At 42.5% G+C, this 234692-nt stretch overlaps 2 protein-coding genes and 2 long non-coding RNA genes across 14 annotated transcripts; 2 read left to right on the top strand and 2 right to left on the bottom strand.

Moving 5' to 3' along the window:
* Positions 1-28290: 28290 nt before the first annotated feature.
* LOC140849850 (uncharacterized) lies at positions 28291-56897 on the bottom strand. 8 transcript variants are annotated; one of them, XR_012132098.1, is made up of 7 exons: positions 56744-56897; positions 54855-55160; positions 53142-54665; positions 48559-49857; positions 46592-48023; positions 38501-38582; positions 28291-29572 (listed from the first exon to the last, which is right to left on the bottom strand). It is a non-coding gene; the product is annotated as an uncharacterized lncRNA (long non-coding RNA). The 8 variants fall into 8 exon arrangements; XR_012132101.1 differs by having other exon boundaries at positions 46592-46689; XR_012132099.1 differs by having other exon boundaries at positions 46592-48789; positions 49456-49857.
* Positions 56898-67604: 10707 nt separating this feature from the next.
* AKR1B1 (aldo-keto reductase family 1 member B) lies at positions 67605-203746 on the bottom strand. Of its 3 annotated transcripts, XM_073238437.1 has the most exons (13): positions 203727-203746; positions 201124-201216; positions 82224-82447; positions 81350-81537; positions 75497-75664; positions 74700-74816; positions 73669-73746; positions 73243-73365; positions 72664-72770; positions 72279-72360; positions 71607-71690; positions 68995-69077; positions 67605-67998 (listed from the first exon to the last, which is right to left on the bottom strand). In XM_073238437.1, the coding sequence occupies exons 1-13, from the start codon at positions 203729-203731 to the stop codon at positions 67956-67958; spliced, it is 1395 nt and encodes a 464-aa protein (XP_073094538.1). In that variant the 5' UTR covers positions 203732-203746; the 3' UTR covers positions 67605-67955. The 3 variants fall into 3 exon arrangements, with proteins under 3 accessions (XP_073094538.1, XP_073094539.1, XP_036875460.1); XM_073238438.1 differs by lacking the exon at positions 203727-203746 and having other exon boundaries at positions 82224-82467; positions 201124-201147; XM_037019565.2 differs by lacking the exons at positions 81350-81537; positions 201124-201216; positions 203727-203746 and having other exon boundaries at positions 82099-82256.
* On the top strand, positions 86458-88474 carry LOC140850063 (uncharacterized). Its single transcript, XR_012132804.1, has 3 exons — positions 86458-86589; positions 86960-87107; positions 88187-88474. It is a non-coding gene; the product is annotated as an uncharacterized lncRNA (long non-coding RNA).
* A 330-nt stretch (positions 203747-204076) lies between the features above and the next one.
* Positions 204077-230150, top strand: BPGM (bisphosphoglycerate mutase). Of its 2 annotated transcripts, XM_017659381.3 has the most exons (4): positions 204077-204209; positions 215419-216079; positions 216305-216388; positions 229196-230150. In XM_017659381.3, exons 2-4 carry the CDS (start codon positions 215479-215481, stop codon positions 229372-229374), a joined length of 864 nt encoding a protein of 287 aa, XP_017514870.2. In that variant the 5' UTR covers positions 204077-204209; positions 215419-215478; the 3' UTR covers positions 229375-230150. The 2 variants fall into 2 exon arrangements, with proteins under 2 accessions (XP_017514870.2, XP_017514872.2); XM_017659383.3 differs by lacking the exon at positions 216305-216388.
* The last annotated feature ends 4542 nt before the right edge of the window (positions 230151-234692 follow it).

The following is a 234692-nucleotide window of genomic DNA, read 5'->3' as shown; positions in this document are numbered from 1 at the left end:
GCAAACACAGGCTGACGGAGCCTATCTATTTTTCTAAGGATTTATGCCCTTACCTCCTTCCAAAATGGGCATGAGGCCACCCACTGATGGAGTTGGGAAAGAGTTTATAGAAAAGAGAACGTAAAAAAGCTGAGTGCTCTGTGATCTGGTGCCCTAGAGATCAAGGATGGCCCCAGCGTATGAAAATCTGGACTAGATTTTGCATAATTGCAACATGCTAAGTGGCAGGGAGCAGAGAGGCCAAGGGGCTGCAGCTGGAGCAGAGCCCTGTGCACGCTACTCTGAAACAGTCTTGAGACAGAAAGAAGACAGTGGCAAAGAGTAAATCTGACCCAGTGGGAGACTGGAGGAAGAGCCAGTAGTATCTCGGTTTGCAACCTGTGTCACAGAAGGTCCTCAAGGAATATGTGAATCTATGTGAAATCTCCATCATGCCAAAGTAGATGGATAAATGACCTGTAAAAAGGCAAATCCAGGTGGCAACAGGAAGAAGGGACCTACTGAGAAAGGGAAACTTGTGGTTCTCGTGGTGGCAGAAGTTAGGGAGGACGGTGGCCAAGGGCAGAGATGCCAGCTAAACCAGGACAGGCCACCTGCTGCAAGGAGAGAACGAGGCCCCTAGCAAGTGCTGCACAACAGAAACAGTCTCAGTCTCTGGAACGTACTCCTCTGGCCTTTAAAGCATTGCCACGTAAGAGTTTCTCATGCTGACAGGCTGAAGGAAAATGCAAATGTTGAAAGAAACTGAGTGAACTGAAGGCAAGAGGCTTAAATGGATTAGAAGCAATCCAGACTGTGTGAAAACACAGAGCAGACAATTTGGAAGCTAGAAATATTCCTTCTCTTTATTAAAAGGAAGATTGTTCCAATCATGGTATTACTATTATTGCTATTATTACTACCACAAACTCAACATAATTTACCGGAAATCTGTGGTGCTTTACCAAGACCAAATAACCGCAATGGATATCATTATATGTACGTGAAGCAAATCTTTGACAGTTCCTTCAGAGCCAGAAAACAAAAAAACAGGAGAAAGGAAAAATGAAGAGAGAGGACTGAGGGCTCCTCCTTGTGGAGCCTTGTGTGCCCTGCACCTTAGTGGGAAGTCTGGGACTCGGATGGATTGACAGAGGGACGGATGGATGCATGGAGGGGTAGGGGGTGGATGGATAGATGGATGGTTGGGTAGGTAGATGGATGGATGAGCGGATCTGACAGTTTAAAGTTGGAGCTGAGATTTAAAAGGTTTCCTGGAGTAACTGTAAAACAGGAAGGCACTGGAAGGAAAATAGGGATGGTATCATCATTAGCTATGTACACACACACCCTTCCCTTTCCTTGTGCTTTGACAGCTGGCTTGCCCAGTTTTCCTCATTCCCCCCCAGACTTCCTAGTTGATTTTCCGCTACCTGCTGTGGATGTTGGAGTTGTCCAAACTCAGTCCTAGGTGCTGTTCTCATTTCATTCTGCACTTTCTCCGTGGGTGACCTCACCAATTCCCATTTTTAAAAAAACCCTCTTTATCCTGGTGGCTCTTAGATTTATCATTCTTGGCCAGACCTCTCTTCTGAGCACTGGATTCAGATACCATTATCTTACTCTTCAGCCCTACTTTGATGTCTCAGAGACAGCTGAAGCACAGTGTCTGAAACAGAGCCGTTTCCCCATTTGCTCCAGAGCTTCTGGTCTTGGAACCAACACGTGCATCCACCCGGTTTCTCAGACCAGAAATATTAGGTGCATTCTTGGTTCTACCCTTTACCTCACTGCCTACTCTCCACGTAAAATGCATCCCTAACACCTGTCCTTTTGACCTCCCAAGTTTATCCTGAATCCTTCTCTTCTCTCCATGTCTATTGTCATAGCCTTGGACTGAGAACTTAGCATAGCTGCCCCTATGGAAGCACAAATAGGCTTCTTACTGGCCTCCCTGCTTCCACTGATGCTTGTCGGTTATCAGTTCATTCTGTCACCAGAATGATGTTTTAAAACAAACAAAACAGTGATGCACCTGCTACAACTCTCATTGCTTTCCATTGCAATTTCAGTAGAACCCCATAACTGGCTATGAGAGACCCATGTGGTGGCTCCTGAGGCCACTCTAGCTCAACCCAATTCACCCTCTGTCTCATTCATCTCTGGCCACACTGACATTTAAGTTCCTCAAATAAATTCAGTTCTTCCCTGCCCCAGGTTCCCTGGTTCTCTGGTTCCAGGTTCATGTGGTTCCCTGGCCTGGAAAGTTCTTTTTCCCCTTCCTTTTGAATGGCTAATTCCTACTTCTTGTTCAGGGTTCATCTTAAATGTCACTCCTTCAGGTGAGCACTTCTTGGCACCCCTAACCTATATAATCCCTCCCCTGATCTCCTGTTTTCATTTATTTTGGCTGCTATGATGGAACACCATAGCTTGAGTGGCTTATAAGCCACAGAAATTGATTTTTCACAGTTTCTGGAGGCTGGGAAGTCCAAGTTTATGCAGATTTTAGTGTCTGGTGAGAGCCTGAATCTTGGGGCACAGATGGTACCTTCTTGCTGTGTTCTCACCTTGTGGAAGAGGTGAGGGAGCTCCCTGGGGTCTCTTTTATAAGGGCACTAATTCCATCATGAAGGCTCCACACTCCTGACCCATTCACCTCCCAAAGGTCCCACCTCCTAATACCATCACACCTAATACCTAATACCGTCACACTCATTATCACATGAAAGTCGGGGGCAGGCAGGGGGGCCCATTCATTCCACAGCATCCCCCATGGGTTCTCCACCAGAGCAGCCTGCACTTCTGCATGCTCTTGTCCTCTCCCTTAGTAACTTAAACACATGTGTGTGCCTAGTTTTGGTCTCTCTACTAAATTACAATTCCATAAAGGCAGGGGGTATGTTCTTTTTGCTCAGGAGTTTCTAGTTTCTAGGGGTGTGGACCTGAGAAGCAGAGGCGGTGTCCGTCTCTGCCGGCTGCCTGCATTGGAGACAAGTCCTCGGAGAGCTGTGGGGGTGACTCTCCTGCCAGAGGAGAGCATGGGGAGGAAGGACGAGGAGAGCCCCAGGCCAGGGATGGAGAGGCGGGAAGGGGCACAGCCCCAGACCCAGAGACCCAGAGAGAGGCAGGGACACCCCTTCCCACTCAGCTTTTGTTTTTATTTTTTGCCTTATGAGATCTCACAATTTCACTTGGGCTACACTGAGCACATGGCCGTAACCTGAAACCACCACGAGCTGGTTGGAGATGAGACAGAACACTTGGAAGAAAGTTCCCTTAGCAGTTTCAGCAAAGAATATACATCTTGACTCAGTCATTGCAAGTGACCCAGTGACAAATCTCAGAAACTGGGGCGTGAGCTTCCATATCCCTGTTTGTTTATTTGCCTGTTGCCTCAGTGGCTTTGGAAAGCACTTCCCTGGTCTACAGTTTCTCAGACTGACTTCTTGCTGGAACATGTCCGTAGGCTAGAGGAAGGCCCAGGCTCTGACCACCCCCAACATCTGTCCCCTCCAAGCAGAGTCACATGTGGGCCCTGGAGCCGGTTCTCTTTCTTTGCAGCAGCATGGAGGCAGCAGCTGTCCGAGGCAGTGATGGATTTCATGTTTCTTCCTTTGAAGGACAGGGCCAAGTTAATGCAGCACGTCCTTCCTGAAAATGATGCATTTCTAGCTTTCTGTGCTTAAGGGTATGTGGTTTCTGAAGGGTAAACATGGCCTTAAAGGGGGGAAAACTGTTCTGCTTAACTATGCAGAGAATTCCCAGCAGTTCCTTTAATTGGGTTTTCTAGAATAGGGCACGTTTGCATTCACTGACTTGGGGGTTTTTAGAATAGCAAATGCCTCTCTGTCTTCCCTGCGTTTCATTAAATGACTAGGCGTTCTCTAAGCTGCACTAGCATTAGCCAGGCCCCCAGAGATTTCCAAGCAAGTCTAGCTAGCTAAGTTGTTTCTTTTTCTACCCTCCCTCCCCAACTTTTTTTTTCTGCTTTAAACAGTCTTGTCATGTGAGGACTGGACCTCAGAAATTAGTGTGTGTGTGTGTACAATACGCACATACATAGGATGGAGACAGGAGAGGAGAGGAAAATTGTGTGAAATCTTGCTTAGAATAGAAAAGATTGCCTTGGTCTATAGAGAAGTTAGTAGAGGGGATGGATGTTTTTATTGCTTTATAATTTAATGTTTTACTAGCACATCCAGTGTGGCATTATTTTTTTTCTTATACACAGCACTAATATAGTACACACATTAGTATAACTCCTTTTGGGTTCCTGGACCTGATTCCAATATGTGCATGTCTGTGTATGGGGGTGGGGTGGGGGATCTTCCCTATCTTCCCATGAGCAATCCAAGCACTTCTCGAACACTAGCAGGGGGTCCCAGAACTCAACTCAATTCTGACCCTATCTGCCCGGAGACAGCACAGATTGCCCAGGTTAAGACTTCATCCTACAAGACTGCCCTCCACCCCGCGACCCCAGATGCCAGTCACAAGCTCCAGGCAATTCCCTGTGCTTCTGACCAACCAGCTACAGACTGCAGGTTCCCATGACTTCCCCCTTAGGTTCCATTAATTTGCTAAAGTGGCTCAGAGAACTCAGGAAAACACATACTGTTACCAGTTTAATAAAGGATACTATAAAGGACATTAAGTTAATAGCTCAATAAAGAGGTACATAGGGCAAGATCCCAAATAAAGAAGCTTCTGTCCTTGTGGAGCTTGGGGCCTGGCCTGGCAGTACGGGGAAGCTTTCTGGCTCCCCAAGCACAGAGGCTCTCTCCGACATGGAAGCCATACACTCTTCTCAGGGGTGTTTGTGAGGGATTCAGTGCATTGTCACGATTGACTAAGTCATTGGCCATTGGCTGATTCAACCTCCAGCCCCCACACTTGGGTGGGGTCCAAAAGTCTCTCATCAACAGGACAAGACACCCAGTTCACCTTGAAGGCTCTGAAGTGTTTACAGGAACTGTGTATGAAGACCAAATATACCTGGGAAATAATATAATAATAAAGTATAATAATAATCAGAATGACCAAATATGTATTTCTTATGACTCGTTAAACCACAGGTCCTTAATATTTGGTGTTAGTGATGCATGCTACCAAGTGGCATCCTTTGTTGCGGGTGGGCAGAGGGCTTGGCACTCCCGTATCACAGGCTCTGGACCCCACCCGGAGCCTGGTTATCACAGGTGAGTGAACAGAGAAGAGAGAGAAATTCTCTACATTCTAGAAGCCAAGATATTTAAGGCAGATATAACACACTCTCTGTGGTTGGATACTTTGTTCCAATATTTTGCAATTACTATAAAGCATGCAGGGAATCACCGATTGGAATGAATTATAGCAAAGAACAAAAGGATTGAAACTTTCCCCAAAGAACTCTGAAAATTTGGCAGAATTCAATATAAAACACGCCCACAATGCACTGAAATTACTAATATGTAAAGTGACAAATTTTAGTCAAATTGGGTTTGTGTCCACATTGTCCTTTTGATCCGTTTAGAGATTTTTTTAGGGTCAGATGATCTAAAGCCATTGCATGGTGAGTGAGAACTAGCTTTCAGTTAAAATTCTGGTTTTGAGACACAATTTTTCCCCTTGGTTGGGCAAGTTGCAACCTTCCTAAGCCTCTCTTTTATGAAAATAATGTCTACCTCACCTGGTTGTTAGAGGGATTTGATGAGATAATACACGTGAAGGAGTTCAGTCAACGGGGAGCCATGAGGATACTATTACCTCTCCCCTGGGTCACCGGAAACAGTTTGCAGCAGTGGGTGGGTCAAAATAATGAAAATGTTTTTGAGGCTTGCATAGCACCTTGTAAGTACATGATGGTCACTATTTATGTTCCTGGGGCTACAGAGTCTCAGGTTTTACCCTGAAGCCAAAGTCCATCAATTCATTCTAGGGTGTTCTAGGTCTAGAACTTTCCAGGTCTATACATGTTCTGGGGGTAACTCACATTTCTGGAAATGCCAAGTAGAATTCAAATGATTTCATTTCTATCAGCAGCACAAATCTCCTCTAGTCATTATCTAACTTCCTCGCATGCTTAGATGGAAGGCTGTTAGTTAGGGGCATGCATCAGAATATTTCCTATATACATCCAGACTCTAACATCACAAACAATTCTCTTAGGATATCCATCCTACAGGGTATTATATAATATGCTGATGTAAAAACCCATCCACAACTTAATGAAACAATTATTTCATAGTTGTTTGGCATCAGGCACAGTCCTGGGTTCTATGGAATATCAAATACATGTAATTGCCCTCTTCCTGGGTAATAAACAACCCTGGGTAAATGTAAATACTCACACAAAGTGAACTGAGGATTATTTATAAAAAGAATCTTGCATTTTTGCCAGTAACCTGCCTATAGTGGTTTGGAAGGTGGCCTAATGATATGGCTAAATGTTACAGTGACACGTTATCACAAACACACAGAAGCAGTGAGAGGTCAAGAAAGATTCCTCTGGTGGACATTGCTTCTTAATTTGCCATAAAACAGTTTGGCGTGAGAATTTCTTTTCTTCACTGTGGGAAGCTTAAGGCAAAGTAAATCTGGCCAATGATGAACCCCTTGACTCAACTACACTCTTGGGACCAGACAAGTTGTCCAGAGGGCATGGTGGCCAATTTGCTGATGAAGACGTCTGCTCAAGAGAGGCGGACAGGGCAGTCTTTGAGGCTTGTGGCTTCATGGGGGTGCTGAGCCTGTAGCTTGAGAACTCTGCTTCAAAAAGGGATGTTAATTTTGCCAGTTTTTCTTGTCATTGACTTCATAATATTTACTCTTAGAAGTGATGTTACTATATGGATCTGCTCTTTAAAATGGGAGGAAGTTCATATAATCAGGGAAGTTGATACAAACTTCTTCAAATAACAGACCAAGGTGTTCTGATACCAGCTTGACATAGCCTGTCCCATGATGACCCACTGACAGGTGCTTGCACACCATTTTCCCCGGGCTGTGCAGGGTGTTCACAATCGCTGGGTGCCAACTAAATAAGCATCACACACGGCGAAAAGAGACGTGATTGTTCAGAAATGAATCCAATGGAAACTATGTCTCCCCCTTTTCACCTTCATAGTGATGCTTTCAAAGATTCATCAGAATATTGTGTTTTGATTGTCGAAACTTAAAACAAAAATTATTTCATTCACAGTTTCAAGATTTCCCACAGCTTACAGAATTTTGAATAACATTAATTGCCAAAGTGTTACAACCTAAAAATAGACCTGGAAAGTTATTTTGGCAGTAAGAATGCAGCCAATTCGAGATATACCTATATAGTTTGGAAAGAGGGATGTATTTTTCATCCATTCAGGGGCTAGGGGTACTCCAGCCAGGCACACTTGGGGTGGGCAGGGTCTCCATACCTACTTATCCTCATTATCTTTTCTCTGTTCATCAGAGGATGTCACTCCTACTCGTAGCGGGACCGACTCTTAGGCACGTGGCTTGGCCCTTGGCCACAACACAAAATCCCTGTTCTCCAGTGGTTAGCAGGGAGTGTAAACTGACTCAAACGCTCTCAAACGATTAGATGAGTGACCACCTTATTTTGGACTCAACTCAGTGTTATGATTTTTCCAAACTATGTTTAGTGTTACACCATCGCTCTATGAGACATTGTGAAGTATTAGAACGAACTGCCCCAGGGCACTGCTTTTTGTCAGAGACATGTGTGTGGTGAGGACCTAACCTTACCCAGACAGAGGCCTGGCCTTAGTGCTGGCTCCTGGGGGGTAGCCTCCAGACCTGAGTGATTTGGGGTGTCCTGTTGCTCACGGTGGACCCCTTGGTAGTTCATGCTCAGGTAGGGGTGACTCAGGGTAGGGGTGACTCAGGGTGGGGCTGGCTGTGCCAGAAAGACCAGCCTTGTGATCGGGATTTGGAGGAGCATTCAGAGCTCTCTCAGGCAGTGCCTGTGCACCTCTGACTTTGGTGGGTTCTGATTTGGTTCCTTTTGCTACGACAAACCTGCTGATGTAAATATAGTGCTTTCCCCAAGTTCTGTGAGACAGTCTAGTGAATCACCAAAACTCAGAGTGGTTTGGGGAAAACCCTGAACTTGGGGCTGGTGCCAAAATTCCAGGAAGACTTGGCAGTCTCAGAGGACTATGCGCTTAACCCTGAGCTTGGCTAATTCCGGGTAAGATATTTAGAGGACGCTGTTCACCACACCACGTGATGGGGAGTGAGCATCAGAAAGGCACACTGGCCCCCTTCTACTGACAGGATGACGCGCCTCAGCTCATCTGGGGTGAGTGGGGTGGAGGAGCCCATTCCAGCGAACTGAGTTGGTTTTTCCTGCCATTCCTCATGCAGAGGCCCTGGCTCATATTTTCCTATGGGAGTTAGTGAAAATACCAGACAATTTCTGACGTTCACTGAAAGACGCAAAATACTTTAGATTCCCAAATCAAGTCTGGTCCTGGGACGTAGCCCTTTGAGGCCTGTTCTCCCTTCTGCCCGAGATGGGAAGGACCAGAAGATCCCCCTGGGCTACCTCAGTCCTCATCAAGACAGTGGGGGCAGCTTCTGCAGGGCAGGGGCGGTTCCTCAAACAGAGGGGCTGCAGGGAGGGGCCCATCCCACTGGCCGTGCTGGCGAGACCGGCCAGCTGCCACAGCCCCCGGTCCAGCAGGGCATGGAAGGGACAGTCACAGAAGGTTTACACAAAGAGCGAGCTCAGTGGCATTGATCCTTCAGCAAGGACAGCCATCGGTGATTTGGATGTGGGGGTACGGTGCAGATCCGCTGAGGCCCCAGGGCTGGGGTGCACGGGTAAGTCATTCTGAAGAGCCGTGTGTTCAGTCACCAAGAGTCTAGAGTATGCACAGAGGATTTCTCACATCTCACCAGCACAGCCCTCGAGGGGAGGGGCAGTCATCGCACAGAAGGACATGGGGAGGCCAAGTCTTCCGACCAGCCGACCACAGGATTCACAGCTTCTGCTCTGCACTCGGGGTTATGGACTTCAGCCAAGGGGTTCTCAGTGTTTCCCAACAAACCTCAAGGTCAGATGAGTTTGTCACGCCTTTAAGGAGCCAGAACAGATCGCAGGGAGTTCTGGAGCTCACACATCAACCTTTTATATCAGACATAAAGAAAATCATCTTTATGATGATGGAAAATATTCCATCTGCAAATGTTGTGAATGTTGACATCAGATTGGGGTTGGTTTGACAGAGCTTTAGCTATTAAAGAAGAAACAAAACACAGGGCAAGTGACAATTTAGATAGGGAGTGCCACGATAGGGAGACACTAAGCTTTGCAAATACGGCTGGGTTCCTTGGATGATGGGGCATTGAGCTGTGGCTCTGGCCACCTTCCCTGCTCAGCATGAGTGTGAGCAGACGGGTGAAGCAGTGGATGGGGCAGAGTGCGGCGGACTGGCTTCCACGAGTGCTGGGGGAATGGTTTCTGGGTGGCTAGGATTTGCTGGAAAGGGCAGTGAGGCCAGACTGTGCCTGGGCTTGACCCAAATTTAGAATTTTGCATCTCAATCTGTAGACAAAGAGGCGGCCTTGAATGGTATAGGCCAGCATTGTGCTGTTACATGGCCGAGATCTGGTGGTGCACCAACCGTCTCTCCAAGTGCTGCACTCCTGGATCCCTTTGAGTAACTGCGTATTTTAGTTAACCAATAGCTCAAGAAATATGGCAAAGGCCTTTTCTCTCCCACGACACAGCAAGCTGCCGCAGCCCCAGAGGGAATCTATCACCGGTGAGCCCTGAACGGAGTCCCTCTTGTCATCACTGACACCTGAGGTGGTGTCAGGGCTGAGATCAGCAGCGGCAGTGGAGCAAAAGGGGAGCTGTCGCTCCTGCAGCAGAGAGCCAGGCCCCTGACCCGGGCGGTGGCATGGACAGGTTCAGAGCCCGGGCGTGGCAGGAACTCCGCATCCTCGGCTCCCGGCTGTCTGAGCCCCCCCACCCCGTGCACACCTGTGAATACTGCCAGGTAGGCTACTGCTTCCTGCGCTTTCACATGCCAACCCACAGGGAACTTCCCAGTACAAATTGCTGGGGGCTAAACTTGGGGTTGTGACTTTTTAAAATCTTGCCAACAAGGCCTTAAATTAAAAATATGAATCTACCATCCACAACTGGCATTATTTCCCTTAAGGACATTTTAATGCCAAAAAAAAGCAGGAAGGAAGTAATCACAGAATACAGGATGATCTTCTAAAATGGAAAATTCAGCTTTTAAAGAATTCCCCATATCGATCTTATTTTTTTAAATCATTTGTCTGTGATCTGTGACAGAAAAAAAAAAGGGTGGGAGTGGGTGGGGAAGATATTTGGAATTAAAAGACTTGAGTTCAAGTCCTGACTTACCCTTCAGCTCCACAGCTTGGGGCAAGCTCCGTCCTCTCAACCATAACGTGGGGCAATAAGCCCACGTTCCAGGGCTGTTGTGAGACTCGAGTGAGGTTCCATGTGTGCACACACTTTGTGACTCGTAGGAGGCAGGCTGAGTTCACCATACCCTGACTCTGGAGCCTCCGGGGCAAAATCATCACAGAGGCAACCTGGGCTGGGTGGGACAATTGAATTTTTTTCCTTGTCCAAATAACACTGTAATTGAACTCCAGCTGCTCAGATAGTATGGTTTCTTATCAGAGAGCCTTTAAAGAGGGGCTAAGAATTCTTCCTCTGCCAACAGGGCTGTTTGGCTGCAAAATGCCTGGGAGTCACAGTGGCAGGTCACTCTCCTGGCCAGTCTTGGGGATCCCCGAGCAACACCTCGTTCTGTGGCAGCATCGATGGCACAATGGGGGCGTGAGCTGGGGTCTGTCGTCCCTGTTGGCATTTGTGTTCTGTCCCAGGCCTGGTCCTGGGCTTCCTGAGTCCTGGGCTCTGCTCTGCAGCCTTACCCCCCTCTCCTCAGAGCTGCTTCTCCAGAGAACCCCTAAAAAGGTCCTAAAGAGGTTTCCTGATGCTCCCAGACTCACCTGCGTCCTTTTCCTCTTGCTTCTGGTTCCTGTGTTCAGTTACTCCAAAGGGACGTAAGAACTGTTATTTGCACCATCCTCTAACCTAGCTAAACCAGAAGCATGAGTGGCCTTTGAATTTTCCTAGCACTGCCCCAATTTCTGGTCTTCTGACCCATTTCATCAAGTGTATACCATCAAGTGTAGGTAGAATTTAGAGGGGTCTGACATTTGGGAGGCTGGCTTTAGGGGCTTCTTCTTAGGGTCAGAGGCCACTGCTAGAGGCTGAACCCCAGAGCCTCATTTTCCACTCGAGGGGCCCAACCTGCCTGGTACACTTAGACGGCCCTCCCGGGAAACAGGCCTGAGCCACATTAAAAGGCAGTGAGACCAACAGCATCTGTTGGAGCAGGACGGGACCCTTCCGTGTTCCTACTATCCCTGCTCCTGCCCCCTGGACGGTGGGTTCCTGGCCCCTCTCTGTCTTCTCTTTCCACTTCTTGCCCTTTCAGTTTAGCGGGTTCCCCTTCTACCTCCCGGATTTCTACATTCTACTTGGAACTTGCCTCTTGGCTCCATTTGTGCCTCTGGTCTTGTTTCTGTCCCGACATCTAGTGAAGAGCGTCCCATGGCAGCCTTCCCCGCTGTGCTGGCGGGACCTCTGCCCCTCCTCGGGGGGAGGGGTGTCTGAACAAGTAGTGCTAGGTCAGCATCACCCCCAGCAGGAGTGGTACTCGGAGCTGAGAAGGAAGGCTGGGAGCCTGGGGGAACTGCTGGCCTGGGAACAGGACGAGACCTCCCTCTCTGTGCTCCTCACACCCAGGACGAACTGGAATCTCGGCTGCCGTCCCAGGCAGCAGCAGTCCCTCTCCTCCTGGGCTCCCCAGTTCCCTTCCCCTTGGCTCACGTGATCCCCTCCCACCGGCTGTGCTCTTAGTCTTGCCAAGTCCTCCCCGATCTCTCCTCCTGCTCGCTTACTGCCCTTCTCTCAGCATCTCCTTGGCCCCCGACTTTCTCCCCCTTCTGCAGAAGTCACCCCTCTCTGGAGGCACGTTCCCTTTCTTAAGCAAGGATGGCCCCAAGGAAGGTCGGGGGCTCTGGTGAGTCCTCCCTTCACCTTTCGGCCTTGGACCTGCAGCTGCTCAGGCTGCCCTAACAGGCCGGACCCCCACTGCACAGCCTTGCCCCTCTCTTCCTCATTAAGGTGGTATCCAGCAGCCCTGGTCGCCCCATGCCCCCACATTAAAGTTTAGCGAGCACCCAGCCCACACAGAGTTCATGCCAAGCAAACCCTCAAAACACACTGAAGCCTGGAACATGGAGGAGGGTCACAACACGGAATTGGCATCTAGTGCCCAGGGTGGGAACTAGACTGGAGCAAGATAGGGCCTTGATTGGAGACAGTAGGGCACATAAAATTAGAAGAAAGGCAGCATGCAGTAAGGAGAGCGCTTCAGGAAACTCGGCCCCTAGGGCAAAACTCAGTGCACCACACCCTGTGGGCTTTTAAAGCAGCCAGACCTGGGTTCAAAACTCCAGCTCTGCTTCCAAAGACTGCTGTGATTTGGGGCTGATTATTTAGCCTCTCAGAATTTCAGTCTCCTCACCTGTAAAGTGCGGATGGTAACAGCTAGAGTTATGGGAGGATAAAGTGAAGTCATGCGCAGGGCCTGACACGTGGAAGGTCCCCGTCAAACCTTAGTTCCCAGTGGAAACCTGAATAGCAAAGTGCAGTGTGCCACTGCCACCTGGTGGCAAATTGTGGAGTTGCAAATAAAAGGCCCCAGAAGAAAACAAGTTTATGAAATGGCTTGTGTTAGCTTGCTTAAATAACAGGAGGTATAAAGATGGGTATAAATTAGGGGAAACGTCATAAACAGGTAAGAATGGGAAGGCATCCTGTTCAAGGAGAATAACGTGAACCAAAACAGAGACGGGCAATGTTACCCTGAATTTTGGGTGGGCAAGTATAGGAAAGACACTTGAGAGGTTTGGTGTTCCTCATATTGCCACAAACTGCATAGTAGGCAATGGCAGGGACACTTCTTGTCCCCAGGGTGTGGCCTGGTATGACATATCCTTATATCCAAGCTTCAGACAATCCATGGCTTTTCTGACCCTATAGCCAGTTCCATGGTAAGAGTGCATTTCTGGGGTTGACTGAGGAGAATCCTGTGGTAATGCCAGCACTTCTGGCCAAGGCCTCCACATTGTGCAGGGGCTTGTCTGCTCATACAGGCATCTCCAGGTATCACCGCCTATAGGTCCTGACAGCTGAACAACCACATTTGCCCAGCCACTACCTTCCCTGGCTACAGACTCCTCTCACTGGGGACCCAAAGGGATCACTGGAAAAAGCCTGAGGTATACACAGTGACATCACCTGCAAAAGAGAATCATGAAACCATGCTGCTCGAGGACTCAGTGGATGGGAAGTGACTAGTATCTCCAACAAGGTGTTTCTGGGGTCTGCAGCCTCTTCTGGGCAAAAGGCAGCTTGTGCCACATGCCCGTTACTAATGACCTGCAGCACGGATCACTGCTTTACAGCTGAAGGCTTGGGCGTGGCTGGGTGTGGATGGCTTGTCTGGAGTCATCCCTGTTCCTTTACTGATTTCCCTGTGCCAGCTGGCCAGCCACTGCAAGGGTGCTGTCTGTGACCTAAAACAGTTCTCACTGTGTAGTGCTAACTGGTGTGTCACTGGAATTCGAGTTACAACTTGGACTCATCATCCCTGTGTTCTAAAGACTGGGATCACTGCCTTAGGGGAAGCTGTTCCATAAACCACCCATGTGTGCATGTGCAAACACATATGGACAGTGAGATGCCACAGAGAAATGGGCTAAGGCAAGTAAAGTTCCTTTGTCTTAACTTGGGCACAGCTGGCGCCTCACAGCTGCAGTGGAGAATCAGAGACAGCCAGGAGGACTTGGCAGCGTCCTCCCTCCTATCAGTTCCAGCCCCTTTCTCTCATCTTCTTTCTTCGAGAAAGACAGTCCTGCTGACTGCAGCTGCGTCAAAAGGGCTTCCCGGAAGCTCCCATTTACAGTGCATTTCAGACGTTTTTAAAATGGTGCCCTCGTGGAGAGCTGCATTGCTGCCAGCTGTCCTGGGTCCCACAAAATCCAGTCTGAGCCTAGATCATCAGAGCCATGGGCAGCAAATCCTCAGCTAATATGTCATGACCAGGTGTAAGTCCTGGCGAACACCTTCAGGCCTTTGTGGGGCATGGTCAGAAGGTCTTGGCAAGCTGGGATCCTGCCGACCTTGGCTGCTGTTCGGCCTAAACGATCTGAGAACCCCAAGTTTGGGAGGGAGGATAATAAAATATCCAAATTATGAAAGTTACCATTTTAACATTTTCAATCATGGGATTCAGTGGCATTAAGTACATTCACAGTGTTGCATAAGCATCGCCATTATCCACTTCCAGAATGATTTCATCTTCCCGAACAGAAACTGCACCCATTAAACATGATGTCCCTATTCCCCTATCTCCCAGCCCTGGCAACCATGCTTCTACTTCCTATGTTCATGCATTTGCCTGTTGTAGGTACTTCGTGTAAGTGGAATCTCACAATACTTGTCCTTTTGTGTATGATTTATTTCACTTTATGTTCTCAAGTTTCACTTGGATTGTAGCATGTGTCAGGATTTCACTACTTCCCAAGGCTGAATGATATTCCATTGTGTGGATAGACCACTTTCGTTTGTCCATTCTTTTACTGATGGATGTTTGGGCTGTTTCTGTCCTTGGGCTATTGTGAGGAATGCTGTCATAAGCAGTGACATCCAAATAACCTATCTGAGCCCCTGCTTTCAGCTCTTTTGAGTATCTACTGATTCCTGGGTCATATTCTATGAGTCTGCGTGTAAGGCTCCAAGGAACCGCCACACTGTCCCCCCAGCGGCTGCACCATTTTCCCTTCCCACCCACAATAGGAGAGGGTTTCCATTTCTCCACATCCTCACCAACACTTGTTATTTTCCTTTTTTGCAATCACAGCCACTCTACCGTCCTAAGAGGTGTGAAGCTTGTGGGTCTTTATCCTTCCTAAGGGGTGTGAAGCTTGTGGGTCTTTATCCTTCCGTTTTGCTCTCTTTCAGCATCTCGGGTTTGTGGGGAACTATGAGCAACACAGACGGTTCAAGCCTGTCACACCCTGAAAGGCATTCTGGAGGGGGGAAACTGTCCTCTGCTAAGGCAGAATTTCTCAGTTGAGGCACTACTGACATTTCAACAGGATTCTTCTTTCTTGTCCTGTGCACTGTAGGGTGTTTAAGTGACATCCTTGGCCACTGAGGTATCAGTAGGCTCTCCTGAAGTTGTGACGATCAAAAATGTTTCCAGGCATTGCCTAATGTGTGTGGGGGCGCAGCACAGCCCCCAGCTGAGGGCCACTGACTAGCTAGAGTCAGCCTGGCACATCAGAGGGGAGCTAGGGGCTGCCCCGGTTACTGGGAGCTAAGCATTGGGAGATCTAGTTCAACTTGCTTGTTGTCTCAGTTTAGATTTGTGTTTCTCCCTCATCCAAAAGTTGAGCTCTAATGGAGCTAATTTGTTGCTGCACCGCAGAAAACATGAATTTTTTTTGTCCCACCACTTGGGGGCCCTGTTGATCAAGATTGTAAACTGTCGGTGTGTGTTTCTCTGGGCTGGAGGCTGGAGGTTAGTGGGTAGAGGGCTTCAAAGAAGGCCTTTTAATGAGCGGGTGGTGCTCAAAAGACTCAGGTTCATATACATAAAAAGCACCTAGTATGCTGGCCTCTCCTCACCACGCCCCTGCCGGCTGCATGGGAAGGCTGGTTGCCTTTCCTTTCTACTCATTCCTTCCATGGTACAGGTTGTCTTTTTTGACATTGCTTCCCTCCAAGGCTGAATCTCGAACACCCAATCAAACTTCACTGATTGGAGTAAAAGCACTCAATCTAAAATACCTCAAAAGAATCCACCTCTCTCAGTCTACTGACTCTCCTAGATTCCTAGCCATGACCTCACTGTCTTAACTGCTGAATGATGGTGGCATATAGTTGCTCTACATCTGCACACTTACAGTCATGCATTGGCACCTGCTCTGCTGGCACTCAGAATCCATTCTCACCCCTTTTTCTGCTCCTTTCAATATTTCAAGGGAGGAGAGGCCATCTTTTAAGTAGGGTTCTGGATGCAATGTAGGTGGTGACAAGAGACCTGAATTTGCATGAATCCTGGAGAAGCGGGCAGAGGCCATCTGCCTGCACTGGAGGTGTTGGAAGGTCAGTCAAAGGTGAATGTTTGTTATGGTTCAACTCCATGTCCTAGTGTCTGGTCACCACTTGAGAAGGGTGAGGCAATTGTCATTAGCAGTAACAGCTTCCTGACAAGTGAATCGTAGCTAGATAATTCATCCTGGAACCAGTCGTGTATAAGTGGCTCCTTACTTCTGCTCTGCAATGGTTACAGAAGCACATGGTTCCCTATATTCAGTCCCTTTCAGCCAAAGTGGTTATGTTTCCTGCATCAAAGTTTGCCTGACACATGTATGTTCACTCACATATGCATATGTATTCCTGACTACCTTCCCACATTACTCATTTACTTTTGAGAAGCATTTATTGGTCATTTGCTGAGTAGTAGAATGTGAAAGTGCTGTCAGATGTGGACATCCAAAGGAATCTTCTATTGATCTTGCCTTAAGAAAACAGAGTCTGGAACTCAGGGACCAACACCTTGGAACAATACAAAGTCAACAAAAGAATAGTTGCTAAGGTGTATGTTGCTGAACACCACCAAGGACTCTTGGCAGTCAGAAGGGATGGGGTCAGTGGATCTACTTCATTCAAATAGATTTAACTAGACTTAAAGGACAGGTCAACCCTGGGTAGGTGAGGGGGGGTTTGGGCACGATATGAGAAGAGACAGAGGCAGGGAGTGGTGTCTATCATGGCTAAAATTCTGGATTGGTGTCCTCACTATCCCACCTCTTCTAGTAGGGTTAATGATTGGACCCCGAGAGCCCAACTTAACCTCCTCTGAAAAACATGAAAATCCTGCAGCATTGTTTGTGAGGATCAAATGATATTTAAAAATAAATTGCTATAGTCAATAATATTGTAATAACTTTGTATGGTGACAGACGATAACTATTCTTAATCATGGTGAGCATTTGGTAATGTATATGATTGTTAAATCACTATGTTGTGCACCTGAAACTAATATAATATTGTATGTCAACTATTCTTCAATAAAAAATTAAAAAATAGACCTCTATGTATCCTTATCTACATGTAGATACCTCTATCTCTGGCTATCACAATATACTGCACAAATGTAGACTAGCGCCTGTCTTTGCCCCAGCAGACCCAGCACTGCCCACCCTGCTCTGACGCTGGGAAGCTGACTTGAATGGCAGTGGCCGCTGGGCTCTGTGGCCTCTCACTGGGTCTCACATTGGGTTCAGCCATGGGCAGCATTCACAGGAGACTAGAGGGTGAGAGGGAAGGGAGGTCAGAGTTATTTCCCCAGATGCCTCCCTTCCAGCCACGCTGTGTTCCTCTACCAAAGGCTCCATCTCCTGATGGGCAGCTGTCTGTCTCCTAGAGCTACGGCTCGGTCCTGTTGCAGCAACCCCTTTGGGTCTCCTGCACTAGTCCTTGCTTGCTGGCTCCCTGTCTTCCACCCACACCATCAGAAATAGTCTCTATTGAATTTTCTCCAGACACTCCTTCAAAATGGGGCATCTGTTCCCAGCCATGACTCTGGCAGATACAAAATGTAAGTTGCTATATTCAAGTATTCCCCCTCGACTAAGGACCTGTGATAATTCCCTGTTGTTTAATAAGGTCAAGTCTAAATTCATGTTAATAGCATATGAAAAATGCAATTAAGAAAGTGAATCCACATTGCATGATTTGCAGATTACCCTACTGCTCCTGGCACCCATGTGCGTAACAGAGACAGGGAGCCTCAGGCTGGAAGTGGGGGGTCAGTGGGGATGGCACGCAGATACTCTTCCACCCGTTTCATTTCAGTCCCCTATTTCCAAACAAGAGAAACAATTCCAAAACACCTCTTCTGCCTTTCTCTTCCTCTCTTTTCCTTTCTTCCATTTCTATATGCTTTGTCTTTTCTTTTCCCTTTGGAAATCCAAAGGTGGACACAGAAGGGGAGGTATGGCCTTAGGGGAGAGTGGGTATGGTGAACCACTGGAAAATTCCGTAGCCGTTAGAGCCCTGTGGTTCACTGGGCAGCTAACCTACCAGATGCGGGAAGCAGCAGATGACTCATTTGGTTAACAGGAGGCCAAGATGGGGAGAAAAGTAGGGGAGGTAGAGGTCAGAGGGAAGCTGTGTGGTCTAATCCCAACTCGGTGCCTACCTGGCTTTCATTCACTCTCCCTCTTTCTTCCAAGTGCCAGAGATTAAGATTCCATTTTCATGGACCGGTGGCAGCTCTTTTTGGAAATATAGACATGCCATACCTATGCTGAGCTGAAGCAATTTTTTCAAGTGTTATTAATGGGATCACAGAGACTAGTCTCTGAATAAGGAATTACAACCAAGAATGGTAGTAAAGTATAGATTGGACCTGAACACATCCCATCCTATCCTACCCCACAAGCTTTGCTGTGCAACCACCTCTCTGAGGGATTCTCCAGAACTCTGGTGAAGGAGTAAATTTTACTACGTGAAGACTCTCCTTTAGTCCTGGCTCACAGCAAGGGCTATTTCTTGCCAGGGGCTTTGCTAAATTGTTCATTCCAAGGACAGGTTCATGTCTCATCCATCCCTGAAACCTTTATTTCCAACAGTGGGGTGGGTAGTAACCCTTTATTTGGCATTTACATAAATGGAAGCATGTATGAACCAAACCAGGCAGTCTTTTCTCTTCTACAAATTGGCACAAGGACTGAAATGGTGTTTTGTATTTAAACAATTCCTAATGGTGCTGAGCACAAGGTTAAATAGGAGTCAAATTAGAAAAAGCTAAGAGTTAGAAGGGATCTCAGAAGTGGCCCAGCCCCAGACACCTGAATTTCCACTTGAGGAAGCAGACATATAAAGAAATAGATACAATCAAGTTAATTAAAAAAGTTGGACCAGAGTTCAGGTCACCTGACGTCGTTTTGTATTCTTTCACTGCATCATAAAGCCTTCTGAGAGCTTGGAAGCTGGCCAGCCCCGAGGTGTTTGTTCCAGCACATCAGCTCAGGGGCAGCTGACCATGGGGACAGTGCGGGCACATCCTGGAGGGGCGAGTCCCATGGACCTGCCTCCTCTGAGGATGCTAGGAAGGGATGGCGTCTGGTAGCTCTGTCTTCAGAGAGATGACGGGACAAGGTAGGAGGCTGAGTCAGAAGTGTTAGGTGACCACGCGAAGACATTTTCCTTTTGTACTTGGGAAGCAGGTATGGCCGGTCTGCGATGCCGCCTCCCTGCATGCGGATCCTGGCTCCCCGGGCCGTGATGGAATTATACCCTCCATACTGTGGTTGGGTTCTTCCAAGCAGGAAGAGCCTGTCCTGTGATCCATTCCTGTGCTGCCAGTCCATAGCAATGGGAATTCCCTACTTGAAGTTAGCATTTAGATCTACTCCCTAAACTTACTGTGCAGTGAGGGATGGATGCATTTCACTCCTCTCTCCACGTTCCCACTAACCAGAGCCTTACACATTAGCATTGACTTTCTTGCCATTTCTGCTAAAATCCTTCAAGAAAATGGCAGCCCCTCCAGGTCCACAGCTGCTCAGCTCTTGGGTACTTACCCTGATTCATTCAACCAGAGCAGCAAATCAATACTTTAAACATAGTGCATGATCATAAGTCCAGTCGCACACCCAGTGGGTGAGTTGCAAAGGGAAAGCACTTGAAAGGCGGAAGAAAAGACCTAAAGGTGTATAAAGCCATGAGGGTTTATTGGGACTCAGGACTCAGGAGCCGGCTTGGAGGAGGCTGTGCACCCCTCCTGTGGGCAGATGGGGTGAGGGACAAAGACAATGGGGGTTCCAGGGAAGGGCATGGGATTAATGAACTGCTCCACGTATTCACCAGAGGAATTGTTCTGTGACCAGTGCTTTAAGAAACAAAGCTTCATCAGAGGGGCCTGGAATTTCTCTAATTAAGATGTTCCCATAGGCACAGGGAAATTCTGGGCTGGCCAGACCCCAACCATTAACATATCGTATGTTTGTCCAATCACCGGGAGGAGGGGGCTGTGTGGACACATGATTATATAGAACAAGTGGTTACAGTGGGTAGTGCTGGTCCCTACACACAGATTATGTTCTGTTAATTCAGGAAATATCTGTTCCCTGCTCACCCTATGCCAGGCTTCCAAATGTCATCGAAGACACAATAGCCAGTGTGACACAGACCCTACTCTCAGGAAGCTGAGTATCTAGTGGGGAAGACTGTCCATTGCACTAAAGTGTGGTGAATTTTAGGGTGGACACAATGCAATGGGGGCATTAGAAGGAGCCGCCTGCCCCTTCTTGGAATGGGCTGCACTATGGCAGTTGGGCTTCCCAGACATTTCTTAGAGAAAATACCATCAAAACATAGACTGGAGACATTAGTAGGAAGGAATTAAGGAGGTCAAGTTGGGGGTTAGTGGTGAAGAATGTGGTCCAAGCAGGGAAACTACATATACTGAGTCCTGGAGACCTTCCTGTATATTCAGGAAATGGCAAGTTGGGTGATGCTGTGGGTGCCTGAAGTTCAGGAGCAGCATAGCAAGAGATAATTATCCAGAGAGGGTACGGCAAGGTTAGCTCATACATGGCCTTACAAACCGCATGAAGAGGACTGAACTTTACCCTAATGGCAGTGGGAAAAGCAGGGAGGGGTCCTGGAGAAGAAGAGACTCAGTGTGGTCAGGTCCCAGATGAGAGATCACATACCAGTAATAACCATAATAATGGTGACCACAGGTATCAGTATTAGTGGTAACTGTATTGAGTGGAAGGGAAATTTCTCCTATTGGGGAGGTGAGTTGAGACAATAACAGCCTCCTTGGAGTCCAGGTTTATAATATTAGATGTTTCTGTGGTCATCTTTACCAGTAATTCTAGTAGGAATTTTCCTAAGAACATAAACTTAAAGGCAAACAGAGCTTCGGGCACAAAGATATTTATCAAAGCATTATTTATATAAAAGAAAACTTGGAAATACTCAAAGTTTGTGGTAGGAAAAAATGAAATCAAGTGTTTTTAAAATAAAATATTAAGCATTCATCAGCATAAAGTCACCAGAGACTTTTAATGGCATGGGAACATGGTTATGATATAAGTAAAAAAGTCATGATCTTTCTTACCTATGGCAGGAGGATATGAGTCACAAAATTTTAAATTAAAATTTTCTCTTTCATACTTCTGAATATTTTTTAATTTTATACAATGGTTTACCTTTCTTTGTCATCACAAGTATTACTTGAATAAAAGAATATATATATATATTTTACAGTGACGATTCATGCAGTGTTCTATTTTCATGGAGTGCAAGATCTCACTCACGGACTGATGAGAAGGGGCAGATATTCAGCTGATATGTGCCCACAGGGTTGTACACAGTATTTATAACTGGTTTTCTTCAGATTGGCTGACCCCCCTGGCACACAGTTGGCTAAGTATTTTGATTATCACCCCTAGAGAAGAATTTGTATCACCAGAAAATCCATTTCCAAACAGGCATCTTCTCAATGTGTATGTAGTTTCAGTGAAAAAGCCATAGGTTTTAATGCAGGCCCCGATTCTTACTAGCTGGATGGCCTTAGGCAGATTGCTTTAATCTTCTAAGACTCATTTATCAAATGGGAATAAGAAATCCTTCCCCAGAACCTAACAGGATAGCTGTCAAAAAAGAAACAAATGTGGGTAAAGCTTCTGGCCCCAGTGAGAAGTCTGTTGGCCTCATCTTTGCTCACACAAAGCATATTTGAAGCACCATATAGCTTGTTGGCAAGTCTTGCAGTCATAGGATCTGCAGGTAGACTTGACCTAACACTGAATTTACAAATTATCTGTTTGGTCCACATACTCTTTTAGATTACCAAAAATGAAGGAATTTTCTCCAGGAATTGCTACTTGCAGGAAAACTACTGTTTTCCCTGATTCTCCTGGGCTGGGCCTCTGTTGACATAGGGCTCTCTTTAGCTGACTTCACTTTTTCTCAAAAACTTTCCACCAATACCCACGACCAGCTCGCCCACAGCACAGACTCCTCAGGTTGCATCTGATTAAGCATGTGGCATGCCTGAAATATACAGGAAAATGGAACTTGCCAGGGATTTTTCCATCAGAGTGAAACCAAAGTAGTTTCTCGGTTCTGTTTCGGCCAGGGAAAGCTTTTTTGGTAGTGTTTTGATACCGCAGGTGGGGTTGTGTGGATGGAGCGTTGTGATGATTAAGTCCATTAAAACTGAGAAGCCCAATGCCCACTGATGAAATGGCTCAAATTTCCCAAGATCCTCTACTACATGTGAGATCAGTCGTTCAGTTTGATGGGGCTTTTTTTGTGTGTGCAATGGGCAGGTTGTCAGTGCAACCAATATAATTCATGTGGAGAAAGGAAGAGACAGCATTTTAAAGTTGTACTTTAGGTTGTTGCTTTTTCATCCGGATGTGAACTCTAATGCCACCATATCAACACGGGTAGATACGGTTGCAGTGAGTTTCTGTGGTGGACCCGGGATGGTTCCTGAGGTCACCTCTAAGGGATGAGGTTTTCTAGCCATGGGCCAAAGCAACATGAAGTAATAGAGGGGAGCTCCGAGGAAGGTTGCCCTGTGTGGACCAAGCTGATGCTGATGAACAGGTGTTTTTGAATTCTGGATTCAAGCTGAAGTCAAGTGAGTCGCCTTACATTTTTCTAGTTTCAGAGCGGTGGAAAAATGAAGGCTGGGCATGAAGTTACATGAGTCACAGCTCTGCACAGGAGGTTTTCCTGCTGGCTGTTAAGAGTGTCAATGATTCCTTTCTCTGCCTCATTTAATGCAGGCCAGACCCACCCAAAGCCCTGTGAACAGAGGAATGTTGGCCTTCTGACAGCCCCAGGCTGGAAATATGAGGGGGGCCATCTCTGAGCACTGGGATCCCATCTAGGATGTTGGATTCCTAGCCTGCAGCAGATTATAATCTGGCAACTGGGAAGGGGCTTGTAAGGTGGAAGGGGGAGACACTTGAGGTGAATGCCACGGCTAAATGGCCTGAGGCTGAGAAAGAAGGTGGAAAATCTAAACCCTGTGTAGAACTGTAGTGGTGCATGGTGGAATCGCTGAGATCCAGGGCTGCTGACATCTCTCTCCAAGAAGGCAGAAAATTTAAAATCTATTTCAGAAAAGTGTCAACATTCCCATCAATAACGAGAAAGAGTTATTTGTCTATGTTTAGGTGACTGGCAATTGTCAGATCCTAGAAGTACAAGTGGAATTACCTGCCTGGGGAAGCTGGGCTTTTGTGGGTCGAGAAAAGAATTAAAAATGGAAGGTGGCTTCTGCTAAGTGCCAAATACATGATTCAGGCAGTAACTGCCTTGCAACTGAAAGAAAAGAAAGCAATCAGGGCTCCCTGATCCACCCCCTCCCACCACCATATGACCAACTCTTCAGGAGGGAAGAACTATGTACTCATTACAAGCATGACAGAACTGTCAAAAAAATCCAAGAAATTAATTACATAAATTGTGAAGCATAAGTCACCATTTTGTTTGTTCTGCAAGAGTGTAATATTTACAATTTTTCATTAAGATAGAAAATAAGAACCCACCACTGCATCCTCCAAGAGAGTCATGCACACCCCTGGCACGGCGCCCCTTGTAATCATGTGGCCTGAACAGCCAGCTCTCTGTAGGGACTTGTGGGAACTTATTTAGGATCATGGGTGGCATGGGGGGATTCAAAGAAGTTGTCACATGTTTTGAGAAGACATGTTGTCTTGGTTCAAGTTCCCTCAGAGGCAAACCTTGAGTAAGGAATTGGGTACAAGTAGTTTATTAGAAAGGGACTCCGGGAAGCTGAGTGATTAAGGGGGACACTGGGGTGCAATGAGGGAAAGCCGGCGACGGGTGTGCTGGTGCGCGGCCACCGCGGCCCCTGGGACTCAGTCACAGGATCCTCAGGGAGACTTGAGGAGCACTCAAGGGATTTTTTTCCCCCCTTGGAATCAATTATTTATCACAAAAGGAACAACTTCAATTTTTAAACATACACTTTTCTTCATATTTTACTTAAAGTAAGTAAAACAGAATTTCATCCGAAATTTACAAAGACCCTTTACATTCAGCCTGAGGTTAAGCATGAGAAAGTTCACCCTGAAGTTGGGCTTCAGGAAGCATCTGAAAATGAAGCTGAGAAGGAGCACGCATTTATCAAACCTAATGAAAGCATTGCAGGGACGCACCCATGGGTAAGACTTCAGAACGATCCCTTCAAAGCTTGAGGAAGCTGACGTTTAGGTCCATCACATTCCAGCTTGTTGGCTTGAGGGCAGCTCCTGGGGCTTTCCTCCCCCGCACTGCTGTCCCCGCCCCCTCCGCCAGGTGAGCTGAGTGGGCTTCTGCTCTGAGACTGGGGAAGACCTCCAGGAGAAGCAGATGCTTGAGGGAGTAAGCCATCACCCTGCGTGGGAGCTCTCCCCGAGCTGTGCCGGCTTCAGAGGGGCAGAAGACAGAGGAGTGGGCCGCCGTCAGCCTCTGCAACGCGTTCTTCTTTCATTTGAAGCGAGGGGTGTGGTATCCCCAGCTGCCCTTTCTCTCCCTGTGCATCATGAATTTCCCTTCCAATCCTATCGCCCAAAGTCCCTACTCCTTCTATCTTTCCCAGGTAATTGGGTGGGGGCGGGGGCCCAGAGGCAGCTTTTGCCTTTTAGCAGGTGGCCAAGGAAGGAATTCTTCATTATGGAATTTCAGCTGACTGAGAAATATGTTTGGGAGAGAGAGAGGTCAACCCAGAGTCTTGAAATAAGTTACTGTCTAGGTTTCTGCCAGTCAGCCAGCTGCCTCACAGCCCTAGGCAAACTGGGATGTTTGCTCCACGAATACATAGCATCATCTCATTTTCTGCAAGACTGAAAACTGCCAGGAGATGTTCTTCCGTTGACATTTGGAATCGCCACTGTAGAGTGACAGTGACTTTCGATGAGCATCAGTCTGTGAGTAGAGAATAACAAAAAGAATTAAATAAGTTCTAAACATAATAATCAGGGGCATTCTTGCCAACGGCAGCCCTTCCTTGCTCTTCCCAGAGCAGCTGAAGACCCAAAACGATCACAGAAACTATCAGCCAACGATGAAGCAAGCCGTCCTGCACCTGAAATTAGGAAATTCTCTGTTCTTGACACACGCAGTCATCTCCACAGCAACTGATTGCCATGTCACAGAGCAGACAAGAATACGAGCACAAAGAGAAATAGCACGAGCAAATGAGCTATGCTTCAGTTTCCATGCAAAGAGTCTAAGTCAGAAAAATAAAAGGAAGGAAGTCTCTTCAACATGAAAGGAGAATTGTCTAAGAATTGATTTTTTCCCCCTCAGGTAGTACTTCTTTTCACACAGATTATTTTTTAAGTTGATTTTTGTGTGTGTGTGTGTGTGAGGGGGGATGACAAGCTAGTTAGGAACTACAATAATAAAAAGCATAAATCTGGAGGGAGCTTAAGGGGTCACCTTGCTCAGGTTCTGGTTCCCAGGTGGAAATGATCGCTGGCTCTGGGGTTCTGCCGGAGCCCTCAGGAAAGATGATTCTACGTCCTCTTCAATATCGCAGCTTGCACGTTTTAACCCCTCCAATACAATAGTCCCTGCTCATATCAATTGTGTGTCTCTGTACTGAATTTCAAGTATATGTTTTATATTCTGTTCTCACTGGCACATTGAGCACAGCTGGTCACTGTGAACACTACACTCTGCATTCATGATAATATCTCTACCCCTACTATTCCAGATTGTTCTACTCCTGAGCCAATAGAACTGGCCTGTGTGGAATGACCAAGGAGAAGGGAATGGGGAGTAACTGGCTGAGGTGGGCGTGGAGACGGCAATTTGTCCCCCCAGATTTGCAACAGTTGCTTGAAAGAAAACTACTTTTCCTAAGCTTCTGCAAGCTGCAATGTGGGTGAGGTGACCTGGCTTTAGCCATTCAGACCCAACACCCAAGGGGATGGTGGGACAAAAAGATGGAAGGAAGTGCATGGAAGAGAGCTGTCCACCCTGGGACCTAGGACTCAGAGGGAAACTAACTCTCTCAAATTTGAGCCCGCAGCATACCAGTTTTCCTGTTGAAGTAGCCTCTGCTGTGCCTTAGCACATGGTCTAGACTCGTACTCAGGCGAGCCCAATAGGAAAGACTCCTTGTTAAAGAGCCTTTCTTTCCTAAGACAGTCATTCCCAACTTGCCCTTTTCCCCACTGTAGCACGCGTGGTGAATGACATTCCCAGGTTTGATGCTTTTGTTAGCAGACTCAGATTCTGAAGAAACTCCACAAAAGTTGGTGATCAAGTGTCTTGCCAATGGATTTCAGCCCTGGGTAAGTTCGCTATGGATTCAGTGTGACCAAAGAAATGACAGTAAAATGTTCTTGGGGTGAAAGGGTTATATTCAATTTTATTTCCACAGAGGCAAATCAATCACTAAAATCCTGTTCACTCAGAGCGAGTCTGCACACAGCAAGCCGGTTTCGGCCTCTGGGCCTCTGTCCTCAATGCTGCCATCACTCCAGCCTCTGCTCTGCTCTCCTGCAGCCTTGCAGCCGTGCCACCATGTCGCCCAGACTACTGGGCAGAGCTCTTTATATAGCAACGTATTGCCCACACGTGTGTAGTGAGCTAGCCGACCAGGGCCAGGTGAGAATCCTGGGCACAGGAACTTTCATTTTATCTGCATCAAGTAAAGCCCCGTGCTCATCTCAGATGCCTACAATTCTAACCACCCATCAGCTGGTGGACCCTCGGGATTGAGGCTCTGGTGTAGGTTGGCGTGGGGGTTACTTCCGCGTAGCCAGGCTGAAACAGCAGCCCGTTCTCTCTCCTCTAGAAGTCAGAGTGATGGTAAGAGAGAGTGAAGCCATCAGAGGGCTCAGATATTAAAAACTGCAGGGGGTTCACAGACCTTCGTGTATCAAGACACAAATATGGTTGAGCCCTTCCCCTTAGAGGTTTCACCTGTGTGGGGATCCAACTGTTTTACCTTGGACGGGTCTCTGATCTTTCTGTAAAGAGGACTGATAATTCTATTTGCCTCACATCCTTCATGGTGATGTTGAGATCAAACTGAGCTAATAGATAGAAAGGGCTTTATAGACTGTGATGTGCCACACACACATGATCTGCTACTGTTGTTACAGAAAATTATAAGGACTATTGGGCTGTAAATCTCATCTCCCCACCTTCAGTACAGCCAACACACAGATTTCCCGTTCCTAATAAATAATACAATTTTAGCCTACAATGTGCCAATTCTCTTTACCCACCATTCAGCTTACTTTCATTATTTATCCTTTGTTACATTACTTTAAACATGTTTGTTTCACACCGTTAGACAGGGCTCCTGGGAGTAGAAAATGGTAGAATTCATATAAAGACCAAGTTGGCGATATCTATCAAAATAATAAGTACATTTACCCTTTGGGCTAGCAAAGCCACTTCCGAGAATGTATTCTCTTGATTATCTGCCCACACATGAAATACGTTAAGTATGATATTATTTATTGCAGTATTGTTTGTAATAGCAAAAGTTTGGGAAGAGCTTGTTTACAAGGGTATTGGTTAAATAAACCATGGCACAGCCACACTGTAGAATCCCATGCAGCTGTTATTAAAAAAAATATCCAGAAATGGTGTGTTCTTATATGGAAGAGCTCTAGGATGGATTGTTAGATGATAAAAGCAAGATTCATAGCATTTTATAAAGTATGCCACCTTTTGTGTAAGGAAAGGAAATAACTGAATATGTAAGAAAATAATAATAATGATTCCCAGAGAAGGCAAGCAGCTGAGGAACAGGGGGGGCGAGCACAGGGGTAAGAGTCAATCTGCTCAATGTATGGCTTTTATTCATTTTGATATTTGACCCAATATATAGCCTACCCAAAGATAATTTTTTAAAAACCCCACAAGATTTGTCCTGTTCATAAGATTCTTTTGTTAAATAAAAACTGGAAAATACAGCTAGGAGATAGAAGCTGACTAAATGTATCAGATGACTGATGACGGAACTGAAATTCTAATAACAAAGGGATTGGAGAAAACTCACAATTGCCGATGTGACAATAGAGCTCTGTTGTCATTAGGAACTTTGAAATTAGTAACCAAGAAATGCTCCAGTGAAATCCATTAATTATGGAAAGAGAATGGAGTGAGCATTTAACGTTAATTGGCATTATCATCATGGGATTTATTATTATGATTATTTTTCAGGAGTTTTATATACTTCATCTCATTGGCCCTGCCGACAGTGTGGGGTATTATCATCATCATCATCATCCCATTTTACAGATGAGAAAATGAATCCCAGAGAGGCGCAATACCTTGCCCAAGGCCACAGCAATTTGGACTGTTGTTGGGATTCACAGAAGGCCTGTTTTATTATGAGAGAAAAAAATTATCGTATGCAAATTCAATTAATCTACTCAGCCATTTGTTCAAAAAATGCTTAATAAGTATCTATTAAGTGGCAGGCACTATATCAGATCCTTGCGACATATCCAGAAAATTAATTTTCCTTAAATACAGAATTGATGTCTTTCAGAGTTTGTTTCAGGAGTTTTCTGTCTGCTTCGGTTCTGCAGAGACTACCTGCTTGCAGTGGGATGAAGGTCAGCCTCTTACACTGACAGCTTTTCCCCACTGACGGCTGGCTAAGCTGTTGAGGATCAGGAGAGATGCCGGAGCCCAGGTTACTGGCTCTTGTGGCCGATGGCAGCCAACAAACGTCCTACTCTCTGCTCAGTCGATCCTTGGGGAGGAGGAACAGTAAGAAGAGCAGAGGAGAGAGGTGGAAATGTGGTGACTTGATTCTCCCAAATCAATTCCTTTGTCTGAATTCTTCCACCTCTGCTGCAGACAAGATGCTCGTGCTTTTATTCCCAGATTTTGCATAACTTCCCATCTGCCTGCCCCGGCTCATTTTGTTTTTCTCCAGTCCACTCTGCACAGCTGCGCTGGATGCAGGCTCTTCCAACTCTCTCTCACGTTGTCACATCTTTATCCAATAACATTAAGTGTCTCTCTCTTGCCATGAGTTTTGGTTTCAGATTTCTCTGGGGGGTTTTCCAGGTGTGGTCTTATCACACCAATCTCACCCACCACTAATGGGCAACCGCACAATCTGGAGCATCCTACACCATCTCCTCCGCCTGTCCAAGCTCTTCTTCCCTTTCCTTAACATTCATCTCCTGCTCACCTTCATCACAAAGGCTTTCTTGACTGGTTTCGGCCCATTCCCTCCTCACTGAACTCTTATTTCACGTACGGTCAACACCATAACTGTAATCCTCAGTGTGTGTTGTTCTGCTCTCCCCAAATAAATGAGGTGTGTCTTGAGAGCAGGGACTAGTGTCACACTTCATTTCTGTCTCACACCATCTTCACACACATGGCACACCTCATTGGTTCTTCTGTCAGTCAGCCAGCAATGACTGACACCCACTCCTCATGGTTACCCTGGGAAGTAAGCACACATGGAGTCAAACAGCTTAATCCTGTTGGGAATTCTGCACATTTTGACATTCAGATGAGACAGAGAGAGGTCCCCTTTGTATAAGTTCAACTTAGAGACAGGACTGGGAGTTGAATTTTATATCTGGAGGTTCCTAGCCCACTTCTGATTACTCAGATCTGCATACCTCTTTAGAAGGCCGTGCTTTTTGGATTGCATCCCAGAATAAGTACACAAGATTGATAAGCATTTGGTTTAGCCTCTTAAACAACAGAGTTCCAGCCTTGCATATGTACTTCTGTAGCTACCATCCTTTGTATACAAAAAAAAAAAAAGATTTGAACCTCAATTTTCTTTGATTTTTAGACGACGAAGTGTTCATAGAGATATTCATGTCTACTTGCGTCTTTCGCCTTCTGATTGGTAAATATACATTTGGTGGCTGAATGAGGCCTGCAGACAAGCCCCAGTGAATAAAGAGAAGAAAAGTGTTCCCTAGAGGAATCGGACTGCTCCTCTACCCCGTGCCTTGTGCACCAGACCTATAAAGCCCTCTGGACACGGGGCTGCTTATACTGTATGTGACCCTGTGAGGTGGGAATTAGCCCATAATTCTGTGTCCCAGCTTTATTGCTGAGGGCCATAATGAGTCAGTATAATTAAGCACCATTTGCCTGGTTAGTTAGTTCAGGTGTCTAAATCTGTCACAATAAAGTATGTGGTGTTAAACATGTTTGGATTAGAACCTTCTGGAGCCAATGCCAATGCAGACAGCTATATTAATCACATGGGAGGTTATCTTATTTGAGATTTTCTATGCACCTCTGAGTTACAGTGTTTCATCCATCAAGGGCTTGCTGAAGACATCTGTAAACTTTGATTTATTGCACTGTTCCTGCTACAGAATTAAATAGCATTATACTCAAATATATTGGCTTAATTGACAGGTAGAGATTTAATCCTGTTAATTATCTACTTGCTTGAAAGCTCCCATTAACCCCTTGCTGAATAGGCAGGATTCAGAAGAGGTATCTCAGGACTTATTTTGAGCTCCAGTAAATTCATTATTGCCCTTCAAAAAGGTTACTCTTTCCGGCTTCAGTCCATGAGTGGACATGCATACCTGTGAGGCAGGTGCATCACCTTGGGTCGCCTCCCCTCTGACTCGAAATAGCCCACTGCTTTTGGTAAATAACGCCAGGAGGTTTGCAGTCAGGGCTTCTCTCAGCTTTGGGTCTTGCATACGAGCATTTAATGAGACTGCATATATGAAAGTTGTGCATTCATTCGCTTATTCAACACACTCTTCTTTGAGCACTTACTATGTTCAGGAACTTTGCTGGGATGGAAAAATATATATGTAAGGGCAGTTAAGACCCATGGACTTACATCATTTAGGAAACATCTTTGTTCCTGGCCACCATGCTAGATGCGGAGACCCAGAGAGGGGGCTGACTTCTTTACTATCTTGGAACTCACAGTTGGGTGGAGACACAGAGAGCAGTAGAGGCCTAGAATGGAGGGCCACAGGGACTGCTGGAGCTGAGAGTAGGCAAACTTAGCCTGGGACAATTCAAGGGAGGCTTCCTGGAGGAGGCAGTATTTGACTTGGGTTTTAACAAATGATTAACAGCTATTCAGTTAAAGAAAGAAGGGTGTGTGATGAGGAGAGTTAGGGAATGACAGTTCATGCAGAGTGAATGACCTGACTAAAATCTCAGAAGAAACAATAATAGGGCACTGCTAAGAAGCCAAAAATAATGTTTTAAAATGAAAAGCAAGGAGTAGCTGCAGGTGGGAGTGGGCAAGGGCTCTCCAGAGGGTCTTGTAGACCAGACTAGACACTTTGAACAAGGTATTCAGGAACCAGCAGAAAATTCCAAGCAGGAAAATAAACTGGTTGAGGCTTCTAAAATTGGTCCATCCAATGATCAGTCTAGTGGGACAGCAGAGGATGTACTGATGTTTCTCAACTTGAATAAATTCAAATTGAAATTTTTTTCTACACTCCAAGAAAACTTAGTGGACCAATGCCCATGAAAGTCATGACATTGTTAAAAACTTTCCAATTTGACATAACTTTAAACTTACAAGAAAGTTTAAAGAAATACAAAGAACTCCCCACAACCATTACTCAGATCAACAATTGTTAACAAATCGTTGACAGTGTACTTCTATCTACCTACCTAACTCTATACACACACATGTTCACTGAACCATTTGAGAGTAGTTTGCAGGCCTTATTGAAATTCATAAACACTCCAGTGTTCATTTCCTAAGAACAAGATCTTTTTAAGAACTGTAACTTAAAAAAAAAAAACAAAATCTGGCTGTATGCAAAATCTTTCCATTGCAAATCACCACTGAAACAGACTAATCTTTACGATACTCTTTTCAGAGTATCATGAAAACTAAAATGCAGAATTTAAAAATTCCCAGAAAATTCATGGATACTAGAGCCACACTTGAGAAAAACTGTTGGCAGCCAAGGTGGAGGCAGGAAGAGCTCTTTCAATCGTGCAAGCGGAGACTGTCTTTTTGGTGTTCCCACCGGTGTGAGTATCAGAGTCAAGCAGTGGTGAAAGCTGAGGTCCTGCCTCTGTTCAGCAAAGTTGAATAAAAAAGCCTTATAGAGCTAGGAATCAGGGTAGGAGTTAGGGTATTCACTCACAAGCCAGATACAGAGCTGTAAAGGGACAGAGAGTACGGTCAAGAGTATTCCTATGCCCTGTCTCTTAGCAGGGCACCAAGTCGGAGACAAATAAAAAGAGAGAAAACACAGGGAGAAAAAAGGATGTCATTCCCACTGCTCGTTGGAGGGGCAGATCTCTGAAACCAGAGGAAAACTTTAGAGGGCCACTTGATATCGTTAGCAGTCTGTAAGAAGACACAGCCTCCATGAAACAGAAGCAAGTACTGAGGGAAGCCGCTAGAATGAAAAGGCAGCAGAGTGAGATGCAAACGGAGATAAGAAGGGATTGCAGGGAAACTAAAAGGCAAAGTAATTTTTAATTGATTTTATTCTATTTTTTAAAGAATCATTCAAAATCACTTTGGGGACAGTAAAGGACAGAATTGAAACTGTAGCAAATAAGCTCAATGATAGGGTAGATTTCTACAAATTTAAGAGGCTTACTTGTTCCAGGCACAGCTAGGAGAAATGGAGAAAAGCACATCTATTGAGACTTTAACAAATCTCTTTGTTTTTGATGAGGCAGGCAGTACAAATAAGGACAAAAGAAATGTCCACTAATGGATGTACTTCAAGGTTGGTACCTATAAACAGAGTTCCTGTCTAGCATCAATGCACCATTTCTAAAGCTGATCATAAATACTAGGCCCTAATGGCAACCTCCATAGATTCAAATGGGTGGAGATTATTATAAGGGTTGAAAACAGTGCCAAAATTTTGGGGCCACATTCTGGTTTGCTAATCTTGGTTTCTTAATCTGTAAAATGTGTATATGAATAACAGTGACCTTCTAGGATGTTGTGAGAAGTAAATGAGTGTTTATAGAGCTTATTATAGTGGTTGGCACATAATAAGCATTCAGTATATGTTAGTTATTGGTAATATTACTAATGCTAGTATTTTTGGTCACATCCTCTATTACTCCAAATAATAAGAGTTTAAAGAAATAAACTTAAACTCCCAATCAGCTAAGATAAAATAAAATTCTAAAAGTACTGTTGAGTCAAACAGAATATCAAAACTATAATTAACAAAACAAGGGGGAAATAATAAAACAGACCAACTATGAAGCAATGAAGGCTAATTAATGGAAGGCAGCCAATGCTCTACTAATAGGCAAATTCATTAACTCAAGCAATCTTCTTATTTGGGGAAAAGAAAAGAGAACAGTAAGAATAAAACAAATCTTAGGGAATTAGAAAGCATGGAATGGCAGAGGTAAAAGCAGAAATCATTTTTTAAAAAGCATAAAGTTGGTATAATTTGGGAAATAAAATAGCAAAATATAGTCACCACTTACAAATTTAAGTTTAAAAAGATGGAGACATATGCACGCTTCTAGGTAACAAGACTGAATACTACAAAAATGGTAATTCTTCCCAAATTAGTTTATCCATTTATGAAAAACCTTATCAATATTCTAATGGGACAATTTTTTGGAATTTGGAAATAAAATTTTTAAGTTCATCTGGGAACAGGTGAGAATAGCTAAGAACATTTGAAAACACTCTAATAATATTAAGTTCACCTGAACAGTCTAGATTCAGAAGAAAAGTTATTTTGGGAGCAGGCTGACATCAGTATAAAAAGAACTTTAGTCAGCCTGATACCTTATTGAAATACTAATTGCTATCAATCTGGAATTCACACCTAGTCAGTCCTGGCTCTAGAAACAATTGCCTCTTTGATGCACAGACCTCTAAAAAAAATAACAGAAAGACAGGCTGAGAATAAATTGCTCTTGTGCCCCACAATATGAATCAGAAAAACAGTGAAACCCTAAAACAAAAATATCTTGGATTTTATTCAAGTGAGCTCATGTGTATTTATTGAATTTTGTTGTTTATTTAAAAAAATATCTATTTTAAACACAAAAGAATTTGCCATGTATGAACCATTTAAGTCCTTTTAATTATTTTCAGTCTGTAGGTTTTTTTTCCCATTTTCAGGCTGGGAAGTCTGGGAAGGCTATGTACAGATTTTAATTATTTTGCCAAGGACAAACACTACCATTTAAAATTCTTAGAAATAAAAAATTCCTAAAGTGACTGGTAGAATGATTTTAAATATGGGTTTGTTTTACACTGAGGGTCTAGAAATAAAGCAAATTGCTTATATCCAACATCTGAAGAAAGGACAGGTGTTTTTGTGATGGTGAGTGTGGCCTGGGGAGATTGCTGGGTGGGATCAGTTAGGCCACCCAGAGCTAGCAGTGTAAGGGTGGGACAGAATCCATCAAGATTCTCTTATCCTTCCAAAAATATGAGAATATATGGAAAGAAAGGGAGTCTAGCAGTACAGGGGGAGTAATACAACAGTCAAAGTTAGTGTCAGTACTAATTCCCAGTACTCAGTACCATAACCAGGCCATGGGTTAAGAAAACATGATCTAGAGTCAAAAAGACCTTGAAATAAATCCCAGCTCCACCACTTACCAACAGTCTAATGTTAGACAAGTTCTTTAAACACTCTGACTCCCAAACTCCCAATCCCTGTTTCTACATCAGGGATTACACAGATCTCAACACATGGTAGTCTATTTTACTTGGTATGAGAGACTGTGGCCATTGTAAATCTAAGCTTCTCATCACAGGGTAAAAGATGAGCTGGGGAGTGCACTGCTGTGTAGGTAAAAGGAAATCTGAAAGTAAAGTATTGGATATATATATTTTTTACTTTGTGCACGTGTGCATGGTGGGAGAGAAGAGAAGAATAAAAATATTAGAAATTAAATAATGCACAGTGTGAAGGAAAATTACAGATATTGGGGCTGGTTAAAAATACTAATGAACCCACAGAAAAGGAAATCCATGGAAGTTTGATGGAAATAAGAGAAGGCAGGATGAGTGGATGGTCCCGAGAGGTTCTTTTGATTCAGCTTTGGGAGAAAGAAAGGGTGCTGATGCCAAAGCATCCAGCCATTGAGAAGCCAGTTAGAACCTCCTTCCTGTGTGCTAGAGAGGAAGCAGCCATTGTGGGGATGAGCAAGCAGATGGCATGAGGTCACAGGGTCCTGCTGCACCTAGGTGACCTCTGTCTGGACATAACGCTGCTTACAGGAACACCTAGGGGACCCTGAGCACTGACAGAGAGTTACAGACCCATGGGTCTCCACGGAAGCTGCAGGCACCTGTGAACTCAAGTACAAGAATTATAACCATGAGCACAAACTTTCTTATACTGTTCTGCGCTTCTTCCTTGCACATCATTAGATGAAACAAATTAGTATTGATGCCAAGTAAAGCTTACAACAGCACTGTACTCTCAACTCTCTTCCAGTGTATTTCTCATCTCTCTCAATTTGTGGTTCATCTATTTACAACTTAAGGAGATTAGAAGGTTATTGATGAGAACACAATGAGTGTGGAGCAGAAGAAAGAAAGGGCTTTAGCTCATGCTCTGTAAAAATTATTATATGATTTAGCAGGCAATAAAGCCACTGGTTTGATCTGAGATTTATAGGAACAGGATGTCCAGCCTTACAGAAGTAGCTTCTAGCATCACTTACAGCACCAAGATCTCAGCTCACATGTCAAGTGAGTTACCTGGGAGGCCTGGGAAAGATGGAGGAGTGAGGAAGTAGTTACAGAAATTCAGGAACATCTTTAATCAGAGGTAGAACAGTGTCTGCCCTTTCCTGGATCAAGAGAAAGAATCTTTGTCTCCATATATGTGCTCCCAGACAGTATGGGGAAAGGGAGATGGCAGAGCTGTAGAGAAAGGGAGAGAGGGCCCGGTCAGCCAAGCTCTCTTTTCTCCATGTCTTGAAGTTATTCTTAAATAACCTTGAGCAAGACAGCTCACACCGCTATGTGCCATGGAAGACAAATTCACAAAGTACATGTTTTGTTTTATGAATTATCTCTCATTTGTTACAGAAATCTGACAGAAGGACCCTTGATAGGCTGCCCCTGCCATCCATTGATGAGAAGTTGGGGCAGTTAATCTTTTCAATGCTTAAATTCCTCCCAGATCATTCAAGGCACCTTGGAGGTGAGGACAACTCATGTGACTTCCATGCATTTCTCATCTTGCCTACAGAGTGACACCTACAGTTTCCCTTTTCCTGTTCACTGGATGACACCAGATTGGGCCAACTCCAAAAGCAACATCTAGCCATGGATTTTCCACCTGGGCCACCAACAGATGTCTGATTTGAAGGTCTAGATATCTGAGCACAGGAGTTGTCTTGTGGCATGTTTGAAGCCCCTGGCACCATCACTCACCAGGGCAGAACTGCTGGAGCCAATATGGCAGGCTCTTCTGCTCCCAGAGCCCTGTGCAGATAATGATGAAAATGCTCTCTGAGGTTTGACTTGCTATTTTATTGCACAACTCAGCCATGAGCACCTGGAGTCCTGGCCAGGAGATGGTTTGTGTGACAGATGTCTTATTCCACTCAGCTGTAGTTCCCAGGTACAATGAGATAGAAAAACAAATGCACACGTGCACACACACACACACACACACACACACACACACACACACACACACAAAACTCTATCCCCTTAGTAGCTCGTATAAGAATTTATCTTAGGAAGAGACTTTTCTTTTTTAGAAAAATGTGTTGATAAGTTCACTTGCATAGTCAGTATCTTTGAAATGCAGCTATTCTCTGGTGCCAAGGTCTTGGAGAAAGAATCAAAGTTATTCTGCATAAGAAAATTAACTTATTTATGTCTTTATTTTGTCTTGGGGAGGGGAAAAGGGGGAGAAAACAGGAGGAAAAATAAGATAGCAAGTGGGATATCATATGCCACACAATGGGATTCAGCCTCACTAATATTATTAAAAACCATTCAGTGCTTGGTTTGTTGGGATTTTTTATGGAAACCAGTGAATAGGGCTGACTTTGTGTGTATACTCTGGCTCTGGGCAAAACAGAAGTCACAGATATGGTTAAAGGAAAGGCAGACAGACCAGTTGCCATCTGTACAGCTGGACCAGGTTCCTTGTCTTTGAAATAAAACCTGTGCAGCCATCCTTGATTATATAAACTGATCTCAGGGGGCTGTGTCCCATTGGCACCCAGGATGAGCATGCGTGGGTCTGTAGCTCAGTGTACACGTGGCTTAGGAACTACAGAACGATTCGGAAAGCACTGAAAATGAAAACAAAACTAACCCCCGTGACCACCAATGCTGACCTTTGCAGTACTTTTCCTTCCTCTTTAAGGACGGGCATGTACAGCCTCAGCACCCCAGACAAGTTGCCAGTCACTGCCTCTGTCCCTGTTTTCTCTTCTATTCCCCACTCCACTCATCTCATGCCCATTTGTTGAGTATGTGCTCTGTGTGTCATGCCTCACCAGGCCCCGGGCATGCACAGAGCAACCACACATACCCTACGGGAGAGGAGCGCTCACTTCCCTGTACCACTGGTGGGCTGGCCTTCCTTATTCCTCCCGGCCTTCTGCGTGTACTGCTGAGATGTAAAGCTTCTCCTCTCAAGAGGCTTTCATTACTTCCTTGACTTCAAGATCAGTCCTTTAGAGAGATAAGTTTTGCTTCTAGAATTTCTCATACATTTTTATATTCTCTTACATGCAGTTGCCCCCTTTAGTTTCTCTATTGCTGTTCAAACAGATTGCCATTAACTCAGTGGCTTAAAGCAACACAAATTTATTCTTACAGTTCTGGAGGTCAGAAGTCTAAACTGGCCCTTTGGGGCTGTGCTCCTTCTGCAGACTCTAGTGGGGAATTTTTTGGGTTTTTTTTGGCCTTTTCCAGCTTCTAGAGGCTGCCAGTGCTCCTTGGCTTGTGGCTCTGTAACATTCCAACCTTCACTTCCATCATCACGTGATCCTTCTTTCTGTCTCTACCCTCCTGTCCCCCTATTATAAGGACTCTCGTGGTTATATGAGACCCACCTGGCTAATTCAAGATAATCTCCCCTACCTCAAGAGCCTTATTTTAATCACACCTGCAAGATCCTTCTATCACATAAGACAACATATTCACAGGTTCTGGGGATCAGGATATGGGCATCTTCAGGAGGCTATTATTCAGCTCACCACATTCCCCAAAATATAAAAAGGAGTTCCCTCGTCACCCCACCCCTTCTGGAACTGTGGGTAATTTCACAGTGGCAGGTCCACAATGGTCTATGGGTGGAAACCCAGTTTCCATAAGATGTTGGGGGATCATCTTGAACATGAAGTGCAACTAAGGACTAAAAATCATAAATCCTGCTCTTATTCAGATTCATTAATTCATTTAACAAACACTTTTAAAAAGCCTACCTTGCATAGATGCTGTTTGGAGGCACAGAGGAAATGGCAATGAAGGACACACAAGAGTCTCTGACACTGTAGGGCTGATGAACTAGGAATGAAAATGTAAAGGCATGCTCAACTTCATATGTCATTAGGGAATTACAAATTAAAACAACATGATACCAAATATGTCCATTAGGACACTAAAATCCAAAATACTGACAACACCAAATGCTGGTGAGGATGTGGAACAATGGGAATTCTCCCTCATTGCTAGTGGGCATGCAAAATAGAATCCATTTTGGTAGTTGTGAAATTCCTTACAAAATTAACCATATTCTTACCATACGATCCAGTGATCAGGCTTTTTGGTATTTACCCAAATGAGTTGAAGACTTATGTCTGATAGAAACCTGCATGTGAATGATTATAGCAGCTTTACTCGTAACAGTTGTACAACACAAAGGGCAAACCCTAATGTAACTTATGTACTTTAGTTAATAATAATGTGTCAATATTTGTTCATCAGTTATAACTGACGTGCCACATTAATACAAGATGTTAATTATAGGGGAAACTGTGTGGGGTGGTAAATGGGAACTCTGTACTTTCTATTCAGTTTTTCTGTAAACGTAAAACTGCTCTAAAAATAAAGTCCATTCATTTAAAAACTATACATAGTAGGCTAGAGGATGATGTGTGTTATGGAGAAAAATAAAGCAACACAGAGGTATAGAAATAATGATGTGGTGTTGATGTGTGTGTTCATGTGTGCAAACTATTTTATTTTTTAGATAGTTAGAGGTGACCTCACTGATGAGGTGATATGTGAGAGGTCTTCAAAGAAGTGACATAGCTAGTCATATGGACTTCTAGTGGGAAAAATCCTTTCAGGTCCAGGGAAGCAATTGCAAAGGTCCTGTGGCTGGCATATGTGTATTATGTTTGATGTCAGGGTGGCTGGAGTGGACAAGCTTGAAGAGACAGCAGGGGTGAGGTGGGGGGAGGGACATGTCATGGAACGCCTTGCAGGTCCCCAAGAAGAACAGGGATTTTACCCTGAGTGAGATGGGATGCCCCTGGGAGACTGAGCAGAGGAGTTACACCATCTGATTAATTCTCAAGAAATGCCTCTCACCTTTCTGAGACAAGGAGATGAGTGGAAGCAAGAAGGGAACCAGGACTTGACTTCAGTAGCGCTGATCTGCTGAAAGAAGTCATGGCTAAATCCAGGAACAGGATCACGTCCTCATTTGAGCTTTTGATCAATTTAAAAGAGATCGGCTCCCAGTGCAGCTGGGAGAATGGAAACTTGGGGGAGAATTTAATTTTCGTGAGAGTTGTCAGAGGTCTAAGAATTGGGAGTAGTTTGCTGAACCCACTCTGTTTCTCAAAGTTTTCAGACTAGGGTTTCCCCTTTGGTTAGGCTCATAATTCCTAAATCAGAATGGGCCTTGACTATTAGTTTCAGAAGAAAGTGTAAATTCTGTGATAGCCTAATAGCAGAGAGCACGGTGCATCTTGTGCAATTGAAGACCTGATATATTCAAAGTTCTACCCAAAGTTCCTTTATATTTATTAACTACCTGAATTTTCATAATTATCCCATTACTAGGCCCTATTGTTGTCCTATTGACAAAGGAGGAACTGCAGACCCACGCATGGCCGTAAAGCCATCTAGGAGTAAATAGCCTGCAGGTCTACCTGACACTGAAGCCCAGGCCCTTCCCAGACACTGCAGACAGGCTAGTGAGAAAGACTGAGAGTCCCAGCAGACCTGTTCCTCATGGCCAAGCTGTTTGGTTCACGACAAACATTTCCATGTGCAACCTCTTTCTCTCCTTCGGCTGTTTGACATCCCATTTCTAAGTGGGCGTGTGGGGAGCGGCACAGTGAGTGAAAAGGAAAGGGGAGCTTGAGAAGAAGGGGCTAGAGACAGGAGAGTGAAGTGTGTCCAGAAGAGCCTAATTCAGACATATTTCCTTATTTCTCACCTACTGTTTCTAAGTGGTTCCCAAGGTACAGATGCTAATGGCTAGTAAGGACAAAGAAAAGCCACTTTGCTCTTAAAAGTTATGAGGATTGTGTGGGCCTTCTGGGTGAGCAGTCAGGCTGGGGGAGGGTCAGGCTGGCCTGGATGCTAGGGTTCCTGCTGTGTCCCCAGCAGGCCTGGCTCCCAGAGAGTCTCAGTCTTGCCCCAGGGTACTTCTCTGCACTATTGAACAGAAAATCCTTCCCTGGCCACATAAGCTGAATAGATTCGCTTGGGGAAGGCCCCTCCCCGCTTTTAGGGCCATGGCCTAATGGAGGCTTAGGTGGGGAAGGATGTCAAAGAAACCTCAGTTGACTGATGACCCTGGGGCTGGTAATATTCATGCCCACAGGCTGTTAACCAGCTGAGTTATAACCTCAGAAATGCTGGCTGACTCCAAACCGCTCACTGGTGACCGAGGGAGGCTGGCAGGGAGATGGTATTTACTGCATCCCTGCTCCCTGAATCCTGAAGGCCACTTAAATGAGCATCTAACAGTGCTTGTACTTGTGGTTTTGGGATTTGTTCTTATGGCTATACACACACACACACACACACACACACACACACACACACACACACACGCACACGCATACAGTTCCATTTTAATGAAATCTGGGAGCCAAAATGGCTACATTGTATCAATGTTTCATTAAAGTGGATACCTCTTACTATAGCTGGGGAGAAGGACTTCTTTGTAGTTTATTATAATTTTTAATTATTTAAAGCAAATTTCTGCATTGTTGGGTTGGTGAATAGAGGTCAAGTTTTATTTTAACTTTATTATTTTTTAAAACAAAAAAGGTCATTTTCAGCTTCCAAAGTAAGCTGCCAAGGAAGGGAAAGGCTGTACCTAGCTTTGAATATAATAGATTCCTGGTAAAATTGGACATGTTTTTTTGAAATATACTTTTAACATTTGGAGCAGAGTTATAAGTATTTACGGGGTGAGGCGTAGTGGGAATCATGCTAACGGTCTAGTGGGGGAAACAAGAAGATATCCAATTAGCTCTGGGTGGAAATCAACTTTGCAGTGCTGCAGAAATGGCCAAACTGGTGAATGACCACATTAAGAGAAAAGTGACAATAGCAATTTAAATAACCAAAGCATTTGTGCATGTGTGTGTGTGAGGGAGGGTGCCTAGCAGATCATGAGCGTGAATGGGGGAACCACTGGACTTGACTGGTCTGGCTGCAGAGGCTGTGGGCTGGCGGTTCCCAGAGGGTGAGGCTCAGAGAACAGGAAACAAGATGAGTGTGGTGGGGACGGGGATGGTGGCTCTGCAGAGCTGGCCATGCTGAGGTGTTAGCGCAGTGCCCCCAGGGTGAGGACCACAGTGGTTCAGATTCCGGGCCTGCAGTCACTGGGTCTTCTCTGACTCAGAGTTAGGGAGTCCCAGTCCCAGTACTGTAGAGGATGACACAGTCGCCAAGCCCTGCCCTGTTACTGACGTGTTATTAGGAGGGTGAGATATGCACATGTACTTACACACTAAGTAAAAAGTGTTAAGAGAGGATCACGCTGGGAATTCAGAAAGGAAGAGGGTGAGAAGTCACTTCTTGAGGAACAAGAGGAGGTGGGAATCTGCCCAGAAATTGCTACATGGGGTAAAAGTCCTGAGTCTTTCGTATTTTGTGGGGATGGCAGCAGGGAAATGTGGGTGTGTTCGTTGGCATTAACCTCAAAAAGCTAAGTCCTTTAAAACCCAGATTCCATGGTGACTTTTAAAAACAGCCGTTAGTATAGAGCCTTTTTGAAAGTCTCAATAAATTACATTCATTGGTTTCCCCTTGTCCACACATTGATCTTCTTGAAGGCTGCAGTGTACTGATCAGGCCTGCCTTCTCCCGGCGAAGTCCTGCAAATCTGAGTGCGCCACACGGATTCCGCGCCTATGCCAGTGGGGGAAGGAGCCCGCTCACTTGTGGTTCTGAACCCCCTGCAGAGCCTTCCCATTCCTGGGGGGGTCGCTGGTATTTTCTGTCCCCCAGATATTAGGGCTGCCCTTTGTGACTGCCGGCACATTGGCCAAGAGCGGCCACAGTTTCACTGCCCCTTCCCCCAGTCCCTCTAAAAGTCATGAGGAGCCCAACCACACCAGGGATGCACCTAACTGAACAGCTAATGTGCCACTATTTGGTGAGCTATTTTCCAGCTACCTGCTTCAGTAAACAATCTAGAAGTGCCATCCCTGTTACCTGGTGTGCAGTCAAAGAGCATTCTATCAGAGGCTTTGGAGCTCCCAGCAGGGGACCCTTTTGAATTATTTTTGTCCCTGTTGATTCCATTTTGCCCCGAATCTGCAACATTTCATGGGCTTTGCAGACGTAGCTGACTGGGCCTTCTCCACATCCACAAGAAGCACCATGCCCCTGCCCCCAGCCTCCCCGCACGTGTTTGGCCACCCAGCCTGTCAGCAGGTCCTGTAAAGGTGATCTGTAAGGATGCATTTTCAGACAAACATGGACGCAAACTGGGTCTAGGACAGGTGTTCAGTCATAGGACTAGAGGGGGACAACCTACAGGTTCTCCAGGAGAGCAGTTCTCCCACCTACACATTGGGGGCGCAATGAAGAAAGCTTGGCAAAGAGGCTTCAAAGCTTTCAGCGGAGGCAGGACCTGGTTTTCTTGGTTTGTCCATGGATCCTTAGGTGACTCTGAATCCAAGAAGGATATTCCTTATCATAAAGGGCTTCTAGAGCAGTCAGACCCAAAGACTCGTAGATCATCCCCAAGCTGAAAAACTAAAGCCCATAAAGGCTTCCTTGTTTAGTCAAGAGGCTTGTCTACGGTATGTGAGGGGATGATGTCATCTTGGGGCTGAATTAGGAGGCAGCCAGGGTGTCCGTGCTCAGTCTCGGCGAGGACAAGCTCGGCATGACTGTGCAAGAGGGGGTGCCTCCTTCTTTTTCACCTTTGCCGCTGTCTGCAACTTGGCCCTGTGAGTCTGACAGTCATGGCCAGGCTTCCTCAACCCATTATCCAGGCAGTGATTAAAACAACCTGAAACCAGCATCCCTAGACCTCCAAGACAACTTGGCCCTTAGCATTAGAGAACAATTTTTTGAAATGTTTCACTTGAGGTTGTTCTTATTCATCATGACAAATGGAGAGCTCTGAATCTGGGGAGGTGTTTGAATAATTCTCTGAGTTTACTGTTGGGCAAGACATGTTAGAATGGTTGGACTAGATGTTTGAAATCTCTTCCCGCTGTGAATGCCATGCTTTTCATAGGTGGCCTGACAAGTGAGGGACACAGTGGAAAGGTCACTGACATTGACATGGCAATAGTTAGGGCCTCAACAAACCCAAGTTGCAGGAAGAAGGATCTAGAACAAATAGGGACCAGGGGAGACTCCTGCCAAGCATGAGATAGCATTTATCTTCAGGACTTTGGATAAAAAAATGGGACATCAATCGTCTGAAGGTGCAGGATAAGGTGTTATTTGATTCTTGGATGTGCTGAAGTCCTTGGAATCAAGAATAGGTAGGATTCAGCTGGAACTCATGGCAAAGTCTTGGCCAGATGGAACAAGGCTGGGGGAAGGGGATCGTTGGAACCTGGGGGCAAGATTAGGTAGGAACTAATAGCCAAGCTGGTTTGATGCTAGCTCCTGGCTGTATGCTTTTAAATTTCTCCTACTTGCATACAGGGTGAAAAGGTTGACCTTCAAATTCTTGTTGAGTGGCCTCAGTTGAGAAGAAGTGAGGTTCAGTTGGCTATTAATGTTAATTATGTAGAATGAACTTCAAAAACGCAGAGAGAATGATGGACTCTCTGGGAACATCTGCAGAGCCCTCAGGGTGCTATCCAGGGCTGGCTGTTACAGCTGTACCTGGAATCATTCTCTGAGAACCCTTCGATGTGGCTTTTCACACAGACAGCACAAGGAAGAAAGTGCTCGGCTGGCCATACCTGAGAGCGTTATTGGAAATTAATCCAAATGCCAAAGATGTGCCATCAACTAGATAGGAAAAAGGGACCTCAGATTACCGTTAAGCAATTCAGCAACTGAAGATATTCTCACCAAGGGGTGTTTCTGTGCTTCCCGTTTTGCAGCTCACTGAGTGTTCCAGTTGGCATCATAAAAAAAAATCAGATGCCTCCTTGGAATGTTAAAGCAAGATGGCACACTGCCCTGCACACTTCCCTGTTAGTCCTTTCTGTTCCCAGCACTTCCTGCCCAGTCCTAAACTTGCCAGGCCTCTTCCGCCCTATCCTGCTCTTGCTCGTCATGGCTTTCTACGGGGAGCTCCAGGGAGGGTTGAGGAAGAGTGTGGATGCCCAGGAGGCCTCTGCTGGCTCAGCCCCTTGTAAACAGCATTCCCCCAGATCGCCTTGTTCTCATCCTAGAAACACCAGTTTTGGGCATTCTTGCTTAGTGCCGTCTTCTTTGTCTTGCCTACTTGGTTAGAGCACTTCTCACAGTGTGCTTTGAGGAAGAGTGTGTGTGAGCGTGTGTGCGTGCAGGTTCACATATGCACTCTCCAGCTTTAGAGTGCAGTGGATGGGCAGGTAGAGAGATGATTGAAATAACAGATAGCCAAATTACCCTTCTTTCCCTACTCCTTGACACATTCAAGTCATGAAGCCACAGTGCTGTGGTATAGAGAATGCATGAGCAGGGATGGAACTACACTGAGAGCTGCCAGAACCACCCGAGGTGCCCCATTCATGCCAGGCCTCAGTTAAACGACAAGGTTCTGAATCATATGTTGATGCTGTAATGGGATGAGACTTGCACACCTGGGGACAACATGAGTACATTGTGCATGCGGGATGGATGTGTGTCACTGGGGACTGCAGGTGGATGGTGGGGGCAGCCTCTAAGAAGACCTCTAATGATCCCTGCCTCCTGTGATTTATATCCTTATGTAGTTTCCTCCCATGCTATACCAAATTTGGGCTGTGTGACCAAGAGAAGACATCAAAGTAACCTTCTTCCCCATAATTTTTGACCCTCAGAAACTGTGAGATAACAAATGTTTCAAGCTTCCAAGTTGGGGGAAATATTTTTATGTCATAATAAATGATGTATACACTCAGCTCATAGGCCTCCTCTTGGTCACCAGCCTCCTGTCCCTGTTCCAGGCAAGAAGACAAAGGAGGGAACAGCAAGGCCAGTGAGGAGGTGCTTTTATTAGGGGAGCAGCAAATTTCTGCTTCTCTCCACTGAGCAAGAGCTGTCTATGTGCATGGCTCTCCCTGGCTGCAGAGGAAGCTGAGAAATGTGCAGGTTTTGTTTTGTTTTGTTTTGTTTTCAGCTGAGAGCATTACTGCCTGGAATTAAAATGAGGGTTCAGTAAGGAAGAGAGGGAATGGATATTGGAAAGGAAATTACAGTGTGTTAAAACAGATTTATTTCTGAGTGTACCACACATTACATTAGTGCTTCCCAACCTTTTCCTTATGATGGGACCCAGAAAATAATGCTTGTATGGCAACCTAGGGTAAATGGAGGTGCCACTGATGGCCAAGGCACCTCGCCTGGGGACATGAAACCCACCCACCCTCTCCAATGTCCTCGCAGGCCAGTGACCCATCCACAGGAAAGCCATCTGAAATGTGTCACAGGTAGTTTCTTGGAGGTCAGAATGCAGGAGCTTTATTAAGTAATGTTTTTGAGAACAATACCTGTTGGGGGTCAGGGTCACAGGATTGGGCAAAGGGGAAATGAGCAGCAATGCAATGGCCTCAGGGACCTCTGTAGATCCCACGGGGAGCTCTGGGGCTGGGGTGACCTTTCAAGGTTGTCCCACTTTGAGACAAGGGAGCCAGGCTATGTCCCACCCCTCCCTACCACGGAGCAGTCACTGGATTTAAGAGGCAGTGTGGCTTTGGACCAAGAGTTCTCTTAGTCTGAAGGCAATGCCCAGATTGGGACTCAGCTGAGAGCCACCAGCTGCCATATGCCCAACAGCTGCTGGAAGGGGAAGGGGTGGGAGGGTCTGCGCAGAGCTCCCTGAAGTCCCTCCTGGAGGCCTTGCCTTGCACAATCACAGGGAACAGCCACACTGTCCTGCAGAATGACCCTTGGTGTCATGGAAGAGCAGAAAACTGGAATGCATGAAATAAAGGTCTTACCCAGAATGGCATCTGTGGAGTTCTTATGCAAATGGACATCTGGCCCAGTGAGAGAGTCCCAGAGGTCTGAAGAAGAATCCTGCCAGTCTTAAGCAGCACTAGAGGGTTGACAAACATATTTCACAATGCTGTTTATTTGAATTCAGTCACACTTCTACAGCATTTAATTGTCATGGATATCATGTAGCAAGAGGCAGCTGAGAGACTGAAATGAGCTCCCAATTTGTCTTTGAAAATTCTCTTCATTATCAGACTAGAAAGATTAAAGAGATAATAATACCTTACACCCATATCATGCTTTCCTACTATCAAAGAGCTTTCACGTGCCTATTATCTTATTTGAGTAGTCCTGTGAGATAGTTAGAGTAGGAATTATTGTTCATCTTCTGGGTGAGAAAAATGGTAACATTGGAAGTTTATGCCCCCATCTTATGTTCCAAGAATGGGTTGCGTTTCTTGATTTTTAAAAAATTGACCAAGATCCTTTCCATTCTGTCAAAATCCAACATTAAAGCATGAAGGCAAGTCAGTAAAAGAATCCCCTTGTCTTATGCATCTGGTTAACGGCCTCTTTCTCCCATCTCTGAAGCCACAAGTTAGGAAGCAGAAATGAAACTACCAACCAACATAAAAATATGGTGACTGGCAAGTTCTACAATCGCATCCCTTATTTATTGTGTCACTACTGTATATGGTGGTGGTGGTAAAAAAGAATTATTAAAAAATCATAGTTCTTGTGCCACTAACAATCCAATAAAGGACATAAAGTAGGCAGAGGACCTAAAAACATTAGAGAAAGACAAGGAGCCCAACTTGACAGGGGTTTAGAGAAGGTACAGACAGATGCTGGAATGCTTTAACAGAACAGGCAGCATGAGGGTGGACCCCTAACGGAGGAGTACTGTTTCCTTGACAGAAGGGGAAACAGCAATGACACCTCATGAGCCAGCAAATCCCCCCAGCTTCCGGAGGGCAGGCGCTGGGCTAACTAACACGAGGGCAATGGCATTGATTGTACGTCAACGCTCAGCCCACCGCACACACTACCATCAGCCGGCAACCTTAACATCCTGAGCTGGCTTGCTCTTCCGTTGGTTTATTTTTAAACCACATTCTGTCCTTTCAATGCTTCTTGTAACATTTGATAGGGCTTTCACCAGAATTTTAAAGAAATATTTGGCCGCAGCTTTCCTTGAAAAACAGACCCCTTCTGCTGGGCTCTCACAGTGCCCTTTAGCGGGTATTCCGAAGTCACTTTGAGCAGCAGATGCTCTCATATCTGCACCGAGTCAGGTGTCCTTTTTGCACACAGGTGATAAGTAAGCTTGTGCCCAAGAGAAACAGTGGGCCTTGGAATGGAGTGTTTTTTCAGAGTTGCCTATTAGTTTTGCTTTTTTGTTTTGCCTTTATTCCTCTTCTGGAAGGGATATTCCTAATAGGACAAATAAATGAAAAATGAACATAATGTAGCTACTGACATGTATGTTTTCCAAGGATGCAATTTAGTACTGGCTTTGTAGAAGCCAGTAATACCACCTGTTAAATGGCCACTTGTAGTGCCAGGAGGAGAGGATTTCACCAATTGGGAGCCAGAACTTTTGGGTGCTGATCTGGTTTGCCATTCGTGGCTCCTGGGGGTGACTGCCCTTAGGGGAAGCAGGAAAGGAAGGTGGTGACTCTGGGGGCAGAAGTAACTTCCAACCATAAGGTGGTAGCACATGGGCACAGGTCTTGGGTCAGGATGGGTGAAGACCTTTATGCCCAAACTCTAAATAGTCATTTGAAAACTTTAGTGGGTAGGGGTTGGATTTGAAAAGAGTAGGAGGGGAGAATGAAAGGGAGAGAAAGAGGATGATAATTTGGGGTTAAAGTGGGAGGCTCTTAAGCAATAGTTTAGGCTAATGGGGTATGTGTATACGGTTGACCATTTGGGGGAATCATTTGCATGACTTCACAAACCTACGCACATTTTGGAAACTGGACTTTCTCATGAGGAGACTCCGTCTTCGCAGCATCTTGATGGTCCCACACAGCTGGGCTGGACAGCAGGTCAGACTGCAGGTTCTGGCTGTGCCCCTCACCAGCTCCAGGGCCATGGGCACATTACTGAGTGTCTCTGACCCTCTGTTCCCTCATTGGTCAAGTGAGAAGATTACATTACCTGGTCTCCAGGGTTGCTCAATCTTTTGTGAATGATTCTGTTTTAGAAAACAACCTTTACAAAATACTCTTTTGCTAGATTAATTCAAATTCATTTTAAAAAAGTACTTCTTTGCTAGATTCACCTTTGGCATCACCTGCTGGGTAAGGAAACAGAATCTACCTTTATCATGAACCATCCTCCAAAAAGAGGAACCTGGAGACCCAAATAGGAAACCCTATGACAGAGGCATGGATCAGGAACTACACCCTCCTCCAGGGAGGCAGTGGAGTGTCAGTCTATCTTCATTGCCAGAGAGGGAAAATCCTACAAGAGTCTGATGGGGATCGCCAACCTACACAGGGCTTCTCCCCGGTCCCTCCTTTCCTCTCTCCTGTTCTTTTCCTTCACTCTCTCCTTGGCACGCTGTAGGAGCAAAAAACCAATGCTTTGAAGTCAAATTGCAAACCTCAACTCTACTATTGACAGTGAGCCACCTTGAGTGAGTTACTTAACCTCCCTGGACCCCTGTTTCCTCATGTCTGAACTGTCAACTTGAAGGGGATATGAGGGTGTGAGAGAATTCATGCATGGTTCTCTGTCCCACTAGGTGCGGGGTAAGCAGGAGCTATTGCGAGCACTATGATGCTGCTAGCCCTCCATTGCATAGCAACGGTCCAGCCAACTTTACTGGCTGCATCAAATTAACAGAGTACAGAGCTACCTTGGAAATCTTCTCTTCCAGGCTGGTTCCTGCCCTGCCATGTGTGGAGGAACCACAAACGAGGAAAACCAGAAGTTACTGTTAATTTTTCCATACTCTTCACCCCTTTTCCAGACAAAGAGGCCCAGGGAAGGAATGGAAAGCCATGTGAGGTCGAAGAGGGCACTGCACCTCCATGTTGAGTTCTCTCTTCTGTAAGGGAAGAGTTGGTTCTCTAACTGGAGCAGTCTGTGACCCAGGCAGACAACAGCCTCCTGCAGATCTCCAGCTTCCTCAGCATACCGATCAGGGCCAGAGCGGTGGTGCCTTCAGAAAACTCTCTTACCCTTCTCACCAAGAAGCAATGTCACTGGCCATTTTCCCTGATGCATATCTGTGGTTCACGTCCTACAGAAGCCAGCCCTGAATCGATACAGGAAAGGATGCGGGGTGGGGGAAAGTTGGCATAGTTCCTGGAGACACAGCCACCCCCTCTGAACTAAGCCCCTGGTCATGCTCAGTCGATCTACACATCATTATTTCCATCCTAGCTTTCCTCACTATCTGATTTTGTTTATTCATTTGCATGCTTGCTTATCTTTATCTCCCGTCACTGGAACATAAGCTCCGTGAGAGCAGAGGCCTCGTCATGCCTCCCACCGTGACCTCTAGTGGCTGTGCTCAGACAGGGCTCCTTCCTACCAGTCCATACACACTCCTAATGGTCTCCCTATTGACATTATGTAATTCCTAAATTTAGACCCTTTAAAGTTCTCTTTGTACCTTCACTAACCTGTAACCCCACCCTGCCTGCACCTGCCTGAGACTAAGAGATGGGTAAAGACAGCAAGGACATCATCTATTTTGAAAATCCCATGTGGCTCCACCCAGTCACCCTCCCAGTGGCGTTGGGAGCTGAAGCTTCATGAAGTCTGGGGTATGAGAGGGACAGAGATGTCCTTAGCAAACTAAGGGAGAAGTGGCCTTCCACACCTGGATGGCCTTCACTCTGGCTTGCCTGAGTGCCACTGTTGCTTCATTTATTTTAGCTGCTGATGGGACTGTTAGCTCATTCATTATAAAGTACTTTATTTCCCTTCTTCTCATTTATTTTTAAATCTGTCTACCCTTGGCTGTAGAAGCAATTCACTCTATACACTGTGTGGCTGCTGGGGACTCAGTATTTCCCATTCTGGTTATAGGCAGAGGTCCAAGTATCCACTGGTGTGTCCAAAATAGAATCGCTTGTAAATCTGCTTTGTTATCAATGTTTGATCAGCGAATGAACGCAGATGATGTGTGCACAAAGAATGTGGGGTTTGGAGAGAGCTCTCTGAGCCTCATTTTCTTCAGCCCTGCCGCTGTCCTTCCCAAGAGAGACATAAATACAGGATTATCGTGAGGAAAAAATGAGATGGCAGGGAACATGCCTGGCACACAGGAGGTAATCAACAAATATTAGCTTCCTTCCTTACAGGGGATGTGCACTCTCTGCCTTAGGGCCTGGAGGGAAGACAGAATATGAGCCCCCATGACTCTGAGGTATGGGTCAGCCTCTCCCAACATGATTGTCATGATCCCATTTTTTATCAATGCCTTGGGACCCTCTTCTTCAACTCAATCCGAAATGTATCCCCCAAACCTGTGGTGAGTGTGAGAGGAGATGCATTCCCTTTCAAGTAGGAACTTATAGGACTCCAAACTGTTTAGAAAAGTAAGTGGAGTCATGGCGCCACTAAGTGGCAAAATTGTGAATGACAATTTTGATGGCTGGTTTCCCACCAACTTAATCCTCAGTCACCCGGCGCAACGTGATCCAAGCCCCGGCCCATTGCAGCCTTAAGGCTGATAGAGCTGGCTCATAGGGACTGGCTGCGCTAACACAGGAGCAACTTCAGCGGTGCTAGTAAAGCTGGCAAGTCAGGGAGTGGGAATGCAAGAGCAGAAATGAAACCTCTCTAGAGGGAAAAACAATACCATCATGTCATTTACCACTTATGTGAGTGGTACAAGGAAGTGTGTCACAAAATGCTGTTCTTACACCACCTGCCTCAAATCACCTGGGGAGCCAGGGAAAGGGGCAGATTCCTGGGCCCACCCCAGACCCACCAAGTCAGAAATGCAAGGGATGGCGACTTGGAATTTGCATTTTTAGCAAGTACCCTGGGCCAGTCTGGGGATGTCAAAATTTGGGACCAGAAAGAGACCAGAAGAAATAAACAAAGACTATGAAGGCTTTCTGAACTCATTCTATAAAAAGGGAAAATGAGGACAATGAACAGGGGGCAAAATGATCACATTTAAGAGAGAGAGAAGCTTGAAGGGACAGGGAATCCTAAATAGATTGGTGTACACACAACACACACGTGCCCACATGTGCGTGTGTACACACACTGTCCTCATGTGCAACTGCACAAATATATGAGTGGGGGGGGTTGTTTGCTGGACCAAGAACTTTCAAGATCCTTTTCATTTTTTGTGATATCAAGTACGAGTTAAGTTGCTTAAAGCTTAAGCACTTCCCACACATCTGCGTGCTAAGTAATCCAGATACATCCTGGGACCTTAGCTCTTACTAGAAACTGAGATCTGCTTTTCCCACCCTTTGTAAGTTCTATAGTAAATAGACTCCTAGGCTCAAATGGGCTCTATTTATTTCCAAGAGAAAACAGTGCTAGAGGGAAGGTCTTTTTTTCTCTGCTATGTGTTTCCTCCCTGAGGCTGGCAAGGTGCCTGACAGACAGTGGGTATTCCAAATACTTGACGAGTATAAAGAACAGGTGACTGGAAGGAAGGAAGGAAGAACCCGAGCAGATGTGTGTGTGCCCTTTCCTTTTCATTTCTCTTCCTCCTTCTCCTTGCCAAACCTTCTCCATTTGCAGCTCCGATTTGAGCCCTGCGTGGTCTTTTTCCACAGTGGCAGATGGAGGGGCGGCCACACTATGGAAGTTCAGTAGTTACGTGCAAACAGTCTGCTAAACTGAGGATGTCACATACATCTCTCAGGTGGAAGGTAAACGTAAAAACAAAACAAAAACCTCATTTGTAGTGTTTGCCTGTTTCTGTGGTGTAAATACTCCCATTGAGGCCTATTTTAAGCCACAATGTGACATCATTAAACACAGAAGAGATGTACAATCTTACAATATTTCACCATACAGATACAATTGTAAATAACCCCAAGAGCATAAATAATGATAAACTGCAATAAAATAGTTAGGAGGTGATGAATTTTGAGTATTTATTACCTTTGTTTCTAATATAATTTAATTGTATATTTTTACCATTTAATGTTTAAAGTAAATCATGTTTTTACAAAATCCCTGAAAATGTAACCATCAGCTTTCATGAGCTGGTATAAGCCAGGCCAACACACCATCACTCCGCCCCAAGAAATGTCCTGCCACTAACTTAAGGTCAGAGGTGGAAGGCCAGGGCCAAGCCTGGGGAAAGGACTGCTGAGAATAACTCCCAGCAAAGGACTCTCCAAGGCAGCTGCCAGGCAGGCAGCAAAGCCCTGCTGAGGAGTTTTCTCTCTAGATCTCTCTTTCCCCGGGGGGTTAGCCCTCCAGTGGGCACAGAGTGGCTGCCTCTCTCAGCTCTCCCTGGCCTGCATGTGGATTTCCAGGTCAGCCCTGTCTAGCAGCCAGTGAAGTCCCTGGCTTGTAGGAGGGGGTTCAGTGAGTATTCACTGTCAGAGGAATTACCTGGCCCAGAGTCAGAAGAGCCGGGCTCTGGTCTTGAGTCTGCCACTACCAGGCTGTGCACCTGTGCAGGTTCTGGGCCTCAGTTTCCTCATCTGTAGGAAGAGGGAGTTAAGCTATATGACTCTGAAGGTGCTTCCAGTGTCCCAGGACCCTCTTCTCCAGGATGACTGCTCAGGGGGCCCCTCGCTCCCCCAGCCTGGGGCCTGACCCAGTCAGCTCACCCTCAGGACTTGATTGCATCGTGGGCTCAGGGGTCTCCAACCCTTCATGTGTTGGCCCTGGTGCCCCTGAGGTAAGAGGCTTCAATGCATGGAAAACTTCAGCTAAGAACCCACCCGACCCACCAATGGCAAGATTCCAGCTACATGGGCAGGTTTTCCCCAGAAATTCTGGAAAAAAAGGAGTGTGGCTGTGTCACAAGGCTGGATGTGCCTTTAGGATCTGAGCTGCCAGGGTTACCTTGGTAACACAGGGAAACTTCCAGCACCAGCTCCCTTCCTCTCTCTCCAGGGAGGATATCCAGGGCTGGACCCCCTCCCCACGCAGACAAGGCAGGGGGGCCTCAGAGGAGAGGGGAAGGAAGCGGAGGCCTGAAAGGAGGGTCTTTGTGAGTAGGGTTCAGATCTCGGACAAGAGAGGGGGTCACACCAACTCTCCCTCCAACTTCGGTCTGAGCTTCGACCACAGGGGAAACCTACACTCTCGTGGAATGCGGCCTTTTTCCTAAGACCTGTGTGCATTTTTGGTTCCCTAAGTTTCTGAGGAAAAGTTCCAACTGGAAAATTCCAACTCAATCTCAGCTGAACAAAAGGAAAAGGGATTTTTCCATAAGGGGCGCTGGGTTGACAGGAAGGGGCTCCTGTGGGCTGGGCTCTGAGGAAGCATGGCCGGAGAGGGTGGGCACAGCTGGGCAGGTGGAGAAGAGGGGAGGCTGTTCCGGGAGGAGGGGCCACGAGCCAGTCCCAGGATGGGCCTGCCTGGCATGGTGAGGCACATCTCCAGTCGGGTGTCTCTGCCACAGCCGTCTGCCCTCTGAGAAAGGCAGAGAAGGGCCTGGGGCCGGCGCAGCCACTTGGAGGGCGAGTCATCACTGCAAGTACAGCAGCCATCCAGACCAGGCTTGTCTGGCACTTCCCGGCACTTTCCACGTGCCACGCAGCGCTGTAGCATCTCAGACGGAGCATCGCACCACGTCCGTACAACAATCCTGACGCAGGAGTAGTGCCAGTGCCTTCGTTTTATAGATGGCGACACTGGGGAACAAAGAGGCTGGGAAACTTGCCCAGGGACTTACCAGCATATGGTAGGGTCTGGAGCTCAACCCTGAGTGTGGGTCTAGAGTCTGCCCGGCTCCTGGCCAGGAAGGCGTTCCTGCCCTCGGGACAGGACCTGGCTGTTGGGGTCTGGCCTGGAGCACAGAGAGGAAAGTGCACAGCAGAGGACAAAGTCCAGCTTTGTTCTTGGGACGTTGGAGTGGACATTTCCTATATAGATGAGCACTTCATTTCCATTCAAGTGTTGGCCCTGGAGATGCAAAGATGAGCAGAACTCCCTGGGGTAACCCACAAACTAGAGGGACGGAGTGGTAGCCCGACTGCCCGCAGTGAGAGGCAGGGTGCTCCAGCAGCACAAGCAAGCCCGGCGGGGGGGATTGGGGGGGGAGGCCGACAGTGGGCCGGGCAGGGCAGGGGTGGCGAGAGGGAGATCACTCACCAAAGCCCAGGCTGGGAGCTGGTCCTGGCCGGCCCAGGCAGGGCTGCAGCATGGGGCGAGGCCCCTGGAGCAAAGGGGCCCTGGCAGAGTGGAGTGATGACAAATCCCGGCGCACTGGACGGGAGTTCAGTGAGGGGAGAGAGTCAGGTGCGGCCAGAACTTTGGCAACAGATGTGAAGAGTTCGGGTCCAAGGAAGAGGCGGCCAGGGTGGGCCTTCAAGTGGAAGCGGATTGGTCAGAGTTTCGTTTCATGAAGATCTCTCAGGAGCCAGGATAACGGGTGGGCGGCCCTGGACGTAGTCTAGCCTGGAGACCCATCGACAGGACAGTGCAGTCAGCACAGGCCTCAACCCAGCAGTGGGAAGGGGAACCCAGGGGGTGATTGTCAGGGAGGGGAAGTGAGAAAGGAGAGGCCGGCTGGTGGTGGTGGTGGTGGGGGAACCAAAGAGAGCTGGCTCTCCGCTCCACTCTCAGGTTTCGGCCCTGGTTGGCACCCTCGGGGCACATTGTCCCAGTACTCTTTCCATGCTGCCACTTTTACAGGATCAGAACCTTCCTGCTTGCTGGCTAAAAAGGCAGATTCCCAAGCCCTCCTCAGAATCTCAGGTGCCTGGAGTCCCGGGATGTGAAAACACCTGGTCCTGGAGACGCGGGATTCCTTTTGTTTCCCTGATCTTCTCCCTCCCCATAAACTTTGATGCTGGGTTTAGAGGGAAGGTTTCAGAGGTTTTAGAGGGAAAATTATGAATTTGGCAGTAGAGGTGTTTGCCGATGTCCAATAGGCAGAGTTTAAAAGCTAGGGCTCAGAAAAGCCCCTGGGGTTGGGATGGATAAAGAGATTCAATATTATAACTGGAGGAATAAATTTAAATTGTGTATAATTTTCTCTTTTGTCTTCTTGAGTCTGTGACCTTTACACATAGTCTGCCTTAGGCAACTGCATGTCTGGGAAAAGATTAGAACCTGCTACAGGATTGCCTAGAAAAAGGCCAGGCTGATATTCAACTTTTGACATTCAAAATAAGATTCTGTGGCAGGAAAAAAGTCTTCAAGCCAGGATATCGTCTTGGGAGAGAATTCAACACATTCCTTCACTTCCCTCTTCCCCTCCTGGCTCATCAACAGGTAGGCTCCTGCCCAGGTTTAATTTAAGCTCAGGTGGAAATCTGGAGGACGTTAAGATAAAAAGCCTGCTTTCTTCTGGATCAGGAGTTTTAAGGGAGAAGGAGAAGATGGTAGGAGGGTGCAGGAGGCTAAGGATTCTGCAGGTGGCCCCTCCTACTAATGACCTCATCAGCCCTGGAATGAGATAGCAGCTGGTTCAAGATTAAAGCGCCCAAGAGGCCAGCAAAGGACACCATCCTCGAGAGCCAGGGACCCCCCCTGGAGGCCTGGGCCAGGGTCCTTGTTTACAGAGACAGGCCATGCAAACTGAAAGACAGAGCATTTAAATCCAAGAAAGACTGAGGACACCTAATGGACTTTTATAGCTATCCAGCCTGATTAAGCTTCATTAGTTCTAAGTACCTCATTTGAAAATTACATTTTAATCCTGTACAGATGCAGGGTGAGTGAAATATTCAGCTCAGTGGAGGAGTCACTGGATGGTAGCAGAAGCTCTGAGAATAACTGAATGTAGCTAAGGGATGCGAGTGGAAGGACAGCAGGGACTGAAGGAATGTGAAAAGGTGGTCCAAGATGTGGGGGAGAGACAGCGGAGAGTGGGGCCAGAGAGCCTGGAAGTAGAGGTTTAGGACACAAATGGTGAAAATACAACTTCATGCTGCAAGGAGAGAGGGTGAAGATGGAGAAAAGGTCACTGGATCTGTGAATTAGGACATCAAAATGATATTTAAGAAGCCAGATGAGGTTGGTGGTGGGGGACAAACCTGCCAGGTAAATCACTGTCAGGAGCAGGTGGGATGACATGGAAACAGCCAGAGGGAGCACTTCCCTTGAAGCGTTTTACTGAAGCAGACACAACCCTGGAACGACCATCTGAGCGGGTGGCATGAATGGCGGGATGGAGGACCCGGGCATGTCTGCAGGCAGAGAGAAAGGATGCAGTCAGGGAGAGAGGGTAAAGATGCCAGAAAAAAAGAGGACACTGTATGTGACAGTGGGACACCTTGTGGAGAAGGTGGGAAGGACAGTCAAAGGAACAGTGGAGGGACTGCGAAGGAAGAAGGGGTCTTTTGCCAAGAAAGAAAACAAGTGAGGACACTGGTATGCTAAGGTGGAGCTGAGGGCTTATCAGTAAATGAGAGGAGAGTTACCCCCGACTCCTTTTTCCTTTACTGAAGGACAAGGGAGGTCTTCGGTGAGGGAGGCTGCCCAAATGGTGAGATGTCAGGTGATGAAGGGGTGAGGAGGGCAAAGGGCATGGGCCTCTGCTCACACCCACCTTCCAAATATGGGCGGCTCACTGATACTGCAGTGGGCTAAGTGCTGACAACTGGAAATGAGAACAGCAGCATTTTATAAATGGAGAGGCCAAGGGAAGTGGAGGTTCCCCTGGGAACAATTTCTGAAGATTTGTCAACTTACTTCCTTATTAATAGAACTTTATTAATAATTTTTTACTTATTGTCCAAAGAACATTGCCAAACAGCAATGTTTTTTTTAAACCAAGTTTTCATTTTTCTGTGTTTCTTCCTAGTCCTAATCCTAATACTTTTGCCATTTTTATGTAGTTTTAACCAGATCACGTATTTCAGTAGATAGTATTTTCTGAAAAATGGCCAGAGCAACATTTCCAGCCCTACATGCTTGTCCAGAAACTTGTCACTGTCCTGTGAGAAGGGAGTCTCTTTCCCTTCCCCTTTGCAACCAGACAGGACTTTGTGATTGTCTCAATGAATGGAAATAAGAGATAACATTACACAATTTCCAAGACTAGGTCATATAAGACTTCTGCCTGGCTCAGCTCTCCATCTGGGGATTCTCACCCTGGGAACCCAGCCACGACATTCCGATACACATGGAAGTGCTCTGGCCAACCTGTCCATCTGGGGTCTCAGCTGATGGCAATCATCAACTACAAGACCTGTAGGGAAAAGAGTGTCGATGATCCAGGTTTAGCTGAGACACGGGGGATGGTGGCCTCATACAAGCCATACATTTATGCCCCATCTGAATTCCTGGTCCGTAATAAATGGTTGTTTCATGCCACCAAGTTTCAGGCTAATTTTTTATGCAGCCATAGTAACTGAAACACATACAGAGTTTTGTTTTATAACTTGTGCATTTGTTAGCCTGAACATTTACTCATGTTGCTTCAAAGTCATAATTATTTTCTGAGCTGCAAAATATTTTGAGTTGATAGAGTATAGCTTATTTAAATATTGTGCTATTCTTGGCGATTTAGACTGCTTCTCATTTTCCACTATTTAAGTAATGATATGAAAAGTTGTGCATAGAGATTTTTCTTTTTCTTTAAACTGCTTCACTGGGACAAATTCCCAGAAGTGGAATTACTTTTGGGTATGAACATTTTTATGACTCCACAAATGTACTACCAAATTGCTTATCAAACAAAATTGCCTCAATAGATTCTGCCATCCATTGTGTTTGGCAAATTCAGTACATAAAACCACCTCAAATTTGTTTTGCACTGGAGTATTAATAAAAACCACACTAAGGAAAAAACTTTATCATCAGTATTAGATACCATTGCTTTTAATTTTTGCTAATTCAATAGGTGGAAATTGTATTTTATCCTTGTTTATAATTTGTATATCTTGGATAAGAAGTGAGGCTGAGCTTTTGCTGTTTTTTAAAAATGGTTTTTCCACATTTTAAAAACTGTAAAAAGTTTTTATACATAAAAAATCTATGTATATTCTTTATCCAGTAATGGATTTATAGGATCTCTTGATATCACTGCTTTTTTGAAACTAAATCATAATTCAGTAGATTATAAAATTGATTAAATTGCTCATGACCAGCATTAAAGAAAAAAATTAGAACAGAATAAAAATATAAGAAAATTACATTCTGATCAGAATAGAATAAAAATATCAATTTCACACAGTATGTGAAACATTTGTTTCAATGTAAGTCTATATGGGTCATGATATAAAAAGTTTTTTCTTAATGAAGGAAACAACCAAAATATTATTTAAAATTGGCCTTAATAAAAACATACTTATTAAACCCTTTTCATTTTGATGTAAAGCATATTTTTTTCCAAGGTGTATCTTATCTTTTTATATTGAGTTATCTTTCTTTTGTACCATTTAAATTTTTCATGTGGTCAGACCCAGGAGTCCTTTGTAATTTCTTACTTCAGTTGAAAACAGAAATTCATCTTGTTTCTACAAAGGTGATAAATGATCCATCCCATTTTTTGTCAACTCAATTCTTACTGAAGCATTCTCTGGACAGCCCTGAACTTACAAAAATTCATGTTGGTTCAGCAAAATGCAAATGAAGTACTGGCACAAACGCTATTATGGAGTGGGCAGATTGAGACTACGTGAAAATCAGGACAGTCTGTGCCCCTGTTCTCACTTCCAGTCGTCAGAGCTTACGTTGCATCAGCAAAATGAGTTCTGACGCAAATGCTGTATAGGAAAATGTCAAAAAGTTGCCCCAAGATAGCTACCAAATGACCAAAAATACAGAAGAGGGAGTAAAGTTGAAAATTCCAGGACACATGGAAATATGCAGAATAATAAAGAGATGAGTTTGGGGACAAAAACAGAGATCAAGAAAATGATAATTATAATCATAATCATTACTATGTATTATGTCTTTTCCAGGTTCATTTACTTCTCATCACCACTGATGAGGTTTATCATTATTTGCATTCTTATTTATTTATTTTTATTAAAAGCTGATGCCTGGGTATTGCACCTAGAAATACTGACCTTAATTAGTCTACTATGAGGAACAGGAATCGTGTATTTTTTTTATTTGGGTATCATTAAGGTACAAATACATGAGCAACATTATGGTTACCACACTCCCCCCATTATCAAGCCCCTCCATACACCCCATTACAGTCACTGTCCATCAGCATAGTAAGATGCTATAGAATCACTATTTGTCTTCTCTATGTTGTACTGCCTTCCCTGTGCCCCCCACAACACTGTGTGCTAATCGTAGTGCCCCTTTTTCCCCTAATCCCTCCCTTCTCACACATCCTCTCCAGTCCCTTTCTCTTTGGTAACTGTTAGTCCATTCTTGGGTTCTGTGAGTTTGCTGCTGTTTTGTTTCTTCAGTTTTTGCTTTGTTCTTATACTCCACAGATGAGTGAAATCATCTGATACTTGTCTTTCTCTCCCTGGCTTATTTCACTGAGCATAATACCCTCTAGATCTATCCATGTTGTTGCAAATGGTAGGATTTGTTTTCTTCTTATGGCTGAATAATATTCCATTGTGTATATGTACCACATCTTTATCCATTCATCTACTGATGGACATATAGGTTGCTTCTATTTCTTGGCTATTGTAAATAGTGCTGTAATAAACATAGGGGTATGTATGTCTTTTTCAAACTTGGCTCCTTCATTCTTAGGGTTAATTCCTAGGAGTGGAGTTCCTAGGCCAAATGGTATTTCTTTTTTGAGTTTTTTGAGGAACCTCCATACTGCTTTTCACAATGGTTGAACTAAAACATTCCCACCAGCAGTGTAGGAGAGTTCCCCTTTCTCCACATCCTTGTCAACATTTGTTGTTGTCTGTCTTTTGGATGGTGGCCATCCTAACTGGTATGAGGTGATATCTCATTGTGGTTTTAATTTGCATTTCTCTGATGATTACTGATGTGGAGCATCTTTTCATGTGCCTGTTGGCCATCTGCATTTCTTTTTTGGAGAAGTGTTGTTCAGATCCTCTGCCCATTTTTTAATTGGATTATTTTGCTTTTTGTTTGTTGAGGTGCATGAGCTCTTTATATATTTTAGATGTCAAGCCCTTATCAGATGTCATTTATGAATATATTCTCCCATACTGTAAGATGTGTATTTGTTCTACTGATATCCTTTGCTGTACAGAAGCTTTTCAGCTTGATATAGTCCCACTTGTTCATTTTTGCTTTTGTTTCCCTTGCCCAAGGAGACGTGTCTAAGAAGTTGTTCATGTTTATATTTGAGAGAGTTTTGCCTCTGCTTTTTTTCTAAGAGTTTTATGGTTTCATAACTTACATTCAGGTTTTTGATCCATTTCAAACTTACTTTTGTGTATGGGGTTAGACAGTGATCCAGTTTCATTCTCTTACATGTAGCTGTCCAGTTTTGCCAACACCAGCTGTTGAAGAGGTTGTCATTTCCCCACTGTATGTCCATGGCTCCTTTATCGTATATTAATTGACCATATATGTTTGGGTTAATGTCTGGAGACTCTATTCTGTTCCACTGGTCTGTGGGCCTGTTCTTGTGCCAGTACCAAATTGTCTCGATTACTGTGGCTTTGTAGTAGAGCTTGAAGTTGGGGAGCATAGTCCCCTCGGCTTTATTCTTCCTTCTCAGGATTGCTTTGGCTATTCGGGGTCTTTGGTGGTTCCACATGAATTTTAGAATCATTTTCTGTAATTTGTTAAAGAATGCTGTTGGTATTTTGATAGGGATTGCATTGAATCTGTAGATTGCTTTAGGCAGGATGGCCATTTTGACAATATTAATTCTTCTTACCCAAGAGCATGGGATGGGTTTCCATTTGTTAGTGTCCTCTGTAATTTCTCTTGTGTCTTGTAGTTTTCAGGGCATATGCCTTTCTCTTCCTTGGTTAGGTTTATTCCTAGGTATTTTATTCTTTTTGATGCAATTGTGAATGGAATTGTTTTCCTGATTTCTCTTTCTGCTAGTTCATCATTAGTGTATAGGAATGCAACAGATTTCTGTGTATTAATTTTGTATCCTGCAGTTTTGCTGAATTCAAATATTAGTTCTAGTAGTTTTGGAGTGGGTTGTTTAGGGTTTGTTATGTACAATATCTGCAAACAGTGATAGTTTGATGTCTTCTTTACCAATCTGGATGCCTTTTATTTCTTTGTGTTGTCTGATTGCTGTGGCTAGGACCTCCAGTACTATGTTGAATAACAGTGGGGAGAGTTTGCATCCCTGTCTTGTTCCTCATCTTTGAGGAAAAGCTTTCAGCTTCTCACTGTTCAGTATGATGTTGGCTGTGAGTTTGTCATATATGGCTTTTACTATGTTAGGGTACTTGCCCTCTATACCTGTTTTATTGAGAGTTTTTATCATGAATGGATGTTGAATTTTGTCAAATGCTTTGTCAGCATCTATGGAGATAATCATGTAGTTTTTGTCCTTTTGTTCATGTGGTAGATGATGTTGATGGATTTCTGAATGTTGTACCATCCTTGCATCCCTGGAGTAAATCCTACTTGATCATGATGGATGATCTTTTTGAAGTGTTTTTGAATTCAGTGTACTAATATTTTGTTGAGTGTTTTTGCATCTATGTTCATCAGGGATATTGGTCTGTAATTTTCTTTTTTTGTGGTGTCTTTGCCTGGTTTTGGTATTAGAGTGATGCTGGCCTCATGGAATGAGTTTGGAAGTATTCCCTCTTCTTCTACTCTTTGGAAAACTTTAAGGAGGATGGGTATTAGGTCTTCACTAAATGTTTGATAAAATTCAGCAGTGAAGCCATCTGGTCCAGGAGTTTTGTTCTTAGATAGGTTTTTGATTACCAATTCAATTTCATTGCTGGTAATTGATCTGTTCAGATTTTCTGTTTCTTTCTGGGTCAGTCTTGGAAGGTTGTATTTTTCTAGAAAGTTGTCCATTTCTTCTAGGTTATCAAGTTTTTTAGCCTATAGATATTCATAGTATTTTTAAATAATTCTTTGTATTTCTGTGGTGTCCATCGTGATTTTTCCTTTCTCATTTCTGATTCTGTTTATGTGTGTGTACTCTTTTTTTCTTGATAAGTCTGGCTAGGGGTTTATCTATTTTGTTTATTTTCTCAAAGAATCATCTCTTGGTTTCATTGATTTTTTCTATTCTTTTATTTTTCTCAATTTTATTTCTTCTCTGATCTTTATTATGTTCCTCCTTCTGCTGACTATGGGCCTCATTTGTTCTCATTTGTTTCAATAATTGTGAATTTAGACTATTCATTTGGGATTGTTCTTCCTTCTTTAAATAGGCCTGGATTGCTATATACTGTCCTCTTAGAACTGCCTTTGCTGAATAGGCATCTTATTTTTGAAGAGTTTTAGATTTACAGAAAAATTTTGAAGATAGTACAGAGTTCCCATATACTCTACACCTAGTTTCCCATTATTACCATATTACATTAATTAGGCACATTTGGCATAATTAGTGAACCAATATGAATAAATTATAGTATAGAGACCATATTTTATTCCAATTTCCTTAGTTTTTACCCCAAATCCTTTTTCCTATCCCAGGACCCCACACATTTTGCCATCATGTTCCCAGGCTCCTCTTTGTTGTGACAGCTGCTTATGCTTTTTCTGTTTTTCACAATTGTTTTGAGTAGTATTAGCACTGGTCAGATATTTTGTAGAAAGACCCTCAATTCTAATTTGTCTGTGTTTCTCATGAGTGGGGTCTTTAGCTTTGGGGTGGAGGATCATAGGGGTAAAGGGCTGTTCCCATCACATCACATTAAGAGCGTGCATTATCAACATGACCTATCATTAATGTAACCAGGATCACCTGGTGATAAGGCTGTAAATGTGGGTAAGCTGTCATTAATTTTTATTACAATGGAATATCATGGTAATACTATTATGATGTAATGCATTTCTGTCACTAATTGCTGTGTGAGCTTTGGCTGGTCACTTCACCTCATCCTGTTTGTTGTAAAACCACAGGGTTGCTTGGATGGGCACACCCACCTGAACAGATAGTCTCTTAAAATATGGTTTGCGTGTTTATCATTGTTTCTGAAATGCTTTCCCAACAAGATGTAGTTCTAGGTTTGCAAATTGTGGTAGCCAGTCTCCAGCGTCCAGTAAACAGTGTTGAACTTTTGTGGAAATGATGCTGTGTGACTTCTGAAGTTAGATAACAGAAGACAGTGCAGCTCTCACTTTGCGCTCTCCTGGACCACTCACTCTGGGAGTCAGTCACCGTGCCATGACCACTCCAGCAGCTTTATGGAAAGGTACAGGGGGAGAGGAACTGAGGCCCCCGGTGACCGAGGGCGCCCTCTCAGACAGGTCCTCTACCACGGAAGCCTTCACCTGATGCAGTCCCAGCCCTGGTATTTACTGCCACCTCACGAGAGACCCCACCCCCACTCAGAACCACCCAGCCAAGCCACTTCAGAGCTCCTGAACTCCAGCAATGGCATGAAAGAAATGTTTACAGTTGCAAAAAACAAACAAGCAAAAATAAAATACAAAGGGCTGTCTCCCATGCTTTGCAACTATGTTCCAGGGCCCTCATGGGTGAGGGGTTGTGTGCAGGGGGATACTGACTGGTTTGGTTCCCAGACTCCTCCCCGACTGAAACCATAGCAGCTCTGGCCTTTATCTGGCTTCCATATTGAGGATTCACGAAGGACTCCTTTATGGGAAAGGAGTCTGCTGCCCAAGATAAATTGGGAAACACTGGGTTACAGAAACATTGGATCAGATGACCTCTAACACTCAATGATGTATCACATGAAAAAATACTCCTTACCAACACACGGGCTGCATTTACTTCAAGGCTCACTCTTCCTGCCAGAAAGCACAATCCTTAAGGTTGGAAACAAAAGCCCACAGTGAGCGGCTCACTGAAAAATGTTTTAGGAGCTGCCCTTCCTGGGCACATGGTTGGGCAGAGTCCAGCACATGGAGAAAGCCCTGCTCCTGCAGACAGAACCCCTCTCCGGGCACAGCTCCACTCTGGGCACCGTCTGCAAGCTGGGAGCCACACTTGTATTTGCTTCTGTTGCCAACATTTGATTAGAATAATAATGATGGTATTAACTATATCAGTAAGAATGGCTAGCATGTACTGAGTGCTCTGTGCAAGGCCTGGGATAAGCCTTTATCTCATTTAATCCTCATGACCATTAGGAGGCAGGCATTCAGTAGGCTGGGGAAGTGGAAGCTGGCAGACTGATTTGCCGGAGTCACAGATTCAGAATGGAGTCGCAATGAAGATTCAGTCTGTAAGCAGAACCCTCTGCCACTCTTTTGTGTATTTTAGGCCACTATTCAGTACTGAGCAGCCACTCTGGGGTCTGAAATACACAGATTTCTCACTAGAATGCTTTAATAGCTAGCTGTTGTATAAGGAAACCCTTCATTCATTCACTCACTCATTCATGGGACTGAAATTACTGAGGGCCTGCTGTGCCCAAGCAGGGAGAGAGTGAGGGAGGGAGGGTTTATTCAGAATCCTGGAGACCACAGTCTTCCTTTGAGCAGAACTACAAAAAACTTTAAAGGGACAGAAAGACAAGGTGTGACCTGCAGCTGGATGTTAGGAAGCCATGAACCACCCTGCACCCCACCCTGGACAATCTCTGCAGTCTCTCTCGGCAGCCTTCCTGGGCTGGATCCAACCCTGACTGTGCTTCTCCTGGGTGGGCGCCTCGCAGGGTTCTGCCGGCAAGCACCACGCAGGCCTGGAACGGCTGCTTCCATTCCCCAGCACTTTCAATGCTGCACCACAAGTTTGTTCAGGATCTCTATCAACATGAAGGATGACAGTGTAGAGAAACCTTGCCCTGTGAAACTGGACCTTGAGAAACCACGCTGTTTGACATCACAGGTGTCCTACCATTGTTCAGATTTTCAAGCACAGGTCTTAAGTCACCCAATGCAATTCAATCAAACAGTTCTTTCAGATGGTCTCATCTTAACAATTCTACTCTCTGGCTGCAACTTGGACTCAGTAAAACTAAAACTGTTTCATGAATATATTTTGAGACTCCCAACAACGTTCCTCAAAAGATGGGGCCAGCACTATTGTCCTGTGACTCCTATGGACTTGGTCCCCTGGAGGATCACGTCCCTTATGACAGTGAGCCCACCAGAGTCCTGAGGTTGGGCTGGAACCTGTCCAGGAAGATCAGGGGGTCTGTTCCATAAAGGGTAGAGAGGGGCTCTCCACTGGGAAAGCGGCCCCCATCTGTGAGATGCCCTGGCACCTCTGTCCCACCCTGCATCAGTAGTTAGTGGTGGAAGGAAGCCGGCCACCCCAAGGCCACTGCAGCACCAAGCCACACCTGCCCCAACAGCTCTGCCTGCCGCCCACACCCCTATTTAACACTCAAAGTTCAGACTCAGTCTGTGACGGGCCTTGGTTCTCCTCCGCTGCCTCCCCAGGCAGGGCTCCTGCTCAGGGACCTGTTTACTTAGATTTAATGAGTCTCTGCTAGAAAGAAGGGAAGAGGGCAGAGAGCCTCTTCAGTGGTTCACGCACCTGAATGACTTTGAAATTGCCTTGTTTTGACAGTATTCTTAAGAAGGGATCTATTAGGCAAGCATCTAATAAAAAACTTACTAGTGGTTACCTCAGTTTTTCTAGTGTTTAAGCCAATTATTGACCAACTGGAGACCCAGGGCTGGGATCTAGGTCAGAGATGATGTGGCACACTTAGAATGAAACGATAGTGCACTCCCGATGATTTAGAGGGTGACTGAACAGGTCTGCTGTTTAACCTGGGGTAAGGTGCAGCCCGCAGGGCCAACCGTGGCAAGCAGGTGCCAGGAAGAGAGGGGCTCGGGCCCAGGGCTGCAGGTGGTGAGCAGCTGGGGCTCTGGGTCCCCGACCTGGCTCAACCCCAGCCACTCAGGGGCCGGGTGCTCTTCATCCATAGACAGGGCTCAGCGTCCTGTTACCCGATTAACTAAACCCTTGGGGGTGCATTTCATACCTGGATAATTGTGCAAAACAGTTAATGCCACCTTATACTAGGGGCTATATTCACCCAGTAAGGTCAGCAGCAAAATAAAAAACTATGAAATTTGAGGGCAACACTTGTCCATCTCATCCCTTTGCTGGCATTTGTCAATTTAATTCTGGACAAGGAAACGTTACTCATAAAAATAAGCAAGAGCATTTGTAAAAGTCAAAACAAAAGGCCTTGTGCTTTTATAACTCGGTTAAGCATTCGTTTTCTCCCCCCCACCTCGTCATGTGAAGACATAGTGAGAAGGCTGTCTACAAGCTAGGGAGAAGGCTCTAACCAGAACTAGACCCTGCTGGCCCCCTCATCTCTGACTTCCAGCCTCAAGAATTGCGAGAAATAAACTCGGTAACACCGCCCAGGCCGCAGTATTTTGTTACGGCACACTGAGCTAACACAGATGCCACTAATGGATACTTTTCTTCCCTCTGGTTTAGATAATGAGCTTCATGAAAGCAGTTCCTTGTGAGTGGTGCGGCCTTGGTAAACGTATGACTTTGTCCTTCACAGGGAAAGGCCAATCTGTGACACTGAAAATGGGTTTTTGTCCTGGCTCAGCCCTAAAGCTGTGGCTCTCAGCCTTGGCTGAGCTACAGAATCACCTGGGGGCTTGCAAACTCTTGATGGCCTGGGTACACCCTGGACCAAACAGATGGGTCTCCAGGAGTGAGGTCCAGGCATCTAGCATTTAAAGCTCCCTAGGCAGCTCCAATGTGCAGCCAGATGAGACCCACCACCTTAAATGGGTAGAGTACTGTGGTAAGGACCCCCCAAATAAAAAGGAAGACATCCTGTACTTGTTCCTGTGGTCCAGGGGAGGTGGCCTGCTTTATGGGTATCTGAGATGACAGCTGCAGCAGACAGGAGGTGGCGTATTGTTTGAACAAAAAAAAATCGAACAGCATCAGGTTCACAAAAGCACTTCTTATTTGAAGCAAGAAGTCTGGCTGAAAGGATTACAGTTCTAAGCAGCCAAAATCCAATTGTTAGTGACACTATTCTGATTGTAGTTTTAACTTAGTCAGAAGAGGGTACTGAGGTTGTACTTTCCCCAGCTGGACAAGGGCAAAGAAAACCAGAGGAGACTTCTAATCTACTAATAGCACTCTCTGGACCCAACTGCACACTGACCGTGCCCTCGCTGGGTTCACAGGCAGGTTGCTGACCCAGTACCAAGGGACACAGGCTGTACTACGCTACACACGGGAAAAATGAGGCTGGAACAGGTCACCTGGAGAGAGAGGGACCCACAGCCTCAGAACTCTTCCTTGAAGGGATAATCCTTGTGGGAGGCACAGCTGCAAGGAGAGAGGAAGAACACGTTAGCTGTTTCAAGAGGAGATTTCAACCATAACCAACTACAAAAAGACAGAAATAGTGAGTCTTATTATAGGCAGGAACAGAGGCCTCGGGGGCACCGAGCCAGTTCTGAGACTGCAGTTCATGGGTCTGCACTTGGGGCAACGGCCCGCCGTCCAGAACCCTCCGGCCTGGGCTCTCATCAACAGGCATGTGTGTGACAGATGCCACTCTCCCTGTGTGCCCAGGGCATACAGGCAGCGAGACAAGATTCCTGCCTCCTGGTAACTCAGTCTCACTGGCAGGCTCAGACAGCATCCTATCATCTTCAATAGTAAGAAGATGAAAATAACGTAAGAGATGTTAAACAGTCAGTACATGTGACACACAGGTGCTGAGTAGGAAAAGACGAGAACAAACCTTCTGTCATCTCCCTCAGATCCCAAACTACGCGTCAGAGGGGATTCAAGGACCCAGTGCATGTGCAGCTGGAGGGGCCTCAGGGGCTCTGCTCTCGGGGGGGTTGGGTGATTTTCTCAGTCATGTAGCTTCTCCGTGTCAGAGCCCCAAGCCATGGTCCTCCTACTCTTCTTATTAGTCATTATAAGGTAGAGTTACACATAAATTATTCCAGGAGGGCGGGACAGGAGCCACCTGGGATCATCTGGTTTCAGACGAGCCACTAAGATTTGAAAACTAAATGCCGCAACATGTGGTCACTGCAGGTTAGGCCAACGGTGCACCCGGAGGTTGGAGGCTGCAGGGGGACATATCTAGAGCAGGTCCCCTGGCATTTTCCCTGTGGCTGTGTGAAGTTCAGCTGGTGCAGGTTTAAATGTTTCCTGCTGCGTGTGGGTGAGAAAAGCGAGGGTATGTGCAAAGTCAGAACCTCTGTGGTAACAAGACAAGAACGGCAGGGCCTTGAAGCAATGCTCTTGTTCTGCAGCATCACATACCCTCCCGGGACACGAGCGTCACACCCGGGAGCCACTCACCTCATCAAGGCACAGACTCTCCAGTTTCTGTTATAGCTGAGTAAGGTCGTCATCTCCTCGCTGCTCAGTTCAAAGTCAAAGATCTGAAAAAAAAAAAAAAAATTCCAGTAAGATCTTCAAGTAAAGATCAGACACAGAATATCAAGGTTTGCAAACAGTTCTGCACAGGATCACTGATGAGAAGTTGCCCTGCGTGGGGAGGGGGGTGGTAAGGCTGACTGAACTCAAGAGAAAATTTACTGTATTGCTGCTCAGAGAATGGGCTGCTTTGGCTGAGTACTATAGGAAACAACAAGAGTCCTTCCCTTCCAGAAACTCCCAGCAAAATCATACTTTTTAGTCCATTTAGTTCATTTCAAAACCACTGCTGAGCACCTGTATTGTGAGAGGCACCAGTGGGGATTAGTATGGATCAGAAGTGTCCACGCCTCCATTCACAGCAAAGCAAAGGAGAGGTAATTCAAGACACTCCACGAAGCAACTGGGTGTCCATAGGAATTGGGGATGAATCCCAGCTGGGGAACTGAGGGATGGTGCCTGAGAGGGGCCTATGCCAAATAGGGCCTTGACAGAGAGGGCAAAAAAGGTCTATTGGGAGGAGAGCCATTTGCATGAAGACTACGGTCTGGGAAGAACTCGGCGGAGGGCAGAGGCCTGAAGCAGCACCAGGTGAGCCTGGGAGGGGCTGGCCCTGGGCCAGATGCCACAGGTTGTGCCTACTCTATGCTTACAACAACCGTGGGAAAATGTGCGAAGCCTACACACTCATACGCAAAGGTCAAATGACTATGTTACCACTATGAGATTAGTCATTTAAAAATGTTTCTTTTCTTCTGCATCCGTGGATGTTTTAATGCCTTTGTCTAGCTTGAATTAGCACATAGTCTATAGGCACACACCTGATCATCTACAATTGCTCTCTTACAACACTAAACTATGTTTTCTGCCTTTATCTTGTATCTACCTACCACTTCAGCATTTTATTAAAAATAAAAATAATAAAGGGAGAAATGTGGGATCCACATATAAATCAAGTATAAAAATCAAACAAATATCCATATTTGACCTGATTGTTTATAGTTCATAATGTGTGATCAAAACCGAAAGTTTCTGTAATGACTGCCCTTGTACTGTTCACCATGTAAGAACTTATTCACTATATAAGAACTTGTTCTTTATGCTTCAGAAGATTGGAGACTGACAAGAATTAGGCTTGAGATGGATTAATAACTCCCCTATACAGAATTTTCTTGTTGTTAACAACCATTTGATCAATAAATATGAGAGATGCCCTCTCAAAAAAAAAAAAAATGTTTCTTTTCTAATTCCCTGAAAAATGAAATATGAAATAAAGGATCCATTTCTAACAGGATACGTATTTCCCATAGTGGTCATTGTCTTACTACTTCACCTTCAATAGTTAAAACTTCTGTACAGAAGAAAAAAATTGTCCCCCCTACTATAGAGTGAGCCCCCTCCCCTCCCAGGGCTGGCCAGTTTTCCCGGTGACCCGGGAGTGGCATGTTATACACACAGATGGCAGCCAGTAGGACAAGCAAAATGAGCTGCTCACTGAGGAAAACAAGATCTTAGGGGAAGAGGGCGGGTCCCGGCAGAGCTGCCTTCCGCAGTGAGCAGAGGAGCATGGGCATCGCAGCCCAAGAGCACTTCTCCCAGCGTGGAACCCCACCCCTGGGGCGAGAGGCAGGAAAGGATGTAGGGAAGGCCCCCCCACCCCACTTTCCCCACTGTTCTATGAGGACAGCTGTCCGCTACTTCACCCCAAATATGTCTGACCTTGGCAAACCCTGAAAACACGGCGTGTTGTACCCATGAGTAAAGAGCTAGATAAGGGCCTCGAAGGCAGGACACCTGGCTGTGAAGGCCACACGCACGTGTGTCTCCAATACTTATGTAACCATGAATCAGCACTATAGCAGTATAAAAAGTACAGCTTTGTGCAGAATAAAGTGGCTTCTTGTGAGTACCCTCCATGGGGGTGCTCCCGCTGCCTTCTTTGCTCTTTGCGTTGCCCCAAGACCTCAACAGCAACCCCGGACCCCAACAAAGGGCATGAGGCCAGGCAGTCTAACCCGCTCTCGCAGGTGCTCCGAGGGCCCAAACAGAACACCTCACGTGTGCCCCGACACAGTCCTAAGGCTCTGCCTGTTGCTAGGGGAGGTCTTGGTAGAGGCAGCGGGTAGGCTGATGGCCGGTAGGGTCTCTGCAGTCCACGGACTTGGCAGAGCAGCATTTCCTGAGTACTTGCGAAGAGTCCAAGCATCATGTGAAGTCCTCTTTTGCATCTTATCTTTATGACACTAAAGATAGGTACTATTTCACAGAGGGGAAAACTGAGGCAAGGCAACTAATGGAGCCCCAGTGCAAAGCTCAGCAGTGTTGCTTGAGAGCAATGTTCCTCAGGGCAAATTCGGAGTCACTGAGAAGCCTCCGCACAGTGTGTGCGTGTATGGCAGGTATGTTGCTGCTGGTGATTCAGGTCGGCTCCCTGACTGAGAGGTGATGGGAGGGTGGGGGTTTCACACATGACAATCCAGGGCTGGGATGAGAAGCCCCCCCACCCCCACGTGGGCTGCCCAGCTGGGACTCACCTGGAAGTTCTTAGCAATGCGTTCTGGTGTCACAGACTTGGGTATCACAACCAAATTCCTCTGCACAGCAAACCGGATCAGCACCTGTGAACAGGTGTGTCCAGTAATCTACCTTACCCTCTCACCTACTCCCACACAGCCACCTCCCAAAGAGGGAGACTCTGGAACTTCACATGAGGAAACTGAGGCACAGAGATGTTAGGGTCACACCAATGAAGGGAAAGGCTGACACTTGAGGTCTGACCCCACAGCCCTGCTCTCCACGCACCCTCCCCCAACCCGGGGCTTCCGTGTGCCTCCCGGGTGTACGAGTCACAAGGAGACTCTCCAATGCCTAGGAACTCACCCTGCCACCTGAGAGAAGGCGGCTAATAATGACTGCTTCTCTCTGAGCAGAGGTGAGCTTCTACCTGCGTTAGCAAATGGTGACCTGTGGCAGGTTCTATTATCCCCAGACTACACGTCAGCCTTCTAACTTTCAGCCTGGGCCCCTTCTACTGCACACTCCAGGAATCCCAGCATACTTCTGGTGTGGTGGGAGGCAGGCTGGGGGGAATGGGCAAGGAGGGGGGCCTCAGGACTGGGCTGGGTCACTCATCCCTCCTGGCTAAAGGAGACCGCCAGGGACACAAAGTTCTGTGAACAGTCACGAGCGCCTGGAGATGGCTGTACCTGGGCTGTGGTTTTATTATGCTTGACTGCGATCGCTTTGATCTTGGGTTCCTCCAGCAGGGAAGGGTCATCAGGCTTTGCCCTGGAGGCAGAAAGATGGCCCATGTGAGCAACCACCATCACCACCACTCAAGGCAGCCGGCATCCCTACTCCCACCGGCCTCGGGAGCAACCTGCCAGTCTCCTCCTGGTTTGAAGCTTGGTCAGCCTCCCAACCCTTTGGGAGCAGCATCCTGATACTAGAGAATCAGGAAACCCAACAAGAGTCTCCTCGGAAGATCTGAAAATTAGCTCCAGATGCATTTCCCTCAATTCTGGATTTTTCTTTTTAGCCATTTCTAATCTTTACTAAGTGACAAGGGAATGTGATCCCACGGGAACTCACCAGGGCCTGTCAGGAGAGCCGAGAGGACTGTAGGCAGTCACCACAATGCCTTTGGACTGGCAATACTGGATCAACTTCTCCTGAGTGAGATATGGGTGGACCTCAATCTGCAAATGCAAATCAGAAGGCTGACAACGGGGCATGGGGCACGGAACATACTAGGTCCCTCCCCTCACTCCTGCCCTTCAGACAGAAAATCCTGTCTAACCCATGTCCTATCTCCCAGATAAGCTATAACAAGAGTATGTGTCCCAGGAGTGACCTGACAACAGTAATCTTGTTACTGATGTGCTGTGGCCATAGGCCCTAAGGGTTTTTTCTGGCTGTGGTCATTTATCAACTGTGACGGGTCTCAGGATCTCAATGCCTGCATGCTGCTCATCAGTGAGACCTCAGACGTCACAAGCCAGACTCAAACCCTTTCTCTCTCATGCAAGTCTTGCCCTCATTATTCTGAACTGTCCATCAGGACTCTCCCAGTGCCAAGGGTGCTCCCCGGGTGATGTGGACCAGAGCTACCAGGATGAGAAAGGAGCAAAACAGTCTCCCATGCACGCCGGTTCCCTGCTGCATGTTTACCTGGTTAACCACTGGCTTATATTTTAAGCCAGGTTTGTTTAAGATCTTCTCGATTTGGAGATGGTTGAAATTGGAGACTCCAATAGCTCTCACCAGCCCCTCATCCACCAGCTCTTCCATGGCCTAAAGGTAAAGAGAGTCTGCTGACTGCTGACATGTGGCCCAAGGACAGGATCAGAAAAGCACCTTTTGCATCAGTTTAATAGATCCTGCCCGTGCTACTCACTGCCAGCAAATTAGACCCTGCAGAAGCTGAGACACACCAAGACCAAGGCCAGGCTGACTTAAATGAGACAGGCAGAGCAAGAACAGTGACAGAATAACAAAATGCAGCGAAAGAAATAGCAGAACAGATCACTCATACCTGGTCCACTAACAAAGTGAACAGGGAAACCAGCAAAGAAGGCCCGGTCAGGACCACCTTACCTCCCATGTGTCCACAAAACTGGTCTCACTGGGAATGATGCTGCCTTCCCCATCCAACGGGAAAAATTCCTTCCCGTGCTGTTGTTGCAGTAAAAAAAACATCAATCAATCAATAACAGCCTTTCACAGACCTGCTGGGGAGCTGCACCTTTGAAAGTGAAGTTCTAAAAAGATCATCCTCAACTCCCACAGCAGCTGAAGATTTCATCAATCAAATTGAAGATCATCAAGAACATATGTGTGTGTGAAAAAGAAATGGGCCAACAACTCCTGAAGCCCCAGACATTTTTTTCTATCAAATGGGTTGGAGCTGATGGTCAGATGGAGACGGATAAGTCTCAGTGAGATGAGCCCTGCCATGGACACGTGTGTGGACAGGGGAAGGACTCACAGCCAGGACTAGTGGGGCCCATATCCTGGCTGGGTCACTAGCCTACAAAACTATCACCCTGTTGAGACTCGTTGGCTTATCATGAAAACCAAGAGATGGAAGTCAGGCTCAGACACACCACAGCGCAACAAAACAGAGCTATGGGGTAAAATCCCTGTATTTCCAATCTGGTTGACAAAACAGAAAACTGGGCCTGTGGCTAGAAAGAAGGCAAATGATGTAATACCTCTAGAGTTCTTTCTGTGCAAAGAATCAGGCTGCCAAGAAATATTTATTGAGCTTCTACAGGATCGGGCTTGTGTGTGGAATGGGAGTATACATGCACACATATGTGCAGGGCATGGATGTGCATGTATTCATGTGCCTGAGGCAGAGGGGAGCGCCAGAGCTGACGACCCCAGTTAAGAGCAGCGCTCCTCAATCTCTGTAACGGTACCGAGTCACCTGAGGCTCAGAGTCAGAAGGCCCGGGTGCGGCCTGGGGCTGGTGTCTAACAAGTTCCCAAGGAATGCCACTGCTGCTCGTCCAGGCACCGCACCCCGAGCACGGGCCCACCCTTAACCTGCTAACAAAGGAGGGCGCGACTCACCACAGGCTACACATCAGCCACGGGGATCTTGTCCGAGCCCTGCGCCCATACCTTAAAGCCCGTTGGCCAGTGGATGAGGTAGAGGTCGAGGTAGTCCAGCTTCAGGTCGCCGAGTGTCTTCTGGCAGGCTCCTCTCACCAGGTTTTTCTCATGGTGTGTGCACCACAGCTGAGGCAGCGAGAAAACCCACCTTACCACCGCCACGCAGGAGGCTGCTTCCTGGCCAGGAGCCAGAGGGCTCACCGACAGAGGACTCACTTTCTTCTTCCCACAACCCACCCACTTCACCATGATGCCCTCAATAGTGGTGAGGAAGTTTCCATTTCACACAGTGGATCCTAACTTTCCAAAGAAAGGTAGGCTAACCAAGTCAAGAAATCCTCTCAGAAGGATAACACTGAAGGCAAAAAATAGAATGGACCCGTTAGCAAGTCAGCCCTAAGCCCTGAGGATGAGTTCTCAAAGCTCTTTTCCTACTAGGCTGGTCTTCACGGAGCCAGTTTCAGCCCCCTACCCGGTGTCCTTTGGGCACCAAGAGCCTCCAGATAAAAGATGGTGGGCAGCAGAGAAGATCCAGTCTGCAGATGGGAACCCAGTTCCATCCTCAAAGACAACTCCCTGGAAAGGGAGCACCGACCCCACAGCCTCAACCACAAGGGGCTCTAACGCATGGGTCCAGAGAGAACGAACCTCCAACAGCCAGCACAGACAGGTGAGCTCTAGGGCCCTCAATGGTACTGTAGTGTATTAGGAGGCCCCAGACTATAGCCTTGGCTCCTAGGGTGATGCCATCACTGGATAAATGTGAACCAGAAGCCCATCCCCCAGGTCCCCCTGCAGAGTGGCACCTTGCTGACAATGAAGAGCTCCTCACGCTTCACCACCTGCTCCTTGAGCTTCTCCTGGATGGCCACCCCCACCTCGTTCTCGTTCTGATACACATGGGCGCAGTCAAAGTGGCGGTACCCAAGGTTAATGGCAACCTTCACAGCCTCTGTCACTTTGCCTGGAGGGGACTGAAAGGAAAAGGAATAGGAGGAGAGTTGAAATGAAACAAACCCCACAGACTGTACACGACCCAGGGACGAGGGCAGTGCGCACCCACTGCTCCTTGCTGAAGCTCCGTTCTTCCCGGCCAGCTATGGAGACCCAGGATAGCCTTCCCAATGACCTGCGCTCAGATGCTGCTGGGGAACCGAGGTGAAACGGCGCATTGCTGCATTTCAGGATAGTCTGTCAATGACTTAAAAGCACCACAAATCACTTTAAAAGGTGCCAAAGCTGCCTTCATTTCCTTGTTTCTTCATATCTATTGATTTATAAACCACTGTATAAAGAAAATCCTCCACTATCTGAATCTATTAGGTGCCCCAGACAATAAGGGATACTATTCCCTTCAAACAGCTCAAAATACTTCAAAAGTCGCTGTATATTTACCCAACTCCCATTTGTCTCTGAGCTGTCAGTAAACCCTCTGCTCTTTCTCCTTTCATGCAGATTCTGATGCTGGCAATCACTTGGGTTTAAGTGTTTCTGGGAGATTTCATAAAGTCAAGAACACTTCAGATAATAGAGTCAAAGGCCTGTGCTTCCATTCTCACTGTACAAGAATCTGCTGTACCAGGTAGAGACAGGAGACAGTGCCTCAGCCGTATCAGCAGACAGAAGAGCTGAAAGGAGGGGGATGGGAACAGTGGAGACCACCAGATGGCTTGTGCTCAGAACTGCCGAGGCTGAGTGGCTGTCCATGCCCAGACCATCTGACCATCCGAGTGACCACTGCAGGGGAAGGCCGGGCCATTGAGAAGGAAGTGCCTGCTCAGCTGCTGAGCTTAATTCACCAGCACCCAGACTGACTGCATAGACTCTTACTCCTTCTCCTCACTGCCCCTGCTCAGAGCAGGGGTGAAAACTAAACACATGTGCAATGGACTGCTGAATGTATACACAGCATTCCTCTAGAGAGCTGGGGTAGAAAAGAATGAAAACTCCCAGGGCCACCAGCAGCTGCAGACATTTGCCATTTTGACATCAGCTGCTGTGAACAGGTGAAGGGAAAGCACATGGAGCACGGGGAACAAGCACTTGGTGCGAGCCTGTCAGCATGGCACTTGCTCCCCACCACAGTGGGAGAGGGAGCCAGCGCTGCCCCCGGGTATAAGGTCAAAAACATCTTCAGAGCATCTGTCATCTCCTGCTTCTCTGGAGGACCTAAGAAGCTGCAACTGCAGCCTTCCCCACCCTTCAAGGCTCAAGAAACGGGGTGGAGAAGAGAACCACAGCCCTAGAGAGAGGGGTGGGCATGTTCCCCAGGCCCGGCCTGGCCACACACTGTGTCTGTTACAGCAACTGGTGCGGGGACAGAGACATGAGCCAAGCCAGGCCCATGAGACCCAATCACTGGACTTCAGTTGGCCCTCCAAAGACAAGCTTTCAGTTCTGTCGGGGTCGCTGTGCTGCGGGCCTGGCAGCCAGCAGCTGCTAGAAAAAGTGGGGTGAGAGGCAGATGAGGCTTGAGAGACTGTCCTGGTGATGCCGCTTACATCCTTGGAACTGGTACACCTGAGGTCATCCTGTAGGTCAATGATCTCTACCTCACACACACTTTTTCTCTGCTTAAGATTAAGTTGGTTATTTGGTTCCTTGGATCCAGAAGAGCACAACTAGGTTAATCAGGGTTGCTGAAAAATTGGCACAAAAGTTCACAGGATGTTCTTACAGAAAAGCCAAGGGCAGAAATGACCTCCAAGAGGTCATGAAGACCCTGCTGCCCTGAACTTCCCTGGATACAGTGCTGACTGGCTACAGACAGACATGCAGGGAAGAGGAGCAAACTGCTTTCAAGATAAAAGAAAAACAGAAGCAAGGACTATTGGGCATTTCACAAATTAGATTTGAGAAGTTGTAGCAATTCATAACAAGACTTGCAGAAAAGGTTGGTGCTGACCTTTCCGTTTTGGAGGCATCTTTGCAGTAGCGGGCAAGGCTGCCTGGAGTCACATGTCCTGTAGCGGGTGGGGGGGGGGCAGGCAATGGCCCTTCCCTGGGCTGGCCCTGCAGCAGGCATGCTGGTTACCAGAAGGCTTGTGCCTAGGCAGATCATGTCACTAAATAGAACCCACCAGTGTCAGTGGTAACCGACACACAATGGCTCAAACTGAAAATAACAGCAGCTCCCATTTACTATGGACCAGTTTTTACTGGTTTTATATTATGGCACTGACTCTTCATCACAACTCTGATAGATACTGTTATCTCTATAGATAAGGAAAGACATAAAACTGGCCTGAGGTCACACAGGTAGTAAGAGATGTCAGGATTCAAGCCCTAGCAGAAAGACCTTTACTGCCATGCTCTGCTGACAGATCTGTCCTCTTGACTGGACCCCAAGAGGCAAGGAGACACTGGTCAGTGAGAGGACAAGTCCCCTGGGCTTGGAAAAGTCACCTCTGGGATGAAAAGGTAGCACAGACTACAGATTACATTCAATATTAACTGTCTCAATCTAGAACCCTTCCAAGAATGGCTAAGCTAACTTCCCTTATCACTAATGATGCAGTCAACTTAAGATACGGTGAAAAAAAAAAAAAATCACTCAATACACTAGGGAATACTAGTACATGAGTACACCATCTTCCCATTCCCTGTCCAGATTAAAAAATGCAAAGAGAGTGGTCCAGACTTTGAAAAGAAGATAAATGATGAAAAGTGCTTCTGTACAACTAACAGCCAATCTGCAGAAAACCAGTATATGACAACACTCAGAAGACAAAAGAACAAACTGTACAAATCCTACAGACTGTACGTTTTGAATTTGATTCTACCACTAACTCAGTGTGTGTCTTGGACACATCCATGGACCACCCTCTTGGACCTTCCAGCTCTAGCCTGGGGAACAGCAACTTGACTACATTGTGGGGCCACGGCACCAAGTGATGGCGGTGGGAAGTCCTCCACAAGACGGGTTCCCTATGTCCTCATGTTATAATACTCCTGGCCAACTAATATCAACCCAGATAATTATTAGTCTCTCTCCTCTCACACACACTTTTAAAACCTCATCAGCTTCCCCTTTGCTTGTAACTCTTGCTAGTTACTTTAAGATAGTATCTGCCTCTCTATCTCTCTGCAAGTCAAAAAGAAAACCATAGCTCAAACAGAAAGGTTATAAAACACTATAAACGGCAAAAACAAAGTCCTCAGAAACTGGATCCTTTGCAGAATTAACCATGAAGATTTCTGGAAAGAGGGGACCATGTTCTTTCTGACAGATGTTTTTGAAATTTTCTCTAGTTAGCAGGAGAGAAGACAAAGGAAACTTCACTTTGGGAAGAAAAACCATCCTGGGTATAAGAAGTGTGAGAACAGCGTGTCAACGACAATCCTGCACAAGGAACAAGAAACCACAGCTTCTGATGTGAACTCGGATTTATAGAGCCCTCAACCTCTAACGCCTTGAAAAATACATCACAGAAAAGCGGTCACTGAAAAATAGTTTCACCTCTTCCAATTAAATCAGCTTCTCCTCAGAAAAACTCAACCTGTGTTAAGAGAAACTAATCCTACTATTTTTTACTGACTTTAACGACTAGTGGTGTCACCTGTATTTTGTATTTTCATTGTAAGTGTAAATCATTTCAGCCACACATGAATTAGATAGGCATTTATGACCTAACTTCTCAAATGTATTTCCAGTTCCTTTAATTGACTCTGAAACTTCTCAAAGTGGGGTTAGCAAACTTCCTCCATAAGGGGCCAGACAGAAAACATTTTAGGGTTTGTGAGACAGTCTCTTCCAACTGCTCAACTCTGCTGCTGCGGCACAAAAGCCTTAGGAACAACATATAAAGAAGGTGGATGTGTATGAACAACATATAAAGCAGTTGGATGTGTGCCAATAAACCTTTATTATCAAAAGCAGGCCTGTGGGCTGCATAACCCCTTTGTAACCAAATTTCTTTGGAGACTAAGGAACAGGTCCTGCCTTGATTTGTCTTAACTCCTATTCGCAAATAACATTCTGGTTTCCAGTTCAGGAACTTGATGACAAAGATTAGGGACCCTGATAATGAACAAAGGTATTTTTGTGATGGAAAGGGTTTCACCCCTGCTCTAAATTAACCAAATGACAATAGAGTCCTGATCAACTGCAGGTCAATGTGAGCAGGCTGGGCCTGCTTGCTCTATGATTACAGTGTTCTCATTCTGCACAACTGGGGGACCAGGACCTCACAGCTTTGCATAAACAAGGCTTAAAATCTGCCACTTGTTAGAATCCTGCCTTGGGAGAATCCAGAGAATGAGGACAATGTGCTACCTTTCAAGTCCTATCCATGGTCAGAAAGTGGGCTCCTCACTGTTGGAAGCAGAAAAGCCACCCCACTTGGCTCATGTTCAATATGCTCAAATTATTTTACAGTTTAAGAACATAAACTGCAATTTCAAATGATAAAGAGGTGACCACTGAAGAAAGGTCTTTTTTGTTGCCTTGTTACATGAAAACATAGTCAATTCAGCTACCGTTTTACATCAAAGCTCATAATTGGGTTTAGCAACACACAACAACTAATAAAACCAAGATTAACTTCCTCACTTCCACCTTGAATTCTACGATGCTGACGTATCTACTTGGTTGAAACCCTGATGGACGAGGAGTGGCCCTGCTCAGGCTAAGACTTATACTTAAATATCTTTGACCTTCAAGAGCAGCGCTTCAGTCCACAGGGAGATGAGGCTGGTGAACAGAAGCCACACTACTGCTTCAGCACCAATGTCAGGGCTGAAGTCAGTCCCCTCTCCCCCATCCTGGGATCTTGGGCCATTACCAAGCCTGCCCTGCTTTGGGAAAGTGACAGGAAGTCTTTCTCAGAACATTTTCTTCTGATCAGGAGAATGATTAAAAACCTTCATCACCTTTTACTCCTTATTTACCCGAGAGCAATAATTTTCAAAAGATGGGCCTAAGATTGGCACCATAATATCTGAATATACAAAATAGGATAAAAATAGTGGAATGCATCCCACCTAGCAAGGTTAGGTATTATTTTGTGGAACTTTTATTCCAGTTGTGTCTGTTATGTCTGTGTGCTGTGTTATTACAGAAAGGAATCTGCTGTTGCCAGGAAAGTGTCTTTTCACATCCATTCCGAGAGGATAATCACAGACAGATGGAATTTAATTGGGTATCACGGTCATAATTAAATTACACCCTTAGAGCCACCACTGGACTTTTTGAAAGAAACACATTACATATACTCTGATCACTTTGGCCAAGAAACACCTGTGTAAGGCAACCCTATAACCCTTTCCTTAATCACCCTCTTAATTAACTCAAAATTTTAGGGTAGATGTAACACGACCCTCTGTTCTATTTCAAACCATTTCACGTGGCACTCAATCCTCTGTCTCTTCTTTCCTTGTCCATGTGTAAATATCCAATGTCCAGAACCGCCTTCAAAGTTCCTGGGAAAACCTGGGTTATATCTGCAGAATGCAATATATAATACCCCACAGCTGACTTACAAGCAGCTTAAAAATACTGGGTTTTGGCCCAATGCCCATAATGACACCCTACGGTGCTCCCTAATTTTCAGATAATCAGTCTATCCTTTTTATTCCTAACCATTTCTTTTGAGCGCTGTTAAGAGGTTTCAGTGGTGTTAAGGTTTCCGGAGAGAGTTTTAACACCGACGCGGGCTAACCTTCCTTGGGCACCATCCAGAGCGCCCAGATTCTCCGCGGATTTCTGCCTGACACAGGACGCCCCCAGGAGGCACGCCCAGGCGCAGGTGTTCAGCGACGCGCGTTCGGAGACTTGGAAATAGTCGGTTCCTAGGCAAACTCGTGCCACCTAATTTAATTATCCGGGCGCACCTTGAGGTGCTTATTCCTGAGAGGGTAAAATCGGAAACGATTAAGGACAAATTCAGAAGAAAAACAAGGGCTTAGGCGCAACAAGTGCGGTGATGAGCGGAACGGAAGGCCAGCGCTCAACGCCCCACAGCTCTTTCAGTGCCCTCTCTCAGGCTCCTCCCGATTTCCAAACACGGGCCAGGGCGGCGGGGGCTCGGGCAGGCCCCTTCCTTCGGCCCCCTTCAGTGCTTCTCCTGCAAGTGTCGAATTCAGAGAGCGGCCTGGGGAACTGGCCCACCGAGAGTCCGGAAGTGCGGCCTCCCGGGGGCAGTTCCCAAGCCCCCGGCGCAAGGCCACCCCGCCCCGCCCACCCCGCACGGCAGCCAGCGCCCGGCCCGCATCCGTGGCCCGCCTGGGCGTCCGGGTCCCCGCCCGCAGGCCCGATTCCGCCGGGGGCCCGGTCAGCACGACCGTGGCACCTCGGAGGTGGGGCGTCCGCGGCGGGGGCCGTCCAGGGTCACTCCAGGTCCTTCCCCGCCCCAGGCCGCGCCGAGCCCGACGCGACCGCGGGGATACATCCCCTAGGCCACCCACTTACCTTCCAGGTGCCCAGCCCCACGATGGGCATCTTGGTGCCGTTGCAGAGCACGATGTGATTTGCCATAACTGCCAAACTCTGCAAACCCCGGCCCACGGACCCACACGCGGGACGGCGGAGCGAACCTTTAAATAGCCACTGCGGCCGCAGGGACGGCGGGTACGATTGGCGCCCGGCTACGCAAAGGCGGCTTCTGATTGGCTGCCATCCTCCCGGCTGTAGACGCCGCCGCCGGCTTCCCGGCTCCGCGAAGACACTTCTCCCGCTAGGTCCTAGCGGGTCCGGATACTTTGGGCTGCGATCATTGGTCCACGCCCCTACCCGGCGGAGGAGACCGCAACCGCTGCAGCTGGCGGAAAAACGAATGCTCTAGCGAAAAGATAACAGAGGTTCTGTAAATAAGTGCACCGGGAGGGAGTTTTAGTTTCATTCCTTTTTTAAGAGTCCAGAAGGATATGTTTGTCTATTGTCCAAGCCCAATTATGATGCTTTTTGGAATCTGACAAACGTCCTGTCCTTAATTTTGTGTGAATCATACTGACTACAGTATAGTTTAGTGCACTTTGCTTTTAGAAAGGTACTTGCCAGAGAAATGGCTTGTAATCCTGTTGCAGAACACATTCTTGAGATTTGACCAGCCTGTGTGTAACCGGTTAGGGAGATCTTTGCTCCCCAGCCTAGATAAGAGCTGTGTCTGTACACATTGTGTGGTTCAGCAAGCCTTCCTCCAAAAGCGAGCATCTCTTGAGGAAGCCCCGATGAACTTGATCTAGAACACACAGAAGACCGTCTTTGGAAAAGAAGACTATCCCAGCAGCAAGTTCCGATATGGTAATTTAGCAAAACTCTTAAAGAGAGTGAATAGGTTGAAACCCACGAAAGAAAAGTTAACTTTAATATTGTATCTTCAAGTATTTCAAATTAAGAGGTGCTGAATAATAAGGTGATCAGCCCTACTAGCAGGTGAGAAGACACACTGTTTTCCAAGATAGTCAAAGGAAAGTTGGAAGAACTTTAAAGACGATTTTGGTTTCTTTCCAATAACCTCTACACATGATGCTCTATTCTACCTCAAACTTGCTGTTTCTGCTCCATCACCCTGCAATCTTTCCCCTAATTATGCAAGATTGGGAACTACATCTGCCAGGAATGACTCAGGAACTAGACCTCTCTAAACTTCATTCTGGGGATTTTCCATTAGTGACTTCTAAAATGTGCCCCCTAGGAAAAATTTATACACAGTGGACCAGCCCAGATATTTTTCCATGTAACTTTTAGAAAAGCTATTGCTAGTAGGCAAATTTTGATGTTATTTGTCCCCAAATAGTAGGATTTTAATTTGAAAACAGCAGTAGCCCATCACTTTTCATTCATAAGATCCATGACATAGAGGTTATTGTCCAATGGGCTGGTCTCTTGGGAAAATGATATACCTTGAATGACCAAGTTGGTATACACAGAGGGGTCATCTGTTAGGGACACAGACTTACTATGAAGGGCTTTGTTGTTAGGAGCTGATTTTATGAAAGTATATCTCTCTAGAGTTCTGACTGGGTTATGCAAATGTGAAAAGTCAGACCTATATATCTTATGTAGCAACAATAGTACTATAATGGGAACGTATTGTTGGGATAGTCTCCTAACTGACCCATTACCTCTGTAATATTTGTAAAATGTCACTGTGCACATACCAAAATTGTGCTTTTAAAAAACTGCAGTAGAATCCTGAGAAATATGCCAGTACTTTCTATCAAGAGCAGTAAGAATCCTAATGTACTGTGTACCAGCAATGCCATCATGACAGCCAGTAATCTCATTCTGAGAGAATAATTTAAATGAAACACACACACACACACTCTATAGGTATGGGGTTGGGATTAAGGATGGAAACTGAGGTACCTAAGTGCAAAACTACACGCCTGAATGAGGACCTCTTCCTAAATTTGACACCCTAGGCACTTCACTTGCCACCTGTGTATGTGTGTGCATGTGTGAAAAACAGTTCTACACACATAAAACTGTAGATGTCTAACAACAGCAGGAGATGAGATATAGCCATTAAAATTGAAGATAATATAGATATAGAGAAAAGTATCTGAACAATCCTAAGGTTCAAATAGAAAAAAATTACGACATGATTATAAACATGAAAAATATATCGTTTTTTGTACCCACTGCAGAGTGGTTATGAAGATTAAATGATTAAATGCTTGTAGAATATAAAGTTAGGAAGAAGCCAAAGGAAATGGAGAAATCCATTTGTCAGATCATTTCACTAATTCAATACATTTTGCAACTAATACATTTTCCTACTAATTCCAATCCCCATAGGATAAAACTAAAACTCCTTAGCCTGGCATTCAAGTTCCTGTGAAATATAGAATAACTCTGTGAATATGTGGAAAAACACCAAATTGTTTGCTTTACTAATATTGTGCATGTGATTTTATCTCAAGAAAGCTGTTGTAAGCAAACACACACACAAAGGTTACATGCTACAGGTTCAACACTGTGGAGGTGAGGGGTGGCTGTGGGCTCTACTTCACATAGTCACTCAAGGTCCCAGGCTGCTGGTACCACCACACTGTTTCACTGTTGTCCCAACCCAAGTCTTCAAAGTTTGCCTCAGGAGAGCAGAATGGCACTGGAAAGTCTCTCAAATGAGAAATTAATTACTCAGGCCTGAAAATATCATTTCCATCTACAGTCTGTTAGCCAGACCTAGTGAGGAGCCCTGCCTATCTTCACTGAGATGGGGAAATGTCACCCTGTGTGCCAGAAAGCAGTGGAGAATGGAATATACTTGAATATAGTAAGCACCAGAAATCTCTTCCACAATGACAAGCAACTATTGAGCCCTCATTATGTTTTAGGCACCGTATTAGACACTTTGTAAACATTATATAAAGGTGCCCCTGATGATAACATTAATGGGATAGCTAACCTCTATTGAGCTTACTCTGTGTCTGCACTATTCTATAAGCATTACATATATCAAATCATTTAATCTTCATAACTACTCTTTGCAGTGGGTACTATTATGAATCCATTTTATGTGTGAGGAAATCAAGGCACAGAGAAGAGAAATAAATTGCTAAGGTCTCATTGCAAGTAAATGGCATGGTTAAGATTTAAACCTAAGGAGTCAACCATTGCACCCAAACTCTTAACCAGTACCTGGTGGCTTTCAAATAATTTTACTGTGACTCAGTAAAAAAATTACGTGACACAGTATACACATATGTATATATGTAACAGAAATAAAAGATTTACAAACAATTCTTATCCTTTTTATGTATGGCATACTCCAATATTGCACACTTTTTTTTTTAGTACTAATTTCAATTTTTTAGTTCATGATTCACTCATGGTTCCATGAAAAAGGATTTCATGATCCGCTAATGGGTTGGAAGCTGCAGTTTGAAAACCTCTGCCCTCCATCCATGCAGAAGGAACATGACAACAGCTACAGGAGAAACCAAAGGGTGCACATTCCTATCATGCCAGCAAAGGTGACTCCTCTCCACCTCCGTCCACTTACTCCTCCCATACCCTTGGGGAAGCAGTCTTAATTTTGGAATGAGAACACCTGAGACTGGTCCTTTGGAAATGGAAATCAGGGAAAGAGAAGGAATGGAAATCCACAGGAAGACAACAGAGGCTTAGTCCTGCCACGAAGTGTGAGTGGCCTTAAAAGCTCAGAGGACTGGTCAATATTTGCTCGTGCTTTTTTGCAAGATGAGGTTTGGATAGCAAATATCATTGACAGAACTGTCAATATTATCTCTCTTCATAGACACTGAAGAATAACAGGAACAGCAAAAAAGATTGAGAAACAGACATTTTGTCATTTGCAGTTGTACCTGCTCAATAAATTCTTGTGAATGATAACATCTACATTTTTCTGGGTGCTGTCCATGCTCAGGCACTTTAAATACATTATCTGACATTATCCTTACAACCTCTGGACAAAGACACTGATTATTCCTTTCCCATTTATTGGGTTGAAGAAACTGAGGTTTGGTACTACTAATTTGCCCAAAACTGAGAAGTTAGTAAGTAGCCTTCCTTTAAAATTTTGGTATTGTGTTCATCATGGACTTTTTTGGATTAATTTGGATTTTTTAGTATATTGTGTTGAAATACACAATTTGTCTTGATTACTGAGATTTTTGGCACCCCCGTCTCTGTAAATTCTGCATTGAGGCAAATGCCTCACCTGCCTCACTGTGCCTAAGAGCACCAAAATAAAAAAGAATCAACCCACAAGGGTGGAGTTATTCACACAGAACCGTCATTATCCACACTGTAAAAATTTGTAACTGGCATGCTCTTACAGGCATGAGCATGGGTGTGAGCGCCTACGTGTGACTGCATAATTCCCAGCCACTGCTGTGCTAACTCTCCTTTCTTCTAGTCAAGAAAGCCTCAGAGAAAGCAGGAGAGAGAGGCGGCATTCTCACAGAGGTGACTTGGAGACCACGTTAATGTGTAAGGGGTGCCTAAAGCATTCATGAATTATTTATTACTAGAAAGCAATGACTGACACCCTTTACAGCAGTTGGGGCGCAGTAAGGCTCTGTGGCTGAGAACCTCTGGGTCTGTGGTTTCTCCTTTCTGAGGGAGGGGCCTTAGGATGTTTGGTGGTAAGGGTGGGCACTTACCCATCCTTCATTGTGGGGAAAGGAGCCTTGTGGTGTAAATAAATAAGTCCCCTGCACTGCGATTTAGGAATAGTTGCTGGATAGACTGAGGGTTCTCTTTATTTATCTGGGGTCCTGGTTTTGGTAGTAGTGGTGGGGGCTGGGGGGGTCAACGAACTTGTAAAATTGCTAACACAGGTTCTGGTCTTATTAAGCAGGTCATGCTTGTCACTCCCCATCCGTGTGAACTTGAATGAGATGATTGATAATTTTCTGGCTGCCAGCTCCTGTTTCATCCTTTAATGGCCAGACCCACGCATTTGATGAGAAAATCTACTAGATCTCTGTGCACAGGCAAAGCGAGTGGTATGAGCAAGTATGGCATCTTTATGGAAGAGGTGTATTCATTCAACAAATTCATTTATCCAACAAATATTTGTGGAATATTTAATACCAACAGGAACTGTTTTAGGTCCTGGGGATTACAGAAATAAGCAAAGTCTGACCATTTGAAGCGTCCTTAATTATAGGGACAGAGAGCTAGTTAACATATCTAAAAACACAGCAATGTAAAATCTGGCCAGATAATGATAAACCGTATGAGAACAAAGGAGACAATAAGGACAGAACCTAGGCCAGGGCCGATTGTGTTGGCAAGGAGGAGGAGAGGGAGCATGACCCTGGGGTCAGTGGAAGGGAGAGTGAGGTTTATAATCTGATGCATGTACTTAAAAGCATCTGGGATGTTGAGAGAGGATACCGATTAAAAAGCTGCAACATCTACGGAGGGTATCCACCTCACATTTAGGCTCGTTGGTATGAGGACTAATGGAGAAAAATCAGCTACGTCCTAGGAGAGCTGGCATGGGGGGACAGGGGTAGCACTGTCCCCCACCAGGGGAGCACATGGTTTCACTCGCAGCAAGTTCCTGAAATGAACATCAGAGGAGATGGACGGCGAGGTACAAGGGATTTTCGGCAATGAGGATTGGTGGTGGTGATCTGTTAATAGATGTTTAACAACCAGTGCTGGGGTGGAGAGGGAGTCCTGATTTTCTGTGATTGCCAGCTTCTATGGAGTAAACCAGCCCCTCTCCCCACCCCTCCAACACACACCTATTTCAAGCTGCCTGACCTTCAGGGCCAAGAGTAGGGGGAGTCAAACAAGGCACTCAGCTCAGGCTCAAAATTTAATGCAGCTCCAAACAACTCAGTATCATGATAAATAAGATTGTAATATGATATTTTAAAAAGGAGTAATTTCATTGAATGAATGAATATAATATCTTATAGTGATAACCACACTGAAAGAGTCAAAACAGGACATGGGGTGAAGAGTGCCTGGGGGTGAGAGCCAAACTTCGTTAGTCTCCAGGCTCCCCATTGCATTATAAAATTCAAAGACTCTGCGAAAATACTGAAAGAAGTCTTGTCTACTGCTGCAGGCATCATCAGTTTCATCAGAATCAGGGCTTTGAATCGCCATTTGAATCACAAGATGTTGTCAAGAAATGGGAGCACACTCTGGAGAAACTCATTGATTTTGCAGAGGCTGAGGCACATGATGAAACTTAGGCCATTTTTCCTTTTGTTAAGAGGAAAGGAAAGCCCACTGTTAAAACAATTTTCCAAGCTTGCACATTTATGAAAGTGAATGAGTCATAAATCATTGTACAAACTTTTGTATATTATTTCTGTGAAGCAAATACATTTTCAATGTATTAAAAATTCATTACATGCACAATTCAGAGTATATGTTTTCCTGTGCATTCTTGCAGGGGGGAGTTCAAAACTCTCTTTCAGATCCTCAAATGGGTTTCTGACACCCTAAAAGTTAAGATTATTACTAGAGGCCAGTCTCCATAAAATGTAAATGATAAAAATATACACTATAAACCCATAGACTGCAACATGCCTATATATGCACATACATACTTCTATCACACACACACACACACACACGCACACGCACACGCACACGCTACAAATGCTTAAGTAAACTTCCAAGCTGAATCGTCAGTGAATGCTTGGGAAAAAATGTTTTCTGAGACTGTACGATTCGTTCTTATTAGTGCAGAAAAATCCTTAGCATGTTTTATAGGAAGTAAAGTTGAGAGAAATGTTCTAATTCCATGCTAACCAAGCAAAGGGAATTGAGTTTTTTTGAGAGAACATTTCTTAGTAAACCTAGCAGCTAGTGAAGGGCTATTAGCATCCCTTTTGCTTTTTGCTGCCTGGAATGGGAATGTAATGTCTGGAGCTCAAGAAACCACCTGGAATCATGAGACAGAATGGATAAAGCAGTAGGATAAAAGGAACCAGGGTACTTTAAATGGTACAGCTGCCATATCACACCTGGACAGCCTTCCTCCAGCCTTCATTTTGTAATAGAAACAAAATAATAAACTTCCATCCTATTTGTGCTACTGCTTGCCACAAACTCTGCACAGATGATCTCACTTATAGATTATAATTCCCCAAAGAGGTAAGTATTATTACACCAGTTTTATAGATGAGGAAACCAAGACCTACAGAGATTGAGTAGGTGGCAGGTCGAGTTAGGCAGTCTGGCTCCAGAACTAGTGTTCTTACTCTGTACAAGGCATTATGCCAAGCACTCAACAAGTATTTATTTAAGTAAAATCCCCACAGGAAACTTAGAAGACAGTTACTATTATTCCCCCAGTTTGTAAAAGAAGAAATCAAAGAATGGAAAGGTTAAAAAGTACCACTGGGAGAGCCAGGGTCTGGATGGGGACCTGAGCTCCCCACTGCCTGGGCATTTCCAGGGCATTTCCAGGGCATGAGGAAGGGCAGCCACAAAGGGCCAGCTTGGATCAGGGGGCCCATCTCATCAAAGGAGTGTCACATACATGTCACTGTTCAATCATAAGTACGCATCATTTTCTCCATCCTAAAAGTGGGTGTCTGGACAAAGATGCTCTAAAATGAAGGGGAGAATGTGTGGAATCACCTCCTTCCTCTATGCAGCCTGTTTACATCCAGGTTTCATTAATCCACCCTGTAGGTGGGCATTATCTTTTTTAAAAAATTTTTTTATTTTGATATCATTAATCTACAATTACATGAAGAACATTATGTTTACTAGGCTCCGCTCTTCACCAAGTCCCCCCCACATAACCCTTCACAATCACTGTCCATCAGCTAGTAAGATGCTGTAAAATCTTGAAGGTAAGGTCTTTAAGGCTCAGAAGGGTTGGGTAACTTTCCCAAGACTATATAGAGCTATTAAGAGGATGGAACCAGGATTGATTACTTTAGAAACCCCTTCACTTATGCCAAGGAGAAAATGATCTCCTAAGAGCTTGAAGGAGGAGGTTGAGGAGTGTGACTTTAATCTACACCTTAAGATTTCTCAGTAGGAGGGGTTATGAGATCTGTAAATACAGATGGCCATGGTGAGGGAGCTGTACATACATGATGACCTTAGAATTTTTTTCTCTTCTTGGTTCATCTAAGTGTTCTGAGCAGAAAACTGTGAAATCTTCACACATTTCATAACTACGTGATAGTACTGAGTACCAGGTAGTAGAGGTAATAAAGATCTCTCAACCATAAATCTCAACAATTTTTTTTGTGATGTAAGTGTGGGGACCTTGTATTTCACGGCTTCAGGTTCTTGATGGGCCAAGGAGGATTCAAGATAAGAAGCTCTGTCAACTGGAAAAGGTGATGGTGACAGCTAAGAGTACAAGATAAATGTGGACATCACTTGTTAGCACTTGGGTGTAGTTCTTTAATTTCATACTATATATAAAAATACACACACAGAATAACATTAAAGTAACTACTGCTTATTAATTTAATAAAATGTTACACTTTTATAAGAAGAAGGAAGTACATGCATTGCCAGGATGTTTGCTAAAGACTGTTCATACATTATCCCCTTTCCCAAGGACCTACAAAAGTAGGCTATAATCTCTCTGTCTTTTTGTTCTGTAACACTGGTTCAAAAGGATTAACTAAGCTTTTGGACACAGGTCCAAATCCTATAGTCCTTTCAAGACTCAATAATACATTCCAACAACTAATATCCTTAAAACATATAGAGTTACAACAGGCAGTTCACATACATTGTCTGCTTAATTCTTTCCCAGACCACTTTGAGTTAATCTTTATTATGTTCACTTTGCAGATGAGAAAGCCAAAGGTCAAAAAAGTTACTTCTTATAGTCAGTAAATATCAGAGTTGGAATTTAAATGCAGATCTTCTGACATCCAATCTCAAGGACTGTACAGTACACTGCCCCACTGAAATTTGAGACACATTCTTTTTCACCCACAGGAAGCCTTTCTATTTGAGTCATGACTGTACAGACAGAACAAAGCTGGCTGCCTAGTGATGGGTCAGGTGATTCATGGGCTCAGACTTTAAAAATCTAAATCTACAGAGTGATGACCAGCATCATTATATTTAAAAAATCCTTTAGGCACAATAATGGATGACAACTCCAGGATGCATTAAAGTAAACTAGAACCTTTGGCACCCATCCTTGTATTAGTCAGGGTTCTCCAGAGAATAGAATGAACAGGAGATAGAGAGAATATATATATATGAAGAGAACATATATGTATATATGAAAAGAGAATGTAGAGATTGAGAAATTTAGTGTAAGGAATGGGCTCATGTGATTATGGAGGCTGTGTAGAAGTCCCAAGATCTGTGCTCAGCAAGATGGAGCCCCAGGAGAGCTGGTGTAAGTTCCCATTAGAGGGCAGAAGACTGATGACTCAACTTCAGAAGCCAGGTAGGTAAAATTCCCTCTTAGTCAGCCTTTTTTGCTATCCAGGTCTCTGATTGATTGGATGAGGCCCACCCACGTTTGTGTTATTTAGTCTACCAATTCAAATGTAATCTCATCCAGAAACACCTCCACAGACACACCTAAATTAATGTTTGATCTAGTGTCTGGACACCCCAAGGCCCAATCAAGTGAACACACACAGTTAGCCATCACAAGCCCTAAACAATGATATTGACATTGACATTGAGGAAGATGATTCTGGTCTTCCACCATATAATCCTCATTGCTTTTATGAGAGGCATAATAACTGGACAATCATTATACTTGTAAAGTCTAGAAATTTGCACTGACTTGATAACTTCTTTTCCTCTTCTACTGTCACTATTTGTTCTCTTCACGCATCTCCTATATTAAGCTGCTTCACAATTCCACTTGACAGCACTTATCCAACTAAAAATAAATTTTACTGACAACAAAAGTTAGCATGGTTGGAAGTATGGGGGGCTAGGACCAGAAGACTAAGTTTGGATGGCAGCTTTGCATCTTATGAGCTAACATAACACTAAACCACATACATTTACAAATATCCAGCTTCTTAAAAAATAATTTAAAATTTTGTGTGGTTGTTTCATGTGGCTTAATCCAATGATGGCTGTCAGAGGAAATGTGTGATACATTATACTTCACAGAGCTGGCACAAAACCATTGTGAAAGAGGTTTCTCATTAAGTACATTTTACTGATGAAGAAATGGAGGTTCAGAGAGTTAGCCCAAGGCCACAAAGCTATTGTGTGACTGAACTCAGATTCTAGAGGTCTCTGTGTCCAGTGCCAAAACACACTCATGCATCAGGGAGTCACATAAGCATTCTAGACCTCAACATCATCTCTTCTATTTACATCATGCAAGAAGAAACTTGGGATTTTCTTTTTCTACCAGTTATTATGAAAAGAGAAAACCTCTGGAAATGGACAGAATTCATAAGGAATGGAAGAAAGATTAAAGAAGGTCAAGCTGACAACTAAACAAAATAAAGGGTAAAACTTGTATACTGAATCATATTGGGTGTTAATAGTGAGAATAAAAATGTTCACTATAAATGTATACAATACCTACTGTCACTGAGATTCATTAAGTTATATATTGTTTCTTAGTAAAAACACGTGTCTGGATCAACTGCTGTAGTACATAGATTGTTATGGACAGCACAATGGATTCCTTTCTAGATCATTATTTAGTTCCTTGCCTCTTGCAAGCTTTCCTGTCCATGTGGGAAATGGGGCCAACAAAGCTTCCCCCTCTCTTCCCTTGGAGGAAGGAATTTTGGAAGGCAATGGCAGTAATGTAAGATGGAGATCTTCAGCTTCAGTGTGGGAGGGTCTCCGTCCTTTCTGGGATTCAAGGCTTGGGTGAGCCCAGTAAAGGCCTGCCTTTGCCTTGGCAGGGTAATGGGGAGCCCTCTCCCTAATCCTATATCTGCCACAGTGAGACAGAACACCATAAAAATATATGTCCTCCTCCCTTCGTACCCCAGGCCCTCTACTAGGGCTGTCCAACCGGGCAGCTGCATTTGCAGATGATACACATAACAGCTAGGGGACCTGGAGCTGTAGCTATCAGAGTTCTGGAGATAAGAGCCCAGAAGGTAGGCAGGGGCTCCCAAAGATGATGGGGCAAGGGATCACGGGAAGATGGCGGTGTGAGTAGTTCAGAGGAAATCTCCTCCCTAAAACATATATATTTATGAAAATACAATAAATACAACTATTTCTAAAAGAGACACCAGTGGATGCAGTACAACAGCCAGGATACATCTACACCTGAGAGAACTCAGCATCACACGAAAGGGGTAAGATACAAGCCGTGGCCAGGCAGGACCTGAACGCTCCCCCACCCCAAAACCCAGTGGGAAGAAAGGAGTCGGAACGGGGAGGGAGTGAAAGCCCAGGACTGCTAAACAACCAGCTCTAGAAATCCACACCTGGAACGCAGACACAAGGTGCATGGGGTGCTGGATATTAGAGAAACAGAAAAGCAAAACCTGTGGGCAGGTCCCCGCAACCAGCACCCCTGAGACAAAAGAAAAGTGAGTGCTTTCTGCAAGTCTTAAAGAGACAGGGACCCCATAGCTGGATGAAGTTGTCCTGGCAGCTGGGAATACTGGGGAAACTTAGGGGCCCTAAACCCCAGGGAGGCACTGCAGCTATGAAGCCCCTCACAGCACTAAGCAGCCTGCCAGTCGTTCCTCCAACTGGCACGGACCCCGACACACCGGCCTAGTAGCAGGAGAGTGGCAGCGCGTAATGGGGACGGCAGTGCCGGAAGGGACCGGGAGCAGATCCGTGCGCCACAGGAGAGGCTTGTGGCAGCCTGCAGCGGCGCGACTGAATAGCCCGGGTGCGGCTCGTGCACTGGCGGCAGTGAAGCCAGAGGAGCCCAGTAGAGGCCTGCGTGGAAGAGCCCCGCGTGCACCTGCAGCAGAGCCAGAGGGAGCAGGCGCGCTCCCAGCAGCCAACTGGAATCCCAGCCCAATGCACAGCCGCCCAGGCCAGACCCAAAGGCTGTTGCTGCCACACAGCTGCCCGGCAGGGGTGCTGTTAGCATGTAGGAGCGCACCTGGCGTGCCTGCCACTCCCCACAGGGCTCCGCACTGCTCTGACGGAGACCCCGCCCACAGCAGCTTAGGGGAATAACCCAGTGGCTGCTCCAGGAGTGCGGGCAACTGTCACAGGCAGCGGAGAAGGGCAAGGCATCCAGCAAGCAGGAAAGGACTTTCTTCTCCCAGCTGACACACCCACAACCTGCCTACAGCCACCACTATCACCATAAAAGGCAAAAAAATCTGGTTCAGTCCAAGATACTTCAAACAACACCTGAGAAAGGATCTGCAGAGGCAAACCTAACCAGTCTCCCTGAAAAATAATTCAAAATAAAAATCATAAACATGCTGACAGAGCTGCAGAGAAATATGCAAGAGCTAAGGGATGAAGTCGGGATGGAGATACAGAAGTGAAACAAACTCTGGAAGGATTTATAAGCAGAATGGATAAGATGCAAGAGGCCATTGATGGAATAGAAACCAGAGAACAGGAACACATAGAAGCTGATGCAGAGAAGATAAAAGGATCTCCAGGAATGAAACAATATTAAGAGAACTGTGTGACCAATCCAAACAGAACAATATCTGCATTATAGGGGTACCAGAGGAAGAAGAGAGAGAAAAAGGGATAGAAAGTGTCTTTGAAGAAATAATTGCTGAGAACTTCCCCAAACTGGGGGAGGAAATAGTTGCTCAGACTATGGAGGCACACAGAACTCCCGAGAGACGGGATCCAAAGAGGACAACACCAAGACACATAATAATTAAAATGGCAAAGATCAAGGACAAGGACAGAGTATTAAAGGCAGCCAGAGTGAGAAAAAAGGTCACCTACAAAGGAAAACCCATCAGGCTATCATCAGACTTCTCAACAGAAACCTTACAGGCCAGAAGAGAATGGCATGATATATTTAATGCAATGAAACAGAAGGGCCTTGAACCAAGGGTACTGTATCCAGCACGAATATCATTTAAATATGAAGGAGGGATTAAACAATTCCCAGACAAGCAAAAGTTGAGGGAATTTGCCTCCCACAAACCACCTCTACAGGGCATCCTACAGGGACTGCTCTAGATGGGAGCACCCCTAAAAAGAGCACAGAACAAAACACCCAACATATGAAGAATGGAGGAGGAGGAAAAAGAAGGGAAAGAAATAATCATCAGACTGTGTTTATAACAGCTCAATAAGCTAGTGAGGTCAGACAGTAAGGTAGTAAACAAGATAACCTTGAACCTTTGGTAACCACAAATCTAAAGCCTGCAATGGCGATAAGTACATATCTTTCAATAATCACCCTAAATGTAAATGGACTGAATGCACCAATCAAAAGACACAGAGTAAAAGAATGGATAAAAAAGCAAGACCCATCTATATGCTACTTACAAGAGACTCACCTCAAACCCAAAGACATGCACAGATTAAAAGTCAAGGGATGGAGAAAGATATTTCATGCAAACAACAGGGAGAAAAAACCAGGTGTTGCAATACAAGTATCAGACAAAATAGACTTCAAAATAAAGAAAGTAACAAGAGATAAAGAAGAACATTACATAATGATAAAGGGCTCAGTCCAACAAGAGGATATAACCATTATAAACATATATGCACCCAATACAGGAGCACCAGCATATGTGAAATCAATACTAACGGAACTAAAGGAGGAAATAGACTGCAATGCATCCATTCTAGGAGACTTCAACACACCATTCACTCAAAGGACAGATCCACCAGACAGAAAATAAGTAAGGACACAGAGGCACTGAACAACACACTAGAACAGATGGACCTAATAGACATCTATAGAACTCTACATCCAAAAGCAACAGGATACACATTCTTCTCAAGTGCACATGGAACATTCTCCAGAATAGACCACATACTAGGCCACAAAAAGAACCTCAGTAAATTCCAAAAGACTGAAATCCTACCAACCAACTTTTCAGACCACAAAGGTATAAAACTAGAAATAAATTGTACAAAGAAAGCAAAAAGGCTCACAAACACATGGAGGTTTAACAACATGTTCCTAAATAATCAACGGTTCAATGACCAAATTAAAATGGAGATCCAGCAATATATGGAAACAGATGACAACAACAACACAAAGCCCCAATTTCTGTGGGATGCAGCAAAAGCAGTCTTAAGAGGAAAGTATATAGTAATCCAGGCATATTTAAAGAAGGAAGAACAATACCAAATGAATAGTCTAATGTCACAATTATCGAAATTGGAAAAAGAAGAACAAATGAGGCCTAAGGTCAACAGACGGAGGAACATAATAAAGATCAGAGAAGAAATAAACAAAATTGAGAAGAATAAAACAATAGAAAAAATCAATGAAACCAAGAGCTGGTTCTTCAAGAAAATAAACAAAATAGATAAGCCTCGAGCCAGACTTATTAAGAGAAGAAGAGAGTCAACACACATCAACAGAATCAGAAAGGAGAAAGGAAAAATCACGACGGACACCACAGAAATACAAAGAATTATTAGAGAATACTATGAAAACCTATATGCTAACAAGCTGGAAAACCTGGAGAAATGGACAACTTCCTAGAAAAACACAACCTTCCAAGACTGACCCAGAAAGAAAATCTAAACAGACCAATTACCAGCAACAAAATTGAATCGGTAGTCAAAAAACTACCCAAGAACAAAACCCCTGGGCCAGATGGATTTACCTCAGAATTTTATCAGACATACAGAGAAGACATAACACCCATTCTCCTTAACGTTTTCCAAAAAATAGAAGAGGAGGGAATACTCCCAAACTCATTCTATGAAGCCAACATCACCCTAATACCAAAACCAGGCAAAGACCCCACCAAAAAAGAAAACTACAGACCAATATCCCTGATGAACGTAGATGCAAAAATACTCAACAAAATATTAGCAAACCGAATTCAAAAATACATCAAGAGGATCATACACTATGACCAACTGGGATTCATCCTAGGGATGCAAGGATGGTACAACATTCGAAAATCCATCAACATCATCCACCACATCAACAAAAAGAAGGACAAAAACCACATGATCATCTCCATAGATGCTGAAAAAGCATTTGACAAAATTCAACATCCATTCATGATAAAAACTCTCAACAAAATGGGTATAGAGGGCAAGTACCTCAACATAATAAAGGCCATGTATGATAAACCCACAGCCAACAGCATACTAAACAGCGAGAGGCTGAAACCTTTTCCTCTGAGATCGGGAACAAGACAGGGATGCCCACTCTCCCCACTGTTCAAGGTGGTACTGGAGGTCCTAGCCACGGGAATCAGACAAAACAAAGAAATACAAGGAATCCAGATTGGTAAAGAAGAAGTCAAACTGTCACTATTTGCAGATGACATGATATTGTACATAAAAAACCCTAATGGCTCCACTGCAAAATTACTAGAACTAATATCGGAATTCATCAAAGTTGCAGGATACAAAATTAACACACAGAAATATGTAGCTTTCCTATACACTAACAATGAACTAATAGAAAGAGAAATCAGGAAAACAATTCCATTCACAATAGCATCAAAAAGAATAAAATACCTAGGAATAAACCTAACCAAGGAAGTGAAAGACCTATACCCTGAAAACTACAAGACACTCTTAAGAGAAATTAAAGAGGTCACCAACAAATGGAAATTCATCCCATGCTCCTGGCAAGGAAGAATTAATATCGTCAAAATGGCCATCCTGCCCAAAGCAATATACAGATTCGATGCAATCTCTATCAAATTATCAACAGCATTCTTCAATGAACTGGAACAAATAGTTCAAAAATTCATATGGAACCGTCAAAGACCCCGAATAACCAAAGCAATCCTGAGAAGGAAGAATAAAGTGGGGGGGATCTCGCTCCCCAACTTCAAGCTCTACTACAAAGCCACAGTAATCAAGACAATTTGGTACTGGCACAAGAACAGAGTCACAGACCAGTGGAACAGAATAGAGACTCCAGACATTAACCCAAACATATATGGCCAATTAATATATGATAAAGGAGCCATGGACATACAATGGGGAAATGACAGTCTCTTCATCAGATGGTGCTGGCAAAACTGGACAGCTACATGTAAGAGAATGAAACTGGAACCCTGTCTAACCCCATACACAAAAGTAAACTCCAAATGAATCAGAGACCTGAATGTAAGTCATGAAACCATAAAACTCTTAGAAAAAAACATAGGCAAAAATCTCATGGACATAAACATGAATGACTTATTCATGAACATATCTCCCTGGGCAAAGGAAACAAAGGCAAAAATGAAGAAGTGGGATTATTTCAAGCCAAAAAGCTTCTGTACAGCAAAGGACACCATCAATAGAACAAAAAGGTATCCTACAGTATGGGAGAACATATTCATAAATCACAGATCCGATAAAGGATTGACATCCAAAATATATAAAGAGCTCACATGCCTCAACAAACAAAAAGCAAATATTCCAATTAAAAAATGGGCAGAGGAGCTGAATAGACAGTTCTCTAAAGAAGAAATCCAGATGGCCTACAGGCACATGAAAAGATGCTCCACATCGCTAATCATCAGAGAAATGCAAATTAAAACCACAATGAGATATCACCTCACAGCAGTAAGGATGGCCGCCATCCAAAAGACAAACAACAACAAATGTTGGCGAGGTTGTGGAGAAAGTGGAACCCTCCTACACGGCTGGTGGGAATGTAAATTAGTTCAACCATTGTGGAAAGCAGTATGGAGGTTCCTCAGAATGCTCAAAATAGAAATACCATTTGACCCAGGAATTCCACTTCTAGGAATTTACCCTAAGAATGCAACACTCCAGTTTGAAAAAGACAGATGCACCCCTATGTTTATCACTGCACTATTTACAATAGCCAAGATATGGAAGCAACCTAAATGTCCATCAGTAGATGAATGGATAAAGAAGATGTGGTACATATACACAATGGAATATTACTCAGCCATAAGGAAAAAACAGATCCTACCATTTGCAACAACATGAATGGAGCTAGAGGGTATTATGCTCAGTGAAATAAGCCAGGTGGAGAAAGACAAATACCAAATGATTTCACTCACATGTGGAGTATAAGAACAAAGGAAAACTGAAGGAACAAAACAGCAGCAGAATCACAGAACTCAAGAATGGACTAACAGTTACCAAAGGGAAAGGGACTGGGGAGGATGGGTGGGAAGGGAGGGATAAGGGCAGGGAAAAAGAAAGAGGGCATTACAATTAGCATGTATAGTGTGTGGGGGATACGGGTACGGGGAGGGCTGTGCAACACAGAGAAGACAAGTAGTGATTTTACAGCATCTTACTATGCAGATGGACAGTGACTGTGAAGGGGTATGTGGGGGGGACTTGGTGAAGGGGGGAACCTAGTAAACATAATGTTCTTCATGTAATTGTAGATTAATGATAACAAAATGAAAAAAAAAGATGATGGGGCAAATGAGAGACGGGGGAAAAAGACCATTCGTTTCTCACAATAAACACCTGGTCAGCCTACGAAGGCTCCCTTTTGCCTGACATGCTGTCCCAACCCATGTCAGCTATCAGGAGGGAAAGGGGAGGGAGCCATTCACGGGTCACAAACCTCATAAAATGGACTCCGCCCCCTTCCTTGGATAGATTCCTAACATCCAGGATCATTAGGCGGGGAGGTAGTTATACTTCAGGTGAAAAATAGCGTAGTATTTAAATAAGTAATATTTTTAAATAAGATTCTATTTATCTCATACCTGGAAACCAGGAGCAAGAGAAAAACAACTTTGATAGGGAGTAACTCTCAGAGAAGTTAGAGTTAAACTTCTTGGGTGCTCTTACTTCTTCATCCATTTTTTTTTTTATATGTAGTAAATACGGATACAATAAGGAAATGCAGTACATCTTACCTGTAATGCAATAACAAGAAAGCCAACACAGGGGTTAAAAGTATAGTAAAACCATAGAGGTATACAAAATAGCCGACTTAAATTTAAATCAGAACAAACTAAGTCAAAGTAGTTCAACCAGTGTATGTTGTACCACCCACCAGCCACCGAGACCTCATGGAGTGTGCAATCTGGCTTCGAGCAAACATACAGAACTAGCAATGAGATGGTGGTCCAAGGGCAGTAGGAATTCAGAAGAGAAAGAGTGGGAAAGTTTTCACAGAGGGTCCTATTTGTACTAAGTCTTGAAGCTGGGTAACACGATGCAGAAAGGTCAGGGAAGGCGCTTTAAGAAATGGTTCAGCAGGAACCAAGTCACCTTGGCATCAATTAAGATGTGGGTTCAGGGAGCAGCAAGTATCTTGGCATAGATGGTCAGGGAGGCATGAGGGAAAGAAAAGGGGCAGAGAATGTGGCCAGAAAATGGGCTGGTCCAGAGTGTATAGGTCTTAAACGCCAAGCAAAGGACCTTTAGTTTTGTCTTGTGGATGTGGACTACCATGCACATTATCTCGGAAAAATTAGAGCATGTCCATTGCTAAGCAGTGATTCAAGTAGGTATCAGCTATGCTGCCTTGAATAAACAGCCAACGAGTTTTCACCAAGTGACTGGATGGTTCTGTTTACTCAGCACTGATTGTTGTGAGTGGACACAGCGCTGGTTATTGCAGATGTCCTCCTTTTGTTTGCATGTTGGGGTTACTTCTTTGTTCATTTCCCTCAGTGATTTCTTAGTAGCTAGCAATAAATTCTCAAATTCTTGCCTAATTTATGCTTTAAAAGAAAAGACATTTGTGTTCCAACTTGGGTTGGAACTGTTAACTGTAGTCAGGGAAATCTGGGCATGGTGGTAACAAAGACATTAAATTTTAGAATTCAAAGAGAAAGGAGAATCAGGCTCCTTGGTTCTGAAATAGGAAGAGCTTGGCTTACTCACGTAGGTTATTACATGAATGACAAATGGGGCTGATATTATAGACTATACAGGGTCAGAGTTGACTGGGATGTGCAAGATGTTTTTAGGGGGTTCATGAGGCCAAATGACTTTCATAATAATCCTTAGACAGAATTTACTGTTCTAACTCTCATTCTCAGAAGCATGTATCAGAGTTTTCAGAGGCTCTATGACGTGAAATATTGCAATGGAGTAAATGTAGAAGGAGATATGAGAATGCAGCTGTCTTCTATTAAACAGTACATTAAAAAGTTTGGTAAAAATATGAAGGAACACCACTCTTCTCTCTAAATTTTTGTTTTTGGAAACTACAGTCATTTTTGCAGAAAATATGTTCTTTGTATAATATGAAATGGGTTTTGACTGTTATTTTTAAATGAATTAATACATCAATATTTTTTAAATTCTCAATTTTAATTTCTAATATGTAAATATTGGTTAACATAGCCCACATTAAACTAAAATGTTTTGGGTTTCTCAATAATTTTAAGAATGTAAATGAATCCTGAAACCAAAACATTTGAGAACTACTGCCATGAAGTTCCACCACTACTCCTGATTCAATGAGGAATCATTGACAGCATCCCTAATAGTTGGTCACCCAGCCCAGGAAAAAAACAGTTCCATTTTTGATGAGTTCAGAGACTTGGGAGGAAGCTTGTCAACTTGTCAGACAATTGTAATTGTCATAATGTCTTTATTTTGAGCCCAACTAAACACTCCCAGAACCATTCTCATTTTGTTCTTAGTGTTTGCTATCATAGTTTCATATGACAGGTCTTCAGATTTTAAAGATGGTATCATACCTTGCCCAGTTTATTCTCCAAGCATATCATTCCTAATTCTTTTGAGTATTCTATGGCATGATTAATCTTGTTATTATGACACTTTAATCTTTCATGGCCTCAGCACACATAGAAAAAAAAGAGAATCTCTTTGGAGAGGACCTTACCAAAACCAAGTGCAATGAGGTTATCAGCAATCTTGATTTTTCATTCTATCTTTTCTTACTGAATTGCTGGTAGCAAGCCCTTATTTCTTTTTATTATGAGTTTCTAGAAGAATTAGGCTCTCCTATTCTTTGTTTGTACAATAGATTGTTTAAACCCTAACACTCATTCACACCTCATTGTATTGGGCTTGGTTCCAAATTTTAGCCTATCACATTTTACATTTTTCCTTAAAGCAAAAGTGGCAAAACTCGATTCCATCACTATCTTCTTCCATTCTTGGAATAAAGAATTGGAATATTAAGTTTTGAAGTAAATAAATCAGGAAATTTTGATGTTATATTAAAAATAGAAAAGTTAAATACTAATGATAATAATGGCCTATGCTTTCAGTGCTTGTGGGAAGGGTAAAACTGGAGTGGGAAACCATCTCATGCCTTCTCAGGATTTACCTGAAATAATCTGATAATCTGTTAGGCAAATTTCCTGAAGAGACTATACTGGGAAACAGTCTCTTACTGGCTTATATCTCTTATATCTTATAACAAATTGTCTCTCTCTACCCTCCTTCCCCTATCTAATTTTAAGCACTGAATGTACCCTGTAATCATATTGGCCTCCAGATAAGTTTATCTCACAGGAATTATTAAATTAACTTTTGGGTCTCTTGGCCTTGCTGTGGAGCCAGTGAGTTATTTGGTGCAGTCGCCTGTCCAAGGTGAAGCATGTCTCACAGTGTCTCACAGGTGGAATAGGAGAACGAACAGAACCATGTCTTTTTTCACTCTGGTGATTTTAACATGAAAGTTTATAAATTGAAAATCCAAAATCCATAGATATAGTAACAGTCAACACAACTGAAAAAAAATACCTCTGGCTATTGTGCTACATTTTTAACATTTGGATAATCTGCTCTGAAGAATAATCTCACAAATAATGTTGGTAAATGTGAGTAAACATTAAGCCATTAAGCCTTTTTTAAAAGTTGTATTGAAACTGTGAGAGATTAAAAATGTATTCTTTATGCAGCAGCCAAGTTTGAAAAAGACAGATGCATCCCTATGTTTATCACAGCACTATTTACAATAGCCAGGAAATGGAAGCAGCCTAAGTGTCCATCAGTGGATGAATGGATAAAGAAGATGTGGTATATACACAATGGAATACTATTCAGCCATAAGAAGAAAACAAATCCTACCATTTGCAACAACATGGATGGAGCTAGAGGGTATTACGCTCAGTGAAATAAGCCAGGAGGAGAAAGACAAGTGTCAAATGATTTCACTCATCTGTGGAGTATAACAACAAAGCAAAAACTGGAGGAACAAAATGGCAGCAGACTCACAGAACCCAAGAATGGACTAACAGTTACCAAAGGGAAAGGGACTGGGGAGTATGGGTGGGAAGGGAGGGATAAGGGGGAAAAAGCGGGGGAGGGGCATTACAATTAGCAGACATAATGTAGGGGGGTGGGCATGGGGAGGGCTGTACAACACAGAGAAGACAAATAGTGATTCTACAGCATCTTACTACACTGATGGACATGACTGTAATGGAGTATGTTGGGGGGACTTGGTGATGGGGGGAGTCTAGTAAACATAATGTTCCTCATATAATTGTAGATTAATGGTACCAAAATAAATATATATGTAAATAAAACGTATTATTTAAGTTCTAAAGCTAGCACAAAAACCCCAAAGAATTATAGCTAATAATCACATCAGAGGTAAAATGAAAGTATAAATGACACTCAGTTCATCTAAAGGATGCAGAAAGAGAAAAGGGATGAAAGAACAAATGGGACAAATAGAGAATAAATAGCAATATAATAGATTTAAACCTAACTACCTCAATGATCACATTAAATGGAAATGGTCTAAACAGTCCTATTAAAAGGCAAAGATCATCAGATTGGGTAAAAAAGCATAACACAGCTATATGTTGTTTATGAAAATATATTCTAAATATAAGGAAACAATAGGTGAAAAGTAAAAAGATGGTAGTTATAGTCTATGCTAACACTAATCAAAAGCTAGAGAGACTATATTAACATCAAACAAATTTTGCCTTCAGGTCAAATGATATTTCATGGATAAAGGAGGTTATTTTATAATGATAAAGGGGTCAACTCACCACGAAGATATAACCCTAAACATTAATGCACCCAATGACATACTTTTTAAATATGTAATGCAAAAACTGGTAGAACTGAATAGAAAAACAGACAAATCTACAACTGTAATAAGAGATTTTAATACTCCTCTTTCATTAATTGATAGAGTAAATAGTCAGAAAACCAGCAAGGATATATAAAACATGAGTAACACAATCAGCCAACTTGACCTAAAAGAAATTTATAGAACACCCTTTCTAACAACAGTACAAAATATATATTCTTTTAAATGTACATGGAATATTTACCAACATAAAGCATTATCTTGTCAATAAATAAGTCTTGATAAATTTAGAAGGATTTGAGTCATACAAAGTATGTCCTAGGACCAAACTGGTTGAATTAGAAGTAAATGACAGAAATTTATCTGGAGAAACCTCAAGCATTTGGAAACTAAATAATGCACTTCTAACTAACTCATGGATTAAAAAAGAAATCAAAGGTAAAGTAAAAGGTATTTAGAACTGAATGAAAATGAAAATACAGCATACTAAAATTTGTAGGATCCTGTTAAAGCAGTACTTGGGAAAATTTAGAACACTAATACCTATATTAAAATGAATATAAACTAGGGAAATGCAAATTAAAACCACACTGAGATATCACCTTACACCAGTTAGGATGGCCAACATAGAAAAGAATAGGAAAAACAAATGCTGGTGAGGATGCGGAGAAACAGGAACCCTCCTACATTGTTGGTGGGAATGTAAATTAGTTCAACCATTGTGGAAAGCAGTATGGAGGTTCCTCAAAATGCTTAAAATAGAAATACCATTTGACCCAGGAATTCCACTTCTAGGAATTTACCCTAAGAATGCAGCAGCCCAGTTTGAAAAAGACAGATACACCCCTATGTTTATCACAGCACTATTTACAATAGCCAAGAAATGGAAGCAACCTAAGTGTCCATCAGTAGATGAATGGATAAAGAAGATATGGTACATCTACACAATGGAATATTATTCAGTCATAAGAAGAAAACAAATCCTACCATTTGCAACAACATGGATGGAGCTAGAGGGTATTATGCTCAGTGAAATAAGCCAGGCAGAGAAAGACAAGTACCAAATGATTTCACTCATACGTGCAGTATAAGAACAAAGAAAGACTGAAGGAATAAAACAGCAGCAGAATCACAGAACCCAAGAATGAACTAATGGTTACCAAAGGGAAAGAGACTGGGCAGGAGGGGTAGGAAGGGAGGGATAAGGGCAGGGAAAAAGAAAGGGGGCCTTACGATTAGCGTGTATAATGTGGGGTGGGGCATAGGGAGGGATGTGCAACACAGAGAAGACAAGTAGTGAGTCTACAGCATCTTACTACACTGATGGACAGTGACTGTAATGCGGTTTGTTGGGGGGGACTTGGTGAAGGGGGGAGTCTAGTAACCATAATGTTCTTCATGTAATTGTAGATTAATGATAATAAAATTAAAAAAAAAGCATATTCTTTATGCCATTTTGTATAGGGCTCCCTGAGGGCATATTACACCTGCTTGGTGACTGCATCAAGGTCTGTGAGGAGCTTGCCATCTAATGTTCCCAAAAGGCGCCCGTCCTTCCAGTGAGGCCTGGGTTCCATACTGAAGTGGGGAGAAAGTTCTCTGCCAACTCTTATACTCTTGTACTTTGTTATGTGGGGACTGAAGCAAGACTTTTTGACCCCATGTCTTACAAAATCTCACCAAAACAACTTCAACTTTTACTTCTAACCTCTTCCTCCAAGGGATCAAACCAGCCCAACGTGACTGGAGGTAGCGAGGAAGGCAGGCATGGTAAGGACAGGGCAGTGCCATATGCTTTCAGCCCCGTCTCCAGTTGCCCACGAAGAACGAGTACCCTGATCCCCAGACGGATTAAACAGATTCTACTCTCCTCTTTCTTCAACTCAAAGCGAAAAAGCTTGACTTAGAATAGTTCAAATTTGTTTAATAGTCTTAGAGTTGGCTTCATCTCGCCATTTGTTTTGGTCAGCTATCATACACATTATATGCCTGGCTGGGCTTTGGAAGCATGCTTCCTGAATAATGTAACATCTGTTTTTTTCTTCTTTTATTTTCACCCAAATATTCTCTTGTGAGTCATGGATTTATCGTTCAGGTGTACTTTTTTCCTTCTTTAGTGTATAGCATTATCTCTCTAAGTGTGCTTCCTTACAGGAACATACATTATCATTCAACAAATTCCAATGTTTGTATTAAACGATTTAGTTCTCGTTCCTGTGTTTACTCCATGCACCTTAGGTCCTCATCGGGGTGGCCAACTGGTCGGGTTTACCTGGGACTGTCCTGATTTAACACTGAAAGTCCTGTGGTCTGGGAACCCTGCAGACCCAGGCAAACCGGGACAGCTGGTCACCTGGGTGAGAGTTATCCCTGGCAAGGGACCTTATCACATTCACTCAAGAATTTTAAGCTCACTTTTCCCTTGTTGCTTCTGTCACTTTTTCTTCATTGTGTTCAGCTTTACTGGTTTCTCCATAAATTTCCCCCTTCCTTTCCAAATTCTAAGCATCATAATCCATTAAGTCAGGAAACCTAGATATTATCTAGTTAAATGCATTGATGATTGAACAGAGGCCTGGAGAGAAGTAACCAGCCTCATTCGTGCATCTTGAATCCCACAGAGACCACATCTTTCAATAACAGTATCTACAGTAACAGCGGTGACTGATATTTTTGTGTCCTCAAGCCTTCCTGCTTGCTGGGGACAACTTGTCCTTTAAGATGAAGTAAGAATTTCCTCAAATTCAGATCCCAACGATGACAACTGGGTTTCTCACCCCATGTCTCCAGGATTCCTGGTGCTCTCGTGGTTTTGCTGTGTAGCTCTCGCTCCAGGTCCAGTCTGTGCTGATTTTCTGATGCCAGGGCAGCTTCCTCCTATGTGGGGTGTTGTCCCCACGCAATGTTGCCAGGACCCTGCTGCTTGGGGCTTTAGCAGTTCTCATCACCATGTTGCCCAGGACCCTCTATGGCTGTGCTCACCAGGGTCCTCTTCCTACGATTGTTAAAATTCTTATTGGACTTTCCCTTAGTTTCTTCAAACGATTTCTCTTTTGCTCATCCTTCAACATAATCTTTAAGCGTTTATCTTCTAAGACTTGAAGCTCATCCTAATGGACTCGGGTGGAGGACACCTTGAAAGGACCCACAGAGCATATTCCTCTCATGTAGTCATGCTTCTGATACATAATCAAGAGGATGTCCCTCTGCTTCGACACCTCCAAGTGTTGGTACCTCAGAAAAATTCCCTGCCCGCTCCACATACTGCCCAAGAAAATGAGGAGGGGTCTTTCCTTTTCTTTTCACACCTGAGTTACAGATCTATCATTGCTTCCAAAATGCCCATTATTGTCCAGGGGAGGGATCATAACCCATGCAAAGGGGCTGCTGAGCCCCCAGCACTTATCTGGGTCCTGGATGCACAGATCATGCTTTCTCAGGATCCCCACATTTAATGAACTATAATAACATCTATAGGTATCTATAATAATTCCCAAGACCCTAGCTCAGTGGCGCTGATAGAGTTTTCACGGTATTAGTGTAAGGATGGAGCTGAAGGATTCCCTAAGGCCTGAATCTCATTTTGCTGATATAATTTATGTGAGTACATGCTGAGGACAGATGCTGTAGTTACAGGAACACGCTGCATTGACGATTCCCTTCCTCCTGATGGAGAGGGAATGAGCTGCTTTCTTACTCTGTAATAAACACAGGATTGTTTTGATCTCTCAACTCTTGTTTTTATGTTGACCTCTGCCAGTTTTTGGATAATAAGAAACTTTATGTTCAGACCCCTCAGATCAGGACTAACCTGATCTGAGGAGCCACCTCTGGGGCTGCAGGAGGGGAGGGAGCCAGGGAGTTCATTTCCTCTTCCCTGGGTGCTTGTCGCTCACAGGCGGCTTCGTCCAAGTTTTGAACCTCTCTTCTACACCTGGGGCTATCGTGGTGACTAGAAGCTAGCAGTCTCTTTGGGGGCAGGGTCTCCCCGGCCTGGCCTGAGCGAGTCCAGTCCGTCTTCCCTTGGGAGATGGCAGTCAGCACTGCCAAGGGAGCCTGAGGTCTCTGGCAGAGAGGCCTGCTCAGCGTCTTGTGTTCTGCAGAGGAGGCCTCGGCCCCCTCATGCCTGACTGCAGGCCTGTGCCCCTCCCAAGGGGACTCTTCCCACCCAGCCAATGCTTAAGTCCCCAGGAGAGGCACTCCTCTGACAAGGGTTGGGCCATCCGAGCGAGGCCTGGTTCTAAACTCCTAGGCACAGGATCACTGCCTTCCCTCTAAAAAACTGGTAACTTCTCAGGGTGCATCCACATGGAGGTGGGTGCTGGCAGGGGAAGCAAAGCTCTTCTTTTATATAATATGCTGTGCTGGCCCACATGCACAACTTTGAATGTGGTGTACTCCTTCTGACGCACCAGATGAGTGCTAGGAGTCAGGGTGACCAAGAGGGGCACAGCAGGCAGTGCTGACATTCAGGCACAGCCTGTGCCCATGAGGGAGCACAGATCTTACCGAAAAGCACAGGCTGCACACACCTCCAGCACTCCTGCTGTGGAAGAAAGAGCAGTTCCCTGTCCAGCCAACACCTTCCTAGGTTCCCTCTGTAAAACCTTTAAAGATCATTGGGAAAGTGTCTCTGGTCTCATTCCCACCTGTGCTGCCATGGAAACTATATTAATTCCTTTACTAATTCATTCATTTACTCATCAAACAATTCTGACTATCTTGATTGTGGCAAGAACTGTGCTGGGAGAATGGAACTGGGCTGGGCGGCTGGGTTCCAGCCCTGAGGAAGCTTCAGACTGGTGGGAGGGGGTAAACCCCACCAGCTCCTGCTGTACACGTGGTCTGAGGTGAATGCTAGGACCACACAAAGGAGGATGAGATTAGCTCCTGGATTGTGCCTGGAGGATTGTGAAGGGCTTCACCAAGGAAGCCTTTTCTGTATGCAAGGCATTGTCTCAGGTCCTCTGGGAGAAACAAAGGAGCCTGAGGCACAGTGCCTGTATGGAGAGCCTGTAGTCTTATTATGGGCTGTTCAGTAACAATGCAAAGTTTTAAGTCTGAGGCAAGAAACCAAGGCCACAGGTCCACCAGGATGTGTTGAGACCTTCTGTATTTCATGGAACACAATACTGAATGTGACAAAAACTAAAAATATCTTTCCAAGCTTTTTTCCAATATTCTTAGGGAAATTAAGCTTAAATTATTTACAAGAAATGTGCTCACACTGACAAAAGCTTGTTAATTGAGAAATTCAACATCCAGAGCTGCTATGCGAAGGGCAGTGCTCACCAGAGTCAGTAACCAGCCATCTCTGATGTCCTATCGATAATTCATTGACCACTGCATCTGTCACTTTCTATGTCTGGATTTTCCCATGAGCCCATCATCACTACCACAACTACAGGTTTCATGGAGCTATACATTCCATCTTATTTTTCATGTGAAATATTGATTGAGTGCCTATCCTAGGTCCAGTATTTTTCCAGGGGGGAAAACTCAAAGTAATAGACATGGGAGGAGGCAAATATCCTTGACATGAGTGATGTGCTTAGCACCTCTCCCCATATACGCAACCTTGGACTCCTGCTGTCTTGCCTGAGGGGGTCAGCCCTGGGCAAGAACTCCCTGGATTCGGTGAGACCTAGAAATGACAATGGAATATTCTTGGGGTAAAAGGATTTAAACCTGGCTTTATTATCCTCGTGGTAGGTGTAACACTAGGACCACGTCTGCATCCATCTATAAAGAGCACTGGGTGGCTTTATAAACCCATTTATAAAGTGACTCAGTCAATAATAGTTTATTGCCTACAGGTGTGGAAGCAGCAGCCTAGCAGCAGGCCAGTTACATCATCAAGTAGTTTAGGGTCAGGTGAGGATTTTGGCCATAGGAACTTCCATTTTCCCCACACTAGCCTTCTCTATAGATGGAATAACAGAATCACCTCACCTCCCAGACCTTCCCTACCAACCCACTCTCCAGATTTCAGCTCAGCTCCAGACTTGTGAATGCAAATGTCCTGAAAGAACTTGGGTCCCTGGATCATTTACAGTTCAATGTGAGTGGGTTTTCAATGGGTTTAAGTATGAAGAAAGGAAGCAGAGGACCCTGAGGCACTGGGTCTGGGCTTGGGGGACCTGAAACCCTGAGGTGGTGGTAGAGAAGGAAGGATTGGGGGAAAGCTATGTATTAAGGGAGGCCCTGTTGATATAATGAGTTTATATTGTAATTGCTTCTTAGCACAGAGGAAAGACAAAATTCCTCACCATGAGAGAACAGGAACACAGAGAAAGAAAGTGAGAAAGAGAAAGAGAAAGAAGAGGGAGGAAGGGAAGAGAAAAAACTAGAAAATCCACCTAGTTCAGGGGTACCTCCATGTCTAGATCTGGAGCAGGTGGTTATTAGTTCCTCCACTTCTCCTACATGAATTTCCTTAAGGCAGGGAACCAGGGACCCCACACGTGATTCCTTCCAGTCTGTCCTGTCCCATCATAAGGTCATCACCATCATAAGCTCCCACAGTGACAGCCTCCTTCCCAAAGGGCCTCTCCAGCCAGCCCTGGGGCCAGGCCTCCACATCCAAGGACCCAGCTTCCTCTGCCTGGAAGGAGCTCCTAGCAAGCACTCATTCCTTGAGAGAGATTTGCATGTGTGCTTTCTCCCCAAGGGAAAGCAAACAGCAGTTTCCCAACCAGAGCACAGGGTTTGGACAGGGAGAGGAATCTTCTGGAAGAGGTCTTTCAGCAAAGACGAGTTGAATCAGGAAGAAGCCTGGGGTGTGAAAACACCTCCCTGTGGTGATATAAGGTGACAGGAGAAAAAAATGTGCTGTCTTACATCTTTTCACTGTTTTAAAGGAACTAGCTACCAAAGGCTACTAAATAATCATTTCGTACTCAAAAGCCACACATTTGTATATTATGCAAACCAAATCTGGACTGTGGACCGTGGATGTTGATAGGGTTTTAATCTCTTTGGGGCATCTTGCTTCACTGTTCCCCTGCTCAGCCCTTAGGCAAAGACGAAATACAGGTGGCTGGTTAGAACCACAGTTAGAGATTCCTGACGAGGAAGTCTCGGGTGCTCACTTGGGCCACACTAATGCCCTCTTGCTGAGCCTGCAAGAGCAGGAAATGTCCCCTGCGGTGTTGTACGGGGGTGCTGGTGGGGGTGCGGAGCGAGGATGAGGATAGGGAACAGGGTAGGCTTCTGCGTGGCAGGTGTATGGAGAGAAGGGTGGTTTCACTAGTGTTTTTCAAATAATGTGAACACGAATCACGTGGGAATCTTGTGAAAGTGCAGATTCTAACTTAGTGCGTCTGAACTGGGAGCTGATTTCTTGCATTTCTGATAAACTAGGCGAGGCTGATGCTGCCAGTCTCCCAACCACACTCTGAGTAGCAAGACGGACACAACCGGAAGCGGTGTGGATTCAAAGACAAACGTTTCCCACTTCTGAACATTGCCTGGGTCTCGCTCTGGAGCTGAGCTTGAGTTCCAGCCTGCTCTACAGAGCTCTTAACTGTGTATGCCCACGCCGACTTTGTTGAAGCTCATTACCATTCCCCAGGAGGCAGCGCCTGAGGGCCCCTACTGAATGGTACTGGCTGGAGAGCGGGGCACATGGGTATCTGCTGCCCTCTGCTGGTCACAGTTAGACATGCACAGTCTGCCACACGCTGTTCCCCGGGGCTGCACGGAAGTTTTCAGTCACACCTGAAACCGCCGGAGCAGCCCTAGTCCAGGAAAGCATCAGATTCCTTCCTCCAACCTTGTAGGTTCACACCATAACACACCTTTAGACAGGCACATTTTCCGTTACTCTTGCAGGGCTAGTGCTTCAGATTACACGCTTGGTCTGTTCAGGGGCATTCAGAGTCATCTGGTGGTGGGGGATGGGTGTGTCAGATGACGTTGCAGTTTTTTTCCACCAAAGACAAGAAGGAATGTGTATGTTCAAAAGGATCAAAAATCAAATTGGAGTCAAGCTGTTCTGATAGGCAGCCCCTCCCCTCACTGAGAACCACCAGGGTATCATCATTTTCCAGATGAAGGAACATAAACTCCTAGTGGCAAGCAGCTGGGCGGCCCTGCAAGTGGGGGGCTGGCCCTGGAGCCTAAGTGTGGTCCATATGACTCCCGGTCATGGCTCGGTGCGAGCCAGGGCTGAATCTCCTTCAAGAGCAGGGTGGGTGACCCTTCAGAGCCTCACCACCCTCTCCTGCCCAGTAAGTCAGTTTGGCAAAACAGCTTTTTGCACAGAAGGAGAGGGGAGGGGGCAGCAGAGCAACCTCTCCTATTTATTTTTAATACAAGTACTCTGGGAATGACCCACCTGTGGCCATCTCCAGCCTCCCTTTCTGTAGGACAGTGCTTGTAATGACCACTGAGAAACTCTAAAACTGGGGATTTAAGCCTCAAGACTTTCCTTTTTTAAAAATGTAACATCATGAAATTACACTTCTTATTTCAGAAAGACAGCTGAGGCTAGTTCCAGCCTGCGGGATTGAACTTTGAACAGCATACCGCCCCCACCCCCAGCCCCCATGGTCAAAGCCTCTTAGGACAAAACAGTCACTTTTAGCTTAACAACATTTCCTTGCCTTGTAACGCTGCCTGATCAGATAGACATCAAAATGTACACATAGATTCCAAGCATTTTCAATAGCCAAGGAGGGGTTGCTTTAGATTTAAAAAGATAGCTGAAGCATCCAGTAGTAATTCCAGCCCAAGCTATCTCCTATTTTTGTAGTAACTTTACAACTTATTTGCCTCCCTGACCTATAGCTATCCGTACTTTATGCTGTACGTCTGTTGAGTGATTAAGGACCATAATCAATCATTCATTAATCGGAAACCTTCAGGCCCATTCTCCTCCATAGAGATGATGTCTCTGTGCAATATAACCCAAGATACTCATAGGGATTACGGTGTGAATACCTTTGAGGGGGAGCGCCATTATTTTTGCCTACCATAACCCTTATGTTATTTCTCATAAGAGTGTAAACTTGAGGCCAGTCTCTATTATCCCAGGATTCAAAATGTCTGAATAAAAAAACAGAAAGTGTTGACTACACAGCCAAATTCCTTTCCTCTGCATATACAGCTTAAATGAATATTGCTTCGCAATGAGAGAGGTCCCATAGCAGGGTCTGTGGGAAGCACTCTATCCCTGGTTAAAATTTGTCCAAGACCGTGAGGATATGATTAGCCCTCAGACAGGGCACTGAAGTTCTCCAGTTCTATTTAAAAGTTGTGGTGCTCTAGTCCTGCTTATAGTTTGTCCAATCACCAGGAAAGACCGGTTAGCACTCGGTGGTGCCAACGTGGTGGAGCATCTCCATGGGCTGCAGACCCCAATTAACTTTCATCCACTGGGGGGCCTCTAAGTCTTCCACCGGATATTGGCAGATCTGCTGTGAACATCCCTGGCTGGGATACCTCAGACTCCATTTGCACGAAGATTCCTGCTAAACCAGCTTGTGTGGATATCCAAGCTCATTCCCATTGCTGGTCTGGGGCATGTTGTCTTAATAGTGCCCTAATTGCAAGGCCCAGTTTATCAGGGCTGTGTTATTATCTTTGTCCTTCCTGGGAAGAGATGCCTTCCAGCTCTCCTATCTGTATTAGAAGGTCTTTGCCTGCAGTATGTTTTCCACATTATGAACAAATTCTGTCTGACGCAACTGTCCCAGTCCGGCTCCTGATTCTCTTTAGGTCGCTCCTTTGGAGTGGGCCCAGTACTGTTTGATCCGTCAGACACATGGCTGCTCTTGAGTACTAGAGGTTAGTACAATCAGGAAATAAAGTGAGCTCCTCAGGCTAAGATCACACAAGTAGTAATAGCGACCCTGAAGGAAATTTTGGTTTGTGTTTACCGTAGAGCTTCTCCCAGGCTTCCAGGTTGAAATTTTGTCTTTTCATTCTAAGGACCAAGATACACGTACTTTCCTTTGTCAATGAACCAAGTATCCAAGTACCCTGCATGAATTTTTTTATCCACAATAGTTGTTTTTGTACACAATATTATGGCAGAGGGGACTTGTCATGGATAACCTTCTACCATTATACGCAATACCTTTCTCACACCTTCATCATCCCCATTAAAGACCCGCGTTAGCCTCCTCCAAGAATCCCTACATCGATTCTATCAGCACGAAAGGCTCATTGCCAGGCAAAGGCAGTGCTGTGTAGAGTGTCCTTGCATCAGCTTGACCTACGATGGTTTCTGCTGCACTCCCAGGCTACTTTACCCTCATGCGTGTAAAAGGCTTTGGGTCTCCACAGCTAGATGGGGTTCATATGCTAAATCAGACTCACAGGATCCAATATGACAATGCTTACAAGTCTGTAGCTTATTGTAGGAAAAAGATACAATATGGAAGCAACCTTAAAGAATGTACGTTACTGTTAGAGGCTGCCTCACAGCAAAGGGGCTTGAGTTCCAATTTTTCTGCCATTGTTCAGGCTATTTCAGGACACACTTTAATCTCTTGGATCAGGAACCAGCAATTTAGGTACAGAATCCCTTGAAATTAGGGGGTCCCAACGGGGTCTCAGTGTTTCTTATGCTTTACTGGTATATTAACATTTTCTTGTTACACAACCAATAGTAAAGGCAGAGGCCTCTGGAAATTTCCACTGAGGTAGGAATGATCAATATCATTGTTTTCAACAATGTCGTCAAGCTGGTACAAACTGCCTTGAAATTCCTCAGACCCAAGCAACACATATTAAAAAGCAACACAGTATTCAATCAGGTTTCATACCTTGTGAAATGTAAGCACATTTATTATTTTATTTAGCTCAGGTTATTTCTAGGCCTGTGGAGTTCACTCTCACAGCACACATGGATATATAAACTGCTTCCTAATAAATCTCCATTTGTCTTATTTAGAGATGCATTTCCAGTGAAATTTTATAGATGTTTAATGATTTTTTCAAAATTTTATGTTTTAAAAAAATCACTTTTATGCTAATGGAAGTTCTAATGATGATTTGATTTAGAATTCAGAAGAAAAATTTTCTAACCCTTAGAACTTTATGGTCATAGGAAATAAAATATAACACAAATTTCAATTTATACATATTGTTGTTGCAGAGAAACATGATATAGTGAACTTCCAGCACAAAAAGGCGTTACATTAGGATAAAAATCTGTGAGGATGGTAGCCTGGAATTACAAGTTGAAGGAGAAAAAGGCAGGATGTAAAGTTTCTAAAATGCCAAAGAAAATCTTACATTTAGGAGTGATTTGTTTAACGTTAATATTTTTTAATGATGATATACTAGAATTACTAACTTTTTGCATTTATTTCAAAAATTCTATCTTTTGCAACATTTCTTCTGATAAAAATACTAGGTTTCATTATAGAGTGTGAGAAGGCACAGAGTTTCCCCAAATCCTTCCTAGATTTTTCCATGTGCATAAAAAAGTTTTGAAGACATTGCCCTAAAGAAACGTACTTGGATATACTAGGAGAATTGTCAACATTTTTTTTTGGTAGCATTTTCCAAATGACAAAAAAAATTGTTTTTAAATGTAAGCAATCCAAATGTCCATATAGAATTAAGCCTCAGCTCAAGCAAATGTTATGTAATGAGGTGGTGGTGGAACTGGTCATTCTTCAGTTCAGCAGCTGGCAAACTACAGCCCGAGGGCCAATTCTGGCTTGCCACCTGTTTGGTAAATAAGATGTTATTGAACACACTACCCACTTAAATGTTTTCAGTCTCCCCTAAATAATATCAACAAGGCTGTAAAGGTGGCCATTGATATAGATACTGCCACATGACTGTGCCTATGTCCACCAGAATGAGAATGAGGTGGAGGAGCCATCCAAGAGAGGATCCAAGGGAAGGCTGGGAAGCGGGAGGACCTCTTCCCTGTTAGCAAGCTGGGTCCCACTCATTTGGTGGGAGGGCTGCCCTTCCAGGCAGGCGGAAGTAATTGGATTTGGTCCACACCCAGGATCCTGCCAGCCCCTCCTCTAAGTACTCCTATTATTTCTCCCACCCCTACATTGCCACCTGTATAACATCTTGGGTACAAACATGTCCACACTCTATAGATCAGTACTGCTGTGTGGACACACTTCTGCCACCCCACTGGGTCTTGAGCTGGTTTTCCCGTAGTGGTTGTCAACCTTAAAAATAAAAGTTATTTTATAGCAAAATGAGTTTATTCAGGAATAGCAGAGGAAGTACAATTTGGGACAAGCAAACTATAGAAAATCACAGGCAAGTCAGAAGAGACAAAGGGAAGGTCAGCTTCTATTAGGTTTCAGGAGGACATTTGAGGAGGGTTGTTTTGAGCAAAAGGTCACTGGAAAACAAGAGTTTGAGGTTGTGGTCATTTCCCATGGGCTGCAAGCCATGGTCAGTGCGTTGTTGTTGGGGCAGGGAGAGACCTTCTTTCTCTTAAAGGCAGGAGATAAAAATTCCTACATGAAAAGTGTTCTTGCTTGTCAAGACATGAATTATTTTCCTGATGGTCTTGCAGGCTGTAGCTAGTGGTACATGTGTGAGAGCGCCCCCTTCAGGGCTTCCTGGCTGTATTTTAAATGAGGCTTCCTCTTTCATTTTCACAAGCTGATGGCTTCGCTGAGCCATCGCCCGTGCCCTTGGCCTCCCTGCTTTCCGTCAGCGGGATCCAGCTAACTCCGTGATAGTCAAAGGCCAACGGTGAGGTCAGGGATTGATCTTGAAACCCTGCTTTTCAGTACCGTGGTTTCTGTGACCCACAGGTTCTTGGCCAGGGATATTTTGGAAAATGGTGGCAGCATTTTTTTATTGTCACCCATGAGTTTCATTTTAGTTGAGTCTAGTAAAAGGTGAGTTGCAAAATGCTATAAAAAGAGGAGTGGGGTTGAGCGAGAGTGGGTTGAGAATCACTGGGTCTGTATTACACCCAACTTGCTAAAAACCACTAGTTACAGTTGCTTGGAAAGTGCACGCATCTGGTTGGACAAATAGACCCCACTGTACACAGTGGTTGAGTCTGGATGAACTCCTTGTAGAGTTATCCCTTGGAGCCCATGTGCTGGGAGATGGGGCAATTAAGAGAGAGGGCCATCTGCTCTTAAAGGCTGAAGAATGCTTGCAATGTAAAACTAGACGTAATTCCTGCCCTTACAAAATCTACAGCTGACCCAGAATGACAAATTTGCACAAATACTGATTCGGTGCTGAAATATGCCAAGCAATGGAAGAGGCATATAGAATGCCAGGAGAGCTGAAAAACCACCTTGCTACCAACACTTAAGACATGGCATTGACTTGCTGAGGACCCTGATGACCTTTCATACTTGGATCATGAACTTAGCTAACTTTGCTACAAATGGCCTGCCTCCTGATGGTTAGATCAGGGTGTAAGTCAAAAGGCAGGGAAAAGGAATATGATGTGGCCCTTTCTTCTCACTAGTGCAAGTCTTTCTGTTGAAGTTAGAGTCCACCTTCTTTAAGGGAACATTAGTGAAGGAAGCCTAACAGAGGTGCGCAAGAGCAGAAATGGACTATCTGGACATCTGTCTCCTTCACGGGGATTACAAATTTGAGCTGCAGTATGTCCCAATCTCTAGTTCCCAAATAGGTGCTGGAAAACAGCAACTGTGCCAAGGCTGGGAGCTGGAGTGGGCTGAAGAGGAGGTCTTGTGCCTCTTGACTTGAAGTGCAGGTTGTCAGGATGAGACGATGGAGCAGAAAGGCACTGGCCTGGAAGGGAGGCTGAGTCCATGTGAGGCTTGGATTTGGCCACGTGCCTAGGTTTTCTGAGAGAATCAAGGTTTCTGGCAACCCTGGCAAGCTGCCCCTGTCACATTCCTTTGTCCTGATTCCACGCCAAGGGTTAGCCTCCCAGGGGAGTTTGTACATAATGATATTTCAGGGCTCAACTCCCTTGTTAACCAAGGCAGAACCTGGGAGTGCCACCTTGGAGAAAAGCCCAAGTATAGTCATGCTGGAGAGTTGCCAGTCTTCAGTGAGGAACTAGAATGCATGGCCTGGGGTTTGGCTCCTGCCTGCTGCTGAGAGGTGGGAGGCATGGGAATCCAGAGCTCTCTTGCCTCTTGATCTGCTAGGGTGAGGGTAGCAAGCTATCCCTGACTTAAGACTTCTTGAGGCTGCAAGAATGAAAGTTGATCATTATCCTCCCCAGAAAACCACTCCTCTAGAAGCTAACCCCTGTCTGGTGATTTTGAAATTGAAGTTTTCACACAACTGTGTAAGTAGCCTGGTTATATGAAGTTAATGCCAAAGGTGATAATGGTGACTTTGGAATGTGCTAACAGAGATTGAAAACCAAACCAGCAGGTTCTATAATATAAGAATGTATATAATGCAGGAGATTCATTTAGATTTCACTTAAACCTTAAAGTTTGATCAACATATTATACCACATCAGACAAAAACCACATGATCATCTCCATAAATGCTGAAAAAGCATTCAACAAAATTCAACATCCATTTGTTATAAAAACTCTCAACAAAATGGGTATAGAGGGCAAGTACCTCAACATAATAAAGGCCATATATGACAAACCCACAGCCAACATCATACTTAACAGTGAGAAGCTGAAAGCTTTTCCTTTAAGATCAGGAACAAGACAAGGTTGCCCACTCTCTCCACTTTTATTCAACATAGTTCTGGAGGTCCTAGCCACAGCAATCAGAGAACACAAGGAAATAAAAGGCATGCAGATTGGTATGGAAGAAGGTAAACTGTCATTGTTTGCAGATGACATGATATTGTACATAAAAAACCCAAAAGAATACACTCTAAAACTACTAGAACTAATATCTGAATTCAGCAAAGTTGCAGGATACAAAATTAATATACAGAAATCTGTTGCATTCCTATACACTAATTATGAACTAACAGAAAGAGAAATCAGGAAAACAGTTCCATTAACAACTGCATCAAAAGAATAAAATACCTAGGAATAAACCTAACCAAGGAAGTGAAAGACCTATACCCTGAAAACTACAAGACACTCACGAGAGAAATTAAAGAAGATACCAATAAATGGAAATACATCCCATGCTCATGAATAGGAAGAATTAATATTGTCAAAATGGCCATCCTGCCTAAAGCAATCTACAGATTCAATGCAATCCCTATTAAAATACTGACAGCATTCCTCAATGAACTAGAGCAATTAGTTCTAAAATTCATATGGAACCACAAAAGACCTCAAATAGCCAAAGCAATTCTGAGAAGGAAGAATAAAGCAGGGGTGATTATGCTCCATGACTTCAAGCTCTACTACAAAGTCACAGTAATCACTATAATTTGGTACTGACACAAGAACAAACCCATAGATCAATGGAACAGAATAGAGAGCCCAGATATAAACCCAAGCACATATGGTCAATTAATATATGATAAAGGAGCCATGGAAATACAATGGGGAAATGACAGCCTCTTCAACAACTGGTCTTGGCAAAACTGGACAGCCACACATAAGAGAATGAAACTGGATTATTGTCCAACCCCATACACAAAAGTAAACTCAAAATTGATCAAAGACCTGAATGTAAGTCATGAAACTATAATACTCTTAGAAAAAAACATAGGCAAAAATTTCTTGAATATAAACATGAGCAACTTTTTCCTGAACGTATCTTCTCGGGCAAGGGAAAAAAAGCAAAAATGAACAAATGGGACTACATTGAGCTAAAAAGCTTCTGTATGGCAAAGGACACCATCAGCAGAACAAAAAGGCATCCTGCGGTATGGGAAAATATATTTGTGAATGACATATCTGACAAGGGGTTAACATCCAAATTTTATAAAGAACTCAAATGTCTAAACACCTAAAAAGCAAATAACCCAATTAAAAAATGGGTGAAGAATATGAACAGACAATTCTCCAAAGAGGAAATTCAGATGGCCAATAGGCAGGCACATGAAAAGATGCTCCACATCACTAATTATCAGGGAAATGCTAACGAAAACCACAATGAGATATCACCTCACACCAGTTAGGATGGCCAACATCAAAAAGACTAGGAACAACAAATGCTGGCGAGGATGCAGAGAAAGGTAACCCTCCTACACTGCTGGTGGGAATGTAAATTAGTTCATCCACTGTGGAAGGCAATATGGAGGCTCCTCAAAAAAGTAAAAATAGAAATATCATTTGACCTGGGAATTCCACTACTAGGAATTTACCCAACGAAAACAAGTTCTCAGATTCACAAAGACATATGTGCCCCTATGTTTATTGCAGGATTATTTACAATAGCCAATATACAGAAGCCACCTAAGTGTCTATCAGTAGATGAATGGATAAAGAAGAGGTGGGGTGCTACATACACACAATGGAATACTATTCAGCCATAAGAAAGAAACAAATCCTACCATTTGCAACAACATGAATGGAGCTAGAGGGTATTATACTCAGGGATATAAGCCAGGCAGAGAAAGACAGGAACCAAATAATTTCCCTCATTTGTGGAGTATAATGACAAAGCAAAACTGAAGGAACAAAACAGCAGCAGACTCACAGACTACAAGAAGGGACTAATGGTTACCAAAGGGGAGGGGTGGGGAAGGGTGGGTTGGGAGGGAGGGAGAAGGGGATTGAGGGATATTATGATTAGTACACATGGTGTTGGGAGAGATCATGGGGAAGAGAGTGTAGCACAGAGAAGGCAAGTAGTGACTCTGTGGCATCTTACTACACTGAAGGACAGTGACTTCAATGTGGTATGGGGGGACTTGATAATATGGGTGAATGTAGTAATCACATTGTTTTTCATGTGAAACCTTCATACAAGTACATATCAATGATACCTTAATAAAAAAATTTTGAAAACCTTAAAGATTTTAATTTGTACAAACTTCAAGTTCTTAAAGTTGGTGCTCTGTAGCTTGAAAAAATGATACGAAGTTGTACATGTTTAGCACAAGTTAGGGTCTCAAAACCTCATTGAATGGCACCACGGGCTCAGATGCACATTGCACCAAACCTTTTGTTCTTCATTTACAGCCCAGGATGGACTTTATCCCCAGAGATGATAAAGGAAATGTTCTGTCCAGTAAAACAACATTCTTGGATTCTGGGAAGTAGGCTGCATCTTCTAAGTGTGCTGGGAGTGAAAACTTTCCTTTAGTCATCCATCCACAAGGGTCTACACTGGAGTGAAAGGCTGATGTACCTGGTGCTGTTTAATTTCACCAATGTCATTCTCTAATTCTTTGAGCTCCTTCCTAATCACCTTTGGTTTGGGGGTCCATATGACACTATTTGTATTTTCAAAGGCTAAGGCTGAGTCCTCAAAGGAGACTGGAAATCTGGAGGATGCACATGTTATTTGCAAACCAGGGGGCAGGGTTTGAAACAGAGGTTTTGCCCTGGGTATTAGCTGAGAAACTAATAAGTTATTGAACTCCTCTAAACACCTTAAAAAAGTCTTATGGCACATACAAATAACATGTATCTTTTAGGGTGTGGTAATTTAAAGATTAAGATAGCTAGCTTTAAGTGCCAGGAGACCTTATTTAATCATCCAACCCTTCGGAGGTAGCTACTATTATCACCTCCACTTCCAGATGAGGACATTGAGACCTAGATAGGTTAGTAACTTTTCCAGATCATGTGACAAGTGTGTCACAGAGCTGGGATTGGACCTGGGTCTAAGTGTCTCTAAAATACAACCACCAAAGCCTTTAATGTGGTGCTTCACACACAGTGCATATATACATTCAAATATCAGGAGATATGAGTCCCCAATGTCTCAGGTCAAATAATGACCTATTCTACATAATTCACATTCAAAATTGAGTCAATGAATGAAAGTCTTTCTATGATAAGTTACATCACAGAAACCACTGTATCCTTTTGCAAATGCTAGCAGAGAATAACGTGAATGAACAAACTGCACATGAATACTGAAGACAATTCCAGGAGTGAATTATACTACTTCTGTTAGCTTTCAGCATAGGGCACAGGTAGTTAGTTAGGCGTTAGTACTGTGTTGCACAGCCTAAAAATGTATTAAGCCTACCCTTTCTGAAGAGCTTAGTATTGCTACAACTACATTCAATGTAACTGTTCTGTGGGTTGTGCTTGTTCAAAAGTATTTACCAGTAAACACAGCATTCTTGGTGCTTTGAACTTGAATGACTATCAGTAAGGAAATTTAGATAGCAAAATGCATTTGATAACTGAAGGAAAGGGTAATGGAACAAAAACAAATCATCTCATAATGGCAAGGTTAGTGATCTTGTAAGTGTAATTTGAAGAGAATTACCTTTGGCATGTAAGTCGTTAAATTTGCCCATTAGCAGGAGAAAAGATGTTAAAACAAAATGTGAAGAAAACTCTCTGGATTTCTGTGGTGGTTTTTTTTTTAAGATGATTTTATAAGTTGGTGTATTTTTTAATACAATTTTTTAAATTAAGGTATTATTGATATACACTCTTATGAAGGTTTCACATGAAAAACAATGTGGTTACTACATTCACCCATATTATCGAGTCCCCTCCGAAACCACATTGCAGTCATTGTCTATCAGTGTAGTAAGATGCCACAGAGTAAATACTTGTATTCTCTGTGCTACACTGTCTTCCCCATGATCCCTCACACACACCATGTGTACTAATCATAATACCCCTCAATCCACTTCTCCCTCCCTCCCAACCCACCCTCCCCACCCCTCCTCTTTGGTAACCGCTAGTCTCTTCTTCTGTGTGTCTGCTGCTGTTTTGTTCCTTCAGTTTTGCTTCATTGTTATACTCCACAAATGAGGGAAATCATTTAGTACTTGTCTTTCTCCGCCTGGCTTATATCACTGAGCATAATACCCTCCAGCTCCATCTATGTTGTTGCAAATGGTAGGATTTGTTTATTTCTTATGGCTGAATAGTATTCCATTGTGTATATGTAGCACCTCTTCTTTATCCATTCATCTACTAATGGGCATTTAGGTGGCTTCCATATCTTGGCTATTGTAAATAGTGCTGCAATAAACATAGGGGCACATATGTCTTTGTGAATCTGAGAACTTGTTTTCGTTGGGTAAATTCCTAGGACTGGAATTCCCAGGTCAAATGGTATTTCTATTTTTATTTTTATTTTTATTTATTTTTTTTTGTAGATAATTATTTTTTATTGAAGGGTAGTTGACACACAGTATTACATTAGTTTCAGGTGTACAACACAGTGATTCAACATTTATATACATGATAATTCTAGGTACCAGCTATCACCATACCAAGTTGTTACAATATTTTGACTATATTCCTTATGCTATACATTACATCCCAGTTACTTATTTATTTTACAATTGAAAGTGTGTACTTTTTTTTTTTTTGTGAGGGCATCTCTCCTATTTATTGATCAAGTGGTTGTTAACAACAATAAAATTCTGTATAGGGGAGTCAATGCTCAATGCACAATCATTAATCCACCCCAAGCCTAATTTTTGTTAGTCTCCAATCTTCTGAAGCATAACGAACAAGTTCTTACATGGAGAACAAATTTTTATATAGTGAATAAGTTACATGGTGAACAGTACAAGGGCAGTCATCACAGAAACTTTCAGTTTTGATCATGCATTATGAACTATAAACAATCAGTCCAAATATGAATATTCGTTTGATTTTTATACTTGATTTATATGTGGACACCACATTTCTCTCTTTATTATTATTATTTTTAATAAAATGCTGAAGTGGTAGGTAGATGCAAGATAAAGGTAGAAAACATAGTTTAGTGTTCTAAGAGAGCAAATGTAGATGATCAGGTGTGTGCCTGTAGACTATGTGTTAATCCAAGCTAGACAAGGGCAATAAAACATCCACGGATGCAGCAGATTTCTCTCAGAACAGGGGGGGAGAGGTTCTAAGCCTCACCTCTGTTGATCCCCAATTTCTCACCTGATGGCCCCGCTGCGACTGTGCCTGTTTTAGGTTGTTCCTCCCTTGAGAAATCTTACCCGTCTCTGGCTAACCAGTCATCTTCCAGGGCCATACAGGGAAATGTAAAGTTGGTAAGTGAGAGAGAAGCCTTATTGTTTGAAAAGGTTAGTTTTTTACTTCTTTGCATATTTATGCCCTGTGGCTTCTATGCCCAGCATTTGTCTTGAGGTATCTTTACCACATGGAAGAATTATGATACATGGTAAATTCGATATGAGGCACGAATTCTATTTAAGGGTTGTAATTAGGAAGGAAGAAGAAAAGCTATAGAAGTAGAAGGCAGAGGAAACATGGGAAGATTGATTATTTCTTTGACATTTCTTCTTGTAGAGTAACATAAGCATGTATAGGTTTTAAACTACTAATTAAATTGTGCACACACATTAACATAATAGGAGTACACATAACCAAAGCATACCTATAATTACCAGCCATCTCCAGTGAAACCAAGAAAACCAGTTAGGCACCTTAGGCATTTGTGAAAACTTATCTATGATATGGTGGATATTGTCCAACTGAACTTGAACAGTCTGAGAGAAATCAGACAAATTAAAACAGCCCATTCCTGGTAACTGTTCACATCCCATATGTTCTTTTAACAGTAGATAGTCTGTAGTTGTAAGATTTTGGAGTGCTACAATTTGCACTTCTCCTAATTCTTGGTTGAGTTCCAACAGTATAGATCCAGTCAAATTTGTTGTTTTACTGAATGCACAGGCCAGCTTAGATATCTCCTTCTTCATTCCCATGGCAAGTCCAGGAACTGGTGGGATGAGTGCATCTACACCTGTAGCAGCATGTGGATCTTTGTAGGGGGTTTTTGATGATCATCTTCTTGCATGAGTCTTCCAGAGAGTGCTGATGTTGGAAGTTCTTTTTCATATTGTATCTTAGTTCATTTTCAGGGTAGCCAACTTAGGCTTTGATCCTCTGTATAACCAGGTCCCCTCTATAAACCCCTTTACAGTCACTATCCATCAGCATAGCAAAATGTTGTAGAATCACTACTTGTCTTCTCTGTGTTGTACACCCCTCCCCTTTCTCCCACCACCCCCATGCATGCTAATCTTAATACTCCCCTTCTTCTCCCCTACCCTTATTCCTCCCTACCCACCCATCCTCCCCAGTCCCTTTCCCTTTGGTACCTATTAGTCCATTCTTGAGTTCTGTGATTCTGCTGCTGTTTTGTTCCATCAGTTTTTCCTTTGTTCTTATACTCCACAGATGAGTGAAATCATTTGGTATTTCTCTTTCTCCGCTTGGCTTATTTCGCTGAGCATAATACCCTCCAGCTCCATCCATGTTGCGGCAAATGGTAGGATTTGCCCTTTTCTTATGGCTGAGTAGTATTCCATTGTGAATATGTACCACATCTTCTTTATCCATTCATCTATAGATGGACATTTAGGTTGCTTCCAATTCTTAGCTATTGTAAATAGTGCTGCAATAAACATGGGGGTGTATCTGTCTTTCTCAAACTTGATTGCTGCGTTCTTAGGGTAAATTCCTAGGAGTGGAATTCCTGGGTCAAATGGTAAGTCTGTTTTGAGCATTTTGATGTACCTCCATACTGCTTTCCACAATGGTTGAACTAATTTACATTCCCACCAGCAGTGTAGGAGGGTTCCCCTTTCTCCACGGCCTCGCCAACATTTGTTGCTGTTTGTCTTTTGGATGGTAGCCATCCTTACTGGTGTGAGGTGATACCTCATTGTAGTTTTAATTTGCATTTCTCTGATAATTAGCGATGTGGAGCATCTTTTCATGTGTCTGCTGGCCATCTGTATTTCTTTTTTAGAGAACTGTCTGTTCAGTTCCTCTGCCCATTTTTTAATTGGGTTATTTGTTTTTGTTGAGGCATCTGAGCTCTTTATATATTCTGGACGTCAAGCCTTTATCGGATCTGTCATTTTCAAATATATTCTCCCATACTGTAGGGTTCCTTTTTGTTCTATTGATGGTGTCTTTTGCTGTACAGAAGCATTTCAGCTTATATAGTCCCACTTGTTCATTTTTGCTGTTGTTTTCCTTGCCTGGGGAGATATGTTCAAGAAGAGGTCACTCATGTTTATGTCTAAGAGGTTTTTGCCTATGTTTTTTTCCAAGAGTTTAATGGTTTCATGACTTACATTCAGGTCTTTGATCCATTTTGAGTTTACTTTTGTATATGGGGTTAGACAATGGTCCAGTTTCATTCTCCTACATGTAGCTGTCCAGTTTTGCCAGCACCATCTGTTGAAGAGACTGTCATTTTGCCATTGTATGTCATGGCTCCTTTATCAAATATTAATTGACCATATATGTCTGGGTTAATGTCTGGATTCTCTAGTTGTTCCATTGGTCTGTGGCTCTGTTCTTGTGCCAGTACCAAATTGTCTTGATTACTATGGCTTTATAGTAGAGCTTGAAGTTGGGAAGTGAGATACCCCCTACTTTATTCTTCTTTCTCAGGATTGCTTTGTCTATTCGGGGTCTTTGGTGTTTCCATATGAATTTTTGAATTATTTGTTCCAGTTCATTGAAGAATGTTGCTGGTAGTTTCATAGGGATTGCATCAAATCTGTATATTGCTTTGGGCAGGACGGCCATTTTGACGATATTAATTCTTCCTAGCCATGAGCATGGGATGAGTTTCCATCTGTTAGAGTCCCCTTTAATTTCTCTTAAGAGTGACTTGTAGTTTTCAGAGTATAAGTCTTTCACTTCTTTGGTTAGGTATATTCCTAGGTATTTTATTTTTTTTGATGCAATTGTGAATGGAGTTGTTTTCCCGATTTCTCTTTCTGTTGGTTCATTGTTAGTGTAAAGGAAAGCCACAGATTTGTGTGTGTTGATTTTGTATCCTGCAACTTTGCTGTATTCCAATATCAGTTCTAGTAGTTTTGGGGTGGAGTCTTTAGGGTTTTTTATGTACAGTATCATGTCATCTGCAAATAGTGACAGTTTAATTCTTCTTTACCAATCTGGATTCCTTGTATTTCTTTGTTTTGTCTAATTTCTGTGTCTAGGACCTCCAGTACAATGTTGAATAACAGTGGGGAGAGTGGGCATCCCTGTCTTGTTCTCGATCTCAGAGGAAAAGGTTTCAGCCTCTCCCTGTTCAGTATAATGTTGGCTGTGTGTTTATCATATATGGCCTTTATTATGTTGAGGTACTTGCCCTCTATACCCATTTTGTTGAGAGTTTTTATCATGAATGGATGTTGAATTTTGTCAAATGCTTTTTCAGCATCTATGGAGATGATCATGTGGTTTTTGTCCTTCTTTTTGTTGATGTGGTGGATGATGTTGATGGATTTTCAAATGTTGTACCATCCTTGCATCCCTGGGATGAATCCCACTTGGTCATGGTGTATGATCCTCTTGATGTATTTTTGAATTCGGTTTGCTAATATTTTGTTGAGTATTTTTGCATCTACGTTCATCAGGGATATTGGTCTGTAGTTTTCTTTTTTGGTGGGGTCTTTGCCTGGTTTTGGTATTAGGGTGATGTTAGCTTCATAGAATGAGTTTGGGAGTATCCCCTACTCTTCTATTTTTTGGAAAACTTTAAGGAGAATGGGTATTATGTCTTCCCTGTATGTCTGATAAATTTCCGAGGTGAATCCATCTGGTCCAGGGGTTTTGTTCTTCGGTAGTTTTTTGATTACCGCTTCAATTTCATTGCTGGTAATTGGTCTCTTTAGATTTTCTGTTTCTTTCTGGGTCAATCTTGGAAGGTTGTATTTTTCTAGGAAGTTGTCCATTTCTCCTAGGTTTCCCAGCTTGTTAGCATATAGGTTTTCATAGTACTCACTAATAATTCTTTGTATTTCTGTGGGGTCCGTCGTGATTTTTCCTTTCTCATTTCTGATACTGTTGATTTGTGTTGACTCTCTTTTCCTCTTAATAAGTCTGGCTAGAGGCTTATCTATTTTGTTTATTTTCTCAAAGAACCAGCTCTTGGTTTCATTGATTTTTGCTATTGCTTTATTCTTCTCAATTTTATTTATTTCTTCTCTGATCTTTATTATGTCCATCCTTCTGCTGACCTTAGGCCTCATTTGTTCTTTTTCCAATTTCGATAATTGTGACATTAGACCATTTATTTGGGATTGTTCTTCCTTTTTTAAATATGCCTGGATTGCTATATACTTTCCTCTTAAGACTGCTTTTGCTGTGTCCCACAGTAGTTGGGGCTTAGTGTTGTTGTTGTCATTTGTTTCCATATGTTGCTGGATCTCCATTTTGATTTGGTCATTGATCCATTGATTATTTAGGAGTGTGTTGTTAAGCCTCCATGTGTTTGTGAGCCTTTTTGCTTTCATTGTACAGTTTATTTCTAGTTTTACACCTTTGTGGTCTGAAAAGTTGGTTGGTAGGATTTCAATCTTTTGGAATTTACTGAGGCTCTTTTTGTGGCCTAGTATGTGGTCTATTCTGGAGAATGTTACATGTGCACTGAGAAGAATGTGTATCCTGTTGCTTTTGGATGTAGAGTTCTGTAGATGTCTATTAGGTCCATCTGTTCTAGTGTGTTGTTCAGTGCCTCTGTGTCCTTACTTATTTTCTGTCTGGTGGATCTGTCCTTTGGAGTGAGTGGTGTGTTGAAGTCTCCTAAAATGAATGCATTGCATTCTATTTCCTCCTTTAGTTCTGTTAGTGTTTATTTCAGGTATGTTGGTGCTCCTGTATTGGGTGCATATATATTTATAATGGTTATATCCTCTTGTTGGACTCAGCCCTTTATCATTATGTAATGTCCTTCTTTATCTTTTGTTACTTTCTTTATTTTGAAGTCTATTTTGTCTGATACCAGAATTGCAACACCTGCTTTCTTCTCTCTGTTGTTTGCATGAAATGTCTTTTTCCATCCCTTGGCTTTAAGTCTGTGAATGTCTTTGGGTTTGAGGTGAGTCTCTTGTAAGCAGCATATGGATGGATCTTGCTTTTTTATCCATTCTATTACTCTGTGTCTTTTGATTGGTGCATTCAGTCCATTTACATTTAGGGTGATTATTGAGAGATATGAACTTATTGCCATTGCAGGCTTTAAGTTTGTGGTTACCAAATGTTCAGGGTTAGCTTCTTTACTATCTTACTGTCTAACTTAACTCGCTTGTTGAGCTATTATAAACGCAGTTGATGATTCTTTATTTCTCTCCCTTCTTATTCCTCCTCCTCCCTTCTTCATATGTTGGGTGTTTTGTTCTGTGCTCTTTTTAGGGGTGCTCCCATCTAGAGCAGTCCCTGTAGGATGCCCTGTAGAGGTGGTTTGTGGGAGGCAAATTCCTTCAACTTTTGCTTGTCTGGGAATTGTTTAATCCTGCCATCATATTTAAATGATAGTCGTGCTGGATACAGTATCCTTGGTTCAAGGCCCTTCTGTTTCATTGCATTAAGTATATCATGCCATTCTCTTCTGGCCTGTAGGGTTTCTGTTGAGAAGTCTGATGATAGCCTGATGGGTTTTCCTTTGTAGGTGACCTTTTTTTTCTCTCTGGCTGCCTTTAATACTTTGTCCTTGTCTTTGATCTTTGCCATTTTAATTATTATGTGTCTTGGTGTTGCCCTCCTTGGATCCCTTGTCATGGGAGTTCTGTGTACCTCTGTGGTCTGAGAGGCCATTTCTTCCCCTAGTTTGGGGAAGTTTTCGTCAATTATTTCTTCAAAGACACTTTCTATCCCTTTTTCTCTCTCTTCTTCTTCTGGTGCCCCTATAATGCGGATATTGTTCCATTCAATTGGTCACTCGGCTTTCTTAGAATTCTTTCATTCCTGGAGATCCTTTTATCTCTCTCTGCATCAGCTTCTCTGCGTTCCTGTTCTGTGTTTTCTAGTCCATTAATGGTCTCTTGCATCTCGTCCATTCTGTTTTGAAGTCCTTCCAGAGCTTGTTTTATTTCTGTATTCTCCTTCCTTAGTTCATGCATATTTCTCTGCAAGTCCATCACCATGGTTATGACTTTTGTTTTGAATTCTTTTTCAGGAAGACTGGTTCCTTCTCAGGGGAAGATGTAGAAGATGTTGAAGCTGTCTGGGTTAGTCTTGTCTGGATCATATTTTTTTGCCTTTTCATGTTGACAGGTGCTATTGACTGTCAGCTGGGAGGGCCACACTTTTCACTTGCTACTGGCCTTTCTTTACTGGGACAACTGCGACCCCTAGTGGCTTGTGTTGGGTAATTGCGTGTAGACTGGGTGTTTGTGTCTTGCCCGGCCAATATGGAGGAATTTCCCTTTCTGTGGGTGTAGTCTCCTTGGGCTGTTTCTCTGCTTTCGCAGTGCCCGGAGGGGTAATGGACCAGGGGGCTGTTTGGCTGTTTACCTCCGTGAGGGGTCTGAGAGCTGTTGCCCAGGGGGTTAGTGCACCCAGTTTTCCCTGTAATTTCCAGCCACTGGGCTGTGACCTGTGTTGTATCTGTCCAGCTGTTATGTCCCTATCCCTTTAAGACTTTAAAAAAGCACTCACTTTTCTTTGTCACAGGGCATCAGCTTTGGAACCCACTCAGAGGTCTTGCTGCCCTATTTCCCTAATTTTCAGCCCTCCACGCATGCACTGTGTCTGTGCTCTGGTGTGGGTGGCTGGGGCTGGGTGTTTAGCAGTCCTGCACTCCCTCTCCCTCCCACCGGGAGCTGGGGGGAGGTGTGCTCGTGTCCCGCCGGGCCGGGGCTTGTATCTTACCCCTTTCACCAGGCGCTGGGCTCTCGCACATGTGGATGTAGTCTGGCTGTTGTCCTGTGTCTTCTGGTCTCTCTTTTAGGATTAGTTGTATTTGTTGTATTTTCAAAAATATATGTTTTTGGGAGGAGATTCCCACTGTCCTACTCATGCCACCATGTTGGCTCCACCATCTATTTTTATTTTTTTGAAGAGCCTCCATATTGCTTTCCACAATGGTTGAACTAATTTACATTCCCACCAGCAGTGTAGGAGGGTTACCTTCCTCTGCATCCTCACCAGCATTTGTTGTTCCTAGTCTTTTCAATGTTGGCCATCCTAACTGGTGTGAGGTGATATCTTATTGTGGTTTTCATTTGCATTTCCCTGATAATTAGCAATGTGGAGCATCTTTTCATGTGCCTGTTGGCCATCTGAATTTCTTCTTTGAAGACTTGTCTGTTCATATCCTTCACCCATTTTTTAATTGGTTTATTTGCTTTTTAGGTGTTGAGGCGTGTGAGTTCTTTATATATTTTGGATGTTAACTCCTTATAGGATATGTCATTCACAAATATATTTTACCATACCGTAGGATGCCTTTTTGTTCTGCTGATGGTGTCCTTTGCTCTACAGAAGCTTTTTAGCTTGATGTAGTCCCATTTGTTCCTTTTTGCTTTTTTTTCCCTTGCCAAAGAAGGGAACGTTCAGGAAAAGTTCAGGAAAAAGTTGCTCATGTTTATATTCAAGAAATTTTTGCCTATGTTTTTTTCTAAGAGTTTTATGGTTTCATGACTTACATTCATGTCTTTGATCTATTTTGAGTTTACTTTTGTGTATAGTGTTACACAATAATCCAGTTTCATTCTCTTACATGTGGCCATCCAGTTTTGCCAACACCAGTTGTTGAAGAAGCTGTCATTTCTCCCATTGTATTTCCATGGCTCCTTTATCATATATTAATTGACCATACATCCTCGCATTTTTATCTGAGCTTTCTATTCTGTTCCATTGATCTATGGGTTTGTTCTTGTGCCAGCATTTGTTGTCCTTATTCTTTTTGATGTTGGCCATCCTAACTGGTGTGAGGTGATACTGTATTTTTCCTTTATTCAGGGTGGTGTTTTTATACAAGTGGAAACACCAATATGCACTGGGATTGAAACTTTATAGGGTAGAGCTGGGGAGGCCACTTGGGGGAAGAAATCAAGAGTTTGGTTTAGGATATGTTTGCAATGCCCACTAGACATCTAAGAGGGGATGTCAAATAGGGGGATATATTAGTGGGGAGTTGGGAGGAAAGGTCTGGGCTGCAGATAAGTATTTGGGAGTCAGTAGCACGTGGGTGGTATATGAAGCCACAAGGTTGGAGAAAGAGGTTTCAGGAAAGTGAATTTTCAAAGTATAAAGAAGTTAGACAATGCCTTCCTACAATTTGTCAGTCACAGAATTCATTCTTAATCAAATGCCTTTTTAAGGAGGTGGAAGTAGTGTCACCTTAAATTATTTAAATCTCTTATAATTAGCAGAGATATGTTTTCACTCTTGCTAGCTGATGGTTCCAAATTATCTACTGATCTTCCATTAATACTTTCTGATGAATGTATCCCATTAAATAAGATATTTGTCTTTGGGAAGGTGGCTTATTGCATTTGATACTGCCAGGTCCCTAATTTAAGGACAATTTGAATCTCTCATGATTTTAAAAGCCAAAGTGACTTCTCACTTTTTAAAAAGCTTATCTCACATCATGTTATTACACATCCATCCTGCCCACCCCTAGTATCACATAGCTGCTTTCCCCCATCTTACAATTGCTTCCTTTTGTCAGAGGAGATAGAAAGAAAAGAAGTGTCAAACTTAAAATGTGACCTTCCCTGAGACAAAATTGCTTCTCCTCCTACAAGCACCATTACAAAAGGAAGCAACAGATGGCTGGGCTCAGCAATGAGTCCAGCTAATTCAAATCCCAGCTCTACCACTTATTTATTAGCTGTGTGATCTCAGGCAGATTTCCTGTTTCCCAAATTGGTTTATTTATCTGCAAAATTGGGACGGCAGTACTAGTTATAGCTAACATCTATTGAATGTTGGCTTAGGATGTGCCAGTTATCCTAAGTCCTTTGCATGTATTATGGATTATTAACTTAAAATTAATTATTATTAACTCATTGGATGCTCACAACAACTCCAAACTGTTCTGTTATTCCCTAACTTGCAGTGCTGTGAAAATGAATGGGGATTATACCCAAAAGGTTCTTAGCATCATGCTTGGCACCAGGCTCATTATTAGCCATCACTATGAGTTATTCTGGGGCCCTGGTCACTGCTTGTCTGGCCTCCTTCCCAGAAGATCAGTTGGATGCAGGGGCGAGGTGTGGCCCCTTCTTGTGTTCTTACAGAATCTTGGGGGCAGGAGGCTGACAGAGCATGAAGACCTAGGACACAACAGAGAAGAATATCTTTTAAAGCAGAGTTTAATGTTAACATATTTTTACACTAATTTTCTCCACAGGTTTTCTCAGTCAGAAGATCATCCCTCCAGGGCAGAATATTGAAGCTGAATCTCCTGATAAGATGATCCCATAGAATCTCTCTAGCCACTTTACTGAAGTGTCACTCTCTCCGTCTGAGATCTATTTTTGCCTCGCTTATCTGAAATCACAATGGGCCTGGCCCTCCTGTAGGCTGAAATCCAGCCAATGTGGTATCTAGATGGGTATGTTCAACCAGGAGCACATTGTCACAGGGAGACTCAGATAAAGAACTTAGAGTTATTTCAGTTATTTAATCTGATCATAGGAGGACTCTGCTAACACTGAGAATTTGAAGATAAAAAGGATAATGAATTATAATAATAACCAAAATGTACTGAGAGTTTACTGTGCGCCAGCCCCATTGGGAGCCCTTTTGGCATATGTTAACTCATTGAAGCGCACAATCACCACATTTTGACAAAAGAGGAAATACAGGAATGGGGAGGCCAAGGGACTTGCTCAAGGTCACCCAGGTTGTAAATAGCTGAACCAAGTTTCAATTTCTATTGTTTTATTCTTCTCAATTTTATTTTTTTAATGCTCTTATCTTTATTATGTCCCTCCTTCTACTGACTTTAGGCCTCATTTGTTGTTCTTTTTCTAGTTTCATTAACTGTGAGTTTAGAGTGTTCATTTGGATTGTTCTTCTTTCTTGAGGTAAGCCTGCATTGCTATATACTTTCCTCTTAGAACTGCCTTTGCTGCATCCCACAGATTTTTCGGTGTTGAGTTGTTGTTTTCATTTCTCTCCATATATTGCTTGATTTCTGTTTTTATTGGGTCATTGATCCATTGGTTATTTAGGAGCATGTTGTTAAGTCTCCATGTGTTTGTGGGACTTTTAGTTTTCTTTGCATAATTTTTTTCTAGTTTCATACCTTTGTGGTCTGAGAAGCTGGTTGGTATAATTTCAATCTTGAATTTACTGAGGCTCTTTTTGTGGCCTAGTATGTGATCTACTCTGGAAAATATTCCATGTGCACTTGAGAACAATGTGTATCCTGCTCCTTCCAAAGTCTTCTGGTACTTTCCCTCCTTGCATTTATGCTCTTTCTTTTTCACTATCCCACCCTGCTTTTGATATGCTGGCTTGCCAAAGAGCTGATTCCAGTGTGTGGCAGAATCTGTATAATCCACAGACATGCCACCTACCATTGAAAGAGAGGTGTGCACTATTTCTGGGTATGGGGTTGGCAAGGGAGGCAAGTTGAACAAGGAAAATGTTTACTGTTGCTACACTTCTTTTTTCTATAATAGTCTTTTATGAAATATTCCAAATGTATAAAAATGCACAGGAAGTAACATAATGAGCATCTTGACCAACCACCTTACAAATTTAATGAATGCTAATAGTTTCCCATATTGGCCTCAAACCTTTTTTAAAAAATTATTAATGAAATAAATAGTTACCAATATGATTAAGGACAGCTCTGTACCCTCCCATCCCTTCTCCTGACTCTCTCCCCAGAGGCAATACCCACCCTCAGGTTAATGAGTCACCTTCTCCTTCTTCTGCCACCCAGTTGCCTATTGCTCAGCTCTTACCCTCCCCTATGTGCCTGGTGGGGTCACTAACTACACTTCCCAGGCTTCCTAGACAGAGAGCTTTGGCTGGGTCTCATCACTGGGAGTTACTTTAGGTGACTGGAGGGCAGGGGGAAGGAAGAAGCCAGGTGTTTACCCCTCAATCTCTACCTTGACTGGCATCTTCAAAAGAAGTTACGTTCCTCTGTGGTCCCAGCTCTTTCCAGACCTTGATTCTATATACCCCCAGATGGATGGCTTCTTGGATTAGGAACATCACTTCCTCTTTTGTGCCCCATCCCTAGGTCTGTGGTCTCTTCCTGCTGCCTTTCTCCCATTTGATATTCCTGCACTTCCATCTCCTGTGATTCTTTCAATTAAATATCCAATGCTCAAAAGTCTTAGAGTGGTTTCTGTTCTCCTGGCTGGACCCTGACTGATGATACCCTTCCCACCCACATTTTTATAGTTTTGATATTTATTTACACATCCATAAATACTCTATGGGATTGTTTTGTATGCTTTTAAAGTGTGAAAAAATTTCCTTCATGTGACTGATTATGATTTCCTTGATTTTAAAGGTTATAGGATAAAAAGATTAGGTTCCTATCAATAAATTATGACATTTTTCATTTCACTTGAATTTAACCAAACACAGGCACATAAATATGCTGATATGAAGAAATGCAACTGCCTAGCTATTCCTGGTTTTATTTCCACATTTCCATGTTGGGTAATGAGGACTTTGTAGGCCTCAGAGTCCGCACCCTCAACATTCTAAGAAATACAGTGAATCCATCCTAAAATGTGTTCACTGTTTCTGCATAGCTGGGAATAAAGCCACACACATGCACCCATCATTATGGGGAGAAAGTCTAAGGTGTACATTGCAGGTGTGGGTTAAATTAACTCTACTCTATGAGTATACAGGGAACTTGCCTCCTCTTTGGAGAGAGAAGAAGGGGAGAATGTGGGGAGGGGAGGATGGTGAGCAGGGTATGGAAAAGGAAGAGAACTTATCATGGAAAGTAGGGAGCTAGGGAGTAGGTCCTCATGTCCCAAGTGTGCTTCTCCACCTATTGTTAGAGATTGGGCTAGAAAAGTGGGCATGAGCTAACCGAGAGATCTAGAAATCACTACTACTGTCCTGCAAGTCTCAGAATTAGACTCACCCATTAGCATTTAAGTGAGATTTGCAAATGCCAACAGGTGATGTCAAGCTCCAGCTGGAACCTGGGGGGGTTTGAATTTCTCAGTCAGACTCCATAATGCCCAACCGTTCAGCCCTGCTTTAGTCATTCATTAAGCTTGGCAATAATTGCATTTTCCGTGATTAAAATTTTGGGCCCTACTTATTGCTTTATTATGGGATTTCACTGTTGGAGTTAAAAGGGGTAAAGATTATAAAAAGGCTCCTGTAGAAAATAACTTTCAATAAAATTTGAAAGGACCCTAATCAGTGACACTATTGGAAATAAGCATTTTTTTTGCTTTAATATTGGCACACATGATTCTAAAAATGCAAGTTCTGAACATAAAAACTAAGCAAAAATAACATGCAGGAAAGAATCTTGGGAAAAATCATTTGCCATCAACGTGACAGAAAATGGGTTAGTAATTTTCTTATGCCAAAAAACCTTATTCAAGTCAGTTAGAAAAATCTAAGATGCGAAAAGAAAAGTTGGTACATGAAAACTGGCCAATAAACAATAAAAAACTTGTTCATCTTAGAAGCCAAAAATGTAAATTAAAGCAAGATGTTTTCACTATCAAATAAACAAAAAGGGAAAATCTATTGAGAAAGATAAAAATGTAAAAGTTTTTTTTCTGTGTGGCAACAAATGAGTCTTGTATTTGTTACTCTTTAACATAATTTTCAAATTTTCTACAATAGGAAATTCACCTTTATAATCAGAGAAGTATTAAGCATTTAAAAATATCAAATAAGGATTTAACTCAATTAGTTATTTCACACACCTACTGGGAAAGTAAAGTCAGACACTTGTACTAGCAATTATTTTCATTGACTTAGCATTTCAGCTACAGAAAACAAATATCCTGAATGGACAGCACAGTGGAACTGGATTATGCTTTATTGTAAATTCTATTCAGCTTGTTGTTCCTCATTTGCTGTCAGTAGAGTAGATGTTTTCCCATTTCCCAATAGGTCCAGGGAAGTTTTTCACCTTTCAGCTTTATAGGGTTGTCTCTCTGCACTTATGTTGGTTCAAAAAGATCAGCCTCACATAAATTTGGGAGCATTGGTGGGGACCAAGAAGAATGACCATCATTAAAAAATAACACAGGGGATGGATTAAACAAGATGGTGGAATGAGAAGTGAGATAGAAACCTCCTCTCCAAACCACATATAACATGAAAATACAGCAAATACAACTAATCCCGAAAGAGAAACTGGAAAGAAGACTGCAACAGACAGTGTACATCTGGGAAAAAAAGAAGACCTCATGGAAGAGGGTAGAGTAGCAAAGCTGTGATCCAGCAGGACCCAAGCCCTCCCCCCTTGCCCAGCTTACCAGCTGGAGAAAGAGAAATGGAGTGGGGGGTGGGGAGTAGAAACCTAGGACTGCTAAATATTCATCCCTGGAGATCTACTCTGGGAGCATGAACCCACATTACATGGTGCTCTGGAGATTAGAGGGGTTGGGAAGCAAAGACAGGCAGAATACTCAGAGAGACTGAGATTACAGCCACTTGTGGAGAACAGGTACCCACAACAGTTACAAGGATATAGCATAAAAGCTCCTCCCTGCATGCTCATCCCACTAGCCCTGGAAGTAGAGGCAGGAACTGCAGCTGGGCAGCAGGAAAGAACTCTATCCTCCCAGCAGGCACTAAGACTGTGTACCTGAGACCCCTGCCATTCCTCCAGAGGTTGTGCAGCTACAGAGAATAGAGCTTCTGGGCACTAGAGGGCACCACTGACACAAAGTTACTATTCCATACTAATCATTAGGAATATGAAAAGGCCAAAGAACCTGGTACAAACCAAAATCCCTCAAACACCAGAAAGAGGGCTAAGTGGAACTGAAATCACCAATCTTTCTGATAAAGATTTCAAAATAAAAATCATAAACATGCTCACAAAGCTACAGAAAAATATTCAAGACCTCAAGGAGTACTTCAAGAAAGAGATGGAAAATTTGAAAAATGAAATGAAACATACAATGGAGAAATTTAAAAGCAGATTAAATGAGGTAGAGGAAATGGTGTGAAATAGATATTAGAGATGAAATGGAAATTAGAAATGGAATAGAAATTAGAGAACAGGAATACAAAGAAGCTGTATTTTTCTCAGAGAGAAGAAAGCATCTCTAGGAATGAAAGAATATTAAGAGAACTGTGTGACCAATCCAAATAGAAAAATATTCACATTATAGGGGTACCAGAAGAAGAAGAGAGAGGAAAAGGTATAGAAAGTGTCTTTGAGGAGGTTATTGCTGAAAACTTCCCCAATCTGGAGAAGGAAATAGTCTCTCAGGCCATAGAGGTGCACAGATCTCCCAACACAAGGGACCCAAGAAGGACAACATCAAGACATACAATAATTAAAATGGCAAAGATCAAGGATAAAGACAGACTTTTAAAAGTAGCCAGAGAGAGAAATAAGATCACATACAAAGGAAAACCCATCAGGCTATCATCAGATTTCTCAGAAGAAACCTTACAGGTCAGAAGGGAGTGGCATGATGTATTGAATAGAATGAAATAGAAGAGCATTGAACCAAGAATACTCTTCCTGGCAAGACTATCATTTAAATTTGAAGGAGGGATTAAACAATTTCCAGATAAGCAAAAGTTCAGGGAATTTACCTGCCACAAAATGTCTCTACAGTGTATTTTGGAGATATTTCTATAGATGGAGGTACTTCTAAGGATAAAAAGCTGTCACCAGAGAAAATAAAGACACAGAAAGGAAGTAGACCAATTAACTGCTAAACAAAGGCAAATTTAAATCAACTACCCATAAAGTCAGTGAAAGGATACAGAAAGAGTACATAACATGATACCTAATATATAAAGAGTAAAAGAGGAAGAAAAAGAAGGGAGGAAAAAAAACCCTTCAGATTATGTTTAAAATAGTATAATAAGTGAGTTAAGTTAGACTGTAAGATAGTAAAGAAGCTGCCCTAGAACCTTTGGTAACCACGAATCTGAGCACTGGCAATAAGTACATATCTATTGATAATCACCCTAAATGTAAATGGCCTGAATGCACCAATTAAAAGATGTAGAGTTACTGAATGGATAAAAAAACAAAATCCATCTATATTCTGCCTACAAGGGACTCACTTAAACCCAAAGACATACAAAGACTAAAAGTGAAGGGATGGAAAGAGATATTTCATGCAAACAATAGGGAGAAAAAATCAGGATTTGCAGGACCTGTATCAGACAAAATAGACTTCAAAACAGAAAATAACAAGAGACAAAGAAGTACATTACATAATGATAAAGGGATAGTCCAAGAAGTGGATACAACCATTATAAATATCTATGTACCCAACATAGGAGCATCTAAATATGTGAAACAAATACTAACAAAATTAAAGGGGGAAATAGAATGCAACGATTCATTTTAGGAGAATTCAACACACCACTCACTCCAAAGGAAAGATCAACTAGACTGAAAATAAATAAGGAGACAGAGGTACTAAACAACACATTAGAACACATGGACCTAATAGACATCTACAGAACATTCCTCCCAAAAGCAGCAGGATACACATTGTTCTCAAGTGCACATGGACTATTTTTCAGAGTAGATCTCATACTAGGCCACAAAAAGAGCCTCAGTAAATTCAGGATTGAAATTATACCAACCAGCTTCTCAGACCACAAAGATATGAAACTAGAAAAAAATTATGCAAAGAAAACTAAAAAGCCCACAAACACATGGAGGCTTAACAACATGCTCCTAAATAACCAATGGATCAATGACCCAATAAAAACAGAAATCAAGCAATATATGGAGAGAAATGAAAACAACAACTCAACACCCAAAAATCTGTGGGATGCAGCAAAGGCAGTTCTAAGAGGAAAGTATATAGCAATGCAGGCTTACCTCAAGAAAGAAGAACAATCCAAATGAACACTCTAAACTCACAGTTAATGAAACTAGAAAAAGAACAACAAATGAGGCCTAAAGTCAGTAGAAGGAGGGACATAATAAAGATAAGAACACAAATATATAAAATTGAGAAGAATAAAGCAATAGAAAGAATCGATGAAAGCAGGAACTGGTTCTTCAAGAAAATAAAATAAATACACCCCTAGCCAGACTTATTAAGAAAAAAAAAGAGTCTATGCACATAAACAGAATCAGAAATGAGAAAGGAAAAATCACTATGGACACCACAGAAATACAAAGAATTATTAGAGAATATGATGAAAAATTATATGCTAACAAATCGGATAACCTAGAAGAAATGGACAAGTTTCTAGAAAAATACAACCTTCCAAGACTGACCCAGGAAGAAACAGAAAATCTAAAGACAAAATACCAGCAATGAAATTGAACTGGTAATAAAAAACTACGTAAGAAAAACACCCATGGACCAGACAGCTTCACCACTAAATTTTATCAAACATTTAGAGAAGACCTAGTACCCATCCTCCAAAAAGTTTCCCAAAAACTAGAAGAGGAGGGAATACTTCCAAACTCATTCTATGAGGCCAGCATCACTCTCATACCAAAACCAAGCAAAGACACCACAAAAAAAGAAAATTACAGATCAATATCCCTGATGGACATAGATGCAAAAATACTCAACAAAATATTAGCAAAAATAATTCAAAAACATCAAAAAGATCATGCATCATGATCAAGCAGGATTTATTCCACGGATGCAATCGTACAACATTCAGAAATCCATCAACATCATCCACCACATGAACAAAAGGACAAAAACTACATGATTATCTCCATAGATGCTGACAAAGCATTTGACAAAATTCAACATCCATTCATGATAAAAACTCTCAACAAAATGGGTATAGAGGGCAAGCACCTCAGAATAATAAAGGGCATATATGACAAACCCTAAGCCAATATCATACATAACAGCAAAAAGCTGAGAGCTTTTCCTTTAAGATTGAGAACAAGACAAGAATGCCCACTCACCCCACTTTTATTCAACACAGTACTGCAGGTCCTAGTCATAGCAATCAGATAACACAAAGAAATAAAAGGCATCCAGATTGATAAAGAAGAAGTTAAACTGTCACTATTTGCAGATGACAGGATATGAATTAATACACAGAAATCTGTGGCATTCCTATATACTAATGATGAACTAACAGAAAGAGAAATCAGTAAAATAATTCCATTTACAATTGCATCAAAAAGAATAAAATACCTAGGAATAAACCTAACCAAGAAAGTGAAAGACCTATACACTGAAAACTATAACACATGCATGAAAGAAATTAAAGAAGACACCAATAAATGGAAATACATCCAATGCTCATGGATAGGAAGAATTAATACTGTCAAAATGGCCATCCTGCCTAAAGCAATCTACAGATTCAATGCAATCCCTATCAAAATACCAACAGCATTCTTCAATGAACTAGAACAAACAGTTCTAAAATTCATACACAACCACAAAAGACCCTGAATAGCCAAAGCAATACTGAGAAGGAAGAATAAAGCTGTGGGGATTATGCTCCCCAACTTTAAGCTCAACTACACAGCCATAGTAATCAAACCAATTTTATACTGGCACAAGAACAGACCCACAGATCAATGGAACAGAATAGTGAGCCCTGATATAAACCCAAACATATATGGCCAATTAATATATGATAAAGGAGGCATGAATATACAATGGGGAAATGACAGCCCCTTCAACAATTGGTGTTGGCAAAACTGGACACCCACACATAAGAGAATGGAACTTGATTATCATCTAACTCCATACCCAAAAGTAAACTTGAAATGGATCAAAGACCTGAATGTAAGTCATGAAATCATAAAACTCTTAGAAGAAAACATAGGCAAAAATTTCTTGAACACAAACAGGAGCAACTTTTTTCTGAACACATCTCCTCAGGCAAGGGAAACAAAAGCAAAAATGAACAAATGGGACTACATCAAACTAAAAAGTTTCTGTACAGCAAAGGACACCATCAGTAGAACAAAAAGGCATCTGATAAGGGGTTTACATCCAAAATATATAAGGAACTCAGATGCCCCAACAACCAAAAAGCACATAACTGGATTAAAAAATGGGCAGACAATCTGAACACTTCTCCAAAGAAGAAATTCAGATGGCCAACAGGCACATGAAAAGATGCTCCACATCGTGAATCATCAGGGAAATGCAAATTAAAACCACAATGAGGTATCACCTAACACCAGTTAGGATGGCAAACATATCCTAACAACAAATTGTTAGGTGGGAATGTAAACTAGTTCAACCATTGTGGAAAGCAATATGGAGTTTCATCAGCAAAATAAAAATATAAATACCATTTGACCCAGTAATTCCACTCCTAGAAATTTACTTGAAGAAAACAAGATCCCGGATTCACAAAGACATATGCACCCCTGTGTTTATCACAGCACTATTCTCAATAGCCAAGATATGGAAGCAACCTAAGTGTCCATCAATAGATGAGTGGATAAAGATGAGGTGTACATATACACAATGGAATATTATTCAGCCATATGAAGAAAACAAATCTTACTATTTGCAACAACATGGATGGAGCTAGAGGGTATTATGCTCAGTGAAATGAGCCAGGTGGAGAAAGACAAGTGTCAAATGATTTTCCTCATTTGTGCAGTATAACAACAAAGCAAAAACGGAAGGAACAAAACAGCAGCAGATTCACAGACTCCAAGAAGTGACTAGCAGTTACCAAAGGGAAAGGTTTTGGGGAGAGTGGACAGGGAGGGAGGGAGAAGGGGATTAAGGGGCATTATGATTAGCACACATAATATAGGGGGGTCATGGGGAAGGCAGTATAGTACAGAGAAGACAAGTAGTGATTCTATAGCATCTTAGTACACTGACGGGCAGTGACTGCAATTCAGTATGTGTTGGGGAGACTTGATAGTGTGGGTGAATGTAATGATCTCTATGTTGCTCATGTGAAACCTGTATAAGATTGTATATCAATGATACCTTAATTTAAAAAAATAACACAAGGTAGATGGTTTGGGGACCCTGTGTTTTTGTCCCATGGCCTTTGTTTTTGCCATTCTCATTGCCTGGGATGCTCTACCCTCAACTATGTGAATGATTCTCTCCCTGATATTCTTCAGGTGATTGCTCATTTATCACCAACTTCGCCACCTTATTTAAAATTAATCCATCTCCTCTGGTACTCCCTCTCTCCCTCCTCTGTTTTCTTTACCACCATGGAATTTATTCATCTAACATATTATATGTTTATTGTTAGTTTGTTTGATTGTTCTATTTCTATGTAATAGAATGCATAGAATTCCTCTGTCTATGACAGTAGGCATCTTGGTCTTCTTTGATGCTGTATCCGCTGTTCCTCAGTAGTATCTGTTGAATAAGTGGATGGGTGGATGTTTAGATGATTGGATGGGTGGGTGAATGCAAGATATTTTTATTCTGACTTTACACATGAGAAAACTGAAGCCAGGCCTCCTAATGTTTTACAATTCCCCCACCCACACATATACTGTGTGTCTGTCCACAACATACTCTGAAGTGATTCTATGAAGGACTCTGACTAATGATGCATTTCAGGATCTACACAACTCTTAAACTGGCACTGAGCTGATCATTTTGGAGTCAGGGATGACATGGAGAGAATGTCAGTCTTAATTCATGATCAATTTTTTACTCCTGTCCTCAGTTATAATAGTGAGTGAGGGCTATAATAGGAATTGAGAAATTATTAATGTTCTCTCTCTGCAGTTCTGCTAGTTCCTCTCCATATTAGAAATATGTACATTCCTTTACTAGCAGTTCATCCCTAAGTGTGATTTGCACAGGGCTTGATGATAGGCCATAGTCCCAGGATCTGCCTGCTATCGGGACACAGCTTTCAGAAGGCCAGAGTAGCAGTGCGCGGAGGAGAATGACCACATACAACTCTCCACGAGTCAAGGGATGCTAATAGCTCAGGCAAGAAGTGGGACCAAAGACAGCCTGTATGTCCACTTCCCAGGAGCCTTGAGCTATCATAATTGGAAAAAGCATACCCCATTATCTCAACTTTGGAGGAATCCTGGAAACTAAAGAAAGAGAATGGCTCTCCTATATTTATTAATAAGCAGAATTCATAACCCTTCCTGTCTTCCTATGAACAGCAATATTCTGATTATTCCAGTTTTCATTTCTTCCTTACTGTAATTATTAGTTTCCTAGGGCTGTAGTAACAAATTATCAAAAACTTGGTGCCTTAAAATATCAGAAACTCCTTCTTTCAGTCATGGAGGCTAGAAGTTCAAAATCAAGGTGTCAAGTATGGCAGGGCCATCCTCCCTCTGAAAGTCTCTAAGGAAGAATTCCTTGCCTCTTCCTAGCTTCTAGTGGTTGCCAGAAATCTTTGGGCCATTGGTGTGTAGCTGCATCACTACCGCCTCGGCCTCTGCCTCTGCCTTCACATGGGGCCCTGAGCTATCATGACTGGAAAAAGTATATCACTTCACATTTGCTACAATCTCTGCCTCTGTCCTTCTTACAAGGAACCAGTCATTGGATTTATGACCCACCCTTATCCAACATGCTTTCATTTTAACTAATTAAATCTACAAAGACCTTTTGTTCAACTAAGGTCACATTCTGAGGTTGTAAGTCAAAATGGACTTTTGGGGGGGTCCTATTCAACCTAGTAGAGTATCTGACACATTACCATGCCCACAGCTGATTGCCCAATATTTATGAGAATACATTTATGGATTGTTTTGAACAGAACTTACTTTTTATGTTAATTTGTTACCCAAGTAGCTAAAAATAGCATCTTGACATCATCTGAATCATATTTAGGCCCTGCTTTTCTCAACAGGCTATTTTGGCATATATTCATTCTCTGTGCTACCTTAGGCAAGGCAGAGCAGTTTTAGCTATTTGCAGGTTTTGGCAGCTTTCCCACACCGTGACTTTGCAATCGCCAATCTCTGTGCTTTGATATGGAAACTGTACCTCAGGTAGGTTAGTTCCACAGTGGACATTTGCTATCCCTGAGGAAGAACCCAGAGTGCCTGATAGAACTGTACCAGTTTGCTGGGTCCTCATCCATCTGGCGTAGGGACACTTTCCTCTTCTGAGCCAGGCCCAGTGGGGGACATACAAACTTAGGTGGTAACAAACTTTACAGCTTCTTTGGGGTCTCCAGCCATTATCCATCCTATCCTAGATGTGTAGGCAGAATTTTCAGACAGCCTTCATTGACCCTCACTCTTGTATAATCTCCTCCCCTGGAAAGTGAAACCTGTGAATATGATAATAAGCACTTGAATAGTGTTATATTGTACGGTGAAAGGGATTTTACAAATGTAATTAAAGTCCCAAATCAGCTGATCTTAACATAAGAGATCATTGGAGTGGGCCTGACCTACTCACACAAGCCCTTACTTGTGTTACTCCTGTTCATTAGGCAATCACTTGTACTGAAAATGATATGGAAGGGAAAGATAGGGAAAACCATAGTTCCCTGTCCTTTCAGTACATCTTTGCTCATCAGTAAGACAAGTACACATGTTGGAAAAACATGTGCATATATCAAGAAGTGAAACAAAAACAAAAACAGTTGCATTGACTTTGTGCAATGTTTCCACTGTTCCGGTAAGAATGGCACACACGTGTGTGTGTATGGGCTCCAAAATATGAGTTAGGTAATGTTGGTGATTCTGCATATAAGTTAAATGTTCTCACATTTGCATTTAAAACTGATATTGCACAATATAAAGATGAACAGTAAAATTCATGCTAATAATCTGCAATTTAAATTTGTCTTTACATAAAACCACACTAAATAGCAAATAAAAACCACTACGATTAGTTGAGAGAGAGAGACCGTGGGGAAGAGGAAAAGCTTCATATTTCAGTATCTTTAACAGCATTGTTCCCCTGCCTTTTTGACAAGGGCCCTGAATTTTCATTTTCCACTGGGTTCCAAATTATGTAGCTAGCCATGGAGTCAGATTTCTCATTGTAAGAGATAACTGAAAAGATACAAAACTAGAGTGAGCTCTGTGGAATTAGACTAGAATTAGTGTGAACTCATGGTTTTCCATTTAGATAGATTGGTATGGAAATAGAGATGTAAAGATCTGTAGAACTACAGATATATGTACCATTCTCCATCAAAAGAAGCTAGGATACCTGGAGAAAGAGCTGATTCCGTGGTTGAATCAGGAACAGATTTTTCCACTAGCAAGTAAGGGAGTGCTCAATGAATGATGGGGCCTAATGACACAGAGGCCAGCTCAGTTAAAGCATACAAACTAATACTAACACTAATTGATTATGACACATTGAATAAAAGAGGAATCCATGAGACCACACTGAAATGAATAAATAAATGGGGACAATAGAAAACTTGTCCTTGCAGTATATTGTCAACTAATAAATATAGGAGAAATGATGGAATTAGAAAACTATGACTTTGGCAATCATATTAATAATTAATCCACCCAAGAAACATCAATTTATAATTAAACTAGTAAGTAGATAAATATTTGATGAGCAATAGGGTATTTGCCTAGTCTCAAAGTTAACTCTTCACAAAATGCTTATTAATTACTGTTATGGACTGAGTGTGTGTGTGTGTCTCCCCCACCCCCAAATTCATATGTTGAAATCCTAACCCCAATGTGATGGTATAAGGAGGTGGGACTTCTGGTAGGTAATTAGGTCATGAGGGTCCTACCCTCATGAATTAATGCCCATATAAGAGGAGGCAGGAGAGCCTGTTCCCTGTCCCTGTTCCCCACCATGTGAGGACACAAGAAGAAGATGGCCATTTGCAAACTGGGAATTGGAGCTCTCACCAGACACCAGTTCTGCTGACACCTACATCTTGGACTATCCAGAAATCAAAACAGTGGGAAATAAATGTCTGTTATTTAAGACACGCAATTCCACAGTAATTTGTTATAGCAGCCCAAGCTAAGACACTTGCTTAGGAGGAAAGAGTTATTTCATAGAGGAGAAACTTGGCACATGCCTCTTACATTAGTTTTCTCCTGCTGTGTAACAAATTATTGGCTTGAAACAACACCCATTTATGATCTCACAGTTCTATAAGCCAGAAGTCCAGGTGTGTTCAACTGGGTACTCTGCTCGGGCTGAAATCAACAATGAACATTCATTCATGAACAGTTCATGTTCATGTCCAATATTCAGGATACAAACACTCAGTCCAAGGCTGAAATCAAGATATTGGTCAGGTTGGACTCTCATCTGGTGGCTCTGGAATAGAATCTACCATCCAATTTCATTCAGATTGTTGGCAGAGTTCAGTTCTTGCGGTAGTAAGACTGAGGTCCCCATTTCCTTGCTAGCTATCAGCTGGGGGTCAGGAAAAGCTCCCTAATCCCCAAGCTGGTCACAGTTCTTTGCCATAGCTCTTCTCAAGAAGATGACCTCCCTGGAGTTGAGTCCTTGCCTTACTTCAAATTCTCTGACTGCTCCTACAGCTATCAGCCAGAGAAAACTCTCTGTTTTTAAAATTCTCTGATGTGATTAGGTCCACTGGGATAATCTCCCTTTTGCCATATAAGAGCATAATCATGGGAGTAATACCATGGGCCCAGGTCATAGGGCCCATCCTAAAATTCCTCCTACCACCCCACCTTAATCAAATGATCAATTTAATATTACCATTAATATGACAAATTAAAATTGTGTACCACCTGATAGCATGCAATGGGAAGAACCCATCATCATATTTGTGATATTCCTGCTAAAAATGCCTTATTTGAATATGAACATGAGAAACATCAGACAGTCCCACCATAGAGACATTTGGCAAAATCAGTGGCCTATAATCTTTAAAATGGTCAAAAATCATGAAAGTCAGAAAAAAGACCAGGGGAACTGTTTGAGATGAAGAAATACAAAAAGCATGATAAATAAATGTGATGGATAATTCTGAACTGGATCCTTTGGCTACAAAAGACATTACTGGGACAACTGATAAACCTTGAATGGGGTCTGAAATTAAATGATATTCATGTATTACAGTTAATTCCCCATTTTGATGGTCATAATGTAACTATAGGTGTAAGTCATTTGTAAGAATTATACACCAAAGTGTTCAAAGGTGATGAGGTATCATGTCAGCAAATTACTCTCAGATTATTCAGAAAAAAAGCACTTTGTAATATTTCTGCAATTATTTCTGAAATCAAATTCATATGTTGAAATCCTAACCCCAATGTGATGGTATAAGGAGGTGGGACTTCTGGTACAATTTCAAAAGGAATTGTTAGTTACTTAGTCAAGAAAACACAGAAAGCTAGATTCCCAACAAAATTTAAAATAAATGCTTTAGAGAAAAAAATTTCATGCATTCTCTTTTAAAATCCATTTTGTTTTATTTTGAACATTAAAAAAATCAAGTGAAAACCAAATGAAAGTATCTGCCTCCTTTAGGTTATCAGTTTGTAAAAATAGAAAAATTGCTAACTGGCAGGAAACACAATTGAATTAGAATGAGTTATGAAACGGGTCTAAACAGTTGTCATACAAATTGTGTATCAAAATGGCAAAGCTGAAGCTCAGAGGGACAGAAAAATAGAATATTTGTTTCTACAGTGTATTAAGAAGGTAATTAATGTTTTTTGAATTATACAGAAATGCCAAGAGTTTTGTCTAGGTCCTGGGCCTTGGGGTTACAGAAAGACAATAGCCTCCTTTATATAGCAATAAGCAGGGGTTTTAACAGTTTTTTTTAAGCAATTAATATTTACTGATTTTTTCTACATATTTTTCCTAGAATTCAGCATGCAATAAATACACAAGGACTACTTTCTGGTTTCTGTTAAAAACAAAAAAAAAAGATCACCCTAGCTTTGGTTTATTTTTTTATTGTCTTGGTAATATTACAAACATCAGTCTCTGGACATCATCGGAAATAGGGTTGTGAGGTTTGTGGATAAAGTGAAGGTTCCTATGGCAGGATCCTCACCTGACCCTAAACTACTTGATGATGTAACTGGCCTGCTGCTAGGCTACTCCTTCCACACTCATAGGGAATTAGCTATTATTGACTGAGTCACTATAGAAAGAGCTCTACCCAGGGCAGGATTCATTGTTGACCAAGAAAAAGAACAGGCTGCCCTCATGGGAGCAGTGCTTCAGTGCGCTGCCCCTATGGATGGGAAGACAGTTGATTGTCCCCCAGTGGGGATGTGGTCTGAGGTGGCTTGCCTCCTAGACAGGTACAATGGTTTACTAAAATCTGAAGTCAGACACCAATAGTCTGCAGGGATGGTGAGTCCACTTATGGACAGTGCTACGGCATTTGAATGAGAAACCTTGAAAGGGAGCCCTGAGCCCTGCAGACATGCTAACACATATTGCTGCCTCCCCTATATAATTTCAAGTACAAACCAAGGAAGAATCGTTGAAGCCAAGGTTCGGCCACCATTCACTGGATGTGGCCTTGGACATTTCGACATATGGACCAACGATGGCTGGCCCTCCTAGCACCTTAGGGACAAGGCCTGGAAGCTGGTCTCCTGTGTATTCCTGGAGTAATAGCAGAGTGGCCCCCAAAGATCACAGTAGTATATCCTGAACGGCCAGAAGGTAGGAGCATCTTACCAGGGAGTTTTGTTTTATCATTATGGCCAGTGAATGCACCTCCAATAGCACTATATAGAGACCCCTCAGTAACCCCCATGGGGATAGAAGTAAAGATATGGTATGCTGGACCTGGATGGGGCCCCTTTCCTGACAGTCCTATCACAGGACCATTCTCTTGCATGCATCCTTCCTGATGGACAAGATTTGCCTATGTTGGTGTCATTAAAACATGTGTCTTATTGCCCCTAAAGTCTTTGTGGATTGGGCACACACCCTAGCAAAAAACTGTCACTCGCTGGGGTGCATGGAGCTACCTATCTGTACCACTACTAAGTGTGAGTAATGAACTCATCTGAGTAGAACTGGTTTTGAATATAGCTGAAATAACCTCCTCAGGCTTGAGGATTATTATAATCTTTGTTACCTGTATCAAAATCTTGTATCTTAATTTTTGTTATTATCTCTATGTAGTTGTTATCCTCTGTTGCTGTTGTGGAATCTGGTTACAATGCTCCAGCTTTCTCGCACAGGGACTATTGCAGAAGATTGAAAGCATGTAGATTGTGAGGCAAGAGTCCTGGAGGTGTGGAGGGTGGGGAAGTTGGGGTCCCTATGGCAGGATCCTCACCTGAACCTAAACTACTTGATGATGTAAGTGGCCTGCTGCTAGGCTACAGCTTCTACATCTGCAAGCAATTAGCTATTATTGACTGAGTCACTATATAAAGAGCTCTGCCCAGTGCTCTGGGTGGGGGCAAAGATGAAGGAGGATTACAGATTTGCAGACTGTTGGATGCAGACGTAATTCTAGTGCCCAACCTATCGCCAGGAGAACAAGCCGGGTAATAAACCTTTTCATCCCAAGAACATTCCATTGTCACTCCTTGGTCTCACTGAATCCCTAGTGAACTTGCCTGGGCCTGAAACCCATTGGCAAGACAAGGTTCCACTTTTTGAGCAGATGTATTGCTTTCTGCTGTGTTGGTTCTCTGCACGTTGCACTACCATATCCAAATACAATCCTGCCAACTGTGAAGTTGGTGACCAAGTTCCCCACACCATGACTCTGCGTGTGTATCTTCCTCATTCTGCCTTTGGCTTTGGGGCATTCGGCTCTGTCAGCACAAGACAGATTGTTGTCACTCTCTCTCCCGCCAAGGCAAGGGCTGTGGAGTCTTAGAAGGAGCAGATGTCCGGAAATCAAAAATATCTACAAGCTTGAGCTCATTCTTTCACTTAGCAGCCTCTTTCCTGATGTTAGTTATTGTAATAAAGCAACACACACATCACCCATACATATTCTTCAGAATAAATCAAATACTGACCATTTTCTTAAAAGTCCAGAAATAGAAATAGGATACGAAACTGAAGTTAGAACCCACGACTCTTCCTAAAGTATTATTTTCATACCTGTCAAAATAGAACTTTCTCTCTCCTGCCTGCCTCAGATCATGCAGCTCCCAAAAAGGCTCTTCCTGGATCCCACCCTCTCTGCTTCCTGATGACAATCTGAAGCTGGTCATAAAGGCCCTAGAACTCCTGAATATATTAATTTTTACTTGAGTTTTCAGAAGAGAAAATATCATCTCAGGAAAATAAATCTGCTTCTCTGATTCCAGCATTTTAAGGGGGTCACCATGTGTGGATAAAGTGAAGGTTCCTATGGCCAGGATTCTCACCTGGCCCTGGTTGACTAGCTCACTGCATCTGTGTGGGCAATACATTGCTATTGATTCTATGTAAAGAGCTCCACTCAGTGCTCTGGGCTGCTGCATGGTTGCAGGAGAGCAGAGACTGGACAGAGACTGAGATGGCTGCAGGGGTAGAGAGGCCCAGAGGTAGAGACCAGCTTGCTGCATGCAGACTCACTCTGAGTGGACAGGATTCTAGTGATTGACCTGACACCGTGAGAATAAAGTTGAGTATAAATGCTTCCATCGAAGATCGTTCCATTGAATTTTTCAATCTTATTGAATCCACAGTGAACTTGCCCAGGGTTGAAACCCACTGGCAAGACAGCATGTCTTTTAGCTTTGCTTGATTTATTTCTAAACAAACAGGTAATATTCTAAGCCAGAAACTTCTGCTGTAATTGTGTTTTAATGTTTTATGACTTAACTCAGTTCCACCTGTAAGCTGGAAGCCAAGCAAAGATTTTTAAAACTTGTTTCATCCTAATCATGAGCTTTGCAACATCACCCATTACAAATCTACCAGTTGAGAAAATCGGCAGGTGCATAGCTGCAAGGTCCACAAGTTCTGACAAAGAAATAGGTTTGTCTCCCTGGGGCCATCCCCTGCTTCTGGGTAGGAGGCGAGCAGGGCTGGCAGCCAAGGTGGCCCCAAGACTAATGAACAGCTATGTGCTTTGGGCTGCCCCAGAAATGACAGGGCTGATTTAGGACAACTAGCCTGTACCAGTTGTCAAGAATTATACACTGTCAGGGTTGGTGGGTCTTGGTGGCCCTGAAGGTCTTCCAGATCTTCAACATCATAGGCTAGCCAAATAAATGCCCAATCACCTCTAGTGGCTAGGAATTCACTTCTCCCAACAAATATTTAGAAAAAGATTGTGTTTAGAGAGGCCTTTCCTATGCTAAGCTGCAAGGTGCCTTCCTATTTCTTCCACCTGTAGATCTCAATTCTATGCCACACAGAGCAGGTGTTATCCTATTCCTCATGAGAACTCTACAAATACATTTGATACAGCTGTTATAAGCTGTGTTATACTCAGTTGCTTTTTTTGGTAAATATTGTCAATTAGTTGATGAAGTTTAAATAAATCAAATTCATTTTAAATAATTTATTTGTTAAATTTACTAATAAAAATTGATATGTTCACTGCATTAATTAGATTCAATGACTACAGTTTTAAAATGGATGTGCCTCTAAGTTAATGCTGGTCACTCTGAGAGACAAGAGGAGCAAGCTAAACCTTAGAGGATGCCAGCCAGCAAACTGGAAAGGTCATTCTGAGGCCAACGTCCAGTCTCCAGCATTGCAAATTAAAATTTTTATTTTTATTAGTTCACTCACGAGTGATCTGATGATCCAAATTATCTTGGTCACAACAACTGGTAAATTTGGTAGAATTCTAATTTATATCACTGTTTGGAGAGATGTACTCATCAAGCAGATTAGAACATATGTGTTTCTGCTGGTCATATGTGAGGGCCGGGCCCCTGGCCAGGGCTCGGTCCCGGGGCTGATCCACCGCAGCTCCCTTGCCCAGTGGTAGTTCTAAGACCTGGTATTTTAGCCTCGTCACCAGCTGGAGAAGATGGCGCCCATTTCCTGCTCACCACCCTTTCCCCTCTTCCCTGTTGGGGATTGGCCCAGCAGACTTCCGTATCCGCTTAAAGGTCACGCATGATACTGTCCCGGATTGGTTGGGTGACTGAATATAAGGGAGCCCGCCGGGAGGGAGGAGAGCTTCCCGACAACTGCTGTAACCGCCGTGAGAGATTAGACAATAAAGCCTAGAGAAGAATCAAGACCTTGGGGGTGTTGCGTCGGTCCCTGAAGGGTCGCGACAGTCACACACTATCTTTTCATTAGCTAGAGAGTCTTTGAAAACTACTTGAACATCAGGAGTGATTAAGCCCAAGGCGCTTACCAGTTCAGTGAGCTCACGGCTGAGCATGCTGGCATATGCCTGCTGGCCAGCGAGTGCATTGTCTTTCCACAGTGCCAGAGGGAGATTCTGACAGATTCTGGATGAGTGATTCTTCTTTTTAAATATTCTTTATCTGCCACAAAAGTGCTCCATCATCACATTCCTGGATTTGGCAGTATGTAGTGGCTAGGAGTCTTGGCTCAAGTTTGTAAGTGTTTATTAACTGAATCATTGAACAAAGGAAACAGAAATCATTGAATAAGACAAGCTCAGTCGAAATTTGCCAGGATGGAATATATTTTATGTTAGTTTGCCAATTTTTTAGTGAATAGGTTGAAAACATTGTCTTTGCAGGTGAGATTTGTAAAAGCTGCTGCCCAGGGCTTCTTCCTTTGAGTTAGGAAACATGCCAGTTACCAACATTTATAATTGTTGTGGACTAAATGTTCGTATTCATTACCCCCTACCCTGCCCCTAATGCCAAATTCATACACTGAGACCCTAACTCCAACGTGATGGCATTTGGACAGAGGCCGTGGGGGTTAGATTAATTCACAAGGGAGGTCCTCATGATGGGATTACTGGCTTTATAAGACAGGGTTCTCTTTCTCTCCTGTATGTACACCTGTATGAGGAGAGGCCACATAAGGATATAGCGAGAAGGTGGTTGTCTGCAAGCCAGGAACTGAACTGGCCAGTACCTCGATCTTGGACTTCCTGGCCTCCAGAAGTGTGAGAATAGATGTCTGTTTTTTAAGCCACCCAGGCTGTGGTATTTTGCTGTGGCAGCCTGAGCTAAGAAAGTAAAGTATCTTTCAGATGAGTAAGTTGATTCTAAGATGAGATATAGGGTATCCATTTTATTACTTGCATTAAAGATGGTGAAAATTTTGGTGTCTTCCCCATCCCACCCCAGAAATGTACCAATGAGGACTCTGTAGGTCCTGTACTCTGTCTACAGTGGAGGGGGAGCTGCAGGGAGGGACCAGATGGATGGTCCCAGTCCTCCAGGTATAGGAGGATGTGAGGTTATCTGCTGTGGCTGGGGAGCTGGAATGTGGTCAGGGATTTCAGGGAATGGAGAAGGCTTAGAATTGTTCCTATGGGCAATGCCCCAAGTTGTTAACCAAGGATGAAGAGAGGAAAGTTGAGCAGCCTTGAAGCCACCACTGTGGTTACATAATTTGGGTTTAGAGTTGAGCCAGACTATAGACTCTTCTTGTAATTTTTTGCAGGAGCACCTGGCTGCCTAGAAGGAGAGATAAGAGAGTTGACTTCATCTAGCACTGGGGATTGGCAAGGCAGTTGAGAGCAAAGGATTATAGGAGACTTGTTGGCATTAAGAAACTAATCCTTAAATAGAAAGTTCTTTAACCTAAGTGTCTATTAGTAGATGAATGGATAAAGAAGATGTGGTATATACACAATGGAATATTATTCAGCCATAAGAAGAAAACAAATCCTACCATTTGCAACAACATGGATGGAGCTAGAGGGTATTATGCTCAGTGAAATAAGCCAGGCAGAGAAAGACAAGTACCAAACGATTTCACTCATTGTGGAGTATAACAACAAAGCAAAACTGAAGGAACAAAACAGCAGCAGATTCACAGACTCCAAGAAGGGACTAGCAGTTACTACAGGGGAGGGCGGGTGTGGAGGGAGGGAGAAGGGAATTAAGGGGCATTATGATTGGTACACATGGTGTGGGGGTGTCACGGGTAAGACAACTGTAGACAGAGAAAACAAGTAGTGACTCTATAGCATCTTACTACGCTGACGGACAGTGACTGCAATGGGGTGGGGGGGTACTTAATGATATAGGTGAATGTAGTAACCACAGTGTTGCTCATATGAAACCTTCATAAGATTGTATATCAATGATACCTTAATAAAAAAAATATTAAAGCAAATAGCAAAGAAAGAAAGTGCTTTAGAGCTGTTGGGGCAGTGAATGTTTCAAATCCAGGGGAGATACCCACATGTCTAGGTATGAAATGGTTGCAGTCAATGAAACTGCAACCCTCTCAGCTCCTCCACTGCTTAGGTCTAGCCCCTTCCGTGGTTTACATAGATATGGGATCCAAGATCTTTTTCCCAGCTGAGTGATCTCCCTGTATTTCTACCCTTTAATTCCATTTCTGCCCTTCCCCTTCAAAAACTGAAGCTCCCACTATAAATTATGATTACTTTGACCTGACCAAATTGATGCTGAAGGAGGTGGACAGTTTAGTTGAGACTCTGATGCCACCCAGTGGGCACTGGTTGCCTCACATGTCCATGATAGGAAAAAGGTGAGTGAAAGCAAGACAGAGCTGGATACTTGGATATGATCATTCAAGCAGTCTGGAGTTCACCACGAGGGTAAAGAAAAAAAGAACTAGTAAGTATGAGAAAGACAGAAGAATAAGAACTCGTGGTCTAAGAGAATTTCAGACTTTGAAATCCTGACGATGGAGGAGTGTTAATAAGGATAATCCCAAAGCAGTGGCTATCATTGTGGGCAGCTGAAAATGTCCTGAGGAAAAAAGTTGAAGGTCAAAGAATTCAAGTGCAGGTTGCTGCAGGGGCAGGTTGCTGCTAGGGCAGTTTATATTCTCCACTCAGAGATGAACCCCTGTGTTAGAGTCCACGCTTCATCTCCCACACTGAAGATGCTTAAGGACACGAGTGAATAAAGCTCATTTTTGATACCACTGTTTCAATAACATACAAAAGATTCAAATATTTTTTGCAAAGTATCTGAAGATAATAATGCAGTGAATAATCACAGGCTTTAGTATATCACTTTTTCACAAGCTTTATAAATTTGTCCAATTAAGCCTTTTTCTGCTCCACACAAATTTTTACCAGCAGGAATTATAATACATCTTAGCAGATTCCACTTCAAGTTGTACTGAATTAGAGATTTTTCTCAACTTGCTTGAAAATATCCTCCCAGATTTTTCATAGAATCCCAGTCTTCAAACTCGGCATTGATACTTGGAATAAACAGCAATAACTAGGCAGTGTCAGTGTTGTCGGCAGCTGTGTCTGGGGAGGTCTCTCCGTGCACACTAGGTGAAACCTCAAACTGGGCGGGGAGGGTTCTTGACTCTGAATAAGAAAGAATTCTCAAACAAGTCAGAACAGTGTAGAGGAAGAAGGAATTCATTGAAGCGAGAGTAGTAGTGAATGGCAATGGCAGTGCAGCAGCGGAGAGCGAGGAAGAGCGGAGGGGGGAGAGGGAAGCTCACTGAACTCTGCTCAGCGTAGGACAAAACCCTTGCCAACACCTGAAGCCCGGGTCATCTTCATCCAGTGCCTGCTTGAATCTGCACGGTGTGGGAACTAAGCCCCTAATACCCCAGGATTTGGGGGAGCCACAGAACATTGGATAGAGTGAGATTATGTTCTGAGAACTTCCTCAAGCAAAGAAAGGAGATTTTCAGGCAGGCTACTAAAGGGCATGATGGTACAGCTGCAGTCCCATCCAGGTCACCCAGGCAACAGGAACTTGCAAGCCCAAATCAGAGATCTCAGTAGCCCTTCTCTTCTTGTCTGAAGTAGGACAGAGAGAGGGAATACTTGTGCTTAAGTCTGGAAAATGGAATGAAATAGCAAAGTAACAAAGACACCACTGGAAGAGTGCGGAGATAAAATGCAGTAATTTGAGCAGTGAGGTTTTATTTAAGGCAAAGGACACACTCGAAGAAAGAGGAGTGTGGGCAACCTCAGAGAGTTTTAGGATCCTTAAATAAAGCTTAGGATTCGTGTCTTTTAGGCCTTCAAGAATGGGGCAAAGGGTGGGGTGGTAGGGCATGTATGCTCGACACATAGTCTCGTGATGTCTATCTCTGGTTAGAGATATTATGTCACCATCCATAGTCCTCTAGATATTCTGTAAGATAAACTTAACAAGGAATTTCTTGATCCTGTTCTTCTCCAAGACAGTGGTTACCCTCAAGCAGAGGGGACATATCATTTAGGACTGTTTGCTCTACCTTAACATAGGGCTTGTTATTGGCTGATTATCATAAAATGTTAGGAATCTTACCTCCTAACTCCCTGGGTTTTAAAATGGAATCTTAGCTTTAAGATGGAGTCACTCCTGTTCTTACTATACTATTTATATCTTGGCATTTTCATCATAGGCAGGAAAAATTAATCATGATGTTGTCCCATGTCCCTGCCCTACCTCATCAGTAGCATCTGTCAGCTCATTACGATACAAGAAATACTCAGAACCATTAGCTTTGTTTATTTTTTTGTTTGACTAACTATTGATGTTGCTTCTAATGTTTTCAACTCTTCAACCAACTTTCCTTTCAAAGGGCTGAGTGTCCTAAAGAAGTTTATTTTCTCAGGACACATTTCTTCAGCTTCTGTAGTCAAACACAATTTAATTAACTTGGCAGTGGTAAATGGTTTTCCTTGCTTGCTAACAAATGAGCCACTTGGAAACTTATTTTGGTTGCAGCCTCACTTTTTAAATTATTGTGAAGAAATGCTGCTATAGTGAGATATTCCATTTTAAATTTCCTAATTTTTCTGACTGTTACTTTCCTGTGGCTTGGAAAACTGTGATGAGAGCTTGATCTGGTAATGTTGACATATATTGTGTTATTTTTGGAGAGTTATAGTGTCATTACATACTAAACATAATAAAAAATAAATGACACTCTCAGTGACTAAAAAAGTACATTATTTGAAGTGTCCTTTCTTGTTCTGACATGAAAGGTATGCATTGGTAATAGAAAATAAAATAAAGTAAAATAAAATAAAATAAAATGGTACAACAATATGCTTAGTACTTGTAACACTGTTTTGAGTGAGTTATGACTCACTGAGCAGCAGTATGAAGTGAAGAGCTTCACATATGGTCTTTGTTGTAACTTTACAACTCTTGCTTTTGAAACTCAGCTACTGCCATAAATGATACATAAATAAATGAATGTGGCTATACTATAGCAAAACTTAATTTAGAGATACTACCCTTTAATTTCAAATACTTTTCACATTACAAAATATTATTCTTCTTTTGTTTTTGTCCACCATTTAAAAATGTAAAACTAATCTTAGCTTGTGGACCAAAGAAAATCGGGCAGTAGACCAGATTTGGCCCACAGGTCAAAGTTTGCCAACCTCTGGTCTAGATTATTGTACTTCTAAAAATTCCACTGGTATGCCAGGTCTCTGAATCTCTGTGGGGTTTATTTCCTATCACCTGGGTGCACATCTCTTACTTAGGCTTTCAAAACTCCAGCCACTTTCTGCTACCAGGTCCAACTGGCATGGTGTCATCAGTGTAGTGGACCAGAATGTCCAGGTAATCAAGGTCCCTATGTCCACGATCTATATACTTTAAGCAAGGGACAAACTGGTAATATTGAATGGGTTACCACACACAGCATCACTCCTGCATTCTTTAAGTGGTTGAGGGTGACATGAATCACTGTAGGATTTTCTCTGTTGTTTTTAACTTACTATTTTTACCCATGGATGGGGGTGGCAATCAGGAAGGACTTTGGGGGATTTCCACTTAGCCTTTCTGGCCATAAAGCTTATTAGAGAACCAATATGCAAGTTCTCCCGGTTGCTAAGCATTCCATAGCCCTCTGACTTGAGCTGGGACTCCCTGTATCATTGGGCATCCAAAGATACCCACTCTAATAAGGATGCTGGTGCTGTTTGGGGTCACTTGATATCCATGTTCATCTCGGTTTATCCAGAACCCTCAAAATACCTGAATAATCACTCACTCCAGTGTATAGTTAATGTGGTAAACATCTGTAGGCTCCTTTGAGGAAGAAGTGTGGCTACTGTAACTACTTTCTATGGTGTTTCCCTTCCTCAAAGGGACATGAGGACAGCCCTTCAGTCAATGGATTCTGAGTCTGAAAATTGCCTGAATTCTTGAAACTAGGCAGGACCATGATTTTCCATTGTGATACTGACTCAAGATCTTTTCTGGATATCTATATCAGGCAATACCCTTTTCCTGCCCTCCTGCCTTCCTCTCCCTCCTAGAATACCTTGCACTATTAGTTTTTGCCACAGACTCCCTAGTGGCCAAGGTCTCCTGCTTGTCACTCTGGCTTTATTACCCTTTAGGATACTTGCTCCACATGGCTTACTCCACAGCCAATTAATTCCACCAGTCCTACCTTTGCTCTGACTGTCAGCCAGGTTCTGCTATTCCAGAATCCTATCATCCTCACTGAAACCAGGGAGTCCAGTTTCCCAGCAGATTTCCTACTGTCAACCCTCCCCTACAGAGGTCAGACAACACTGAGTGTGTCAAGATGTGGTGTCTCTTTCATGAAATATTCCTTCCTACTTAAGTGACGAGTGTCCTCTGGGTCTTCCTGAGAAACAGTCGTCTGGTGTTTTTCTGGTGTTGCACAATAAGTCATTAAGTTCTAACATGTCCACCTTTCTGAGCCTTTGACTCCTTTCTCGGCCAAGGAATTTCTAGCATCACCACCTCATTTATGGAAGGCATCATTTTTTCCAAGCTTTAAGGAGATATTCCAATAGTTTATTAGGAGTGACTCCTGGTGTCCTTGCTAGGACAAGCTGGGGGAGGAGAAAGCAAAAGGCAAGGAGAGTGAAGGGACAGACTACATCCCCTTTCCCACCGTTAGGTCCTCAAGCCAAAAATGAGTGCTGAGCTCAGGGAAGGGAGACATTTGGAAGCGGATGACAATTCGAAGTTTTCAGCAGGATAGTACCTTTTAATCCCTGCCAAATCGGGCATTTACTCTGAGAGCAAATGGAGAGCCACTGCTTCTGCCCATGATATCTCCAAGGCACAGGGGAGGGACAGCCAATGGTATTTTTGAAGGTAAAGGTGGAAGAAAAGAGCTGTTTCCTTATTCTACACTATCAATTATAGATTGTTCAAATAACCGGTTGCACAAGTGTTGCAGTACAAAATGGTGTTGCCACCTTCTAGTTCTTGGAGTTGTTTTTTTCTATGTAAGAAATCGGTTATAATGAACCATTATGCAGTGCAAAACACTAGGCATTCTGTTTTTATAAACATAGAGAACAAAATATGTTAGATCTGCATACCAGACTATGTGAACTAGTCTTGGAGACTGAGAAGTAGTAGCATAAGTGCCATATAAAAGTCTTAGCTGTGTGGCTGTGGAGCTCAATAAAGGAAAAATCCCATTCATGGCAAGGGAGTTGCTGGTCAAAGGAGGTTTCATGAAGGAGATGCTATTTAAAAGGAATTTGAAATGCTAAGTATGATTTTGAAAGATACACAGACAGAAGTCTTTCTAAGTAGAGAGAACAACAGGGAAAGGCATGGAAGTGTGATCCTAAGGATGAGAAATTCAACCTAGATGAAACAACCCATGTAAGATGTACTAGAAAACAAAGACTGAAAACACTGGGTTTGTATCTGGAAAATCCTGGACACCAGTGAGGAGCAGGATTTATATTTTATACAGAGGCACAGGAGTGACTGGTTAAAATTCGAATACATTCCTTAGTATTTTCCAAATAATTTCTCAAACATGATCTTCAAGTTCTTGTTTATAAACTAAGCCTCAAGGTAAAGTGGGAATAAAACTCTGCTAAGGAGCCAGTGGGCAGGGACTTGTTGAAGCAGAGCAATGACTGGGGGTTATACCTTCTGCTCAATGGGAGTGACTTGGTGAACAGAGAGAGCCGTAAGGCTCTTGTTCTGTCTGCCAGCCAGCAGTAACTGAGGTGGAAACAGGCAAGTGCCTGTTACTTAGGCAGCACTTCTGGGTTTGACAGCCTCTAGTAAGTCCCTCTTTCCTTGATGCCCGCCTCCTGCCCTGCCCCAAAAGGATCCTGGTCTGAGCACAGGAAGTGAATGGTACATCACTGTGTTGGGACCTGGGAGCAAAGGGCGTTTTCCCTCTGGAACTGATCACTTATCAAGTTGAATACTGGAGTCCAATATCAAAACACTGCATTTACATTAACAAGCATATGCTTTCCCCTTGCTTGATCTTCAAAGGGAAGAGAATTATTAGAATGCTGCTAAGGTGCTAGAAACACATCAATAAGGTCTCAGAGAGTTGGTGTGGGGAGGTAATGTAAATGACACATGTAAAGTGCTTATCACTTGCTGGCACAGAGTAGACACCATACTAAGTTCCTTTTCTGTCATTTTTCTATAGAAGGGAGCAGCCCAAAGTAATTTATCTCTTACAACTCCCTCCTTGGGCCCTTGCTACTTTCCCAGATAATTGAAGACATATTACACCCCTCACCAGTTATGTCCCCCCATTCCTGCAGAGGTTCTTCATAGGAGATGGTTTTAGACTTGCACCTTCCCATCCCCTTTTTCTGGACGCCTATGGTTTGATGCTGACCCTCTATGATGCAATACCTGGAAGAGTATTCAGTTTCCCGGGTATGTGCTGACTTGTGAAGGAGAAACAAAAGGGTTCCTTCACCTTGACCTAGATACTACAGTTCTGTTTTTCCAGGCTAAGATTTATTTAGGGTTTTTGTTTTGCTTTGCTTTGTTTTGTTTTGTCAAGTCAGGCAGCCACAACTTGCTGTTGACTCATATTTAGCTTCTAGCCAACGGAAACCCCTGAGCCTTTTTTTTCCATGTGATGCTATTGAGCCATTTCAGCCCCACCCAGATCTTGGACAGTTGTTTGTTTTTCTGGACCTGAGTAAAGGACTTCTCATGTTTGTTAAATTCCATCTTGTTAGATTAATTTTCTCTATTCCAGCCTTCAGGATATTAACTGTCCTGTCCCATCTCACCATAAGAATCAGTTACATGCCTTCTTTAAATTAGATTGATTTTCCAATGATGCCCCTTATTGAAAAATCACTAAAAAGTTTAAACAGGACAGGAGGCAGCACAAGACCCTGTGACCTACCACAAGAGGCCTCTTAACAAATTGAAAGGAAATTCAGTAAGTACCCATATTTGGGAATGGCCAATCAACTGGGATGAATTCACCTAACTGATATAGAATCCAGTTCACATTATTACACACTCTTTAAAATAAGCCATGAGGGGACTCACCAAATGCCTTGGCCACATGCACAATTTATGTTGTATCCACTCCATCATCCAGTCTAGAAATTCTATCAAAAATGAAAATCTACTGTGGAGTGACTTGCTCTTTGTGAATGTTGTATTTTTCACTATCTAGACAGTACTTTCCCTCTCTGTCTTCCCTCCAAAAAATGGTTTCTAACATGTACTCCCTTTTTCAGAGAGACAGTATAGCTGCCTGATTAAGAGGATGAACCCCAGGCTTGAATCCTGGCCCTCCAGTTGCTGTGTGAACTTGGGTAATTTGTCTCACCAATCTGTGCCTCAGATTTTTAATCAGTAAAATGGGGTACTAATAGAACCAACATCATAAGGTTGGTATGAGGATTAAATAACTTAATATTTGTAAAGCACTGAGAACCATTTCTGACATATTAGCAGGTAATATATAAATTCTTGTTAAATAAATAAGTGAAAAAAAATCCAGTGCATTGGTGTATTGATGTCAGACCAAGGCCCAAAATGAACTGAGAACACACAGGCTCATATCTAACAGAGAAGACCCTTCTACATAAGATGTTTCAGTACAGACCTTAAAGAAATAAAGAAGCAAATCATGTAGATATGTGGAATAAGAATGTCCTAGGGTGCAGGAAAAAGTGCAAAAGGCTCTAGAAAGGAGCATGCTTAGTGTGTTAAGTGAAACAGGGAGCTAATGCTCGTATGACAGAGAGAATGAGCAGGAGAGTGGTAAGAGCTTAAAACCGTCAGGCCACAGACCATACAGGGCTTTAATGCCATACTGTGGACTTTGGCTTTTTCTCTGAGATGAAGTCATTGGCAAGTATTGAGCAGGTTAGTGACATGCTCTGACTATGGTTTAAATCTGACTATGGTTGATCCTGGTGGCTGCTGCGAGGAAAACAGACTTTAATGGGGCAAGAGACAAAGAAAGAGAAACGTTTGTAAATTATCTCAGTAATCTAGGCAAGGTAGCTTGGGCAAAGGTTAAGGTGAGGTAGGATTTTGGACACATGTTGAAGATAGAGCCAACGTATTTTTCAGCTGCGTTATATGTGGGTGCAAAGAAAGGGCAGAGACAAAATGACTTCAATTTGATAAGTGCAGGTTTGGAGGGGAATCAGGAGCTCCCTTATGGACATATTAAGTTTTAAATGGATTTAGATATCCACACAGAGCTGGGGGGAAGGGCTGTTGGATATATGATTCTGGAATTTGTGAGATGATTGGACTGGAGATATACATATGGGAATCATTGGCATACAAATAGTATTTGTCTTTGTTTGGGTTCCCCCAGAAGCAGACCCTAACAGTGATTTGCGTGCAAGTAGTTTATTTGGAAGAAGAGTCCAAGAGTTACCAGTAGAGAAGAGGAGCAATGAGACAGGACAAGGAAGGAAGCGATAAAAGATGCATTATGAAGTAAGTTATCACTGTTGGCAAATGAAATTTGGTCCCACTGTGGAATTCTGGGAGGATGTAGTTTAGCCTCAAGGTATCCTAACTGAGGGATCAGCAAGCTAGGTCAAGTATCCACCAAGCTGCCATCCATCTTTGGTTGAGGGCTGCTGTGGGGGCATTAATTCTCCGGCACTTCCAGCTTCTCCACAGGACAGTGCAGGGCTCCATAGGCAAAGTCAGAATGAAGGGTCCCAGTACAGGGGTGAGTCTTGAAGGGATATAAGTTGGGCACCCACAGCATGAGATGATCTAGCATCCCCCTAAGAGAGAGTGAGGCTAGAGAGAGGAGTCTAGTCATTAAAGCTCTATAGCATTCCAACATTTAGTGGTCAAGGTAATACAGAACCAGCAAAGGAGACTGAGAAGAGGCCAGCAAAAAGAGAGAGGAGTTCTGGGAGCCAAGTTAGGTGATTACCCCAAGGAGCAGGGAGAGATTAACTGTGTCAAGTGCACAGAAGCATCATGTAAGGTGAGGATTAAGGACTGACCATTGGAGTTAGCGACTTGGAAGCCATTGGTGACCTTGACAGGATCAGTTTTGAAGGAGTGAGTTCAAAAGACAGAAATTGGAGACAGGCTGCAAAGATAACTTTTAAAAATATTTTTGTTGTAGAGAAACTGAATGGTAGCTGGAGGGAAAGGTGGAAAAGAGAGGTGTGTGTGTGTGCACGTGCATGAGCGCACGTGTGTGTGCTTGAGATGGGGAATGTTGCAGCATGTTTGTATGTTGATGGGACTGATTCAGGCAAGAGAGAAAAACCGATGCTGCAGGGAAAGGAGGGAAAACTAGAGAAGTGCCATCCTTAGTAAATGAAAGGGAATGGGATCTGTGCACAACTAGAGGGGGCTCCTTTAAGAGCACAAAAATACATCGAATGTAACAAAGAGATGCAGGAGGGTATGGCCATACATGTAGATAGGTGTGGAATGTGTGCAAATTCTCTTCTGAATTACAATATATTTGCAGAAGGAAGGAAGGTGCTGATACTTGAGAACTGAGGAGAAGGAAAGAGAAGAACACGACAAACAGTCATTCAGGATTGGGAATGGATCAAAGAAACAGAGAAGGATGGCCATGTAACACCAACGGCCCACTTGAGCTTAGTGACCATAAAAGTCAAGGGATGGCAGCCAGTGTGGTTAGGTCTTTCTCCAGTCACATTCAGCTGCTTGGGTGCTGGCATGGAGCCGGGGAAATTAGATTTAACCAAAGTTGACTGTGCTTTATATACAAACCCAACATGCAATTTTGCTCCAGGAAGACACTATATAGTAATTAAAAAATTACATTTTCTTGGGAAAGTTTTCCTGAATTTCAAGATTCTAAGGAATATCTCATAAGCAAAGAAAGAGGAAAGAAAGTTATGGGAAAGTAAAGCAGAAGTTGCTTTACTCAATCCACTTTGAGATTGTTGCTCTGCAAAAACTGACCTGGGATTTAGCAGAAAACAATGGGTGACCCCTTTACCCTGAGTAAATGTGAACTGGCCTTCCTTTCTAGGTCTCTTGATTCTGGTAGACCCTGTAGCCACTGATCAGCTAAGGAATCTGAACCGAAATCCTATTTAACTATTAGAGTTGTAAATGTTCCACTTTATAGGAGGCTGAGTATATTACAACCACAGGGATCAACACCTTTCTCTAGTAAAAATGTCTTACTCTGGGCCTTTTGGGGTAGAGATCACACCTTTGATGAGCCTCTGGTCAAAGATTCTAGTAAAAAAATTCCTGGAGGCCTGGAGCTGGATATTCTGGACCTTTGTTTCACTTCTGGTCAGTGGGAATTAAGATACTGTGTTTTCCTGTCGCAGTATCTAGTTTCTGGACAAGGTCATAGAGGCCATTTACAAATGTTTGGGAGAGATCCATAGCACCAAGCCATTGGATGTGGGCAATGAAAGGGGTGGCATAGTGGGTTAAATACTGTCCCCCAAAAAGATATGTTCAATTTCTAACCTGGAGTTAGGATCCTGGAATGAGATCATCCTGGATCTGGGGTGGGCCCCAAGTCTAAGGACTGGTATTGTTATAAGAGAGGAGAGAGGGAGACGAGATGCACAGAGGCACAGAGAAGGCAATGTGAAGATGGAAACAGAGATCAGAGTGCTGTGTCTGCAAGAGCCAAGAATTGCGGCCACCCACAGGAGCCTAGGAGAGTGGCACAGAACAGATTCTCCCTCGGAGTCTCCATAAAGGACAACACTGCTGACACCTTGATTTCAGACTTCTGACATGCTGAACTGTGAGAGAATAAATTTCTGTTGTTTTAAGTCACCAAGTCTGTGGTGATTTGTTATGGCAGCCCTAGCAAACTGAAGCAGGCCATGAATTCATATCTTAGCATGTGGAAAGTTCATGGTCAGGAAAATGGCAATGGAGCATTTTGGGGACCACTTGTGGTTCCTAAAACCTTGAGGCATTTCCCTTAAGTTCCCTCTAGAAGAATGTGGCTCTTTCTCCAGAAACCATGTTTCCTGACAGTCTGGAAAACTCTTAGTTATTTTGAGTCCATTGTCTCATTCCCATGGACATGTTCACAAATATTTTGCTCCCCAGGAAGTCCTATCCTTAATGATTGAGTCAGCCTGATTCTGCTGTCCTGAAATTTCTGCTTGCAGCAGGTCTGAGGTGAGAAGTCCTTCCTTGAGAAGGGCAGCCTCCCAGACAACTGTCTCTCCTTGGAATGCTGACCTGTCTCATCTGGAATGAAAAGAAATAACCACAAACACTGCACTTTGATGTATCCGTGCTTTTATGCATTCTCTTCTCTGCCATAAGTGCTCACACTCCACTTGGTCCCTGCTTATCCTCCCACACTTGCTCAGATGCCCTCTACTCTGTGAAGGCCTCCCTGGAACCACAAATTCAATTATGTTTTCTTCTAGCTCCCATAGAACTTGTGCGCTTCTGCTAAATAACTTGTTAACTTTATTGTAGCTTATTTTTTATGTATTCGTCTTACCCGAAACACTCCTGAGGAAGTGTTATTCATGTCTGAATCACTGGCACTTAGTCTAGAGACTAGCTCAATAAATTCTTCCAGTATAAACTAAGGAAAGCAGTATCTTAGAATATCTACAGTAACCAAACTTGGAGTTTCTTGAAAACACACAACTGCTATTATTTAACTTCATCACTTTTGGATTTTAAGCCATTAGAGTTTGGCAAAGGAACAAAGTAACATGGAGATTAGTTTGCCTTCAATGAGTAAAGAGTTCAGTGCAGAATTATAGGGGTATTTACTGCTTTGCCATTATGATCAGAGGAAAACTTTCCTGGAGATGAAAAGGGCAATGTACCCCTAAGAACTGCAAACTTCTTGGACACATGGGAGGTAGGTTCTTCCTGTTTTGGATTAGAGTCTAGGAAAGTCTTTCCAGAATTAACCACTGAAGAAGCACACTGAGCCATATTTCCTGCATCTGGTCACTGCAGAAAGCCGAAGTGTTCACAGCAGTGGTGTTCATGTGATGCTAGCATTCCATGGTCTATCTGAAGGCCTCCTTTCATTGTGTTTTGTTTGTAGTTATACCTGGAGTTTTAAGTATTTGAAAATACTCAGAATGATCCCTCAGTTGTAGAAGAAAAATAGACTGCTCTAAGTTTACATGTGAATATCCTCCATAGAAAAGGTGAAAACATCCAAATGAACAGAAGATGAGGCCATAAATATCAGAAGAAGGTTTGGGTAGGTGAGTGTGTGTATGTTCCCATGGGAACATACAGCTGCTGCCAACAAAAACCATGGGAAAAGGCTGCAGACTCTTTCTATGATTCAGGCTAAAATGAAATTTGTAAAGGAGTCAAAATACACATGAATCATCCCCTCTTTCATTCACCATGATCACTGCTATCTCCAAGTCAAAAGCTGGCCAAGAGCCATAATGAAAACCAGCCTCTTGTAACAACTGGAGATGTTTGCACTAAATAATCTCTCCCCCAAGAAATCGCAACAGCTTCGAACATCCACCACATATCATTTAAATTCCCTTGCCTATTAAGACCCTCATTATCTGGCACCACAATCCTTATACCACCTAATTTGTGACCACTTCACAATCCTTCTACCACCTAATTTGTGACCACTTCCCCATCTACTCATGATGGCTTTATCACTGCCCCCCAATACATTCATGTTCATTCATAACTCCAAAAACTGTATTCACTCTTTGTTGCCCAGTGCATTTCCTTTTTCTTCATTTATTCAAATCAATTTACAAATTCTAGTCCCAGTACTGTCTGATCTGTGGGGTTTGTCACAATTGCATATTACACTATCTCTCTGCTCTGAATTTCTATACAGCAACTCAAGAGCTAGAGTCCCAAGCTAATGTTTCTTTTCAAATTAACCCATCATGTATGGACTCTCATTGGGTTCACACACTGTGCTAGGAGCATAATGGAGATTTCTGGTTGATCTTCTAGCTCTTAGCTGTTCACCATTTTAAACAATTCCTTCCTTCCCAAAGCTGATCAGGATCACTAAGGGCATCTTGGTCCTTTTTAATCCTGTGCAAGGCGTCACACTTCTTCCCCTCTCCTTGCGCCAAGAAAGAATTGGTGTATACTCAACGGGTAAAAGCTACGGGAACCTACAACTTCAACCCCATCCAAGTTGAACAAACCTCAGTTAAAGTAAAGATCAATTACTAATTGAGGCAATCCTATGCACGTAAAGGAATATTGGTTTTGGACCCTTTGACCACTTTTTGGATACTAAACTGTGGGATCACTAACAGGCATATTCCACGTCCTGATGAGACTAACCTCAGAATTCAGAATGAGAGTAATCTTTTTTTAGGATCTGAACCTTACAGAGAAAAATAAATGGACAAGGCTAGCTTCAGGTCTCAAAGTCAGGCAATCCCAGTTTAGTCATAAACAGATAATGAATATCCATGACAACATTTGCTTAACATCTAAAACCTCAAAATGTCTCTATTTCTAGGGCAATGTCATCTCTATTAAGAAACTGTTTCTGGATGCCAAAAGCTTTTGCCTGTTTTCAGAAGTCACTCTAGTTCACCTATGCTGAATGAGAGAAAAACTAAAAAATTCTCCTCCCCGTAATTTAACAAACTGTAGCTTGCCCCGAATAACTTTTCTGTAGCTTACCTACTGCAGTAGGTTATTGTCACAAATATTTACTCCCCGCTTTCACCTCCATGAAGAGGATATCCTGCTCCCACTCCTTGACTTTGGGTTGGGCTATGTGATTTGTTTGGGTAGCTGTGACACAAGCAGGGGCTTGAAGTGTGCTTGAGTGACTGGGCTTGCTCTCTTGCCCCTCTGTTACTAGCATGAGAAGAGTATGTCTTGGTCCAAGGAGGGTGAAGACCTATAGAACAGAGCGGCCCAGCTGCCCTGCAGCTCTATGAGGCTAAATGATTGTTATTTTAAGGTACTGAGTTTGGGAGCGCGGTTCATGGCAATTTTTTGGTGGCAATAGCTAACTGATGTATATACCAATACCTCCACAAATGGCCAGATTTTCCCAAGTTCTGTTTCAGTTTCCAGGCAATTCCATTCTTGACCCTAAAAGATGCAAATATAATAACCTCCTATGGTCTTCTAGGTCAAATGGCATGGTGTTCTCCAGACAAGTGCTATTTTTTTTTTCAATTTCTGACATCATGTTTCCCTCTGAGTATTGGTAGTGTTCAGAAGGAAAGGTGATGTCTCTATATGCACAGGTACTTACTTGATTCCAGGCTCAGAGGAATCGACTGTGATCCCTAAATCTGTCACTGCTGAAAAATAGGAGGCTGTATCAGCCAGGGGCTCAGCAAGAAATAGAGCACAAACTCAGCTGTGTTGTGTAGAGGATTTTTAATGGAGGAACTATTATAGAGATACGGGCAGGGTTAGAGAAACCAGTGCGGGAGGTTGAGCATCCCCCCTTTTCAGCCCCTCCCCACCTCTAGGGACAGCAGGGAGCTGTTGTGATCTCCAGCCTGAACAGCAGGGAAGACAGCCCTATTACCAGAGCCTGGTGAAAAGCTAGACTCAAGAGGGAATGTTCATGGGTAGCTGTAGTTTTGGTGTAAGGCCACTGATAGAACCACAGTAAAGCAGAGTGAGTGGGAGGGAATAAATACTCTGGCATCTCTCACCTCCCACATTCTGATCTGCTGGTGCCTCCCACCAAAGGGTGGATACAGTCCTTAGAGGTCAGCTTCCCAGGATGAAGAACATAGCAGAGGAGAACAGAGAGCTGATCTGGCGAGAATCAAATAGCCAGAAGAGATGTTTATTAACACTTGCCCAATTTCCTCAGAAAACAAAGCATGGAAGTGTTATGTTTACAAGGATACTGGTTAGAGAAAACTGCACAGAAATATTTCATTGTGAATTGATTCATTGAAAGATAGAGAATTTAGAGAATCTGTGGCTGGACCAGTATGTATCTTTGTGCTACACTACATTGACTTGAAGAAAAAAGCATCATGAGACAAGCCTGTGGTACTGGAAGGCACCAGTGAAACTGACATTAAGGTATCTGGAAGATAATTATTTTGGGGAGGGCTGTGAACTAAGCTTCAGGCCCAAATCTTTGTTTTTGAAATTGGGATTTAAGAAGAAATATTTTAATGGATAAGGAAGCAAGACGAATCTCAGTGCCTAAAGATTTCTAGCATCTTGAGCCATGAAACCCTGACACTGCTTCAATTTTGTGATACTCTTCTAATTCTTGACATATAATATTATTATGTGGAGCTATTTACCAAACTTATCAATCCATGACACACCCAAAAATCCAAACCTGCCAAAATATTTTAGTTAAGAGTGTGGAAGGCAAGGGATGCTGAAGACCCCTGGGTCCGCACACACACACATGCCTCTTTATATGCCAGCATCAGCTCTCCTCTTTCCTCAGTGAAACTACTCTTGCTTTCTATTTTTATTTCCAAATATGGGCAAAGGTAGGTGAGTCAAACCAAAATATGTTGAGGATATGTTTTATTATACAGAAAAGTATCTCTAATATTATATATTATACCAATTTGCTTTGAGAAATCAAGTAACTATCCATCTGAACTCAAATAGGAGAGACACACTTCTTTGGTTTTGAGATTATTCCATAAGCTCTATCTTTATCTGAGAAGAAATCTCTAACAATAATATTTCGGAGATAATACCAGGGAACTCAAAGTAAGTGAATTTTTTATATTATATTTCCTAACAACATGTTCATTCCGGTATTTTAAGAGTGAGTTTGCTTGATGTGAAGCTAGCCTAGACTGGGTTTCTCCAGGGCAGACCCTGAGACTAGGATGGAGGCTAGTTTATTTGGAAGGTGATCTCAGGCAGCACTGGCAGGGGAGGGGCAGTGAGCCCGCGGGGGAAGGAAGCAGGAGAGGATGCATCCATGAGAGTGTTACTGCTGTGGGCAACGCGGTTCATTTCTACTGTGCGTACCCGGGAGGCGGTGTAGAGCATACCTGAGGGCTGGAGGATTTGGTCACTAACTCCCATCTGTCACTAGTTTGAGGCTGTTCATGGGGATACTAATTCCCTGGCACTTCTTGCCCAACTGGCACCCAGCATCCTCCTGTGGCCCCCGAGAACTCTGAGGCTAGGGATGCAGGGATTTGCAAAAGAAAGCTATTAGCATGTTGAGCGCCAAGGGGTGCATCAAAAGTACCTACCTAAGAGGCCTAACTGATTATAAACACACTATTAAAACTTCCTTTTATTGGGAGGAACCCAAAAGGCCAGCCACTGAGGGTGGCAAGATATGGAAAGCATAATCCGGAATCCTTCCGGTAACAGTCCTACTTCGTTCCCACACAGGATCCATGCATGCTTCTCCTCAACTTCTGGCAGTCACTGGAGGCCAGGGAAAGGGAGGCCTGAGAACGGGTTCTGTTGATCTTCTCAGAAGACACTCGAGACAGGTCAGGGATGAAGCTCTACAGAGCACAGCCAGCAAGAGAATACAATAAGTTTTAACCATTCTACTTGTCTACTGTCTTGAAAGCCATAGGATTATCCGTTCAAAGGGAAATACTGAGGCTGAGGTGCTTACTGCATTCCAGTCTCCACATAGAACTTTCTCTTTAGATTGATGGTGCACCCATCTCCCCGAAGTCTGAGCCTCACAAGCTTTTTGTACCTCTTGCTGAATGAGCAACTGAGATTCAGGCTGTCTATATTCCTAAATTGGGAAGCGATGGGGAGTGTAAGAAAGGAGAATCTCCCCGCACTATGGTTTCAGGGCAAAAGACAATGGTTGGCATTGATTCTACAAAACTGGTTCTCCTGTAGTTTTTAGGCTGACTTCCTTAGCCCTTAACTTCGTTGTAGAAAGGATTCCTTTTACTAAAGTAAGAAGGACAAGAGAAAGACTAGGTAAGCGTGGTGTAAGTGTTCTGGGCAAAGGAACTGCACGTGAAAAATACATTATGCCAAAGTACTAAGCTCTTGAGAACATGCTCAACATCTTTAGTCATTGGGGAAATGCAAATTAATACTAAACTGAGCTACTACTTCCCACCCACTAGAATAGCTAAAACTTAAGACTGACAATACCAAGTGTTAATGAGGATGTAGAATTAGGACTCATATATATTGCTGGTCAGAGTGTAATATGATATAATCACTTTGGCAGAGTGTGGTAGTTTCTTATAAAATCAAACATTTATTTATCTTATGATCCAGCAGTTGTAGTTCTAGATAATTACCCAAGATAAGTGAAAATATATGTTCACAAAAGGACTTGTATAATGTTCATAGTAGTTTTATTTACAATCGCCCAAATGGAAAACAACGTAAATGTCCATTATCAAAAAGAGGATGGGCAAACAAGTGGTGGTCTATCACCAACCACTCAGCAATAACAAGGACTAGTGTACCGAATGCATGCAACTGACTGAATCTCACAAACATAATGCTGAAAAAAGAAGCTGGACACAAAAGGACATATAAATGTTTCTATTTATATGATGTTCTAGAATAGGCAAAACTAATCTAAGGTGAAAAAAATCATTGGTTGCTTTTAGAGGTTTGGTGGGGGTCACCAGGGAAGGGAGGAGGACTCTGTCTCATGAGAGGGAAATGTGGTAAGGGTGTGGGTACACAGGTGTATCTAGTTGTCAGAGTTGCTCAGTTAAGACTTGTGCATTTCAGTGTATGTAAATTTTACCTTAGAAACTGTAAAAATAATGATAATGAAATGGAGGGACTGGGAAATAGGTGGTATACGTGAAAGAAGAGTGGTGGAATATTAATAGTTGACATTGAAGGATGGGTAAGTAGGGTTCATTATATTATTTTGTTTGTTTAAAATTTTCCACACACACGCAAAGTCTTTAAAAAAGACAATGAGCAAAAATAACCAGAAGGCTTTCAGGGAACTGAGGGTAGTTCAGTATGGCTGGAATGGAATCTCCTCCACTCTTGCATCTTGCAGGAATCTTACCAGACAGTGGAAGATACCAAATCACTTAGTCACATCTCCTTCAAGAGCACAGATGGTTACAATGACTAGCTAACATAAATGAGTAACTGTGGTGGGGCAAACAGATGTTTATATGTCATGTGTAAACATAACTTACCAAATACTGTTTCTTCAGGTACCTTGAAGCAATTGGAACAAGAATTTAAACCTGAGCCATTTAGTTACCATGGAATATGGACATGTTTACTGATACAGGCTCAGACCAGTATAATCCTCTTTCTTAACTTGGTGAAGCTCCTAACATTGCATTAATTATACTGTACCACACCCAATCAACAACTGATCTAAAAAAATTGCTCAATAAATCATCACCTCTCATCATTTCCATTTTAAAACAGATTACTACACCAATGCTGTGGGTGTTTCTTAAGTGTCTAGCATCAATTTCCTTGTTTTAATGAAATGCATTTGTGTGTGAAATCAGGAGTCCATGTAAGCTTGTTAGAATGAATTAGTTTTCTTTAATGAAAAACTTAGAGTTTCCCTTAATTTTACAGATGAGGAAGCTGAAACCAGGAGAAGTGAAGTGACCTGTCCAAGGTAACATGAGATAAAACCACCACTCAGCTCTTCTGATTTCTTCAAATTGAGGCAGACTATTCTGCAATGTGCACGAATATGAGATGTTCTCCATTAGCTGCGTCCATGTTGAGTAACTCAAGAGAACTTTATCTTGGCAATTCACAGAACACCATACAGATATAGAATTGTACAAAAGGTTTCCAGTGCACCAGTAGAAATATTATTTTGCCCCATGGAGATTATAATACTGGAATGGGATGACATGTTCAAAAGATTTTGGAAAATACTGCCAATTCACCGGTTGTACTTGCTTGCTGACACAACATTAGAGGAATATTGAACTACTCAAGACCTTTTCCATTCTTTAATTTCTCTTCTTGTCCACATCTTTACTTGGGTGCCAACATAGGCTCTTTACACCAGTGTTTTCAAGCAGTGGGTTACAATCCATTAGTGGGTAATGAAGTAAACTGAATGGGACATCAGCATGGTAAAAGATTAAATTAATCAGATTACAAAATAGCAAACAACACAATAGTCATGGCAAGGATTATTTTGTGAAATTTTTGTTTCAGTCATTATCCATGTGGGATGCAAAGCAGGAAATTTCTTAGTGTGGATCACAGTCAAAAGTATTTGAGTGCCAGTGGCTCTCATAGGGCCTCATGAGGACTTTAATACGTTCTCTGATGATTCATTTCTCAACTCACATGTTTTTTAAGTACTACTTCAATTATCATTTTTAAAACATCACAAATGAGACATTATTGTCATCATCATTTATCAAAACATCCAATGTCTGGATTTACCTATGTTTGCTCATTTCTTTGCATCTGCAAACTCCTTTTTACTGTGGTAAAATAGCATAGAATTCACAATTTTAGCCATTTTCAATTATACAATTCAGTAGCATTTGGCACATTCACAATGATGTGCAACCAACAACACTATGTGGTTCCAGAACATTTTTATTATCCCAAAAGGAAACTCCGTACAAACTAGGCAGTCACTCCCCATTCTTTCCTACCCCCAGCTCTGTAAATTATCTACTTTTTCTCTGCCTGCTTAAGATCTTTGCTTTTGATATTCTTTGGTTTTATTTAATGTGTGGGTGTGGCTTTCTTTTATTTATCTCTTGTCCATTAGAGTCTTTTTTCCTCTGTCTGTGGATTTGTGTCCTTTCATCAGTTTTGGGAAATTCTCAGGCTTCTAATATTGCCCTTTAAAATTTTCTCATTCTGGAATTCCAATTAGATGGGCTGTACTAACTCATTACATCCTCCATGCAGCTTAGCCTCTCCTTCATATTTACTGCCTGTCTCTATTATAGTCTTGAGTATTTCCTTCAGATTTCTCTCTACCTGCATATTTTCTGCTGTTTGATTCATCCACTAAGTTATTAATCTCAATAATTACATTTTATTTACAAGTGTTCTAATTGGTTATTTTTTCAAATATTGGTGATTTTTATTAGATTTATATTTTGATCCTTTATCAGTTTTTATTCTGTCTCTATGGGTTTGCCTATTCTGGATATTTCAAATGGAATCAGACAATACGTGACCATTGTGTCTGTATTTTTTTTACTTAGCATAATGTGTTTGAGGTGGATCCTTATGGTAGCAAGTATCAGTCCTTAATTCCTTGTTTGTGGGTGAATAATATTTCATTGTGTGAATATACAAAATCTGTTTATTCATTGATGGACATTTGGGTTGTTTCTCTCTTTTGGTTTTTGTGAATAGTGCTGCTATGCACATTTGTGTACAAGCATCTGTTTGAACATCTGTTTTCAATTTTTGGGAGCATGTACCTAGGAGTGGAATTGCTGGTTCTTGTAGTACTTCTTTAACTTTTTGAGGAGTCACCAAACTTTTTTTCGTAGCAGCTGTACCATTTAAAATTTCCACCAGTATTATACAAAGTTTCCAATTTCTCCACATCCTCCTCAACATTTGTTGTTTTCCATTAAAAAATTATAGCCATTTCAAACATGGGGGGAGGTCACAGGGAAGACAGTGTAGCACAGAGAAAACAAGTAGTGACTCTGTGGCATCTTACTACACCGATGAACAGTGACTGCAGTGGGGTATGGGGGAGACTTGATAATATGGGTGAATGTAGTAACCACAATGTTTTTCATATGAAACCTTAATAAGAGTGTATATCAATGATATCTTAATAAAAAAAGACAAAAAAATTCAACACACTATTTTTTTTTAAAGTTTCTCAATAAGCAAGGAATAAAAAGGACCTTTATTCAAATAAATGTTACCTACCAAATACAGCAGCTAACATTATTCTTAATTTGTTATGTTGAAAGCTTTCTCCTTAAGCTCAGGAACAAAACAGTTAGCATAAAGGAGATCTAAATGGATTTTGGGAGAAGAAAGATACCCCCAGAACTCTGTAACACTGTGGCCCTACATAAATAAGTGAAGAGATCTGTCATGTTTATTGATTACATAAGACTCAATATTGTTTTATTTATTTGTGGAATGTAAAAACAAAACAAAACAAAATGAGCATAACAGCAGTAGACTCACAGACACTGAGAAGTGACTGGTGGTTACCACAGAGGAGGGAATGGGATAGGTGGGTGGGAAGGGTGGGGAGGGATAAAAGGGCACAAAAATTCTCAGTTACAATATAAGTTGGTCATGGGTACAGTAGTACAGCATGGAGAATATAGCCAATGATTCTCTAACATCTTCCTATACTGACAGATACTAACTGCATTAGTCGGGGGTGAGGATTTAATAATATAGGTAACTTGAACCATTGTGTTGTGTACTTTAAACCAATATAAGATTGTTTATCTACTTCAGTTTAAAAAAAGACCCAGTGTTGTTTCCTCTTAAATCAGTTCTTCCCAACTTGATCTATAGATTCTATGTAATTTCAATAAAAAATCCAAATGAAACAAAAATTATAGCCATTTTATTGAGCATAAAGTGGTACCTCACTGCAGTTCTGATTTGCATTTCTGTAATGACTAATGATGTTGAACATTTTTTCATGTGACTGTTGGCCATTTCTGTATCTTTGGAAAAGGTCAAGTCCTTTTCCCACTTTTTAATTGGGTTGTCTTTTTTGTTCTTAAGTTGTACAAGTTCTTTACGAATTCTGGATACTAGACACATTTTACATGATTAGCAAGTAATATCTCCCATTCTGTAAGTTGACTTTTCATTTTCTTGATAATGTCCTTTGATGCACAAAATTTTTCATTTCGATTAAGTCCAAATTTTTTCTTTTGTTGCTTGTGCTCTTGGTGTTGTATCTGAGAAACGACTGCCACATCCAATATCATGAAGATTTAACCCTATGTGTTCTTCCAAGGATGTTACAGTTTTAGCTCTCACATTTAGGTTTTTGATCCACGTTGAGGTAATTTTTTTTATTAAGGTATCATTAATATACAATCTTATGCTCCTGTTTTACATGTCCAACTTTGTGGTTACTACATTCCCCCCTATTATCAAGTCCCTTCCACATACCCCATTACAGTCACTGTCCATGAGCATAGTAAGATGCTATAGAGCCACTACTTGTCTTCTCTGTGCTATACTTCCTTCCCCGTGACCTACCTATATTATGTGCGCTAATCATAATACCCTTTAATGCCCTTATCCCTCCCTTCCCACTCATCCTCCCTAGTCCCTTTCCCTTTGGTAATAGTTAGTCCATTCTTGGATTCTGTGAGTCTGCTGCTGTTTTGTTCCTTCAGTTTTTGCTTTGTTCTTATACTGCATAGATGAGTGAAACATTTGGTGCTTGTCTTTCTCCACCTGGCTTATTCACTGAGCATAATACCCTCTAGCTCCATCCATGTTGTTGCAAATGGTAGGATTTGTTTTCTTCTTATGGCTGATTAATATTCCACTGTGTATATGTACCACCTCTTCTTTATCCATTCATCTATTGATGGACACTTAGGTTGCTTCCATTTCTTGGCTATTGTAAACAGTGCTGCGACAAACATAGGGGTGCATATGTCTTTTTGAATCTGTGATCCTGTTTTCTTAGGGTAAATCCTAGGAGTGGAATTCCTGGGTCAAACAGTATTTCTATTTTTAGTTTTTTGAGGAACTTCCATACTGCTTTCCACAATGGTTAAAATAATTTACATTCCCACCAGCAAGGTAGGAAGGTTCCCCTTTTTCCACATCCTTGCCAGCATTTGTTGTTTCATCTTTTGAATGTTGGCCATCCTAACTGGTGTGAGGTGATATCTCACTGTGGTTTTAATTTGCATTTCCCTGATGATTAGTAAGGTGGAGCATCTTTTCACGTGCCTGCTGGTCATCTGAATTTCTTCTTTGGAGAAGTGTCTGTTCAGATCCCCTGCCCATATTTTAATCAGGTTATTTGATTTTTGGTTGTTTAGGCATGTGAGCTCTTTATATATTTTAGATGTCAATCTCTTATTGGATATGTAATTTATGAATATATTCTCCCATACTGTAGGATGCCTTTTTGTTCTACTGATGGAGTCCTTTGCTGTACAGAGGCTTTTTAGTTTGATGTAGTCCCACTTGTTCATTTTTGCTTTTGTTTCCCTTACCCGAGGAGATGTGTTCAGGAAAAAGTTGCTCATGTTTATATTTAAGAGAGTTTTGCCTATGTTTTCTTCTAAGAGTTTTATGGTTTCATGACTTACATTCAAGTCTTTGATCCATTTGGAGTTTACTTTTGTGTATAGAGTTAGGCAGTAATCCAGTTTCATTCTCTTACATGTAGCTGTCCAGTTTTGCCAACACCAGTTGTTGATCAGGCTGTCATTTCCCCATTGTTATGTCCATGGCTCCTTTATCATATATTAATTAGCCATCTATGTGTGGTTTATATCTGGGCTCTCTATTATATTCCATGGATTTATGGGTCTGTTCTTGTGTCAGTACCAAATTGTCTTGATTACTGTGTCTTTGTAGTAGAGCTTGAAGTTGGGGAGCATAATCCCCCCCTGCCTGCTTTATTCTTCCCTTTCAGGATTGCTTTGGTTATTCAGAATCTTTTGTGGTTCCATATGAATTTTAGAACTATTTGTTCTAGCTGGTTGAAGAATGCTGTCAGTATTTTGATAGGGATTGCATTGAATCTGTAGGTTGCTTTAGGCAGGATGGCCATTTTGACAATATTAATTCTTCCTAGCCAAGAGCATGGGATGTATTTCCATTTATTAGCATCCTCTTTAATTTCTCTCAAGAGTGTCTTGTAGTTTTCAGAGTATAGGTCTTTCACTTCCTTGGCTAGGTTCATTCCTAGGTATTTTATTCTTTTTGATGCAACTGTGAATGAAATTGTTTTTCTGATTTCTCTTTCTGCTAGTTCATCATTAGTGCACAGGAATGCAACAGATTTCTGTGTATTAATTTTGTATCCTGCAACTTTGCTGAATTCAGATATTAGTTCTAGTAGTTTTGGGGTGGGTTTTTTATGTACAATATCATATCATCTGCAAACAGTGACAGTTTACCTTCTTCCTTACCAATATGGATGCCTTTTATCTATTTGTGTTGTCTGATTGCTGTGGCTAGGACCTCCAGTACAATGCTGAATAAAAGAAGTGACAGTGGGCATCCTTGTCTTGTTCCCAATCTTAGAGGAAAAGCTTTCAGCTTTTCACTATTAAGTAAGATGTTGGCTGTGGGTTTGTCATATATGGCCTTTACTATGTTGAAGTACTTGACTTTGCAGTAATTTTTGTATGTAGTAAGAATCTTATTTCATTCTTTTGCTTGTAGGTATCCTGAACTTGCGTTTTGAACAGTTTTTCTTCTGTCTAAAGCACATTATTTAAAAATTACATTTAGGGAAGGTTTTTGGTAGTAAATTCAATCTATGTCTGTCTGAAAATGTCTTTACTGTCCTTTTCCTTGAAAAATAGTTTTGCTAAATCCACAAATCCAGTAGACAGTTTTTTTCCTTTAGAATTTTGATGATATCATTCCACTGTGCTCTGGCTTCCATTGTTGCTGCTGAGAAACTTGTTATCTATGTGTCTTCCTTTGTAAATTATCTACTTTTTCTCTGCCTCCTTAAGATCTTTGCTTTTGATATTCTTTGGTTTTATTTAATGTGTGGGTGTGGCTTTCTTTTATTTATCTCTTGTCCATTAGAGTCTTTTTTCCTCTGTCTGTGGATTTGTATCCTTTCATCAGTTTTGGGAAATTCTCAGGCTTCCAATATTGCCCTTTAAAATTTTCTCATTCTGGAATTCCAATTAGATGGGCTGTACTAACTCATTACATCCTCCATGCAGCTTAGCCTCTCCTTCATATTTACTGCCTGTCTCGATGTATTATAGTCTTGAGTATTTCCTTCAGATTTAATTCTCTCTACCTGCATATTTTCTGCTGTTTGATTCATCCACTAAGTTATTAATTTCAATAATTACATTTTATTTACAAGTGTTCTAATTGGTTATTTTTTCAAATATTGGTGATTTTTATTAGATTTATATTTTGATCCTTTATCAGTTTTTATTCTGTCTTTAATTTCTTAAAATATGGGATCCATAATTATTTCATACTCTTTTTTTGATAATTTCAATACCTAAAGTCTCAAGAATTTAGATGTTATTACTTCCTCTTGACTTTCATTCATGGTATGTGTATTAATTTCTTATTTTATTTGATTGTACTTAATCTTTGCAAACCAGAAGGCCTCAACTGGGGATCTCTATTTGTTTCTTCATGGGTCCAGGAGGATTACTGATCTGGGACCACTCTGGTTCCCTTCGAAGACAGTGACTTAATGGAAGAGTTTTACTCTCCACTTTGCAGACAGACCAAGGCTTTAGAGGTCATGTAGTTTGACATCTTAAAATTTACAGACAAATAACTTACAGTTTTAAGCAATTTATCCCAAGGTCACACAGCTAGTATAACAGATTGTGGGAGTAGACCCAAAGTCTCCTGACTCCAGGCCATGTTTGTATATTATACCACACTATACCATTGAACTGAGTCAATATGAATTGTTCAAGTATGTGACATTGCATACCAAAGAGAAGGGGAAAATGGTTCTTTTTGAACTTACTGTGTTTCCCTTCTTTCCCTTTTATAGAACTGATTACTTCACACATAACCTTGTTTGCTGAAAGAAGCACATATTTTCTATGAATATAAATCCTCCATTGTGTATTTTTTAAATATAATTTGCATTATAAGGACAATTTTGTTGTGGTGGTGGTGGTTAATAGTTCAACTCCTAACCTCAGTGGTTAAGGATGGATACTGCCCAGGAGTCAGCAGGAAACATCACTAGTTAGAGACCAGCAAAGGGCTGATTTGTGCATCATAACCAAGGTGTCTCAGACAGAGATATAAATAGCAAATATGTGATGAAAGAGGTTAAGGGGGAAAGAAAGAGCTAGGCGTGTGTGAAGTGGGTCAGTTTTGGATATGGAATTCTAAAAGATGGATCTCCTTAGCTGGCTGATTTGAGGGAGATTTTAAAGGGGTGAAGACTCAGTGTACATTGTCTTCGTCTACTTTTCTGCCTCCCTTCAGGGTGTGGTTGAGGAGAACTAGATTAGAGTTTCATTGGTGATTTGCTTGGTGGAAGGTTGCCTCATGCCTGAGGGTTTGCTGGTAGCACTGTTGGACTCCCATTTGGTCCCTGGGTGCTGCAGTTGTTTTCTACTGGATGTGGGAATCCAGGATAACATATACGGGACATCCTGACCTCCTTATCCATTAACAAAAGTGGGCTATGGAAACAGAGTGGGGAGTCAGAGGTACAGCAGCTGTGCTGGGTGGAGCCAGGTGCAATGAAGGACAAGTGTACGGAGGGCTAGAGATGTAAGTTACATAATAACAACACTGGATACCCAACAATGGCCGCAAGACTCCTTCCCACAGTTCACAGCTGTGATTAGTAACAGACTGGCTAGGAAGAGATAACACTAGTTTTATTACTTACATAGCTTCTCTGTTGTGTGACTTGTCAACTAAGGTCTTGTAGCTCTTTTTTGCCCACTGGTGGATGTAGCAGAGAATAAAAAGAAATGTGGTAGATACACAGAGTGTGGTGAAAGTGGATGTGGAGAGACTAGTCAGGTTATTTGCAGTCAAAGGGAAATGATGGTTATTAGATTATTAGAACAAATGATTATTAGAACAGTTTTAAAAGATATTTTGGAGGCGGAGCCAGGATGGCGGCGTGAGTAGAGCAGTGGAAATCTCCTCCCAAAACCACATAGATCTTTGAAAATATAACAAAGAAAACTCTTCCTAAGGACACCAGAGGACACAGGACAACATCCAGACCACATCCACACCTGCAAGAACCCAGCGCCTTGCGAAAGGGGTAAGATACAAGCCCCGGCCCGGCGGCCCCCGGCAGGTGGAAACAAACCGGAGTGGTTTTTGTTTTGGCGAGTGCTTTTTGGAAGCCTTAAAGGGACAGGGACCCCAATACCAGCGAAACAGGGCAGCAAGACTGGTGAGCGGGTGCCTGAGACTGGCACCTGGGGCCAAAGAAAATGGCGCATTTTTCCCAATACTAGGGAGGCAGGGCGGCGGGACTGGTGGGCGGCAGCCTGGGGCCGGCACCTGAGGACAAAGAATATCACGCGTTTTTCCCTTTTTTTTTTGGCAAGTGCTTTTTGGAAGCCTTGGAGGGACGGGGACCCCAATACCAGGGAGGCAGGGCAGCAAGACCGGTGGGCGGGTGCCTGGGACCGGCGCCTGAGGACAAAGAAAATCACGCGTTTCTCCCTTTTTTTTCTTTTTGGCGAGTGCTTTTTGGAGGCCTTAGGGGGACAGGGACCCCAGTGCCAGGGAGGCAGGGAGGCAGGGCTGGTGAGCGGGTGCCTGGGACCGGCGCCTGGGATGGAGAGGGTCGCGCGTTTTTCCCTTTTTTTTTGGTGAGTGCTTTTGGGAGGCCTTGGAGGGACGAGGACCCCAGTGCTAGGGAGGCAGGGTGGCAGGACCGGTGCGCGGGTGTCTGGGACCGGCGCCTGAGGACAAACAATATCGCGCGTTTTTCCCTTTTTTTTTTTTTGGCAGGTGCTTTTTGGAAGCCTTGAAGGGACAGGGACCCCGGTGCTAGGGAGGCAGGGCAGCAGGACTGGTGAGCGGATGCCTGGGACCGGCGCCTGAGGACAAAGAAAATCATGCATTTTTTCCTTTTTTTTTTCTTTTTCCTCTTTCGTTGTTGCTGTTGTTGTTTTGGTTTGGAGAGTGCTTTTTGGAAGTCTTAAACGGGAAGGACAGGACACTTAGACCAGAGGCAGGGAATCTGGGGATCTCTGGGCACTCTAAGCCCCTGGGCAGCAGGGAGCAAAGAGGCCCCTTACAGAGATAAATAGCCTCCCGGCCGCTCCCCCTCCAACGGGGCTCCACCATTTTGGAGGAGCAGCCCCAGCCAGGCCACCCCCACAGCAACAGTGGAGATAAACTCCATAGCAAATGGGCAGGTAGCAGAAGCCCTGTCTGCGCACAGCTGACAAGCATAAGCCACTAGAGGCCGCTATTCTCCCAGGAGAGGAAGGCCACAAACCAACAAGAAGGGAAGCTCTTCCAGCGGTCACTCATACCAGCTCTGCAAACTATCTCTATCACCATGAAAAGGCAAAACTACAGGCAGACAAAGATCACAGAGACAACACCTGAGAAAGAGACAGACCTAACCAGTCCTCCTGAAAAAGAATTCAAAATAAAAATCATGAACATGCTGACAGAGATGCAGAGAAAAATGCAAGAGCAATGGGATGAGATGCAGAGAAAAATGCAAGAGCAATGGGATGAAGTCCAGAGGGAGATCACAGATGTCAGGAAGGAGATCACAGAAGTGAAACAATCCCTGGAAGGATTTATAAGCAGAATGGATAAGATGCAAGAGGCCATTGAAGGAATAGAAACCAGAGAATGGGAACATATAGAAGCTGACATAGAGAGAGATAAAAGGATCTCCAGGAATGAAACAACACTAAGAGAACTATGTGACCAATCCAAAAGGAATAATATTCGTATTATAGAGGTACTAGAAGAAGAAGAAAGAGGAAAGGGAAAGAAAGTCTCTTTGAAGAAATAATTGCTGAAAACTTCCCCAAACTGGGGGAGGAAATAATCGAACAGACCATGGAATTACACAGAACGCCCAACAGAAAGGATCCAAGGAGGACAACACCAAGACACATAATAATTAAAATGGCAAGGATCAAGGACAAGGAAAGAGTTTTAAAGGCAGCTAGAGAGAAAAAGGTCACCTATAAAGGAAAACCCATCAGGCTAACATCAGACTTCTCAACAGAAACCCTACAGGCCAGAAGAGAATGGCATGATATATTTAATGCAATGTAACAGAAGGTCCTTGAACCACGGATACTGTATCCAGCACAACTATCATTTAAATATGATGGCGGGATTAAACAATTCCCAGACAAGCAAAAGGTGAGGGAATTTGCTTCCCACAAACCACCTCTACAGGGCATCCTACAGGGACTGCTCTAGATGGGAGCACTCCTAAAAAGAGCACAGAACAAAACACACAACATATGAAGAATGGAGGAGGAGAATAAGAATGGAGAGAAGAATCTCCAGACAGTGTATATAACAGCTCAATAAGCGAGCTAAGTTAGGCAGTAAGATACTAAAGAAGCAAACCTTGAACCTTTGGTAACCACGAATCTAAAGCCTGCAATGGCAATAAGTACATATCTCTCAATAGTCACCCTAAATGTAAATGGACTTAATGCACCAATCAAAAGACACAGAGTAATAGAATGGATAAAAAAGCAAGACCCATCTATATGCTGCTTACAAGAAACTCACCTTAAACCCAAAGACAAGCACAGACTAAAAGTCAAGGGATGGAAAAACATATTTCAGGCAAACAACAGCGAGAAGAAAGCAGGGGTTGCAGTACTAATATCAGACAAAATAGACTTCAAAACAAAGAAAGTAACAAGAGATAAAGAAGGACACTACATAATGATAAAGGGCTCAGTCCAACAAGAGGATATAACCATTCTAAATATATATGCACCCAATACAGGAGCACCAGCATATGTGAAACAAATACTAACAGAACTAAAGAGGGAAATAGACTGCAATGCATTCATTTTAGGATTTTAGGAAACTTCAACACACCACTCACCCCAAAGGATAGATCCACTGGGCAGAAAATAAGTAAGGACACACAGGCACTGAACAACACACTAGAACAGATGGACCTAATAGACATCTATAGAACTCTACATTCAAAAGCAACAGGATATACATTCTTCTCAAGTGCACATGGAACATTCTCCAGAATAGACCACATACTAGCTCACAAAAAGAGCCTCAGTAAATTCCAAAATATTGAAATTCCACCAACCAATTTTTCAGAACACAAAGGTATAAAAGTAGAAATAAATTCTACAAAGAAAACAAAAAGGCTCACAAACACATGGAGGCTTAACAACATGCTACTAAATAATCAATGGATCAATGAACAAATCAAAATAGAGATCAAGGAATATATAGAAACAAATGACAAAAACAACACTAAGCCCCAACTTCTGTGGGACGCAGCGAAAGCAGTCTTAAGAGGAAAGTATATAGCAATCCAGGCACACTTGAAGAAGGAAGAACAATCCCAAATGAATAGTTTAACATCACAATTATCGAAACTGGAAAAAGAAGAACAAATGAGGCCTAAAGTCAGCAGAAGGAGGGACATAATAAAGATTAGAGAAGAAATAAACAAAATTGAGAAGAATAAAACAATAGCAAAAATCAATGAAACCAAGAGCTGGTTCTTTGAGAAAATAAACAAAATAGATAAGCCTCTAGCCAAACTTATTAAGAGAAAAAGAGAATCAACACAAATCAACATAATCAGAAATGAGAATGGAAAAATCACGACAGACTCCACAGAAATACAAAGAATTATTAAAGACTACTATGAAAACCTATATGCCAACAAGCTGGAAAACCTAGAAGAAATGGACAACTTCCTAGAAAAATACAACCTCCCAAGACTGACCAAGGAAGAAACACAAAAGTTAAACAAACCAATTACGAGCAAAGAAATTGAAACAGTAATCAAAAAACTACCCAAGAACAAAACCCCGGGGCCGGACGGATTTACCTCAGAATTTTATCAGACACACAGAGAAGACATAATACCCATTCTCCTTAAAGTGTTCCAAAAACTAGAAGAAGAGGGAATACTCCCAAACTCATTCTATGAAGCCAACATCACCCTAATACCAAAACCAGGCAAAGACCCCACCAAAAAAGAAAATTACAGACCAATATCCCAGATGAATGTAGATGCAAAAATACTCAATAAAATATTAGCAAACAGAATTCAACAGTATATCAAAAGGATCATACACCATGACCAAATGTGATTCATCCCAGGGATGCAAGGATGGTACAACATTCGAAAATCCATCAACATCATCCACCACATCAACAAAAAGAAAGACAAAAACCCTATGATCATCTCCATAGATGCTGAAAAAGCATTTGACAAAATTCAACATCCATTCATGATAAAAACTCTCAACAAAATGGGTATAGAGGGCAAGTACCTCAACATAATAAAGGCCATATATGATAAACCCACAACTAACATCATACTGAACAGCGAGAGGCTGAAACCTTTTCCTCTGAGATCGAGAACAAGACAGGGATGCCCACTCTCCCCACTGTTATTCAACATTGTACTGGAGGTCCTAGACACGGCAATTAGACAAAACAAAGAAATACAAGGAATCCAGATTGGTAAAGAAGAATTTAAACTGTCACTATTTGCAGATGACATGATACTATACATAAAAAACCCTAAAGACTCCACCCCAAAACTACTAGAACTGATACTGGAATACAGCAAAGTTGCAGGATACAAAATCAACACACAGAAATCTGTGGCTTTCCTTTACACTAACAATGAACCAACAGAAAGAGAAATCAGGAAAACAACTCCATTCACAATTGCATCAAAAAAAATAAAATACCTAGGAATATACCTAACCAAAGAAGTGAAAGACTTATACTCTGAAAACTACAAGTCACTCTTAAGAGAAATTAAAGGGGACACTAACAGATGGAAACTCATCCCATGCTCATGGCTAGGAAGAATTAATATAGTCAAAATGGCCATCCTGCCCAAAGCAATATACAGATTTGATGCAATCCCTCTCAAATTACCAGCAACATTCTTCAATGAATTGGAACAAATAACACAAAAATTCATATGGAAACACCAAAGACCCTGAATAGCCAAAGCAATCCTGAAAAAGAAGAATAAAGTAGGGGGGATCTCACTCCCCAACTTCAAGCTCTACTACAAAGCCATAGTAATCAAGACAATTTGGTACTGGCACAAGAACAGAGCCACAGACCAGTGGAACCGATTAGAGACTCCAGACATTAACCCAGACATATATGGTCAATTAATATTTGATAAAGGAGCCATGGACATACAATGGCAAAATGACAGTCTCTTCAACAGATGGTGCTGGCAAAACTGGACAGCTACATGTAGGAGAATGAAACTGGACCATTGTCTAACCCCATATACAAAGGTAAACTCAAAATGGATCAAAGACCTGAATGTAAGTCATGAAACCATCAAACTCTTGGAAAAAAACATAGGCAAAAACCTCTTAGACATAAACATGAGTGACCTCTTCTTGAACATATCTCCCCGGGCAAGGAAAACAACAGCAAAAATGAGCAAGTGGGACTACATTAAGCTGAAAAGCTTCTGTACAGCGAAAGACACCATCAATAGAACAAAAAGGAACCCTACAGTATGGGAGAATATATTTGAAAATGACAGATCCGATAAAGGCTTGACGTCCAGAATATATAAAGAGCTCACACGCCTCAACAAACAAAAAACAAATAACCCAATTAAAAAATGGGCAGAGGAACTGAACAGACAGTTCTCTAAAAAAGAAATACAGATGGCCAAAAGATACATGAAAAGATGCTCCACATCGCTAATTATCAGAGAAATGCAAATTAAAACTACAGTGAGGTATCACCTCACACCAGTAAGGATAGCTGCCATCCAAAAGACAAACAACAACAAATGTTGGCGAGGCTGTGGAGAAAGGGGAACCCTCCTACACTGCTGGTGGGAATGTAAATTAGTTCAACCATTGTGGAAAGCAGTATGGAGGTTCATCAAAATGCTCAAAACAGACATACCATTTGACCCAGGAATTCCACTCCTAGGAATTTACCCTAAGAACTCAGCAATCAAGTTTGAGAAAGACAGATGCACCCCTATGTTTATCGCAGCACTATTTACAATAGCCAAGAATTGGAAGCAACCCAAATGTCCATTGGTAGATGAATGGATAAAGAAGATGTGGTACATATACACAATGGAATACTACTCAGCCATAAGAAGTGGAAAAATCCAGCCATTTGCAGCAACATGGATGGAGCTGGAGAGTATTATGCTCAGTGAAATAAGCCAAGTGGAGAAAGAGAAATACCAAATGATTTCACTCATCTGAGGAGTATAAGAACAAAGGAAAAACTGAAGGAACAAAATAGCAGCGGAATTACAGAACCCAAAAATGGACTAACAGGTACCAAAGGGAAAGGAACTGGGGAGGATGGGTGGGCAGGGAGGGATAAGGGGGGGGAAGAAGAAGGGAGGTATTAAGACTAGCATGCATGGGGGGGAAGGGAGAAGGGGAGAGTGCGCTGTACAACACAGAGAGGACAAGTAGTGATTCTACATTTTGCTAAGCTGATGGACAGTAACCGTAATGTGGTTTTTAGGGGAGACCTGATATAGGGGAGAGCATAGTAAACATAGTACTCTTCATGTAAGTGTAGATTAAAGATTAAAAAAAAAAAAAGAAAGAAAGAAAGAAAAGGGGGATTACTTCTTGATAGGATAAAACTATTGGTAAATCAAAGACCAATACATGCTTTAAATATCCTTGATGTTGATCACTTAAAGGGTGTCAGATGATCAGCTATGGAGGTACTCTTTTTTGATAATATTCCTTTCTTTTAATAAAAAAAAAAAAAAGGCAGTCCCTGTGTGCTGACCTCCAATGAGTTCTACACAGTGGTATAGAGGGCATGTCAAAGTGTGGGCAAAGGGTCTGTTTGTTTCTATGCAGAAGATCAAGGCCTAGCTTGGATACCCAGAAAATGAACTAAGATACGATATGAGGAGGAGCTTCCGGCATCAGCACTCTCTGGAGGACTTGTGCCGGGGGATGATCATCAAAAAGCCTCCACAGGGATCTGGACGATGCTGCGGTTGTGGCTGTATCCACCCCACCGTTTCCTGGACTTGCCATTGGAATGAGGAGGGAGATGTCTAGGCTGGCATGTGCATATAGTGAGACAACGAATTTGACCAGATCTGTACTGTTGGAGCTCAACCAGGCGTTGGGAGGGGTGCAAGTTGTAGCACTCCAAAATCTTATGACTATAGACTATCTACAGTTAAAAGAACATACGGGATGTGAACAGATCCCAGAAATGGGTTGCTTTAATTTGTCTGATTTCTCTCAGACTGTTCAAGTACAGTTGGACAATATCCATCATATCATAGACAAATTTTCACAAATGCCTAGGGTGCCTAAATGGTTTTCTTGGCTTCACTGGAGATGGATGGTAATTATAGATTTGCTTTGTTTATGTCACCGTATTCCTATTATGTTAATATGTGAGCACAAGTTAGTTAGTAGTTTAAAACCTATACATGCTTAAGGTACTCTACAAGAAGATATGTCAAAGAAATAATCAATCCTCCCATGTTTTCTTCCATATGCTACCTCTATAGCTTTTCTTCTTCCTTCCTAATTACAACCCTTAAATAGAATTCGTGCCTCATATAGAATTTACCGAGTATCGTAATTCCTCCAGGTGGTAAAGATACCTCGAGACAAATGCTGGGCATAGAAGCAACAGGGCATAAATCTGCAAAGAAGTAAAAAGCTAACCTTTTCAAACAATATGGCTTCTCTCTCACTTACCAACTTTACATTTCCCTGTATGACCCCGGAAGATGACTGGTTAGCCAGAGATGGGTAAGATTCCTCAAAGGAGGAACAACCTAAGACAGGCACAGTCGCAGGGGGGCCATCAGGTGAGAAATTGGGGATCAACAGAGGTGAGGCTCAGAACCTCACCCCCCCGTTTTGAGAGAAATCTTCTGCATCCGTGGGTGTTTTGCTGCCCTTGTCTAGCTTGGATTAATACTTAGTCCATAGGCACACACCTGATCATCTACATTTGCCCTCTTACAGCACTAAACTATGTTTTCTACCTTTATCTTGCATCTACCTACCACTTCAGCATTTTATTAAAAATAAAAATAATAATAATAATAAAGGGAGAAATGTGGGATCCACATATAAATCAAGTATAAAAATCAAACGAATATTCATATTTGACCTGATTGTTTATAGTTCATAATGCGTGATCAAAACCGAAAGTTTCTGTGATGAATGCCCTTGTACTGTTCACCATGTAAGAATTTGTTCACCATGTAAGTACTTGTTCGTTATGCTTCAGAAGATTGGAGAGTGACGAGAATTAGGCTTGAGATGGATTAATGATTGTGCATTGAGCATTGACCCCCCCTATACAGAATCTTATTGTTGTTAACAACCATTTGATCAATAAATATGAGAGATGCCCTCCCAAAAAAAAAAAAAAAGGCTTTACCATGAATGTTACGTGAATGTACACATTTGATAAAGCTCATTGAATTATCCAAAAAAAAAAAGATATTTTGAAGTTATAAGAGGGCACTACAGAAAATTTTGCCATAAACTTGAAAATCCAGATGAAGTTGAATGATTATATAGGAAACACAAATTACTAAAACTGACTCAAGAAGAGATACCTAGATAGACCAAGTAGCACCAGAGATGGGAGGTGGGGTTGAGGGGTAAAAAGCATGTAAAAATGTCTACCCTCTAAAAAGTCTCCAAGCTAGAGTGACTTACCAAGAGAACTCTTATCAAACATTCAGAGTGCCAGTAATAGCTGTGATATTCACATTATTCCAAAGCACCAGAAAAGGAATTTTCCCAATTCATCTTACGAGGTTAGAACAACCCGGGATGAAAATCTTGCCAATAGTCATTCCAAACTGTACACCAGCCTCTCAAAAAAGTAAATAAATTAAAAAACCATAAATAAAATGTAGTAATAATCGATTCTGAGAGCATATATCTAAAATACACTGTGGGTTTTATTTCAGAAATTAAAGGATAACTACTAGAATATCTATAAAGTGATTAATTAGTGAAATAATAAAATTTATCCTATTTTATTAATTGGATAAAAACTTTAAAATGTAAAAAATTAGGAGTCAGTAATTAGAGCAGAAGTCAGAGGCTAAATAAGCAGCTGCTGGACCCAATCTAGAGTCCAGTCAAAATATGAAGATGATTATCCTAAGCCAAGAATTGGAACAATGAGAAAAATTAAAGTATAGGGACTGAGTCTGTAGATTGGACATGTTTAGTGATCTTTCCTATTTTTTTGCCCTTTGGGGCTCTTCCACTATAATACGAAGGTCCTTTCTAGCACAAATAATTCAAGCCATTTGGTATTACTCCCCCTGAGGCTCCCAATGGTGTTCTTTCAGTAAAGCTGAAATTTTAAAAATATATAAATAATATGTAGATTAATCTGTGAAGTTGGCTGGTGGCAAAGAATCATGTCAGCCCAGAGATTATACCTTTGAGATGTTAAGATCTCTGAGAACTCAGCTGATCAACAGACATTAGGGTTAGATACTGAGTGTAGGCTTTGACTGTAGACAGCCCTCAGGAGGAAATGTGCCCCATCACTCACTTGGTGGCCTTGGGTCATTTATTTCAACTCTGAGATCCTATATTCTTATCTGTAAAACAGGGAAAAGTTGACATGTCTCTTAGGACTGTGATGAGAATTAAATGAGATAATAAAGTTATCACAAAGTCTGGCACACAGTAGGGCAGAGCAGCCCGTACTTTATATTGTCTATCATTGTACTAGTTGAAACTGAGGTCTGATCACCAACCCTTTCGTATGTGCTTTCTCCTCTGACCACCAGAGAGCACATCAACATTGCCCTGCTTACTCTTAAGAACCACTCAAGCTCTGCAACCTGAGGCCTCAGAAATACTGTGGTTAAGCCACTCTTCTATGAATTTGGACAGAAGAGCAAACTCACCTTCTTGAAAGGCAGAAGCAGAATATCTGCTTTCCTCCATATATGTTAGTTTAGCAAGAAGTAAGCAGAATGTTAAATGGTCACTGAATATGAAATTACACAATACTGAGATACACTAGGTTTCTGGCATTAGGAAGCAAGACTATGTAAAGTATTAACTTCTTTTTTCTTTTATATTTTAGAACATTTTATTCCTTTTTTGAAGCACTCTTCTACAGGTATAAACATTTCATTTTATTCTCACAGTAACACTGGGAAGTACACAGGGCAGAGTACATTTTTTCCATTTCACTGGTGTGGAAACTGAGGCTCAGAGTTTAGTGACTCACCCAAAGCCAAACGGGTGTCAGAATCTGCGCTCCCACTCGGATCCTGAGTCGTGATGCACAGGAGCTCTTTCCTTCCTTTCCCTCTCTCTGGACTTTCTGTCTCCTCCCTCCCTTGTTTTTTCCCTTTCTTCTTTCCCTTGTCTAGCTCCTCCCCCATTTACTTTTCTTCCTTCTTGACTATGCAGTACTTCATACATATATATCTCTGATCTAAATACAACGAATATCCATTAACCTACCATTCAGCTTAAGAAATGCATTACCAATACCTCTGAAGCCCACTGTATCCCACCCCCTGCCTGTAACCACTATCTTGGATTTTGCAGTTACAATTCCCTTTTCTTTTTTTCATCTTAGTGTTAAGGCATCACTACATTTATTCACATTGTTTTATTTTGCATGTTGATTGGCCCTATGTAAATGGGATCATACTATATATATATTTTTTCTCACTATTATATATCTGAGATTCATACATGTGGATGTGTGTAGTTGTAGCACATTTTCACTGCTTTAGAGCATTCCATTTTATGAATATACCACACTCTATGCATTTGTTCTACTGATGGGCTTTTGGATTATTTTCCACTTTGTCTATTCTGAGCAAAGCTGCATGTAACTCCTATTGTCATGTGCAAGAGTTTTCCAGTGAAATTACTGGTTTATAGAATTTACTTACCTACAACTTTACTAGCTTATGCCAAATTGTTTTCCAAACGGATTCCCATAAGGATAAGAATTCAATCACTCCACATTTACATCAACTGGAAATTGTCAGAAATTTTAGCCAATTTCACACCTTGTGCTCAGGTCCTGGTGTCTAAACACCACTCTCTAATAAAAGGACCCAGTACTCCTTGGAGAAATAGTTGATTCCAGGGCCAGGGCAGGTAATATATAAAATGAACCAGGAACACTTCTGGTGCCAGAAAGTAAGATCATGCTCCATAAACACACAAAAAAAATTAGGGGCCACCCTAGGTAGCTCTAAGTGCTAAAGCTGGACAATTTGGGCAGCAAAGTCAATAATTATATTATTAGGTTATAATCCGTAAATATAATAAATATCCATGAATCCATACAGATAAAAATAATCAAATAAATAAATGGGGGAGATGAGATATCTCTTCCTTATGGTAGAATTTGAATTAATAAATGTAAAAGGAAAGAGGAAAATATGAAATCATCATGAAATACCACAGTAACTGTTGTAGGCAAGTGCTATCAAGAGACAATAAAATTAGTGAGTGAAAGTTTGAGGAGAAGGAAAGTTTGCATTGTTTCAAAGTATTTTCCTCAAGATGTTTATTAATTACGAAGGGGAAGACAGTAATTTTACAGTGGCAAAACTTGGCAGAGCCACCTTAACCAACAGATCAAGGTTAACATCACCCGTAATTAGATGTATCCACATTGTGAACCCTGTGATGTGATGTAGTGAGAACACAGTATTTCGTGGTATTATCACCTCATGTGCAATCAGTTCCATCACGAGAAAACATCAGGCAAACTCCGACTGAGAGGCATTTGACAAAATAATCTACATTCTTCCAAAATATCATGGTTGTGAAAGACAAGGAAAGACTGAGGAACTTATACAGACTGCAGGGGACTAGGGACAACTAACAACAAAATGCAGTGAGATCCTAGATAAGACCCCAGAACAGAAAAAGGACACTAGTGGAAAATTAGTGGCAAAACTTGAATAAGGTCTTCAGTTTAGCTAGCAGTGTCAGTCATACCAATGTTAATTTCCTGGTTCTTACTAGTGTAGCATGGTTACCTACGATGCTAACATTAGGGGAAGCTGTGTGAAGGACATACAGGAACTCTGTACTATCCCTGCAACTTTTTATCTGTACAAATTTAACATAAGAAGTTCAACATAAAAAGTTTTAAAAACAGTTTTTCCCAACCCAAAGTTGTAAAATTGGTAACTAAGTATGGGAAGAAACAGGTAAGTGTTATAAAAGTAGAAAGCAGAATATCAGCTATATTGCTGTTAAAGTTATTGGACAATGTGGCCCAATATGAAACAACATTAAGTTTCTTATTACTGTTTCCAGACCTACACAGATGATCCATTCAGGCAGGCAGTGCTAGACCCTGAGGTCTAATCCACAAGGACAGGGGCTTTATTGCTAAAATTGCTTGTGCACTTCCTCTCTGAAACAAGCCAATTCCAAAGAAGGGGCTAGGCCAGATATACTTAAAACTTTCTTCCAAACTCACCAATTGGATAAATTGCCCCTATTCCCCTGGAGGGACAGAAAGAGGCCAGTTATGTTACACCAATACATTTCCTTCCACAGGGAAGGAACTATCAGACACTGGGAAAGAGTGTTTCCTACAGTCCTTACCTATGAAAATTTCTGGGCAATCGTTTTTTGTTTGTTAGGTAGGGGAATCTTTTATACTATGGATTCTATTCTTTCATTGATTACTGAACTTTTCAGATCTTCTATTTCTTCTTGAGTCAATTTTAGTAAATTACATAGTTGTTATTAAATTTTCATCTCATCAATATTTTCAAACACTGTCATAGAAAACAAAAACAACCTTCACTGCCTTCTCTTTGGAAGCAAGGATGGCCTCTGGGTCCTGAGGAAGCTTCTTTTTTGCCACCTACTACAATGGCTATTCAAGTCCCTGTATGGGTGATGAGCTGTGGTTTAACCTCAATAGGAATGAGAAAGCCACCAGTGACAGGACTGGAGAAGTGGGAGCTCCCAACATCTGGGGACTCTCCTCAAAGACTCCTGGGCCAGATTCTGATATACATATACCAGTAGAGAATGAAAAACAGCACTTCAACTTCTACTTCATAGGAAGAAAGAGGAAAAAAAAGAGAAAGGAATAAGGAAGAGATGCAGCAGCAGCAGGTGTCTAAACATTCCAAGAAAAACAAGAAATTACCAAAAGAAAACACAAATGACAATGACTCCGTTCTGAAATAAATGCTAGAGATGGCGATGAAAAGGGAAAGCCAAGAGAAAGGAAAAAAAGCAGGAATTGAAGGAGCAAAAGGAAGATATCTAAAGAGTAGAAAGGGGGACAATGACCATGCTCTCCAGATTCCTAACAAGAATCTCTAGAGAATGCCTGGAAGGGTCAATCAAAGCCTGAAGCACCCTCAGGTTTCCATCAGAGCTATGGCTATGTTCTGCTCTTACCTGGTCGAGTTTGCAGCTGTGGTGAAATATGCAAATACTGGGAAACTTAACCTACCAAGATACATAAAGGAAGCCCATCATTTAAATGGTAAGGTTATACAGTGAGTGAGTCCTATGGACTCCCAATAGAGTCCATGTGATTATGAAAAAAGAACCAAATATGTTTTGTATTTAATACAGAAGCAAAGAGAGCCCTGAAACCTTTAAACACAAAGATAGACTAAAGAGACAAAACAAAATTCTAAGGGAAGAATGACAAATAAGTATTTTCTGATCATCCACTAGACATTTTAACAACACATATATACACACACACTCAAAATATGAAAAGCCTTACAGTGTTACTATGCCTTTTATTTAATTCTTGTCTTTCTAGAAAAAGTTATTAACCAACATAGCTTTAGCAGACTCCTTGGTCATTTTAGATGGATTGATCATAGTAACTTTCTGTTTCAAAATTGAAAGCACAAATGAAAGCCTACTGTATTAGGGGAGGTAACATAAAGTATTAATAAGAGAAGAAATGTAAATCTCATGCCATGGGATAGTGTGATTAGCTCCACATAATGCCCTCACTCCACCCTCCAATGAACCTGGGGAAAGTTATCCCTCCTTTATAACTGTTATGAATGGAAGTGACAAAAACATGCAGGTGATCATTGTTAACAAAAACATGAAGGTTTTGGTGAACAAAGTAAATCTAGAATTTAAAAACTGATTTATATAATCTAATATATAGTCCATTCTAGAAATTAGTGTATTTTGAATCTAGTTCCTATCCCGTCACAACTTATCTCAAAACACAAGTGAAAAAGTAAACTAAAACCCAAAGGCTTGTCCACATGAAAAGATCTGAAGTAAATATGGCAGAATGTTAAGATATGATAAAGCTGGGGAGTGGATGCACAGTGTTTATATATTATTCTCTATTCTTCTCCATATGCTTAAATAGTATACAATTTAAAAATCCTAAAAAATAAATGAAAGAATGATTAAGGGTTAACCAAGTTGAGAAGCACAAGAAACAACACAGGCGGCAAGAACAGCATGAGCAAAAGGCAAGGAGAAATAGCATTCGAAGTACAAGGAAGACGCTTGATGAAGGTCAGCAAGGAAAGGAAGAAAAATCGGAGAGTAACTAGCAGGGGGCTTCAGAGTCAAGTTCTAATGGAAGGAAGCCAGAAGAAGCTACTGCTGTTCCCAAATCATTTAAAAGATACAGCAACAGAGGTGTCTGGTGGACAGCAGAAACAATTAAACACTGATTAAACATTCCAGGGAGAGGAAGGGAACTATTAGACGCTGGGCATGAAAACAGCAGCAGGCGCTGTACGTACACTATCCTATTCAATCTTTCCCATGACCCTGAGCTAGATATCACTGTTCTGTTTTACATATGAGGATCTGAAGATCAGAGGTTAACTTGTCCAAGATCACACAACTAGTAAATTGCAGAGCCAGGAACTTGTCTACATGTGTCTGTTTCTAAGTCTATCTTTTAAAGGTATAATTCACATACCATAATATTTACCCAGTTGTAACATACAATTTAATGAGTTTTAGTGAGTTTAATACAATTACACAACCATCACCACAATCCAATTTTAGGTTCTGACTGGGATTCTACTTGTTTTTTACCATTGCTCAGACTTCACAACTCTTCCATTATGTACCTAACTTCTCACCTCTCAGACGTCTTCTTCTCACCTCAGCACCTGAACCCCACATACTTGAGCACTGCACTTCCACCAAAACTCCCTCTGAGCCCCTAATAATTGCACTTGCACTTATATTTGTTGGCCTGTAGTTAACAGTTCATGAGCTAGTCTCACTCCTATTAAGTCAAACTCCAAGCTCCTTGAAGACAAGGACAATGTTTCATTTACTTTATAAAAATCTCCTTATAGATCTCTCTTGCTCCTGGCACAGTTCACGATAGGCACCAAAAATATTATTAATTCACTTCTTCAAAATTCAGGTCACCATTTTTTAACATTAGGACACATTCAATGAATAACTGGCTACTTTTTGGTTTGGTTTGCTGGTTGAGAACAGATCCTATGCATTTCTGAAAGGTCTGTTTTCCCATTTTTTCCCTTTCCTTTTTTTTGCTCTACTTTCTCCCCCATTTTTTGAGAAAGTAGAGATGCCAACAAAACATTAGGAAATACATGAGTTTAGGCAAAGAGGAAAATATAGGTATACGTGTGAATAAACACATACATACACACGTATTTGCTTAATCTACCCTTTTATGGAGATAAAAACATAACATTTTCCATGATACTATGTTAAAACTTGGTTATTAGTATTTTACCTAATATAGTTGAATCCGGAGCTGAGAACACAGGGTCTTTCCTTTTGGTCTTAAAAATGACTTTCAACAGAAGGGAAGTTTAGCAAGATATACATGCCTGGACTTCAGATACTTGCTTAAAGTTCCAAAAGTGGAGAAATGTCGGTCATCTGGCCTTGCAGTTCTCTGCTTCAACTGCCATTAAGTGGTCATGAATCACAACTACCTGAGTTTCAGCACGCCATCTCACCGACAATCACCAAGCATTGGAACTTGTGCCATTACTCATCTTATAAATCATAACTAGTCTACAGAGCACAGCATGCAAGAGTAATTAACCTTTCTTGTTAACTTTTACATACTATGAGGTGATTTACCTATTTCTCTTATCTGACACTTCACAGAGAGATAGTGGCAGACTAGGTAGGGTATTTAACTGGCATAAAAAGACCAATATTCAGCTGTTGGTACCAACTGATGGTTACAAGACTGGTAAAAAATTAGTGTCCTTATTCTTTACTTGAAAACTCACCAATAAATGATCCCAGTCAAGCTACTTTCTAGGTGTATTTAATAAAGATTCAGTGAGGATTCAAATGGGGAATGGGTCTATAGGTAACGGGTTTCTCTCTGGACTCAAAATAGCCCTTAGAAGTAGCTTAGAAATGATAGCTCTCAAAGGCACCAGGGAGCATTCTGTTAAAAAATTCTGTGACCTCAGGCAACCTCAAAAATGCTTATCTTATGATGATTTCATTTATAAACAGATGGTCTTTTCTCTGCTGTTGTGATTTTTTTAATACTACTTTAGATTTATTTTTTTCCCCCTCTGTGTATTTTTTAAGTTCCCTAGTCTTCATATTATCTCAACTCACTGGCATCTGTGGCTTGGTACTTGTTTTGACTAAGTAATCATATGTCTTTCCCTACAAAGTACAGCCCCTGAAGCCTTATCTACTAGGACCAGCCTTTCCCTGCCCTAGGAGGGCCTCCCAGTTACTTGCTATATCTGTTTTCCTCCAGAAAAAAAAGAAAAAGAAGTTGAGTTTACTCTATAAGAAATTATTTTAGGTCCTTAATCTATCATTGAGACTTTTTAAAGTTAAAATGTATTGCCTCTTTCCATGTGTTAACTTACTTAAATAGTATAACTTTGTAAGGTAGGTACCATTACTATGCTTATTACACTGCAGAAGAAATAAGGCAAGGATGTTAAACAAATCGCCCAAGATCACATGGTTAGTACAGAACAGAGCCAGGACTGAAACCCAGGCAGGCTGGCTCCACCACCCACATTCTTACCCACTAATGGACTTCTTTTGAACCTGCAAATCATATTTTCCCCTTGGGTTGGATAATTATTAGTTCCCAGTAATGGAGTTGCATTAGAGATTCAGCTTGGGATAGGAAACTTGGGCTCTTGCTCTGTGCTTTTACTTGGGAAAGAACAAAATTCTAAGTAGTGAAAATGCAAGTACAAAGGCATAATGGCCACAGGGAGGAGGAAGAAAGGCCAGTATCAGGAGCAATGGGAAACCAATGCAGTGTTTTAAGCTAAGGGAAGGAGGGAGGGTAGCTGTGACATGATCATGAAGATTCTACCAATATCGCCCTGGCTGCCTAAAAGAGAGCAGAAGGGGATTCAGGAAAATTTGTTACGAGTCTACTCAAAAAGTCCAGGTAAGAGATGATGGTAGTTTGCACTAGGGCATTGGTACTGTGTGTGTGTATGAGCACATGGGTGTGTGAGCATGCATGCATGTGTGGAAGAGAGGGAAGAAGATAGAAAAAAGATTTTTGAAAACATGTACCCTCAACTGAAACTGATTTTGATTAGATTTTATAAAGAGACTTTAACAAAGCATTCCAGAAATTACACTTCCAAGTACTACTTACTGCCTTCAAAGTGTCACACTGTGAGGTTATAGGCCCACTTCAATGCTTCATGGCTCTCAACAACTCTAAAAACCCTCCTTTAGAATTTCCTTCAGGACCATTTATGAGCCAACCCAGAAAAATGGCCCTATTGCTGTATATATAACATATGTACTTCATATGTATAGGATAAATATATATATATACGTCATATAATTGCTATCTATCTATGGTCATACTTCATAAATCCCAAAAGCTAAGGGAACTATGTGTAATGTGTTAAACTGCTGCAGGGTTTAGAAGAACTTCCTTTTATGACTCTGACTTTCCAATGTATATGGTGACATCACTTCTGTAAGAAAATAAGCAAAAAGTGGATAAAAAGTTAAGTCATCAGATTCTTTATCAGAGAATGAGGATACATTATTTTGGCAAAGACTCAGAAGTCATCGGCACCCCAGGAAACCCACAGGCAGAAGAAATTCTTGGTCAGGAGGGGATTTTTCTTTTTAGGGGCAGATAACAAATCTCTATTATCTTAGAAGACTGACAACAAATTTCCCACAGGAGGGAAAAAAAAAGAATGAAGTTATAGCCATCAGTTTGTAGGAGCAGTGGGAAGCACAGTGGGAAGAGTTCACACTTCAGACTTAGCGTGAGTCTCTAACTACCCATGCAGGCTTGGACAAATTCTGAGTCTTACTTTCCTCATCTATAAAATGGCGATAAACATGCCAGGAGTTTTGAGAGGTTTTATTAATAAAACCCTGATTGCCAACACCTCCTCACCCCCCTTTAATTTTCTCTCACCGAAACATCTTTTCCTAAGGTTAAGAACAGGGAACGCTGATGGAAGGGCAACCCTCCAAGAGCTTTCAGGCTTAACTGGTTTCATCTTTCTTACGCTTCAATACCGGGACCCAGAGAAGAGAATTCCAGGTGACTTTATCAGCCTGGCAAAGAAGGGCTGAGGCTCGCAGGCAATGCCTTTGGTTTAACACACACTCCTAGAGCACCTGTCATTTAGACAAAGTAGCAACCCATTTAAATCCTTGAATCTTTTCATGAAACTGGAAAAACCTCAAAACCCAAAAGTAGGAGATTGGTAGAATGAGAGCAGATACTTGAAAGGACAGTCACATGATGGTATTATATATTAAGGAAGAATATTAAATGACATGGGGAGATGTTCATAATTAAGTAAATCTTGCTATAAAATAGTATATATACTATGGACTCCTATCTTTTTAAAATAATTGATTGATAGGGAAGAAAAGAGAAAAATAAGTTGTCAACAATAAATTCTGAGTGGTAGGATTATGGGTGTTGTAAATTTTTTCCTTCTAGACCTTATACCATGAATGTTAATATTTTTAATATAAAGTTATAATAAGTAAATATGATGGAGCATTTTAAAACAAGTCCACTGGGCCGAAATTGCACCTACTTTGTTCATTACCACAGAAAAAAAAGCCTTAATAGTAGGATAAAATATTCGTAAAAAGGGAAAGCGCCTCTTTTGATTTTCTGCAAGTCTCCTCTTCTCCTTTGCCCCAAACTCCAGAGTTTCTTTTTTCCCCCCAAGAATTGAGAGTGGGGAAAGAGAAATCAAGCTGCCTCTGTTCCTGCGCCAGGATGCTCAATGCCGAGACTCAGAGCAGGGAAATTTCACATGGTTCAGACTTTGTAAGACCAGTGGCTCCTGGCCTTAACGGTGGATCTGTACTCACTTTTGGCATTTACTTCCTGACAGGTGCTTCTCTGGGCAGCAGCAACATAACTTAGGAATGTCCTGCCCTATATTCTCTGCAGGAGTCCAGGTCCTGTTTTGAGAGCAGGAAAGGGAGGAAAGCACAAGGCCTAGACTTACCTTGAGTTCTTAAAATAAGAGTACTTATATGGAGGTAAAAACCCGTACATTTAACATTTCTGTAATTGTTAAGGAAAACCAGCCTTTACTGGATGCTTTCCATGTGCCAGGTACACTCTGCATATCTCACTTTTCACATTGGCCACTTAGTTATTACCACTATTTCATAGATAAAGACACAGGCTGAGGTCAAGCAATGTACATAAATTCCCAGTGCTAGAAAGTAGCTGATGTAAAGTGCTTTAGAGATTGCAAAGCTATCACAAGCCTCCGTTATTCTTCACACTACTCCTTGAAATGAGGATCCTACATTGTAACTTGTGAAAGTTACAATGCTTTTAAGTCCCCTCAGAGGGCATACGTGACTGACTGGAAAAGCATTTCCAGTTTTTGGTTTCAATGCAGGAGTCCTGTACTTAGTAGGGCAATGGTGGCAGCCAAATGTGAACCTAATACACCGGATTATGGGTGTTGGATTTAATCTGACTCTGAAGAAGGTAGGGTGTGGTGGGAGGCTAGATACTCGCAGCTAACAACCAGGTCATTATGTGTCCTGACACTGTTAAGACAAAGAGAGAGTCCTGTACACAGGACAGAGGGCCCATTAATTCTGGAATTTGCTGGAGGGTGTGAGGGAGAGAGGGAACCAATGGCTCTGCCAGGGAAGAAAAAGGCACAAACATCAGGGGATGATGGTTTGGTGCTTGGTGGACCAGTTCAACCCCACCTGCACAGGCTAGGGGTCTGTGTAAATAGCCGTGGAATTATTTTGGCCAGTTATTTATGCGACCATACAATAGTATTTTATACAGGTCCTGAATAAGATGATCTGCTACTAATCCATAAAGTACCATATGTGTTAATACTGACTTTTCCAAGATGCACACATAACAGAAAGACAATGACAACGTGGCTATAACAACTTAATGCATTTTCATTTCTTGTTTGAATAAAAGTAGGACTACACCAAAAGTTGTTTAAAGTAGGGAACTGAGACAATGAGTTATTTTCATAGTACCTACACTATTTTTTATATCAAAATTATATTCCACATGATAGGTCTTAATGGAAGTTAATATTAAAATTAGTTACCTTAATTAAAAAAAAAACTACTGCTTTTTTAAGGGGGAAGGGAGGTGAATGAAGTAGAAGAGGAAGTGTTCCCAGAATATGAACTAGCAACCTTGGATCCTTGGCCCAGCCCTGCCCCCAACCACCTATTCTGAATAAATCTCTTAAACCTGTTTCCTCACCTGTACAAGGTGATTCTAAAAGGCAGGTGATGTTTGATATTGTTAATCCTGCTATTCTGTATGACAAGCTAACATTCCATGGGCATCCATAACAACAGTAAAACTAAATCCAATGAGCAGGTGCCCTTCAGACTAGAACAGGTATCCCTGTCAAATGTTCTAACACTGACCCTTGTGAATAGCTGTCTTTATACTCTATAGAATGGACTGCAGGCACTCTGAGTGAGCAGCTTTGATGTCAGGCTGTAGTACAAAACCTTTCCCCTCACTTTGTCTTCACCACCTAAGAAGAAAAGGAAGAGCGAGTGGGCAAGAGTTTTGGATTTGGAAGCTGCACTCCTGGGGAGTCGAGACTGGAACCCACGAACCCGCCTCCTCCAGTCGCTCTGACCTGAACTCTAATCTTGTGCAAGTCAAATTCCGACTATCACTAGATGGAAGCCAGCACCTGCTGGCACCTGTCAGGCCTGTATTTGTGTTCTCCCAGATGTAAAGCTCTGTTTTTTGAGATCCCAAGAGGAATTTTATGCTTTAAGAAAGATAAACGAGAAATAAAACTTACTACAAATACTTAGGTCTTAAAGAATTAATGCATAGTGTGCCATTCAGTTAAAAAACGTAAAAATTATCATTCCACATTTATGTTGAATTATTCTGAGGAACTGCGTGGCAGTAAAAAATCTACTGTACTTGTTATGAGGAAAAGAACACTAAACACTACATACGCAGCTTCTAGAAATCAAGGAGAATATCCCACGTGGGCAGGCAGACATATAATTCCTTATCTGTCTCACCCACCCCAAAGTTCTGGCACTTAGGCTTCAAAGCCTTTGTGGCAGTTCAAGCCTACTCAGAAGCCTAGAGAGCCTCGTGCCAAGCTTCGGGTATCTTCATAGGTTTCTCTTGCTCAATAACTGTGGTCTCCAAATTTATAATTCTCCTCCTCATTCCACTCCATCCTCCCTTCATTTGTTCCATAAGCTTTTAGTGCTTGCACTTTCCTTCACCGGCCCAAATAGTGTCAGGAAAGCCCCATAAAAGTACTAAGAGAAAGGGAGGACGAGTTACTGCCCGTAAATAGGGCACTTGAAAGGCTTCTGTTTGAATCACGACTTGAAACAATCACGAGGCAAGCAGGAGCTTTCCTTTTCGAGGATTGCCCGCCTACATCCCCAGGGTTGAAGTTCCCCCACGTAAAAGAAAGCATCACCTCATCAATTTCAAGATTCCGCCGACACTTCTCTACATTGTCAGGCATTTGTCCTGTGATGCGAAACGCTTTCTAATACCACAAACGCTTAGCTGCTCCCCAAGTCTGAGGTTTTTCTATTGCTGGGGCAACGCTCCGGGCTTAGTTTTTCTACTTCCTCTTCCCAAGCCCTCCCACCGGGGCCAAAACCAGCTTCTTACTGGTCTTTGAGTGTGCTCGTCTCCTCAGAAAGCCAATCAGAATCTCGCTCTCTACCCCAGGGGTTTGGGAAACGGAAAAGACCTTGACCTGTTCCTGGGAATAGGGCGGGGCCGTGGGTGAGTGACAGCTCGGCCCTCTAATAGGCAGAGCGGTAGGCCCTGCCCCTTCTGGCTCTCGGGATAGAAAAGAGTGTTGATGCCGGCGGCTAGGATGAGTCTTAGGAGTCGGTGGCGGCTCCGCGCCTGCGAGAAGCGGCTGCTGCTAGTGGCCTCCTCTTTGCAGGTGAGTGGTCTTGTTTTGGAGTATTGTTGTTGCGCACGTTTTCATTTGTAAGTGATTTTCGAGTGCAAGAAGGCCAGCGCTTTCCTCCCCCGGGTCGGTCTTCGTGGGAATCTGGGGCTCGCTCACTCGCGCACCCCTCAAGCTGCGACTCTCACTCATCCCCAGGTCCCTCTCGGCCGACCCTTCCTCAGAATAGGGGACCTGTCAGCTGAAAGGAGGACTCCGCCTCCGTAGTGGTGCCGTGACGGCCAGGCTACACAGGAGTTGAAAGGGTGATGAATTCATCTCTTCGGGACCCCCGAGGCACGGGGGGCAGAGCTCAATGTGTTTTCAGGGCCCTGCCACTATATTTAGGGCGATAGCAGAACTGGCCCTGGAAGTCTAAGTAGATAAGAGAAAACTTGAACGCCATGAAAGGAGAAAAAGCTGAATATCTGCAGTGGTTTCATGCAACGCGCAAATCTGGAGCTAATCCCCAGGTTTAGAGCAGGTTCTTAGAACCACTAAAAATTAAAAAGTAAGTGTATTTCTCCTCCTCTCAGAGGAATGGGGGCTGTATTACTAGAGAAAGGCAACAGAAATGCATGATGGAAGTTAAGCTCACAGTTACGTTTGAAGGGTAATTAGTTGTTAGCTAACTTACTGTAACTCCCCTTCCCCTACTGCCTCCCTTCCAAATTATGGAGAATTTACAATTTGTGAATAGTACCAGACTGTTAACTGACTGAACGGGGACTTTTGGAGGGGGAATCAAATGCTGTCTTCCACCAGTAGCTCCTAAGGTTTTCCTATAATGAAAGCAGAACACATGTTAATTTGTCTCTTACTTTAAAATTGTTTCCCTTGAGGCTAGGGACTAGGTTTTATCAGTCTTTGTATTCCTGTAGTACCTCACACCACCACAGTTGCTCCTCAAATGGTGGGAAACTTTAGAGAAGCATAATTCCAACAAATGGTGTAGTGGAAGGAGCTTTGAGTTGGAAGTCAAGACATCTAGGTGTTAGGCTTGAAGCAATTGCTATTTGTGTGATCTTAAATCATTTCAACTCTCTGACTCTTAAGTTGTGCATCTTTAAAAAGTGCATGTTGCATTAGATTATTTCTGAGGTCTTTGCCTATGTTAAAAATCTGTTTTAAAATGAAGATGATCAGACATTTTCCAGAGTAACTATTTAAGCAAAAGCTCATTGCACTAAGTTCTGTACCAGTCTGTTAGCAATTGAACGTTCCCAGCTGCCAGGGTCTTACCTGTTCTTTTGTGTCCATACTTAAACCAAATCAAACCATATGGGTAACTGTAGAAAATGTGGTCATTGTATTCAGTGACCACTGTACAGAACTCTAATGTGGCAGAAAATGGCATCCTTTATACCATCACTCAGAGGCAACTATTATTAGTGTTTGGATAGGTCTTTCAGTCTCTCTTCCTCTTTTGCCTTCTACAGTTGGTTGAGATTATGTGGCACATTTCATTTTAAATAATGACTGATACATCTAAAGTCAGCCATGCCTTCATCTGGTGCCCAAAGAACAGGGGACACACGAATGTTTAAACTGACAAGATTCTTGAACATCCTTGGAATGAAATCTGGTGAGGGGATGTTTATATGGGGAAGTAGGACTAAAAATATTAACAACAAAACCCTTTCACCAAACCTTGGCTGCAAATATGGAAAAAAACATACTTTATAGAATGTCAGTTAAATATTTACACTTCACTAAAGCATTTGGTTTGTAGAATATTGCTTAGAATTTGGTATACTTCTAAGACTGTATGTTACCATTAATTCCCCATACGAGAGCACACTGCACACTTCTGATCGCATTCCTCCTTCTCTCTTCATCCCCACCTGCATTTTACTTTAGTCCCAGCTTTTGCTTCCACTCATACCATCACAAGACAGGACCACTTTCAGGGGCTGTGCCAGTCGTCATGTTAGTAAAAGTCTGTCCAAAATGTCTCTCACTCTTTGGTAGAGTGTGCCACCATAATCTCATTTAGTCCTCCTAATAGCCCATCGAGAATAGTAATCTCATTATCTTCATCTTTATGGGTAAGGAACCTGAGGATCAGAGAATTTAAATAACTTGGTCAAGATTACATTGTCAGTAAATAGCAGAGCTGGGAATACTGTCCAAGTTTCTTGACTTGGCACTTTTGTGGTTTGGTGGAAACCATTTGTGTTGATGAGCTACTTAAACCCTAGAGAATAAGTAACCAGAGATGGGAAGGAGGTGTCCTGAATGAGTGTTGTGCATATCAGTGATGCCATGCAGGCTGGAACAAGCAACATGCCCCAGGCAAACACACATCTCATTACATGCATATGGCTCCTCCCTGTCAATAGGGGTCTACCTGCTGTGGTTTGTTACCCTTGAACAGGTGATCAGAAGGGGCTGTTAGTGAAGTTGGAGAATGACAGGGTAATAGCGCCTAGAGAACACCTGGAAGTGATAGCATTCGCTCCTGGTAAAGAGATGTTCTTATAAAGCAAATACAAATTGAAAAGTTACTGTAAACCTTTAGGAAAAGTAGTAGGTGATGGAACACTAGATACTTTTAAATACAATCATGTTGAACTTTTAATACTGAGCTTTATTTTCAGGAAGGCATATTTTGTTAAGAATCTAAGGAACTGAGCTTCAGATTTCATTTCCCTTAAGAACTGTTCCTTTTTAATTTCTCAGAAATATGGTTAACCCCCCTTTTTTCTGGCCTCAGATATAGCCAGCTTATCTTCTCTAGAGTCAGATTCCTAATGCCAAGGAGGTTGAGAGTTGTTCAAAGCTCTGCAGTGAGAATCTGGACCAGGGAAAGGAATCTTGAGTAATCTAGGGTAATATTTGAATAATTAATATTTAAGAGTAAGCTTGGATCAAAGCAACTCTGGCTCTGTACCCCTTATTTTATATTACTTCAACATTACATCATTGATCACATTTATTACCCCATTTTTGGAAACAGAAAACAAAGTTTTAAGGCTCATCTTTATCCTGTAATTTTCCCCTCCTCTTTCTGAGTTGTCTTCCTAGAGTATTCCTACTTTCCAAAGTCCTGAGGAAGGGAGGAAGCAATGTCCTAGGAGGATGAGTTTGGAAGACAGGATGAGCCTCAGTTATGGTGTGTGTGTGTCGGGGGAAGAGGTGTGTGAAATTATACTGTTTAACGAGGGACAGGAATCGGAGGCAGCCGCAGGATTATGCTACATTTGTTAAAACTACCTAGAATTCTGACAATACTGTAGAAGTAACCTTAGTAAATGTAGTGCCTTGTATATACACCAGTCCCCTATCTGCCTGCCCTCCCTGCTTTGCCAAAAGGATGATAATCTTGGAAACATAACTTCAACTTTATGGTGGAATTTATGGAAAGAATATTCTTTGCTCTATAGCCAGTTTAGGTGAAGTTTCTTTATATGTAGGAAAAGGTCTTTGAAAATAGGTCACCTGCAAAGTGTGTTCCCTTTGAATCACCTATTTTTTTTTTATTGCCAAGGCAATTGCATAGCACCTGAGCAAGTGCACTGTAAATTCACCTGAAGTGTGAGCCACTGTGACAATTTATGAAAATGTCTAAAAGAAGCAAAGCATGTCAAGATGATAGATTATATTTTTGTAGTTGCTTAGCACGATGAATAATTTTCTTCCTATAGTTCTATCTTGAACCTATTATTAAATAATTCAACTAAGCAAAAGTACACAAAGTACACTACTCAGTGATTTAAATGTGCTCGGTATTGTCTTCTGTGAGGGATAAAAACAATTATGAATGGGATTCCATTAGTGAAGGTATTTGCAGTTCTAGCCAACAATAAAATCAGGTGATTTAATAATGCTGGGATTATTGCATAACAGCGTGGCTAAAGGTTCAGAATACTAATGTGGTTAGTAGATCTGAGTATGAGACCCGGCTACGCCAGGGACTGGCAAACTAAGGCCTCCCAGCCCACTACCTATTTTTGAACAGTGCATAAGCTCTGAATGGTTCTTACATTTTCAACAGTTGAAATCAAAGAATAGCAATATTTCATGTGCATGAAAATTATATGAAATTCTAGTTTCAGAGGCCATATATAAAGTTTGATTAAAACACAGCCTTATTTATTCATTCGTGTATTATCTGTGGCTACTTTTAGCTATAATGGCAGAATTGAGTAATTGCAACAGAGACCACATAGCCCACAAAGCCTAAAAATTTACTGTTTGGCCTTTTACAGAAAGAGTTGCCCAATGCCTGAGCTAGGCTGCAGTGTCTTTCATACCATCTCCTTCGTCCCATTTCAGCAGACAGTATTCTGGTCCAAGCCTTTGTTATATGTTACCAGAATTACTGTAACAGCTCTCAAGTATTCATACCCCTGTTCTTGCTGATCTCTGTATTTGTAAGTGCTGTCTAAAATACATGTTAGGAAACCTTTAATAATGCCTCAGTATTTATAGAAGAACCTATATTCTTTGGCAAAAGGGGCCTTCTGGGGCCACTATTCAGTCTTATCTTTCTAGGCTAGTCTCCTCCTACTTCTTTGTTATACCCTAACTTAGGCTGATCACATAATTTTCTAAATGGGCCACTCACATGTGAAAGGGGCCCTGTAATAATTATGTTGGGAAAGCAGGCCCAAAGCAAGACTGTTCTAGGCAAACCAGGACATCAGGGCACCCTGACTATCAAGCCAGTCTGAGTGGCTCACCATTCTCCTGGTCCCTTACCTCTACTCACTGTTCCCTTAGACTAACATACCTTTTCTTTTTCTGTAAATCTAAATCTTAAACATCTTTCCAAATCCAGCTTAAATAGTGCCATGCGCATGAAGCCTTACTCACAAATAATCTCTCCTTTTCCATCTCCCCTATGAATGAAATGCTTTCTCATGGTGTGGATTACTTTCTGCTTTTGTTACACACACACAGACACACACACACACACTTGACCTTTCCCCTACCAGTTCCTTGAAGACATAATCCATGTTGGAGTTTATACTCCTCACAGGGCTAGCATTATGCCATGCTCAAAGAGGGTTTGCAACACGTGTTTGAAGAATGAGTTAATTGACCAGACTGGGGAGACTGATGAATCCTTGGGGCTGTCAATTTATAAGTCATCCATTTTAGTGTGGTTAAGGTAGCGAGAAAGGTTGTGTTTCCTAGAACTGAGCTGTGGGTGCCAATGTGGCAGTGTAGCAGGGTGGTCCAAGGCATAAAAGTTTGGGGTCCAGCCTGCCTGAGATTGAACTCCAGCTCTGCTCTTTACTGTCTGGGTCCCCTTGGGCAAACTAACCTTTCCTCCTAAGTTTTTGCATCTGTCAAATGGGAACAGTTATAGGACCTTCTCCTTTGAAGGTGGTTGCGGATTCAGATAGTCCCAAGCACATGGTGAGTGCTTTATGGATGTTCACTGGTGTGACATCCTATGCTGTGTTCATCATCATAGTTACTGGTGGGTAGGAAAGTGCAGAGACTCAAGATCAGGATATGACAATAGAATCGTTGGGGGAAATGCAGCACTGAAATCTTAGAAGAATTATTTTTTCCCTTGATAGAAGTAGTCAGCTTCAGAAGTAGTCAAAGCAGTGTGAGTCTGGAGAGATGGTCTCCACTTGGTAAGAAATAACTAATTGGCTGTCTTTCAAGAGACTGTTTCAGTGGAGTGGGCAAGGCACAAGTTAGGTGTCAGAGGACTGAAAAAATGATGGCCAAAAGGCAGGGAAAACAGCAAAGAGGAAGGAGCAGGAAGAGGGGACAGTCATATAAAAGACATGTTTGTTCAGTAAATTTTTTCTTCGAGCCATACATACTTTAAAAAGGAAGGAACTCTGGGGTTTGATAAATCAGTGACCTGCATGGCCCTTTTTTGGTATCAAGTAAGTCAATGACTAAAATTAGTTCTTAAACAAGTGCTGGCAACCCTTGCCAAGGGATAAATGAGACCTTAAGAACCAACTCCAGGGTGGTGAGCTGTACCAAAATGGACACAAAAAACAAAGCTTGGTTTTTAAACAGAAGAGTTTTTAACTTGAGGGTGGGGATTATATACTCTTAGTATGGTACTTCTTTGTAAGTTAGGGTGACTATTGCCCGACTTGACTTTGCACCTTGAGGTTTTCCTCAAGAGCAGTCATAAGCCGAGAGCTCCCCCCTGACATTTACCTTGCTTATGTGCACTTGCGACAAGGCCATCTGGCTTGGGAGGACAAGCTGTGACTACGGATGCTCCTGTAAAGTGAAGCCAGATGAGCCTAGACCTCAGCTGAGACCCTAGAGTCTTCATTGGTGAGGCGGAAGACCTGGAGTCCAGGTCCAGTGTGCACTTGCTGGCTGTTAAGTTTTTAAACAAGTCAATCTGAGTCTTTTTTTCTCTGTGGAGATTATGGCCATTCTTGGACGTACTAAACTGTAAAGGATATGAAAAGAAAATGGATGATTATTCTCGGCTCTGGCTTTGCCAGTGAATACACCATGATTCTTAAGTTGAAGTTTCCTAACGTCCCAGGCCTGCCAACGGAAGGGTTGGCAGACACCGTTTTTACTCTGGCAGTTTTGCCACTAGAACTGGCCAGGCTTAGCCTCTTCAACATGCTCTTGGTTCAGTCAGCACACCTGTCCACCAAGTACCTAGTGTGCGCCAAGCGTTTGTTAGGATCTGGGGATAGGGCAGTGGGCACAAGACACCCTGATGCAGCAAGCCGTCTAACACGGAACAGGTGGCCCATCACAAGGGGCCCCACGCAGGCCTGACCATTTCCCATGGGCGAGGAGGCAGGGCAGAGAAGCCCGCCTCCAACAGACATTCTGAAAGCACCATGCTCAAACCAGCATCCCCTGCCCGCTTGTTAGAAGTACAGATGCTCAGCACCCCCCCACCATCTACTCAGGCTCTGGAATGGGGCCCAGCAATCTGTTTTAACCTCTTCTCCTGGTCTCTGATGCATGTGAAAGTTTGAGAACCACTGGCCTAGAGGAAGTAACTTTCAGCTGATCTGCGCTGATCAGTTCAGCAGCCACTGGTCATGTGTGGCTGTTGAGCCCTTGAAATGTGACTAGTCCAAATTGAGAAGTGCTTTAAGTATAAAATACCATGTTTCAAAGACTTGCTATGAAAAATAAAATATAAAATAGCTCATTGAGAATTTTAGATAGATCATGTATTGGATGATAATATTTTGAAACTGTAAGCTTAATACAATATATTATTAGAATTAAGTTCATTTATTTCTTTATACTTGTTAATATGGCTTTTAGAAAATTTAAATTATCTAAGTGGCTTGCATTATACTTTGTTTGGACACAGTTGATTTAAAGGGTGACTAGACGTCACCTCAAGCAGGTGGGGACTGATGTGACAGTGGAAGGAGGATGTGATGAGCCTGGGGGGCCTGTGTAGGGTGCAGTATGAGCAGAGGTCCTGTGGCAAGAAAGAACATTGGTGTACTTGAGGAAATAAAAGCAAAGCAAAGCCTTGCAGGTCACATTAAAGATTATGAACTCTATCCTAAGACCAACAGGAAGCAATTGATGGTTTTAAATAGGGTGCTAAATTTTCAGGAAGTTTGCAGCTAGTAAACGGGGGATAAAGAGCTACAACTGATTATAGCAAGACTCAGAATCCGAGCTCCGCCATCCCTAAAAGGGGGCGGGGTGGAGGCCTTTGAGAGGGAGCAGGACCCTGCCCATCACCTGCCCATTCACGAATACTCCCCACAAAACAGACACAGACCCACGGGAGAGGTGGTTTTCCTTTCAGTTTATTTGAACTTGTTTCAAGCTCAGAGGTGGAGGAGGCATTCCCGGAAGAGTCCAAAGGTGAGCAAGTGGGTGTTGGATTACAGAGCTTGGACTTTGCAGGGCATTTGCAAAGGGTTTGGTGAGGAGCGTCAGGTATAGAAACCCGGCATACATGGGGATTGGAGGATCTGTCCGTTGAAAGAATGTATTGGGTGATAGAAAAAATCTGAGATGAGAACCTGGAGGCTTGGGATGTCACCATCTCCTGGGGGATGGTGGCCTCCCTATTCATCTGTGGCCTGGAGGAGAGCCACCTTTAAAACACAGGCTACACACTAGCAACTCAGTCTAGCCTGCAGACATGTTTTTAAAAAATGTGTTCAGATTGGTCACCAGTATTTCTATTAGATGTCTCATAAAAATGTACATTTCCAGGGATTTTGAAAATTGGAAGATCTAGGAACTTCAGTTTCTCAGTCTCACAGAGAAATGGGCTGGAGCTAAGTTGTAGCTACTCCTTTTATTTTTCTATAAACTTTCAGGAGCTGAAATGTGAAATGGTCATTTTAATTTTTTTAGAAAAGGTACTTATTTACTCTAAAGACAAAACCGAGTCCATAGGTTCTTTATGGTCTGACTCTAAGTCTTGCATTCTCTCTATAGTCTTTGATTTCAGCAGTCCCATCTTTTCTTTGTTCTCCAGAGAAGTTCTCTGAGAAATATATCCTTAGTTCAGTGAGTTCAGGTTATGCTATAGCTTCATCCGCTTACATGAGAGTTGCATCCATCAGAGAAGCATGTCTGTGGCCTGCATTTCATCCATCCCACCACCCCTGTAGCCTAGTCACTGTCCTTCATACATCTGTGTGGCCACTAGGACAGGAGTTTGCAGCCCCTGGCTTAAACTTTACATGAAACTAACTACAGTATTATGTGTTTATTGGTAAACACTTGGTATGCCAACTACCACAATGATTAAAATCTTAAAGACTGCAAAATTTAAATCTCAATAGCTCTTTGTAAATATTGAGCAGTTAATTAAATGGGAACAATCAGTTGAGAGCAGCAAGGAAGAGGGAAGTGACTTTTGTTTACCTGAGACAGATCATTACTTTGGCCCCTCCTCCTCAGTTCACCCGCTGTGCACCAGAGTGGGGGGATGGCTGTGTAACCATATGGCCTTTGTGGCTGTAGTGCTATTTCTCTGCTCCAGTATTTATATTTGTTGGGGAGGGGGGCACAGAAATTGTTTTATTTCTTAAAGTAAGCAAATATGACAGATAGAAATGCTGCAGAGCTTGGTGGCAGGTACCCGGGTGTTCATGATTATTGCCCTGTGTTTGTTCTCTCAATGTAGTTCATAATCAGAAGATGATGGGGGCATACTTCTGCCCACAGAAGCTGTCCATCATATCTACCCTTTTTCCTTTGAAGGGAGAATGGCTTCATTAGCATAATGAGGCTTCTTGCTTGACAAGAAAGTAAGGGTTGAGGTAGAGGAACAGTTGATAGCTTCTCTTTTCTCCATCCCCTTCCTCCTCTGCTACCGGAAAACAAAGCAAATGGTACCAAGGGGTCGATCCAGGTTTGAGGGGTCTGAAGCTTCTACCGCCTGGTGGGTCAGGGCTCTTAAAGAAACAGTATGAAGTCATCTTTCTTTTGCAGATCACACACACACACACACACACTCTCTCTCTCTCTCTCTCTCTCTCTCTCTCTCTCTCTCTCTCATTCCCAGGTGAGGGGCCCTAAAGCTTGAGCTTTTGGGTCCAATAACCACCAGGCAAAACACCACCCAGATGTTTGTCTTCTCATTCTGTGTCCTGCTGCCACCCTGATGCCCTCTGGGCTTGGGGTAGAAGCATCATTCTCCCTCTGAAAATTCTGAGCTCTGTGCCTTCAGCTGAGCCCTGAGCCCAGGCTTTTCCAGTGACCTGATGTTCCCTGCTCCACAAGCATGAACGCATCAAACCCGACGCCCAGTGAAAAGGAATTCATAAACCGTCTGTGGTAGCCTCGCCACTGCCTGAAAATCACCTCAGTCTGCTTCCTCCCTCAGACCTGCAGTCCACTGAAATATGAAGCTTTATTTTAAGGACTTTTTCTTCCTTCAGAATCTCTAGGAATTTCTAAAGAAAGGAAGAAACTAGATCATTTGTCACCGATTGTTATGTAACTGTGGTTGAATCACAGTTTAAGTGCAACAACAAATCTCCAGTGAATGGAAGTTGCCAAGAATGGCAGAAGGTCAGTCCCCGATGTTCGATGTTCATAGAATATGTTCATAAAATCTTTACTCCCCAGTGTGGCAAACTCTGGGGTGGAGGTGGAGAGCGCTGGGCACGTCAACCCAGCAGCATTTGTCAGTGTAGATGTGTGCACTGCTAGGAGAGCAGAGGCGGGCTGATGCAGCCAGGGCTGCAGGTTCTCTGGGAAACAGAGAGGGACCCACAGGTTTTGGGGTCAGCAGGTTAGCTTCGGGATTTCAGAATCACTTTCAGGCTGCCTGTACTTTACTAGATTCTTTACTAGAATCCTGGGGTTCTTTAAAGAAACAATACAAAAATATCTTTCGTTTACTAATACTTGACTGGATTCTCTTCCCACTGAGGTGTGCCAGTGCATGTAGGAGACCTGAAGGGTTGGGGAGGCAGAGATAGGGCCCCTTATCAGTGTGCCTCTGCGCACTCCCACAGACCTGCTCTGGTCGTCTATTTCAACAAGCAGCGTCTTTCAGCTGCCTGCATTTGATAGCTTGTTTTGCTTCTGGATTTATTCCTGCCACAAGTTCAGTCTTGAGGCAGGTAAGAGATTACTTAGGTTGAGTACCATACTTGGTGTTAATGTCTCTTTAAGTCACTTGTACTGTTGTTTGGATGTTGAACCTTACATTTTCTTGTATGTGGTGTAGTGTAGCTTGGGATTTTGAAGAGCTCATTGCCACCAATCAGTGATTGACATATCAGATAAATGTAGTGGTTCACTGAATTAACATGTTTAGTAACTTCTTCAGTAAGGTGTGACTGGTAAATACATATTTTCTTTCCATCAGAGGAAAATCAAAGTGAGAAGAATGTCTTCAATCTAAAGTCAGCTGCTAGGAGCTGGGAGTTCCCAGCTGCTAGTCATCCTTTTAGACATCTACAGTACAGTCTATTAATCCCTCTCTTCTGTAAGCATAAATTGCCTTTTTATCTGGCAGAAATGCAGCATGCCATTAGCATGGATTGTTTTGCTATTTTACATCTTACAATTAACATACTATCCAGCCATCGGAAAATTTAAGTCAGCTAGGTTTCCTGTAATTATCTATAGACTAGGCCTGTATGTACCTTCCTGTATGAGTTGCCGAATGTCTGATGTCAAAACTGTTCAAGGAGTTATTCCAGTTTATTTTAGAAACCGGCTGTTGTGAAGTTGTGCTTCCATCCCCAGGTAGTCGTTGATTGAGGAAAGTAACTTACACTCTTTGTTTCTTCCCTTTCAGATGTGTTGCTGTCATTGAATATTGGTCCATTTGAAAGCACTAGCAAGCTCAGCCATCAGCATGTCCAAGTACAAACTGATTATGTTAAGACATGGAGAGGGTGCTTGGAATAAAGAGAATCGTTTTTGTAGCTGGGTGGATCAGAAGCTGAATAATGAAGGAATGGAGGAAGCTCGGAACTGTGGGAAGCAACTCAAAGCACTAAACTTTGAGTTTGATCTTGTATTTACATCCATCCTTAATCGGTCCATCCATACAGCCTGGCTGATCCTGGAAGAGATGGGGCAGGAGTGGGTTCCTGTAGAAAGTTCGTGGCGTCTGAATGAGCGTCACTATGGAGCCCTGATTGGTCTCAACAGAGAAAAAATGGCTTTGAATCATGGTGAAGAACAAGTGAAGCTCTGGAGAAGAAGCTACAGTGTGACCCCACCACCCATTGAGGAGTCTCATCCTTACTACCACGAAATCTACAATGACCGGAGGTATAAAGTATGTGATGTACCTGCCGATCAGCTCCCACGATCTGAAAGCTTAAAGGATGTTCTAGAGAGACTCCTTCCCTTTTGGAATGAAAGGATTGCTCCTGAAGTATTAAGTGGCAAAACCATTTTGATATCTGCTCATGGAAATAGCAGTAGGGCACTCCTGAAACATCTGGAAGGTACCGTTTTATGCTACTACTTATTAGAGGTTGCTAAGTGTTTACAGTGGGCCTTCAACTGGAAAGGATGTGGTTTCTTTGCTAAGCTAGTAACGTACAATTTACAGAATAGACTGTCCTTCCCTATTCCCTTTTATCCTTATAGTCTTTTAAGAATCAGTTTTTTCTATAAGTCAAAAATTCTGTGCCTTTTGCATTTATATTATCTAATGCACTTCTTCTCAGACTTTAGCAAGCATCAGGAGCCCCTGAAGGGAGAGCCTGGTCTACCGGAGTGCCAGCCCTGCCCTCGGGTTTCTGAATCAGTAGGTGGGTACCAGGTGTGGCCTGAGCGTGTGCATTTCCAAGAAGTTCCCAAGTGACCCGTACTCTGCTTGGGCTTCTCCCCTTGGAGAACCTCTGGTCTGAATAATTGTGTGGCTGTTGGAGTAAGATGAAAGGAAGCTAGGGAGGGAAGCATTTTCTGTAGAAATGGTATTCAAAGTAAATTTGTTTCTTTGAGTCTTTCAAGATAAGTAAAATTACCCAGACTTCAGTTTTGCTCACATTTTTTCATCTTTAAACAACCATTGCTCTGTTTTCCTACCTAGGTCTCCTGAGCCATTTTTTTGTTCCAGTCCTTTTTTTTCAGACCAGGCTTAGTCATTGATTGGGAGAAAGTTCGGGGGAAGGGAAATAAAAGGATCGCTTATTGGAGATGATCAGTAGCTTCAATTTTAACTACTTGAGGTTGCATTCTAAATGTATCCTATAATGTGCTCTACTGTTACCTTCCTCTTAAGTAACAGAACTAAATGAACTTTTGAGGACTTGAGCTCACCAGTTTTGGTCATCAGTGATCGCCTTCAGGGGATTTCTCATTCCCTTTTCTCCCTCCACTGAATAATCCTCCACATTTGTGCTTTTGAGTGAATCTGGTCTGGTGTTTTCCTGCCTCTTGTCACTGTCAGCAGTTAGCTACGCTTACTAGACAGCATTTCTCCAACATTCTTTTTCCATCCTGCTTTACTATTGTATATGAGGCTGTGAAAAAAAAAGGTTGGCATTGTAGGTGAAATAAATGAAGGTAGGTTACTGGTAACAGAATTAAGTGATCTTTATGAGATTTTATTGAAAACTTTTTTACATGTCTTTTACCCCTAATTTTTATAACATGCCCACAAGCCATTAGTTGTGCAGAGATCTAAAATCTACACTTTATTGGCTATTAAACACTTTATTGACTAGACATGGCACTTGATCTGTGTGTGTGTGTGTGTGTGTGTGTGTGTGTGTGTGTGTGTCTTATTTACTCAACTATATGAAGGGTTCTATTCTTCCTTGTTCAGAAAAGTCCGAAATTTGACTAAATGATATATAGCTTCATCATGACTGGATTATAGTTGTTTATTGTTTGAAGAAGAGTCGAAGCTCCTCTTAGGACGACAGCAAACTGAGATTCAGAAATCCAGAGTTTCTGCCGGAAGACGTATCCTATCCCACCATGACTCCTTTTCAGCAGAGATGCGACTTAGATCTCTGCAGCCAGGCTGCCTTCCCAAAAGAAAATGCCGTTATCTCCTTTAGGATCCTCTTTCCTTCCCTGTCTTAGCTAGGAAATCCTCCCTTTCAAGACAATTTCCTGCTGGTTAGTACCATTTAATGTCTGCCTGTCTTCAGGGTTAGATTTCTCTGAGATTATCCTGCAGCCCCCACCACAGCTTAGTCTAGATACCCCCTTCACTGGTGCATCCATGAGTTAACTCTCTGTCATTGTGTTTTTTTGAATGAAATAGGAAAGTTTAACAAATGGTGTTAAAGAAGATTGACATCGCAATAGGGATGGAGGGAAAAAATTACCTGTGGAGAGCAAGGTTATACATAGACAGCTTATTTTCTATATTTGAGGGAAGTTTTGACACCATTAATAATTAATAAAAACAATGAAATGGTACAGCTGCTTTGGAAAGCAATTTGGCTGCTCCTCAATGGGTTAAACATAAAGTTACCATATGATCCAGCAATTCCACTCCTAGGTATATTCTTATGTTAATTTCCTAGTGCTACAGTAACAAAGTGCCAAAAAGTGGGTGGCTTTAAGCAACAGATATTTATTTTCTCACAGTTTGAGAGTGCTGAAAGTCCTAAATCAAAGTATGGGCAGTGTCATGCTCTCTCTAACAGCTCTAGAAGAGAATATTTTCCTGTCTCTTCTAGTTCCTGATATTTGCTGGAAATCTGGTGTCTGTGGCTTGTAGATGCAACAGTGCAACCCTCCAACTTCACTTGGTGTTCTCCCTGTGTGTGTCTCTGTTTCTTGTCCAAATTTACCCTCTTTATAAGGACACCAATAATATTGGACTAGGGCCTATCTCAGTGACCTCATTTATACTTGATTACCTCTATAAAGACTCTGTTTCCAAATAAGGTCACATTCTGAGGGACTGGAGGTTAGGATTTCAACATACCTTTTTAGAGGGATACAGTTCAACCCATAACAATACCTAAGAGTAATGAAAACATACACACACAAAAACATGTACACAAACCTTCATAGCAATACTATTCACATAGCCAAAGTTAGAAGCAACTCAAATGCCCATCAACAAGTGACTGAATAAGTTACATGTGGGATATCCATATAATGGAGTATTATTCATCAATAAAGAAAATGAAGTACTGATAAATGCTACAACATGGGTGAATCTTGAAATCATTGTTACATGAAAGAAGCTAGATACAAAGGATGACATATTGTAGGATTCCATTTATATGAAATGTCCAAAATAGGCAAATCTATACAGATAGAAAGTAGATGATTTGTTTCCTAGGACCTGGGTGTAGATGTAGCAGGTTGGAATGAAGAGTGACTGCTAATAGGTACAGGGCTTTGTTGGGGGTGATGCAGATGTTCTAGAATTGACTGGTGAGGTCACACAGTCTGAGTATACTTAAAGCCGTGGAATTAGACACTTTAAGTGGGTGAAATGTGTGGTATGTGAATCATCTCATTAAAGTTGCTAACGTAATTTAATCAGTGGGATTGAAAGATTAAAGGATTTGATGTCCAGCCTAGAATACATCAGGGTAGGGCAAATACATGGAAGTGATAACAAAGTAGACATAGTATATACATGTGTGTGGAGTGTAGAATGAGGAAAAGAATTAAAATGCAATTTTGAGCACGGGCTGGCCTGGATTTACAGGAATTGCTGAGAATTTAGCAGGCATTAGTCCTCAAACTTCACTGAACCTTTCTTCTGAAAGTCCTTTTTAGAAAGCTGCATGTGTGGCACTAAATTATCTTTCAGAGATTATTGAAATTGAAGCAACTTTAAATTATAATTCCTATCCCTATCACTATAAACAGACTTTATAGAAAATGTTTTTATTTTGGGGACAATTGATTTAAAACTGGTATTCATGGTGGAAGAGGTAAATTGTTTGAAGAGACTTGAGTAAGAAGTATGTGAGAGTAGAAAAAAGGTGTAGCGTTGCCAGATGTCTGCAGGATTGCAGAGGGAGGGAGACGGATGGAAATGGTACAGATCGTGACCAGGGAGGATGACATACATTCAGGGGGAAAAATTGGCAGAAAAGCCAAACGAGACACAAGCCCAAAGCTGGGCAAACAGAGTGGATGTGAGGATTGGGATTCATCCATAGGAAGACATAAGGGTGGCTCACTCACCCTGGGTAGAACAACTGTTCCTTTTTGGCCTATAGTACCCTCTGGTGGAAACTATTGCTAAGTCTCATGGAGTTCTTTGATGTTGCCCTGATTCCCCGCAGTGACTTGCATGCCTAAAATGGAAGATATGCATGAAATAGACTGGACTAGATAGGATCCCTTCATAAATTAGTTACCAGCTCCTGTTTCAGGAGTCCTCTAGATGTCGGTCTCCACTAACAGAATTTCTTTTTGCAGTGTACACTGGAAAGTAATATCCAAGTATTCTGTCATAGCTCTAAGAATTATGGTAAGTGACTTTTCCACAATCAGAAGAAATAGTGTGTGTTATTTCTTCCATATCATTTCTGTTAGTTTAGTAAGATTCCAGCCCTTTTAAAATTTATTCTAGCTGTATATGCTCACCAAAATAGGAATATCAGCATTTGTCCTCTTGTCTTCTTATCTAACTTTCAAGAGGTCAAGTTGTAGGGCTTCATGTGGACTTGATAAATTCCCCACCTAAAAGAAAACATCCCACTGAATTTGGAGGCTAACTTTTCAAGACTCCAGAAATCAAATAGATTTTAGGGAGAAAATTAAAATTTTTGTTTTATAAGAACTACTTCCCAATTTATTTGTGTGTATATGTGTTTATTGTGCTAAAAAGCATACATTAAAATTTACCATCTTAATTGCCAATTTATTTTTACTGTATAAAGTTATATGACTGTACACCCCCATTAAATATAGGTCTTTAAAGAGGCAATTAAGGTAAAATGAGACCATTAGGGTGGCCCTAATCCAGTATGATTGGTGTCCTTATAAGAAGAGGAAATTGGACACGAACACACACAGGGAAGACCATGTGCAGACACGGAGAGATGACAGCCATCTATAAGCCAAGGAGGTCACAGGAGAAAAAAGGACCCCTTGGTATCTCCAGAAATGAGAGAAAATAAATCTGTGGGGTTTTTTTTTTTCTTAAAACAAAACAACAATAGAAAACTATGCATTATGTGATCCCATTTATATGCCATTCCAGAAAGGGCAGACTGTCCAGTCAGAAAACAGGTCAGTGGAGAAAGGGTAGGCTGCAAAGGGGCACAAGGACATTTTGGGGAATGATAAGGACTATTCTTTACACGAAAAGGGTGAATTTTACCGTATGTAAATTAAACCTCAATTTAAAAAGGCCAACTTCTATCCGGTGAAATGATCACCGCCTTAATGGGGATCTTGCCTTTTGTTTCACAAAATAATAGACAAGATTAGTTTGATTGTCAATCAGTAGGATTAGATGAAGTTTGGTATGTACACCTACCTTTTCTTTTGAAAACTAGCCTGGAGGGTTCTGCTTTCTCAAGACTTCAGGAGCTACTGGTGCTGACTTTATTGGGCACCTAAGCCATCAACAGTATAGGCAACTACCTATTAAGTCCTTCTTCTTAAATTACAGATAAGCTGCTAGACCATCAAGTTTTATATTTAGAGGTTGTGAGCTCCTCCAGTAAAGGTTTTTCTGTCCTAGAACTGTTTCTGCTCATTTGCCATCAAATTCTATAGCCTTAAACTGGGTTCTTCCATCTGTCTTTTTTTCCTGAAAAGCAGCCCTCACAACTGTCTAGCCTAAGAATAGGTCAGCGGGGATTCCTGGGGGCAGCGCAGGGGAGTGGGACAGTGAGAGGAAGTGCTACTGACTCAGCAGGGAATAACTCTTGTACAAGAATCGCAGACCCAGGAACCACATGTCAGTGCTCAGGATGGGCTTCTTGCCTCATCAGGATGGCCTCTACCCTTTCAAATTCCTTATGTATATAATAGCTCTGCTTTTAAATTGTTCATTATTTTAGGATTGCTTTACTTTTAACTTGATAGTAGTTCTTAATACTTTCAGAAGAAAGGTGAACATAAAATACACATACGAAATGTACATGGTAAGAAGATTCCTACTTCAGGGACCACTTTACCAATTTTTAGCAGCATGAACAATTACCTGTGCTATAAAGTCCAGGTAAAAGCAGGGCCCTCCTCTGCTTGGTACAGACACGCCACTCTCAAAGCACCACCATGATAACTCCCAATGCAGCCCTAGTACTTAAGTGTCCTGTGCTGTAGCGTTCCAGACAGGCGTGTGTTTCTTTCTCAGTGGTTGGCCCAGTCACTTCCTGTTTGTTTCCTGCCAGTCCACGTGGAAGGGAAAGCTGAATGCTGAGCTGAAGCCCTGGAGTGGTGTGCATCTTGCTAGCACAAGTGGATTGTTTAGTCTGGGTTCAAGCACAGGACCAGGCAGGTTTAAGTTTAGAATAAGAGTGGCATGCAAGACACTCGTGAAGGACAGACTTGACCCCTGAAGAATTGTGTGCAGCTGCACACGTCACAAGGCGAAGGAGTGGTGAGGTGAAATTAGAGAATCGTGGAGGAGAGGTCAGCTGGGACAAGCCCTGGGGACGTCAGTTACCTTTGGCATTTTGGTGTGATATTTTCAGAAGCGGCAACTTCAGGCCTCTTATTTGGAGCAAACTTGTCTAGTGGTGTGGCTAAGCTTTCTCTTATAATTGATTTATAAAAACCTTTATTTTTAAAAGTTGTAGGCTGTTTTAGCTATAAAAGCAAGTGTGGAATGGATTCTTCTCTTTGCTTTATTCTGAATTAGAGGTTTTTACTCTCTCACCATGTTATAATAGTCACATAACCCACTTCTGCTTGTTCCCCCGCCTGTCTTTAAGTTGTGCATACAATAGCGGTCAAACCTTAGAGTTCTAATTAAAAATAGGCGGATCATCTATGAGATTCAGAATCTCTTCTGTCCACTGCTATTTTGGCAATAGGGTATATAGACACAAATCACCCATCAGTGGGAGTTGAGTTATAATCTACTTGATTGAGAAAGGGAAATGGGGCCTGGTGGCACCTCACAGTTGAATGAGTTGATCAAAGCTGTTGCCCTCTTTCTACTCCCAAAAATATGCACTATAGAATTGGGGTTTCCTCTTGTCCTGTAACAAATCTCTTTGGATATCTTTTCTCCCTGTTTCCTGAAATTTAAAGGTCTTGAGCACTTTGAAGAAAACCAAAGAAAAAACATAGAAACAAATTTAATTTGAATTGTTTACTTTTTATCCCTAAGGGAAAACCACCTTTTGTTCAAGGCTGAGAAACTTTTCAACCCTTTCTTTTTTCTTGGTAAGGTAATAAAGGGAACACAATCTTTAATCAAGGCTTCAACAGTAAAAGACTAGATTTAATTTGAAAGCCCAGAGAGGTCAGATTCATTCATTTCAGCTGTGTGCCAAGGGTCTGTTAAATCAGGTACTGTTCCTGGTACAGGGATACTTTTGAGGAGCTTACATCTCCATTTTTTATCTCTTTCTAAAACTTGGCCAATACTGTACCTCTGAGAAAGTCCTCAAAGTGCTTTATGTATTAGAGTTTTTAGCTAGTGTTTTATTCCTTATAGCCTTTATCTATATGTAAGAAGTAGATTCATATTACACATACAGTTGTAATAATGGATCCTATAGCTAAGTAATTTCTGGATCCTAGCAGCCAACACCTGATAGTGTTCCTTACATTTGAACAAATGTACTAACTTCTTGCAGTGTGCAAGGCACTATTCTGAGAGCATGGGTGATACAGGGATGAATAAAACATGGTCCCAGTTCTCAAGGAGCTTATAATCCTGGTGGGAGAAGTGAACATATGCACAGCTACCTCTAACAGAAGGTGAGGTGTGGGGGCTGTAGTGTATGTACAGTGATCTTAGTGTATGTATGTACAGTGTCTGTGGTTCCTGCTCCTGCTACGGTGACTTGGCGGGGAGAGCTCAGAGGGGTAGATTTGACTTTCTGAAGCTAGTCCTCTATGCAGAAATAGAAGTTGTTTGAATTTTTCCCCATACTGGCCTTGAGTTACCTCCTTAAGATTACTCCCAAACTTTTGTTAATTCTTACTTGAAATATCCCATTCATTCCAGTTGATTGCAGTTAATTCCTAGATGCTCCTATATGAAGATTCAAAAATTAAAGACAAGACAATGTTTGGGGGTTCATGAAGCGGGTAACTACAGATGGGGAGTGCTGGAGAGGGGTAGATGCAGGGTGAAACTCTGGGATGTTTCTCTTTGGAACATTCTTCAATGCTGTAAAGAAAATCTGAGCCAGTTATCAGACAGATGTGACAGCTCGTTTTAACTGTCATATGATGTTAATGAATTTGTAATGTGATATTACATAATACTGATTCCGTTTGGCTTAATCCAGTGCAGAGGCATTGTTCTAGCCTTAGGGGTTCTGCTTGCTTAGCTTTCTTAGGACAAAGAATGTGGCTTAAGCCCAAATTGAGTAATGAGTAATGGCTTTGCTGTGGTTTTTTCCTGATTTGCTCTTTTAAAATTTCAGTCACTTAAGTCTCTGGACTGATTATTAACCAGTCTAAGTATTTTAAATATTTGTTAGTAATTAGTCTGCTGTATGAATGGCTTGAGTGGTCATTAAAGTGGAATGTTGACTTTATTTATTGGAAACATTTCTATTTTTGTTGAGCTCTCCCTTTGTAGGTGAAATATTACATCGCTTTGGTGTCTTTTGTTTAGTTGGCTTTTGATTTGGTCCCACACAAAAGTGAGTTATTATCTAAGTCATAGACATGAGCTTGAGAATGGTAATATTAGAGAGAGGATGTATTAGATCTGAGGTTACGTCTGAGACCGTGGTCAAACAAGTGAGTCCCATGTGTGCCTCTGGCCCCTTGCCGAAGACCTAGAACTCTTTTCTGAGGTCACTGACTGCAACCCCTAAACCTGGCCCATCATTATCCCAGTGTGTTGGCTATTTTAAGGGTATCAGAAAAATCCACTCATGCCCTTTACCAGTTCTGAAAACATGAGAACCCTGGGTGCTGTTGTTTAGTTAGTACCCAGTTCTTCACAGAGGTGGAGCTTGCATGCAAACATTCTCCTCTCTCCTTATATTATGGTAGAAATAACCATAGACAAGTCACATGACCAGAGTTGAAGTCCTGGGATTTGGGAATTAAAAAACCAGGACCAATTTTACTGCCTTAACAGTCTTGTTTGTGATTTGAGCAGTTTTGTTTAACTTCTCTGGATCTGTTTAGTATTTTCTTAACTGCTTTATTGAGATATAATTTATCTACCTTACAGTTTACCCATTCAAAGTGTACAGGGCTAGCAGGAGAGCAAACTCGGAAGGGTTAAGGCATAAGCACTAAGACGTAAGTGCTAAAGCCTTTATCTGGGCCAACGTAAGTTATCTATTTACCTATACAAACTACCCCGCAGTCTATATCTGAAAAAATTGGGCAAGAAAAAAGAGAGAGAGAGAGGGAGATGAGCATGCATGACACACTGCATGGTAGTCTTTTTGCAGCTATTCCTGGCTCGCGCTTGGGAAAGACTTTGTTTTTCAGCTTATTTCACTTTTCCTTGACCTCTACTTTCTTAATGGCTGTTTAGGTGGCTTCTTAGTCACCCAGGAACTGGTGGGGCCAACAGCACGCAGGTTCTCATCCAGTTCCAGGAGAAGGGGGACTCCTGTAGGAAGAGTAGTGTTATAGGCCATTTGTACAACTTTATTGGAGAAGTATCCATTCAGATCTCTTACCCATTTAAAAATTTAGTTGTTTGTCTTTTTATTACTGAAGTATAATAGTTATCTATATGCTCTATATACAAGTCCTTTATCAGATACTTGAATTATAAAGCTTTACTTCCATTCTGTGGGCTGTCTTTTCACTTTCTTGATGGTGTCCTTTGGAGCCCAAACATGTAGAAATTTTATATTCCCAGTTTATTTATTTTTTCTTTTATTACTTTTGTGTCAAATGTAATATGGTGTCATATGTAAGAAACCATTGCCTAATTCAAGATAATGAAGATTTTACTCTTATGTGCTCTTCTGCGAGTTTTATAGTTTTAGTTCTTACATGTAAGACTTTGTTCCATTTGAGTTCATTTTTAGATATGATAAGAGGTGGGTCCTACCTCATTGTTTAGTGTCTGAATATACAATTGTCCAAGCACCATTTGTTGTAAAGATTATTCTTTCTTCATTTAGTCATGTTAGCATATTTGCTGAAAATCAATTAAAAAATATGAGGGCTTATTTTGAACTTTCACTTCTATTCCATTGATCTGTATGTCTGTTCTTAAGTAAGTACCTTATACCACATGCGAGTACCACACTATTATGATAACTGAAGCTTTATGGTAAGTTTTAAAATCATTAAATGTGAGTCTCTCAACTTTGTTCTTCATCTTCAAGGTTATTTGACTATTATTAGTGCTGTGAATTTCCATATGAATTTTAAGATCAGTTTGTCAATTTATACAAAAATGTCATCTGAGATTTTGATAGGGATTATGTTGAATCTGTATGTTCACTTGGGGAATGGTGACATCTTAATAATATTAAATCTTCCAGTCCATGAATGTGGGATGTCTTTCCATATATTTAAGTCTTCTTTAATTTCTTTCAACAGTGTTCTGTAGTATTCAGAGTACAAGTTTTGTACTTCTTGGGTTCAATTTATTCCTATGTACGTTATTCTTTTTGTATTCTATTGTGAATGGAATTGCTTTCTTAATTTCATTTTTAGGTTACTCCTTGCCACTGTATAGAAATGCAATTGATTTTTGTGCATTGATCTTGTATTCTACAACCTTGTAGGATATTAATTTATTAGTTCTAACAGATTTTTAGTGGTATTGTGTTATCTGAAAACAGAGATAGTTTTGCTTCATCCTTTCTAATTGGATACCTTTTATTTCTTGTCTAGTTGCCCTGGCTGGAACCTTCAGGGCAATGTTTAATAAAAGTGGAATGTTTAGTCATTTTCAAATAAAGCCCTAGGTCCAAAAACTTTCATAAAGGCTAATAGTTGGTGACATTGTAAAGGCACACAGTCTATAAGCAGTGAATCAAAGATGTTGATAGATGTGTACACTCAGAGTTCTTATTTCTCCTGGTAAACATTAATCAAACATGGTCATTTTTGCTAAACAGTCATCTCCTAAAAAATTGATTTTGCAGTGAAAATTTAGATTAATTGGAGAAATCTGTAAAATCCCTCTTTCTCTCCAATTCAATGAACAGTATGCTCACAGACTGTGAGAACAGATAAAAAATTCCTTGCATGATAAATGAATATAAATAGTCAGTGTCCCCATTTTTCTCATGCCTCTAAAGTACCTCTGCTTTTCTTAACTATTCAGAGTAAGATAAAAGAATTTGGTGCCAGAAGATGTTATCCTCCTTGACTTTACAAATGAAGAAATAGTTCAGTGGATGTAAGGTCCTGGCCACGGCCTCAGATGTCCTTCCCTAGAGTACTGTAGACAAAGTAGGCCCTCAATTACTGGTTAGTTAAGTGAGTTAGGCCTGGGGACCTCCAGAGCTCCCCTGCATTTGGGTGAGCACCTACTGGGTTCTAAAGCCTCAGTGGTCATCTGGCTCTAAACCACGTGCTGTTGAATTGCCCACCAGCTGTCTCAACAGGACACATATGGCAGCTGCTGTGTAGCCAGCTGACCGATCTGACCCAATGGAGCCAGAGGGCTCTTTGAATCCAAGCAGTTCTCCCAGCAAATGGATGCCTGTCTGGTCTGGAATTATGTGCTCTTGCCAGGTTCAGTTGCAGATGGTAATCTTGTGTAGGATCGCAGTGTGGGGACAGAGAATTGGCAAGGGAAAGTAGGATTTTAGTAGCCTATGCTTTAAATCTTCTTCCTAGAAGAGAATGCCTAGCAGGGAAAGAAGAAACATTCATTGTATTAGACTTTTAATGTATGTTCTCTCTAGGTCCATTCCTCCTACCCCAACACCTTTTGTAATGGTGATAAAGGGAGAGTGTTTTTCTTGTTAAAAAGTTGACAGAGGTAGTAGAGAGGTTATTTGCCTAAAGTTAGGTAGTTAGCATATTGAGGGGATGCCGGCAGAGGAGGAGGTGGGCAGTGTACTTGGAAAAGACATTGGCTTCCAAGTTAGGATTCCTTCCATTGTTTCATAGCTGTTTGAGCATGTACAATTTGTGTGTAAGAGTTCTTAGGTAGCTCTTCTGGGCCTAGATATGAAATTCTAATAAGAACCACTCCAACAGTAGGGATCTAGTGCTATGATTGTGTAACGTTTGGCTGTCTCTCAGTGGTTAATTAAAATAACAAAGTGCATTGAAAATTAACTAACTTACTCTGTCATCATCACCTTCTCAGTAAAGAGAACCCTTAGACTCTCCCCAGAACTTGCTCCACCTCGGTCCTTTCTACTAATATAGCACAGAAGCATATAGTTAGAATTTGAAATCTATGTGATAAAGGTGTGTTTTTGAAGTAGATAATGTGAATGTTTTCAGTTGCCTTTTAATTTGATTAATTTCATCTCTTTTCTCCTTCCTTCTCTTTGCCCCTTTTGAGCTCAGAGGAACTTGAGAGACATTGTACAGTAGTTATAGACACTGGGTTTGAATCCAGGCTCTGCCATTTACTATCTGTGTGATCTTGAGTGGTTTATGGAACTTCTCTGTGCCAGAACTTGTTACATGGAAAAATAAGTGCTTATATGCTTGAAGGATGGTAGTGATGATTTAAAAAGTTAATTCATATAAAGTGTTTAGAAGAGTACATGGATGTAGAATGAACTCAGCATGTATCAGCTGTTCATTGTTAAAAGAAGTCATAATGATAAAAATATATCACTACCACTGCTATTACTACTCTTGCTCTAACTCCAGATTTTCTGGTCAGAGTTGAACTATTACCTGTAATTCAGCTTCTTTAAAAAGGAGTTGAAAGTGACTTGGCCATTACACATACCTGTCCCCTCCTAGCACTGGGATGTTAAGGGACTATAGGAGAATGAAGCCTGTTCACAAGGCATGCCTTCAAATCCTTTCCCAAGTCCCTGTGATTGTGCTTCCCAAGCGTCTGAGGAAGTGTTCCTCTTTGGATTTAGTCCAGGACGTTCCAAGTTCACTCAGTGTTGGAAAACCAACCTCATTCTAATCAATTGAACTAGATTCAGAGATGAATTTTAGACAGACTGGGCACACCATATAAAAGGAGAAAAACAGAAAACCCTCCTGCTTTACTTTCAGAGTTTTCAAGATTAAGTGATTCCTGTGAAAAACCTAATAGAAAGTAATAGAAATAAAGGCATGGAGAGAATAATTTTTGTTCCTTTAAGATTTAGATAGCAAACAAGCCAGGAACTGGTTTCCCCAAAAGGTATCTATTGTCCTACAATTGGATGTGATACAAATTTCTAAGCCTTTAAAAAATTTCTGGGAAGTCCTTGGCTTCTAGGAACTAAAGTGGGAATCCCTCCCAGGACCTGGCATGGCTCCAGGCCTGCAGTTAGTACGGAACTAAGTACATGTGCAGCTGGACAACTGAGCAGAACTTCCTCCTGGGCCGTCTTTAATGCCTTGTCCCTTCCTCTCCTAATCTACAGGTATCTCAGATGAAGACATTATCAACATCACGCTTCCCACTGGAGTCCCCATTCTCCTGGAACTGGATGAAAACCTGCACGCAGCTGGGCCTCACCAGTTCCTGGGTGACCAAGAGGCTGTCCAAGCAGCCATTAGGAAAGTAGAGGATCAAGGGAAAGTGAAACGAGCTGAAAAATAAAGTCTACCCTAAGTGCTGGCCAGGAATAGCCAAAAAAGAAGTGCCATGCAGTGTGTTATGGGTGCTGATCTCATTGTCTCTCTCTTTTTTTTCCTGATTTTTTCAGAGCTAGGTCGTGAGGTAGAGTTTATATAGGTAATTAGGTAACTTATGTTGGCCCAGATAAAGGCTTTAGGATGCCTGAGCGCTTATGTCATAAGCTTTTTGAGTTAGCTGTCCTGCTAGCCCCTTTTGAATTAGTCACTTAACAAATAACCAGTGGGGCTTAATCAAGGTCTTAAGTTTCTGGGATGAGAGAGTAACAAGTAGAGGTGAAGTTTCAGGTATTCCTCATTCACTAAATCATTACGGAGTCACCATTGACAAGCACTACTTACCCCAACAAGTAGTTCACTGTTATATTTACTAAAATATTCTGGGATAATAGTAAGATATATTAGGTAATACACTCTACTTCAGTATTTATTACTAGTCTTTTCCTCTAGGAAGAGGGATGCTTTGATAGGTGAAGAGCAGAGACCTGTGGAATGGGAATGTCACAGGTGGGTTCCTCCAAAAACCTGAAGACAAACAGCAAGGCCCTTTGCTTTGTCTGTAGTCCAGAGACCTCCTTTGTGTGACATTTGGTAGGACTTCTCTTTGGCTTCTAGAATTAGCGTCATACAGGCAGTCATAGCTGTTTGTGTTCTTTTGTGATTGTTGTTTCTGAACTTTAATCTTGGATACTTAAAGTTGGTTTAAAAATAAAGTTCTCTGATGGAAAGTGATGTTCCAAAGTATCTCCATATAATTGACAAATATTAGGTGAAGTCCTCTGCACTAGTCTTTGGCCCCTATCTTCCTGTAACACTCAAAGAGTTAGACTTATTTAAACACACAGACCTCCTAATTCTCTGTAAATGAAGGTCAGGTCAGAGGGCAGGTAACATATACAGTACAAGTAATTTTACCCACATGGGCAGGGGAAATAGGGCATATTGCACTTGCCACATATATTTGTTGTTCATCAACTGAGAGAAAAAATATCAAAAGATCATAGTATGTAACATAGGGTAGCTAGGGTAGGCCATGGACAGAATGATTGCTTATTATCTTAATGATACTGTTTTCCACAGTATATTTATAGATGCCGTGGATATGTAAGTCATGATTTCTTTAAGCTATTTCCTTATTTCAAAGCAAGTAACATATATGTCAGTTATAAAGTCATGGAAAAAATTGGTAGGTATTTATCACTTTTTATATTTTTAGCCAGTGTGTGGCCCACTGTTGAAACCAACCCCAGCAGGCAGCAGTTGGCTAACTTGGTGGCCAAAAGCAGAAACCTCCTGGTCATAGCTCGCCACTCCCAGGAAAGAGAAGTCAGAGGTCAAGTACTGCCTCCCCTTTCTGTTATGAAGTTACTGTTCTTTTTTTTCCCAGCCCCTTACTGTTTTTGACAAATCGAGGGAACAGACAGCTTTACTAGACAGAAGGTTCATCATCTGCAGTGTCATTTTTAATTCATTTTTATGCTTTTATAAGTCATAAGTCTCTTTTCCAAATTGAGCTTCCTTCTTACCTGGAAAGCCTTTCTTTCATCTGTTTTTTCCTCAGAAACACACCAAAATTGCCTCAACATTGCAGATCCTCATCATGGTTCCTGTTGTTGTGTTTCGCATAATTGGATTTTGCAAGTGTTTGTCTAATACCAGTTGTTACATTAAATCATACGTTGCCTCACAGCAGATCTGGCAGTGACAGATGCCATGTTACACTGTAGCCTAAAGGTTTTCATACTGGACTACGAGGGACTTTAACCACGAGTCCCAAGGGGAATATGAAACATCCGAAATAGAAGAATATTTTAATCATTCAATCTACCTCTGATGACAAAGTTATTTGGCAAAATGATAGGCAGAATTAAAGTTACTCTTTTTCCACAACTGTTTAGATTTTACTTATTGGAGAATTATCTAGCTATATAATCATAGCCTTTAAGACACTGGGACCTTAAGCTGCCAAAAAATTGTAAGTTCCGTTGGCAGTTTTAAAAAAATAAGCTAGAGTGTCACCATCACTTCCTGTGTACACATAATAAAGCCACTTATTACTTATTTGCCTTTTATTAAAGTTGGGGCTGACCATTTAAGCTTACACCACTCTGATTTGACAGGAATACACTTTAAAAATCTTTTCACAAAAAGCTTTGACACTTCCACAAAAGCAGAGAGCATAAATATTTCCCAAGAACTCTCATATGCCCATCACCCCCTGCTACCTCATTGACATATGACCACTGTTATGTGTCACTTCTCCTTCTCTTCCTCCCACCCCATTGGATTATTTTTAAACAAATGGCCAAACACCAATCAGGTTAGATTTTGAAAAGAAAAACAGCTTAAATACTCTTCGATCAGTCAAAATGGGAGCTATCAGTAATCTGTTCTGAACTTTGTCCTTTCTTTTTGGTACTCTTGAGAAACCAAATGGCAGCCATTGCTAAGTTGTCCAATTCGACTCTCAACTTGTATGCAGACTGTGTTATCTCTGGCTGCTGTCTAGAGGCATGGTAGTCTGTTATATGTGACTTCTGCTGGGCAATGTGGGATGATTTGGTGACTCTGATGTGAAATTAAGGTGTTTAAAGGTGAAAATGTTCCTGAGGCTATTTTTAATAAGTAATTCAGGAGCAATTTCATAAGTTTAAGAAATGAGCAAATTTGTAGATGTTATTGTAAATCAGGGAGAAGGGAGATAGAAAATGAAGACAGATAAAGACCCCTGTCTTACTGGTTTTGAACAGGAGATAGTTGCATGAGTGTGTGTGTTTTCCTCTCTCTTTTTTTCCCAAAGCCACTCCTTCATCCCCCACCGTCCACCCCAGCTCTGGCCCTGTTCTCCGAAAGAGCCTAAAAGCAATAATCTGGTAATAATGAGCACATCTAGTTCCCTTGATACTGCTTTCTAAATACTGCCCTACAGAAGCAGGGATGTTTAGGAAAATGGTTGATTCCAGGTTTGAGGCAGATAAAGTATAAAGTGAGCTTGGAACAACTTGAGTCAGAAAAGAAAAAAATGCCCAGAGACTGGTGGGACACAAAAATTGGCTTCAAGTGCCAAATTTGGACCAATTTGAGATTGAAGAAAGAACGATGATAATGGATTGTAGAACATTTGTCTTAGTCTGCTCAGGCCGCTGTAACAAAACATCGTACACTAGGTGGTTTAAACATTTATTTCTCACAGTTCTGGAGACTGGGAAGTCCAAGGTGAAGGTCCTGGCCAGTTTGGTGCCTGCTCAGGGCCCCTTTACTGGTCCTCAAAGACACGCCTCCTTGCTGTGTCCTCAGGTGGTGGAGAGGGAGAGGGGGCTCTGATCTCATGGGGGGCTCCACGCTCATGACCTCATCTAAACCTAAGCACCACCCAAAGGCCCCTCTCCCAAGTAGCCTCACATGAGGAATTAGGGCTTTAACATTGGAACCTTAGTTGGATATTTTAATCAAGAATTGTAAAGGACGTTTCATCTTACTCAGCGCAGCTTGAATCCATGTAAGTCCAAAGCAGCCATGGTTCCTCCTGCCCCTCATGCTTCTACTAAGACTGCTGAGGGTCAGTGGGCTGTGATGAATAATTCTCATTGCCCCAAACAGATGTCAAATGTATTCTGGTGGCACCAAAGATTTGCCTTTTATTTAGGTTGTGATTGGTCACTTCAGTCTATTCTTACTTTAAAAACAAGGTTCATAATAAAGATCTTATTTTTGTGAAGGAAGCTCTGCTTTTTCAAGACAGTTTCATTGTTCAACCTGTTCACTTAAAGCTGTGCAAAGCCAAGTTTTTAAAAACTGCAGCATAGCCCAGAATGTGACATAAGTGTGTCTGCCAAGAGCCAGCACCTCGTTTCGTCTGCAGAAAACAGGTGCTGGTTGACAGCAGCTGCAGCAACTGTTGGCCACGATGTTAGATGGCCACTTTCTCAGGATGAAGCAACTGCAGCTGAAGGAGTTACTTTGCTGCAGAGAGTTACTCAAGAATTTCTCACGAATTCATACTAGCCACACAGCTATTGAAAAGGGCATGTGTGCCAACCACCCTGCCCTGCTTCTGCTTGAGAAGAAACTTCGTTGTAATGTTGACGTAGATGGGAAGTCAGGTATTAGTCAGTTTAATGGCATAAAACTTATCCTCTTGGTGAGAAGACTTTGGAGTAGTTGAACCTGGACCTCAGAGCAGAGGACAAAGACCATCACATGGCTATGCACCCACTGGCCACTTGGATTAAGGCTACTTAATCCATTCTGGCACTTGTTCTATAGAATGTTCATTAGCTTTCTCTAGGCAGCTGCTAGCCATATGTTAGCTAGTCAATTTTGTTTTGTTTTTTTATCTCTGAAGCCCCCAGCCCCTCTGAATTGGATTGCAGGGAATGTTATTTGTAACTGAAATTCTAGGTACTCTCCCAGGAGTCTTGATATTTTATAGTCTTTATTTAATCCTTATTTCTGCACCTAGACACTGGGGGTCAGTATGTACTCAAAAAAGCCTCGATTTGTCTGCACACTAGCTCCAGCAATTTATAAAAGGTCATACCTAAGGAGGCCTGGAATAGACTGTGGGATTTCTTTCTGATGATGTAACTTAGAGCTCAGCCTATGTCAACGTAAAATGTAAATATAAACAGTGTGGATCCCCTTGTAACTTGGGAAAGAGGCACACAGTTTTCAATCTAAAATATGAACGAATACCAAGTCCTTGTTGGTTTCTGACCTGGCAAAATTGGTCCTGCTGGCGCACTCAGATGCACAGCCAGCATCCTGGCTATCACCCTTGACTCTCCTGCTTCTGGTTAGTTACTGAGTCCTGTTGATTCTCTCTCCCCATACCGTTCAAATCCACTGTCTCTATCTCCACCACTCAGGCCTTGAGACGCAGCTTCATCTTTTCTCAACATTTCAGCAGTCTTCCAGCTGATCTCTCATTTTCTGTCCTCCAGTCCTCTCGAAAACTTTGTCAGGGTGACTTTGAAAGCCCACAGAATTTCACGTGGACTCGTAGAGGTCCTGGTCCTCAGTCCAGGCTCTGCCTTTGTACTCATTGTCCCCCTCTGTCCCTGCCCCACCGTGCCAGCTTTTCATTGCCAGCCTAGTATCTGCTCATCCCTCGGGCTTCTTAGGCTCCCCCAGGGCCTGTGACTCGCCTCGCCTGGATCTTACTTGTTCCCTTGTGTCTTCTCTTCCCTGGCAGGAGAATGGAACAAATCCAAGTCCTCTGCCTCGTGAAACTGGCTGCCAGACAGGGTCATGTAAACGTTCTCCCCAGAATTCCACAGATTT

Source organism: Manis javanica, chromosome 6 (genome assembly GCF_040802235.1).
Source record: "Manis javanica isolate MJ-LG chromosome 6, MJ_LKY, whole genome shotgun sequence".
Lineage (NCBI taxonomy): Eukaryota > Metazoa > Chordata > Mammalia > Pholidota > Manidae > Manis > Manis javanica.
The sequence above is the reverse complement of the archived record's forward strand: the minus strand, read 5'-3'. Positions and strand labels throughout refer to the sequence as shown.

Coding starts and splice junctions, on each gene's coding strand:
- AKR1B1 (XM_073238437.1), bottom strand. Junction 72,361..72,663: donor GGCTCTCCTGACAGGCCCTG/GTGAGTTCCCGT, acceptor TTCTGCCTCCAG/GGCAAAGCCTGATGACCCTT. Junction 67,999..68,994: donor AGAGTCTGTGCCTTGATGAG/GTGAGTGGCTCC, acceptor CTCTCCTTGCAG/CTGTGCCTCCCACAAGGATT.
- BPGM (XM_017659381.3), top strand. CDS start 215,479: ATGTCCAAGTACAAACTGATTATGTTAAGACATGGAGAGGGTGCTTGG. Junction 216,080..216,304: donor ACTCCTGAAACATCTGGAAG/GTACCGTTTTAT, acceptor ACTTCTTCTCAG/ACTTTAGCAAGCATCAGGAG. Junction 216,389..229,195: donor TCGGGTTTCTGAATCAGTAG/GTGGGTACCAGG, acceptor CCTAATCTACAG/GTATCTCAGATGAAGACATT.